This window comes from Haliotis asinina, chromosome 2 (genome assembly GCF_037392515.1).
Source record: "Haliotis asinina isolate JCU_RB_2024 chromosome 2, JCU_Hal_asi_v2, whole genome shotgun sequence".
Taxonomy (NCBI): Eukaryota; Metazoa; Mollusca; class Gastropoda; order Lepetellida; family Haliotidae; genus Haliotis; species Haliotis asinina.
Genome location: NC_090281.1, coordinates 70,542,740 through 70,786,532, shown reverse-complemented (window position 1 = coordinate 70,786,532; position 243,793 = coordinate 70,542,740). Strand labels below are relative to the sequence as shown.

Here is a 243,793-nt window from a genome sequence, read left to right as displayed (position 1 = left end):
AAACCAATGAAGATTAATAAAAGCAACGTCCTACGAAATTGGGGTCTTGTCGTCGAGCCTAATAAACAGATCCATGAAGTCCCCCATTAAGATAAGCATTGTAACCGGAATGTGTCTCATGTATCATAACCCAATTACATGTCTATATGAGGACAATAATTAGAAGACTCAAACGTACCTTCCAATGACGTGTCGAACTCAGAGGAGTCTTCTGTGTGGTCCAGAGACATGTCTGTTTTGCTGCTTGAGGAATGAGGGCTAAAGTTCCCCGAACTTGGTGAGGAGCAGACGACATTGGTAAGGTTCCATTCTGCTACTTCCATCTCATCTTTGTTGAAGGTGAATCCGGAATTTGCGAAGTTCACATTTTGAGTGGAATTTACATTAAAATCAATTCGAGCTTGAGCACTTTTAGAAGAAAGTCTAACATTTCCACCAGACGCCCTCCGTTGGGCCATTGAAGATGTGCCCAATAATCTCATGCGCTGTTCATCTTTAAAATTCATCTTTGATGTCAGTATGCAGTACTTCAAATCATCGCCCCCGTCACACCTTTGTTCAACTGAACATCAGAACCCCGACTTCAGAGAAAATGCATAACAGTCAGCACCAGACTACCTCTATTGTCCGGGTCCGAGACAAGTTAATGGGATCGACAACCCGTAAACCTTCTGTTACTTAGGTGCGATTACCGTGTAGCTGTTTCAAACACCTTTCTCATCATACGTTACAAGGTCTGTTTCCGCCTTTTCGGAAATGTAATATATTAGATCTCCTAGGCGGCTTATGGATTGTTGCAACCCTCTTACCACGCACAATACACGGAATTACTAGCCTGGCAGAACCAACAATGGCGAACAACGCGCGCTGATTACTACATTTGTCAATACAAACAAATCCATAGGTTTGATTTAGGGATGATAAGGGCCGGTTCACGGTCAAATGACAATCAAACCTTATGCTACTGTGCCTTGAAAAAAATGTTTCTTTAACTGTGGTAACAATGCTTTGTAAAATGACAATATCTTTGAAGTTTCAAATAGGTTTGTTATCAGAAATCACAAATCATATTCAAGGCCTTATGTGCTCGATGCCAACACAAAGTAATTTCCTCAAGTGCATGAATGAAGGAATTCTCTCTCATTTCTTTGAACCGTCACAGAAACTCACAAATAGAACGTTCAAATACAGCATTACTCTTTGCGGTGATACACATCCCCGTCATGTTTTCATCTTTATGTTAAAAACTGAAAAAAACACGTGTTGCTAGGGCAGCCGAACTAGACGTCCCGTCAGAGTATGTAGACGGACATTTGCGTGATTAAATTATGGCTGAATAAAACTAACGCCACTGAAATGCCACGACTGCCACTCGGACAACGCAAACGGCTCCTGGGTAAGATACAGATAGGAGCTATCTGTGCCTGCAATGCTCTGACTTTTTCTTGCTTTTGTTTTCCTGTAACATAACCTATCAATCGTCGGAATCGATTCCTGGCAGCAGCGTAATAGAATGCCTTGGAGGAGATTGGTAGGACACACACAATGGCTAGACGATTCAGGGCCCTAGGAATCGGAGCCCACAAGTGTACAGCAATAGTATGCGCTACATCAGATGTCATGTTAAGACGTGACAGCTGCACGTCGCTGGCAGCGACGTGACTGACAGAGGGCTGTCTTCACATGTAAAAGCCAGTCCTATCAGTTTAACGCCAAAGGAAGATAGCATGTTTAGCACTGCGCGTGTTTACGAACGGTGGCTGCGTCCAGGAGGTAGTGCAGCGGAGTGATATGGTGTGGGCCGGAGTCAACACTATTACTCATCGTTAAACGGATATTTGACTCGTCAGCGTTACATGGATGACATTCTCGGTCAAATCTGATATAAATGCAATGCAATGTGGTTCGGCAAGGCCACAGGAAACCGAATTGCACACCCATTGCGTGGAGCCAAAATCGTCAATGTGTTGTCATAGCCTGCCTGCTCTCTAGACACACACCCCATAAAACACTCATAGGGTGTCATGAAATGTCGTGTTCATCATTCTGCAGACGATCGACATCTGATCAAGGTCCTCCAAATATGGCTTTGTCACGTTATTTGAATTCCCGTAGAACACACCGTGTTTACATCAGCAACTGTTTCTGGTGTAACATGTCAGATAGGAGGGTGACAGTATTTGACAAGATATGGGACCGATCATATTATATGGCTGGGGGATGGGGGAGTGGATTTTAAGGGGGGTCACCATTTTGTCCTGGTGCGGTCGTTAATTTTGTACACGTTCTGGAGGGGGGTTAACTGATTTTGTACATGACAAGCAGGGGGGTCAGTAGTTTGAGCATTAACTTTTAGGGGTGGGGGGGGTCATTCACGTTGTACACGCAACTCAATAAAAATCATCTTCACACCCCTAGCCATAAATTGTGAATCGTCCCTTAACATGTCTTTCTACACTCAGCTTACGTTCCCAAACGGGTTCCTTCATAATGAATGTGTGTGGAGGCATATTTAGAAGAACACGCAACAGTGCGTGCAGGCTCTAATTGTGTTAGTTTTCAACAGTCCTTCAAGGATACCATTCTGCAAGTGGGCAAAATGTGTTCTTGTGAATGTTTCATATATACTGCTAATAGTTGCCGTGACGTTTGTCTGTCTCTCTATCTTGAGTCCTGTAAATCATCTTGACAGCTGCTTTCTATCTCTCTCTCTCTTTATATATGTGTATATGCGTGTGTGTGTGTGTGTATCAGCATTCTTAACATAAAGCCAGTTTTTAACACACTGAATTATGCATTCATGACTCACTTTGTTTAACCTGAAAGTAATTGCAGTCAATAGGGAATACTGCTTTTGACCAGAGTTTTCCAGATGTGTATGTCCAAAGCCAAATGCGATTTTAGAGAGGGGGCTACATTAAGTCAATGTTATAGCACACAGAAAGCAGTAGTAACTGGAATGAGTCTTCAATGGAACAAACTGTGCTCAAACATCAGACAGCTCCTCCCCTAATCTGTGGTATTGAACGTTACTACACGAAAATGCTTTGGGGGACATCACTTCTGGGGCAAAGTAACTGTGATGGTCATTGTCATAAATTTGAACAGTTGATACTTATATTTTCTAGGGAAATTGAATGTTGTAACCACAATAATGGTTTCATTCATTCATACAGACATCAATGCGTGACACTTGAAAGCAACCTCTTTCTTGGTGACTGGTTCAATGCAGATTCGACTGCTCACTTTGTGTAATTGAAAATCTCAATAAGCATGGGCAGGATTCATATCCTTGGCTCCACCAACGCAAAACCTTAACTTCAAAGTAGTCTTTCGGCATATTCAAAAGAGAGATCTGCCAATGACCATTAATCATAATGAATCTGTAATCTCAACTAACATCACCATATATACTCCACACAAGACACTGCTTCACATTTACAGCGACATCAATGTTCCTACACAAAAACTGTCTAATTCTGTACAAATAACTTATGAAGTGTTTCCTGGTCACACAGTTTGTCCTGGCTTCTTCACTTTACAGAGATCTCAGATTCATATGGAAATTTGGTACGTAACTGTACATAAATTGGTTATGGGTAGGGGTATACTGATGATTAAAGACACTGGCATTATTTTAAGTTTCATGTTTAAAACTGATTCAACAACAAAATACAATATTTCCACAATTTTTCTGTATGAAAAAATATTACCCAGGAAAATCTGAGATAGAATTGGTCATCAGTAACCCATCAGATCCCAGGCGACAGATGGGATCGGGTGGTCAGACTCCTTGACATGTCATTTTATCTCAATTGCCAAGAATGATGCTTGTGATGTTGATCACTGGATAGTCTGGTTCAGACTCTATTATTTACACAACGACAACATATAGATAGAATATTGCTGAGAACAGGAAAAACAACAAAAAGTGTATGACCAAAGAACCAACATGACATTGATACAATAATTTATTGCACAATAGACACTGGCTATATACAAAATGAGATATATTTATGACTGGTATAAGAAATGACAGGTTAGTCTGGATCAGATCTTCCATGGTCTCTGCTAGTATACGTGAACCATCCCATACAAAAACCTGAAACACTAGTTAAGGATGTACACATGGTAAAATCAAACAGAATGTGACAAAAAAAGTGGCAGCCATATTGCGTCATTTTTATCATAATGAACCACTGGATATCCTTCCAAGATACAATTTATCTTCAGTAGCCCTTGCTGTTGTAAGGGTAAATAGAAAAAGAGAAATGTTTCTCAGGCATCGGCGCATCACTTTTATGTGTGTAACAATTTTTTATTGCTATTTAGAAAAAAATCATTTTGATTTTGCCACATCCCGATCGTCCATTTGTCCACTATAAGAATGAGTGTCTGTAAGAACAAGTCTGACTGAATCTACAACTCATTAACATGTGCTAAACTTTCCAAGCTATATTTCAGAGAGAAAATTAAAAATATAAATGAGTTCCTCCCTTGTCACTTTCTCTCCATAAAAAATTAAAAATTAACAAAAAAAAAAGAAAAGAAAAAAAGCCATACCGACCTCATCACTTTTGAAAAAGAAAATGTGCCCGAGAAACATTTAATTTTTTATGCAGCCTAAGAGGCAACAAGCAGGTGGTGAGACTCAGTGACTTAATTGAACATGGCATTGTATCCCATTTATACCCCATTTGCTGCTCATACTGTTCATCACAGGACTGTCTGGTTCAGGCTTGATTATTTACACACTGCCGACATGCAGCTGGAATATTGCTGAGTGTGGCATAAAACTAAACTCATTTGCTACACAGTAGTTTAACTGAATTATATTACAGATACTCTTCCCAAATATGTCATTTCTTTGTGTACCTCCAAATCCACTTGTCCATATCTTTAATAAACTCTCAAAAACTGTGTGTTATAATCTTCGAACATTGTGTCTGAAATGTTTTACAAATTTGGGTGTACAAACTGGTCTGATTAGTCTGAAAACAGCATAAAACACAACTGTCTAAACAAAACTCTCAGAAAACAAACGCAGTGATCCAAAAATGACATAGTTAGACACAAACATACATCTAAAACCTGAAAGAGTGTACCTCTTAGTACACTAAGATTCTTCATAACTCATATTTTGTCAACACTCACAACTTGTATAACCATGCCACCCCATAAGCCTCTGGCACAAGTCTAATAGTCTACTTACAAACCGTTATTGGGGACATGAACAGCAGAAAGGATACGTCCAGAATAAAACATATGTCTGCAAGGAAGTTAAGGAAACATACTGGCATAATATATGTAAACAACATTCACTAACTCAGTAATACAGAGTATTTAATTCAGAGATGAAAATATTGTGATGAATCAATGGGTACAGATTATCAGTTATGGAATAGAAACATAGGACCCATTGTAATCAAGGATGCACCATTCCTCATGGTACATGAAGTGTCTTGAAATGGGGTTAAATGGAATATTTCGCTCACATGATTATGTGCATATGTATGTATGTGTGGCTGAGTGTGCTAGCCCAGACTTCAGCTGTTTTATAGAGCCAGCTCCGCCCCACTCAGACACACTATATTGACTTAGAGCTAACCAGTCCTTGTTGTGCCCATTAAAGCCATGTGGCAAGCAGGGACCAACAACTTACCATATTTAAACATCTATTGACATAACACTGCTGAGGATCAAACCCGCGACCTTCCGCTCTCTGGGTGAATGCTGTAACCACTAAATCACACAAAATAGTCATTTATAATGCCCATCACTTGGACGCAAAACAAAATCCTTAGCCAATAAGCATATCCGCTGCATATAACTTTCGTGTGTTTAATTCTAGTAAAATCTCCTTAATGCATTTACTCTTTCCTTTTGACAAGATGAAGCTGTATGATGGAAATGTTGAAGAGATGTTGCTCCAACCCTGTGAGTTGCCATCTTACCATCGCACTGCACCCACGTGACCCAAAAAATCCTGGTGTTACGTATATACACATTACTGCTTGTCACCTGTCTGAGAGGGAGTGCGCTTGTTCGACCGATTAAACTTGCGACTTAACACTTTGAGTGTGTTGCAGTGTGTCTGTGTTTCTTTATTTAGATTTTTCAAGAATGGTTTTTGACTTTTTCCTTCTTGAAGAGATGTATATTTGCACGTTATTAATGTGTTTCAAGTTTACTTTGTGTGGCTTTTGGTCCCATTTAACCATGTGGCATTCATGTCATGTGAACACAGTAATGTGTTCTGTTCTGGTTTGAATTGGTTTCTACTGAGTAGTACTTTTATTTTACTACATTACCAGTAAGGTAAAAATATACACAGTAAAAGGTTCAAGGATACGAATAAGCCACCAAAGACTCCGTTGAAGAAGGGAATCCTCCTGCTGACAAAATAACTGTTCCATCTTGACCCTGCCTTTATCAACAACATCATCTGAAAATAGACATGACACAGCTGTGTAACTGAACATAGTAGGTAGTCTCAGTTTCTTTCAGGTTCATTGATACATATCACACAGGTTTTATTTTCACACAATATGCACAAAACATTTTACCACGAAAATGTATACACAGCGAATAAACCCTTCATTCATTCATTCTACCCTTGCTTGCCTCTGGGTTGTTACTATAACACATCGAGTTTGAAGACAGAAATCTATGGAAATCTTAAAATGACGACTGATAGTAGCATGAAGAATGATACTAACTGTTGCTGTAATGGATTTCCCAAATCATGTCCCAAAAGTAATTAATGAGCCAAATCCTGTTGCTACATTGAAAAAAACACCAATGGGTGGTTGGGATGCCATTGAAATTGGTCACATTCTATTTTGACCAATCATAGTGACAGATGATTTGATGCAAAACCGATTGTCATCTTTGCAATCATTTGGATCTGGAAGTCGAGGTGTCTTGGGGGTAGGCGCTTTCTTTGATCAACATTTGTAATGCCATCGTCAGATCGTCAGAATTTGGAACATAAGACTGATGTGTTTTCATCTCTGTATACAGTATACCAACACAATATCTCACTTCCTACTGCTAGACACATACTAGATGATCCTGCGCACTAAACACATTCGTGACAAGAGAGGCGGTACAACGAATTGGGCGAGTACACTTGGCTGCTACAGGTAGCTTGACGATTATGCATGTGCAATACATGCTAACCGTGACAAGAAATCAACAACGCATATTCCTTCGAATGATAAGACTGCAATTTCAGGCATAAGATACTGATATTCCACGCTAACCTTTAGTTAAGACGAAGACAAATAGATGACTGGGGCATTGACAAGCATTTCAGATATTCAACAATTTTGTTAAAAAAAACCCAGGAAAATGACATTTGCTTCGTGAAATGGATCGGTGGTCCTAAACATATTTGCTCAGTATATTGTGTTGATTCAATTCGATGGGATTGTACCTGTTCCCAAATCGAGTGTGCTCTAACAATTCATGCGTGAAACGCATCGGGAAAATGAACTTATCGATATTTATCAGACAACCTGTCTCCCTCTTGTTTCAAATGGATCATTCTGTGGGGCGTTCCCAAGTATACAAATTGGGGTCATTTGTCAGGTCGTGGATCATCTTATATGAGTTTACCAGTAAGTACTTAATACTTCCATGAGTAAACGTATTACTGTACACATCACGCAGGTAGGGATTTCCCGTGAGTAAGCAATAAACGCGGTCTGACAGGTTAAGTCACTCTCATTCTCATTGCTACAAGTGGCAGCCAAACAAACAGGTGACAGTTATGGCAGATGTAGCCTTAACTGTCAGATCCATGAAATTAACACAAAGCAAAAAAGTATGTTTACAACAGTCCTGCTGTATCGTGTCAGTCTGAAAATATTCCAATCAGCATGATCAGGATCCTACAAACCAGATCAGATGGTTAGGCACGATGAAATAGTTGACTGATTGTTACTGTTTTCATATCTTGACATTATGGACAACGCTCCCAATATTAATCACTGGTTTGTCTCGCTGAGGCTAGTTATTTGATACTGCCGGTGTCTTTGATCATAACAAATCCAACATGCCAACAGTATCAGTCTGATGAGCAGACAATCTGCGAAATTCTCTGTCAGCCAAAATTTGATGCATGCAGGACTTTCTATTCAGCGTCTGGCTAAGTACTTCTGACGATACAGAATGAGGATATTATGCAACATATAAATTATAATGCCCATGGTAACAATTCAACTTACTGACAACAGGAAGGCTGTGATGAAGTAGAAAGCAAAGCCATATAGAGCCGTCAATCCTAGGATGCCAGCCGTAGCCCCAGACAATGCTGACAGAGAAGTACGACAGTATTCAATGATGGATGAGTTTCCTCGCACTGCCAGTTCACTGTACGCCACCACATCTGCTGTTCATGAAACATGAAAAGAGAGATCACATTGACTCAGCTTCAAGTTCATTTCCTTCATTAGTGATTGGAATAGTAAGAGTAACACGACATAGTTCTACTTAGTATTCCAGCCATATCATGTCCACATCAACTTCATGTGGTTTACCATAACCTATTCAGGCCCTGATTCCTTGATTCGAAACAAACTTAAGTCTGAGTTTTGACTTAAGTTTAAGTTTTCACTCTAATCTGAGAAAACACATTTCACAGAATGAACTGAAATCGGCATAAAACGCAAACTATAGGAGACAATTTGAGTTTGGTGGATAGATTACTTAAGCTGTTTGGGCTTTTATAATTCAAAAATGCAGTTGAGTTTAAGATTCAGCTGTTTCAATTCGTGGAACGCAGTTTGAGATCTGAGTAAAAACTTAAGTTTGTTTAAAGAAATTAGGGCCAGATAACCTCAGATCAATTCATACCGTATATATACTGGACAAAAATAGTTAAGGATATATGCAAATTTTGAAATTTTGAATAGTGATGTATTTATTCACTGACAGACTGATAAAATATCAATCATAAAAATACCAATATCCCTAACTTATTTTGTCCAGTATAGTATCCTAGCGTAATGGGTTTTTGATCGGATACCGATAAAACATTTCGTGAACAAAAAGTAAAAACAATCTTTTAATATCGTTCAGCCTACCTTCAGACAAGATGAAGTTTATTTCATAAACTATTATATTCCCATGCATATCACACATTTTGTATCGTTAAGCCGCCACTTCTATCGAAGCAGTCTCAAAATTTCGCTGGACGTGACGTCATATGTTTTCAATCCTTTCGTTGGCTGAATATTTTTAGCAATGTTGTGATAGTATGACATACCCCTTGTATAAAAAACTCTCACTATACAGTCAAACATTTCAGATTGCAGAGATAATAAAGAATTTCCCTTTCTAATTTGCTCTTAAACAGTTTCAACTGTAGCCAGAAACAAAACACTTTGTATACACTTTGGGTACATTTCCCATGTCATTTATCAAGGTGTGTACCACATGAGATGGAAGGTCATAGGATTCCCCATCCAGCTACACCTTATCATCATTATCTACAGCCTAATAATTACAATGCCGGTATCTGGCCTTTTTGCGTTGATAGCCTTCATGAGGCAAAATAATTTAAACGGCACTAGTATCTGCTTGGAAATGAATTTTGCAATTCAATTCCGATTTTATGAAATCAATTTTGCCATTTGGGAGAACCATGAAAATAAATCTAGCAGTGTGGTCATATGACTAGTAGCATGATCTTGTATGGCAGTATGTAAACCATGCAGGCGAAACATGAATGGCATCTTTGGAGTAAAGATTTAGGATTTTTATGCATTTGATTATGAGGTACATATTGCATTAATGATTCCCTAGTTAAAATAAATATTTCGTTGATTTTTTACTGTTGTTGATGCATAATCTTTGATTCATAGTATATTTATTTCCCACCAATAGCGGGGATCATGTTGGTGACATGCAGGATGCTTCTCATGGATTTTCCCACATTTTTGCGCTATAAATGGGAATGATAATGGTCGATCGAAAACATATGATGATCGGAAACGTATGACATCGCGATATACTTAATAGAAACAGAGTCTACTTTATTATCATTGAAGTATCACACCAAAGCACAGTTATTGGTTAACTAGCATTTAAAAAGTATGTCTCTCACAAGTGTATTATTCTTAAATAAGGGGCCATTTCAAATGTACATGAATCTGTTGATTTTACCTTGATTACCCATGAATCTGTTGATTTTACCTTGGTAATCATATTTCATGACATCCATGCAAACTAAGAAAAAGTTTAAAATTAACAACTTTCTCAAATATTTCATCAGTAGTTAACAGGTTGTCATGTTTGCATACACAAATGTTCCTCCAGCACAAGTAAATGCCTACTTTCCTTTGCAGTTGAACCAAGCCACTGCCTGAGATCCAGAGAAAAGACACAGTTGTGCTCAGATCAATGAACAATCAGATCCCACTGAAAAACTGTCATCAATAGGGATAAATCCTGGATTTTTGGGAGGGTGGACCAATGCCCCACCTGGTCAAATTTCGGTGGGTCTTAATTCTTGATAGCAAGCACCAAGTGCCCTACCAGGTTAATAGTAGGTGGGCCTCTTTGAGATTTGGTTGTTTGAAGTGTTCAGCTTAATGTGTTTACTTAGCTTGTATGTAAATATACTGTTTTAAGTAGCTTGTAATTTTTTTCTAAGTCATGATTATTCACAATCATGAACGAAAACCGAAAGTTACCAAATGAAAGAAACACATGCTTTCATTGGCTGAAAATGTTACAACTAACAAGTTAGGGATACTACTGCATGTAGATTGAAGCTGGTTCACTTCATAGTATTTTGCACGATGGATAACAATATTTATACTTATGTAAGCCAAGCTTGTATTTTGGAGATGTGGTGTTTTCAAACATTTTGTATCCAAAGGATGCACCCCAAAAATGTCTGTCTGCAGCAGTCCATAATTTGATGCAGAAATGCAGCAAAAATGCATCCTAGGTTTAACCCTGCACTAGATAAATTAAAAAGACATACAAACGTAGTTTGTAGAAGGTACAAAACAATGGTGCCAAGGTTGTGCATTATTACAGGAGGAATGAATTATTCTGAAAATTAACTCTAATATACACTGCGTCATTTTCTCTGATTTCAGTAAGTCAGTTTGTTATTTCTCATTAGAATGCTTTCAAACCTGTCCTACATAAGGATGACATTTCATTTTTAGCTATTTACTTGTCACTAGTACTGCCTATGTAACATATTGTAATATGCAGAAATGTAAAAACAAAAATATACAAAATGATCATGTTGTGGAAACTGGTATGGCGTTGGGGTGCCTTGAGATTGATGATGATATATTCAGGAATGACTACACTTCTGTCAGAAATAGATAAAAAAGCTCATTTCAGGCTATCACTCTGTATACCCAAGATTTTACACATTTGCAAAAAACAAATGTCAAAATAAACCACATCGACCTAATTTGGGCATTCAGTGGGATGTGTAACTGAATATCCTGAAAATCATGTTTACTTAACGAATAATTGCTGAAAGCAATAGATCAAACTACAGATGGCAATTAGGTCACTCTATGTGGTATAACGTCAGACCGTCGACTCACCTGACATGAAATGCATGTACTGCCTACGGGCACAAGGGGTCAACTCAAAGATATTTCATGCTTTCTCATGTGTGTTGAGTGTCTCATCTATTAACATCTGAAGTGTCTTTATTACATAAAGTTTATGATGAGATATGTAAAACAGTATGGTACCCATAGAAAAGCTTAAATTAGTCATCATATTAAATATTTCAAAATATATAGGTGGCATGGCCATCCAATGATCAACAGGTCTGGATATTTGTAAATTGTTATGACATGACGTACGTTTGTCTCCGCAGTTTAATTTCCTGAACAATTATCTCATCAGTTGATATCTATCCCCAAGCCCAACCCCAACCACTGTTATGACACTCGTTGTGATACAGCGTTTGCAAAAAACGCACCTACCTGCTTCTTTTTGACATAGTGATAGCATGACTCTATTCAAAGCCACATCCTAAATCGTTTCTAAGGCATTTTCAGAAGTCTTTCAGTATGTTAAAATAATACAATTTTTTATAAATGTGTTAAAACTCAGTGTTGTCAGATGAGGAATAGAGAAATATACATTCAATAAACTAGAACAGCTGGAAAGAAAAAAAGCCCAATCAATGAACTAATTTCAGTGTTGGAACATGTCTTATAAAGCCGGGTTCACCTGGAGAAAATGTACTATGTATGCAGAAGGGGTAACGGGCGGAACTCTTTCTCATCTCTCAAATTAAAAGCAAAAGGTATATCATAGTTCTAAAATTTGTTTTGGGGGTCAGATATCACACAACCAGAGGCAGCATTTGATTTTACCCCGGCGGCTCTTTCGAGTACGGACTGCTATGGTGGTCGCCATTTTCCTTCTGCCCGGTACTAGGATCACGGAAGTTAATTGATTGATGATTGGATGTGCATTCAATTCAAACATCGAATATTTGTAAAACATTAGGTAAAACATTAGGTCAGAAATGATATTAGGTCGATTAATGATATATATGCAACATTTATATTTTACACAGTCTATGTAAATACCGACTGCGAAGCTATTCCATTTCACCTACATCCGGTAGGAAAAAAGTTTCGAAGGTAAACTTTTATGTTGAACAATAATGTTTTGATAATGTCACAGCTTCAGTGGTACTTTCTAGCGGTGGCACCCAAACTGACTTTATTTATTTACATTTGGTAAGTAAACAATGCTCTATTTACTCACTGACCAATGCATTTGTTTATCCAGACAGTTTCCTCGTCCTTCTTGTCTAAGTTGACGTCTGCAAGTATTGACTATTGACAAGAACTGTGTGTGGATTGTAATGACATGTGTCAGTGGGCTGAAAAATATGGAAAAATCACAGTGACAACAGTGTTGTGTCATATGTCATAAGCTGTGTTTTTTTGGGTTGCTTCAAATCCCAAATATATTTTTTGTGTTTCGTATGTTTATGTAACTTTGTCAACACAAAAAAGTAGTAAATGCCCAAGACGTTTGACGTTCCGCTACTATTGGCAAGGGACCAGTTGTCACCGTGTACCAATCGTCGCCAACACCTGGCAGTAGTGCCTCTAGTGGCCTATCGCTTTAGTGATTGGTCAATGTGTGAAATACTATGGAAGTACACGTCAAGCTGTCAGTGTCAGGTCCTGGCGATAACTGGTTCACGGTGATAACTGGTCGTGAGCCAGTAGCAATGATCAGTCCGGAAAGCCACACCTATCCCCCTGAGAATTCATCCTAGTCAAGCGTGAGTCAGGTTGAGTTTTGACTTGTTTCCTAAATTGTGGGGTGGTGGGGTAGCCTAGTGGTTAAAGCGTTCGCTCGTCACGCCGGAGACCCGGGTTCGATTTCCCACATGGGTAGAAAAAATGTGTGAGGCCCATTTTCTGGTGTCCCCCGCCGTGATATTGCTGGAATATTGCTAAAAGCGGTGTAAAACCAAACTCACTCACTCATTCCTAAATTGTGTCTGAACATACTAAAAGATATATCCAACTTCTAAAAATGCCACTTTTTGACTCAAAGAAATCATTAGGGGGCATACAAGCTAGGGCTGCAAGGAATACACTATGTGGCGAATATGATATGTGTCACTAATCTTGGGTAACGAATATGAATAATTATTCACGAACATGCTATTGTAGTCAACATGGTTAAGTAATTGATGCACAATACAGAACCCCCATGTTGACTGTAAATTTGTAGTAGTAATAACGACCAGTGATCATGATACTCAAATTTGGTATGTAATAGACTAATAGTTATAGTCCACAATACCATGTGCAGCCATTGCAAACTAACATGACTTTCACTACTGCAATGCTAGTACATTTTCCATTCTGTTCTTGCATATCTTTCTTTAACAAGGGCTCAAGTAAAACATGCTCAGATAAAAAAATGGTAAATATTCATTCATATTCAGTTCTAGTGACCACAAATAATGAATTCATGAAGGGCTACGGTTCAATTCACAGAATATGTCAGTGTATCGTAAGAGCCCTAATTTGGGCAGAAGTCTTACAACATAATTAACATGTTGTGTTGCAAAACTGTACAGTTGAAATGAATGATAGTCATTTATTGATTTAATGAGAGACTGAGATTTTTGGAAACTTTGCACTTTTACCATGTTTACATGAACCAGTTTTGTACTTTGATAGAGGACTGTTTGCTGATAAACATTGTATTTTTTGATATGCTGAGACAATTCCATGTTTATTTTCACTTAAATCAGGATAATCATGGAAAATGTTTGTTGGCCTGTCTTAAATATATATTAGCAATCACTGGGACATCTGCCATGATGATTATTTATCATGTTTATTGTTATCACTTTGTTTTCAGTTATGGTCAGACCCTTAGTTAACATGAAGTATTTGACCATTCATAACTAATTAGAAGAACCACAGGGTTAAATTACGTTTAATTGAAGTGCTTGTTTCTTGTTTTTTTAAGAAAAATGATATTTTTATGTCATGTTGAAGCTGCAATCATGGTTAGTCATCATTGTCAATTTTTATTGACCTCTGTATCTGCTGAAAAGGGACTTATATATCATTTGCATACATTGTAACTTGAATAACTTGTGTGTCAGGCTTCATTTGTGAAAGCATGTTTTCACTGTTTGAAATTAATATGATCAGTAAAAGGCTATTGTCAACTGGGACAGTAGAGTAATCTAATGGTTAAAGGATCCAATCTTCATGCTGGAGACCTGGATTTGGATTCAGTATAGTCATAAGTATATTTCTGGTATCCCCTGTCATGATATTGTGAGAATTTTTGTGCAGTGTAAAACTAAACTCACTCACTGTTGAACTGTTTCGAAATGAAACACTAAGGTTGCCCCCTGATACAAGCCAGTGCATGCCTAATATATGAATGAAGGATATTATTGGACAGATAGAGATATGGGACACTGGCTAAACTTAAGTTACAGATGATGTACATACTGGATAAAGGTAATTCATATTATCAGGTACCAGAAAACTGATGTAACAAATGCCCTTGGTGAGACACAAAAACATGAAATATAATTGCATTAATTGTCAATCTAAACTAATAGTTTGTTTTGATTTTGATGACATACATGGTCTTAATGGTGAACAATACTGTAATGGAAGTAAACAAATCCACATGTACAGGGGAGACAACTGTGACAGACTTATGGTCATGAATGCCTGATGTCTTTGTCTTGTCTTTGTTGTTGTTATGTAGTATGCATTATTGCACAGATGAAATATTAATCAAAGTAATCTACAGCAATATTCATTAAAAATGCATTGTTTATTGGCAGAACACCACTCCCTTCATTCCAGGTTTGGTCTTTGTTCTCAGAGGATTATTTTACTATGCATCATGAATTTTGTTTTGAACTTCATTAACAATTGTAGTTTTGAAATACACTAGTTGCTATGTAATGCTTGATCAGTCTTAGCCAAGGAGCAAAACCTTTGAAGAATGTAGATTTCTGCAAGTTCTTAAGGCTTTTCTAAGGGAAAAGCTGTTGATATACCAGAGGCATTGTCAGAGATAATATGATTTACTGGTATGTTTGACTGGACCAGATTCCTTCATTATTCTGTTAGTTAAAAAATTAAATAATCATGAATTTTTCGAAAAAGAGTGTTTTTTTCTTGATTTTTGTGTGAAATTTAAAAAATGTAAAGTATCCAGGTTAGGTAAGATTTGGTCAACTCTCTTGAATATCTTTAAATTGACAGTAATGTCATGCTGACATGTTAGTGTATTGGTTACCCAATATTAATGATATGTATCACTTGACCAAACAAAAATAATTGTCACTTGAAGTTGGGCCTGACAACATCATGGGAGGTAACTCTTGCATGCTTCTGTTAGTGTTTTCATCACAGCCATGGTTGATGTGTCACTTTAAATTGTTTCCCAAACTAGTTTTTTGGTCAAAGTTTCATGTGTTACTCATGGTTTACAATGAAGCAAAGTAGGATACCATGCTGACAGGAAAATCTACTTTATGCCTTAGCATGCTGAAGGCAAAGACTGGTTCAATCATGTTAACAAATGTTTTCAAATGCCATGTATCCAGACTAATCTACTGAAACCCATTCAGTCTTGATATTTAACAAGATATTGCTGTTTCATCCCATATTGAACAAGCATGACTGGGGTTGTGTTCGTTCATGCTGACAGAATATCTTGGATTACCCCATCTCCTTTGTTTGAACAGATAAAGCTGATCCTTTTGAACCTTCACTGAACAGTGTGAAAAAAGCTATTTTGATTTCTACAACATACATGTACTTCATTTTCTATTTTCCTTTAGCAGGCATGGTGGTGTAGCCTTGTGGTTAAAGCAATAGCTCACGGCGAGGACCTAGGTCTGATTCCCAGCTCTAATGTCCCCTTCGATGAAAATTTAAAAACAAAAAAAAGAAAGTGAGAACAACTGATTTTGGATGATGATGTAGCTAAATATTTGTTGTTAAGGATGCATGAAAAAATGCTTTACAGTTTCATTGTTTCTATCTTGTGTTGTTGTGTTCTGTTCAAGTACAACTACTGATCCATGGAAAAGTTGAGTGACAGAAACAAAACAAGATCTGTAATCACAGAGATTGATGATTGTTGACTTAATATCAAATTGATTATTGCAGAATGTTACAGAAGTGACAGAGTCAGTTAAAGCTAAAAAAATCTCTGAAAGAAATTCATCATATTTCACATTACTGTTATGGTACAGTATGCATGCATTGCAAAGAAAACAGCATAATGGACATGATTTAGAATCAGCCCACAGATAAAGACAAAGTGTTGTGTAATTGTGTAACGTCTAAGTAAATTTAAACCGTAGTTTTCATCCCAATAGTATATTTGCAACATTATCAAGGCCATCATTGTAATATTTACAGTGGAAGCTGTCAAAACCCAGCAAGTTGTCAACACTGGCATAAAATCTCAGCCCCATACATGACTTGTACGTTTATCATCAGCTCTACAATCCGGCACATTGTCTAAACCGGATTAGTTCTTCAGTCCCAACAAGTGCCAGTTTAGACAGCTTCCACTGTATAGTTTAAAAACAAAACAAAAAAACATTGCGTTGTTGTTTGGAACAATATTTTAAAGTTTAATTTAGTAGGATTATCAAAAGAGCAAATGAGTAGAATAGAAAACTTTTGACATATTCTGAGCCGGATGAACATGTGGAACTTATGAGATGAGATTCTACCCCTGACATTATTGTTTGATGATTTAAATCTTGATAGGGCAGTTTAACATGATGAAGGTATCAAACAAATTATGTGTTGAAGTCAAAATGTTATGAGGATCCATTAAGCATGTAATGTGTGTCTGTTTTTAACTGAATTGTCTGTAATAACACTTTCAAAGCTACCTGGGGCCTGCATGTACAATGATTAATGATTATTTTGTTCTTGGTAATCATGGTAATGGCCATCAGTGTGGTGAGAGTTGGGTTTTTATTGCTTAATGGAATTCCAGTGTAGTGTTTCCTACTTTGGAATTACAGTGAACATATGTTCATATTTAAAAGCACATCTCCCCATGGAAGGTTAGCCTGGGATTACAAGACGCAACTGAGAAGAGCAGAATGTTTACATCTACCTGTGACTCATCGCACATATCAGTGTGGCTACGAGAACTTTCAGTCAGATACTGGCATACCATAGTGTACCTCAAGTAGAAGTCTGGTTATTCAATGATGCACTTAGGGTCAGCCCAAAACCCTGAATGTGGGGATAGGATTTGAAGGGAGATTTGGGGGATGGAGGGTTTGAAAAGAAAGATAGGTGTAAAGGGAGTTGGTGGTAGGATTGAAGATGGGAGGTAGGGAGTATCGGGAAGTTTTAGTCATCCAGCTTTTGATCTGTGCCCCACTTATCTAAGGTGCAGTAACTTTTTGTGCAGGGCTGTGTTACCTAGTGATGCCAGAAACCGAATCCAAGATTTGTGCTGATTAAATTTGTAGGTTTGTCAGCACCATGCTGGTGTTTGTGGGTTCACCAACATCATAATCATATAACCTGGCAAGCATCACATCACTCTGTCCCCAACATCAAGGTGTCATACACTGAAATAATGTTCCAAGCAGCATTAAGGTAATCACACTCACTCATCCCCTCCGTCCCTCACTTGCACCTTACTTAGTTCCTCACTCACTCCCACTCATTCCCTTACTCATCCCCTCACTCAGTCCCTCAGTCCCTTACACAGTCCCTCACTCAGTCCCTCAGTCCCTTACACTGTCCCTCACTCAGTCCCTCACTCGCACTTTACTCATTTCCTTACTCAGTCCCTTACTCATTGCCTCACTCAGTCCTTCAGTCCCTTACACAGTCCCTCACTCAGTCCCTCACTCGCACTTTACTCATTTCCTTACTCAGTCCCTTGCTCATTGCCTCACTCAGTCCTTCAGTCCCTTACACAGTCCCTCCCTCAGTCCCTTACACTGTCCCTCACTCAGTCCCTCATTCGCACTTTACTCAGTTCCTTACTCAGTCCCTTACTAATCCCCTTACAAATCCCCTCACTCAGTTCTTCAGTCCCTTACACTGTTCCTCACTCAGTCCCTCAGTCCCTTACTCATCCCCTCACTCAGTCCTTCACTCAGACGACCTGTGAAGGTCCCAGGGTAGAATAGGCTTTCAGCAACCCATGCTTGCCATAATAGGTAACTATGCTTGCCATAAGAGGCGACTAACGGGATCGGGTGGTCAGGCTTGCTGACTTGGTTGACACATGTCACTGGTTCCCAATTACGCAGATCGATGCTCATGTTGTTGATCACTGGATTGTCTGGTCCAGACTTGATTATTTACAGACTGCTGTCATATAGCTGGAATATTGCTGTTTGTGGTATAAAACTAAACTCACTCACCCACCCTCACTCAGTCCCTTACACAGTCCCTCACACAGTCCCTTTAGTCCCTAACACTGTCCCTTACTCAGTCCCTCACTCGGGCCCTTACTCATCCCTCACTCAGTCCCTCACTCGCGCCCTTACTCATCCTTCACTCAGTCCCTCATTCAGTCCCTTACTCATCCCTCACTCAGTCCCTCATTCAGTCCTTTACTCAATCCCTCACTCAGTCCTTTACTCATCCCCTCTCTCAGTCCCTCACTCAGTTCCACACCCAGTCCCTTACTCATCCCCACACTCAGTCCCACACTCAGTACCTCACTCACCCCCTCACTCAGTCCCTCACTCAGTCCCTTACACAGTCAGTCCCTCACTCAGTCCCTCACTCAGTCCCTTACACATCCTGTCAGTCAGTCTCTCACTCAGTCCCTTACTCATCCCCTCACTCAGTCCTTCAGTCCCTTACACTTTCCCTCACTCAGTCCCTCACTCGCACCTTACTCAGTTCCTTACTCAGTCCCTTATTCATCCCCTCACTCATCCCCTCACTCAGTCCCTCAGTCCCTAACACTGTCCCTCACTCAGTCCCTCAGTCCCTTACTCATCCCCTCACTCAGTCCTTCACTCAGTCAACCCTTGAAGGTCCCAGGGTAGAATAAGCCTTCAGCAACCCCATGCTTGCCATAATAGGTGACTATGCTTGCCATAAGAGGCGACTAACGGGATCGGGTGGTCAGGCTTGCTGACTTGGTTGACACATGTCATTGGTTCCTAATTGTGCAGATCGATGCTCATGTTGTTGATCACTGGACTGTAAGGTCCAGACTCGATTATTTACAGACTGCCGCCATATAACTGGAATATTGCTGAGTGCGGTATAAAACTAAACTCACTCACCCACCCTCACTCAGTCCCTTACACAGTCCCCTCACTCAGTCCCTCAGTCCCTTACACATCCCCTCACTCAGTCCCTTACTCATCCCCTCACTCAGTCCCTCACTCAGTCCCACACTCAGTCCCTCACACAGTCCCTTACTCAGTCCCTTACTCAGTCCCTCGCTCAGTCCCACACTCAGTCCCTCACACAGTCCCTCACTCAGTCCCTCAGTCCCTTACACATCCCCTCACTCAGTCCCTTACTCATCCCCTCACTCAGTCCCTCACTCAGTCCCACACTCAGTCCCTCACACAGTCCTTTACTCAGTCCCTTACTCAGTCCCTCACTCAGTCACACACTCAGTCCCTCACACAGTCCCTTACTCAGTCCCTTACTCAGTCCCTCACTCAGTCCCACACTCAGTCCCTCACTCAGTCCCACACTCAGTCCCTCACACAGTCCCTTACTCAGTCCCTTACTCAGTCCCTCACTCAGTCCCTCACTCGGTCCCTTGCTCGCTCGCTTGCTCACTCACTCACTCACTCACTCACTCACTCACTCACTCACTCACTCACTTACTCAACATGAAGTCAAAAGGTATTGACATCCTTATATTTCAAAGTTAAAGAGGTTGGATACTGTGGTTTGTGTGCATACCGTATGCGACAGGATGTGACAGTAGAAGTAGAGTATTTATGTTATGCAGATATTTTCCTTTATCTTGCTTCTGATCATAGTTCATGGTATTTTGTCCACTCAAGCATTTATCCTGAGGTAAACCTGGAGAAGAGTTATCTTCTCTTTTCAAATGTTATTTTGGTGTGCTGTTTTAATTGGAGATAATGTTGATATCCTCTGGTAACATATACCTTTTATTTTTTAATATTAATTTTGTGTGAATTTACTATATACAAATTCATTTTGTAAAAAAATCTTGTCATTATGAAAATCTTTTCTGTCTTTGTATAAACATTTTCTGTTTTTTAGAAATTAGTTAATGTGTCAGATCCTACATACTGCCTTGAAAGTTGATTTTCTTGCTTTATTTAATATTGATACTGACATGTCTTTATATAAAACACATATTGAATAATAAATGTAAACAATTTACCTTTACTTTCTACAGAAGGTGACACATGGGGGCACCACTTGTCAAACAAATGCTGTGATGACTGCTATTTTTATTACATAATTAGATTTGGGACACATTTTTCTATAAAATAATACCAAATTTAGAAATTTCTTGGCATTCTGGTATTTTATGTCCAACGTCCTTAAGGCATATTTCCATCCTCTCAGTTAGTCCCAACTCTATTGTGCCGGTTGCAAGAATTTATTTCTCTATCTCTGCTTTCTTGTGATCTAAACTAGAAGAGCTTTCAGTGAACTTGTACATCCAACTGGGATTCAAACCAACACCCTCAGACTGTCAGAGTACGATATCTAATCCCAAGTCACAATTCTAACCCACAAAATGGAAAAACTGGTAGTATAGATTACATACTATGTATACCCCTCTAGCAAGTGTAAATTAGCGCAGGTCCCTTGGCCAAAGCTGTGAAAACTAAATGCCTTTTGGAAAGTGATCAAATGCTATTCATTTTATAGCTGACATCTAAGTACAGATGCTCATGTATTTTTCAATAAGGTTGTGAAGAACAAAACTATGTTAGAAGGTTCACTGGCCTTACGTGGAAGAGCTTCTCCAGCTCCGTGACCAGGCTCTGAGACCAGAATTTCAAGATGGCCGACACCATGCTGAAGTTGCCCCGTGGCTTTGGCCGCTTGTCTGAAGGTGAAAGTGAGAACAGAGAGTGGGAAAACAGTTATCAAGCATGCAGAGATCATATGCTAACTGAAACCTCGCAACAATCCCATGTGGGTAGAGGAGAAGCTCCTGACACAAATCGGTTATTCCAGCAGATGATGGAACAGGCACACCCTACTCAAGTATTGTTGGAGCATGTCAGCTCTCTCGTTCCTGCCAAGCGTGCCAGGGAGCAGGAGGAGGATGGAGGGCAGCCAGAGAAGCAGTCACGCAGTGAGCCATCCCTCCAGGAACCCCCCAAGCGTTGAATTTCACTGTTCAGTCAGCGACAAGCGCCTTTGATGACCTCCTGCAAGATAGCAGCAGCTCAAGTGATGAGGAGGTGGACACCCACGAGGATATTCTTGAGTGCTTGGTTCAGGAATACACTGGAACTGCAGCTGTAGCTAAGGATGTTCATCCTAAGATTGCTGAGGCCTTGGATAGTCTGCTGTTTAGAACCATGCCTGATGACAAATATAAGGAAAAGGCCGCTACCTACAATCGTCCTCAGCACTGTGAGAGACTTGATGGGTCAAAGGTTAACCCGGATATCTGACCGTCCTTGAGCAAGGACTCTAAAGCCAAGGATATTAAATGGCAAAGACTTCAAGGATCCCTGATCAAAGCCATGATTACAGTCTTAGAAGTCTTGGATACTGTGTACAAGGTAAAAACCAAAGAAGAGTCAGTTGACAGCATTGACTTTGTGGGTGTGGTGAGAAAAACAACGGATGCCCTTGCTTTGATTTCACACACCAATACACAACTGAACCTGAGATGCCAAGAACTGCTTTGGCCTTTCCTCCATGTACAATACAAGCAGTTGTGTGGAGCAAATACACCAATGTACAACCTGGTTGTACCATTACCATTAAGACGGTGGCAGCAACACACAAGCTTGGCTCAGAGCTCAGAAATCTCTTCCCGCATTGGTCGAAATGATCACAAAAAGAACTTCACGCTGCACCCACGTGATCAAAGATCGGGTCACTACCATGGACCCACAAACTACAACCCCTTGACACGAGGAAAAGGGAAGGGTTTTTTATTCCGACCCCCCAGCGTTCAAGAACAGGAAGCTGCAGGACGGGGAAGAGGAGATATTAGAATCACGCAGTAGCCCAGAGGAGGTGAGGAACATTTCTGAATGTCCTTTCATCGATCCTAAGGATTTTAAAGGTGGACAGCTTCAATTTTACTCTGATGAGTGGGAGAAACTAACCTCTGACCCTGTTATCTTACAGAATGTGAATGGTTGCCATATCAATTTTGATGACATTCCCTTTCAGACTTTGCCGCCAAAAGAGATAAATTTCAATGATTTTGAAAGGCGCATCATAAATACTGAAATAGGGAAACTGAGATTACATAATGTAATCATGTCTTGTAACCATGAGCATGGGGAATATGTGTCCACAATCTTCATTTGGAAAAAGAAAAACGGCACTTATAGACTCATTCTGAATTTGAAACATTTGAACTAACATGTTGAATGTGCGCATGCCACCTATGTCAACAGGTGGATGGTGTTTTGTGGTGAAAGACAGATTGATTCGTTGTGTCCAGATGTAAGTGACGTGCTTGATTTCTTGTGTGAGCTGTATGACCTGCAGCTTGGATATAGTGCTCTGAACACAGCAAGGTCAACCCTGTCATCTATAGTTGGGTTAGATAGTGGAACCATTGGTAGTCTCCCCTTGATAAACAGGTTCATGAAAGGAGTGTACAACCCTAGACCGGCAATGCCCAGAAACACTGTCACGTGGGACACTGGAACAGTCCTTAATTATCTTCGCTCAAAGTCACCTGTTCGGAAATTGATCTTAAAGGACTTAACACTTAAAGCAATGGCTTTGATAGCAATGTTAACTGGGCAAAGACTGCAAACTGTACATTGCTTGGACATACGAAACATGACACTTTCAGACGATAGTTGCTAACTTAGATTAGATAGTTAGTTGAAACATAGCAAAGTAGGCAGCCATCAACAAGAACTGTGCATTGCAGCATACACACCAGACAGAAGATTGTGTATTGTGACTGTGCTTCGAGAATACCTCATGAGGACGGCCCCTCTCAGAGGTGTCAACACTCAATTGTTTCTCAGCTACAATTGGCCTCACAAGCCCATTGCCAAAGACACAGTAGCTAGATGGGTTAAATGGGGTTTAGAGCTCAGTGGACTGGATACCACTATATTCAGACCTTACTCCACTCGTGCTGCATCAAAGAACTACAGTGTGCCTCAGCAGACCATTCTACAAACTGCAGGCTGGAGTAATGACTCTACCTTCGGGGAAATAAACAATAAACCTGTGTTAGAAACAACCGTGTTTTCACACACTTTGCTTGAAAATGCCTAGAATTGATTGGATTTGAACGTTCGTATGCCTTTACCTGTGTAAAGTTGTCAACACGAAATAAATATAAATATGTTTCATATTGGTCGGTGTGGTTATTTGAAACCCTTGGCTTTAAATATCTCACGTGATTGTGTCCTGCAACGTGATTGGTTGAAATATAATTGAAAATTAAACGAAGCGTACCTGGAAGTTGAGGGTTGATTGAGATTATATGAAACCAATCACTAGCAGAGGGATCACACTGCCCTCCACACTGGTTGGTTTTACCGTCCCTTGTATGAGCGGGTTTCAAATAACCCTTTAAACTATGACCCCTGCTCGCTTTCGCTATCTCATGCGATCCCTCTGCTAGTGATTGGTTTCATATAATCTCAATCAACTTCCAGGTAAGTTTTGTAAATTTTCAATTATCCGGTAGTGATCGTATGGAAAATAGCATTCGGAATCGTTCAGGTACAGACCTTTCCAAGGTAAAAGTTCAAAAGGTTACATAATGTGCAAATGTCCACTTTCATGATTTGATAAGATGAGTTCTGTTTGGCGAGTCTCAAAGCTTACCAGACATGACCTCCCACTAGGTTTTGTTAGACTCAGTAGTGGAGTGTAACATAAATAACAGAACTTTTGATGAAAATGTAGGCTTACACATATATATGTCCAGATAAACCACACAGAAAGTGACTTTTTTCCATTTGCAACATGTCATAATATCCCCTTCCCTTTTTCTTTTATATTTGACCCTTGAAGGTCGTGGGGTAGAATAGACCTTCAGCAACCCATGCTTGCCATAAAAGGTGACTGTACTTGTCGTAAGAGGCAAGGGATCAGGTGGTGATACTCACTGACTTGGTTGATCACTGCATTGTCTTGTCCAGACTCGATTATTTGCAGGCAGCAGCCATGTAGTTGAAATATTGCTGAGTGCAGCGTAAAACTAAGCTCACCCACTCACTCTTTTATATTTTTATTTCATTCTTTTGGCCTGGTAGTAAAACTCCCACTCACTTAAAGCCTGCTTCCTTGTCCCAGACCAGGAATGTGCTTCACTCGGCAGATGGGCGTGACTCACCTTCCACAGGTTTTCCCTCCCACCCAGTCACTGGCCAGCAAGCCATGGCTTCCACGGGATATTACGGTACCAAGGATCAAGGGCCAACCGTCCACAGGCCTAGCAGTCTTTCCACGGGAGCCACTGTGTATACTGAAACAGACAAGCCTCCAATTATACCCCAGGTACGGGACTTATCAGACTCAGAGGTCACCTCTATTCATCCCATTTCTCACCCGGATTATTAACAGTCCAGCCAATGGATACTTCGGTAGAGGATTTTTTACTGGGATGGTTGTTTAAGTTGAAAGTGGAACTTATTCATGGTCTTTCTCCAAGCACAGTCATTCCCCAAGGAGAAGAACTGGTATGGGAATAGCCTGTGGAGTTGGGATCCTGGGGTTGTTAAACACAGAAGAAAATACCTTGATCATCTCTTCCCCATTCATCAGCTCTTAAATTGACTCTGGACTCATACAATTCCAGTTTGGCCAATGCTTCTCTTCCTCTATTAGTGATCTACCGAAGGTGATTCAAAGGCCATGGTATGCCATCCACAACAGACTTATCCTGACTATGGCGCCAAAGATGGATAAGGATTTTGCACAGCTACAGGATGTTCATTTAACTGTAAAGTCAGGGACTTAAGGAACATTGATGCTGCTACCCATTCATCCATTCCATAGGCATTTTTCTTATACTAACTGGTTTGCAGGGGTAATGAGAGCATTATTATCACTGCTATTCCATGACTATGAAGCCATTAAGAGGGACACTCTTGTATCCCATGTTTGCCCATGAACCAATATAGGGATGCTGGCTTACCCATGCTGTGGGTTATGCTTTGGAGACACTAGTTCCTTTTATCTGAAATAATCAGCCATCTGGTATCATTGCAACACTGACGATATATTTGCCGATGTTTTTCTAGCCGAGTACTGCGCCATTGTCTCTCTGCTTTGTGCCGTAGACACTTCGAGTGACATACAGCCTCATCATACCATGGGACATGTGGACGAAGGATCACTTTCTTCTCAACTGCAGGAGCTTGCTTATCCATAAGTGATGTAAGAGTATCACAGAAGAGTTGAACAAGTTCGTCATCGTCAGAAGGTGGATCACTCAGTAATTTTGAGGTCAGAAAATCGAGCCTGAAAGTCTCAGATGGAATTTTACTGATGTTTCGACAAGGCAAAACCAATCCCTCCTTCAAATACGTCTAGATCTGATAGGATACTGTGTCTTGTAGGTGCAATGAGATGGTATCTACATTGTACAGCGGACTTTAGACGGAAACATGGATGACGTTTCCTTTCATGTAAAACTAAGGTTGATACAGAGATTTCCAAGAATACTATTGCTTCATGGCTTTGGAAAACTGTAACTCTTGCTTATCAAGGGTTAGATCAGGAATCAGCTTCTAAGAAGTTTTCTTTCCATGAAATTAGGGCTTTCGCATCATCCGTAGCTGCTTGCGGTTTAGTATCTGTTGAGAGTGTGGTGTCTAGTGGAAGTCCACAAATGCCTTTATTAATTTTTATTTGAGGGACATGGCTTCTTCTATTGAGGGCCTTAAGTCCCTTGGTCGTGTAGTAACGAGGAGCATCTCTCCTCCACCTAGTGCCTAAAAAATGGCAGAGGGTAGCTGGTAGACATTGAATGAATGTTGAACGCTCGTTTTCTTTATATGTCAACAGCATGGAAGTAAGATAAAGATGCAGTTTACTTGATAAGTCTTGAGTTTCTCATTTTCCTTGCTAATACTAACTGTATTGAGTAAAAAGCAACCTGCAAGTAACATCACTTACAGAGGTGATGTCATAATCTGAAATTGTAACTAATAAAAGTGATGTCATCAACCAGAAATCATGTCATGATACTAAAGGGCGACATCAGCTGGAAGTGACGTAACTGGTCTTGCAGTAAGAATACTAACCGGAAGTGACATTACAGGAACCAGAAGTCACATAGAATATAGCACCAGAAGTGATGTCACGAAACCAGAAATAACTTTATCCTTTCTTAAGGTTATTAAGTATATATTTATATCCAATTTGGAAGATAAAGACTATTTGCCTAGTAGGTTAAGGATTATCTTCCTTCACATTGTTAATCCACTCTTATGCTTTTATTCATCTTATGATTAATAATCTTAGTCATAGCTATCCAAATGGGAATAAGGAAGTCTATTTGTGTGATCCTTTATATGTAAGTCATTCTTCAAAGGAAAACCCACCATCTATATGTAGGATTCAGGTAACCATAATCCAGAGGGAATGTTTTCGCTATAATCAGGAACAATTACAATTATTATGTGAAATTGTTAGTAAACTTACCTCTGCATTATGAGACTTATATCCCGCCCTTACCTCCCTGCCATTCCTCTAGAAGATGGGTTATCTTGAGAGAAAAAAATTGTGAGGCTGCTCAAACAGACAATGGGTGACGTAATGTCAAGGGAGGTAAGTCTGTGATTTAGGGATAGCTATGACTTAGTGTTTTGTATGTGTATGTGGCAAGCACAGATTAAGGCAACTATAATCCAGAGGTAAGGTTACTAACAATAATTATAATTGTTCCTTTTTAATGACACTTATTTGCCTCAGTCTGCTATAAGGATCATGACTGGTCAAAATGAGACACATAACCTTAGTCAGCCGATCAGGGAACAACAATGGATACTGTCCATATAAATGAAAACCTTTAGATTCAGATGAAAGTTTTAGGGAAAATCCAATCTAAGTAAACTTAGACTCAATATTATTTGTTACACTCCTACACTGAGTGTGACAAATGCTTGTAGAAGGTCATGTCAGGTAACCTTTGAGCGATCTATGACCGTCCAATCACATGCGAGGTGATCGAATAAATTTAACCAATCAGACAACAGCTACTGTTTAGGGTTCGGCAGGACTTTCAAAATTCCCTGTTCACTGACATTGACATACCAAGTAAACGAAAATCTGCATGAAGCACAGATGTTTGACTTTGCAGTATATGCGTTAGGGCTTTCTGAAGACATGGTTACCATTAGCTAATATTTCCGCAAGCCGGCATTCTTGACTATTGACGAAAGACTATTTTCACCAACTGTTAACTCACTGTTCTAATGTGCTCCATGTGCATCCCCCAGGAGTTGATCGTACGGAAAAAAGCATTCAGAATCATTCAGGTACAAACCTTTTCAAGGTAGAAGTTCAGAAGGTATGTGTGAATGTCAGCTTTCATAATTTGGTAGACTGTGTCCTGATTGGTCAATTTCAAAGGTTACCTGACGTGACCTCCTCCTAGTGAAATGAAAAATACTGAGACTAAGTTTGCCTAGACTGGGGTAAAATCATTGTATTCTGAATGTTTTACACCAAAGTTCACCACCTGTATGTATATTACGGAACTTAGAGGATGTATCATGCTAGGTTATGACCTGTGACAAGAAAGTTTTATGCATATATTTGAACATTAAGCATTGTGTTCGAGAGTAAAGTTTGAAGCAATGAATGCCGACATGTCACTTGAATTACATTACACGATCTCACAATAAACATTGAAATAGAAGTTTCTGAATTATACATGTTGATCAACTGAGCTATCCTTATCATCAGTTTCTGAACATTTGTTTCATCTGATTCAAATCCACATCCTAAAACAAGGGTGCTACTGGTAGACACATATAAGATGATCCACAACCTGACAAATGACCCCAATTTGCATACTTGGGAACGCCCCTCAGAACGATCCACTTGAAACAAGGGGGAGACAGGTTGCCTGATCAATATCGAGAAGTTCATTCTCCCTCTCTCCCCACCCCCCCCCCCCCCCCCCCCACCCCCCCGTGCGTTTCACGCATGAATTGTTATAGCACACTCGATATGGGAACAGGTACAATCCCAACGAATTGAATCAACACAATATACTGAGCAAATATGTTTAGGACCACAGATCCATTTCACGAAGCAAATGATATTTTCCTGGGGTTTTTTTTAACAAAATTGTTGAATGTCTAAAATGCTTGTCAATCTATTTGCTAAATATTAAATAGATAATAACTACATATAGTTAATTGTGTTTCATTTAACTTTTTAATATGTTAAAAGTTATCTGTTACTGAATGATGGTGGCTAAATCAGAGTAGCAAGGGGGAAATATTTTTATCCCATAATTTTGTTCCTATTTCTGTGTATGGATTTTCGTCCATAATTCTGCTGGTGATCAACCGGGAATACATGTCTTGGAAATTTATATAACCGGTTCCAGAGAAATGGTTAGTATTCCAACAATATTTCCAAATTTCTGTCATATTTTTATTATGGTCACTAAAATTGTGTACAGAAAACTGAAAATACCTTTTGACATTGATAAGTCAGTGAGAAATATCTTTGTACATAAATTTGTCGGTTTGGGGATTCCTCAGTACCAGACTCAGTAGATTTATCAGTGACTAAAAACATATAAAATACAGACAACTCACCAAAGATTTTTTTATGACAAAGTATGGGAACAGTAAAAACCTGATATAGTATGTGTCAATTATTATACAAGACACAACCATGCTGGAAAATAAGGCGGACTTACTGATTTATGCTTTAATTATCACTCTCTGAATCAGTCTCGCTGTCTGAATCACTTACAAGTCTTAAGTCAATCACTAGTCTGTCAATTTCCCTTTCTACTACTATTTCACATTGCCAGTAACCATCTTCAATTGTTTTAACATGTTTACAACATTCCGACCATACTTTTGCACCGATTGCAGACATCCTTTCATTTATGTTCCTCTTAAGGAACTTTGTGTGAAATGCAATTTCTGTGAAGCGACATAATTTTTCACATTTGCCCAAATTAACTCAATCGGGTTTCGTTCTGCGTGGTATGGAGGGAGACGTAGTACATCATGACCATGTTGCTTCAACATCATGTCTACTCTGTAGACAAGGCCCGATTTGTTGGATTTTGCAAGAAACAATAGTTCGGTTTTAAGGATTTTCTCATCAAATGAGATATTGTGTCTTCGTAGCCACGCTTTTATGTCATCTTTTCTGTTGGCAGTTGTCGGACATGTGTCCACTTGCTTGCTATGATATGGTGCATTATCCATAACGATGACAGAGTGCATTGGAAGGTTTGGGATCAACTTTTCCTGGAGCCATTTGGAAAAATTATCAAAGTTCATCTCATCATGATAGTCTGCTGATTTGAGTTTGGAATCAAAAACAAGCAAAGCATTTGGAACAAAACCGTTTTCGCCCCCTGCATGAACCACAATAAGCCGAGGTCCGGTGCCAGACAGAGGTTGAACCCCATTTATTATGACTTCACCCTCAAGTTGCCAACACTTTGGGACAATGTGGTGTACATGCAACCATGTTTCATTGATAAAGATGAGTGTTCGATTTTCTTCACTGTATTTCTTTATTGCACGCAAGTATTGCAAACGCTTGGAAACAATGTCTTTACGTTCCATTAAAAGTTTACGGTTTGACTGCGTTTTTCGTCACCTAAACCCCATGTCTTTAAGATTTTTTCGAAAACTTTCCTTAGAACCCTTGTAGTTCAGCTGGCACTTTGCCATATCATACATCGTATCCAGAGTGGGTAGTTGTTTTTTTATGCCATATAAACTTTGTACAAATTGACGGACTGCACACTGATCGAAATCATCAAGTTTGTAACTGCAAGTTTTGGGTTTGCGCAACTTGGTGGGACTGATAAATGCAGGTCCACTCGCACTCCTACCACCTTCTTTAAAGTTGCCGTTGAGAGTCCAGTAGCAAGGCTACTTTGTAAAAGAGAATCTGCTTTAGTTGCACAATTTTTGTCCATATACATGATAACATTGTATGCTATCTCCCTTGCCTGAGAACAAACTATTTGCCCATGGTTTCCTAACTTGGACATTTTTTACTACAACTGAAATCTGTTTAACACTATTGAGACAGGTGTAAAACAGTAGCGAGACTGGTTTTACACAGTAGCGAGACAGGTGTTAATCAGTAGCGGTGTTGATTTCATGTCACAGTTAGCATGTATTGCACGTGCATAATCGTCAAGCTACCTGTAGCAGCCAAGTGTACTCGCTCAATTCGTTGTACCGCCTCTCTTGTCACAAATGCGTTTAGTGCGCAGGATCATCTAGTATGTGTCTAGCAGTAGGTAGCTGAGAGTTTAAAAGGTTTGCTCATTACAGTGAAGGCCTGGGTTCATTTCCCCAAATGGATACAACATGTGTCCCCAGAATATATTCTGGAATGTTACTAAAACATTGGTACTCACTCACATCAGATCAAATGATTTAATGAATGCTTGAAATGTTTTATTTGCTATAAATTAATGCATGGATTATCAGAAGCATATACAGGAATACAAGTATGTAACAGGAATACATATATTTACGCCATTGTGTAGTCCAGTGTTTTTCAGGATGTCTATGTTTTTAAGTGACGGACAGTGTCTTCTTCTTTGAAATGCTTGATTCTTAAGAATTAAAAGTCGTATCTTTAATCCTGTTAAGTGTTTGCATATTATCCATATCTTAGATCTTGGCATAATTTTGGATGAAATTGGAAAAGGCTGTTGAAACACATTTATACCAGGTTTGTTTTCATGATTGATAGTCATGAAACTATAGCTGCTTCCAAATGGCTGAGAGATTACAAGGTTCAGTAAGCAACTGTAAGTAAAGCATCTCACCATACTCTTGCCAATGTTGCCCAAACTGCACAGACAGGAAAGTCATCATGTAAGTTTTAAATGATCTTTTGCATGATGTGGATTACTTTTTCTGAAAGAGCCTCCACCACCATGTTCACCTACACCCTTGCCAAACAGATGATGTCTGTAAGTGTTTAAGCAACACTTGGGGGAATTGGAAGGAAAGGTTTATGCCATCTATGTCAGGTTTTAAAAGATATTTCTCGATCTAAGTCATATTTGTTGATATAATTTTTGCAAGTGCACTGATGAAGAGAACACATAATGTTTGTACAGGTTTAAAAGGCCTTGAATTTATCATTAAAGGCTATAACTTGATAAAGCATCCTGAAAAGACCCCGAGTTTGGCAACTATTATTTACCTTGCCTTCTAAATGTACATCAATATCTTTTGTTGTAATTATTTATAGTGGCATGTTGTAACAAGATATTAGTCTTTAGCTTAATGCTTTTAGTTGATAAAAAGTGTCGAGACAGGAATGTTTGGAATATTTCAATGGTGTATTTGGATGTATTCAAAAGGACCCATGCTGATTATCGAATGACAGGAAACTTTTTGGAAGGACATTTTTGTCTTACATTGAACCTTGAAATACATAAATCACTGCCCCAAAATGTCTGACCTGTGAAGATGTGGGTTAGAACTGACCCTTAGAGACCCATGCTTGCTGTAAGAGGCGACTAACAGAATCAAGTGGTCAGGTTCGCTGACTTGGTTGACATGTCATTGTATCCCAAATGCATAGATTAATGCTCAAGCTGTTGATTGTCTGATCCAGACTTGATTATTTACAGACTGCCCCTCTACTTTTCTGTAGAATCTTTGATTATAGAGTTAGTACAACAACATATACTATTATGAGATTTATCATGTTAGTCTCTGGTGCCTAGGCCATTAGTGACTAATGGTTCCTGAAAAAAAATCAGTTCTGATAGTGACAGAACCACTATCATAAGAGGATGGCTTCATCTTGATTGGATCTTTCTGTGATAATTGTTTGCACCAGGAGTGCAGGCAACACATTCTTGCCTCATTACCACCCCTTCACTTCAGTTCTGTTGAATTTCAGTCTAATGGGTAATTGTTGCCTTCAGGGTTTCAATCTTTTAACCTCAGACAAGTCTCAAACCTTACTACACTGTGTATAAATCCTGTTGATGAAAGATTTTGGTATGTTCTACTCCTGAGTACAAGTGCAATATTTTTCTTACGTTTAACCCATTATGTGTGAATGGGTTCAATTTGTGACTTTATAACATCATATTACCTATTGCTTCATCATTGTTGAATCCCTTCTGTTGTCAACTATACTAAACAGCTAAAGAAACACAATTTTTGTTTTTAGTCAAGTTTTAAAATAGAAGCCATAAACATGAATGCTTACATTTATGAGATTTTTTCGAAACTTGTGTTATTTAGCTGTTCAGTACAGTCAAGAATCAACCCAGTTTATTTGCATAATCATATCTTCAGTTGTTGGTCCCAAGTCTAAATTCTAAGCTCAGTGTATTGAGAGTTAGTCATACCATGAGTTACCTTTCTCATGTAACATAAACCTTCAAAGGTCATCCCTTTTAAGACACATGTGCTTTTCTACTTTGGATCAACCGAAAGGTAGGGATAAATTCTTATAATCTGCCTTATCATTCTTTCAGCCAACCGGATAACCTCAGATAGTCATCACACTGTCAGTATTACAGATATAACCATCTGTTTGTATCTCTTAGTGTCATTTAGAAAGCTCACTAAGTTGAAAATATTACTGCAGCAATGAGTGCTTGTCCACGTGTTGGCAGAACATCATCAATATCACCCCCTAATCCACCTACCAAAATGAGATATATCATCAGGGCTTGAGTACAAAGGCAGGAATGTTTACCCTCTATGTCTCGTTTATCAAGTGTTTTCAGGATGATGACATTATCTTCCTGCAGGAATGATCTTCAACAACAGTGATTGCTTCTTCAGCTTCTGGTGGCTTGTTGGAGTAATATTAATACTTGTTTAGTTAGTTCCATACAGTGTTGAAAATACCACATCTAATCATGGTACCAGCTGATGGTATCACCCCCATCAACCAATGTCCCTCATGCGCTAATGCTCATTGTTACTAAGTTGTATAGGAGGGTGATGGGGTAGTTTATCACTCATTCCTTCTCACTGACTGACTGACTGACTGACTGACTGACTGACTGACTGACTGACTCACTCACTCACTCACTCACTCACTCACTCACTCACTCACTCACTCACTCACTCACTCACTCACTCACTCGACCACCCATTTACCTGCTTATAATGATTTCTAATTTTAGTCACCGTTTGGCAGAAATATTCCTCATTGCCATAATATGGGTTTGCATGTCAGATAAAGTTGCTGACTAGCAAAGCTTGAATAGTGCTGACTGCATCAAAACAAAACAAAGCAACTGTCACCCCCACTCTCTCCAGACATACAGTACTTGTTACAGATGTCCCACAGGAGGTCTATGTAATATTGCAAGGTTGTATTGACAGCATCAGTGTTTAAGTGCCCTGCTTATCAGCTTCTGATCAGTATTGGTACCATTCCAAATTATCTCTCATCCAGTGCATCCATAGGAGCTGAGGTAGTTTGTCACACCTGTTCAGAATTCACTAATTTCCATTTTGTTGGATATTCTTAGAAGTGATTCTTGACTGCTTAAGGAGGTGATGATATCTAAGACAGATTTCTATTACCTATTGCTCACAGAAAACGTAGTTTGCCACTTATGAAATGTAATTTACTGTAATTATGTTCTTATCAGCTAGCTGACTGTATTAATATCCCTAAAGTGAGGTAATCATTTAAGGCATGGTAGCTACATTATTGTTTCTATTTTGCTGAGACTGGTAGCGGAGTATGTAATTTCATCAACATAAGCTTGGTGTTAATTTTTGCTGTGTTTGTGATTTTTTCAGTTTGTACTTTATTAAGGCTGATAGCTGAGTGTGTAATTTTATCCACATTGACTCCAAGTTCATACTTTTCTGAGGCTGATAACTGAGCATAGTTTTAGCCCCCTTAGCTCTGTGTTTGCACTTTACTGAGGCTGATAACTAAGTCTGTAGTTTTAGCTCCCTTAGCTTTGTGTTTGTACTTTACTGAGGCTGATAACTAAGTCTTTAGTTTTAGTCATATTAGATCAATGTTCATACTTTAATGTGGCTGATAGATGAGTGTATAGGTTTAGCCACATGAACTTTGTGTACCTATTTCTTTTTTATGCTGATAGCTGAGTTTGTTGTTTTAAGGACTAACTCTGTGTACCAAATTTACTAATCCTGATAGATGAGTGTGTAGATTTAGCCACATGAACTCTGTGTACCTATTTTACTAATCCTGATAGATGAGTGTGTAGATTTAGCCACATGAACTGTTTGTACCTATTTTACCCAATGCTGATAGCTGAGTATATGATATTTCTTGTTCTACTATACCATGTCTGAGAGCTGAGTGTGTAGTTTTATCCATGTCAAGGAATACTCTTTGCTGCAATTATCAAGGGATGCCAGTTCTTATCACCTGAACTTGTTATGGTGCACTCAGACACCCAGTATATCAAGCCTGAAGTTTTATCAGGGAAAAACAGTGTGAGCAGTGCAGGTTGAACAGATGCAGTATCAAATACATCCCCATACTGACCCCGAGATCACACCAGGATAAGAGAGGTATTTAGGTAATCTGTGACATACATGTGCACCCAAAACAAACACATCAAGATTACCTGCTTGCATACAGCATGGCGATGTGTTTTGCGTGTAGTGACTTATGTATCAACTTGCAACATTTTTCCTGTTGTTTGGAAGGCTGCTCAGAAGCTATACCCACTTGTGAGTATATTTGCTGCATGGGAGATGAAGGATGTTTACAGAATTATTTATTTGCATTTTTTAGAATTTGATAAGAGCTTGATATAATGTGTAAAGTAGTCTTAAACCCTGAGTGAATATTTTATGGCATGTATAGGAATATTAAAGCTAATGTAAATATAAAATTTATCATCACAAGTTGGTATTATCATGGTGTAAGGATTGTGGATTTCAATAAATTCATATGGAAATTCACCAGAAATGGTTGTAATCCACTGAATAAGACTTGATTTTTGATTTCCTTACATTCCTTATATGTAAAGGAGTTCTTGGGGTCATATGGTCTTGGAGATTAGGGAAGGGGCACCTGCTGTATCTGAATCAAAGCAGCATCTTAATCTTTTCCTTTTGCATTGAGGTATTAACAAAGATCACTCTGCTTTCATGCAATGTTTAACTCAGAAATTATTGTAATAATGTTGTGACACCTGTTATAAACTGATGTGTTTAATGATTGATGTCTGTGATTAGCGCTGCTGTTATGATACTAATAATCTTGCCTAATACAATGGGAATTGGACGATTCATTCGTGCCAACATTAGAAACTGGTTAAATGTAACACGAGTATTTGTATAAGGTTTCTGTAAGTGGATGTTGCAGTGGCTGAGTACGTTAGGTGACTGACTATTTTGTGCTGGTGATTAGGTGTCTGATTCTGAGGGTGTGGGTTCAAACACTGGCCTGGATGTATATGTATGTGTATAGTATAGTCAAAACATTGAGCAATAGTCATTGCCTTCTGCTATGTTTCCTCCTATTGTTTAATTTTTCTGTTACTATATTTTTGCTTGTTTTACAGATTTTCTCCTCCACATTCTTGATGTTTAAAAGGGAGTAATCAATATATATGCCTCAAAGCTAGATAAGTAAGTAATCAATATATAACTGCATACTTCTGTTGTCTTTTGTTCTTGTTTTGGGCAAAAGGATATAAAGCATCAAAACCAGGGAATAACCAGTCTCAATTAAATAATGAAAGTCATTGATGTCCTGCCTTACCAGCAAGACAAAAAAGGCTTTCACATCAGAAGATGTTGTGTGGAGTAAGTTTGGGAAAAGAAAGAATTATCAAAATGTCAATGTAACTGTAAATATTAGATCAAAGAGTTACTAGACATAACTGTTTCCCTCAAAGACGTATAAATAAACTCACTAATGATTAACAAGTGACAGGTGTATCTAAAAAACTAGTAATTTTTACTTTGGTAGCTATCCTGTGTTCAGTATTGAAGAGGATGCACCTTTAGGTAGGACACTGAAAGTACAAATGAGACCATTCCTCCTGTTTATAAGGCAATATGAGACTCATTGGTGTATCTCTGCAAAGCTTTTCCTGAAATAGATGTTGTAATTGCTTTTTTTAAGCTTTCTCAAGGTTCAATAATTATCTAGCAGAGAGTCTGTTGGCTTTAATGTGCTCTCTGTAATGCAAGATGCAGACACTGTGTTGAACACAATAAAAAATTCATTTTGAGTGGCATTTGGTTTCAGAATGGTAACTCTACGTAAAAGACATGTGTCACATGTTCCTAAACATGGCCCAATCCTAATCTTCCCTACTGTCAACGCTGCGTACTTGGTCAAGTACTTCTTTGGGTAGGAGCAGCACATACTGATGTCTCGCTGAATGGTAATGAAATGGATGAGAGTAGAAAAGTTAACACTGCTTGAGACAAATTTGATCGTTTGGCATTTTGATAGCAAGTTACGACTGTACGTAATGTCTGGCCATTATTTTGTTTTGGCTACTTATTGCAATGTGAAAGAGGATTAACAGGATTGTGTCTGGTGCATCAAGATGAGGGGATGATTAGCAATGTATCGATGAGGGGAACGAGAGAATTGGCCCCCGAAATCTTCATTGTATTGTCGAACTTGTCATCTTGCTCAGCAATATCCTAGCATTGATTTTAGCCTTCTTCGGCAGCACACAATTTATCTAAGTTCGTGTTTCCAGTGAGTTGGATTGTGAAATCACCAAGGCGAAAGTGCTGTGTGTAGCAGAAGTGGATATCATGGAAGTGATCGCTTTGCTTACAGCAGTTACCAAGATTGTTGAATCTGTGGGGATTTATATGCAGAGGGAGATTTCCAGCACGAACAAATGAGAATTGCAGAGGTTAATGTTGATAGGTGTTTTCTCAGTCTCCAAGCCAGGAGTGTGTTGGATGGGTTTCTGGACACAGATGCTGATTTGTTAGATTAATTCAGAAAGTTAAAAAAACATAATGTGTTTTTGAAGCAATGGACATACATCCTGAATATTTTTGGCCACTTTACTTTGAATCTTCTGCTGGTTTGGAGCACAGCTCTGTTGATGAACACTCAAGATGAACAAAGTTGGAAAAACCTTGTGCTGGCTGGCATGTGGTTTGTACATTTTTCTTTCACTATCTTTATAGATAAAGATCAGTTCATCTTTCTGGTTGGTTACCATGGTTTTGATTGTATTTAGGGGCTGTTGGTTTATACTGAGGTTAAGGTTGGATCAGCACTGCCAAGTGGGTGAATTGTAACTTAGGTTATTACTATAGCCAGTTGATTAACAGTGGCAAGAGTTAACACTGTGTCCAGTGTACTGACAGTGATATTAGGCAATGGGTGCAAGTGGTTAACTGTGTCCAGTGAATTAACAGTGACATGAGTTTACACTGTAAATAATCTGGGCAGTTAAACGTGTCCAGTGAATTGATGTGAGTTAATCCTGTGTCCAGTACATTGACTATACCGTAGGTAAACAACATGTCCTGTATGTTAACAGTGATATGGGTTAACACTGAGGTAACAGTGGATCCAGTAGATTGATTGTGACCAAGGTTTACAATATATTCATTGAATTCACACTGATACAGGTTTTACACTGTCTAGTCGATTAACAGCGATACGAGTTAAAGCTCAGAAAACAAAGGGTCCAGGTCTTTTATTTTCATGTTTCATATGGGCTGAAACAATGTCCTGAGAGCCAAGTAGACTAAAGTTAATGCTGTATCCAGTGCTTTGGTCTAGGTCTCTGGTTAAGCATGTAGTCATGAAAAAATAACAACACTGGTTAACATTAAGCTATGATAATTAAACACAGACTAAAATTAGGTTATGATAATTTACTTAAGATAGAGCATGAAACTATCGTATTTTAACATGGCTTAAGGTAAGGTGATGATGTTTTAACATAGGTTAAGGTAAGGTGATGATATTTTAACATGGGTTAATGTGAGGTGATGATATTTTAACTTTGGTTAAAATGAGGAGATTATATTTTACACTGGTTAAGATCAGGTGATCATATTGTAACATGTGTCAAGGTATGGTGATGACATTGTACATGGGTTAATGTAATGGTATTTTGTATGTGTTAAGATAAAGTTTTTTGTTTGTTTTTTATTTACCATCTTTACTCCCCAATTTACATAGTACATTGAGAGTACATTCAAATACCTGTATAAATGGGTGTAAGTGTGTACATACTAAGTACACATTTAATTTACCTTGTAAATGTATACTATATTCAAATAAGCATAAGAATATATGTGTAGGTACTTAAAGCACATGGGTTAAGGTATGGTGATGATATTTTACATGGTTTAAGATCAGTTGATGATACTGTACATGGGTTAAGGTAAGGCGATGATATTTTGCATGTATTAAGATAAGGTGATGATATTTTACATGGGTTAAGATGAGTTAATGATATTTTGCATGTATTAAGATAAGGTGATGATATTTCACATGGGTTAAGATGAGTTGATGATATTTTGCATGTATTAAGATAAGGTGATGATATTTTACATGGGTTAAGATGAGTTGATGATATTTTGCATGTATTAAGATAAGGTGATGATATTTTACATGGGTTAAGATGAGTTGATGATATTTCGCATGTATTAAGATAAGGTGATGATATTTTGCATGGGTTAAGATGAGTTGATGATATTTTGCATGTATTAAGATAAGGTGATGATATTTTACATGGGTTAAGATGAGTTAATGATATTTTGCATGTATTAAGATAAGGTGATGATATTTCACATGGGTTAAGATGAGTTGATGATATTTTGCATGTATTAAGATAAGGTGATGATATTTTACATGGGTTAAGATGAGTTGATGATATTTTGCATGTATTAAGATAAGGTGATGATATTTTACATGGGTTAAGATGAGTTGATGATATTTCGCATGTATTAAGATAAGGTGATGATATTTTGCATGGGTTAAGATGAGTTGATGATATTTTGCATGTATTAAGATAAGGTGATGATATTTTACATGGGTTAAGATGAGTTGATGATATTTTGCATGTATTAAGATAAGGTGATGATATTTTGCATGTATTAAGATAAGGTGATGATATTTTGCATGGGTTAAGATGAGGTGATATTTTGCATGTATTAAGATAAGGTGATGATATTTTACATGGGTTAAGATGAGGTGATGATATTTTGCATATATTAAGATAAGGTGATGATATTTCGCATGTATTAAGATAAGGTGATGATATTTTGCATGTATTTAGATAAGGTGATGATATTTTGCATGTATTAAAATAAGATGATGATATTTTGCATGTATTAAGATAAGGTGATGATATTTTGCATGGGTTAATAATAAGTTATGACATTTGAAAATGGGTTAGTATTAAGTAATGATATTTAAAAACTATATACACTTGATTACTAACGAGGAACATGCAGACAAGAGATACCAGATAACAAACTTCAATTAAGCAGTTTGAACACAAGACTCAGCATTCAAGACTTGAGGAATGGCTGCAGGTGGAGTTCAATGCCTGTTTCACCATACTAGCTGTATATATGTCTGAGTGCTAGTGCTATGCAACAGTAAAGAGTTTGGTATTATCATTCTTCATACAACACTACACAACACATAATGAGAACCCATGAAGATCCAGGTGAGAGTGCATCTTCAGTAACTCATGCTTGCTGCAAGAGATGACTAACGGGATCAGGTGGTCAGGCTCCCTAACCAGGTTGACACATGTCATTGTATCCCATATTGTGTATGTCAGTACTCACGCTGTTGATCTCAGGATTGTCTGATCCAGACTCAAATATTTACAGACAGCTGTCATAAAACTGGAATATTACTGAGTGAAGCTAAAACTATTATGAGAGTTGATCATGTGGTATTGTACTAAATACGTTTTGTGTTTCCATGGCAACAAATTTGACTTCAGCTGAATTTGGTGGTTGTGCTGTTTTCTGGAATTGAACTTTAAAACTGTTCACTATTTCTTCACCAAACTTGGCACATAATTAGGTCTGGTGGTGCCTTTTGGTAGTTTTGTAAAACCATTCATTATTTCTTCACCAACTCAAATTTAGAATAAAATATTTTTTGTGTTTCCATGACAATAAGTTTGGGTTTGAATTTGGTGGTAGAGCTCCTTTCTGGAGCAGCACTTAAAAACCTTTCCGTACTCTTCTTCTACTTTACCATATAAACACCAATACATTTGGCATAATTTGGCAGACACATTCATGAGTATTTTGCCATTTGCAGGGAATATTGATGACTTTGTCTTCTTGTTGAAACATGAATTATGAAGTATGGTTACATCAAACTGATTTTAGTGGTACTTTGGAGTTATTTGCAAGCATAGTTTGCTTTTTAGAAAACTGTCTTGTTAGTTACAGGGGATTTGCTGGCCAACTGATGGTGATTGTTGTTAATTGTTTAATGTGGAGATCACAAGAAGTCATGTTGTATTTATTATGCCCATGTTGGGTTATGTTGGAAAGACTTATAAACATTCCTGTGAAATATTTCACTGTAATCTACTTCACACTCAGTTAAAACAGTTAAAGAAATGCAATGTGGATCTATTCTCATATCCATGAACAGAGGGTATGGGTATCTTACTGGTTTTACCATGTGTTCATAATGTGCATAATGCTGAGCCCATGAAGACAGAATGCAGAATTTAACGTTGAATACTGTATTATATGTTGTATAGCATGATGTGAATGCCATTCTCTTTTCAATTAAACTTTCTGAAGTTCTGAGTTTGATTTTGTTAAGTGGGAGGTTGCATTTTGCAGCATAAGGTAACTCCCATGTATTTGCTTGTTTTGTTTTACTCAGCAACATGGTTAGCTTGAACCAAACAAACCTGTGACTGACATCGTGAGCATCTGTCCAAGCATCTCTGAGTCCATGATTTCTCACCCAACTTGACCTCTCAATCCATTTATTCAAGTCTTAAGACAAGCATATAAAGCATATAGTCATATAATAATGCTTATAACGTGTGTGCTTTGTGATACTGCTTTGAACTTAATGCTTGCATTTCTTGTTGACTGTCCATGCATTTGTTATCTAGGGAAGATGCAGGGCCCATTCGATTTTGGTGACCTTCACATAATGTTCAAAGTCATAGTGACACTTTGAAGATTTCAGCATGTTAACGTGCATGTCAAGATTGTCAGCGAGATACCTCAAGAACCATTTGCTTGATGTTCTATATATTTGACACCAAGTTTCATCTAGGGAAGGTGCAAGGTCCAGTTGATTTTTGTGACCTTCATGTGATTTTCACTTTCTTTAGTACTGTTTTTGCATATTTCATACACTAAGACACTCATGCCAAGGTCAAAGTTAGCTTTGAAAATATTTGTAGGTTTGAACAACTAAGCAAGATATCAAGAGAGGTTGACTGGTCTTGTTTTTGTGGACATTTAACTTTATCTTAAGTTATGGCCTTCACTTTCATTACTTTTTAAGTTTGATTTGATAATTTGCTGGGGAGGGATTATGTCACCATATTGACAATACTTTTTCTGGCTTTTTGTGTGTTTGAGTGAAAGTAACTTCAGTTAACTTTAAAGGTCACATGCAACCAAAAAATCAATATAATAATTAAAACACAATACAAATATATAAAATCCTTTGCTGATTTTTTTTTATCAAAAAACAAATAAACAAAATAATAAGTACTCTGTACTTGGGTTTACCTTCCTTGAAATGAACCTTGTCAGAACAAGTTAGTGTGCACTCAAGTGTGACGAAGCCTTTTCATTGGCCACTAGCTCATTTACCTGGCTCATTGTTTATGGCTTATAAACCCAATAGGTGTTAATTTCAAATTGCATGTGGTCAGTGATTGAATATGTGCATTACATATTGTCATTAGCAGACAGACTGGCAGACATATAAGTGTCGATAAACCAGACATTGAGTTTCCTCTGTGACAGAGTCTGCTTATCACAATAAACATGGGTTTTTATTATGTAATGAATAGATTACTTGCTTGTGCACACAATGAAGATTAGACTACTGCTGCCGACCTCATACTCCAGGAGGGCATACTGTTTCAAGCTCTGCCAACCTGTTCACTGTACATGCATTATGAGCGCAGTGCAGCATAGCTGTTGAAACCATTTTTTTCCCACAGCACTATGGGAAAATTAGTGAATTATTTGAACTACGGCTTTGTGGGCTTGTTTTTATTGCATTTATTTTGTTCAGCTTTATAGGTTGAGTTGTCATTTTCGATGATTTGTTTCGGTGCACACTGAAGGGCATTTGCAGAATCTGCAAAGTTTCATGACAAGACCATTTTATTATGTTTAAATGTCAGGATTAGATTTGGTCTTCAGTAACCCATACTTGTGAAAGGTGATTTATAGGATTGGGTGGTCAGACTTAATGTCATCATGTCCCATTTGCATAGATTGATGCTCATGTTGTTGATCACTGGATTGACGGGTCCAGGTTCAGTTATTTACAGACTGTCACCATAGAGCTGGAATAGTATTGATTATGGTGTGAAACAAGAAACAAAGCAACCGAACAGTTCCCCTAATTCTCAAAGACCATTTTGTACGCAGCTGACGAGACCAGTGTTAGATAGTATTTAAAAGGAGTCAGGTAGTAATTCAGCAATAGCTTCATGGCATACCATGCTGTTACTGAAAAGTGAGAGAGTAAGTTTAGTTTTATGCTGCACTCAGCAATATTGCAGCTATATGGCAGTCATCTGTAGATAATTGAGTCTGGACCAGACAATGCAGTGATCAAAAGCATGAGCATTGATCCATGCAACTGGGAACCAATGGCACGTGTTAACCAAGTCAGCGAGCCTTACCACCCAATCTCATTAGTCGCCTCTTACGACAAGCATAGTTGCCTTTTATGGCAACAAGCTTGGCTTGCTGAAGGCCAAATCTACACCGGACGCCTTTGTTACTGAAAATAGTATGGTTATTAATTGAATACTTGTTATGGCACTCATTGTTTCAGCGCTGAAATTATCTTAGTGCTACTTTTGTTCAAAATAAGAGTTGTAATGATCATCCCTAGTCATATTTACGATTAAGAATGAATGGTAACCCCTTATAACTAGGGAAGCCAAGATGTTTGATATAAGTAAAAGTGAACTAAAACATTTCACCTACTGAATCAGCTGTAACTTTTCAATGTCTCAGTCCAAGCAATTTCTGCATGGAAGGCAGGGCATAACATGAAAGAGTTCTTGATACCATGAGCCATAAACATCAAACAAGCACATACACCTATTGATGTCTCAAGCCCTTCCATGCTGGTAACAGCATTTTTGATGTATTTCACCTCAAAATATTCTGAGTGTGATTCCCATGGCAGTAAGGTGTAAGTGTGCGTATTACTATATCAGTTTTCATCTGTTTGCCTTATCATTATCAAGAACTTTGAAGCTAAAGGTTATTTCATAACATATTTGTCTTCACAAAGTCATTTTGCCTTAAATAAAAGTATTAGGAAAACATCATAAAACTATGTGCAGCAGTTTATTACCCTTAAACCATTTCTTACCATGAAAAAACAAAGCAATAAATCAATATTTTTGCAAATGAGTTAAGTGCTTGTAAAGAAAAATATCGGTTTTCAAACCTGGTTGATGAAATGTCTTAGAAGTGGGCAGGCAAAATACCAGTGTTTGCTTCAACATAGTATCAGCTCATTTAAGCATGCCAAGATAAGAAGAAGAGGCAGTGATTGGCTTGCCTGTGTGATTATTTGATGAACAAGACCAGCAAGCACCTGCCACACTCAATACACTGATCCTTGTGTGATTGACAAGCCAGGTTGGAGAGATATTCATCTCAGGGAAACACACAAACAATAACATAAACAGTCTCTTTAAGTTGAACATGGTCATCAGTCATGATTTTTGCAGACCTACAGGTTGTTTTTAGGTATTTGATTTGAGAAGTTATTTTCTTCACATGTTCTGCATAAAGATTAATTAGGAGGTAAATGTTGGGACACAAGATGGATGAGGTAGGAAACAAGCTTGAATGTAATATATCTCTGTTTAGAGGCTGGGTACTGTAAATTACTATTCATGTGATTTTCTATCTATTTTCTCACATGAATGAATCACTGTGAATACCTGTAAAGTTGCTGATGAAGTGTAAAGCAATGTTGACTCACTCACAGTCATGACTGAAATATTTGCTGGAACCTTTTGTTCGAGTGTTTTTGTGAAATAAGAATGAAAGCATGTTGAGCATGACTAAGCATGTGGTCTTTTAGCACAACATATGCCTTTGCAGTAAGTACAGAACCGTGAAAGCATACAAGTCCATATGATTGTTTTAAGCAAGCTTTTATGTACATATTTATACATATGATTTATGTTTTGTGTTCATATTTGTCTCAAGTAAGCATTCTGCACATTGTGTTTAGAATTGTGTAATCTACACATTGGGCTATGTTATTATTCAGTCAACATACTCTAGCTCAATACATACATATGCATGTGAAACATTTTTGGAGGCAGCTGAATTTTGTGACTGCTCTACTGTGATTATTGACACATAGACTTTCACTAAGAAGAGCTGTCTACCAATTACAATGCTGAAAGGCAGTTCAGTGAACAGTTTTTATCAACACCATGGAAGTCGTGAAAATCTGTACCCTCCATTTAGCCCACAGCTAGGATTCTTCTGATAGACTGATACACTGATTAGGGACATGAGATAGAGGCTGGGTTTGTTTGATATGCCCAGAGAACCATGCTTGCTTGCCCATTCCCTCCTCCCCCTCCCATACCAGGGAATTAGAATATGTCCTTCACTCTGGCCAGAAGCATTGGCTACATCCAAGTCTTGTGCTTGTTGCAGAAATTGGCAATGACATTGATGGGAAGATTGGCAGAGAAGCAGGTCATCTCCATCTCACTGTGAGCATCAACAACTTCTGAAAGGTAGGTGCATGCTTCTCCTCTGCTTCTCAACACTATCCCCAGGGTTTTTTGGGTTGCAAGAGGTTGCCAACAACCCATGCTGGTCTCAAGAGGCAACTAAATGTATCGGGTGGTCAAGCTCTTCAACTTGATTGTACCCATCTCATGATATCAGCCAATGTCGTCTTGCTAAGAACCGATTATTTTTGGGACGTTGTCACATAGCTAGATTAGTGCTCATGTGGCATTAAACAACAAACATAACAACATAGCTGTATGGTAGCCAGCGCAACTGATGCTAAGAAAATACTGGTTTACCAAACATTACTGTAGGACAATTCAAACATTAATGAAAGTTTTCAGACCAGTATGGCAAATAGCCATCATCATTGCAAAGGTACCATAAGAGACTGGTAAATGTCTACAATTATTCAGATCACCATGTTTTTATTGTGACTTGTCCTTATTCATTTTTGCTTGCATTTGTTTAGTGGGCCATCATATTTGTTGGGGCTGTTTGTCATAGTCACATTTTGACATGTTTAGGTGCCATATTGTAATTTTATGTTTTGTAGTTTCAATGACAGACTTACCTTGATCTTGGTCTCAATTTTCAGATGCATTTCTTAAAACGGATGTTTAGGTTCTTCATTATAACATAATTCCAATAGGAGATTCACAGTCTATTTTAAGGTCTTGGGACTAGTGTCAGAAGTCACAAGTAGTCTATCTGAACTCTTTGAGACAATATAGTATTCAGTCATGCATATATTCCATGGTGACTTCCTCTAGAAATTGTATTTCTAGTTAATACAATTCAGGTACAGTATTAAACTATAAATTTCTAGCCATTGTTTTAAAAGTTACAAATGTTGTAGAAAGTTACCAACATACTCTTGTTTATTGATCAGGATTGTTTGCATTCTTTCATCAATGTCTTGTAACATATGCAAGACATGAAAAGTAATGAATGAAACACGTCATGTACAACATGATAATATTGACTCACACATGGTCAGCTGACCACCATGTTTCAAACATGATAAGCTGGTCACTTACTACAGGGAGAAAGTATCGATCCCCATGTGATGGGAAATGGGAATCATTTCGGGAACTGACCTGAATTGACCTCAGCTAACCTATTGTCCACTTCTTTCATCAATACAGCCTCAAAATGACTTCCTGTGGCGGGAATGTCCAGTACTCATTAGTTTAATTACAACTGAGATGACCAGCCACTTATATTGATCTGTAGATTTGGCGAGGAGGTCGTTGAGGTGCTGCTTCCTGATGCATTTGTAGAAGCGTGCATCATGTGTGACAGCACTGATTTTACTGTCTGGTTTGCGGTATGTAGAAGCACCCATGTGCCATTAAGGCAAAATGCTGACATTAGCAAAATGTGAAATTTGCATGTATCTGTATTCACTTTATGTGCACTTTGTAGACATCTAGCATATATCAATGTTTTGTGACTTTTGTGTCTTACAAGTATAGACATTCCTCGCAATAACGTGCTTCACGATACCGCAGATTTGGTTAAACCGCGGGGTAATCCGTGTCTCTCTTAAAAAAAATTGAACTGCAATCCCACCCCTTCATGAAATCGAAAATAGCTCATCAACAAGTCTGCTGTTGCACTCTGGTAAATAACGTAAACTAGTGAAATTCAGTGCAGATGGCAACTGACAGTGTTTATCGTACATATCCATTGTGTTTCAGATGCTTCAAACATGCAGGGTTTTCTCAATAATAATCATACCAACATCGTAGTAGTAAATTATGAAAGACAAGACATGTCATCAGTAGAATTATGACAAGTACTTACAATGTCGACGTGATGCAACACAACGTGCTATAGCGCGATTAAGCGCAGTCATCCAAGAACGTATGGTGTCAGAAAACACATTTTGTTTGATTAAATTCAATCCAAATATCTATTCATTAAAACTGTTGACAGAAACAATGGAGACACAGTGAGAGAATGGCATTACCCCATTACATATGCGCAACAACTTCTGCTTACCACAATCGTGATAGCACCAATTTCACATTATTCTTAACAACTATGAATAAATTACAACCTTGCAATCCATGTATTCTGAGACCCGAGTTATTGACTCATTGAAGTCATTTTTAACAATTGAATGGCCAACAAAGTTGCAAGTACCACGGGAAGTCAGCGTGTAAATCTCCTATGTAAAATGTATCAAGACAGGTAATGGCCTGTGTTCATTGTTATGTTAAATATGTTTGCAGAGAACATGCATTATATACTAACACAAAAGCAATATATAATATATGTGTTACAATAACTGCTTAATATATAAAATATTCTGATCATGGAATAGAAATTCTTTGATGTAATAATATCGGATCGTTTTTACCTGAATCACCGGTACATTGGACCAAATCATCTGTGCACAGCTGATCGCGATTTCCAGCTTAGTTGACGCCTAATAACGTGGGGGGTCATCTGTGGACCTCAAGACCCTTGCGATGGCAAGAGATGACTGTATATGTCTGTTCACCCAGCTGTCAGTGGGAACCCATTTGGATAAGATGTAAACTAGCACCTCACAAGCACCTTTGTTTGTATACTGCTCCACGACTTGAGAACAAAAATCTATTTACACACTGATGCATTAACTATGGTAATCACATTAAGGCATGACACAATAAATATGTTGCCATTATTGTTAAAGTATGTGCTTCTACATGTAACAGAGGGTAATGAAGCCTAGTTGTCTAAGTGTTACATCGAAGATCCAGGTTTGATTTCACTATAGCATGAGCGGCCCATGTTTGGTGTCCCTTGCTGTGATATTGCTGGAATATTGCTAAAAGCGACATAAAACCAGAATCTCTTGCTCATTTGTTTGTACCTGGTACATCTTGTTCATATCTCAGGACATGTACTCATATCAGCTGATGATCACCCATGACAAGGCTCTTGCTGAAATATGAGGAATCCATTAGGAGCAGTTGTGAGAAACTACTATGTCACCAGTCCAATTAAAAACATGCAGCATGATCATGGTCACGTACTGGCATCTACTTATGGAGGCTCTTCACCCTGCTGTACCTTCTGTTAATAATAGGCTCAGGAATAAACTGCAGTTGTGTACATACCTATGTTTTCATATTAAGTGTTCTTGACAATACATCTGATTATTGGTCCTGAGAAATCATTTCTGTCATTCCCCTGAAAACGGAAATGTTGTTAATCTGTGTTCCTGATAGTGATTCTGTATCAGGCAGCACCATAGTAGAAGGGGAAACAAAAGGGTTATCACCACTCGTTTATACTAGGGGAAATGTCAAAGGTGGCTTGGCTAATTGGTATATGTTGAGTTGGTGGCAAGACAAATGCCAGGCAAATGAAGGCAAGGAAATTTTTTATATTAAGAATGGTTGCTTAGTCCTGTGGTTAAAGCACCTGGCTTGTCATGTGCAGCATGCAGGTAGACTGTGTCATACAGACCCTGAAGCAAATATATCTGAGAAAGCCCTCGCAAATGTAGAAAGCATGGCAAGTCTAGATTTCCACATCTTATTTTTTTTTTTAACTTTGAGTTTTTTCTGTAAAATATGTTCATTTCAGAGATTAGTTAGTTTAAGCATGCAGGTTCTGTGTTTCACATGGGTACAATGTATGTTGTTCTTTTCTGGTAGTATGATACAATGATGCAAAGATTCAGGATATTTTATTGGACAAGCCATCTCAAGGGATAGAGTACAAAACGTTTAATACAAATATAATACCTTTTCTTAAATCAACATAGGACTTTCATAATTTCAAACAGGAGGTCATGAGGTGATTACAACAGCTTTTATGGGAATTATGCAGAGACAATTATTGTGTTGATACAGGTATATCTTCCTCAGAACATATCTCCAATAATTTGAGAAAATACTTTTTGCAGTGACCTGACAAGTATTTAGCATCCTTGCCTGAGAACTGACATTGTCTTTAAGTTAGTATCAATTTGATATGAGGGTTATAATTGCTGAATCGATGTGATCCATTCTCCCTTCCTCCATGGTAGCAAGTCAGTTTTCACATGACAATCGAGACGTTAAGGCTGCATCATCAGTTATTTTGAGTCTAGAACATCACTCTTGTTGTCCTGAGGTAATAATAACTTGCTGTTGATTCTGATAAATATGCCTTCTTAATGACCAATGAAACAACCATTGTGAAAAAGGACATCAAACCATCTTGTTTTATAACTTGCATTGCTGATGCCGTGTATGTTGTAGCTTAAAGCATTTTAATACTGAAATATGTCACTTTCTACTTCATCACAGTTCATTAACATAAACTTTAATGATTACTGACAAGTATTAACAAAATCAGTACCATATGCAAATATGTTTTTATGCCCATTTCAGGTTATAATTTGAGACTTTTCTAATTAAAATATAAGTTTGAACTCCTGCCAAGTCTGTTATAGCATAAACAGCCAATATTGCTCATAACTTGTAATAAAACTCTTTTCCAAACAATGTAAGAAAATAAAGGAAAACTTTCCAAAACACTGTATCACAACTTTGCTTTGTCTTTGTATTTCCAGTTCTTCAATATGATCCCAGTTAAATATCATAAAATGATGTTATTTATATTATGATCTTAGATTTTAACACAAAAATGAATAAACCAGATAGAAGTTAGGCATTATCCATTGTAATGTAACACAGTGTGAGTGTCAGGTAATGGAGGTACCCACAGATGGTGTATATTGACACGACCTCTGAAGACTACTATCCTGAGAAACGTGACCCCAGCTCCCATGGTGGGCACAGACAGGGCACAGGTACATCAGGGGTTACTGTTACCTTTCCTGTAGTCCTCCAGCGTTGTTTATTTTGGAAAGTAGTGAAATGTAACCATGACACACTGCATGAGGGTGTAGGCATGGATGTAGCAGCTGTGTTTATTACTGGTGTTCCATGGTCGTATCAAGATACTTTTCTGTAGATTGGATTTAGGTGTCAAATAACTGGTACTAAAAGTGGTTTATCAGTAACATGATGTCTGCATCACCTGGATCTAGATTATCTTTGTTGTTTTGACTTTGAGCTTTTATTCCTGGAATGTGGACTTCGAGCGTTAGTGGTGCACTCAGATAAGCACCTGGTTGTATGACATACAAGTGGACAAGATATGATGAAGTTCTACACAGTTGAGCATGGTATAAGAAAATGTTGTGACACAAACTTGTTTTCATTGGAAATATAAGGATCACTAGGGATAATGGGCTTTGTTCATGGTTGCATCTGTAGACAGGGAATTAACATATGTGTTGATTTTAAAGTAAAGTCTTACAGGGGCTGAGGGGGATCATCTTACACAAACAAGACCCATGTTGATCTGGGTTAGTAATGGTTAGCACTGGTCTTCAGCAACCCATGTTTGTCATAAGAGGTGACTAATAGGATTGGGTGGTCAGGTTCACAGACTTAGTTGACACATTTTATATTGAAATTGTGTAAGATCATGCTCATGCTGTTGATCGCTGGATAGCTGTATTATTGCTGAGTGCAACATTAAACAACAACCAATCAGTTATACATGGCAGTCTACTGTGATTCATGGGTGAAGAATAAAATTGACTGGATAAAGATTGTTATACTGTCTGTTTATGCGTGTAAAGGTTCTAGCTATTACAAAACAAATTTCATAACAGTTGCACAGAATTTGATTGCTTGCCACACAAACCGGGACCTTCCTGGTACTATTTTTGGTTCATTAATTTCATTCTTCATGCTCATTGGTTTGATTGATATCTCTCAGTGGATGCCTTATGATGTTGGTTTATTCACTGGAACAATCTTTTAAAATGCTGATTCTTTGGTAGTTGTTGAAAGAAGCTGACCATTCATGTATGATCAGTATATGTAGCCAAACACATAGGTCACACTAGGGTCAGCTTGGAGCACCAAAGAGACAATAGAATTTGCCATTCACCCTGGGATAGGGAATGCTGTGCAGATCAAAAGCATGCAGTTTGACAATGAGTGGAGGTTAAAGTGAGAAAAGCTTACATAATGAACCAGAGCTTTAGAATCAATGTTAAAGGTGGACCATTGTAAAGTATTACCTTAACTGATGAACTCTACTTAGTAATGGATTCACATTGCATATTGTAAGTATCAAATATTCTTTAGTAACAAAAGCAAGATTGATGGATGTCAGTTATTGTGAATATCATGATGTTTCAGAGTGATTGCTTAACCCTTCATCAGGTAAAAATCTTGCTTTTCTTGTGCTTCTAAATGCCCTTCAAAGATTTGATAGCAACAAGGTCAAACAACTTGTACTAACTTTCTGGTCATAATCACAAGTTATGTACATGTACATTGCATGACTTTGTCACAGGATGAGAATCAATGAAAATATGTTTGTGTAGATTAACTTCTACTCACTGTGCTGCTCACAGCACAGCAATAAGGATGTAGGGAAACTCAAGTTATTTAGGACATCTTATGATTTTCTCAACTTTTGATTGGACATTTTTCTGTGTCTTTACCAATTTTGGAAGAAATCTTGACATATGGGATGAAAGTCAGCTGCCAAACAGTGAAATTATCTAGATCTTGAAAATGATTAGTCCATTCCTGTTTATGCAAACATGCATGTGATTGTGTACATTTCGGTGATGAAAGCTGGACTGAAGGTTGTTCTGATATTGTTTTTATCTCCAACATTTTTTTCACATACAGCTTCTGTCACGTCATGGACAGTTATGTGCAATAGCTTGTTTTAAGTTGGAACTAGAGAAAGCATTGTGGCACAGACTAGATATTTCATGGTCAGTAATTAGCAGATTATAATGATGATATTGACAAACAAATACCCAATAATGTCAATGAGATATGTTGATGTGGTTGACGAAGGACGACAACTGGCCAACAGAACTTTGGTCAAAGTGCCTCTGAACTTGAAGATGAATATCACAGAGCTATAGGTGTTACAGTGAGTGGACAGACTATTTGTAATCAGACACATTAGGAACAGGCATGCCCGTCATCTTTGTGTTATACCACAACCGATGGACCTTCAAATTATTGACATCTTTGGTATCAACAACAGCAGTGCTGCATCAGTTGTTGTCTAGCAAACATGTTTCCAGATGAATCAAGGTTTACTTTGTACTTCATTATCAGGTGCAACAGAGTGTGACATAGACAGAATCAGCATTTTCATGCCTTCATAAGAATCATTTTAGGAATGGCATAGTAACTGAGCGGGATGGCATCACTATGACTGGCAAAATACTTTTACATGTCATTCACAGATGTGCCAGTGGGCACCACTTCCTAGACAAAATCCTGGAGGCACGGACATCATTTTGTGTTTCAGGATGACAATGCAAGTACAGTGTTGTTACTGAGTACATACATCAGGAGAACATAACCACCCTGCCATGAACTTATCTCCCACTGAACATATCTGGCATATCACTCTCATAGCCCTGCAGGAACAAGGGGATAGGATGATCCAAGTGGACATTCAAAAGTCTGAATCCTAAGTTGTCTAGAGAATAGAGACGGATTCATGCGATATTAATGAGCTGACTTTTAATGGCAAATGATAATGTAGAATGGCAGGGCACTTTGGCCAATCAGCTAACACCTAACAAAATCTACGGTAATCTGATGTTGGCTGTATGGCTGAAATAATGCTGATGTGACATAAAACCCAACAACCAATGCAAATCCGTGTCAGCTTTTCCTGGTAGTTACTTTTGAACTCTGTATATCGTCAATGATATAATATATCAGTAGTTGTGACACTTTTTTTTAAACATCCCTTTTTCATTTTTTCCTTGAGTATCAATAGTGAGTGCTTTGATGGCATTGCGAAACTTGTAGTGAAACGATGACTTTGTGCAAGGGACTGAGGGCAATCTAATTTTCCAACACAACCTCTTTTGATGTTGTCAAGATAGCTTCACTGAATGTCTTATTTCAAACATATATCTCCTGGTGGAATGTGCACAAGCACTTTTTCTCATTCTGTTGGTCAACAAACCCTTTAGTCTCATCATTCCTTGGCAGTGTTCCATCATGGACACTCACATAGAGATCTACTGTCCCCGTCACACCAGTCACAACAAAGGCTACATCAGTAAAGTATTGGCAATCAGTCGAAGTGTAGATCAGTTTGGAGGGCACTGCTTACATCACAGAGAATCGGTAATGGATATCTGGACAAAATCATTTTTTGCTTAAAGTACTATTTTTGTCATTTCTGGCCCATGCTTGTGAACATTTAAACCAATTTCCTTTATGAAAGTTTGAAACATATGGAGACAATATTGAAACTTCTTATATATTGAAAATAATATCTTTACCATTGTGAAGATTTATTCCTGTGCATATGTTACTTTTCCTTACCACAAACATAAAAAGCTCTCTTACTATTATCACATACAATCACTCTGAATTCAACTGAAAATTGTCTAAAAACCATTCAACAAGTTGTTGGAAATGATTGTGGCACTTTTTGTGTAAAGTGTGTATAACTATCCTCTAATTCATGCAGACTTCCTAGCTACTCTACTCTTGCAGGTTTTCACTTCTTCAAGTCCTGAAAATGAAGCTGTCTTCTGTTGTTGTTTTGTGTATAATTTATCAAAAGACTCTGTAACGCATGAAAAATAATTGATTTCATTGGCAAAATGATATTTTAAGTATGTGTATACGGAAGATTTATATATCCATTTCTTACACTTCTTTGACTTTTGATCTTCACATAAACAGAATTTGTCAGACTGTGCATTAGGAATAGACACTGTATTTACTTTGCTAAATTATCTAAGCATTTTGTGCAAGTCTCAGATCATCAGTTCTGTCTGAATTAAACTGTCTGAATTAAACACAGTCCTATTGACAGATTTATCCAAAGTGATGACAACAGATACATTTTTCATCTGTCTACTTTTTCCACCTGAGATACCTAATCCCTTCATGTGTTATGTGAAGTACATGTAGTTTTATTGCTAGTCATTATTTCCCCAAGTAATGCTAGAATTTGAATAATAATATTGGAAATAAATGAAGATTGAAATGGTTGGAACTTTTTTTTTTCTTTTTAAAAAAAAGAACCCCAACTTCCCATGTACAATCCATTATTCTAAAAAAAGTCCAAGCAAATGTGCCAGTTTGTGAGTAATAGGAGTTTTTCTGTACACCCAAGTGATACGAGATAACAACCTACATGCTATCTTCTGTCATAAATTTCACACCGGTTTTGCATCATCAACCAATATATCCTGGGAACCACTCTCAACATCAGGATGAAAAGGCCTGCTATCTTATGCATAGCACATGCCAGAAGGGTTGGAACTCTGGGAGCGGAGGTTTTCTCTGGAGCGTCTGATATATTCTGCTATTTCAGGCAAAATGCCAAATAGTAAATCCCCATATAATTTCTGTGTAGCTTGAAATCATTGCATCTTTTTTTTCTTCAGTACCTCTTTGCCTATTTGCATGTCCGTCATCAACCTGAGGTGCTTTGCAAGAGAAGTGAAAGCCATTGAACCAGAGGATGCATATGACTGTTTACTTTGGCAAATTGTATTAATCAAATATATTGAACAGTTAGATGAATGGAACAAACTGCCTTGCTAAGTATTGTCAGTGTTTGTGATTATAAACTGTACTGACAGTACTTAATGTGTTAATGTAGAACTCACATTTGTAGAGTCCATTCACTGAAATTGTACTGACAGTACTTAGTGTGTTATTGTAGAACTCACATTTGTAGAATACATTCACTGAAACTGTACTGACAGTACTTAGTGTGTTATTGTAGAACTCACATTTGTAGAATACATTCACTGAAACTGTACTGACAGTACTTAGTGTGTTAATGTACAACTCACATTTGTAGAATACATTCACTGAAACTGTACTGACAGTTCTTAATGTGTTAATGTAGAACTCACATTTGTAGAATCTATTCACTGAAGCTGTACTGACAGTTTTTAGTGTGTTAATGTACAACTCACATTTGTAGAATCCATTCATTGAAGGTCTTACTGACTGCAATTCACATGAGATTTGTGTAAGAGCTTATGCAGGTTGACCCGTGTATCATATAGCATATCTCTTTCAGTGGTTTCTTTTCCAACCCCTACAGAACTCATGTGGAATACTCACTCCTTGCTATATTGTTTGTAGTGAGTAGCTGATTTGGGTTAATGCCATGTTGGCACTGATAACTAGGAAAATGGACTCAAGTGGCAAGTTAACTGTGCCTAAGATGGATATGAGAAGTAACCACAGTAGATTGGTTGTAATCTGTCTCTAGCATGGATTGGATGGTTGTATATGGCAGCTAGTGTGGATTGGATGGTTGTATATGGCAGCTAGTGTGGATTGGATGGTTGTCATTTGCTACTTAAATGGATTGGATGGTGTCTTTGGCAGCCAGTGTGGATTGAATGGTAATCTGCAACTATTGTGGATCGGATGGTTTTAATTGTTAATTAGTGTGGATTGGGTAGTTCTAATCATTGACAAAAGTGTATTCAGTGTTCATGAATGGTGTTTCAAAGTAACAGGACATTGGGTCCTGTAAGTTTCAGAAGTTTCACAGTCTCACAGTATCTGACCGACTGAAAATTCACAGGACCCACAGAGTAAAATTAAACACACATTTCAGATTTAACATTTCTCATAATTGGCATTGAAATTACTAACATTATATAATGACAAACATTATAAACATAAATTCATAAACAGTGAACAATTCTAACATGCCAGAAATAACAACTTCAGACAAAGTGATACATTCAGTCAGACACTGCATGGGGCCAGCAGGTTGGGGACTTCTGTCTGACCGTGGGTAAATGTGCCAGATTTGTCAGAGGGTCAGACGCTCATTCGTGAACACTGGTGTATTGGATGGTTCAAATCTGAAACTAGTGTGGGTTGAATGGTTCTAGCCTGCAACTAGTGTGGGCTGGATGGTTCTAGTTTGCAACTGTTATAGGTTGGATGGTTCTCATCAGCAACTAGTGTGGGTTGAATGGTTCTAGTCTGCAACTAGTGTGGGCTGGATGGTTCTAGTCTGCTACTATTTTAGGTTGGATGGTTCTCATCAGCAACTAGTGTGGGTTGAATGGTTCTAATCTGGCTGGGTGTTTTTATGGCAACCACTATGAATTTAATAATAGCCTGCAACTAGTGTGGATTAGATGGGAATTGTGGCCACTAGTGTTGCTTGTAATTTTGGATTCCCAATTATGGCTTTAGATGACCAGACAACTTCATAATCAATGCATTACTTGTTAACTGGTCTGAATGTCTATTGGAATTGCTTCCAGCCTTGCTATAAGTTTGAAATCTGTTTTACTAGGGCCAATATTTTTCATCGAGCCCAATTCCATGAAAGATCATTCCTGCTGCATATTCACGGTCATGACCTCCAGTGTTCAGATAAATGACACTGGGCATAGAATCATATTCAATGAACCCAATATATCTCAACGGTTACACAACCTGGAAACGGTGGGTTATGAATGGAGCAATGGGAGACTAAAAGTGAAGCCTGATCATCAACATTGAGCAATCAATGGCTTTTACTGATGCAGCCATTACCATGTCTGGTCCAGAAATATAATCATATCCTGTCGTGTCCCACTGAGCATCAACCGCCGACCATAAATGAAAAGTCGATCAACAAACTCAGATGAACATCGCAGAAAGACTTTGTCGTAATAAAATCCTCTTTTTCTCAAAATGGGGTTTATGTTGCCAGTTTCAGAATTCTACAACGTATTTGGTTCTAATTTGTTTCGTTCTTTTAATAGATTTTGGAATTGTTTCAATTCTGGTCATATCTCCCAAATGTCAAATGCCACCAAGTTCCATGTCTGCTTAAGAGATTATTCCAAATGGAAGCCATTAAACTATCAAAGTTTTATAGAACATTTTAGGGTCTATTACCTTCTGTGGAGCTCTTCCACTAATGGACTTGTGGTGTGAAGTATGAGTACACTGCTATTAAAGGCAATATACCTGAAAAACAATTATGCCACTGTTGCATTCACAGTGAAGCTTGGTTTGTCTTTCGGAAAGCTTGTTTTCCAGCTTCTTCTGTTTGCTGGTTAGGGGCTCTAAAGAAATTATACTTTTTGGAACATTATTTATTATATTGATGTATTTTGAATAGACAGTATTTGCCCTTATGGAAGCCCGAAGCATGTGTTGAATTTGAAATTTCTTAACCTGGGATATGTGTCAGGGCACAGTCTTTCCTTTTTATGATTCTTTAAGCAATGGAAATCATCTATTTTCTGGTCTGCTAGACCCAGATTCCACTAATTTAGTAAACTAACCATTTGTGAAGCCCATTTCTGGTGTCCTCTGCCATATTAGCAGGAATAATGCGAAAATTGGCGTGAAACCATACTCACTCAATAATACACTAACACTTGCCCATGGGCAAGATGGTAATGGTCAAGGCAAATCAACTGCATTGCTAAACATGGCAACAGTCTGATAATATCTCACTTAATAATATCTCAGATCTTGCAATAGATGTCTAACAACATACACACACATGACCTCTAATACATGTATACATATGACCTTAAATACATGTATGACCTCCAATACACCCCTGACCTGACCTTCCTGTCTGCCCATTGCTGCTTGGAGTCCATTATACACATAACGTTCAACAGACCCTCATCTCCAACTGATGCCTGACCTCCAGTATATTCCTGACATCCAAAAGTTGCAAGATCTCCATCAGAAGCAAGTCCTGCAATAGAGGATTAAAGGATGTCAAACTGAATTTGATTTAAGAACATAAGGGATGGATAAAAAAAAGAAGATTAAAATCTGTTGAGATGTCACCTTTGGTGCAAGTTTATCATTGAAGTTTTCCTTGCCTTGGCCATCACTATCTTAATTATGCGGGTCTTCTTAGTATAAGAAGCTAATATTTTGGCAAAGATGGTGATACTTCTAAAAAATTAAGCTTCTTTCATTTCTTACAGAAAAAAGTTACCCGGCGAAAGTAACATGTAACGTGGCCACTGAATGTGAAGCAACGGACCTGAAGAGTATGCAAGGCAGTTTCTCCCGAAATAGGTTTACAGAATCTGAAAACCCCTAAACTATGAAATGTGCAAATATAAAAATTGTGAAATCACAAACAACAAATGTGCAAACAATAATGTCATACTGCAAACATTATTAATTACAGGACCTATGAGACCAGCTTAACCAATGCTGCTTATATGGCAAAATCAGATCACTTACATTGAAGTAAAAAACTTAGTTATAAAAGTCTGTTTCACAGGTGTAATTACTGAAATATTACTGACCATTTTCACTTTCTTCTGGAAGTCTAGCTCAGCCAGTGTGCTACAGGAAAGAGCGTCTCATGTGTCACTGGAATTTCTAGTCTGGAATCAAATTTAAAAATGCTATGAAACTATTCTTCATGCACTGGCGTAGATAACATATCGCATTTCTCAGATTTTCACTGAAGGACCACAAAACAACTAAAAATGACATAAGTCCAATTAAAAGGTCTTGGCATAGCCCCTGATAAGCAGTTTTTACAATTTGTATTTTTATGTTAAGTGATGAGATTCTGAAATTTGTTTAATATGCTCTTGCAAACCCTTTTTATTACAGTTTTGTTCTGATTCTCTCCATGCACATTTTATCCCTATTGATTTGAGATAAAATGTCCAGAAACTAAAACCGGAGCACAGTGGCTTATGTTGAGTCAGATTTATTATGGATGAAAAATGGTGGGATTGCAGTGAGTATTATGATTCATAAATCTCAGCAGCAACAAAGGAGATCAGAAAGTACAATGGGAGAACATTGTGTCCCATCACTTCTCTCTGTTGCTATGGAAACTAATCGTGTTGTCATGGTATACCATTGAACATGGAGGATCAGCGATGGAGGGAACTTTTGAAAAGGAGGGATGCACTTTAATCATGTTTTATGGGTCATTTTATCCCCTGAAGACATGACAAAGTGCAAACACATTCTACAGGATTTTGTTTGTTTGGTTTGTTTATTTCTTGCTTGACACCGCACTAGGCAATATTTTGGCTGTAGATTATCGATTCTAACCAGACAAATCAGTGGTTGATATGAGCACTGATTTATGATGGGGTATGGAAACAAATACTCAACAAAATTTAAGTCATCAAGCCTGACAACCTGATCCATCAGGCTACCTCTTACGACCTAGCCTTGCTCCAAGGCTGTACTGAAGGTTAAGCCCATAGATACATGTATAGTAATTCTGCTATATCAAGAGGCAAGTATAAGGGGATGGTGAGTTAGGCTGTTATTTATTCTTTTTAGATATTATCATTTAAACTATTAATTATTACCTTAGAGGCTTGTGCCAATCTAGTAGAGACACATCTCTAAACCTGTACACAACCGGGAATTCCGAACTCTTCTGGTGCTTGATGGTCATACTTTTTTACCTTGAATAACCTTGAATCACGCATCAAGCATGGAAATTACCAATGTTTTGCGACTGAAAATCGATGGAAGGGAGATAACTCTAACTGTTTACCTTGTGTCGTCTGCAAAATGGCTTTCAATAGAAGTGCTTCAAACAGTTCAAAATTAAAATTCAGGTGTTCAGTAAGATAAATATGTTGTTCACTGGTCACTTGGGGTACACAAGCCCTCACGACCAGTGAACAACATATATTGTCATGATTATGGATCACCTCTCATAATGGAAGTTAAATGTCCAGTCATTTGAAGGAGATCCGTTGGATATAGACACAAATGCATACATTTGAGGAACAGATAATATAAATTATTACCTGTTGTCTGTTGTCTTTATTTCAAAGAGAGTTATGAAAGAGGCATGCAGGGGGTAATTGTTTTTTAAAGCCACATGTCACAGGGCAACTGATTTCAAGAAAGCAACTTGCCCTGACTATGTTTCCACTTGCCCAGATTATAATGACATAATCCTGTTGTTTTAATTACAAAAGAGTAAATCAACATGGTACTTGATCTTAAACTGTAAGCAGAAATTATCTAGTAATAGTGCTGTGTTATATGGTGCATTATTTGATTGCCCGAACTGAAAACTGACTTGTCCTGGGTGAAGGAGATGGGATTGTTGAACCCCTAGACATGTAAGGTCAGCTTAATAGATCTTCTGTGTTATCTCTGTCTTGTATTAGATCTTCTCTGTTATGACAAACGTTCGTATATTTCCTAAAATTGTTCAGAGTAATGTCTGTCTCTAAAATGAACATATTTTACAGAAACAAAGCTCTGTAATAATAAACTATGAAAAGGAGCTCTTAGACTTTCTTCATTTTTGGAAGCTGTGGAAATCTAGACTTGCATGGGCTTTCTTGGATATGTTTGCTTCTGAGTCTATATGACAGACAAAGAATAGAGTTGTAATATATAGGAGAGAATATATTTTTTATCAACCAATCATCTTTGGACATAACTAAACTGGATGTGCAAATATTGGAGAGTCCTTTACTCTGTATTGCAACCCTCATCATATGAGGCACCTTGTACATTAATTTGAGATTGTAGCTCTGTCTCATCCTTGCCCCAGTAGCATGCCTCCATGTTGGGATTGGTGAACTTGGAGCACCTCTGTCTCAGAGTCTGGCACAAAACAGCTCCTGTCTGATAACCCTATCTGTGACTAACAAAGAGTTATCACAGCTTCTCAAAATGGAAATGTGAGCCATAACCTGCCATCATTAGCCACCACACCGACCTGACTTTCACCCATGCAGGAGGGCTGCAACAGTGGTTACAGAGATAGATTGGACAGTGTTAAATGTGGAGAGCAGCTTTTTAGCATTTTTATAAGGCTTAGTGAGGTAATTCAGTAGCAGCTCCAGTCTTGTTCAGTACCGTCACTGAATAATACATATCAAGCATCAGTGTCAATTTGCTATTCCACAATTATTAAACATCAAATTGTTCGAACTGGTTATTTTTCTGATGCAGTAGTTAGTGTGTATGAGCAAGTTTATTGAAACCGCCTCTGTAGACAATCTCTTTCTAACCTAATAGATGTTCCTTCCTTCCATACCAGTATAGATGTTCTACTGTTGATAGACCCCCACATGTAGAGAGTCCTTTCCTACCATTCTGGAAAGCCCCTCCACTTGTAAATAATCCTATTATGCTTTATTGATGGCTCCAATATTTGTAGATAACCGTCCCAACCAATAAAGATGGGCCTTCCTCTTAAAGATAGCCTTTCCCTGCTCCTACATTACATCTCTATGTGCAGGTATTGCCTTCTTACCCATTTGAATGTACCTGCTTATCCCTCCATGTGACCTCTTCAAAGCAGATAGTCCTTCCTTTGCCCAATAAACGACGCCTCTGCTTCCCTTCCTACTCTATCAATAGTCCCTCATTGCCTTCCTACCCTATTGAATGTACCTGCCTACCGTTCTAGGTGGCCTCTTCAATGAAGATAGTCCCTCTCTTCCCCTAAAATTTATCCCTCTGCTCCCCTCCCAGATGATAGCAAGCATCGACCAATGAGAGTTCTTGCTTTGACCACACCCTCTTTATGTGACCTCATCTTCCTTGCTATCATCCACCATTTGTGTCAAGATCGTTTAGTTGATGGTCAAAATTGACTTGTAGAAATAACAATAAAGAACTGGTATGTGTTATGAGTGGTGATCGATAGGCCAGTAACCCATGATCATATTTAGATGGTGTTTTAATCTAATGCATGCCATGGGAGCATGGCAAAGCAGGTGGGTGGGGTACACAAGTGTCTGGCCTTGCCAAGATATATTGTACTGAGAATCGTATCAAGTTGGTCATCTCAAACTTTTTATAAATTTTTTTAAAAATCTTTAATCCACGCAATGGCACAAGGCTTGTGGGTAGATCCTCCCTACCCCATAGATGTACCTCCCCACTCTGACCATAGATCTCGACCATGTAAATACCTGCCCCTATGCTCCATAGCCTGCCTGCATGTGTGCAGCTAGACCTGTTCCCTGTTGTTGACTCAGTGCCTTGTTCTATGCAATGGGGCCACTTACCAGTTTACATGCCAGCTCAACATACAAGGCATTCCTGCACAAAGTTAACTCCATTGATTCAAGGGAACAACTGAAACTTGTGTCATTCCCAATTTCTTCATTATCTGTTCAGCTTGGCAGTTCACTGGTTGATTCAGGCATTCTTAACAAAGTTCAGTTCCATTTGTTTCAGGCATTCCAGATATGTTGCTGAGTTCTGAGATCTGTATCAGTGAAACTGTTTGAAATGTCAGCACTGTTAGTATTATTGCAGCCGGACCAGGGGCCCCGTTTCACAAAACTCTCGTAAGCCTAAGGTCTCGTAACTTTTCTCGTAGCATTGGTACCTCCTATACTGAAACATAGAAAGCAGGAATGCTACGAGGAAAGTTACGAGATCTTAGGCTTACGAGAGTTTTGTGAAACGGGCCCCAGAGATAAAGCCTTGAAAACATACCGTTTGACTGATTACACCTGGTGCAGTAAAAATCTAGTTATTGCAAGTGTTTATGTATTGGGGCAAGTGTTAAAAGTTGAGCTAGATTTTCTATGTCGATTTAGCTCACACTCTCTACATTATGCCTTGGTGTACCTCATTGAAGAGTGATATGGCAGACTTATTTTTAGTGGCGATCAGATTGAGGGGTAGTCAGCATGGGTCTGTCTGTACAGTGAGAGTCGACTGTCAGTACATCATTCAACTTGGATAAGAGCAGAGAAATGACTCATGATTTGAATTTTGCACGATGGTGTTGCATTTCAAAGCAGGAGAGATTAGATATGTAGCTCCCCACTGAGCAGACAGGCTGTGTCGTTTGGGATCACAACAACTAGTGTCAGGTCTGGTCAGACAATCTGCTGCCTCCTACATGTGCTGAACTTTCCCCAGCTCCCTGACTCCACATGGTTCAATCTCAGTTCTTGCCCTCCAGGTGAGCAGACAGCTCTCGCTACCTCTGTTGAAATGCTGCATCATTCCCAAGTCTTTGAACGGCTTCAAAGTGCAAAAGTTGACTTTATTTTGTGAATTAGTTGTGTAAAGATTAACCCAAGGACCAAAGTTTTGGCAAGTACAAGATGCAAAATTCTGTGAAGACAATGGCAGAAGTGTATGGGGATGTATATTAGTTGCCCCAAACTGTCACATATTCGGTGACTCAGAAGAGATAATATAGTCTTGACGAGTTGCCATGAAATTGTTGCAGACATCAACAGGTATAGCAATCATCGGGAAGCACATTTCAGCTTGTCTACATAGCAAAGAGGAGACATTGTACAGGATCACAGTTTGTTTACTTAATTATTCAATGGATAATGCTGCAACAGTCTGATATCATCCAGGACACGGCAGGTATCTGGGCTTTATTTACGTCTGTTCATCCATAAGAATCTGGTGTTTCCTCAAAGAAACTATTCTGTATAACGTGGAGGCTCAGGAAGTGTCAGTGAATTTTTGACAGATCGGGACAGATTGTTAGAATACCTTCCCACAGCAACTTCATTCACTGTAGAACACTAGACCAGTATTAGTCGAAACAAGGAAGGCTAACTGGCTCTGGAAACAGTCAATACTGCAGTGAAAATAGCTGGATTAACCCTTATTGGATTGGGTGACTTTCCACCAAGTTATACACTGACCCTGCAGAATTGGCCTTGTGGATTAAGCATGTGTAACAAGATAGCTGTGGTTAATACTAGTATGGGCCTATAAACTTTCCACATAAAGAAATCTGATCTATCATCAACAAGTCTTATCAGGAAATCTCATATATCGGAAGTGAACTGTATCTCTCCTTGATTAATGGATTAAGTTACACTAGAAAATCTGTTGAACCAAAAATACACATTTATAAATAGACTGACATTATTCTCTAACTATTGAGGTTTTTCACAGCCAGTCATAATGACATCCTCTGTGGCTTATGGGATGAGGTATTGCAGGAATTAGTCTGATTACATCGCAGTGATTTTCTCATCCCTGTAGCATCTGTGCGAACTGAGTAACTCCCTGCTGGGATGTTATGTATTGGGCTGACCATACAGCTCTCTGTCTACCTGCCATTGAAACATTTACATCCATCCTGCCTGCTGATAGATCAGTCTTGCCAGGAAGTCTGGGAAAACAACCCACTGTGTTCTGCAGTGAGTAATTGTTTATACTGAGAGTTAAATGTGGAATCGGAATAATTGCTGTATAAGCTTTTGAATTTGACTGATGTGGAATTGCAAGAAGTGAAGGCATTACTGACCTATGATTCTAATGTGATCAGGTTCATGAGGAGTATATGGTGCTGAAGACATGGATTTTGAGTTACACTGAATTCAGGAGTGTTATCACTTAGAAGGATCTTCATGTGGAGTGAATGAGTCCCAAGTGACTGAAGACAAACTTTCTCACTCTTTTATCTTGAACTACAAGGAATGCACTGTGTCACTAAGTAATTGGCTTTTGGAAGGGGAAAGGTTTGTAAAAACATCAGACTGATATAAAGGTGACAGTCCGAAGGGATTATTGTCTGTGCCAGACATATTATATTCCCCAGACAAATCATCTGTCAGGAAAGAAGTTAGAAAATAGGCATTAATAATTTTTTTGACTCCTGGAGGGCCTTTCGGTGGTGCTGTATTTATTGTGTGTAACTGACTCATTCAGCCACCATAGCAGCATCCTGTAAGCAGGCTGTGCTGGAACATCGCTGTCACACACCAGACTCAACATGGCTGGTCTCTAGGTGGAGGAGGTGTCGACCATGCCTGTTATTTAATCAGCTTGTAAGGGGCACTGAGTTGAGAAAAGTTCACATTTAAGGATCTTACTGTGGTGTTTCTGAAGTTGTGGGAATGTTTCTATTAAAGGCAATCTCTGAAGGGTGCGAATGCTTGGTGCTGAGGAATGTCTAGCAACTTGTTGGAGGAAGAGATTACTCCAAGTTTTTGTTAACACTTCAGACATTGAATGGTTAAATTGCCATTTTAATCAGTGCCAAGGTTTTCAAGATATTAATAGTATCAAGTAAAGTGGTGTCATTCAAATTTCAGGTTTTGTTTACCAAACTTTTCGCCCTGCTATGTTAATCAGAAATACCAGTTGATAAAGGGCTTCCCGTCAGTTTGCTGGCTTGCACCTTACCACCAAACACAAGTGTGATCTGATTGAAAAATGGCTGCTGTTCACAACAACAGTTTTGTTTAGAATTATGTAAACAGCAAGGGCCTCCCACTGTGTCTGGTTTAAAACATATTCTGTATATTTTGGTCACAGGAATATACCATTATACATACAACTGCTATCAAGAGGCACCTGATTTGTTTAGAGAGCAACACTTCTCATCTGAAACTGTGCAAACAAGAGCTCTCTACTGTCATACAGATAAGCAGTTGTGTGGAAACCATTACCCAGAATCATCTGTCATCAAGTCGGGAGAGTGTGTTTGGGACATAATGGAAGCATGCTGTAACTAGATCCAGCCTCACACCTTGAAGCTTTATCCCATTCTTCCGCACCTGCATACACAGGGATTGGTTTTCACAACTTGCACATTTCTACAGGATTAATTTTTTGTTTCGATCAGTGCAAAGTTGAAAGTTATCCTTGATTCAGAGTGAGGAAGTTCTACAGTCAGGCTGTTCGCAGACACAGTGATCCATAGTCGGATTAGAAGACCAAATGATCCATAAAGGAGATCCTTACTTGAGAGGATCCACATTCAGATTGACAGTCACAAAGATCACTAACTGGGAGATCCATTGTTAAGGAAATCCATTTTCAGCAATCTAGGTCTAACTGTGAATAAGCTTGACAGTCAGTGAGTGAGGGTATTTCTATCAATAATCCTACTTTTAAGTAGGTTTGGATAATACAGCTTGTTTGAAGCAGGTCACGTAAGAATTTCCAAGATGTGGGAGGACCCAGTCGGATCCTATGTGAACATCCCCCTCTACAACAGGATGAACTTCTCAACTGTACCTCGGAAAGCGGTCAGCAAAAAGACATGGTAAGAAAACAAACAGAATGAAACATCAAACCCACGCATCTTGCCACCTTAAAACAAACACATTAGCGAAAACTCCTGAACAGAACCTGATACCAGGGGGTATGTATATGTCTGATAGGTAACATTGTTTTCCTTAGGGGCAGACATGTTGTTACCATGGTTACTACATGCACATCTTGATGAACTGTGACCTTGAAGCAAACAGTGCCATGAATCAGTAGATACAAATACAGGCAACTGGCCCATCTGATGGTGAAAGACTGACAGTAAATCTTCATGGAGAGGGTTACATATGGCAGCCACCTGAAATTAGCAGCACTGTTGTTTATATGTGAACCTGCTGGGATCTAGTCTGTCTAGGTTGGTATAGGTCAGACACATGGTTGGAGAACATAGGTAGAAGAATCCTGGGGTTAGCGGGATCCATACAGGTGTTGGGAATCAGCAGGTTTGGGTTCAGGCAAAGCGTGAATGCAACTTACAACCACAACAAATGATTCAGTATACTTTTATCCAAAGTTACAAGCCATGTGGGGCTGTAGGCATCTGTTAGTACATGTATGTTTCCTTTAATTAAGTATGTACATTTGACAGGACTGTTTGTCTTTCTTAAGATGAAAAAAGGAAGTACATTATGCTATTCTTTGTCAATTGTTTCTTTGGTCAAGAAATGATACAAATCATTGTGTTGAGGCTGGACCTAAAAAAACTTTGTCATTCTGAATACTTATCACTCAAGGGGATACCATTTAAAAGCCTGACAGTTTTCTGTCCACATTAGGTACACACAAATGCCTGACTGGGGTTAGTGTCAATACGTATTCAAACTTGTTTAGTGTTCGACAAGAAGGGTTGTATCCCTTTTGCTTGCTTCCCAAGGGTACGATAAGATCAATTTTTTACCGTTGAATATCATCTATGATTTGACTCTTAAACTAACACTTAGTGAATATAAAATACCCATTTAAATTGAAAAGGAGACCAGGGATTCAGAACCTTGGGAAATCTAGTTAGGATCTGGGGAAATCTAGACTTGTTTCATTTAGGGCTTTACCATTGCAGGGAGAGCTAGACTGTTAGGGAAATAATATGGTTCAGGGACTGTGAGACAGACTGTGATTCCTGGCTGGTGTCGATGTGTTCAGAGATTTACTCCACATAGCAATTATATTGCAAAGGCGATACCTTGACATTGACTTTTTGAAGCTGTAGCACTAAAGTAACTTTGTGAAACAGGGCCCTAGTGACTGTAGGAAAGGTTGAATTTTTTTTAGCTAAAATATTTGGAATAGGAAATATTGATTGAATTCAGTGTCTCAAGAAACTGATAATTTCACATATCACTTGGCAAACTGCATGATTTGAAATGCTTGATTTATTTTGCAATGTCAGACTCTTGCAGTTTGTCTTTCATCAATACATTTGAATTGCTTCAGATTATTTGCTAAAAAAAAGACAATATATGAACAACATCATGCATCATGGTAATCAATACAGGATTTCTATCAATAATATTTTTTTTTTTTTATCCAACAGTGATCTCAACTACTGAAGTTATTGCTAGAAGGATATGTATGGATAGTTCATGAAATACTAATTTCAGTGAAAATCATTCAATATTCATCGTTTTGAACATGTCAGACGCGTTAACATGTACTTTTTCTCAATCCTCTTTATCAAGGAGATATGAAAGACATGTTTTATCAATGCCTCTGCTCTGTTTTCCACATCTGGTTTCCCAAGAGAGCCATTCATTGAGAAATCTTTCCTCTGTATTTGAGCTGAGCGATCAGTTTCTCTCACTCCATGTGTACTGTAGGAAAGGCCATTTATGGCCAATGCATGGATGTTGACATTTACATTTATAACTGATTTCATCTCATTTCCAGAGTTTTGGTTTCATGGAAGTTTTAGAGTCTATCTTGAAGCATATCTTAGGTTATTTCCATGTTATTTCATAATGGTTTGTGCTTCTGTAGTCAATGATGATTCGATTATCAGTAATGTAATTTTTTCATTAATGGCGATAAATCTGTGGTAAATAAGAGCTTAAATGAAAACATCTGAACTCTCCTACAGGTGCTTACTGATTATGGTCATGGTTGCATTCAGTAAAATGGGGTTGAAAACTGAGTTTGCTTAATGCTGAGTCAGCAGGTTTGCATCTGTTCTCCCATGCACACATCTTTTGCAGTTTAAACATATTTGCTGTTGAGTACTAAACATTGGGTTTCAAGAGTTAATGACAAATGCCACGTGCACAATTTGTGACTAACTATATAATTTTTTCCGACAGACAGAAGCCGATGTTTACAGATGTTTCTATATGATAACTAAATGCATTTCTGAGGGGACTGAAACTTTGTGCCGTTGTAGACAGAATGCCGATGTTTACAAAGGCCGATATTGATAGAGTCCACTTTAGTTTATCTGTTTGAGAGGGGAGTCATAGGTACCACAGGAGTGGTTGGGTGACCAGGTGGTCATCGGGATTGCTTATCATGCTGAAGATACAGGTTCAGTTCCTCGCATGGGTACAGAATGCGAAGCTCATTTCTGGTGCGCTCTGCCATGATATTTGGAATATTGCTAAAAGTGGTGTAATACTAAACTCACTCACTCACTCACTCTTAGGTACCATTATAGTCCATGCAGAGTTACTTCCCTTGACTACACCAGGAACATATGATTTGTGGGTTTGTGTTCAAGTTCCCCAGGTTATGTTTCTAGGCAACAGGGCTATGCTTGAGTGTCCCACCAAAGTTGTATGTTGTTCAAAGCTGCTTTGAACAGAACTTGCTTACTTATTACTTGATGTAGAAACAGGATAACCAGTTTCATTATCTGTTGTGGTGTGAGTGATAGAGGAACTGATGTTTTTAATATTGCCAGCATGCACTTAAGTCAAGGGGGAAAAACCTGTCCGAAGATAAATGTTGCCTAAAAATAAACTGCACTTAGTGTTCATACATGCGCTGAGTGATCAGCTGGCTCTTTATCTATCTGATGTTATTTTACTTCTCAACTTTTTAATATTTTTTTATCTATCAGAACTGTGAAGTGTGGTTATATCTTCAGTTCTGGAAATTAGAAAAGTGTGTATTCTGAGACAGCGCTAAGTAAGAACTTAATAGCGAATTATTTCTGAAACATCCTATGCAAGACATTGACTGTGCCAATAACCCTAATGTTTCTAAAATTGTCACCAAATATGCATATTTCTATCTCAACGAAAACAAGATGGTGAGATTTATGGTAGAATGTGACAGGTGGGAGTTAAATTAGTAAAAATAGAAGTTCCCTGTTGTCTGCCAGTACCAGTTATCACCTCTGTTTCAAAACATGTTCATTTCTGGAGCATTTCTGCAAAACTTGGTAGATATATCAATCAGAAGCGGAAGTGGTGCCTTTTGCTATTTACAGGTTTTTATGCCCCGGTACATCTCAAAAAGTTGCTAATATCTGTCAGCAATACTTGGTAGATATATGTGGCAGACCCCAACGTTGTGCTGTTTACTATTTACAGGTTTTTCTGATTTATAATTTTCTGGGTTTCCATGGATACGTTTTGGACTCAAAATGAAGGGATGGGCTTAGTTTCCGGAGCACAACTCAAAAACTGCTAAACATATTTCTGCAAAACTTGGCAGATATGTAGGGGAGACCCTAAAGTGGTGCTTTTTGCTATTTACAAAAATTTGTGATTTATCTTTTTACCAGTTTCGATGGAAACTTTTCGGACTTAGTCTCAAAATAGAGGGATGGGCTTCGTTTCCAGGGCACAAGTCAAAAACCATTCCATATGTTTCTGCAAAACTTGGTAGATAACAATCAGAACCTAAAATGGTGCCTTTTGCTATGTACAGGATTTGGGGATTTCTTATTTTCTTGGTTTCCATGGAAAGGTTTCTGATTTAGTTTCAAAAGTGAGAGGTGTGTTTCATTTCTGGAGCAGAACTCAAAAACTTCTTAATATCTGTCAGTAAAACTTGGCAGATATGTGTGACACAGCCCAAAGTGGTGCCTTTTGCTATTTACAGGTTTTTGTAATTTATTATTTTCTTGGGTTCCATGGAAACGTTTTGGACTTAGTCACAAAATGGAGATATGGGCTTCGTTTCAGGAGCAGAACTCAAAAACTGTTCAATATTTTTCTGCAAAACTTGGGAGATATTTGAGGCAGTTATGCCTTTTGCTATTTATAAAGTTTTGGCATATTTATTTTTCCTGGTTTCCATGGCAACAATTCGGACTTAGTCTCAAAATGTATGGAGGGGCTTTGTTTCTGAAGACATTAAGGAACTGTCAGGTGATTTGTTCTTTCAAATATGTGGGGGCTGGGGGGATATGTCATCTTCTGATGACTCGTTTTTTATATTTATTTCTGAAAATGAAAATCAGCCAAACTCAAACAAATGTGATTATGTGTGCATGCTATATGAGAAGGGACTGACTAGACTAGGGCTTAGTCTGAATATATATTATTATTTTGATAGCAGAGATGCCAACCTCTAAGATTTTATCGTAGTCACTACAAATTTTAACTTGAAACTACACCAATACGATTCCACTAGAAATCCTACAAAATTTGAATGAAATATGTTAAAATTCAGATATATAGACAAAAACATATATTTTCAACGATGAAATGCATTTTCGGACTTCATGTACCTTCCATTCTTCATAACCCGTGAAGGTCCCGGGGTAGAATAGGCCTTCAGCAACCCATGCTTGCCATAAAAGGCGACTCAGCTTGTCGTAAGAGGCGACTAACGGGATCAGGTGGTCAGGCTCGCTGACTTGGTTGACGCGTGTCATCGGTTCCCAATTGCGCAGATCGATGCTCATGTTGTTGATCACTGGATTGTCTGGTCCAGACTCGATTATTTACAGACCGCCGCCATATAGCTGTAATATTGCTGAGTGCGGTGTAAAACTAAACTCACTCACTCACTCACTCACTCCATTCTTCATATGTAATGACATATTTGAACCGGAATGATTGCAAATAACAAATGTACTATTAGCGAAGCTGATTTCCATACCTTTGCGATTTGACACATTTAGTTTTGGTGGAAATAATTTAACCATGTGACCATAATATCATTTTTTTCTCAGAATCCATCATAATTTTGTTAATTTAGTTAAGTACTAATTTTATGGTCAGACTAGTAATTTTGAACCTTGAAACTACTATTTGCAACACTTTGGGGTTAGCATCTCTTTGATAGGAACAAACAAACCCACTTAAATTTGAAAGGAGCCCCAGGGAGACCAAAGATTCAGAACTTGAGGAAATCTAGACTTGCTTCATTTAAGTCAGCACTGCAGAGATGGCTTAGCATTAGGCAAAATAATGTAGTTCAGGGACTGTGAGAGTAGGGACTGGCAATAACTGGTTGCCAGCTAGCAGGATAGTATGAAGCATGATCAGTTGTAAAGACAGCTTGGGGAATGATGTTTCTGTATTGAAACAGAAACAAACATACAAGTGACTAGCTTCTATTGAAAGTGACATTTTTCAATTTCTGTTCAGATAATGTAATCATATCATTGTTTTTTTCCCACATCGCTAATTTTATCTATTTTTTACACTAGTATTTGTCTTTAATCTGTCACTGGAATACTGAATATTTGTTAAAGTCTAGGCTATGAATCAAAGCAAATAAAATAACAGATGTCTGCAGATCCTGGGGCAGGTCAGCAAGGCCTAGCAGCAAGACTCTCTCTAACAGGAATTGAATTTGATCACTCAAACCGTCAGGACAATTCGCATTCAGGCTATTGAAGGCGTTTCCCTCAACTAATCACTTCCTTTATAAAAATGCTGGGGCATTTCATGTGTCTTTTGAACATCTCGACTCTGTCTGTAATCTAATAAAGTTTATATGGAAAACTGCATTATTCATTGTTAAGGGACTTGGCTTTAATGTGGACAGACCTATGGTAATTCAATACTGGTCTGGTAAGGAACAGCCCGCATACATGGTACTCCCAGGGCTTAAACATTAATGTAATGAAAATCTACTGTATTTGATTGTGTTACGAACTGATGTTTTCACTTAGGAACATGTGTAGATCAATGCCATCTGTCCTTATCTGCTATCTTTAGAATCATCAATGTTTTATACTGTGAGCTGACACAAATGTCATTGTGAAATATGGGGAATCTCAAAAGAGTATTTTATCATTACTTTAATAATCAATTGATCCCAGTTGATATTCAGACTTGTACAAATACTTCGTGTGCATATGTTAACATGAAGTTACTGCATGCCTTTGGAACAAAGTCCTTGTTACAGGACAAACTATGAGGAACTAAAAAAACTCAAGCTAACTTTATACCGTTCCATCTTTTGATGAGATGTTTAAATCTTTTGAGGCAAAGTAAATCTATGATCTTTTGTAAATTCTCCAATATATAACATGGCACTGAATGGAAAGAAAAACAAATAATATTTATAATATAAATATAATTTGAGTGATGTGTGCTGATTGTATGATGTCAAACATCTCATGGAACAAATAACTGGAGATTAATGCATTATGATATAATATAATGTATATATAATGTAGTAAAATGATTATACTTGCATTTGTCATTTGAGGTTCATGTACATGTTCTCAGCATGTACGTTTGCTGAGCCTGTTACAAATGTCTGTTACAGTCTTTATCATACATAAGTAAGATAACTGTCTTAGATAACTGTGTAGAAATGATTACTTGTCATGGATCCTTGTTGGGGTGGTGAGGTAGTCTAGTGGTTAAAGCCTTTGCCCGTCGTGGCAAAGACCCATGTTCGAAACTCCACATTGGTACAATGTGTGAGGATCATTTCTGGTGTCCCCCACCATGATGTTGCAGGAATATTGCCAAACTCTGCAGATGGATCCTTGTTTTTAAGTATCTTTACCTTGTCAGGAGTTTGTAGAACCAAGCATAACTTGTCTGTGATCTGTAATTGGCACCAAGAAAATATATAATTAAAATGTGTATTTTCAACATGATCAGTGAGTGACATTCTTTGAATATCTACACAATATGTTTGGATTCAAAAATTCTGTAGTAACTGTATGTGTCGGGGCTTGCTTTGCCTTTGCTCCAAGGCTGTATAATACTGAATGCTGAGCCCATGGATGTATAGTAATTCAATCCTTCAGACAGCCAAGTCCAGATAAGCAGACAGTACAATCTAAGGATGCCAGTCTGTTAGAGGAATGTTATTATTTTTTAGAAATTATCATTTAACCTATCATAGTGTAGGTTTTAAATGTTTTTTGGGTAATAACCCAAAAGGTGATCATGTAAATTATGGCATATCAGCGAATTACCAAAACTGTAAATCCGTAATTAAATATCATATCACCTTTTATAGATCTAATGTCAGAATGTTCTGTCATCCCGGTGTTTCCAATGCAGCGAAATGTTTGTGTCTGTCCACTAGCACGAGCGGGAGAAGTAAATTTTTTATAACATACCAAGTTTTCTGGTTACTTTTTACAGCTCAGGATCACTACCTTGTATGGAAACCCGGGTGATGAATTCTTTTTTATAGACATCAACAAATATGTGTCATTCTAGTAAAAGGTCAACCAAACTGGTAATTTTTTCTTGATTATGTGGATGAATTTTTGTGCGTGAAAATTGTTCAAAATAAACATATTTACTGGTAAGTTATTCAATCATATATGCACATTCATTCTTCCAGTCTGCATGGCACGCCATGACAGGGACAATAAAACACATCATGTCTACATAGTAAAGTGACATTGCAGCAGTATTCAAATGAATCCAGTGGTCATAGCCCAGGTAATGTTTATGTTCGACTTTTCGCTCGAGCAGACGAGTTGCGAGCTTTATTTCAACAGTTGTGATCACATTTTTGAACGTTCTAAAAGTGCATTACGTTCTAGGGTTGAATTTTAGTGCTTTGACTTAAAATTAGGCCACAACTTCTATGAAAGCTGGATATTTCAAACATATTGTGTCCAGGTTGTGACAGAACCTTCTGCAAACAAGACGATGCTGTCATCTCGCTGTACGTAAAAAATTATGAGAAAAAGAAACGCCATGAAAACATGGTATGGCACGATATTAATTATTACCTTAGAGATTTGTACAAGTCTCACTGTTAGGATAGTATGGCTACAGTGTGTGACCTGGCTGATTGTGTGTCATCCTGACCTGATGATTTGTTGCTCATGCTTTCAGTCACTGGTGTTCTAGTTAGAGGCTTCTGTATGTGATAAAGTTGGAATACTGCTGACTGCACCTTAAACAGTAATCCAGGATTTTTTGTGTGTCCAGTTTGTATGTTAAAGCAGCATTTATTCATTCTTTTCAGAAGCAATAAACTGTTAAAAAAACGCAAGGTTAACATAAAGGGAAATGACCTTCCCCAAATGTTAACATTTTCTTGTTGGGATGCTTATTTAATTGAACCAAAATAAGGCTTTGACATTTGACCATAAAATTTCTTGTGAGATGATCCAATTAATTTGTGTTATTCTTTACAAAGTGACTTGCTTTTGAACATCTGTATTTAACCCTGTGCTGTATAAGTGGATATATCCGTTCACATTTCCAGCTGAAGAAAAACAACATAGACGAGCTAAGTGCCCAGAATAACAGAGTGTTATTGGCGGCAGGATTAGAATGAGTGTTGAGACTGCTGTTTTTAGTATACAGGAAAACTACGGCTTATGTTTGAAGCAGATGTGGTAAGGCATTGTGGAAAATAGAGCTCAGGGAGACGTGCCAAGGTTGTTGCTGTGAGGATTTGTATCAGTTGTCGATTTGTGGGTTGGAATTACTTGAATAAAATCATCCTCGTTTCTACTCATGTATGACGTCTTGGGAATATTCTATTAATCCTTTTTTTAAATAAGGAATTTGTTCCCACTTTATAGTGGGAAAAATCATACTTTTATAGCAGTATTGGTAAGGACATGAAACAAATAGAATACATTAAAATTTCATCATTTATGTGATTACCATTAATAAGGTTGTATGTGATCAACAGATGATATATGTTGCAAACATTTTTCTTTTAAATATGTTTTTATTTATTGTTTTTATTTTTATTAAACTTAAAACTGATCCCTTACTTTAAGATGCTCTTTGAGAATTCTTACTACTGTAGCAGACTTTCAAATAATGCTGTTACAGAATAGAAATAGCTTGTTAGAATTGTCTGAGAACAGACTCATATGCATCCAGTCTTTAGACTGTCATTCTTTCTATGAATACTTCACTCGCTGCCTTCTAGGGTAAGTGGGTCTTTCCTTCCCTTCAAATACCCATCACCACACACACCTTGGTGTACTAGAACATTACTAAAAGAAGTGTCACTCACTCTCTCGCTCGTTCCTTACACAGTCTGTACGGAAAAAGTACCAGTCTGACTGTTTCTCTGAACATCATAATCAGTAAATTTTCAGTAATTTTGTTTAATCAGTTTAAGTTGCTTTCTCTTTTGAGAGGCATTGATATAGGCCTAGTTTGGCCTTTTTGCCAATCCCTTTTTGTTCATTCTGTATCATCTTTATTTTGAATATATACTTGTTGAACAATAATCAGTAGAATTTAATGTTATGTGGACTGTTATAATTATTACCTGATCTTACTGGGCCAGTGAGAATGTTACTATACTAGGAGTCACAGAATGTTTTTGTCAAGAATGGCTTAATAGCAGATAATGCAATAAGGATGAAATTTGTTCACAATAGGTGATATTTTGCTGATTTTACAGATGCTTCAGTTTGGTATCAGTTGGTGTAAACTACTCGACAGTCCAGACAGAGTAATCTCCCATTAGTTACTTTTTCTTTTTTAGTGGCTACTGATGTTTTGGGTTCACTTATTTCATTCATTGAGTTGTTCTAAAAAAATAGCACAGTAACACTTTGTGACAAGCTGATTTTGTTAGTACATGTTGTTTAGTATTAATGCTGTATTCCTACACTCTGTCACATCAGCCTGTAAATACTAGCAACCTGTCTATTGTCCTGTTCTGACAAGCTTGCTTTGTTGAAGGTCTTATGCAGACAAAACCCCAATGGATGGTAATGGGTGTTTTTGTTTGGGGAACACAGATAAAAATATGAAGGTTCTCTTCTGCTATTGAACCAGTTCTTCGATTACATTTGTGTTGTAAAGAAGAATATCCGAATTATTACTGAAACAACACATTAAGGCATTAGGGAAAATATCTTACAACTTTTTCTTGTTAATGTTAATAGTCTTATTTTTGTATAGAATATTTTCAAGAACTTGAATCAGTATATTAGTTTTATTTGATAACCAAGATCTATTGAACAAATGCCTTGGCCTCACATTGATCAGGATATGGTTTAATATGTTATGTGGTAATAGTATTAAGATTGATTAAGAAGATGGCTCCCTTCCCTCAATCCATTTGCATTCTAGTAATGTTATTAAAACTCTGATTGTTAGCATTATCAAACTGTCATTTCTTAATTAGCTGATTTCAAATGAAGTGTTAACAGTGCCAGCAGATATGAGACCTCCAATAAAGCTATTAGTTAGTGACAGCTAATTTGTGATTATGATGTCAAAAGTATTCAAGAAGGCTGTTTTAGTGTGACTGGAACGATGGACAAAGAGTCAATGTTTTTAATGTGACATGAGTTCATCTCATGTGGTGAGTTTACAACCTACAACTGGCTCAGTTTCAGTACGATGATGCTCAAATGCATTGGGCAATTTCACAAGACCTCTTGTAAATTTTTCTTTTGTGTTTGTTTGATATAATGGCAATCCCTCAGATTAATTAGATTAGTGTTTCTAGCACTGTTGCACAGATGATAGTATTGATTTGTTGTGAGAATGTATCTCCACTCTGTTGAACTTAGTGGAAAGTTTGTGGAATAGACATCTCAGAGATTAAACATGAACATTTTGTTTCATTTATGTTAGATTTAATGTTGTGGTAAAAGAACCACAGATTCCAAGTGTTGCTTTGATGCAGCCATTACTTGTAGTTCGTCACAAATGAAAAAGGGACGAAACATTTTGAGACTTTTTTCCGGGGGTTTTGAATTTAGGAATTTTGTTGCACATGAAAGGGTTCAGGCAACACTTTAGACATTTGCACGTGGTGGGAGATGTTATAAAGCCATCAGCCCCGGTCATAACAAGGAATGGCTCTCTTCAAAATATTTCACAAGACGTCAAATGATCCTTGGTGCTGATTTTGAATAGCAATAAGAAATAGTTTGTAAGGAACTTTTGCAGATCCATGGCAACTACAGGAAAGTAATTTGATTAATCATTGACAGGATCATTGCATTGAAAGTTTCAATTTGCATTTGATAAATCAAGGGCGAGGAAATCTTTTCATCGACCATCTGCCTAATGTGTTAAGTTCTGTATCGTGACGTTTTAACAAACATGGCTGCTTTGGCCGCTAAAGATTGAGACATTTCAATTAAGCAAATACTCTTTTATGAAGTGTTAATGTTATTCAGACATAAAAATTGTGCTTCTGTTTGTTTAATGTGAACAGTTTCTCACCTTAGTGCATTAAGTTAACCATATAGCAATATTGACTAACTGCTAGACATGGCCAGTGTTTCCCTTGTGGGTTATGATGATAAAGGACATGGTGACTTAATGCTCTGATTGTTCAATGTTTCCATCTGTAAATATCAACATCACAGGACTTGCACTTTGGGCCATTTCTGTAGATTAACTCAGGATCTTTTGTTAGCAATCTAATCTGACTTAATTGATTCTCAATCTGAGTTAGGCTGCTGTGATCCCCAACACAAGTGCACTGGCTATTTGTGATACATTCATATAATCCCTGGTGGCCATGCAGAGCAAGAGTTTCCGAAAAGATGGCTTCAAGGGATTCCGAGTGTACCATCACAGCCCGCTAGACAGTCTGCCAACTAGAATTCAGCAATGTCTGTGGATAAATCAGATTTAAAGACTGAAAATCAACTATTCATTTCAAAATCATGAAATAATGTTTGAGAAAGAAGAATTGAAATTAGCAATATTTAAGCTCCTTAATAAGTAGCTTTTGTCAATTATTTTGAAATATGTTGTTGCTGCTGGTTCATTGGATCATGTTGACAGAATGGGATTTTTGACATGGTCACTCCTGCTTCAGTCTAGTTCCAGATTGTTGACAGATGTTCTGTGAAAAAAAAAGATTATTCATAAGCATATTATTTCATATTTTGTTTTAAGTTTTGACATTTGTCTGAATAGGACATATTGCCTTTTGCATAATATTAATGGACAGAATTGTAAAATGTCAGAATAGCTACATCCAGAATTAAACTAAAGGTTACCTATATCCGTCTAATCTGGGGACTGTCCAGACATATGAAAGGCTATTGTGTTGTTGCCATTATTATTTCCTTAAATGGATCGGCATGGAATGGGTGAATTTGGCTGTTTGAAAAGCCTGAGTAATGCTACTAACCTACCTATGGGTAGGGGTGGGGAATATTTGCTCTCAGCCTACAGGCAGTGCTGGGCCTGTCTGGATAAGATAAATTGATTACATTAGTAATGGTGAGTGTGACGTGAATTCAGTGGTACCTGAATTTACAAGGGAAGGATCAAACTGGACATCCACGTCACAAGACAATAATACCCAGCAAGAACCAGATCTCAGGATAAAACCCACTGATCCTTTTATATGTTGTATCAAGCAATTCGGTGTGAATACACGTCACTTAAAAATTGATCAAATGTAACATGTTGAATTTTTGGCTTACACTTTCTCAGTTAAGTACAGATTGTAGTTCTTTGTTAGGTTGTGTTCCCATCCACTATTTGTACCCTCCTATGTACTGGTGATTATATGTCTGACTCTCAAGGTGTAGGTTCAAATCTTGAATGGGTCTTGTCCCATCGAAAGTACTAGAATCTGTACTTAACTGGGTGTAACCCCAAATACAATATGTATTACAAGCAGCTTGGTGTATATCACTCCGCTATTAAATAAAATGCTCTTGAAATAATAACAATATCCAACACAGGTCTTTTATGTGAATGAATTGCTATGCTGATACAGTCAACTCTCGCAATAACGCGCTTCGTGATACCGCAGATTCGGTTAAACCGGGGTGTAATCTGTGGTTCCCATAAAAAAATTTAACTGCGATAACACCCCTTCACAAAATCGAAAATAGTTCATCAACAAATCTGCTGTTGCACTCTAACAAATAACGTAAACTAGTGATATTCATTGCAGATGGCAACCGACAGGGTTTATCATACATGTCCATTGTGTTTCAGATGCTTAAAACATGCAGGGTTTTCTCAATAATAATTGTACCAACATCATAGTAGTCTTATGAAAGACATGACATTCCATCAGTCAAGTTACGACGAGTACTTAAAATGCCGGCTGTGATGCAACACACCGTGCTCTAGCACGACTAAACACAGTCATCCAAGAATGTATGATGTCAGAAAACACATTTTATATGATTAAATTCAGTCCTATTTTCATTCATTAATACTATTGACAGAAACAACGGAAACACTGTGAGAGAACTGCATTACCCCATTCCATACGCGTACAACTTCTGATTACCACATTCGTGTTGGCCTGTTTTTTTTCTTGCCTACTGCGATAGCACCAATTTTAGCAACTATGAACAGATTATATCCTCGTAATCCATGGATTCTGAGACCCGCGTTATTGACTCATTTAAGTCATTTTAACAATTAAATGGCCAACATTTTGTGTTTTACAAAGTTGTAAGTACCGCTGGAAGTCAGCGGTGGCTTGTCAAACTGTCTCCTAAAAGTGTCTCATTAAATGTATCCAGACAGGTAACGGTCTGGGTTCATTGTTATGTTAAATATGTTTGCAGAAAACATGCATAATATACTAACATGATAGCAATATGTAATATATGTTACGATAACTGCTTATTATGTAAAATATTCTGATAATGGAATAGCACGTATGGTGTCAGAAAAGACATTTTGTTGGATTAAATTCAATCCCATTCATGTTCGTTAAAACTGTTGACAGACACAATGGAGACACCGTGAGAGAATGGCATTACCCCATTACATACGCGCAACAATTTCTGCTTACCACAATCGTGATAGCACCAATTTCACATTATTCTTACCAACTACGAATAAATTACAACCTCGCAATCCATGTATTCTGAGACCCGAGTTATTGACTAATTGAAGTCATTTTTAACAATTGAATGGCCAACAAAGTTGCAAGTACCACGGGAAGTCAACGGTGACTTGTCAAACTATCTCCTATGTAAAATGTATCAAGACGGGTAACGGCCTGTGTTCATTGTTATGTTAAATATGTTTGCAGGAAACATGCATTATATACTAACATGATAGCAATAAATAATGTATGTGTTACAATAACTGCTTATTATGTAAAATATTCTGATAAAGGAATAGAAATTCTTTGATGTCTTATCGGATCATTTTTACCTGAATCACCGGTACATTGGACCAAAACATCTGTGCATAGCCCATTGCAATTTCCGGCTTAGTTGAATAACAGGTAGCATAACAGGAACAACAATTAAATTATCATGTCTAATGATTTTTTATTGTAAGTTTCCTGTACATATATATGTTTTCATTTCCAAAGTTTGTTTATTTCCACCTTCAACGATATGATAAAGTTTTGACTGGGCACAATACACAAAATAGCAGTTACGTCATTACGTCCTTGGAAAAAAAAATTTTACTTGGCCTTTGTTCCACATTATGTAATAGGTACTATAACGTGGATGTCGAATAACGCAGGTGGTCATCCGTGGACCCCAAGACCTGTGTTATGGCTAGGGATGACTTTAGTTTATTATTTTTCATTCATTTTATACTGTTAAGAGAAATGTGTTTGTGAGAAAATGTAATTAACAGTAAAATGGGTTTTATTAGATTTATTTGTGCATGAAATACAGATTAATAACAATTCTTTTTGTATTTTAATTTACTTTTTTAGGATTACAGATTGAATAAACAAGTTGAATAATTCGAAAATATGCCTCCAATGCACATCCTTGACATGTTTAGTGAGTTATGTAATCCATAAAATATGTTGGGTGGCTGCAACTAAAAAATATGATTGATAAACTGTGTTGAAGGGTTACATGAAATATTGCCCTAAAGCTGTAAGGTAAACTGTGATTGTGGGGGCTTGCTTCTGATCTTCAATACAGTTTATGAAATGGCTGAATGTCTGGAAGGATCACGTTTTTCATGAATCACACAAAGATCAATGTTGTTTTCTATCACATGCATACCAACTTTAGCCTTAAAACAGACACATAATTGTTAGTCAACAGTGTAGAAAATGTTAAAACAATCAAACGTGTTGAGGGTTCAAAATTCATGTCTGTAATTTGCCTGAACACAGCGGGAGTGCATGAAAAAGTATGTGTGGACCATTATCCTAGCTCAGCCCCACGCAGGTGCGTATGCATGTGAGATGTGCAAGCATGCGCATGTTGACAGAGGGTGATTTATGTTGTCAGCTGGTCTTGTGTCACTCTGTCATCATAGAGCTGCCTGACTTTTAAGTTTATTAATGGAGGTTTGGTTGTGACTTGACTCTAATTTTTCCTTTCTGTCTATGAATCTTTTGTCAAGGGCAAGGGTCCACAGTTAACTTTAAAGTTTTGAATGTCATTTTAGAAGTGATTCACATAAAAGAAAAATGTATGGTTGTTAAGTTCTTTATTATGACAAGCACAGCATTTTGCTCATTCCATCCTTTGGTGAAGGAGGATAAATATCCTCTGAAATGTTATGTTCTTCATTGTAAAGCAGTTTACATTAATACGTTTCCCCTCACAGTCTGGCTGGAAAGGTTCTGGATCCTAATAAGGATAATATACATATCGTTAGGAAACTGAAGAGGATACCAATTTAACGTTTAATTTTTTTTAAGAGTATTACACTGAATCTGAATTCATTTTGCTAGATTGAATGAAAGTTCAAAATAACTGGTATGAATGTCAGAATTCATCAATGCCACTGTAATATTCTCAAATGATACCACGCACACATACATCTGAAATTAAGTATTGATTAATATGCAACATTTTTATTTTAAATTTGAAATCAGATACTGGGGAAATTTCCAGCCTTTTTTATAGTGTTTCTTCTGTATGAAGTATAGAAATTCAGGCACAGATATCATGAATGGTTTCACTGAATATGTATCTTACTGCGAACAAAGTTTTGTGATAAGCCTTGGGATAGTTGCATCCAACATCCCTTGTATCCAACATTCTCTGTGACATCATTGTCTGTTATTATGTCTGTAAGTTAATGCTGTACTCTACAGTCAACAATATTCCAGCTGCATCACATTAGCTGTATATAATCTAGTCACTGCTGACTGAGTGAACAATCATCCACTTTGTAAAGTGCTGTGATACACCCTCAACCACATCAGAGACCGTCACTATGATTACTGATAGCCATAATCAAAATTTGAGTGCATGTTAAGAGATCACTGTCATAACTCTAATTTTGAAAAGAACATGTCTAGGGACTTCTATATTCAAGTAAGGTAGAAAATCACAAGTAGATTAGTATAATCTCCAGCCCGGGATACAGATTACCCAGTATGTAATCTGCTATCACAACAAACATAAGGTATGTCTTTGTGACCTATTCTCACCTAGAGTACTCTGGCATCGTATATGATAGTCATCATTAGGTTTAGAACATGACAAAGATAAATAAGCGTGATTTCTTCACTTCCTTTTAGCATTTTTTGAATGAAAACTTTTTAAATCTCTATCTGAATTTTCCTGTTACGTGATAAGGACATAAACTAGCAACTGTCAAAAGATTAACAGTGAAATATTAGAATTCTCTTACATCATGATGACAAATTTACTGATGACTAACAGGATGGAAAACTGGAATGATTAAGGATATGCTTTGTTTGCTGTTAGCATGGGGAAGTTTTCTACAGTATTTGGTGAGCTATTGGCAAACAGTACTCAGTAATATGATCGTTTGCATGGTCACAAATAAGTGCATTGTTTTCCTTGTTGAATTAGAATGTCAAGGATGCCTTACATAGTAATGAATGGAGCACTGTTGAGAGACACAGCAGCTTTTGACAAGCATGTTTTAAAATCAATGATGTGACAAACATGGTGTTTGACTAAATCAGGAACACACAGGTTCTTTATGCCAGATAGTATCTTTTTTCACCCCACTTTCTTCAGTTTATTTTTGTGAAAACAAGTTTGATGCTAGCTATAGTATACATGCATTATTGTTTCTGTAGTGTTGGGTTTTTTTTATGTCTGGTACTACAGAATGTGGAAGGGGGAATCCAATTTTTCACAGGAAAGGATATTATTTTCATGTGTTGTAGGAGCTATAAGTCGTGGCATGCCTTTTGTCTGTACCTCTATCACTGATGACAGATGTCATGATATTGTGTATTGAAATTTTGATGTTTTGTTTCTTTTTACTCTCTTTGCCTCTGAAGTCTTCTTTATACCCATAAATTGCCTTAAACTTTGATAATATTGATGTCTAGTTTATATTCATCATTGTTTCAATCATTAGTCAGTGTGGTATGATTATTCATGAACAAAAACATTTGGTACAGTACATGCTGTCTGAACAACACTTGTCCAGGGTGAACTACAGATGCTGCATGCTAGAGGAAGTAGCAGAGGTCGAACTATGAAACTTCTCTATGAATAGGTTGATTTCAACTGACTACCAACTGTGATGGTATAGAGAATAGTTTGGGTTGTATTCTGTCACTATGTCATTAGACTGAGTAAGTTGAATTTTACACTGCTTTTAGCAATATGCCAGCAAGGTGTTATTTTGTAGTCACTGATACCAGCAAGGATAAATTCATATGCATTTTTATATTTATCATTAATTTATATATCTATTCAAGTCATAATTTCACAAATTTTGAATCTTTTGCAGAAAATCAGGTTTGTGATTTGTTAAATTCTAGTTGTATTCATTTCCATGTGTCTGTCATGCTGCCTGCATCTAGTACACATTTGGTGCAGTGCTGTACTGATGCAATGTGTGCACCACATGCAAAGTGATTAATCTTTGTCTGCATTTCTTCCATAAAACAGGTTCGGTTTCAAGTATGACTTGGTGATTAATAAATGTGAAGCAATCAGTCTGATATCAAATTCAGAATGCAAGGCTGCAACTAATTAGAAATTGTTTCACGTGATTTTCACAAAATAAGTGAGACATGAAGTAATGTATCATTTTGTGTATGTCCATGTGTCTCTTATGTTAGCTTGAGCCCAACCACTTACTGATTTACATATCACAGCAAAACCTTTGACATTTTTTACTGCAGTATAAAAACACTAGCACTAATCATTGTTATGAATCTAGCCCCAAATGTTTTGCTGCTCTCACTCTAAAGGGGTTGTTGGATGTGAGTTACCTACCTTGATAATGAAATACCTTCCTTTAATGAAAACATTTTGAAGAGGTGGAGAGGAATTAGATTATTTGGGGACAGACAATGTTTTTTTTTTACTTTTGTTAAATTGAGCAAAGCTGCAGGTGTGTTGGGAGTTAAACTCCAAATGGTTCCCAAACATTTTACGTGTGTCTTACATTGCATCATACGGATGTTCTCACGAGGAAAAGCAATTGAAACAGGATTCAAGAACTCTTAAAAATGCCACCTCTTTTAACCCTGCAGTTGCTGGCTGATTAGCTATTACTTATAGTTCACTGTCTTACTGTATGTGGGAACATACAGAGAGATTGTTTGGAGTCATGTGACAACAAAGACTTGCTTGTTCTAGCAACAAAGAAGATGCCAGATGAATGTGTATTCCCCATGTATGTTCATCAGCTGTTGAAAAATACAAGAGCAATTCTTCAACAAATTTGCTGTGAGATTAAGTTTCATGAAAAAGTTAAGCTGACAGATTGGAGGTTGCTGTTAGTAGATCAAAAACATTTCCCAAATGTGTTAGAATGAGTCTTGTTGGAATGTCAGAATGAAACCTAACTGGAGAATTGAGACGCCTGCAGTCATTATAGCTCAATCTTAGCTGCTATGTTGGTCAACTAGGACTTTGCAGTGTATTTTTATGCACTGATGCAATGTTTTTTTTGAGTGATGTTATTGGGCATAGTGTGGCATGGCCATTATTGTGGTAGCAGAGGGAACTCTGGCATCAAGCTTGCAAATAGATATGAGAAAAGGTGTGTTGTTGAGAATGCCAAATACTTTTGAGGGTCATGGATGCACTTTTACTTTATATCCTGCTGATAAGAATATTGCTACTGCATTGAAGCTGTAAACATCAATGATCTGTGTCATTTAAAGGTGTCCTTCCAAATCATACCATCATGCTCTGATGTGATTGAGATTCTGTTCAGTGTTACACCCACTACACTCATTCACTCACTCATTCAAGAGTGAGTAAAGGTCAGTGTTATGCCCTACTCACTCACTAAGGATGAATAAAACTGAGTGTCTTCCCCAACTCACTTACTCAAGAGTGAGTAAAGGTCAGTGTTATATGCCCAACTCACTCAAGATTGAGTATAGGTCAGTGTTGTATGCCCAACTCACTCATTGAAGAGTGAGTAAAGGTCAGTGCAATGCCCAACTCCCTCACTCAAGATTGAGTAAAGGTCAGTGTTATGTGCCCAACTCACTCCCTCAAGAGTGAGTAAAGGTCAGTGTTATATGCCCAACTCACTCAAGATTGAGTATAGGTCATTGTTGTATGCCCAACTCACTCATTCAAGAGTGAGTAAAGGTCAGTGCAATGCCCAACTCCCTCACTCAAGATTGAGTAAAGGTCAGTGTTATGTGCCCAACTCACTCCCTCAAGAGTGAGTAAAGGTCAGTGTTATATGCCCACCTCACTCACTCAAGTGTGAGTAAAGGTCATTGTTGTATGCCCAGCTCACTCATTCAAGAGTGAGTAAAGGTGTTACGCCCAACTCATTCATTCAAGAGTGATTAAAGGTCAGTGTTATGTGCCCAACTCACTTACTCAAGTAGTGAGTAAAGGTCAGTGTTATATGCCCAACTCACTCACCCAAGAGTGAGTAAAGGTCAGTGTTATGTCCAACTCACTCTCTTAAGAGTGAGTAAAGGTGTTACGCCCAACTCACTCATTCAACAGTGAGTAACGGTCAGTGTTATGTGCCCAACTCACTTACTCAAGTAGTGAGTAAAGGTCAGTGTTATGCCCTACTCACTCACTAAGGATGAATAAAATTCAGTGTCTTCCCCAACTCACTTACTCAAGAGTGAGTAAAGGTCAGTGTTATGTGCCCAACTCACTCACTCAGGAGTGAGTAAAGGTCAGTGTTATATGCCCAGCTCACTCATTCAAGAGTGAGTAAAGGTGTTATGCCCAACTCATTCACTCAAGATTGAGTAAAGGTCAGTATTATGTGCCCAACTCACTCACTCAAGAGTGAGTAAAGGTCAGTGTTATATACCCAGCTCACTCACTCAAGTGTGAGTAAAGGTCATTGTTGTATGCCCATCTCACTCTTTCAGAAGTGAGTAAAGGTCAGTGTTATGCCCAGCTCACTCACTCAAGAGTGAGGAAAGGTCAGTGTTATATGCCCAACTCACTCACTCAAGTAGTTAGTAAAGGTCAGTGTTGTATGCCCAACTCACTCACTCAAGAGTGAGTAAAGGTCAGTGTTATATGCCCAACTCACTCACTCAAGAGTGAGTACAGGTCAGTGTTTATATGCCCAACTCATTCACTCAAGAGTGAGTAAAGGTCAGTATTATGTGCCCAACTCACTCACTCAAGAGTGAGTAAAGGTCAGTGTTATATACCCAACTCACTCACTCAAGTGTGAGTAAAGGTCATTGTTGTATGCCCATCTCACTCTTTCAGAAGTGAGTAAAGGTCAGTGTTATGCCCAGCTCACTCATTCAAGAGTGAGAAACGGTCAGTGTTATGTGCCCAACTCACTCAAGTAGTTAGTAAAGGTCAGTGTTATGTGCCCAACTCACTCACTCAAATAGTTAGTAAAGGTTTTATGTTATATGCCCAACTTACTCACTCACTCAAGAGTGAGTAAAGGTCAGTGTTATATGCCCAACTCACTCTCTCAAGAGCGAGTAAAGGTCAGTGTTGTGTGCCCATCTCACTCTTTCAGAAGTGAGTAAAGGTCAGTGTTATGCCCAACTCACTCTCTCAGAAGTGAGTAAAGGTCAGTGTAATCCCGAACTCACTCACTCAAGAGTAAGTACAGGTCTGTGTTATATGCCCAACTCACTCACTCAGGAGTGAGTAAAGGTCAGTGTTATATGCCCAACTCACTCATTCAAGAGTGAGTAAAGGTGTTATGCCCAACTCATTCATTCAAGAGTGATTAAAGGTCAGTGTTACATGCCCAAACAACTCACTCAAGAGTGAGTAAAGGTCAGTGTTATATGCCCAACTCACTCACTCAAGTAGTTAGTAAAGGTCAGTGTTATATGCCCAGCTCACTCACTCAAGAGTGAGTAAAGGTCAGTGTTTATATGCCCAACTCACTCACTCAAGGGTGAGTACAGGTCAGCATTTATATGCCCAGCTCATTCACTCAAGAGTGAGTAAAGGTCAGTGTTATGTGCCCAACTCACTCACTCAAGAGCAAGTATAGGTCAGTGTTATATACCCAACTCACTCACTCAAGTGTGAGTAAAGGTCATTGTTGTATGCCCAGTTCACTCATTCAAGAGTGAGTAACGGTCAGTGTTATGTGCCCAACTCAATCAAGTAGTTAGTAAAGGTCAGTGTTATATGCCCAACTCACTCACTCAAATAGTTAGTAAAGGTTTTATGTTGTATGCCCAACTCACTCACTCACTCAAGAGTGAGTAAAGGTCAGTGTTATATGCCCAACTCACTCTCTCAAGAGCGAGTAAAGGTCAGTGTTGTATGCCCATCTCACTCTTTCAGAAGTGAGTAAAGGTCAGTGTTATGCGCATCTCACTCTCTCAGAAGTGAGTAAAGGTCAGTGTAATCCCGAACTCACTCACTCAAGAGTAAGTACAGGTCCGTGTTATATGCCCAACTCACTCACTCAGGAGTGAGTAAAGGTCAGTGTTATATGCCCAGCTCACTCATTCAAGAGTGAGTAAAGGTGTTATGCCCAACTCATTCATTCAAGAGTGATTAAAGGTCAGTGTTATATGCCCAACCCACTCACTCAAGAGTGAGTAAAGGTCAGTGTTATATGCCCAGCTCACTCACTCAAGAGTGAGTAAAGGTCAGTGTTTATATGCCCAACTCACTCACTCAAGAGTGAGTACAGGTCATTGTTTATATGCCCAGCTCATTCACTCAAGTGTGAGTCAAGGTCAGTGTTATATGCCCAACTCACTCACTCAAGAGTGAGTAAAAGTCAGTGTTATATGCCTAACTCACTCAAGTAGTGAGTAAAGGTCAGTGTTATATGTCCAACTCACTCTCTCAAGAGTGAGTAAAGGTCGTTGTTATGCCCTACTCACTCTCTCAAGAGTGAGTAAAGGTCAGTGTAATGCCGAACACACTCACTCAAGAGTGAGTAAAAGTAATGTGTTATGCCAAACTCACCCCTTATGGATGAATAAAATTCAATGTTTTGCCCAACTCACTCACCGACTGAAGAGTGAGTAAAGGTCATTGTTATGCCCATCTAACCCATTCAAGAGTAAGTAAAGGTCAGTGTTATTCCCACCCTACGAAGGATGAATAATGGTCAGTGTTATGCCCATCTCGCTTACACAAAAGTGAGTAAAGGTCAGTGTTATTCATAAGTGAGTCACTCGCTCACTCACATAAGAGTGTTAATGGTGTTACACCACTTTTAGCCATATTCCAGCCATATCACAATGGGCATGCCAGAAATGGGTTTTACACATTGTACCCATGTGGGGATTCGAACACGAATCTTCGGCATGTAAAGAGCAGGCTACTACACTGCCCCAGTTCACTCATGAGGGTTTATGTGTAAGCAGTGAGTTAGAAATTGATATTGCTGAGATATTGTTTGAAGTGGCATTAAACTAAATCATTTATATGGCACTATATGTAAGCAGTGTTGTAGTAGCTGATGATGGGACTGAAATACTGTTCAAAGTTACTCATAGGGTACTATGTATGAGTGCTGTTAGCTGTTAATAAGACAGAGGTGCTGTTAAAATAGGCATTTAGTCTGGAACTTATGACTTGTCATGACTTGTTTCCTGTGCCTTCTTCCTCCAACAGCTTAAAGGCCACTTGGTCCTCCAGGACAAAGTTTAGAGAAAAATCCAATGGATCTGATCTGTGAGTTTATGTCCAGTAAATGTGTTTCTTATACCTGCTACCAGTCAGCACAGCAGTTTCCTGTGATCATTTGGATGCTGGGAGTCAGACATCCTCCCATTAGGACATTCCTCTGTCAGCGTAATGTGTCAGGTGATCCTCATCCGGCACACATCTGAAGAGAAGAAACAAGCAGACAAAACAATAGACAGTAACTTAAAACACTTGGCAAGTGTGCTTCAACCCAAACTTGAGAAATCTGAAGTTCCCACCACAGCATCAGCGAGGCCATGTGTAGCAAACATGGTATTGACAATTACAAATCAGTCACCTTCATAGATTTGGTGAGTTGTGTTGATATGGATGTTGACATCATGTAGCTGCAAGCCTATGTAAGTCTATTAGCTGGCAATGATTGCTGTCAGATGTTTCTGCAGGAACATGTCCTGGCTCCTATCTTGACATTAGATATGCTGAAATTTAAGAAGCAGATGAACGTTTATATGAAATGCCAGAGTCTTTGATAGTGATGTAGAGATCTGTCATTGATCATACACATGAGGATGGTTGGAGAGACTCCCCAATACATACTGCGACACAACAAAGCCCATATTCCCAATCCCTTGTTAGGACAAGACGTCAAAACTTGAAAATGCATGAAAGACCTATAATCTAGTGACTGTGTCCATTTTGAAGAATATGGTCAGCAGTGTATGATGCACAATATTAATAATCTTGTGGACTTAAGTTCTTAATTATGCCTACTAGTTGATGCTCAAGGCTACTGCCTTGAGCAAGAGAAATTTTTCCTGATTGTCCTAGAATGTCAATACATTTGTTTGTGTAGGAGTTAGTCCCTTATGGTTTCAGGCAAAGTATTGGCCCAAGTACCCAGAGCAGAGGATCAAGTGGTTACAATGAGTGTTCTGGATAATAGTGTGTCCCTGTACTATAATAGCATTGATGGTTACTCATGCTATCAGTGACTGGTTTGACAGCCTGGGCATGTTTACCAGGCCACCATATTGCTATGAGGTTGCTGGAATACAACTGATTGCATTCACTCAACACTGCCTACTACATTACCTGCATTGCAGCCTTGTCTTCTGTATCCCACGAGGGAGAGTGATTCACAGAAGATGGGTGCATCTCAGTGTTGGGTGATACTTCTGAAGGTATATGGGATTTGTTTCTGGTTGTCTGGGAATCACCTGTGTCTGGTGTGCCAGGTTTGTGTGGATTGTGTTTTATGCTGCCTATTTTAGCAGGTTGACCTTACACAATTTCTTTGTAGTATTGATTTGGTGGCCCAAATACACAGTAAATGAGATAGAAGGGCACATACCGCCTATTATTATTTGTGCTACATTGTAAATGTAATGTATTTTTATGTTTGTATCCTCTATCTGAACAGTATTCATGTCAGCTGTATTCCAAGCATTTTATGTAATCAGCAAGTGTGGCTGTGTTGTTGTTATCTTGAAAGAGAAAATGGTTAATGAGATATGTTATTTGATGTATTAAATCCAAACGATTTTTAACTGTGGATCTTTTTTATATACACTACCTATTCCCATTCATCAACTTAGCAAAGCTTTTTAATGTTGGGAATTTTCAGATTCATTCTGCTTTAATAAAAAGATCAGTGAAACAGCTAACTGTTCTGTATTATGTATTTTCTTGGCATTTCAAAACAGTGTTTCTGCAGGGTTCCTGAAATATAATTTGCTCGCTTTGGGCAAACAGTACATAATATTCAGCATTCAAAGTATGTTAGCAATTTGTTTTCTTGTAGGATGACTTGGTACCTTCATGACAATGGTCAGTCATCTACCATCAGCAACTGTTTTATTGTTTCAAGACCCCAGAATTAAAAACACATCATCCAGGAGCATCCTTCAGACAGAGGGTGTATGCAAATTAACTGTTTGTCTTTAATTTTGGCTGATCGACTATTGGCAACGAATGCAGTGTTCTAGATTTGGTTCTTTACACTCTTCCTTCATATTGAGATTCATTTTCAGTGTTGCAGTTTCATTCTTCTTGTAATTCAATGAATATGATAAATGTGCAGTGTTGAAATAACTGTATGACCCTGTCAGGTGTTAGGACAGTGTTTCTGAACAGCATTAGGTGAAACGTGAGTCAGCCAGTCGCCACAGCCATCCTGCAGTGCATCAGTGTGGCGACAGTCTTATCACCCTTCTCCTCTGCAGCTCACGGCAATAGCACTTACCCACAGAACACTGATAACTTCTGAACTATCTCACTTCATTCTTTGGGAGAAATGTCTCATGTTTTCTTGAAAAATTTAATGATTGTTCCCAAACACTTTTCATCTTACTAGAATTGATTTTATCAACTGTACTTCTCAAATTAAGAGTTTAAAGAGTGTTTATCATTGCGAGGTAATGATTGGATTGTAAATAATTGTTCACATGAGCCGTGACAACCCAAGGAGATTACTTTCCTCCAGACAGCATGAGTATGCTGGCTGATGTAGATCTTGTAGGATACTCAATTATCATTGTGACTTACAGCTAACAAGATTTATGACTTTCTGGTCTTATCAGGACTTTCAATTATGAATGAATGCAAAACCAGCTGTTTGTTATTTCCATTCAAAATGCCTGAAATGTTGAAAGTGAATTTAGAATATTTTATGTATCTCACTGAATGTTCAACAACAATGTCGCACAACATACAAATAATTCAGCACAGGAACATTTGGCTCCCATATTCAAACAAAGAGCAAAAATTAATTATGTTGTCCATTATGAATAATTCGTGCCCCAAGAATAGTTTTGTTACCCAAATCTGTAACAACTCTGTAGGAGATATGAATGTTTTCAGTTTGTTTATAACATAACTAATGTAAAATAATTCTTCTTAGCATCATTATTCATAAATGGCTTAAACCTTCATTATCTCAACATGCTGATTAGTTCCATGGCTAGAAGGTTAATGTCATCATGCAAAAGGTTAAGTCATCTTGATGTTACCTGTGACCTGGTAGCCCAGTGGTTAAAGCATTCATACCAAAGACATGGTTTCGATTCCCCACATGAGCACAGTATGTGAAACCCATTTCTGGTGATACTGATGGCATAGTACTAAAACCAGCATAAAACTAACTCACTCACTGCAGCTCATGGCAGGTGTAGTATATTACTGATTAGTTGGTTAACAACACTCACTCTCTTATGGAAGAATGGACATCAAGTACTGGCTATCAGATTAGTCTTTTTGTTTAAGGACCCCTTCGATATGACGAGAATAGTGCAGGCTGTGGTGTACAACAACTTGCACTCAAAATCAGTGAAGACAGTGCCACTGTTTACTGATTAATCCAGATCGAAGTCTTTACCATGATATGACTGGAATATTGCAGACTGTGACATAAAGCAACACTCACTCACTCAGTAGGGAAAGGTCTTCATGTAGGATGGTCTAGACAAATTGAAGCACAAGCATTGGGCTGTGACACAGCATGATGTTGCACAGCTTCATAGCTCTGAAAATATTGGACAAACTGCAAGTTACTTGTTAGATTTCTGCTGTAGGCAGCAACAAGGAGGAAAAAGACTTAGACAGTCCTGCTTTATTTACTATTCATAGGAAGTCTGCATGCAGCATTGGGGCAGTCAGTGAGACCAAGGGCCATTAATTGTTGGAGATAGCCTCATAATTGACAGCAGCTTGTCACCCAAACCGTATCTCATAACGTCCTTCTGTTTCCTTGTCTTTAGACCTGTGACATTTCTATTCTCTCAGTGACTGGTCTGTCTTGTCCTGCATATTGCAGACTTAGAACTGTATTCTCAATTGCCAAGATTTTTTCTTCATGTGAAGATTGTAAAAAAGACTGTTTTGGGGTTTCCCTGTTGTAATGAAGCAGAATATTGGTTTGATTACTACAGTCTTATTCTCATGCTCTGACAGCCATATATTCTGAAGATTCAATGGATTTTTATTGTAAGTCTGTGGTCTTAATTTTTCAAACACTGCCTATCACAGATTAGCCTTGCATTCTTTTTTGTAGAACTGTATTTCCATCAGCAGGCTTACATATTTTTCTCCTGTCTGTGTATTTGTTCTTCACGTCTTGTATTCTCATTTTGTCACCGGGGAATCACATCTCTCATCCTTGTATTCCACTCTACTAGGTCTTATTCCTCAAGAGGAGTGGTAGGGTAGCATGGTGGTTAAAGCATTCACTTGTCAAGCTGAACTTGGGTTTGATTGCACTCAAGGTACAATGGGAGGCCCATTTCTGGTGTTCCCCACCATATTACTGGAATATTTACTTAAATATTACTGAAAGTGGCATAAAAAGATAATCAATCACTCCTTTTCCAGACCTTGTATTCGTCTCTACTAGTTTTCCTTTCTGGACATCAGTTTCACACAGCGTGGGCCAGTATCTCAGGATATCATTGATATTGTCTTCAGTCTCATATGCTGTCTTTTTTATAAGTATAACTATGACAATGAGCAATGTGAAATGACCTTAAAAAAATAATTTATCAACTGTCTTTCTGATTTTTTTTTCATCATGTCTTTTGTGTCAATATCTCATATCATATTCATATGGCATCCAGATTTGAAAGCAAAAGCCTGATATACTGGTCATATTCTACCTTTGATACTGCCATGATATTTCTGTCATCATGATTACATTTCTTCAACTGAGAATCGGGATTATGTTAACTGGCACCCTATCTGTCAAACTGAAGGCAGCATAGATTGTGTAAGAAGCACTTAAAGAGCTTCAATATCAATCAGTTGAATTAAAAAAACATCGACCAGTTTGGCCGATCCTTGAAACAGGTAAATGCCATAATGTATGGGGAACATACAACATTGACTGTTTACGTAGCCCTCCCTGGTCCTCTTCCATTCATACAACTGAGTGAGTCTGAGGGCCCATGTGCTGGGAGTGTTTCACCTCCACTCCATGTGTTTATATCAACCCTCCCTGGGCCCTGATTGGCTGCTATTGTAGTAAATGGGTCAGGCCTGTCAGCGTGCTGCCTGCCACAAAGGCTGCTGGAGGTTTGGAGGAGGGACACACGGTCCACTGGTGATGACACACACTTCCCTCCACAAGCAGAGAACGAGCAGCAGGCAGGTCACATGGTCACACACCAGCGAAGCAGGGACAGCTAGTGGACAGTCCAGTCGTGTATTCCTGTGTGGACTGAATGATATCTCCCTCATGGATTAACTTGATCAGGACTCGGGGATGAGTCGGGGAAAGTTACAGAGAAGGTAAATATTGTCATGGAAAGGGTTGAAGTTTGTGTTATTGATTACGAAGCCTACCTGTGGTATTGAACTTTGACTGTAGCTGGCTCTTTCTGTGGGGTCATGTCATAGATGGCCAACAGGCCAGGCAGGGGACTCCTTGAACTCAGGTGGTCGCTTTGTTATTGTTTTTGACTTGCGTTTACCTGGTTATGGCAACATCTGAGAGATAAGCTTGCCATTGATAAGACTTTTATCAATGGATAGGCAAGTTACATACTGTGTTGCTTCTGACTGATTCATTCTGAAGGCTTCGACAAACAGTTTAAATCTTACATGTCAGTAAGTGTTAAGTGCCTGGTATGAATTATGATTCATAAATTGCTGTATATTTTCTTACAGGCTTTGAAATATTTTTCTGATCTATGTGAATGTTTTCAGTGTTGCATTAACCTCTGTGATATGTGTACTTGTCAGGACCTCTCTGATATGTGTACTTGTCAGGGTTTGACAATTTTAGCGTAATCTCCCATTCGTTTATTGAAGTCAGGATCCTTATACTAATTGTAAAATGCATGTTTTGCGTCTACTCTGCCATGGGATATTACTAAGGCTACAACAACAATGCTGTTTCTATGAAACCTGGTTGAAGAGCATTGTTTCTAATTAATTAATGTCAAAGTCATCATGGGGGAAAAGAGAAGTGACAAAGAATTCTCACATCAGTGTTTGAAACTAGACTGGTCCTGTGGCCCAGCCATAGTGGCCTCTATAGCATTTGAATCTAGCAACTTTACTTCATTTCAGCTTTAACATTGCAGTCAGGACCAGGACCCCATTGCTCTCAGGCTTAGTCTCAAACACTGATTGTATGATGGTGAAGGTTGACACTTATGCCTGGTTGTTACCTGAATCTATGTAAGACTACCTATATGTTTACATACCATGGATAGTATTACCAGTGACTGACCTCACACCGTGTACACAGCTGGGTGCAGGTGTTAATCAATATGGTTTGATGTGGAAAAGATTAATGGGTATACAGGTGTGATTGTTAAGGAACATGGAGAAAGACAGATGATATAAAGGAATCAGTGTACACTTTTTGATTAAATAGTTTCACGAAAAAATACCAAGGACATGCTTTACTGAATCATTATAGCATAGATAGTACTGAATGATTGCAGCACACTGTACTGAATCATTACAACACACACAGCACTGAATCATTACAACACACACAGTACTGAATCATTACAACACACACAGTACTGAATCATTCCAACACACACTGTACTGAATCATTACAACACACACAGTATGGAATCAATGCAAAACTCACAGTATTGAATCAGTGCAATACATACAGTATGGAACAATTGCAATACACACAGAGGACTGAATCATTGCAACACACACAATACTGAATCATTTCAACACACACAGTACTGAATCTTTGCAACACACTCAGTACTGAATCATTTCAAGATGCACAGTAGTGAATCATTGCATCACACTCAGTACCGAATCATTACATCACACTCAGTACTGAATCATTGCAACACACAGTACTAAGTCATATTGCATAAAGGATGGAATCATTTCAACATACAGAGTACTGAGTCTTTAGATAACACTGAATTAGTACATAACATAAAGTTGTAAGTCATTACAACACATTTCTGAATCAATGTTACACTTTATGTACTCAATTACTGCAACACACAGTACTGAATTATAGCAACACACCTCACAGCAATATAATGCTATTCAGATGACAAATAATCCTTTACAGTAAACGGATGAATATATTCAAGGCTAATGTCCAGCTAGACTTTATATGAATATATCCATTACATTATTCAAAGCACTATCCATGATATCACTGATAGATGCTGGAAAGTCATGATCTCATCTTTGGAACCTCCTGTACATATCACCAAGAGTTCATGAACACTATCTGTAAAAGTAAACGGTACACATAACTGCATTAAGAAAAAAAACACAAAAGAGTCAAGATATTGTAGTATACAAAACACTTTCAAGGGACAGGGTATAACACAGTAAGAGTCAATATATTGTGAATGACAACATATATATAAGGGTTATATAGCAACCATTGATGTATTAATGATATAAAACTGTACCATCCAGGAAATATATTCAGATCATACTGAAGATATAACACATGGATTGTTTGTATTTTTCTGAAATTGATGATTTTTATCAAGAGTAAAATATTATCACTTGCAGCTTCAGTAGCTAGGATTGGTTTTGAAACTGCTACAAGGAAATACAATCACAAAAATGTCAGCATGCCATGTTTGAAAATATGATTATCAATGTTCCATATTTGATGTTGACAAAGCTAGACAGACAGTGAAGGAGTGTACATATTAGTCACTCTTCTCTAGCCTCCTTATCGCAAATTCCTTTGTGACTTTTGAGCATGTAACAGTTATGAATTCTGTTTCCGATATCCAAGATAGTGAAAGGAAGTTAGTACTTTTGTTGACATATCTGTCATGATACGAGCATAGATCCTAGAATGAGCCGAAAGCCATCACCTACTACACAGTATACACGTATGGAATAAGGTTTGCATAATTTAGTCTGCCTAACTATTTTAAACATTTGCTTCAGTCGTGATGTAAGTACCCTTTGTCTGCCTTCAGTGCAGCTTTGCATTGTGTATGACTCAGTACCTGAAACTATATGAAAGACAGAGGTGATCAACTTCTATCAACTTTTCAACTATAGTGATATCTGCTGTCACCCACCCCACCACACATACACTCATGGAAAAAAGTTATGCACATCTTCTTGATTTTTATTTTGAACATCTTACCCCATATTCATATTTGAAGGATTATAGTTTGCATGCTGGTATAAACATGCAGAAACTGAAACAGTACCATCTCTGTTCATGTTTGACTTCCTTTCATCTGCTATATTTGCATCTTTGCATCCTATACTTGCAGCCATGTTGGGAATGTGTATGTTCTTGTACCATGCCATCATCAGCTAGCTCAGACATTTATTGAAATAAGATCATATGTAGATATTTCTAAAGGTTACATGGAAGCTTGTAAAGTATGAACTTGGAATGTGTACAAAAGGATATTCCAGCCAATTTCCATGTGACTTCATACTTGTGTTATCCGTGTTGTGGCATCTACATCATTTTGGTGTGATGTAATCAAGGCATGCTTACAGATTCATGGTGTTTCATTGTTCTTTCACACTTTGCATCTAAGCTGTTGGTTCTATTTACTATGGGGCAATGTTATCGACATTTTAGATTTGCAAGATGTCTACAGAACTGTATGTTTGTGGATATGCAAGAGCTATCTGGGTACATGTCTCAGAAGTTGACTGGTGCAGTGGGGTAGTGTAGTGGTTACATTGTCCTCTAGTCAGACTAAAAGCCTGGGTTCAATACGCTCCATTCTCACAATTTGTAAGGGATATTTATGGCGTACCCCAACAAGATATTGCTGGAATATTGCTTCAAGCAGTGTAAAACCATACTCACTCACTCACTCACTCACTCACTCACTCACTCACTCACTCACTCACTCACTCACTCACTCACTCACTCACTCACTCACTCACTCACTCACTCACTCACTCACTCTGAAGTTGACTGAAACATATCAAAGTCAGAATAAATGTAAACATAGCAGAAAGTAATATGAACATCAGCGGAACCCTGACGGATTTCCTGACCCTGATGATTTTTACAGTGTTTACCAAAAATGAGGAGATTCGTTTTCTCTATCATATATACCGTCAATGATGGGTAATTACAATGTAGATGATCATTTAATGAAGCTACATAACAATAACTGAAGCGTGCGTAAAATCAATTTAAAGAAAGTAACTATAAGTAGATAATTTAACCCCTCCACATTCGTCGGCCCAGTGGCCGTGTGGAAGAGCGTTTGCCTACAGTTGAAAGAATTGCAGTTCCAATCCTGCTTTGGAAAACCTTTGTATTGTGTCTTTAATCTTGAAGAATATTTTTCAATTGATTTCAAACACTCATGTATCATTTGAATGTTAATGTTCATATAAAGTTAGGAAGAGTAAACCCTGGGAAGCGGTCTTACTAACGAAAAGTAAAACCTGGGAAGTTGTCTTACTAACGAAAAGTAAAACCTAGGAAACGGTCTTATAAGAACCTCAAATCCGGTTATTCTGGGAAAACAAGAGATGACCTAATATATAGTGAGAAGCACACTTTAGGTTTATATATTATGTCCAAGGATTGACTGAGGGTAATGGGTATTCCTACTCAGGACGCATCCAAGTTCCCAATTTACCTGTCCCAGCTCAACAATACACTCCAAGTTGTATAAAAAAGATCAGATAAACCTTTGTCTGTTTTGAATTTTTCAAATGTCATACTCTACTTTTATCTATGGACAGCTATATATGCTCTTTAAAGGGTTCTTATAGAGTGAATAACAAAAAACCTCCACATTACAAAGAATCGCGTTGTGTACTCAAGGAGAAAAAAGCTTCATAAAGCTTGCTTTCAGTGCATAGACTTAATGGAGTAGATTACAGGGAAGCTTACAAGGTATCTAAGCTGGTTTACTAGACCCTGAGATCTAGAGACAGTTAGAGAGATGAACCTTTTGTAATCTGTACCCACACAGCCCACAGAGCAGGGGGTGATTTACTGGAGAATCCCCCCAACCCCCACCCCTAGCAACCTGTAGACACAGACCCCCCTCAGATCCAGGCATTGTGGCTTCCGATTATACTCTGTTCATTGTCTGCCCAATGGTATAAGGACACTGATTGTAGAGATGTATGTACACAACAATATTGTACAAGGAGCACTGATGAAAATCTTTGTAAGAAGTAAAGGAATAAGTCTTCAATTTCACATTACCCAAGATTTCGGCTTGTTTGTTCAAAGGAATCTTAGCTCAAAAGCACATTGCACACTCCCGTACATAATACTAGTGATAGTACTGAGATTTTTTGTGGGATGGAGCTTACACAATAGATGATGGGGCTCACAATTGATGATGGGGTTTTGGATAGCAGTAACTTTTGTATACCAATCTTAAAGACTTATACATAAGTTTATCCTTTTTTAGCAAAATGTTTTTCCTGTTATTTGTCGCTATAGCAATTTTCAAAGGGATGGAGAAAGTAAACAGTTGTTGTATTATGAAATCGACAAGATTACAGAATACCAGACACCTTCTGCCATCTTTGAGAGCAAGTAAGTTTACATTTGGTTAGGGTGATGGTTAGAGATAGGATTTGGTTTAGGGTTATGGCAAGATTTAGGGTTTGTTTTAGGGTAAGAGTGACGTGACACAATGTATCCAGCATTCTGTAACTGTACTGTACATGGAATCAACTAAATGCTCCAAAAGCATTGTTAAAATATATCTATTTGATTATTTCCAATTAATGACTATGTCATGCTGTCAAATTATAACTGTGAAATACACTGTGTGCCATTGCTCATGACATTAATATCAGACCAAATATGGCAGGATTGTATGCAGTGAAGACCTGTTGTCTGATATGACTAATAGAGTGAGGGCTTCATCACACTGAGGAAATATTTCTCCTTTTCTGAATTTCAGTGGTGATGTGTATTTAGCTCACCTGACTGAGCTTACATCATGGCCTGTTTGTCCTTTGTCATTGTTTGTAATCTCTTGTGCATATCCCCACCCCAGAAATTAGGACCATTTTATCCTCAAAATTGAATGTAGTGGCTAATCCTCTCAAACACCTAATTTTGATTTGTTAAATGTTTCCTACAGTTGCTGACTGATTAAGCTTAACATTGTCGTATATGCTTATGATGACATGATTTTTTGTTCAAATCATTGGGAAATTACTGATTTTTTTTTTTGAAACAATTACAAATTTTAAGTAGTACCTGAAAATGTCATATTTGTCTCAGGAGGTATGTAAGGCACAGGCATTAATGTAATAAATGTAATTGTTGTGCATTGAAACAATGTGTCACAATGGTACTTTGTGTCAATTCAAATACCTGTTTCAGTTTTGTTAATTTGTTTCACCTCAGTATTTAAAAGACAAATATTTGAACAGCAAAGGTAACAGGTTTTGTCAAAGTCTGTCTTTTTGTTAACATTTTTTGTCAACTACAGTTTAGGTGAGCTACAGTGCTGTGGTGCTGTTTATACTTTCAAGAAATGTGGGTACCTCCGTGCATGATGTGTTTGCTGTATCTGAACCACTGTTTGAACTCAATGTCTTGTGCTTGGTTGGTTATGGGTAGTTCCCAGCCAGTCAACACTATTAAAGCTGTAACACAGCAACTTTCAAATATTCAAACAATCATTTTCCATGGTTGTCACTGTGAGGAATATTCCACATCAATGGAATTAAATTGATTAAAATTTAAGGTTCTCTGACAGTTTTTCACCCTTATCGTGCTTTACATTGACAAAATTGAAATTCTGAAAAATGGAGTACAATGGTGATATTATTGTCACAGAATTTGTTTAACACTAGTATAGAAAAGTTAGTAAGAATCAGAATGGCATTCAGAAGTGTTACACATAAGGAAGATTATAACCATAAATTTGTCTCCAGGATGCAGAAAGGACACCACCCACGTTTTGTTTTAGCTGGCTGTTATAACAAGCTACAATGTTACAAATGTATTATGTATAAAACTGTCTTTGTGCTAAGGTGATCAGATCTCCCATGCTTTAACATATTCCTACAGTAGTCTTAGCACTAAAATCACTTTTTGCCATCAAAGCCCAGGTCTTTGTCAAAGGTATGGATAGGTAGGTAACTCTTTATGTTTTGATGTAATGTGGAATAGGGCTACAATAAATATACTTCAAGGCAGATATAATGTTTTCTGAATATATAGTAATGCATACAAATATTAGTTCATGAATTATTCATATTTAATATCAAGCAATGGGCAATCTTGTTGCGAGGGGCGATAACTCTCCTTTTGAAATGATATAAGCGACAGTCCAACTTCTCGCTTCCGGTTTGGTTCCGGACTCAAAGTGCGCTGTGACAACTTGTTACATGTAAAGACAGAACCCAACAAACGTGTTGCCGTGGTCACCTTCATTGAAAAAACGATCTTTTACGACGAATACCCATGAACTGACACATGTTTTGCTTTGATATTTGGTTTAGAAAGGCATCATTTGTTTAGTTTCCAACAGCAGTATGAACTGACACGATATAGATAAAGAGGGAAAGTGCAATGAAAAATCGGTATATTGTCATGGCTTTTCCTACGACAGAACATGAGGCAGTGCAAGTCTTGGATGTTGTAGCGTCAATGACAATTGTTTTTATATGTTATCAACCCCTATGTTATTTCCATCGGTAATTCATTAACAATTGCCACATTAAAATTCTACAATTAGTTCCCATACTACCACCGATCTCAATGTAATTAATCGGAGTTACTCGGAGATACACCTCCATCCAACGACTATCCCCTGGGAGGTCTTTGTTGCTATTTTGTGATTATTACACATCCCTGACAACTGAAGAAATTCTGTATAGAATGTAACAGTTAGTTAGAAATATATTAATTATGTTTTGAGCAGCTGTTCCTCACTCATCTGAATCCATTTTGGTTTTGAATTCTGACACTACTATATATTTTTATGCATGCTTCTAAAACTGCAAAAGGCCTATTATCCAAGCAGTTATTCAGTAGCATCAAGAACACCAGTCATTATAGTTGGCAATAAAATATTTACCCCTTGTAAAATATGTCCATCAGTCAGTGTTGTGAGTCATTTTATGTATGTGAATTTATTGATTCATTTCTTACAAAAAATTCAAACAACTTGAAGTTCTTAATACAAATAGTCATTTACAGAGATTTGTCTCAACAAACAACATATAATTCTGATCTCTCAAGAGGATGTGCATGATATAGAATTACATATGTGTTTCTTGTTTTGATAACAATATACTGACAAATATTTCGCATGACAGACCATATACATGTTTTATCTAACTTTAACTTTGTTTTCTGATTTTCATTCATCAGTTATTAAAAAGATGTAGGTTACATAGGTTTGTTAGGAATTAACAAAGAAAATGTGTTAAAAATTAAATATGTTTTGACGACATAATTATATTATTCTATGAAGATATGTATATGCATTTATTTATATTTTTTACAAATTTAACATTTGATATGTACAAGGCTGAATAAAGTCGTGCATCTGTAATTTCATCATCATACAAAAACTCAGATAGAAATACAACATTGTACAGTGCAGCTACAATGTAAAATGGGAAAAGATTCTGACTTTTTTTACATATATGTGTCAAAATTTACAAAAAAATCAATTTATTGTAACAAACCATGAAGCGCTAGCTCTTTTTCATGACTATTATAATAATCTGATTATTGTGAAGGCAAGCTGTATGTAGACACAACAGTGAAATGTAAACCTTAGTTGCTTCAACACTTAACAGTGCCATTTATTATACTAGAGATTGAAATTTATAACCAGTATGAATATATGTATTTTTTTAGTGATGCAATAACAGACAGAATTTGGAAAGTGCCCTTGAATATGTACTTATCCTAGTAGTAGTACTTCTTCTCCTGTGTCTGAAATATTATATTTAATAAATGAATATTTTAATATTATTCCCTTTTATTAAAAAAATTAAGAAAAAAAAAGTTTACTTTACACTCAAAATTCATTATAATTTAAATGCAGTAGAAATGTGCAGTGTTTCATGCATTATTTATCCATACTGTGATTTTATATTTCATGCATCACAAACTAAAGCGATTTGAGTACATATACAGTGAAAATACACTGCAGTTTTTAAATGTGTGATATTGAGACATCTAGTGCCAAATTTAAATTACCGATTGCAAAACGTCAACAAACCGACAAAACATGACGATCAGCTGATTCCTCGCTTTGAACTGATATTTCTCAATACATTCTAGCAATATAAGCATTCATGACTATGCCAGGTGTTTCACAGAAAATCGGAATAAATATTTCAGGGCATAACACTAGCTAGATCATTGTAAAAGGGAAAAGATATACAGATCATCCATCAGTGTGAAGGTTCCCGATGAAGGCTATACTGTCTCTAAGTGTAATAGTAATATGTATGGCTCACATCGCGCATACGACATGCGCTGTCAGTTTAAGGTAGGACCATTTGGGTCAGCGCACCTAGCAGTTTAATAAAGGGAAGATAAATTCAAAGGATCGCCTATTAAAATAATAACCACACCATATAATTGCTTAAGCTGAAAATGCAAATGACATTTTCTAGAAAACGAAAAGGGGAATACATCACGAACAATTCTGGGCCGTTGCAAAAAAGTAATTTGACAATATTCCATTTGGCATGGTTCACTTATATGAACAGCAATCTAGTTCCAAGTGAAAACACTGCCCTAAAGATATTCATAAATATTCAATTCTCGTGACCACAAATACTGAGCTGAATTCATGGATATGGCTTAATTCACCAATAAAATAGGGAAATATGAAAAGGACTGATGTAAAACTATGACAAATAAATCTAATTTGCATTCATTGTACCATATCAGTACAAAAAGAAGAAAAATGAGTAGCATGATAGCATTTAGTTTGTACAAACCAAAGGAGATGGAGAACTCTATTTATGTGGACCTAACTTGTGAAAGGGGCTATCCTTTAACCTGTAAGCTCAGGCAGCCATTGCCGTATAATTGTGTTATAGCTCAGTAGGGAATTGATGACAACTCATCTCCTTTTGTCTCCAGAATTGAAATCATGCATTAAAGTTTGACGGCCTATTTGTACGTGACACCTCCCGTCCTGTTTAAATGTTGACATTGATGGATCATTTTCTTAAAAATGGCAGTCTACCTGCCAGACAGGAATTCATTGTTGCGATAGATTAAACACAATAGCTTAAATACAGAAACCATGCTTTTTATCCTGCATAAACAAGCACTGTTAATTAGATGTATGCTAAAGGGTAATTTCACCATAAGTTTTCAAGTGCAGCTTAACTCTCTGATGACCATAGTTCCAATACTATACTAACAACACTTATAGCAGGACTAAGTGAACAGTTGCCTGACTCAACAAGGCTCTTGCTGCTAAATTTGTTATGCTTATGCAACTGACATTATTACTATTATTACTTATGGATCAAGATTTATGACAGCTTTAGTACTAACATGGATGTGTCAGTTGAGGTTAAGAATATTACTGCAAGGACTGTCATGGTATAGTCGATGGTATAGGATATCTGCTGATATAACTGTTATCCTTGAACAAAGACTTATGACAGTCTTATTACTAAGATGGATGAGTGAATGGGAGTGGGATGTTACCATGACTACAAGTCGTTACTTAAGTATAGCACCTGGTATAACTCTCATCCTTGAACAAGGATTGATATCTGTCATAGAAACTTGTTTGTGGAGCATGTCCCCTGGGTACTTTAAATGCCATATGTTTGTACACGTATGAGGAACAATTATACATTTGAGGAGCAGTCATAGGAACTCCTTTCAAACAACATCAGTAACAGGCGTGACCTTCATTATTAATTGGGCCACAGTGGACCCAGTTGATAATTGCACAAGAGAAGGTCATCATGCTCACTCAATCACTTCTGAAACATGGAACAAAAGTTTGAAAACAAGTGAATATTGATTTCATAATTCTGCTGCCTAAATATTACAGGTCAATAAAGTCTAGACGTTGGATGGCAAGATTGATAAATGAACAGGATATGGTGTTCGATCAGTAGATTGATAATACTCTTTCATTGTAGTCATTGATTAGTGGATAAGGTTCTTTACAAGATTATGAATTGTGTTCCTATAATGACTTGACAGCTCTATTGATAATCTGCTGCATCGTCAATTTTCACCAAAATGGAACATTATATTGGGACTGGAGCTTGATTAGCAGCTTGATAATGATGGGGTTTCTGTGGCTGGCATCACATGAATTATTGTATCATGGCGACATGGAAAAGACATTAATGGAACACTTGATAATCAAGTCAAGGCTAGGCAAATATCAGTGTTTCATTCCTTCATCAATAGGCTTGGAATAATATACTACTAAAAGTGAAGGACCTTTTGATTCTTCTCCAAAGTAAGGACCAACATGACAGATTAACTGTAGTGATATGATAGGACTGGATGGTCCTCAACATAGTTCAACATCAATCTCAAGATTGCTTGATTTTCAGTTGTGTGTGTGCATATTCTTGTTTGTAATGATGAGTACTGGAGTTTCTGTGGTACTGTTATTTGACTTGAGTTTCCTTGCAGATGTGGGTATTATTCAGTAGACCCTTATATATGAGGCTGATAATCATTTGGCAATTTACTCACTAACTATATGGGACAGGCTTAAGAATCGTTTTCATTCTGTAGTATTAATACTATATAAGTGAAATTTAGATGGTGCATAAGTTTTTGGGTTGAGTATACATGATGTATAGTTTTTTTGCAGTGGAAAATTGGATTAATGCTTCTCTCCTGTCATTAAGTTAGTATTTTACAGCTTGGACCACCGACATACACATGTTATACCCGAAACTTAACTCTTTGCCTGTCACTCGTTAAAATTCATTCTCTTGTTTGAATTTCACACTGTCTTTCCTTTGCTATATTTCTTACTCCTTCAATTCCTCACTGTTATTCATTTTGCTTACTTGCCATTCTACTAACTTCTCAGTTATTTTACTCCCTGACTGACTGATTCATTTTCACTTTGCTTTCCCTCGCTCCTTGTACTCCTTTCCGTATATTTTTTCAGTCTCTCCTCTCTCTGATGCATATCAGATTGTTACTTGGCTTCCTGACCGTATTAAGAACACACTATTTTGTGCTCCAGCTCCAATTGAAACAACATGATGTAGCATAGTTGATCTAAATTGCTTTTATAATAGATTGAAATTATTTTATGGGTTAATGGAAAGCTTGTTGCTTGAGTGCATTTGAATACAATCTGTTCGATAACTTTTCACATGTGTTTAAACAGCACTTTCCTGTATTGGCAAAATTACTGCTGAGAGGCCAATGTTTTTATTTTTATCCATCATTCATCACAATATAGAATTTCAAGTGTATTGTAGCAAGGAAAACAACTCCAATATCCTTGCTACACATGTCTGTTCATATAGCTTAGGCACTCAGTACGTCTTTGATGATAATGTTTAAATCTAAACTTTTTTTTACAGTTATTACATATATGAATTGTTTGAAGCAGCTTTCTTTCAAACTATCTAATTGCTGGTAATTTACAGAACTGCATCTTCCTGTACAGCAGTTCTCCAACTCTTTGCTCCATGCTGTAGACTAGTGTCTGCAATAGGTCTCCCTGCAATTAACAAGAGGAAGTGGAGCCTAATGTGTACCACTTGTCAAAATGACATTTTTCTCTGATTAACTTGATTATGACCCACATATTCCTGTGTGTTGTTCTTTGAAGCAGGTACTTGTCTTGACAGCCTCTACTCACAGCAACAGCTGAGGGGGAGGAGGAGGAGCAGAGTGTACTCTGTAGGCTTCTGGAAATCATTGACAATCATAACCATCAGCATTTGCCATGAAGATACTTAGGAAACATTTAATGTGATTTTGATGTGTTTGATTACAGATGTAAGTAAAACGCTCCTTGTCTAAGCCTTGTCTTAGATATGAAATAAAAATCATGGAGCCTCATAAGAGTTGGCATCTAAGATTGATAGACAGACCCATTTGCTCTTCAATAAGGAAGAAGTGCATGTCAAGTGTACTGTAGTGTAAAGCAGATTCTATTTACTTATAACATAGAATTAAGTGTACTTTATAACCCGTGTTAATATATATGTGAAGCTGTATGAAGCTGTTATATACTGAGGAAGGTAATCTGATCAGCAAGGTCACAAACTATTGCCATATATCATGAGTAATTCATGATGCTTGAACGAATCCCATTATTTATCTTTGTCACAAATGAGTGAATGAAGATTAATTACCATGAATTTACATGATTCTGCCCTAATTATCATCTCAATGACGAACATGGAAAATGAATCCCTTATGCTGGGCCACATCTGACACTGTGTTCACATGGACTGGCCACTGTGGTTTGTGTGTGGTAGAGGCGGGTCTTGGTCATTGCTTGGCATTGTCCAGCCGTGCCTTGTCGGTCAGCTGGTGCAAGGTGACAGGGCACCTGCTTATCGCCTTGTGGTCACAGTTTGCTGTGTGGTTGCCACACCATGCTTTACCTGTAGTCAGTCCCACTGTGATAAACTTGCCAAGATAATAGCAAAACTTAAGATAAATATAGGAAAAGTGATATGTGAAGAAAAGAGTTGAACAAGCATATCTCAGATATGGTGTATTCTAGATAAACCAGTTGCTTGTGTAAATATTCCTTCGTGCAGTTTCTTTCCTCTGTTATATTTTCCTACACTCTGTGATTAGTCAGATACCCTTTCTTAATGACCCTGTAGCATGTATGCAGTATAATAAATTAGTTCATTATCATCTGCTCCTGAGCCTCAGCACCCTATACTTATCCTTATGTCACCTCTAGCAGCATGTGCTTGCTTAAGCACATTTCAGCTCTAACAGCATATATTCATCCTTTTATCAGCTTTAACTGCCTGCACTCTTTTCCATCTTACGTCTAGGCGACTTGAAGTACCATAATACCCTTTTTATTCTTTTATGCACATTACTGTATTCTGCCTTATACATAACTTTTTCCTATGAATACATGTTATTCTTATCCTTCACATTAATTATGTCTTTTCATTTGTATGTAAAAGAGATTTGGTCCATCTTTTTACCTCTTTGTGTCAAAAACTGAATGAACGTATTGAGCATATGTCGTTCTGTGAACACAAGGAAAATTGCTTTCACAGAATGACTCAAGACCACAAATAACAAAGTAATCTTTGATGCATTTGTTATTTGTTTGCTAAAATGTCCTAATGCACTTAATCGTTTTGCAAATGAAAGTTGTCTTAATGGTAGAGCATTTTGTGTGAAAAAGAGTCCTTTTGTAAGTACTTTTTCTCTCAGCTTGTCAGTTACGAGTAAAGAATAAATAGCACTTCATCAAAATATGCCACTGTAAAGGACTTATCATGAGAAAGAGATGAGAAAACATGTATCTGTTTGTTTGTGCAAGTCATTGTGCCCTGTAATCTTGCCTGCTTTTCACCGCTATTAAGATTCCTCTTTGGATGATGATGGCATCAGAGTTTACAAGATTGCAAGGAAGCCTATTAAAGCAGGCCAGGTAATCAATTGATATACTTACTGCCTGCCTCAAAGTCTACCCCAAATGATAACAAACAAAGAAAATAAATATTTGATGTTTTTGCACTGGAAATGCAATTACCTGAATTATGCAGCCCAAGCTGATCTATTGACGACCTATGTTAATTTGTTTCTAACAAACCAGGGCATATCGTGACTAATTGATGGTATTCTGGAAATAAAGCCTTCATTTACTATCTTAGAATCAGACTTCACATCTGTGCTAGCATGTGGATTTCAACCCATACATAGCTGTTGTAGGATGTCAGAAGTAAAATGTAAAATATCACAATTTATGATCAGGCGTAAAGTCAAAACATGGCAGGTGACCTTGAACTAGATTAGATTAATGACTTGATATAAGTCGGTGACAATAATAATGGTGGATTTCACACCTGTCAGGTTGTTGTCAATGGCAACCAGACCAGTAGAGACATAGTGATCAGTCTTTTGTAATCTTACAATATTTGTGTAGGCATGATTGAATAACATCTGTCAATGCTCCAGTCACGAACCCTGTAACTTAAACAAAGGAAGTTATCTGCTTCAATACAGGACAATAGTATTCAATGAAGACGAATGTCTCACTGTAATCTTGCATTTTATTTCTAATCATGAATGCTTTTGTATGACAGTGCATTTTGCAAAGTGGTTAAATGTTCCATGTGTTACACTGAGATTTCACTTTCTTAGTGAAGTTTAAATCATTCTGGTCCTGTCCAATATTCTATTTTTCATCCATCCATCCATCCACCCACCAATCCATCTATCCACCAACCCACCAACCCATCCATTCACCAATCCATCCATCCACCAACCCACCAACCCATCCATTCACCAATCCATCCATTCACCAATCCATCCATCCACCAACCCATCCATCCATCAGTCCATCCATCAGTCCATCCATCCACCAATCCATCCATCCTTTTGTCCATCCATCCATCATCCATCCATCCATCCACCAACCCATCCATCCATCAACCAATCCATCCATCCATCCATCAACCCATCCATCCATCCATCCACCAACCCATCCATCCATCCACCCATCCATCCATCCACCAATCCATCCATCCATCCATCCACCAATCCATCCATCCATCATCCATCCATCCACCAACCCAGCCAGCCATCCACCAACCCAGCCATCCACCAACCCATCAACCCATCCATCCATCCACCAACCCAGCCAGCCATTCATTCATTCATTCATTCATTCATTCATTCAAGCTGGGTGATCCATAACTGTGCCCTTGGTTGGCCAGACTTAAGGAATACAGAGACATGGGGCCTATTGATCTAAAATAATGTCTGTCCTGACCTGGACCAATGGCAATCTGATGCATGGAATATTGGGGACACATAGACAACAATACACACTAGCAATCTAAATGTGTAGTACTTATGGCACTGCAGACAAAATGTGTACAAACAATACACTATAACCAGAACATTTAGAAAACAACACCACTAAACTCGGTCTCAGAGGCTTTGGTTTAGTTCTTTACAAGGAATGTGAAGCATAACTGAACTACTGCCACCAATGTTGTTTTCTACTGGGCTGACCTGAACCTCTATCTAACCTCAACCTTACCCAGCCAAACTGAGATAACACAGAGCCATGACAGTGTTTACCACTAAACCATTGAAGCAAGGAGGAAAGATTGTGGTAGGTGTTGCCCCAAGGCTGTGGTTGGTCGCTGTTAGAAGGTCCTAGTTAATCATGTGTGATTGAACAAGTGAGTCAGCTATTGATAAGTGCTAAGTAAGGCTGTAACTCTGTTCAGGGGGAGCTGTTACGACCTATATCCCCCCAGGTGTATTACACTGACAGACTACAGGTACACCAGTAGGTAATGGCTGTAAGTTCTACTCTATCATCTGATGGATAATACCCTCTATCCTGGGAGATAAGACTATTTAGGCTGTAATAACTTGTGAGTTTGTGGTCTATGCTTCATTTAACACCAGGTGAGTGATGTGTTTGGTATATCCTGGTCAGGGAGTATAACTGACAGTGCACTTTATGACATATTTCTTATCCTTTTCATACACAATTAGCATATGATGGTCAGTGAACTCAATTCATTCATGCATGAATGGATGGGTTTTGCACTGTTTAGACATTTGTACTTATTCCCAGCTACAGGTGTGCAGATGTGTCTGACTGATAAATGACTGTCTGTTATTGTCATGTGATCTGCCCAGGTGTGTGGGCGATGGATGAGTGTATCAGGTGCAGTTTGCTGAAGCTATTAAATACACTAGCTTGCTGGACTGTGTATAATAGAATGTCAATAAAAATACCATTTCTGAACTGTTCCCAAAATAAGCCTCAATATAATAAAGGTAAAGATTACAGCATTATAAGAAATAAATCTTCTTGTTCTTCTTCAGCAGACATTCATTTTATTATGGAGGTGATATGCCCTGGTAGATACTACACTTCCTTTAAATAGTGAAAGGATATCTTACATATTGCCTAAGGCTGTTAAATGTCTTGTAGAATACCAAAGTCATTGTTTGAAATCAAGCATGAAAATCAAGAATTTCCTAATCACCATTACCCAGATGTAAATGTTAAAGATTTTAGAGTCCTGTAAGATGTGCATCAGCATTATGAAGCAAGTAAAGACACACTGAGGGGAATCCTGAACATGAACTGTACTTAAATGCAGTTACTGCATAGTGTTTAACAAACAAAATCTTTTTGGGGTCCTCGAGAGAAATAAGGTCTATCATTGAAGGACATCATGTATAGCTTTTCAGGACATGAAGTCTATCTTTGAAGGACATTGAGATTAGCTTTGAAGGACAATGAGTCTGTCTTGAAGGACATCAAGTGTAGCTTTACAGGACATCAAGTGTATCATTGAAGGACATCGAGTATAGCTTTGAAAGACATTGAATATAGCTTTGCAGAACGTCCATTTTAGCATTTGCAGACATCGTTTCAAGCTTTGAAGGGCATTTAGTCTGGCTTTGAAGGACATTGTATCTTTGTTTGAAGGACATTGAATCTTGGAAGGACATTGTAAGTCTTTGTTTAAAGGCCACTGATGCTGTTCTAATTCTTGTGCATTAGCATGTGAGAAAATACCACCCCTCACTTCTATGGCACAATCAGTGCAAGGCATTATAGTGAATTATGACACTAGTATTGAGGAACTTATTTCCTTTGATGAGAATAAGGAAGCAATACCTACTTTTATCAGAGGTTAATGAGAGATGGACATGCAGCAGCATGGTAACTCAGGTGAACAAGTTGGAAATGCCACTCGTAACATGCAGGTGTTGGGTGCATGACCTGGAAAACACAACCTTGGAATCTTTTTTTTAGTCATTTTTCATGTTACTTACTCCTTATGGATGACATTATACCTTTAGTCTCCTTTGGGTCACCCTTTGGAAGTGATTATATAAATATCACAAATGTGGCAGTTGTCCTATCATTGTTTGGACTTAATTGCTATTTTCATCCTATACTTATCCAGGTATCATTTTGATCTGGTTAGCAGTGTGGCAAAAAAGTCAAAACTTTAAGCCATGCTTATTTATATTAGTCTATCTATATATCTATTTTAGTCGAGGGATTACTTTTTACATTGCTTGTTTGAATATGATTATTGGTAGTTTAGGTGCTTTTGAAACTAAAACGAGATTATTAACAGTGCTTAACAGGCACAGACAGCAATGTTCCTTTTATGAAAAAAATGTATGGATTGACTTTTCCCATTATGAAGCCATACTAAATCAAAATGTTAATTTATCAGTAAAATCGTGTTGGTATGTCCTATGCAGTTACTGAATTTGCAAAATGACAACAAATTGTCGTTAAAGAAAATTGCTGAAGGTCAGAACATTTCTTGGATGAAAATTTTATTTGTAAATTATTGACCCTCACCTATTACCAATGCATTATTCATGTTGCTAATGATTTAGGAAGCTTATTCTCTTTCTCATTTCTTAAGGGATGTTTGTTTTTTTTGTTGCTAAATTTGTTCCTAATTATAAACTCAGGAACCATATAAAAATGTGTTAAAGGGGGGTAATGATTCCAAGTAGGAAAAATCAATATTTCCCTCTGCTGAAGTCTTCACATGTGTCTTTGTTGTGGCATGATCGTTTGGTTCTGGTCACACTTCATGTGTACCATTGAGTGGTTATCTTGCCATGGACCCCATTGAATCAGGTTGTTTAGGAATTCACAGCTGTGATGCAAATCATATTAATGTATGCTGTATCTACTCATATTGTATATAACGAATAGTAATTAATGCCATTTCTGTTTCATATCTGAGTGCTGATGACAGGCATGTGTGTGCTATTTTTTTTCCTACAATTTGTACAAATTGTTTAAGAATGTCTTTATCTTTTTCGTAAGTGCATACTTTCATGTTATTAACATGTAATATGAGCTGTCCTTAATTGTAGTTTTATTAGATTTCCTTGGTGCAACAGCATGGTGTAAATGATACGAACTGTCCAAGATTTGCAGTATCCCCGATATACTACCCAGCAGATGTTCTGCTAATATCACAGTATATATTTTATGCACATATTTCTGAGCCTTTAAAGTGGCATGGTTTGAACTGATGATGATATCTGCTGGAAAAAGAAGATTATTCACAGGAAGGGCTGTAATTATTCAAGGAACATTCAGTGCATCATGATATTCTCTATCATATCTATCATGTCATCTGTAGGTACTAATTCATACAAGCATATATTATAAAGGCAAGTAAAATCTTATCTAACGTAAGTGTGAAAAACTGGGCCTACATTTTTTAAGCTCTCTTAGTGCTAAGATCGTTGTAAGTTAATGTTAATGTATGGCTCTTCCGACTATCTTAGCCATGGAGAGCTTCGAAAATCTAGGTCCTGGTTTATAGTATTCACAAGTGATCTGTATCACTGTTTAATTAACACAGATCTACTAAGTAGAATTGGTCAGGCTTGCTGACTTAGTCGACTTATGTCATCATATCCCAGCTGCAGAGTTTGATGCTCTTGTTGTTGATCACTTTATTGTCTGGTCCAGGCTCGGTTATTTACAGACTGCCGCCATGTAGCTGGAATACTGCTTTGTGCGGCATTACACTCATATAATTTGTCTGGTTTGATCTGTTGGTTGGCTCATTATGGCCTCTATTTCTGCTTACTATTCATATATGATTGGACTAACAAAGGGTATCATAGGGGTTCCTTACAAGGCACAGCATCCGTTTGTCTTTGCTGTGTTATCTTGATAGCCTTTAACTGAGACACTGAACGTAGGTGTAAAGTGTATCTCTCCATTGAATGTCTAGACAATGTCATTGTGTCAGATTAAGCACACAGTTGTCTTTGCTTTTGGTCTTTACAAAACTGAGATTTGGTTTCTCATTCTTCAGACTACAAAAGGGCATAGGTATTCATTTAAAGGGTATACTGTATTTCATTCTCACATTTTCACAACTCTCCCACTAAGTGTTATTTTGAAACATTTAATCCTCCTGATAGTTGTTTGATTTTGATTAAATCTTAAGAGGCAATCATTTGAATCTGTTTAAAGTCTCAAATATTTAAAAAGTCTCATTTCTGAACTTTGCTGTTTGGAAAGAATGTGAGCCTAAAGGATTTAGGTTGAGAAGGAAAGTACACTTTGTGTGTGTCTGGTCCTTCATTGTACCTACTGGTGGAAGGGACTGTCACATAGTGCCCAGGTGTCATAGGGGATACAAGTGAGGAAAGCCTTGCTACACTCAGGTAAATACAGGTACATGCAGCAAGGCACTTTCTCAGTATAATGTTAAATTGTGTGCATACCTCATTTTAGTGGCAGGTACAGGTAGAGATGTTAACTGATCTGAAATAATACACACCATAAATATTTTTATGTCACCCCAAATATTTAAATTTTTGTGTCAGTACAAAAAGTGTTGCATAGGACATTTTGAGTGTTTTATAGTAAATGAGATGTTAACAAATGTTTGTTTTCGTTTGTTATTTAAGTACTTTAGGTAGCATCTTATGTACACTGTTGAGGCTTTTGCCCTTTCTTTTATCTATATTTGGAGCTAAATTGTGTTACTGACCACGAAAAACTCTCACTGCTCTACAGGTCCTGCCACAAATATTGTGTGTCTAGAATAAGTTAGATTATCCAGTTTTTGAAAATGAATAAAATGTCTCAGCACTGTCTTTTTATGATTTATCAAAATGGTTTTGTAACAGTTTTTCTAGAAACTAAATTAGTGTCTGAGCCGAAATGGATTATAATTATTTTGGGGTCAACATCATCTAGCATGGATTTAGTCAACAAACAAACAGATAGCTTTAAATCCCAACAGCATGGTTTGCCATTCTTTTTATTGACCACTGTCTCAGACTTGTCATTTACACATGTTTTTGAAACAGAGGGAATATTGTATGAGTTATCAACCAGCTCAAAGATCAATGTATCCACTGCACCAAAGACATGTTTGGAGCCCTCATTTAATATTACTCTCGGACATAGGTATTTTGAATCTTGCTTGTCACAAATTATCTCCTTCGTGACAAAATGTATATGTTTTGACCCTTTTTCCAGATTGTATAGTTTACGAAACAAATCTGTACAGAGGCACTAGTTGCTGTGATATTGAACAATATACTAGGTTTGTAGGGCTGCAATACAGCATCAGAATTACATGCTAGCTGGTGAGGTTTCTTCTGTTTCAACCTGTTCAGCCTGCCAGTCATATCAAGGAGAAAGTGCTGCCACTTGACCAACTTTCCCAGGTAACCTGAGAACCATACAAGGTGTGATGTAACGTGGGCACCAGGCATCACATGGCTTGGGAGAGATTACCGATAGATTGTGACACAATGATTTTGTGTGTTGTAATTTTCTGATAGAATCAGATATTGTAACTTTGCTTTTGTTAATAAGTTTAGTTACTTTGTTTTTGTTATGGTGACATATTATTGTATTCATTGATTCCATCTTTTTTGGTAAGAAAGTTTTCTATTTGATGCAAGTTATTCCAAACTGACGTCATTTTTGTTATTCTCTTCAACTGATCGTTTACAATTAGAAGTCGTAAAATGTGATGATTTTTTGTCTGTTGTAGCCTCACTGTTAGAGCAGACTGAATGTAGAAGAGACCAGGGTTCAGGTTTTGATATATTCACTGTTTAATGATGGTGTAGAAGAGACCATTGACATTTAAAGTTCCAAATTAATGGTGATATAAATCCTGTTCTATAACATAAAGCAACTACTGAGGCAAAACAGCTTTTACTTTCTCACATTAGGTACTTTACCTAAAGACCTCTTGCATCATATTGTTAAGTGTAATTCAGGCTGTTGGTGTGATGTCTAGGCCAACTTACTGTTATTGGATGAGGCCACCAAATAGATCAGCTGGCTTGCCTCAGTGACCTGATTGTTTGGGTGTCAGGATCCACCATAGAGCTTTGAACATGACATCAAACACTAGTTCATCATTATTAATGACTAATATATTCAGCTTTAATATACCAGAAAATACTGAAAGTAAACCGTCTTGGATAGATTTACTTATACTGGTACCACTAAACATATTTTCTGTGCATGATCGGACAGGAGTTTATGGTACCAAGTTAGGGTTAGGTTTAGAGGCTCCTATATATAACAACTGGAAGTAGCTACAACAGTGGTACTGGTGTGAGTAAAGTACTCCACCATTTTTTACATGCATGAATCAAAGTGTTTAGTAAATTCAAGAATATGAAGCAAAAAAATGTTTCAAAATATAAAAGAATGTATGTTTCCAACAGACATTGGGCCCCGATCCCATAAAACTAAATGGTGTGTTCCTTAGTGCTGAGGTAGGTTGCAGTAATCTATCATCCCAGAGGCTATCAGAGTTATTGAAGGGAGCCTGTCATTACTAGTAGCAGCAGCAAAATACTGGGACCTCATACATAGAAGCCACAGGCTGTTAGATTGTAATCACAGCTTTCACCACCTACAAAACCTGTCTATGTGTTTTACTTTGTTGTCATGGTTGAGTCAATCAACTCTATTAAACGTTCTCTTGAATCAGGAACTGGATATATATATATGACAGCATGGCAGCCTACAACTTCAGCCACTCGGAGTCCTGGTAAGCTGAACACTGCAAGTGAATATGTTAACACTAAAACACGAAACGATGTCAATTGTCAAGTTTGTGCCAGCAGACTCAGGCTGGTTGAGAACAGTGTGGCATGTTGGACAAAGCTTGTGTATCTGTTGCAATAATGTACAGATTCTGATTTTGTTCACAAGTTATGAAAGATATTTTCATTCACAGAGCTCTGAATTGGTGTCCATGCTTGAAAGCTCTTGAATGATGTTAGAAATTATGGAACATGTAATCGTACAGGTTAGGGATCCTGATGTTAGTGTACATGACAGTCAATAAAAGTGAATAAATCTGAATTTGAAAGAGAGCATTAAGTATAACATACCTATTTCTCCCCACCTTGGGGTATGATCATATGTGGAATCAGATGGTCAGGGTCAGCACAAAGGTGAGGGATATGAAACTGTATACACTTTCCCCACAGAGGTCTCTCAACAGACAGCAGGTCATACAGTTGATGATGCTTAATATTTCCTTCCATTTCTTCCTCGGCTCCTGCAACCTATGTTCATCCCATTTACATCTCATGGAAAATATTAACATACTTAGGAGACTTGAATATTCAATACATATTTTTAACTTTAATGATACAGTGTTTTTAGCCTCATTTGAGTGACACTTCTTCCCTTAGAGAAGTTTGCCTGCTTTTAACTCTTTCTTTTGTCTGTTCCATGTTCCATGGACTGACATCTATTTTCTGTTCCAATAAATGTCCAGTTGGAAACAGGAACTATCATACTAATAAAGCATCTGATTGATGTAGAACTTGTTAATGAAGTTCGTGAGCTGGTTTGAAGTAATTTGGTTTTAACTTGCTCAGACTGTTATTTGGACCAAACTTTGTGCCAGTTTCAGCACTTAACAACACATGATATGTTTCAATCTCCAAGCAGTTAAAGGTTTCATTTCTCCTTGGAGACAGCCGAAAGTGCCAGATTTGGAAGGGAGCTGGCTCTCCCCACCATGTCAGCTGAACATACAGCTTCATCCACAAACACATCCAGATGGGCCAACGGAACTACTCAATATGTCTACATTCCTTACAGGGGAAATAGACAGATACCTATCACGAAAAATAAAAAATCTTTTATCGTAGCTGACATTTCATCGAAACTTGATCATAATTTCAGGTGCTGGTCACATAAGTAAGATGGCAATTTGAACAGAATATTTTTTTTTTCAAAGGTGTCTATTTTTGTTCCCACGACTGAACTTGTGGAATTTCAATAGCCAGCTCATATTTTATTGTGTTCTTGACACTTTTATCTACTCCAAGCTTCCAGATTTGCAAATCGGAGAAATCCATACCTCCATCATGTTTACTTGCAATCTTTCTGTCTGACTTTAAGGGGCAAAATAAACACTTGGGACAATCTGATTGTCTAATTTACCCAGTATAGTGTTTCCTAGCACTATATTCAATATCCATGTTGATAGTGACGTGGGATGAGTCATCCTGAAACAGTGGAAGCCTAGTTGTTATTTGATAACAGTTCTAGGGGAAATAGTTTGTGCATTTTGACACCAGTTTTATGGAAAATGGTCTCTATATCATATATTTTTGAGAGTTATTCCATGTCATTCACAGATTTACTCTCCACAAGTAGTCTTTAAAAGGATTCTAGCTAAGTCACTGAAAAATACCTTAAGAGATTTATTTTTCTTGAAAAACACTTCAGTTCAGTTTTAGACACACAATTTCTGAGTTCTACCAGCCATTAATAACTGTCATGTAATTCCTGTTATTGGGTTACATAGCGATACACATATTTTGACCTTTTTCACGAATTAGCCAAAATTAATCTTACAGTAGAAGGCTACATTTAGTATAATCAGACAATTTGCAATTTAATTTCATGAGCCATGCTTTTGTTAACTTATTTAGCAAATGGCAAAAGGCTGTCACATCAAAGCTGACATCACTCCATTTCACCTCAGATTGCTTGGAAGTCATGTTAAAGATTAGCAATTACTTGATATCTAAGTCCTTGTTACGCTACACTGTCATTCTGCTTCATGCTAGTTGGTAGGAATTTCATCATTTCATTGGTTTCACTTTGTATGTTTCTTTTGGGAAAGTCTTAACTATGAATTCGAAAACACATGTACTGATCTTATTGTCCTGGACAGAATTGAGCAAAAGGAGAAGTTGCTAAAGGACCGAGATCTTTGTGGCAGCAAGGACCTTTATAATGAAAGAGTTGAACAATTCTTGAATGAGAGCTGAAGCTTGTTCATTTTCACAGTTGTCTGTCTGAGAGTTATGAAACATGCATGGGTATCATTGTATCGATAAAATGTGTTGAAAAAGCAGACACTTTTTATTTTCATGAAATGCTCCTTTTCCAAATATTTGAATGTGAGACAATCTTTGACCCAAACTGATATTTACATGGATGTACAGAAAATGTCACAAATATATTGCAAAATGTCTGATCTTGGATCACTTTCCCCCGTCTTACCTGTACATTTGAAGTTAAAGAAGTCTACCCATTTTTATCTCTTATTCACATCTGTGTATCTGAGCTTGTCAGAAATTCGAACTTTCCAAAACTAAGAAAGAGAAAGGGCTAATGGTCAGATATTTTAGCACATCTGATTATTTTCATGCCAGTATATTCTCAGCTTTGCAATTTCACTGTTCCAATTTTCAAAAGGGTCCATCTCCTTCCTCCTTCGAAATGTTTTATGAAATATTTTCTTATATAATTATTACCTGAACATACACGTGACACCTCAGAAGTAGTGCCGTATTGTGGAAGGTGATTAGATTGGACCATCTTTCTGATTTGGGAAATCTGGCTATATTTCCTGATCATTGGGAGGTTAATGTTGTATTGACCTGATGATCAGTGTTTATACTGACCAAAGCTATACAATAACAACTGGGCAGAATGATTACATAGTGGAGCTGTGCTGTGGAAAGGAGGTAAACACTGGCAGGCAAGCACCTGTCTGGACTGGACCAGTAACTACAGGGGCAGGGAAGTGTATACATGGTCTGCTGATGAGAATATTCCCAAGGACAGTAGCTGCAAATATTTCCTGATTGCTGACAAATGTTTCGGACTTCTTCTTTGTCCTCATTTCTGCAGTTATTTCTTAGGCAAAATGTATTCATATAGTATTACAGATTTGTCCAACTCTGAGATGATGAAAAATGTAACAAATTTCATGGCAGTTGTTTTCTTAAAATAGGGAATCTGAATCTCAAAATCTGAAGCGTGTATATTTATGTTAGATTTTTTTTCAGCAACCTGTGCTTCTGGTAAAACTCAGCTAACAGGACCACCAACATTATTCATATCATCGTATTCCAGTTGCATAGATCGATGCTTATGATGTCAGTTGGTGGATTTATTCTATATAGACTGCCACTGTATGGCTGACAGTCACATTTGACAGCAAACAAGAAATGTAAACTTCCAATCTCTCTCGAAAGGTAGTGTTATTGTCATGAAAGGTGTATTTGTGGGAGGTGTTAAGAGAGATCTGTCACTATTAAAAATGTATTATGTTGGTTATAAAAATCATTCCATAATTCCAATGGCATATTGCAAGGAGAGCTCATTATCACCACAGTAGGTTCACTTCACCGATTATCGATCAGCCATTGTGAAGACTTTATGTGTGTTAAAAAACTCTTTGACCTGAGCTACAAAAAAATGAGAAAAATGGAGTCTGTTGTTTCCTACTGTGCCTTAGGGAATGGATATCAGGGCAGAAGTATTGAACTTTGGGAGATTTCCTTTTTATGTGAATATTTATAATCAATAACTTCCAGTATCATTAATATCTGTGTGTTCAGTAAATGGGGTAGTGCTATTTCTGTCAGATATTTGTCATGATTTATCAAACACTATGTCTGGAAAGAAAGCTGATAGGGGTTCTATTCTGTAGCTGCCTTGGCTAGAATCCATGAAGATTATGAAAATGATGGTGTTGAATATTGTCAGTTGAATATTAGTCCTGGTGCTGCTGCAGATGTTAACAAATAAAGTAATGGGCATTCGTGATCTGGAAAGAATTAAACATCTAATAAAATCAGTTATTACAACGTGATATGAATAATGAAATAGTTTGAAAGAGACGGATTGGTGGTGCTGGTGGTGAGTGAGTGATTTTAGTTTTACGTGCCACACTACACAATATTCTAGCTGTATGATGGTGGTCTATAAATAATCAAGTCTGGACCAGACAATCCAGTGATCAACAGCAAGAGCATCAATCTGCACAAGTGGGAATTGATGACATGTGTCAGCCAAGTTAGTGAGCCTGACTACCTGATCCATTAGTCATTTTTTATGACAAGCATGGGTTGCTGAGGGCCAGTATTCTTACCCGTACCTTCACAGGTAGTTGTTGTTGTTGGTGATGATGACAATGATCACCACCGCCACTGTCACATTATCTGGAAAGGGAGTCATCGTCCTTCTGCTCCCATCTGCCTCTGGGAGAAGGAGTGATCAATGAGTCAAGCAGCTGCGATCCATCACTTGACTCACGATGCTTGTATCGATATTCAATCACACACACATGCAACAACTTTCAGATGTATTGATAAACTCGTTTATTGAGTAGTACCAATCTCACTTTCATCAGTGCTTGATGGGACAATTATATTATCCTTATGACTACTTGCTATGAGTAATGGGCATGTGATTCATGTCTAACACCTCTAGTGGTAGATGACTTGTGGGGTTGGTCTGTGTACAGGAATATCTCTAGGCTACAAGAATGTGAGTCTGATGATGGCACCATATGTGTGAGAAACACTCCCGGATGACAAATATCTGTCCCAGGAGACTTCTGGGATTCGGTGATGTTAGTTTCTTTCTGATTGTCACATTTATGTATTTAGCAGAGCAACTGCGGAATACTACTTTCTTAGTGATCAATAACTGTCAAGCTATTTTGCTATACATGCAGACATTTTGTTTAACACGTTTTGGTGTGCGAATTATCACTACTAACCAGTATAAGTCACACTTGAAATGACTCTGAGTTATTCAAAGTTTTGACCAATGGCTTGGTTTTTTTCTGAATTTAGGCCAAGTATGCATAAATTGAAACACATGTTTATTTGCTACTCAAATATGTGTCTCTTTCTTTCATATGTAAAACAAAAAAAACCAAGCAAATGTTTTGTAGAATTTGAAGAATTTAATTATGAAAGCCTTTAGGGATGCAAAGCCCTGGTATTTGTCCTCACCACTTGTTGTGCTTGAAGAAAATGACACTTTCCCACAGCATTTCTTCAAAGGTAATTGCCTGAAGTTATGTGTTACAGTTTCTTCAGATTCACGATATGTATTTCACTGCTTTACATGTTTAAGTTATTTTTTGTTATCCTATCCTTTGAAGTATCAGATGTGAAAATATATATTCTCACTGCTCATTTTCTCAAGCTAGGTTGTGTTGCAAAGCTTATTGAACATGCAATGTTGTAAACTATTTGAAATGAAATAATATTCAGTATCAACAATGTTGAGAGGACACAAGTCTTCTGTTAATGATGTAAAGTCTGTAGAAAATCGATACAGTTTCTCTTTAAGGTATTATTGTACAGGAATATCATTTGTCACAACACGCCTACATATTTCTATACACAAACAGGAAGGATTGTACTAGTAATCTTGTTTGGTGTGTCCCTGTCCTCTCATTAGCTCAAGATATGTCTGATCTGCCCAACAGTAATTCCAGTCTGTCAAATGCTTAAATAATAAGTTGCTGTTCATCTGTCCTGTAGTACAGATCAGACAAAATGGTTGTCATTTGAAAGTTGTTGTTCATATGTCCTGTAGTACATGTACAGATCAGACAAGATGGTTGTCATTTGAAAGTTGTTGTTCATATGTCCTGTAGTGCATGTACAGATCAGACAAGATGGTTGTCATTTGAAAGTTGTTGTTCATATGTCCTGTAGTACAGATCAGATAAAATGGTTGTCATTTGAATTCACTTTTTCAAATAGACGCTTTTGATCTTATCTTCGTCGCAGACTCTGTTATCTGAAGTGAAATGATGATATTTGTGTGATATGTTTGTTTTCTTGAAATGTCAGATGAGTCGTCCAGTATATGAGAGCATACTTGATAATGGACTTTTATGTTGTGGACAGGCTATGCAGCAATAAGAGAGGGAGTTAATACTAGTGTTATGTTTGACTGCACTTGCAAGTCACAGCTACTTGGAAATACTCAAATATAAATCAAGCATACCTGCTGGTCTTAAGAGAGAGAATCATTCACACAGAGAATGATGAAATACAATCACACACTACATCCATCCAATTCTCATTTGAATCTCCTCTGACAAATAAGTACATGTACTATAGACCTATTCTACTGGGAGCACCTTGTCTTGTCACATGTTCAGGACCATCTGAAACTCATTTACAGCCTCTTCATGTATTGATTGGTGTTGAAGCACAGCACATTGTGAACCATCACATTTGGACGCTCAGTATGGATTTCACATAAGCTACAATATAACCTCTGAAGTTAACAAGACAAGAAACTCAAGCTTTATGAAATCAGTTTTTGTCTGTGAAACTTGTTCTCTGTCAAGATTCAATCTCTTTGATTCATTCTTCTGCATTCACATCTCTGTGTCTTCTGCCTTTAAGTGGTCAATAATGGGTGTTTTCACCACTCATGGTTAAAAGCCCCTACCTGTGGCAATGTCACATCTGAGAAGAGATGATCAGGTTGTGTTATTGTGTCTTGTGTCAACAAATGGGACATTATCACTCAGTGGTAGAACAGACTGAGGTCTCTAGCCATTATTGCCTGCAAACAAACTATTGTCATTACAAATAAGAGTTAAAAGTCTCCGTGTCCAAAATAGACTGATCAGCCACTGCCATAGACTGCACTGTGTGCTGAACCATACATCTCCCCTGCTACATGGTATGATTGACCTGAAATCAAATCCAGGCTGACACAAGGTTGTTACAAGTCAAGTAGATGGATTATTACAGATTGTCATGCAGTCCTCTGATGATATGTATCAGTGCTGTGTTCACTGAGGCTGAACACTTGACACCATCTCATGCTTAGGTGTTTATCATCCTTTGTGGTTGTGAGATGAAGAACAAGGCGACATCAGATGCATATTTAATCGGACTGAAAGTTAGGCATTATCACGGTGCTTCCATGAAGGTATGGAGGCATTATACTACCTGGCTCAGACCAGCCAATCAGGTCTGGTTGTAGCCTAGTGCTGCATTAGCAATCGATCAGCGTGAGTGGTAGGTTTTAATGCAATTCTGTCTACCACCAGGTGGGTCAGGGTGAGTAAGATTTTGTCAAGTGTTTGGATGACTGGACTGTGGCCTGTCGATATAGATGACTGGCTCGGCCCACTGGTCAGATTGGAGATCAATTCTCTGAGCGTGTATATATGTCTAATAAGCCTCAACCGACTACAGAAAGTGGCTGTCATCTGGTTTGACATGCAGTGGGAATGCTGGTGTCGACAGATGGATTACACACTGGCTCTGTAGCACTACTTGTCACATCATTCATGAGGTAATAAGACGTGACAACCTTCTGCTAGTGATGAACATGGACCTCCTGACAAGACCTGTGCTTCTGTGGTGCTTTCTGTCACTGGTTGACAAGAAGGTGGTGCTGAATCTGAAACAATACAGATCTATCTGATTCCAGATACAAAGTTAAACTGTGACAGTTTGTGTTTGTAAACAACAGGATCGGAGTATCTATCATCAGAAGTGGTCTCACAGAGGTTGGACATACTTCCATAGCAAACTGTGGGATATTGAATAAGTTTTGAGACAGAGTTGAATAAGTGACCTTGTGCAGCAGTAGTCAGAGGTGTTTATAAGACTTGTGGTTGAAGAGTTTGGTGTTCCTTCCTTATTGGCGGCAGCAGTATTAGATGAGTGTTGTCCGAGGGAACTGCTGTAGACGATCCTGGTCCTGGCATGATCTTGCCAGTGTCATCAGAAACTCTGTCTCATCTACACAACCAACTTCAACCATGACCAAAGTGTCACGCTTGTCTGATCTGTACAGGTATGGACTAATTCAAGTACCCTTCTTCACTTCTCTTCCATTTCTTTTCAGTCTCTTCGTTCAAAGAACTGAAATGTACAAATGGTCATGTAATGTTTTTTATTAATCTCGTTTTGGGTTTTTTTTTTCAAGGTTCATTATTTTTCAGTTAATGTCAGTTCTATTAATTTTTAACTGTCAAAATCTTGGAAATCACATTGAAAATGATGTGAAGCTACCTCTAGTATTCTAAACAGAGTGAGATCATTGGTAGATGTCTGCATGATGTTTGTATTAATTGTTGTAAGAGTGATCTGTGCTACGATAGAGAAGTATTGATCTTTCCAGTGTTTCAACAGGTACCTATTACTTAGATGCCAAGCGTGGATTGTCAGAAAGAATGCCGGTACATTAAGCTTGTATGAACAATGTCCTCCATCATTATGCCATCAGCAGTCCCTGCCATTCGTGGAATTTGTTTATCACACTTGACAGCTATCATATATTTCATTTACATTTCCCTATTCTCTTCCATGCTATTATTTTTCCTTTTTTTTTTGGTTTGTTGGTTTTCATTTTTCGTATCCATTAAATGTGGGTAGTCCTATTTTGTTTGTATCTTTGCAAAGATAGTATTAGGTCCATGTTGTATGCATCTGGTTTTCAATGATATTGTCAGTCCCATTTTGTCTACAACAAATCGCTGCGATGCGGTTAGTCTCTATTACACACAGAAGTTTCTTCAGCCTTCAAACTCAAACAGTTGAGAGTAAGAAACAATCAAACAGTTTTATATGTGATCTAATAGACATGAATATTATCTAAAATAACCATGGTCTGAAAGAAAAATGCTAATCATTTACAGTCTGTGCCAATATGTACATTGTCTGCTCATACAAATTAGTCTTTTGGCAGTACATTTTAGTGTAAATATGTAGACAATTTTTAGATGAGTGAACTTTTCTTAACAAATTGTTACTTGACTGAAACTTTGAGTGGAGGTAGTGAAGTTCCCAACTGAATGAATAGGTGACATTCCAGCATTAGGAAAAGGTCCTTGATTTACGGACTCAGCACATAAGAACAATCCATTCATTGGTATCATTTGGCAGAGTATGTAGAAATGACATGTTCTGGTGTTGACTGCTGATGCTGCATATTATTGAGTGACAGCTGTGTCCCTCACAGACAGATGATATACTAGGTTATTACCTTACTGGCATAGTACCATCTATATATTGTGTGCCTATATTCACATGCTTGTCAGCTGTATGTCCTACTTGTCACTCTCTGTTCAGAGGCAATATCACTGCATATAGGTAGATAAATAAATGGTGTTATGACTGCTTAATATGATGGCGGGTGAGTGTCTGTGGTGGTATAGCTGATTTGGGTCAAGATGTATTATCAGGTAATGACAGTCATTTCTGTTTGGCTGCCTTTAATTAGTGGTTGTCCATTGGTGCTCTGTCAAGGTTGTTGTTTGGTATTTTAATCTAAGGTGCCCCTTAATTGTTTATCATTTTGGTAATGACGTTCCTTTTAGTTTTTATTTTGAGCACTGATACATAGATACGATGTGTGAATGAAACTGAATTATTATGCCATTTTAGTATTGTATGACATTGGTGTTGAAGAAAGTCTAAAATTGTATGGCTGTAACCAGTTTTATATTGTTATAACAGGGATGTGTACTTTCAGCAGTACAGTTCCAAAATATGCATGAGAAACTACATGACTTAGTCATGTATATCTAGTCTCAGATTCATGATAGGAATTAAATGTGGCTTCCACTGGAAGTTACAGTGCCATGACCAAAAGCATAACAAACAATTTACTTTCTGTATCAAAGTTTATCAAACCCAAACACGTTAGTTGACAGTTTAAGATCATCGATGTCATCAGAAACCAGTAAGCTTATATACTGCAGGGCAGATTTGTAGGTCCCACCAAGCCTTAGATGATAATAGCTGTTGTTTGATTGGTTAAATCCATTCATCCATCTTGCATCTGACTGGAAGATCATAGGTTGCTCAAAGGTTAGCCAATGCAACCTACTACTAAGGTTTGTTAGACTTAGCAATGTAACGAATAATACGGAGACTGAGTTTACCTAGACTAATGTTACATTCAACCACTGTCTGAGTGGTATTTTGTATTCATAATCATAGGTCCATCTGTGTCCAAGACACTTAGGAATGAATTCAAGGGTCAATCTGGTCTGAAGCCAGTCTAATGACAAAACTTTCAAAGTCTAGGATGTGCATAATTTCATGTTCTCCTTCATATCAAGCCAACATGCCATGATCTACCTGAATACTGCTTAAACCCCTGTTAATCCCAACTGAATGACTTCATGATATGTTACAGAGGGTCACTGGGCCACGTTCAGGGTCCCTCACACTGACCTTCAGTTACCCCTGTTAGCTTACAACACTGGCCTGTCAAGGTGTTGGGATCATAGGTACAACAATGTGCTGCCTGCATGCCTCACTGCAGGGCATAAGGTTCATGAGTGCAGTGTAGTGTTTGATGTCTAGAAGTAAGTTAATTAGTTTTGTCAGGCCACTGTATAATGAATATAGGTACGCAAAACAAATTAGGTGAATTGCTTTTTCTCATGATATAGGGTTGTGTTCAAACAGGATGGTGCTTTGAACATCTATATGTTGGTCTCCAGATCACAAATAGCTTTGACAAAATACTTCTTTTCTATTTATTGATCCAAATAAAAACCCCTAACATTCTTTCAAGTAACAGTTAGAATTAACCGTGACTACTCTAGGTATCAGTTTACATGTTGTAATGAGCTTTAAAGCCCAAAATGAACATGGCAAATATAACCAATGTTGACTCAATTCCAGTGATCGCTTGAGCTGTTTTATTGTGTAGCTAAAGGTAAAAAGCAATTTCCTTGTTATCATGTGTAAAGAGATAGTATATAGGCATTGTTGCTGCCTACACAAAGGTTGACTGTGGTGCACTTTTCTTCACAACTGTTACCATTATCTAGAAAGGGATGGTTGCATATCAAACATTGTATGCTGATGTGTATATATATTTATTCCACGTATGTTCTAGCCTATTTCGAGTAGTTCCTGAGGGCATGACAGGAAAAGTTTATTCCGAAGTTGTTGTTTTTCATTTTTAAGCTGCATAGATGTGTTGATAATGTAGAAGATATGGAATGAAAGCGTATAATCAAGCCATGATTGTATACTTAGAATGGTGATATAACCAACAAACATCAGGGTGATTATGATGAAACTGTTGCCATTTGTCAGCAACTCTATGATCAAACTGTTGCCATTGCCATAACTATGATCAAACAGTTGCCATTTGTCAGCCTAACTATAATCGAAATGTTGCCATTTGTCATCGTGATTAAGATCAAACTGTTTTTATTTGTAGCATAACAATGATAAAAACCATTGCTATTTGTACTGGAACAATGATCAAACTCATGCCTTTTGACAGTTAGATGTGATCATACCATTGCTAGTAGAGCATGCATCTGTGAGACGCTAGTGTTTAGATTTAGAGATTGAAGTTTATCACCATCCAGTTCAGCTCACAGGGATGTCATGCTTATGATGGGTATATAGCGATGACACACCCATATGATCATCATCACTGCATCCTATTTCCTTCTATAATTTAACACCTTTCACCAAAATAGTATAGCAGTATGCTTCCTAATTTCTTGCCTATCGAGTTGCATCTCTAAAACTTCACCTGAAACAACCTTTGATCCAGATTAAAATTATTTCAGGCCTTCAAAATAGTGGCGTTCTTTCATATTATTATAGCATTGTCAAAGCATGACTACAGTAATATGAAATAATATAAATGTTTTCTAGCTGTATAATAGAGTAGTATTCTCAGCAAAAAGATTGAATGTTCATCTTGCCCTGTGAAAGAAGTCATGGGTATTCATATGCATTGTATGTCTACAAAAGTGATATGAATTTTAGAGGTCAGGTTTGCACATATGTATTCAGTTTCGGAAATGATATGCCCAACATGTCACATGTGACATTTACGGGTGCTGTGGTTATTGGAGAAGTCCTGCCTTCACCAGTGACATCATGTTTGTTCTGTAGATCAGGCTGTAAGGCACTTCAGCAGTGACATTTAAAAGGAAGTTTTGTAACTGCTTCACACAGAGTATGTGCTAGGTACAAGTGGCTTGTTGTGTTGACAGGGTTGGCCTGTCAGATCAGTCAGTCTGATAGCCGCGTTGTGTAATGCTACTTGTCAAGGGAATTGTTACAGGGGATACACATCATTACAGTTTGTAACTGTTCTTGTTGCAGTGTACTTGAACTGGTTACTCATCAGAGATGGAGGTAAGGTTGGGGATCTGGTTGTGATGTTATTGTGAGCTTGTAATAGCCATTGCTAGTTCAATAGGGAAATAATTATTATTATGGAAATGTATAAATGACATGGTTAAATGTATGATTTTTTCCATGTTTATATGTTTTGTCATTTGGTGCTTTTTTCAAACAGAAATACCCTGAATTCATTTATGATTTGGATATGAATTCTATACCTATCTGTAGTGTTAAATGTTTACCAGGGAGATATATCAAGAGTTGCCTATGGTCATCTATAATGTTTTGTTATGGAGGATGGGGCGCGGTGGGCAAGCTGGCTAAGGCACCAGGCTAGTGATCCAGCGAGGTTGAGGTGTCAGGATCGAGCCCACCTGTGACCGAGTGTGAAAACCTTGGAGTCAACATTGTGTGCAGACTCTATCAGTGTTGTCACAACTCCTAATGTACAGTACACAACTCTGTGCACTTTAAAGAATCCACGAATCGGTGCAAACACCTACTTGCAGGTACAGCAACGTGCAGTGAACTTGGACAAAGTATTTTGACTATGTGTTCCAGTCCACCCAGCTGTGAATGGGTACTTCGTTAGGATGAGAGAGCCTCTATAAAACTCGGAAGGCCAAGTGGTAGCAAGTGTTGTATATTCCCTAGGGAGTTGAGATTGAAATATGATGTGCTGTTGAGATTGACATCCAGTGATCGAGGGAAAAATACCAGCACCTTGTGCATGCACTAGTGCTAGGATATGATAAATATCTTGTATCATCTCAAGATGAAGTTATGATAGTCTGTGCCTTTCAGTCTTTGGCTTCTTGTGCCTCAGACCTTTACTTTCACACCAGAGAATGTGTTAACGTGTTCTTCTGTTTCCCCTATCTTGTTATGGCAGTAATATTATCAATTCTGTGGATTAGTATTAGAGGTATATAACTGATGATTTTCCGAATTCAGTATTGTATCTGTTCAGTTGCTCTACACTGTAAACAACCATGACTCTACAAAGAATCCAGCCATGTAGGTTAAACAAGCAATATCCTGTCTGTAAAAGAAGAAATTCTTAGCATAGATCTATCTTCACTGAAGCAAAGGGATGCTTCTTAAATCCCAATTCAGCATGTGGCTGTTTCTGTTCTGCGAGTTGACTTTAGAATATAGGTGCCCAATACACCTGAGTCAATTAGTTTCATATTAGTGTGTAAAAACTCCACTCAAGACTGTAGGTAAAAGCACCTATACATACAAAAACATTGGAGAGACTCAGTTACCAGTTTTCTGATACCATTAGCTCCTGGAGGGTTGTGCCTGGGAGAGCAATCACTTGTAATAAACACTATGGGAAAATGTCAAGAATTATCTCCCTTGGCATGTGATAATTGCTTGTATAATTAGCCTCTACGGGTGTCCTATGTATCAAGAGGGAGAACAAAGCTCATGGTAGGTATAAATAGCCCATTATCTTGGGGTGGTATACTAGTTTGGGATCATGGTGTAAGTTTACGCCTTCCTATCAAATTTATGTCCTTCATGAGTTTTCTCCTGTGATGTTTCTGATTATATATTGTCAGAATTTTATGGTTGGGATTAAGTTTGATATTTACTCCCAATTAGAAGAAATTCTGGTAGCTATTGAATTTTATTATTTGTAGCTGCATGTATATATGGAGCAGAATGTGAATAGGGTCATCATGTTGCAGTCAGTTTGAGGAACTTAATTGTTCACAGGTTACCAATTACAGGTTACATTTTAGGCCCAATTAGGTTCTTGTATCTTGTTATTTCAGGGTTTTTTTGTTAGTGACTCTGTGTTTGATGTAAAAAGCTGAAGAGATTGGGTGGGTTGTTTTTACCAGATATTTTCACAATCTGTTTTTATCACAATCTGTGATTGATTCCTCTTTGCTTAACTTTGATGTTAGATGGCTGTTCTGCTTCCTGAAATACTTGGCCATAGTGTCATATTGATCCCATAGGAAGCAGTAATATCTCACGTACAGACCCAATCTGGATAAACATTGATGTCAGGATCTGAACCAGAAACTAGTAACTAACAGTAGCCTGTTATTGCAGAATGAAAGTGAGTTGATTTAGATTATTTGCACAGTATGCTGGGCCAGCATCACCAAAGTTATGTGTTTATTGAAATTGATAGTTATCAGTTGGGCTTGTGTCAGGGCCATGTATCTGCTTGGAGTTGGAATGATAAGCTTTGCCACCAGTGAGCAACAACATCTCCCCAGCATCAGTTATATGATCCTTTGTGCCACTTGGCAGCCCTTCCTCTTGAAGACATAACTGACTGACCTCCCATTCAGCATACTGGCAAACATTGCAGCCTCCAAACATAGGGAGCAAACCTGTTGCAGCTGGGACCTCATCATTGGAATCACTTGTTGAAAACTCTGAAGAATTTATTCACATAATCAATTAATCAGTGTTGGCATCTGGTACTGGTGACTACCTGATTAATTCCTTTTGGAGGATTGGTATATGCAGTGCAGAGCACACCTTATCACAATCTCTCCCTCTCTCTCTGCTTTGCTTAAAGCGAGTCCCTTTCTCGTATGACCTTTTGTTTTGTGACTTTGGTTAACTTGTAACCTCTATATCTACTTCAGACCAGCTCTTCTGGTCACATACCAAGGTTTAGATTCTTCGGTGGTTGAACATCTGCAATTAACAGCCAATTTCACACAGTTGGTTTATATGGAGATTATATGGTCAGTGCACCCTAGTAGCTTGGAATGATGCTCCCACTATCACTCACTGGTTGGTCTAGGGTTGTAGTGCCAATATCTGTGATTATATTGTGGTATAGATAAACATTTCACTCTGTATTTGAATCGTGTCAAGACTCTCATTGAGTAATACTGAAAAAAAATGTCTGTTTTTCATCCCTATAAGATGAGATGTGAAGTTAGTATTAGAAGCTGCCAAGTGTGTATTAAGTAAATACCTCTGTTCACTTACACTCAAATACATGTGTCTACCTGAGGTTTGTCTGAAGAGTGCCAGTGACACTTCAGTTGTATTTTCTACCTGATTTTCTACAGATGTGGACAGGGCTTGTTCAATGTGGGATTCCTAGCGCATCTCACTCACTCTCATAGTTGCCCTTTCACTCCATCTCTCAATAAAACCTCACCCGCCCAAGAAACCAGGTCGAGACTCATGATTTGGACAATGCAGACTTCTAGTGCCCAAGGTATGAGATGCAGAAGTGGCAGATACTCCACTTCGACTTTGAGAGGTGAGAGACTAACACCCTTGCCTGCAACATCAATGGAACACTACCCCCACCCTGTCTGATAACTACCCCACACCCTACACTGTCTGGTGGTTGTGGAGGTATTAGTGTGATGCTTCTTGCTTCCTGGTATTCTGCCAGGCTAATGATAAAGGTTTACTTGTGCGTCTGAATCAACTATTGTGATTTGTCGACATTCCATTGCATTCCTCTTCAAGTCCACATCGATATTTATCTATTTTTCATAATTATTTCTCTTTATTACTTTGTAAAAGGTATTTGCAAGTGTTATTGTTGAATATTGTTTGTTTACTGTTTTGAATAATGCCTTGCTGATTTATTATCAAATCTGATGTAATATTTACTGCTTCCATTATTCATAGAGGCTGTCATTACTACACACACCGATTCATCAAACTGATTTATTTGTCAAAGCCTTCATTTGCGCAAGAATATAAGGAAAATATAAGCTGCCATATATGATTGGGACCCTGTATCAAATCTTAAAGCTGAATTCCTTGTCAGAATTGTGATATGGTTTGAGCATGGTTCCGGCTCCAAGGGAGGACACTTCCTATAGGGCTTCACAGGATGTCTCTAATCACAGCCAACCACATGTCACATGACCTTTGAAGCATCATCACAGAGCTGTACTTGGGATGTCCTCCTGTCAGGAGAGGAATCTCCTGTGGTCATGGCCTTGGATGGCTGTGTTTAGAATGGATGATTTAATGCTTGGCTTATGAGTACTTGATATTCATGTTCATGGATGTTATAGTCTTTTAGAGGAAGTACTTACATGGTTCATTGATATTACTTTTGCATAAAAGATTGGAGCTTGGTTCAAAGGTTACTGTGTGTGCTGTGTTATTTCCATGTTTAGTTCACAGTTTCACTTATGTTCAACGTGTCTGTTCTAAAGCTTTAGCAGTGAATTTGAAGAATCCTAATGCTTTATGTGTCTGTCAAATTCACTGTGGTGTACTGCGAAATATAGAACTCTCAATTTAAAAAAGTATATACCTTGTAAAACATTATATCTATCTAAGGCTCATTGTTATGACTGATTTGAAATTGCAGAACGTGTAGTATATAAACATTATTAATTCCTTTGTATAGACTGAAAGTCCATGATTATTCTTATTTCAGAAGTTTTGATTTGATAACTTTTGGTTCTTGAAAGTTGTAAATGTCAGATTCCCAATACTTTGGAGCAAGTCTATATATATCAGTATTTCTGGATTGAGATACGATCAATGTCATAAGTCATTTTGTAGTGTGAATGGTATGGCAAAGGAGGGGACAGGAATATATTGTACAGAAAGAACGCATAAATATATGTGTATTCTTTAAGCAAGATCTTGAATGCATTGTGTGTAGTGTGATACCTACATATACATATTTCCTCACTAAGATTGTCATATTTCACGTGAAATGATGTCCTGGTTTTGATTAGTTTCAGTATTAGTCAAAATGTGCTGTGAGTTGTTATGGTGATGTCATGGTGGAATGACCTCCCATTGTTCTACAGCTGCAGTTTTCTTAAAGGAGTTATTTTTACCTAAGCAACCCAGGCCAGTTCTTGGCTAAGATTTGAAATGAAGCCAGTCAATTCATTCTTGATGTCTGGGTTTTGTTTTCTTTTTTTCTGATCAAATTATGTTTTATATGTCTAAGATTATAGGTGTCAAGTTGACTCTGAGGAGGATTATGTGTTAATATGATCTGTTAAGTAGGATGAATGCATCTAGTCTTTCTCCTAGACTTGACCAAAAGTCCCTTTATGTCCCGCAAATTGCAGTAACAATAGCTGTCCTAAGTGTTTACTGTAATAATAGTACTATTTTTGCCATGGTTTGAACTATCTCTGTTATAATATCACATTAATGTCTGGTTGAAACAAACAGATGATTGTACAAAGTTGGCAAGCAGCAGCAGCTTGTCCCAAGTGAAACTGACATCCCCAGCCTTACTGACAGAGAAGAGAACACATTTAATACTTCCTTCATTTGTAATGGGTTTTTTGTTGTTGTTGTTGTTGTAAGATGTGTCTGACAGTTGTCCTTCCATTGCAGGTACCTGGTTCACCATCACCACACCTATGCAAACTTCCAGGGCAATAGAATGGACGACTTTGGGGACGAGTTTCGTTCCATCAACCATTCTGAGAGGATGATGAAGAAAATGGAGAACTATGTGAGCAAAAACACTCTGTGTGATGTTACCCTTATTGCTGGAACAAAACGCATTCCGGCGCACAGGCTCGTCCTCAGCGCAGCCTCAGACTACTTCGCAGCAATGTTCACAAGCGATGTCCGAGAAGCTACGATGTCCGAGATCAAGATGAAAGATGTGGACCCTGATGCAATGGTGTCCCTCATAAACTACACATATACAGGTAAGCCAAGCCTTAGTACAGAAAATCCAATAAAATCAGGGTTAGATTTCGTCTTCAGCAACCCATGCTTGTTGTGAGGGATGGTTGATGGGGTGGTCAGGCTTGCTGACTTACATGTCAATTGCTCCATGATACCAGTCACTAGATTATCTTGTCCATAATAGATTTTCAAACTTTCATTGTATAGCTGGAATATTGCTGATTGTGATATTGAAAACAACAAACTAATACAGAGCCATGTAGCCACATATATTACAGCTTCTGCACTGGGACATGTTGATAACTCAAGAGGTATTGGCACAAAGATGAACTGTACAACAGTATTGGTCTCGAGTGGTTGATATACGCATTGCAGTATATGGATTGCAATAGATGAGTTCTGAAAGAAAGACTGTCTCACAACTGACTTTGACATTGAAGGGTCAACTGACATTCACATTGTTGCTTTAAATTTACCTGGACTGACACAATTACACTGTATATTTGTTGTGATAAAGCCTTAACAAAGATTCCTAAAAGTGCTGCAAAACCCAGCCATGTCATTTATTTGATGAGAGAAGCTACAAAATTGCTGATTCAGTGTTATGCAATATTCAATCCATTACTTGTATCCTTTGTCAATCACTGCAAAATACCACAGGCTATGACATTCGATTTTATTTTCCCACACAAGTGAGTTTGGCTGTTGGTGTGTAACACTGCTGCAATATTCATGATATTTATGGTGGTCTGTTTATTGTGAAGTGCAATAAAACAACAATAGAATAGTATTTTGTGCTCATACTTGTCCCCGTTGGCAGATTTAAAGCAGGCAGGAGAGGAAAATAATATAGATCAACATTGATCTGTGCTTGATGTATATGATGCCAAATGAGGATCAATAAACACATTGGGTGACGACAACCCATGAAGATCCAGGAATGCCTCTTCAGCAACCCTTACTTGTCATAAGAGGCAACTAATGGGATTGGGTGGTCAGGCTTGCTGACTTTGTTGACACATGTCATTGTATCCTAGCTGCACATATTGATGCTCATGCTGTTGATCACTGGATTGTTCCTCTTTGATTATTTACAGACAGCATATAACTGGAATATTGCTGAATGTGGCATAAAATTAAACTCACTCACTCACTTTCTGTGACATGACTAATTGTGTGTAAAACACTGTTTTTTCCTGATTCAAACTTTTGAGGGATATTGCTGACTAGTGCATAAATAAAATCAGCTTATTCAACATGCACCAACTTCATTATGTTCACGTCCTATCTAAGGAATTAGTTCTGTCACCCATGTCAGCTGCATCATGTATTATTAAGAAATGTGTCTCAAACTTTGCATGGTTTAAATATTTTCCTCATGGTCACTTCTGTTATGATCCGCTAGCTATCAGTGTCACATAAGACAATCTAACATAAGATAGAAAGACAAGAGAATTGCCTGGTCTGTCCACAGCAGAAACACGGTAGATTTGCCCTGTCTGTAAAGAAACCCTGTAGATTTGCCAAGGCTGACCAGTAAAGAAACTCAGTAGATTTGTCCCCAGTATGATCTTAGAAGGCTGCAACTGATCAGTCAATCCTTGTTTCCATAAGGTCATGCTGTAGGAATGTGGGTGACATGGGGCAGGTTGATAGTGTCAGGTCATTAGCGTGTCAGGTAGTTTTGCGGCCAGATCTGTCTTCCTCTCATCAATAACACTTGAACATCTTCACTTGGCTGGGACTCTGATTACTAGTGTCACCCACCCAAACTATGGGCTATGTAGGATGATGGATCTGTGTGCTCATCTGAAGGTGCTTATTAAGATTTTCTTGAAGTAAGAGAAAAAGACTTCCTTGATTGTCCGATGAGATATATAGTGAAACCTGGGTATTTTTGGACTAGATGGTTCATAATGAAGTTGTCATGGTCAACAATTTTCTTTGACGATTTATGGTTATAAAGTAGTGTCATTTATTCTGTGTATATGATTAAGACAAAGAAATGTTTTTCCAGATTATGAAGGTTTAAATGTGTCTTGGCACTCTGGCTTTTGTACGCATGGTAGGTAAATGAACTAATCCATGAAGAATTGCAAGTAGGTATTCGTCTAGTCTGTGAAAGTCAGATGAGTGTAAAAATAATTTATCTTCTAAAGTTCATGGTAGGGCCCCCCTCCTCACCCCTTTAATCTGTGATTCTTGGTAAGAAAAAGTCCTTCAGTAAGGTATGCTTGCCATTAGGGCTCGTTGTGACTGTTAACATGGTTAGACCCATCCCCAACTGCTGAAATATTACTGACCTTTAACACTATACCACGAGAAGACCTGTTGGAAAAAAGAAACACTGACTTTAATCAGTTTAGGAAGAGACATGGTAGCCGTAGCTTTTGCAGGGCACAATCCTGGTAATACCTATTAAAGCCTAAGCAGAAGCATGATTTAATCATTGATCTCCACTTAGAGATAATTTACTGTAATAAGACTGGATTTAGCTTTTTTGACCTTTCATTTTGAAGCATAATGTAGTAAGTTCAATGTACAGTGGGATCCCAAGACTACAGATTGCTTCTAGTAGACTGTACAGATTAGTAAAATGAGATGTCTGGATTAGCAATGTTCCCATTGTTCATTACGTCCACAGACAAGTCAGTTGTCATCACAAAGGGTGTGAATGAGAGAAACACTTTACTGCTGTGACCTTTCTGTAATAACAACTATAATAATAAATGAACTGTGAGGCCCTCAACAATAACAAATTCATGACACAGAATAAAAAATATAATAGTCCATATACAATCAATTAAGAATGCTCAAATGAATGTGAAAACCTAATTTTAAAAATATGCACATAATGTTCTAAGTTTATCTTCTGACAAAATTGGCAAGGCAATCCTTCTTACATGTAGACTTATTTGTTTTCAAAACAAACTGTTTATGGCAATTGTGCAGATTAACTTTGGTTGATGGATGTGATTCTGCAGCATGAATGTTATTTAATGACAAGATATATGGAATATTTCATCAAGTAAAGAAGAAAAGCAGCAGTTGTGTTGTGGACAATGAGATGAGGTTGGGTTTTGGTAGTGAGGCAGCTGTGGATCAATAAATTTATGATGGCTTAATAACAAATGGAAGCATGATACACTGATTGCAGCTAAGTCCCTTTTCAAAGTGTGGAGCCCTTGACAGCAAAGGAGAGTGTGCATCCCACTATTACCCTTAATTATGTATTATTAATGCTTCACAAAGACTTACTCCCCCACTTTTCATCACTCCTACTCATCATGCTACTCACACACATCCCCCCCCCCCCATCCCCACTATCCCCTACCCCAAAACTTCCTATATTAGAAGCATGACTCAGTTCAACTTTTCAACATTTTAATTACATGTTTTTCAGATTTTTTTTTAAAATTTCCATTTATGTTCTTGGAGACAATTTAGCGTGCTTCACGAACACAACTCATTTCAACTATCACAACAGGTACCTTCAAATTGCATGTTTGACTTAATTTGATTTTTTTTTTTCAAATTTGCGTTTTCATTCTTCTGACATCATGATTTATTTTTCTGCCTTTGTGTGCCTCATCACAGATCTTGTGATGGTCATGTATGAAAGGAGCCCTATCTAGTGTGTAACCTGATACCTAGTCTATTAGAAAAAAGTGTTTACATGCCAGCTTTGAAAACCTATTATTTTTGGTGGAAACCCATGTAAGCATAACCTTATCAAAATGAGGTAGAGGGCAGGTGATTACAGGTGTATTTGAGTTGAAACTGGAGAATAACTCTGTTGTAGATGTAATGAATTATGCATGTTAATTCAGTAAAGCATGAATATCCTTAACAAAGTGTACAAATATAGAAGTTTTCTTTAAAATATCGCAAGTATTTGAGTAACAGTAGTAGTTAGCCTGCATTGGCGCAGTTCACCAGACAGCTGGAAGTATTTGAAGAAAATCAGGAAGAAATGGCATGCACATTTGAGCTGTATTTATGTTAATATTTGTTTCTTTTCTGCTAAAAGCAGTTAGACATGATACGTATGAATTGCATTTTTATAAATATGTGAGTTTATTGATTTATGCTGATGTTAAAGACAACTCGTATGCAAATAACAAAAAATTATAAAAAAAATTCCTGGTTAGCAATTACATGTTATCTAACCTTTATCTGAAAATGTCAGTGTTATACTTTTTCTGTTACATACCTCTATCAAGGGAAAAAACATGTTGGTTTTTTTTTTTAATTTTCGTTTGATCTTTATGACTTCAAGCAAGTGGAGTTCACAGATTTCTAAGATCATGTTCATCCTGGGTTTAGTTGAGAGATAAAAAAAATCGAATAGAATCTCATCTATTTGTCTGTCAAACTGATTGGGACAGTGGGAATTGTGGGCAATCCTGCAGTGGATCATGGCATATGCCATCTGTGACAGCTGCCCTTGGGAATCTGATGGACACAGATTATCTAATTCAAGAGAAGAGTTTTTAATCTGGAACAAGAACGGTCTATCTGGGTTGAGCTGTGGCAGAGTCTGACTGCTTTGATGTCTTCAGACATTGTTCTGTGTTGTGTTTTAATCACACAACTGACATTTTTCAAAGGAACATGCAACAATGGTAAAGTCATGTGACAGCTGCTTTTTCTCTCTGTCTCCATATAATGCAATCCTTTTTTGTTAGGTACCACATTCTTTCACAAAGTATAACAGAGAAGAATGATGACGGTGGATTTTCTGTTTTTTGTGCAGATGTATCTCACAAAAGATATTTTATATGTCAAATGTACACTCACAGCAATAAATTGATAACTAATTATAAAGAAAAATATTAATTTAAATGTTTTAAAGGTGAATGCTGTACATTTTAAAATCCAAATGTACACACTGATATAATATTACTTATGACTGATTATGAAGCAAAAGAACAACTAAAGTGTGTTAATGGATAGTGCAGTAGGATTTGAAGTCTAATCTCTAATGATATTCATCACAGATCATGAATGGCTTCTTCACTGTAATGTAGTGGGAACTTAGTAAGTTCTTTAGTAAGAGTACATTGGTCCCCTAGTGTTGTAGCATAAACATCTGCTACCATATTGTCATATAATATTCCCCTCTGAAGAAGTGTTTATTTTACTATAGTTAATGTTGAGAGCATTGCCACCCATTCCATCAAGTCCTGGTTTGCCAGGGACCTATTCTAACCCAGAAGCCTACAAAGGCTATGAGGAAGTATTATATTTCTACATCACCTGGAATTCGTTTCTTAGTATTTGCTTCAATACTTTCTTCTCTCCATTAATAAAATGGAATAGTCTCACGTTCTCACTGTCCCTATCTCCTGGTGATGCTAGTCTTTTGTCTGATATGACGGTCTCTTACAAAGACGCTTATTGATGTAAGACATGTTTGGAGCTATAGTGACATTGTCTAAGTGTTTACTGTACCAAGTTGCCACCTCCATGTGCAGTCGACACATCACAGGTTTGTGTCAAATAGTAACATGTTAAACAAAGAAATTCTCCCTGTCAACACCTTTAAATATTTCATGATGAGATGATTAATCTCTCTCCATACCCTCACCTGAAGAAAGCCTCTCTCAATAATTCAAATCTCTACTGGAGACCGCACAGATCATTACATAATCAATATTAGTTGCACTGTTACTGGTGTCTGCACAAAATGGTAGTTGAAAGGCGAGCAATATGTCTAATGAGCCATGTTTGTGACAATACCATCAGTGGAATCAGTATTGAGTTATCTTGAACCTTTATAATGTTTTTACTTTCCCTTCAAAACGAAAGGACATTATTTCTTAAGATTGATGTACTTTTCTGTTTCACTTTTACAATTCAATTAGGTCTTGCCCTGATCTTACAATCTTTAATCTTGTATCTTTATTTTCTTCTTGTAAAACCTACATGCTTTATGAGGACATTGAATAACACATGATACTTGACCGATCAGCTCTGACTTTTACACATAAGAAAATGCTAAATGAGATAGTGAAATATTTTGTTTTGGCTCTTGCATGATATGCAGCCAACTAAACCTTTACTGAATCAATGCGCTACTGTTTATTTCCATGTCCATGGCCTAGTTATTAAAGTGGCTGCTTGTCACCCCAAAGACCCAGGTTCGATTTCCTACATTTCTGGAGTTCCCTGACATGATATTGTGGGAATATTGCTAAGGGGAGCTTAAAATCATATTCCTTCAGTCCAAATGATAACAGTTTAGTCTTCTTTAACTGACTTCTCACAGGAAACAAACAAGACATTTGCTCAACCTATTCTTTGATCTGATTAGAGAGACTCAATTCGAAAGGTAGGGGAAGTGTAGTAGTTCTTCTTGATAAGTGACAACGCTGAGTGGGAATGTCAGGCCTTTTTATCCCCCACAACGCGTTTTGTTGTGGATATTAAAATACACTCCCTCTGTCTCTGCATCCATCTGTCTGTGCACACTTTCTTTTCTGGAGCAGAACCCGAAAACCATTCACTATTTCTACACCAAAATTGGCACATGGATAGGTCTTGTGGTGTACTATTGCAATTTGATAGTTTTGGATTTCTGAATAATATCTGTAACTGCAAACGTCTATGCCTGAGTAAAATGCATATTATTATTCCCACAGATAAATCAGCATTTCTACCAGCTGAAATGGAAATTGCCAATTGAGTGGAGACTCCAACTGCAGTTTCTACTAGTAGGATCGGACATTCTACCAGCAGAGACGTCGATTGCAGTCTCTACTAGTAGGATCGGAGACTCAACCAGCAGAGACTCCAAACGCAATCTTTTCTGGTAGAGATTCCAATTGCAATTTCTGCTGGTAGAATCTCCGATTCTACCAAATTGCAGTCTCTACCTTGACATATACAAACATGGCAACTTTGGTGTATATTATTGTATTTATGTTGGAACAATCAGTCCTTTTTGTTTGGCTATACATTAAAGTTGACCAGTGGTCTAATAGTTTGCTATGTGGATTTTTGGTAGTTTTGGATTTCTGAATAAAATATTTTTGGTATTTCCATGGCAGCATGTTTAATTTAGACTTAAGCTGGTGGTAGTGCTACTTTCTAGAACAGAACTTTTAAAACCTTTCAGTACTCATCTTCCTCTTTTCTAACCTGACACTAAAACATCTGACAAAACCATAACTTATAGACATGTTCATGAATATTTTTTTTTTTCATTTCGGGTTTTCATTTCGGGGGATATTGTTGACTTTGTCTTTTTGTTTAAAAATCAGTGTAAAATATCTAGTTGTATAGCTGCAGATTTAGTTATATTAGTGACACATAAGATCTCAGAAGTCCTTTCCATGTCGGTGGTATTGCAAGTTCTTTGCCTGTAATAGCATTGCATGAATGATGAGAGGAGATATATGGATGACCATTAACAGGTGATGTCACACTCCATAACGTTCATCTTGTTCCATGGTCAAATAGTGTTGATCAGTGTTCCATGATCATTGTACAGTAAAATGTTTGACCTTATGACTAAATTTATGATACTGTTTTGTCATTTTTAATGTAAATTCCATCCATTTTAGCAGGATAGGGGAGTTAATTGACGTAGGGCTTCTGCAAATGACATTGTCTAGAAAAAAACCAGTGCTACCCTAATAGTGTACATCCTCAATATCTCCAGGATCTACGTTCCGAAAAGTCTCCACTATACCCTGGATGCATCTATGGCTCAGCCCAATAAATTTATTACCTCCCTTGGCTGGCTTTTTATCCAATCAGGTGTCTACGCTGGGAAGTTGAGCAAACCAATCACAAGTCACTTTCGCTTTTTAAATTCTCTAACCGATTAAACTTGGCAAACAAACCATGCATAGGTTCTCTGAAAGTATTAGATGGATTTCTTGCATATGTTTTAAAAAAGGTTTCGGACCTATAAAGTGGCATGTATGATTTCCCCAAATTGTGAGTCGCACGGCGAGCAAACCTTCGCAGTTGCAACTGCTACCTTTGTTGACACTGGCAAGTTCGGTTACAACGGCGACCACTCTGATTGGCTACTGTGAGAAAGTGGAGTCAGCAAAGGGAGGTAATAAAATTATCGGGCCGACCCATAGATGCGTCCAGGGTATAGTGGAGACTTTTCGGAACGTATACCCTGGAGATATCGAGGATGAATAGTGTAAGGATACATTCAAAGGTTTTGGTGAATCTGTTTTCAAATTGTGACCATATATGCTGATTATATGGTAGGAAATTTATAGCTACGATCAATCAGAAGTCATGTTACATACTAAGTTGAATTAGAATATTGGTTTGTGATGATCCTGAATCTTGGATTTTTCAGTGTCATGTCAGTGCCATATATTCAGTGCCTAACTGTTAGTCTAGTTGTGACTTCCCTGCTCATTGGGGCTTCTTTCAAATTTAAAAGTAACTATTTGTTTCTACCCAAATATATGTATTCAGAGACTAACAATTAGTCTACCATGCAGGCAATGAACCATCTGATAGATTGGCCCTTGTGTTTCTTAAGAATAGATTCACCTGCTCCTTGGTGTATCTAGAGTGATGATCAGCTGGTTCAGCACTGTTGTAGTATCATATGCTGTATTGTAAAGTGCAGTATGCTGTTTGAGGTAGACCCTACTTCCCCAGAATAGGACTGGTGAGTGATGGGACACTGAGTGGAGCATGTTAACTATATCAGCAGACTGTAAAGGCTGTCTTAATCTAAAGGAAGCCTTCCCTCACATTAAACGACTTATGCCTCAATCTACAGAACAATTTTTATGAACAGGATCTCTGCTGCTTTGAAGCACATCACCTGTTTACAGTCAAGATGGCAGTTTCCTGGACTTGAATTAGTTCAAGTAACCTGATCTGAGCATAGAGAGTATAGGCCACTGTGGTGCTTGACCTATCTCTGCCTATACACTTGGACCAAGACCTCCTACTGGGCTAGCAAGTGCTTTCATCATAATCTGCTCATCTCTTAAGTCTGTTGAAATAAAAGTACTTAAAATCAACACAAAATGAATTGAAGGGAAGATGAGTTATAAATGTGTCAGTGTGTAAAATGTGTGGATTTCACACTAAGTAACCCTGGCAGGCAAACTAAGATTTTGTTTGGTTATTTTGTGTAAAATTGGGATTGCCTTTTAGTATTTATTTATTAAAATTCTGACGTTTTATACATAGTATCTTGAATTGCATTCAATTAAATGGTAGGATGCTAAGCATTAAACTTTCTTCCTCTGTCATCAGTGAAATAACTGTTTCATCTACAAAACTTGAAACTTAGCTATTAGACTAGTTATATTTAATTTTAAGTTCAGATATGGAAATTTGTGATCACATTTGCTGCCAATATTTGCTGCCAATTTGCTCATGAGCAGTTCTAGATAAATCCTTGAAATGAATTGAATGTATGATCTATTTACCATGTTCTTTGGCATCTGATCCTCAGCATCAAACAACGATGAAAAAGTAATAACTGTGTACTCTGTTACCTTTGTAACTGAAACCACGTTATATTTTCTCGCATGTGCAAGCCTTTAGCAGGAGGGAGATAGTTATCTGGCATCTGAGATAAGTTATTTCAATGACTGATAGCTAGATTTGATTCCTCTTTTTTTTAACTCAATGCTCATTGTAATCAGTGATCTTAGCTCTGCATTTTAAGTATATATGTTAGTTGTGATAGTACTGGTGATAAGAACTCTTTCTGGATCAGGGACAATGTTACTGAATATATATGATGAAACCAAGCTGTTTAACTGGTCAGCTGTCTTCTTGTGAACAAATATATATTTGTATGACATCATAATGTTGGTGAAAGCTTGCCTTTAGATCAATGAAATAGTATTCAACAAAAACAGATTTTTTGTTACTTGTATCTTTGGGTTGTAGATTATGATTTTATGTCCATACATAATGTTAATGACAAATGTAGCCCAGGTTATTGAAAAATCCAAATATGATGTCCTTATACAAGTTGTTCACTGGTCATGTGAGGGGGAGGAATGGGTCAACTAATTGTCTAACCCAGACGTGTGTATTTACAAAGTGCCACTATATGTCTAAAATATTTCTGAACAAGTTTATAGTAAGAAACAATCAGACCTGGTACAGTGAAAGCCGTTATCTGTCTCACTTTCCCTGAACCACATTATTTTCCTTACTGCATTGCCCTCTCTGCAATGCTATAGCTCTGAATTTAGATTTCCTCAGGTTCTGGTCTCCCTGAGCTATCTTTTCAGTTTAATTTGGTTTATTTATTACAGTCAAAATTATATATGTTCAGAGACTGTGAATTAGTCAATGAAAGGGGTGCCCTGCAATATTGCTAACTATTGCATAGAGCCCAGTATTTTTCTCACACAGCCCATTGAAGACAAACTCTCCAGAAGTCAACTCATTGAATCATCGTGTGTTCTCATCAATAAACTTGAACCTGTTGCACTTTTCTTTTCCTCGTTATCCCATCCTCATGGCAGGTACAATTTAGCTGGAAGCAATACATATTGCCTTCTTCTGCTGTTGTGAAAATATATCTCATGTTCGGGGATGGGAAAAACATGTTTGATTGAAAGTGTTGCTATTTTGTGTGATCATGGTGCAGAAGAGTGATGGTATTGGGAAGAAGGTTCTCATTACTACTATGAAGACTGTTAGACTACTGCTTTGCCTGTAAAAGACTAATTGACAGAAGATCAGATGTCTCATTAAGTAGGTATAGATCTAGATTGGGCTTAGATAGCATCAACTGTTTAATTGAATTGATCTTTTTTGGTAATATGGCACATCTGTTGGATAGATGATTACTGAACATGTACACAATGTTACATATTCATGATTGCTTCTAAATTTGAACCTGAAAAAGAAATGCAACACATCATTGTTTAAGTGAGCCAGGAACTTCATTGGCAAACTGATGTAGTTATTTGAAAGAGCTTTACTGAAGTCCATGATAGCTAGAGTTTCCAGATGGATGGCTGCATATTTGTTCACTTCTTCAGCCCCTCTACATATATCCCTGTTGTCCAAGGCATGCAGTTTGCAGTACAGTCAGATCCCTTATGCATACCATCCCCATGGCATCAAGTCACAGTTTGTCCCTGATTTACGTCCCTTGTGTCAGTACAGCACATGCATATGGTTTTACAATGATAATGATCTGGAATCACTTCAGGCTCTCCTCCTACATCAGGCTCACACATATATTAACTGAAATACTTTTCAAAATGGCATCAAACCACACTTACTCAATCCTTTTTATTTCCTCATTTTTTGGTACCTATGAAGGTCTGGGTTATGATATTGATCTTCGGTATGAACCTGAAGTGTGCTTCTCATTCTTGCTATATCGGGATAACCACTGTTGAGGTTTCTATTTTGTAAGAAAGACCTCTTCCCAGGTTTTACTTTTTATTGTTAAGACTTCTTTCCGGGTTTTGCTTTTTTTAAATTATCTTTTCCTTGTTCTATATGAACATCAACATTCAAATGATATGTGAGTGTTTGAAATCAGTTGTAAAATATCATTCAAGATCAATTTCGAAGTGCAAATGTGTTCCCAAGCAAAGCAGGAATCACAACTTAGGCAGATGCTCTACCACACTCCCACAAGGCCAACAAAGGATGTTGGTTTCAATTATCTATTTACAGTTACTGTAAGTTAAATAGGTTTTACTTGCATTTCAGTTCTTGTTATGTAGCTTCAATAAATGATCATCTAAAATGTAATTATCCATCATTGATGGTATATATATTAGAAACAACAATTCTCAGACTTGGTAGACAGTGTAAATCTATTGGGGTCAGGAATCCCTCCCCAGTTTTACATTGTCTACCAAAACCTCGGAGATGTGTCTTCTCCTATATGTAACCCATGCTTGTTATAAAAAGCAACTAACAGGACTGGGTGGTCTGCTGCTGCCTTAGTTGATTAGTTCCCATTTGCACAGATCGATGCTCAAACCGTTGATCACTGGATTGTCTGGTCCAGACTAAATTATTAACAGACCACCATCATATAGTTGGAATATTGCTGTGTATGGTATAAAACTAAAATCACTCACTCAAAGCTTTTGTGACCAAGATCCTAAAGAAGAAGAAAACTACCTGGAAATTAATCCTGCACAAGTACCAATTTATAAAATTATAAAATTTTCATCACGCAAATGTGATGAACATAAGCTTGTGAAATCCTGCTGCATTCACAGGTATGATTATCATTAAGTCTATGGAGACAAGTGATGTCTCTAACTGATTAGTGAAGAATCCCAGTCATGACAGCCGTCTGAGTCCATGATTCCTGTCTGAGTCTGGTAGCCCTGGCTTGCTCACATGTTACCCTGGTGACTGCTCTCATGGAGGGTGAGCTTAATATGCATCTCACACTCCTGTAAATCCAAATGGACAGGTTTTTTCAGCTGTTGAACTGCTGATGAGCATCACTTGAATCTCACAGATTTGTTCATCAGTCTTTAATAAAGTATTTTCCATGGCAGGAACCCAGGAAGACTCTGTCTGAAAATGTCAGGATTGGTGGGTGAACATGGATATTTTATAAAGTTTATTAGCTGCAATAGGTTTGGGTGAACCTGCTTGTGTGAAATGTAAGAGAATTAAATCTTCAGGGGGTGTTTGTTGCATGGAATACATATTTAATCAGATTTAGGATTCTTAATATGATGAATATACTGAGAAAGGTCTTATTTCAGTGTAGTTCATTACAGCATCCTAAGTATTGTATCCTAAGTATTGTGTTGTATTGCTTAGTATTAATGTATTATTTGCTCTCATATAAAACTTAAATAGTGGAAAGTATGGTGGTGACATACCATGAATTAGCAAAGGGGTACATATCAGTTGTTCCTGAGGGTATATATAGTTTTGTCCCATGGGTGATATGATGTTTCCCATGATGTTCCAAAAGATATATATCAGTTATTTCCATAGGTACCCATCAGCGATTCCCGAGGGTATGTATCAGTTATTCCAATACACATGTATCAGATATTCCAAAAGGTACATGTCAGCAATTCCTGTGGGTATGTGTCAGTTATTCTCATGAATATACATTGGTTATTCAGATTGGTATATATCAGTTATTCCAGTGGGTATATATTAGTTATGCCCTTGGATATATGTCAGTTATTCCAAAGTATATATATCAGTTATTCTTGTTGGTAAAACCAAGTGGATTCTGGAGAAGATGAGGTGTCAAATGCACTTGTGACGTGGACATCATACGTGTCAGCTTGGGTAATGTTTCATGCCATCAACTGTTATTTATTGTTCAGACCTAACCATTCAAGTCCATTATTGTCCAGACCTGACCATTCAAGTCCATTATGGTTTTAATGATATTGCTGACCGTGGCACAAAACATTGACTCATTCCTGATGATAAGCTTACATTCCAGCTGCTGTAATAGCACTGTGACTTTTCACAATAGCAGACTTATTCTCCTACTTTCTTGTTGATTCCCTTAATAGTGCAGGGATTAATACAGAAATAATCAGAATTACATATGATGACCCAGGATCTTCCAAGGACTGTCTGGACAACCTTCAAGGATGTGTGTGATCTCAGAAGTCCTATCCACGTTGATGGGATTTGGTTTTCTTTGCCTGTAATAGCATTGCAAGGATGAAGAGATATCTGGATGACATATCAATAAACACAGGGAGACAGGTGGGAAGCAGGATGTGGGATCCATCTAGATTGACTCACCAGTTATCCAAGAAAGCTAAATATTGATATAGATCTATTGCTAAAGGTCAAGATCTGTGACAGTGTCGGGTGAAGGAGGAAATACGCCTGAGTTATGGTGTAATTTCACGAATTGTTGCTTATAAGGGCTTCGGTTTACAGTCAGTGGACAAATGTGTCTTGGTTTAAGAATATATATTTGCAATTTTCTTGGAACAGCCCAGATTTTCGACATTCATTCACCTTATTGAAACCACCTTTTTCGTATTAAAAGATCTGTTTTTTTATGCTTTCTTCCAGACATACTGTAAAATGGGTAATCAAAATCAGTTCCTTGTTTGTTTATTATCAACCTTTTTCTCTTTGTGGATGCCTTTTGAACAGTCAGTGATTTTCACACAGTATTACGTGCTTGTCTATAGTCATCCAACTGAAAATACAGCCAATCTGACTGAACTTTAATTTTATGTGAGAAATCTAATTTTATTAGTAACTTGACAATTTATGGTGTCACACTTAGTCTTCAGAAGATGGGGTTAGCTCCATGGCATAGTGGTGAGAGCATTGGCATGCTGACCTGGATATGTTGTGTTTTATTCTCTACAGGTGGTTGATACATTTTTGGAGACCTCTAGACTAACAACTAGTCCCTAAAATAAACATATTTTGCATAAGTTCATAATGAAAAAAATAAATACAATGTAATGAAAAGGGACCTTGAGACTTTCAAACTGTGGTAATCTAGACTTGACACATAATCGAGAATTGCATGGGCTTTCTTGGTTATGTTTGTTTAAAGGTCTTGGAGACCTCATAATATGCTGGTGTATCCATTAGTTGAACACAGCTCTTGAAAATACATTGCTGTCTGCTGTATACTCCATCATTCCTCTTCTCATTTACTCGAAGATGCTTTTCTGGTGGTGCAACAGAGGAACTTGTAATCATGTATGAAGCCAAATGTCATTATAATCATATTGTTTGGCATCATTATCTAATGTGGCCCATAATGGTTATTGATGCAAATCATATTTTGACTGGAAATGTTTATTTAATTTAGTTTTGGACCAAGGCATGATCCTTCTTAATGTTTCCCTTGTCTGATCTAAACATGTGTTAATTTGAAATACCAGCCACAAAAAATGTTGTTCATAAGGTTTGAAAGTTCTTGTGTAGTGTTTGTACTTTTTTTAGTGAAGGAGTATTGACAAAAGCATGTTCCCTGTAAAAATTTAGGGTGTTGTGTATTTTCTTTCTAATTCTATGTGGGTAAATATTTGTCTTAGTTGAATTGAACACTATTCGTGTCTTGTCCTACTAATGACCTTCAGCTAATGACAGAAAGAGGATATTGAAACAATCTGCATAAAAAAATGGGATAACCCATAACAACCGTATTTTGGCAGATGTTGGGAACTGATTGTGGGCGCATGTCACAACACAGGTTTGGTGCCAGCATTCCTCAGGTCAGAAAGAGCATGAACATGATCTGGGCAAGTTGTGTTAGCTATGTACTGCTGTAGTGCCTACAGTACATGTACCATAAATACAAACAAATACAACCAAAAAAAAAAAAAAAAGCATACAACAGTTTATTGATTTCATTTGCTTTCTCTCTTTATGCAACATTTGTAAAATGAAGAACAGGATACAACCATGATGTAGGAAATGCTAAAATAGAATACATGCTTAGGGACCCAGCCTGGGTGACCTAGTATCTCTTCAGACCCTAATGTTCTACCTGTTTGCAGATGATAGGGTAGCTCGTTGTGCTGAAGACCAAGGTTGATTCCCCACATGGTACAATATGTGAGACCCATTTCTGGTGTGCCCTTCTGTGATATTGCTAGAATATTGCTTGCTCACTTACTCGTTCCACCTATCTCACATACAATTTCTTGATGCACCAGATCATGAAAAATGCAGGATATGGATTTCATCTATTGTTTGTCTCAAAATCTTTGTAGCCTTATAATTATCTTAGCATTAAAGAGTAAGATAATGAATGGCATATAACACTTAAAGGTCTAAGGATGTGTAAGGAACATTCAGCCTTTTTCATTGTGGCCTATGGAGTGTAAATGGACAAACCAGTGGTTGTCAGAATGAACCTCATGTCATATTTTCAGGGCAGAATGGCACATATTCAGGCAAGCCATTTAGTCTAAGTCACTAATGACAATCATAGGGCACTTGGAGTGTAATCTCTACTGGAATTCTACCAGATCAGACATGGCAGTTTTACTGAAATTCTACTAACTACAACCTCATACACTACCATTGCACTGGAAGACAGTGTTAGTAATTCATGACTGCCTGATGTAATGTGTTCTAAAGCAGATACATTGTAGCTGTATGAAGGTTGATTGGATCTGGTAAATGCCAAATACCCATTCTTTGTGTCATTCCCTCCTGCCAGAGCACAAGGGATGTTACGTTAAAGCTCACTGTTTGTGAAACATTCAATGTGGAGATGGTTACCGGTGTATAAACATTAATGTGTTGAGTAGGAGTCAGGGTAGTTCAGTTTGGTAATGCTGACCCAGAAACAAAAACATTATACTGATCACAAGTTGAAAGTTATCATTAGGTGTATTTTTGTCGCTGCCAAAGTCATGTTGATGCATTCCAGTCAGTACAAAGTTTGGCATTGTCACGGTTTTTCAGAGTGAGATTGCCTCACATGAAAAGACAGAAAATAAACAGGAAAACAAGCACATTTCTTAGGTGGAAATATTTCTTAGTACCTTGAAGAACAGATCTTTTTGCAAAAGGTTTTGTAGAATACATATTTTGTGATTGATAATGTGTGGTAAATTTAGTGAAACGAAAATTGCAGTTGAATTTTAATATTTTTATTTTTTTTAAATTCAGTATTTATTTATTTGGAAATGTTTGAATTTTGCATGTTCACTGGAGTGTGTTTAAGTTATTTGAATCTAGAAAGTTTTAATAAATTAACTGAAACTAGCACAAGGTCTTCACTCTGCAAACTGAATACCAACTATTAAGCATTAGAAGCGATCCTAGAAAAATATCTACTTACCAGAATTTTGTCAACAACTGAACATTTTGTAGGCAGTTGAACCTTGGCTGGTCATTTTGGGTCTCTAGTCTTCATAGACTAATAAACGATATCACTGCCAAGTGAGATCAACTACTGATAATACAGTCTGTATACAACCTGTAAGTTGTTTTGCAGGAGTGCCAGAAAGTGAGGCAGGTCAAAGGTTAGATACAGATAGTTGTTGTGCATGCTGATACATTGACTAACATTTGGTCCAGGAAATCAATATTAAAAATAGAAATATTGATTTAAATGTATGTGTCTTCAAAATGAAAAATATACCCCCAAATGGAGCTGAGAACAATGCAAAATCTTTCCATCTTCTTGAGCTGAGTATAGATTCCTTTTGTATTTAGTTCTCTAGAGTCTTTGAAACTGATGAGTTGATTCAATGTGTATATCTCTTTTCCCTTGTGACTACTGTGTGGTACAATATATTATCTGGTCGGGGCCATTTGGGTTCATCACCTACACTGGATCATGTAACAGGCTGTCAGACCTTGTGAAAACAAGCAGAAGACATCAATGCCTGGACTGGCAGAAGTAGTTTGTCTTGGTGCTCACTAATGCCTGTTAGTTTTGAAACTCTTCACCAAACATTGCCCTTTGCACCATCGCTCATTCCTCATTTGTATCTTGTTTAAGACCTTTCTCATGGTCGAGATGAGGCCAAGGATTAAAAGTCAGTTGTTGCTGGTCATTAAATTGTAAACTCCAAAGTTTAAAAGGGGCATATCCTGCCGAACAATTAGATGCTATCATTTCAAGGGTGGTAGGTGTGGGTTTATAGAAGTGCCTTTGGTGTAACAGATTTATGAAGCTGATTTTTTGTTTTGAGGTTTTGGGGATTTTCTTGTTTGTTTTTTTTCTTCTGTACAATGAATAGCAGCTTTTACTGAATACTAATAGCAGTGGATGGATCATGGTTGAAAAATTCACCTGCCAGGCTGAAGAATTGAGTGTAATTCCCGACAAGGGTACATTATGTGATTCCTGTTGGTGTCCAGAGATATTACATCACTGTATAACCCCAATTGTGGTCACTTACTGAATGATGAAACATGTTAGATGTTTGAGAATTTCATAGGTATTTACTAAGTTGAGTTTAGTCTAGTTAAACTGCCAAAAGTTCTTTTAAAAACAGAAGAGTACAGAAATACAGAAACCAATCTGCCCCACCTCTCTTATCTAAACCCCTATCACTCTCCACTCTGGGATGATGTTCCATGTGAGTTGGGGAGGAACCTTGGTTCTGACTGTTAACATGAGAAGACATTGGTGCCAACAGCTACTGTAAACTTCAGTTCCAGCTCTGTTCCCGTATACCCACACCTGTCCCTGGTGTTATAACATTGTGTATGTTTCCCTTGTGCTAAGAGACGAAGGTGCCAACAATTACCTCACTCCCGGACAACCTGCCAGACTTGAAACAGATTCTTACATGGAAAAACACAAATGTTTTTTCTTGTTTTGCTTTCCTAACAAATTGTGCAGTTTTTAGAATGAAAGCAAAGTAGGGTCTAGATTGTGTGAAATTGCTTTTGTCTGACAGCAGGGAGCAGGATATCACTGTATCGGCAACAGCCATGCACAGCCACGACTACTTCTGATCTCGGCCCCCCTCAGCTTCAAACAGAATCACAGACAAGAGACAATGTGGAACCCCAATTATATTTTTTTATTATTGCCACTCCCCATCGCTGATCGTGTTAGGAGGCAGACACAGTGTCACAATGTGAGTCACTTGTGTTGGTGATTGGTGGAGGGAGGGTTGCCGAGGCTGCTGTTGCAGGGGCTGTTTCCATCACCGCTCCAGTCATCTTATTTAGGGAGCATGGTGTTGCTCTGGTCAGGGTAACCAATTTATGGAAAGGAGATGTTAAGGACAAAGCAGTGTTAAGTTTCTGTGAATTGATGTCTTGTTTTGGAGTGTTTAGTTGTCTATTACTTGGCCATCAGTCTGAAGTCTGATTCTGTGATTCTGTAAAACAGTGTATCTCTAGTAAACTCAGCTGATAATTGTCTACATGCTAACAATAAGTTAATGACAAAATTTTCCCAAAATTATGTATAGTGACATCAGATTCTGTTTTGATGCAGGATATTTTCTTTAAAATGTTTATAAGTATAGGTATGACACTTTAAATACATTTACCTATATATAGTTACAGCCTGTGAGCCAACACAGTCCATGGGACTTATATGTTTGTATACTTATATGACTATAATCCAACATTACTCCATGTGCTGAATAAGAATTTGTTAATCTAGGTCATTTCACAGTTTCTCAAAGTATATTTTCATAACAAAGTGGTTGAAGTTATAAAATAAAGATATATTTGCAAGCTTCTTTTTAGAAAATAAAGCACAGTTGAACAGTTCAGGACAACATGCTTATCATTCTTTGTTAATAGTTAGAAATACTTTACAAGTTCATATACTGTCAGTGCCTTTGACAAACTGGTGCTATTCCTTTGTTCCTGGCATTCTTCAGATCAACACAGAATACAATCATGAAGTTCAACACTCAACCAACTCATTATGTGACATCACACTGGAATTCGGTCATTTGAGATTCCTTCAATTTGAAGAGCCTCTCAATTTTTTATTATTAGCCACTGACCCACTTGAGGCTCCAAATAATGGAGTTTGAAAATCAGGTCACAGATTGATTAAACATTATGTGGACCAGCGTTCGAGGACATGCATGTTTTGTCCTGTGGGGAAACAATGATCTCTTTGGAGTCTCAAGGATGACCTCAAATGACCTGTCTTAACTTCGTTGTTCCTTCGTTTTCACAAGTCACTGACCATAGTTGCGCCCCTGGTATTAGAAATCTGCATGGAAATTAGTTAAAATCCCAGGAGAGAATCTTAGTTCATAATGAGCAGTGACCCATTTGTTTATGTAAATTATGTGCCACTGATGAAGAACTGAAGTCAGAGTCCTTTATATCTGCAGTGGTGTATTATAAATCTAGTTCTTATCAGAGTTTTCAAAATATTGATTGGTGTTGACTAAGTCTTTGATCTGGTTTGGCAGTCTAAGGTTTTGTGAAATGGGAAAAGTTAAATTTTTCGGCCACATGCAAATATTACAGCCAGGATTGTGTAATGGGGCATCTTTGTGAAGATGTTTAAGTTACTCCTGTCGACGTGTAAAGATGACTTTGTGATGAAGTGCCAACTTGTGTCTACATAGGAAATAAGACTACATTATGTTGAATAACATGGTGTGTGCTTAGGCCTCTGTTAGATATAGAAGTTTGGGGCCATTCATAATTCATGGCTCGGGAGGGTGGTGATTATTTTGTTCAGGGGAGGTGGAATGTCAGCAGTTTTGTGCACATGTACTTGGGGGACATGAGAAAAATTTTGTACATAATGATATTACAAAATCATGCTTGATAATTATTGGAGGGAATGAGGGTATGTCGCACTTACTTTTTACATTAATTTCAGGGGGGGGGCCTTCACAATGTACTTGCTTTTCCATACAAATCGTCGTCATACCACCTAGCCATAGATTAAGACAACTATTTAAAAAGCTAGCTAATTAGATGATGGCTGCAAATTGATGAGGCTTGATAGATAAAATTGTGGTATGAGGGAGTTTAACAAACCCAGTTGATTTGCATAGAGCTTGGAGTTCCATAGAGAGTTGTATGGATAATTGTATTTTATGTGCAGCTCTAGATATGAGGAGAATCATATTTTAAGCTTCATTAGCTCTATCAGGAATCCCTTCTCAGCTTTTAGTGCACTGGAAGGAAGGGTTTGATGTGAACTTCAGTCTGACTTTATTCATGGAAGATAAAAGAGTGGCAGTGTTTTATTCCAGTGACCTGCAGCTATGTTAGCACTTTGTTTAAACAAGATAAGCGCATCAGAAGGTTTCATGTATTTGATGTCATTGCAGGACACCATATGACATTCCACATGCCCCAAATTTTTCAGAACTTTCTCCCAGGTCAGGTTGATTGACATTTGTGAGTTTTAAATTTACATGAAGAGCTCTCTTGGTTTGTGAAGATGTGTAGGAAGTGACAGATTTATGTTTTGTATTCTGCAGTATGATTTATTGAAGATTTTCTTTGAGTGTTCTTGCTTTTTTTTTGTTTCAAATATTCCAGTTTAGGACAACAGTACCCCAAGCATGACATAACAGTCAATTAAAATTGGGATTAAGTGGCCAGATTGTCACCAACCCCAACAGCTTAGATTGTTGCTCATGCTGTTAACGACTGACCTGCCTGGTTCAGGCTTCCCTATATAAGGCCTATTGTGACAGTATCACATTGTCTATAATACCACCTACCTGTAGAAACCTTCAGTACTAATATACATACCTACCAATAATGTAATCTGGTGTGAAGGACATCAGCATAGAGAGTTCAAAGATGTTTATTCAGAGTGAGTAAGTTTAGTTTTACGCTTTACTCCAACGATATTCCAGAAATATGGTGGAGGACATGAGAAATGGGATTCACACATTGTACCCATGTGGGGCCTTGAACCCGAGTGTGATGTGCGAACACTTTAACCATTAGGCTACTCCATGTTCAATGAAGAAAGTATATTTATCCTATATTCAGTTCTTCAGTACTTTGTCACAGGGGTAGCTCTACATATATTAGATATACCTATAGTATGGGGCAACTGTCTTTCATACCTCATTCTAGGTACTAAAAACAGGCACAATAGACAGAATATATGTCAGCAGTAACACTGCTTACAATGGTGTGTAACAACAAATTTAGTAATCAAATTATAATGAAGAATGGCAGTGTTATAAAAGATGTTATTCTAGTGAATATGTCATTGCCAGTCATTTTCCGGCTGTAAGGAAGGGCATTTATTTGAATTCAAATGAGAATAGACACATTCACAAATTTAAAAAAATTACCTAGCTAAATTATACCCAAATGCCTCCAAGCAATAACGCCTAGTGATAAAAACATTTCAAACATGTTCTACATAGTCAGAACCTGTTCAAGGATTTGTTGAAGATTTTGTTGACAGGTTTAACCTTTTGTCATCTGATGTCAATACAAAAAAAGGTTAAAAGCAAGTTGAATGTCAGGCAGAGGGAAGTGATGTCAAGGATCATTTTCTTATACTGCTGTGATAGCCTGTTGTAGAGCAAGAGGGGATGGTTTTACTTGGCTGTAGTCTTGTTTTGTATTGCACAGCTCTCGGAAGGAAAAACATAAGCAGACGCTTTCATTTTCCATCACTTTTTTCCACCTGAGGGGAAGTAATCCTATTGTTTGTGGACCTGTGGGAACTATTGAGAAATTCAACAAGAAACATGCCAGAGGCAAATTACCCTCATTATGTTAGCTGAAGAAAAAAAACACAGCAAATGGTTCCTCATAGTCATCGTCCATGTGGTATTTTCAATACACTCTGCCATATGATCATGTGTAGAACTAAGGAACAGATGCTATCAGAATTAGTCTTTGTGGCTGAAAAAAATGGATTTACCTTTCACTATTTTTCATCTTCAAAACTACAGGGAATGTTATCCTCATTTATGTACAAAAAATTACATGTTTTGATTCATGTGCATTGTTTGAACTCTTTTCTTCTCAGCAATGATAGGGATTGGGGAGCATATCATTTTTCATCTGGAATAATTCTTTTTATGTGTGCCTAAAATGCTTGTATGATTTTGTGCTTTTCATAAATGTTTTATTATTAAATAATTGAGTTTATCTGCTAGTGCCTGAAGTGCATAAAGAATATGCTGTTAAATATTTTATTTATTTTATCTGTTTTTGGTGATAGTACAAGTCATGTGCCATTGACAGAAATTTAATCAGCAGATGAAAAGTTGGTTGAATATTAATCATTGATAAGCTTCATGTCATTTTCTTTATCATAGTAGTCTTCAGACTGGTCAGTAGGGTCACCTTGACCTCTGTCCCCATAATTCCATGTGCAGGTTGCTATGTGTTTGGTCCCAGAGGTGTGGTGTCCCAGTACAGGCTTGCTGTAACAATAGGAACACATGTCAATACTCAGCTTGTAACCTAAGCAACATGCTGTTGTATTAGTGTCAGCTGTCATAGCCTGGTGTACTGATATCAGCAGGATGACATTCTCCCCATATCTGTGGACATATGTTGCAATATACATAAGCGACAGTATACGGTCTGACTTTTGTTCATATCTCAGTAGATATTTTGGCGTTGGGGTAGCCTAATGGTAAGGGTGCTGGTTTGTCACTCAGGTTTTATTTCACAGATGAGTAAAGTGTATGACAGTGTCTTACCTGGATCAACATGCGCAAGTAATCTTACTGCTAGGACTTAGTATATAGTAAATCTTGTTAAAGTGTAGGAGTTTGTTAAAATGTAAGTGGACACAGATCTGACTTCATGGATTCGTGAACAAAACCAACATTTGAATTCTTCCCTTTACCTTTTTGCAAACACTGACAAGTGTGGAAAAATTAATGAATCAAACTTGTATGGCAATATATTACCCATTGGCCTGTTCTTCCAGACATTAATTCCAATTCAGAATATCCTATTATTGTCTGTAGAAAAATGATTTAATCCTGTTCACAGATATTATCAAAATGAGCCATCAGTGATAAAATCACACCAAACATAATTTAATTTCACACCCTTGATGACTTTCAGTGTAGCCCTGAACATTGCTCGATCTTTAAAGGTTTCACTGTCCCAGAGTTGTTTTGGGCACAGTGATATGGGAACATTTTCTGACTGTGGTTTTCAACAACAAATAAATGAAAACTGCATATTGGGTGGCTTGAAGTTTATCATAACTCTGAGTCAATTAGAATAATATGTTTTGGGGTTTTTTTGGGGGGGTTTTTGTATTTGCTTTAGCAAAAGAATAGCATTAGAATGTCAGCTATTGCAACTCACCAATCAGGTTTTGATAGTTGTTTCCAATATTGGAAAGTAACAGTAATCTTTGAACAGTTAAGACCTGACCAGACAGTCAAGTGAGTGTAATTGTGATATAGTGACATGCACCAAAGCAGTCACCAAATCTGAACACCCAATCCCATTATTTGCCCCTCATATCAAGCACGGGTTGCTGAAGATGACTTACAGCCCTGAATCTTTTTGGAACAAGAGGAATCAGATTTCGTGGCTTGTAATTATAATTTTGTTTGCTGTGTCCACTTATGTATAAAATCATAACCTTGAGATTGTGCTTGACCAAGACCCTCTTGTATTTTACAGGTAAGATCGAGCTGAAGGAGGAGACAGTGGAGAATCTGCTGTCCACGGCATGTCTGCTGCAGCTGTCGGAGGTGGTGGAGGCATGCTGCAGTTTCCTCATGAAGCAGCTCCACCCCTCAAACTGTATTGGCATCCGCCAGTTTGCTGATGCTCAGGGATGCACCAACCTCTACAAAGTGGCCAACAACTATGTGATGGTGAGTACTCAGGATGGTTTCAGGGATCATTTAACTGTATGCTGTGTGAGGACCTGTACTCAGGCAATGTTCATAAATATAGATGTTTTCAATGAAAACGACAACAGTTCAAGGGATATGTGCTAATGTTTTATGGAAAATTGTTGATATCTTCCACCTTATGCTGAGTAACAGTTAGTGACCTATTCCAGCTGTGACTCAGCTGATCATGTGACGTGATGCTTAGGTCGGGTTAATTATTGCTCACACCATCCACTAATGGATGATCTTGTCTACATGTAATAAAGTTGAGGCTGTTGTGACGTGTCTACGACACTGCCAACAATAATATGAAGTAAACTTTGCTCTCTTAGATATACCAGTGAAGATCTGGGTTAGAATTGCTCTTCTGCAACCTAGGGGCAATGGGGTAGTCAGATGTGACTTACTTGACACATCATCATGTTTAAACTGCATAGATCAATACTTATGCTGTTGATCGTCTGGTCCAGATTCTATTAAATACAGACTGCAGCTGTATAAGTGGAATGTTGCTGAGTGCAGCAAAACAACAAACTAACAAAAGACTTATATATTGGCTGTGAAACATGAAGTTTATTTGGAACATGAAATATTTTTCCTGGTTGTAATCAAAATCTACCCAGTCACTGTACAGTGGAAGCTGTAATGTTCAGCAATGAGTGTTATGTCAGTAGTCTTAACAACACTGCTGTTACCATCCCCTCGTTGTTGTAGGAGAACTTTGTGGAGGTAATGAATAACCAGGAATTCCTCATCCTCCCGTCGGAGGAAGTCTGTCACCTCCTTGCCAGCGATGACCTCAATGTACCCAATGAAGAAACCATCTTTGAAGCTCTGGTAAAGTGGTCCAAACATGATCTGAACAACAGGAAAAAATGTCTTCCCAAACTTCTATCTCACATCAAGCTTCCACTGATGGCGCCACAGGTGAGGTTTTAGAAAAGCAGATGAACCTTTCTTGCAAAGTCATCAATTATTTTCTAGTAAGATCTAGACTGTTATCGGCTCAATGCTTGTTGTCCGATGCTGCTTTGATGAGGATTAGATGGCATGAATGGCTCTTATGTTTGCTTGAAGCCTGGTTCTATGACCAAGTTGTGACAGACATAGTGTCAGTTACTTGGTTTTATGGACTTCAATGGAGTCACAGAAATGATACCTAATTATGACCTGATTGTTACAGTTGAAAGCCGTGATGATTGTATGAGTAAAGGATTATTTTGCCTTAATGATGATAGGATGTTCCGAGCCTTTACACATTGCCAGTTTCAGAAAGAAAGAATTTTATGAAATGATGTCTCTTCAATAAGCCATGACTTGAGAACATTAGCCACTCTCATGATCTCATGAAGAATAGATGTCATAAGGGTTTTAAACATCAGCAGTATGATGTTGTTTAGCTTTGACTGCAGTATTCAGTTCTGAGAAAAACTGAAATACACACATGCAAATATCAGTTTATTACATTCAGAATTTTACCCTTTCTGGGAAATATTTCTTTTTTCATCGATGGTCTGTCTGCACTAGATCAGAGTATGTATCTAACAGATATGTGAAACCTCGTTGCTGCAGACACTGTTGATCTGTAAACCTAGTTGAAGTCTTTTGGGAACATCTATATGTAGTCAGTGCATTGAACCCCATCAGTCAAGAAGAAAAGATGTTACATTCTGAACTGTTCCATCCTGATTTACAGGATGTCACTGTATATAACTGACAGGTTCAAACTTCATTTACCCTCAACAACTTTTTGTAATCCATTTATGCCAGTTCCAAAAGCCAGTGAAGACATCAGGTAATCCTATTGCTTGTTTATGTGAACTCAGGCTCGTTCCTTGTGCTGAGTTATTGTAAACTTAGATAACCAAGACTCTGATAGTACCACAGAAGCTTTAACAGACTATCACGTGGTATAGGTATCACACCCTAGACTATATATAGTCTCACACTTGCTTTTTTTGAAGGAGGTTCAGTGTGAACGAAACAATTTAGGCTTAGTCTTTTTTTTCATTTTTTTTTTTTTTTTTAGCATTGAGATAAGGTTTTTCCAAATCTCTATTGATTCAGGACAAGTGTAAGAATACTTCTATTGTCTGTATGTCTGTATGATAAGCCTGTGTCATGGCTTGCATATCCAACATGTCATTTCCACTTGACTAATGTGTTGGTCATAGGAGGGTGTTGTGTGCAGATTGTCACGCACATTGGGTTTCAAAAGGCAATGTGATATAGCTTTCTTTCTCTATTAAATTATTTGTTTTAATAAGGAGGTTCTCATTCAATGGCATATCCATGACCTTGTTTAATGAACCCCTGCAATGTAAATTTTACCCAGGTTTTTTTTTTTTTCAATGATTATTAATGGTTCTCATCTATTAGAATTGACAATATGCCATGGCTGATAACAGTGTACAAAACAGTGTATGTTTACTGAGGTTATAAACTTCCTACAATCATCCAACAGGAAATACTTGGTATCTAAGCTTGGGGTACAAAACCAACATTCATTTTATGAGAGGAGTCTGTGTCTTAAGTTCTTAGTTATTAAAATGATGTGCTGTCCTCACAAAATACTTTCTTTCCAGGACACAAGAAGAAAGAAATGTCAAAATGCTAGTGTGTTTTTTTTTGTTTTCCAGTTAATAAACTTACATAATCTCACAAGAAAATACTTTGTAGCTAAGTTCCTTCATGAAAAAAATAGCATTATCTGACTGAATTGATAAATATGGTTGACAAGCTTGCAACAATCTTGTGTCTCTGTGTAATGCTTGGACTGCTGATGACAAATCCCATGTTGTTCCCTCGTTGTCACTATAATCCCCCACTGCCTCCAATCCACTGCATTTAATCAAAAGTTCAGACCTGTCGATGCTGTGCTCTGCATTAATTAATGATGATTATTTCTATCCTGACAATAGTTGAGTGCCACAGCTTAAGCCCCACCGGGATTGAACTCGTTCCTTTAAGTGATAACAGGGGAGTTATTCAGTTGGGTAACCTTGGCTAGTAAACAGCTGATGGTCGTTGAACTGGATCCAAGTGAATTATTAATGGCTTCAAGTTCCATATATAGCAGGGCATGCTTCAACATGGCAGAAAGGTCATAGGTTTGTAGATATTTTTCTTAATCTTTAAGAAAACCTGCTGTCAGAGTTGAAATGTAACAATATGAGATTTTTGATGAATGATTGCAAATATACCCAAATCAGACACAGTGGTGACTCTAAACCAACTAATTCTTGTTTCATCTCCTTAATACCATGATTCAGGTGGAGTAGCCTCAGTTTTGAAGCTTAGCTAATGTCAAATAACTGGTTTTGTTTCCCCACATGGGTACAATGTGTGAAGCATGTTTCTGGATATTACTGGTATATTGCTACAACCAGCATAAAACCACTCTCAATCACTCAAGACAACATATACCCAGTTTTTTCATCACCCTGCACAATGCAGTCATGAGATTGAACCACCAACCTTCTGCTGTCTGAACAGACACTTTCGTATATTACCTGTATTACTGTGTATAAGCCAGATTTTTAGGACAAAAAAAGGCAGTCTGTAGAAGGGGTCCGGCTTATCTATGAGATACAATTTCACAAAAGTATATTTCAGGTTGTCAGCGCCCTGTCAGGACGATCATACAGATTAGCGATACACCTCCCTGGAAGTTTGCAATGATTACAGCCACTTTGTTATGATTGGTCAATAAAATACATTTTAAAGTATATAGTGGTCATTATTTTAACGATATTTTGCACTTAATCATTATTTAAGTTCATACCTACCTATTTACACACAATAAATCCACCAAAAAGAATATACAAATCCGATCACCATTTGCAAAATGTGCCAGTACAATCAGCTGTTTCTTGTTTCCTGTGACGTCACATACGGTGAAGCGTGTGATTGCTCACTGCTTTTTTTAACACTACACAAGTAATTAAACAAGGATATTAAATGGGCAGGTTGCTGTTGTTTTGATGTTTGCACAAACGCTTTCAAGCAGTCGATCAGAGCTTGCTGGAGAAGGCGCTTAATTCTTTTGTATTCAAAACAAATATAATTAATCAGTGAGGGAATGATGTATGTTCAGTACATTCAGTACGTTCATGGTTTATAGAGTACAAACAGATTAACCTACCCATTTACACACAATAAATCCACACAAAAACAATATATATAATCCTGTCTGATCGCCATTTGGAAAATGACATGTGCCAATACAAGCAGCTGTTTCTTGTGATGTCACATACAATGAAGAGTGTGATTGTTTTTAACACTACACAAGCGATACACAAGTAAATAAGCAAGGATATTAAATGGGCAGATTAAATGACACAGAAATAATACATTTTGAATAACAAAATTACTTCAGTGTTTATTTCCCGTGGGTACTTTTTCTCTTGGGTTCACATTTCTATACTCACCGATTTGACAAAATGGCATTCTGTTGTTGATGCATGCAGCGATCATAGGGATATGAAAAGGTAAACAAAGACATGTTTCCATAATATACTGGTAATCGTTATTATGTATGGTAATACTTTCACCAAACATACATCTTATGTCCATACACAGTAATATACGGTATCAATCTACAGCATTGATTCATCATAATGTTATAGCTAAGAAAGTTCACATAAAACATGCTTTTGTTGTAACACAGGTCAGGTAAAGACACTTTTTTAGAAACTATAGGTATAAGTGTTTATCTGGCTGTACTGGACTGGCAGGGTTACAACTGAGTGTTTGACAAGGCAATGGTGACAGATGTACTGATATTGAAAACAGCTGACTCCCAAAATCAGGAGACAGACATTTTTCCCTCTCCCCCCCTGACATTCCGCTGCATGGATGAATCATGCCCAGCTTTGTGCAAGAATGCCAAGAACAGTTGGGCCTATCATACACAGTTTTACCATGGATGTGTATGGGAAAATTTCTTATCTCTCTAGGTTTTTTACGGGTAACAATATGTTTTTGTTCCCTTGACACTATGCTGCCTTTGTTTCATGTTGCATAGCCTGGTCTGAAATAGCCTTCAGTGTTATGGAGACTTTTAGATCTTGTCGGCTGGATTGTCAACAAACATAAAACTGTTGTTTTTACACTTTAAAGGTTATGCTGGATTCATACTGTAATGAAAGAGCCCGGGAAACACTTTTAAATACTTCTACAGAAAAAGTGCTATTTAGAATTCTAGTGGCAGGAATATGAGATGTATCGCCTGTTGAAGAGTTTATGAGATCATGGGAAATGAGTAAAACTGAAGCCTGAGACTGAGTTTATTTAGTGCCTTTTGAAAGTGGCTATGTGGTTGTTTGATTTTCATTAGTATCTTTTTTAAGATAGGAATTAAATGTTTTTCAAAGCCTGTGATTTCCTAGAGTATTCTGATAAAAGTTATGCAGACATTGACTTGCTTCCTGAATATGTGTGTCGATACCTGTCATTTTGTCAGGGATCATTGAGAGTGAGTGAGTGAATATGACTTTATGCTTCTTTTAGAATATTCCTGCAATATCAGAGTAGGAGAACACATGAAATGAGGTTCTTACAGTGTGTCCATGTGAGAAATTTAACCCAGGTCTTTGGTGTGACAAGAGAACACTTTAATCACTAAGCTGCTAGGTCAGAACCTTCAGGTTATTTAGGTGTAAATATAAATAAGAGTCACATCCAAAATATACAGCAGCTGTCATTACTCATTGTATTTCACTTTATTAATCTTTTTATGTGTGTGGTATACAGTTTCTGTTGCACACATGTTGCCTGGCCTTGGTGTGATTAAAGCATTTTTTTTCTGTCAGGAATTAGTGCTTTGAAGTTTCTTCATTACCCTTGACACAATCCTGAGTGACTGACTAGCATTTCCTTATCCAGTTGGTTATAACATACTGGTTAATGGTTAACTACTGGTTAATGCATGGGTTCAGTAAAACAGTAAAACTTTTTGTGCAGACGAATGTCAAGGTTGACTGTGATGACAGTTGTGTTTAAAACTCTACTTGCTCACAGAGTAAGGCATCTGTGATTATGCCAAAGGCATGGACCTAGTTCCAAATCTGAAACAGTGTTTTAAGTCTGATCTAGAAGTCTATGGTTGAAAAACAGATAAAGTGGAATATACCTTTAGTCACTCACACTCTTCATAGGGTGGCAGGGTAGACCACTGGTTAAAACATGCAATTGTTATGTCAAAGACCAGGGTTCGATTCCTCCAGATGGGTACAATGTGTGAAACCATTTCTGGTGTCCACCACCATCATATTGCTGGAGTATTGCTAAAAGTGGTGTAAAACCAAACTCACTCACTCATAGTCTTCATTCCAAAGACTGGGGTTCAATAACAATAACCAACATCATTTTCAGAACCCACATTCTGTCAAAGGCTGCAATGCTTATACTGTGCCTTGAATCCGTCCTAAGTCTCTCAGTTGGCTCTTCTGCTCATCCCTATTATAGATGTCTGCCAGTGTGACCACTACATGTCAAGAGCAACAACAGCTACTTGTCAAACGGTCATTCTGAGTGAGGCAGCTCTCTTGACACTGACCCTGCAATGTTAAGGTCAAGACTTACTTAAAGTCTCAAATTTACGAAGGTTGTTGATTGAGAGGAAACTAACAGCATCTTGGGATGGTCAGCGATTGCTGAATTAGCAAGCAGTGAGACTCCGATGAGGACGCCGATTAATGTGATTGTGTGTGGATTTACTTTGTTTGGGGAGGACGTTCACTTCCATGCATGTCATTAGAGAGATGGGAGTTCCATCGATGTGACTGAAATAATGTTCTGAAACTCTGGCTTCGGTTGTGCCAAAATCATAAGAGATGACACGGATGAGTTTGTTTTGCTTGTTTGAGAGGTTATTTGATCACTGTTGATGTAAATTGGTGATAATATTACACCCTTGCTCTGCATTAAATGAGATTAGGTTCGAAAAACCATGCTGAGATATGTTGTGTATTGTCAGAGAAGTGGTTTCTTGTATGGAAGGTAATGACACACACGGCTGTAATGATTAAAAAGTGTAAACTGAGAAGAATAAGTTTTGGTTAGAAGGGATGGAAGAACATGAGCGTCTGGCTTCTGTTGGTGGAGTATTGATCATTGGACTTGCTACTGAAGCTGTAGGATGATCAGTAGATTGAGAGAAGCCAGATAGATGAGAGATTAAAGTGTGGAACCGGTATTATGAGAAAAAATGGTTATGATTAGTATTGATCACATCTGACAAAGACCTGCCTCTGCAAAGGACTCAAGTTTTGCCAGTGGAATTTATAACTGTCACAGTATTAAAGAAAATGCCGATATTTCTAATATAAGGGAATAATTGCCTGGGGCTTGTGGTATTCATTTCACAGAACATTTTACGTCACTAGCAGCAAACTAGCAGCAAAGGAGGTCTTTGTCAATATTGAGAGTGTTTGTTCAGTTTGGTACGTGTATGTAGTTATGTATCATTTTCTGTATTCATGTGCTATAGGCATGTACATTAAAATTAAGGTGTAGCCAGATTCTCTTCTCCAAATGGTTACAAAACCCAACCATAGTCTCATTTGACATTTACATTGATGCTATGTTGCTAATACTGGTATTCAGTCTTTTTCTTTCTGATGTTTTAGCTTGACAATATGTGTTACTTTCTTTCTGTCAGTTTATTGCGGACTGTGTAGAGACGAATCCCCTATTCCGGGATGACAAGGAATGCCAGATACTCATCATGGAGGCCCTCAAGTATCATCTACTTCCAGAGAGGAGGTCCTCTTTCCAGAGCCCACGCACCAAGCCCCGCAAGTCCACAGTAGGGGTCATGTATGCTGTTGGTGGCATGGACTGTACAAAAGGTAAACCTTACAATTCCACAGTAGGGGTCATGTATGCTGTTGGTGGAATGGACTGTACAAAAGGTAAGCCTTGCAAGTCCACAGTAGGGGTCATGTATGCTGTTGGTGGCATGGGCTGTACAAAAGGTAAACCTTACAATTCCACAGTAGGGGTCATGTATGCTGTTGGTGGAATGGACTGTACAAAAGGTAAGCCTTGCAAGTCCACAGTAGGGGTATTGCATGCTGTTGGTGGCATGGACTGTACAAAAGGTAAGCCTTGCAATTCCACAGTAGGGGTCATGTATGCTGTTGGTGGAATGGACTGTACAAAAGGTAAACCTTGCAAGTCCACAGTAGGGGTCATGCATGCTGTTGGTGGCATGGACTGTACAAAAGGTAAACCTTACAATTCCACAGTAGGGGTCATGCATGCTGTTGGTGGCATGGGCTGTACAAAAGGTAAACCTTGCAAGTCCACAGAAGGGGTCATGTATGCTGAGAGAAAATTTTAGCCAGAGCAGACACTGAGTGGGGTCATGTATGCTGTTGGCATAGACTGTACAAAAGGTAAGCCCCACAAACCTACTCTTGAGGTCATGTATGATGTATGCTGTTGGTGGCGTGGACTGTACAAAAAGTAAACCTTGCAAGTCCACAGTAGGGGTCATGCATGCTGTAGGTGGCATAGACTGTACAAAAGGTAAACCGCACAAATCCACTGTTGAGGTCATGTATGCTTCTGGCAGCATGGACTGTAGGAAAGGTAAGTCTCGCAAGTCCACTTTTGAGGTCATGCATGCCATTAATGGCAAATCCAAGATACTTGTCTCTTTTTTAAGGAGTCAGACTGAAATATACATTGTTTCAAAAGAATTTACATTTCTGGTAAATGATTATTATCATCATGTTAAAATCAACTGCCTATGAAGAAGGCTGGCACACTGTTAATATTTATTCAGATGATGTGATAGATTGGAAGTGATGACAAGTCTAAGCCCGCAAGATAAATTACTTCCAAGTTCTGGAACTAGGGGGTGTTTTGATCATTGTTTATTTGGCTGATAGAGACCATCGCTCAATATGGTAAGGGTCACACATTGTCTGCAATGCTGCGTATGGCGAGGTAAAGTCATCAAAGTATCCATTACAAAGTTGAAGTCAGATTAGTTTGATTAAAACGTCCTAATGAGGTGGATGTATCCATTGTTGGTTGTTGTGGATGTAGGTTAATGTATGCATTTCTGTCAGTCTGTGTATATAAGAGGTATTTGTCTCTGGAGAATACAGAAGATCTCTATTGTATAATTTAGTGCTGATCACAAGCAGTATGCTTTTGCTACTGTTTGACTTCAATATGTGATCTTTCTGAAATTAGTTATTGAATATTGTATTTTTCTCAAGTGCATGTAAAGATAGCTGATGTGTGATATATAATGTTTTTGTATATGAAGAATACAGAATATTCATTTACTGACTGTATACATCATACATCAGTGTGTTTTTTCCTAATTAGCTGTTCATGAAAAGTGCTTTTTTCCTAAAGGGAAATTTACACCATTTATTAACTTTAACACTTAGATGTGTCTATGATTTTTACATATCTCATGTATGAATTCATGCACTTGCTCAGGAAATTACAATAATTCTGATGTATGCATCATCAAGTTTGTATAATGCTCGTCATGGTAGAGTAGTATTAGCTTGATCTGCTGGTGGTGACATTTACTTGGTGGGAGACTAGATTGCTGTAGACTGAAATGGAAGTAAATTAATCAAGAGAATGTTTGCACTGATTATCTATCCAATAAGATAAATAACCATTGAAAAATTAGGAACTATTTCCACTTGGAGCCTATGGCATTGTAGGTACAGTGGTAACATTTCTGACTGTTGAATATTCAGTAACAATTAACAATACATTTATGAACACTAAATTGAAGTTTTTATGATGCCATTTCATATTTGCATGCAAAGGGGCAGTTTGTTTGTTTTTCAGATTTGGGTTTAATAAAGAAACAAATTTAAGTGCAATGAAATGAATCTAACATATCCATTCATGATATTCAGGTGTAAATATGAATAGTGGTGATAGACCTTAACTGAAGGCTTTGACAAATATAGTTTTATTCTACTGTACCTTCACTTTTAGTGTCTGGGCTTAAACTGACGCAAAAGTGACAGGGTCTTCACAGATTGTTTAACTCTTCCAGGAGCCACAAGCATTGAGAAGTATGACCTCCGCACCAACACATGGACGCAGGTAGCCAATATGAATGGGCGTCGCCTGCAGTTTGGTGTTGCTGTCTTGGAGGACAAGTTGTTTGTTGTGGGGGGCCGAGATGGGCTGAAGACTCTGAACACTGTTGAGTGCTACGACCCCAAGAAGAAGTCCTGGACACTCATGCCACCAATGTCAACACACAGGCATGGTCTGGGTAAGATCTTGAAATCTGGTCACTCGGATTGACTGTGAATTAACAACGTGCATGGTTTCATTGAATGCATCACTTATTAATTGATGACGATGGCGATGATGATGACGATGATGATGATGATTTTATGTTAAAGCAAAACTATGTTCAGGAAAAATATCTTGGAAATGAAGCCTATTAGTTTGTTAAATTTCAAACACCAGATATGAAATGTCATGTAAGATGTTGTTATAATAGAGTAATCACATACATTTTTTGCATACAACATAGTCTTCAAATCATAAAACACTTTCAACTCCTTGTGAGATGGTACATCAAGATGAAACCCTCAGAGGTCAGGCCACAGAGCATTCCTTTGAATGAGCATTGCAATGCTTTAGTACCAAGTTATGACAGAAATAGTTCAAGTGTTATGATTTCTTTGAGGATTATGAGTAGCACAGTGATAGGTCCTTGTTGCCAGTTCTTGAAGCCTCAGTTGCCATTCACCTCATGTGCTCATTCATAGGTGAGGATGGCTGCTTTTGATTTCAGTGATTATTGTTCATTTATTGTCAATTGTGTCCTGTGTGCTGCAGGAGTGGGTGTCCTGGAGGGTCCAATGTACGCAGTAGGAGGACACGATGGCTGGTCATACCTCAATACAGTGGAGCGATGGGACCCCCAGGCTCGACAGTGGAGCTACGTCGCCCCCATGTCCACCACACGGAGCACTGTTGGTGTTGCGTCTCTGACTGGGAAGTACGTATCCCATGCAGATCTACACATCATCCTTCATCCCATTGAAGATTGTGGACAGATTGTGGTCATATCCTTTTCTTCCACATGTTCTGTTTGGTCAGTTTGAGAAATAGTGTCACCTTAACACCTTCCATATGGGCTAACCTACTGGCACCAGAAGCCTTTATCTGAAAATATGGCTTCAGCAACCCATCGATGTCATAATAAGGGACTTTTGTGCTCAGGTGGTTCAGCTTGCAGACTTGGTTGACTTATGTCATCGGTTCCCAATTGCACAGATCAATGTTCATGATGTCAGTCACTGGATTATTATTTACAGACTGCTATTATATAGCTCAATATTGCTGAGTGTGGCATAAATTACAACAACAAAAAAATAAAAATAAAAACATAAAAATTCCTCCAACAGACATACTGGGTGGGATGGTCGAGTAGTAATTGGTTTGCTAGTCACATCAAAATAGCCAGGTTCATTTATCCACATGGTTTCAATGTGTGAAGGCCATTTCTTGGTGCCCCCGCTATGTCATACTAAAAATAATATAGACATATATTTGCTTACTTTGTAGGAAGCCAGTCATGTATGACCTGTAGCAGTTTGAACTTGCATCACAAATTTAACAGGCCACTTGTCATGTGTTGAAGTGATTATGAAACTGGTGAACCAGATGCTATTTTAATAAATGGAGTGTGTTTCATGGTTAATTTGTTGTAGAGTTCCCTCTGTTAATAAACAAACTGATGATTTGTTGAACACAATATAGTCTCCAGTGAACCTCATTTGTATAGAAAATATTGTACACTTCCATAACAAGACTACACTGTGTTACTGTTAAAGTATGGATTCACTGTAATAATATTATAAAGTTAACACAGAAAAAGCATTTCAATGTAGTTGCTTATAACAATTTCCTGTTTCTGCCAGATTGTTTGCTGTGGGTGGCCGTGATGGAAGCTCTTGTTTGAAGTCAGTGGAGTGTTTTGACCCACACACCAATAAGTGGACACATTGTACCCCGATGTCCAAGCGACGGGGTGGTGTGGGTGTGGCTACATGTAATGGGTTCCTGTATGCTGTAGGGGGTCATGAAGCACCAGCTACCAACCCCACTTGCAGCAGATTTGAATGTGCAGAGAGGTGAGGGCATAACATAACTGTAGAATGGAAGTACCCTCTTCTAATTCACGGGTAATTACAGGACCACTCGGCATCAGGAAATACCTTTTTAGAAGGCATGATGGGGAAAAGTTTTTAAATACCTAGTTCTCCATGCTTGCCATACAGGGTTACACATTAGAGATTGATATAGGTCTGTGATTTGGTTGTTTGCATATCAGCATACCATGACAGCATGGATTGTTGGTCATTATATCGGTCATTGGTCTAGACTTATTTGTTATAAGACTGCAGTTGCATAGCCAGCATACTGTGTAAGGCAAACAATCAGTCTATGGTTTGACCTCAAATACCAATTGTTTCTGTGTTTACTATTCAGTGGTATTTTTATTCAGTTGTAATACAATGAAGAAGTGATGAAGAGCTCTGTCACTTTCTCATCATAATCCAAGATTTGTTCCATCAATGGTCTGTTAGCACAACAGTGGTTTTCTGTCTCCAACTGTGTTACTTCCACATCCACTGTTAAGTAGACACAATGAGTTAAAACTGCAAATATGTCCAAAACAGAGTCAAATCTCTACTCCAGCATTTACCCAAACCAAGTTGTTATCGTTATCATGAATAACTGTTTTAATTTGTTTTGAGTGACATACTAAAGCTGGTAAAGTGAACTGAAACAATTTTTAATTGATTGAAATAAAGAAGTTGTCTATCCCAAAAAAGTAATTCCTGTTCAACTGCTTTATGACATCCTTTTTGTGATCATAATCCTGCTTATCAGTGTAGACATAATGCTGAATCTCCCACAGATACGACCCCAAGACAGACCAGTGGACTATGATTTCCCCGATGAGCTCCCCGCGGGATGCTGTGGGCCTCTGCCCACTTGGAGACAAGCTATTTGCTGTTGGAGGTTATGATGGCCAGCAGTACCTCAATGATGTGGAGTCATATGATCCCATCACCAATGAATGGACCAAGGTAAGTTACAGTATGCCTGGGGCTAAAGTGAAGATTTTACTGGTGCTTCAGAATGAGAATGGTTAATTTTTGTGGGTTTTTGCCTTTAATGATTTGTTCGTTTCATTGATCTGTGTTTTCCATGACAAGTAGTCTTACAAATTTTTACTTCAGAGACATGTTTCAAAGATTGTGTTATTAGCTGCTTCAAGGATGTTTTTTTGTAGTCAAGAATGTTTGCTGTTCCAGGTTGCGTCACTGTGTACGGGTCGAGCCGGTGCATGTGTGGTTCATGTACCGTCTAGCTGACTAGCAAGAAAGCGGTCGCTTGCCTTGCTCAAGAAGTGGCCATCTGGACTCCTACACTTGAAGAAGGTCAAGTCTCAGCTGTCTACCTGGCTCTAATCAGCATGTTACTGTGACAACCATCATGCTTTGGTGATTGTCATCTTCCAAGTCTCAGGAGTTTGATAACCATCATTTCCACCTGTATCTACAATGATTCCATTCATCACTCTGACTGTCCCTCGCCTCTTTGATGAGTCCTTGAGATAAAACCAACTTTACTCTTCATCGTCAAAAGACAGAAGTTTTCTCTACTGTTTAGCATAGTACAGGGACTCCCAAGTATTTAGAGGCCCAGGTATAACTAGTCTGAACCTGTCTCAGCTGGATCAGCCCAGGGAAATCCAGCTGTGTTCTTTATGTGCTGTCTGTGCAAGGAGATGTGATTGCTAGAGAAGACTTGCTGACCTGATGCTAGACAAGGAGTTTGTCCACTGTAAGGAATCAAGAATGATTCCATCTTGGGTATCTGTGAGTGACTGCTTCTATTCACTGCGTCCACTGGCTGGCAAGCTCAAAGCTTCTGATGGACAAGTCCAGCTAAGATTCTGACAGTTATGGTTTGATTCAGGATTCTGTCATTAGGGTTCTGAAAGCATTGTTTCTATCAGAGATGCCTCAGATAGCCTATGTGGCAGTGATTGTTCAGATTTATTGCACTGGGTTATTATTGTGATATGAAATGTTTCTTTGGAGTCCTTTTTGAGTCTTTGTGGTTCATTACTGGTGGTAGTGTGACAACAATTGCTTTGTGAGCAAATGCTTGACTGATAATCAAGCTTGTGTGAAATGAGCATCAAAAGTGCTGTGGTGGATGAGATAGAACTTGTATCCTGTAACTGTGAATATCATTGATGTAGTGATTTTGCACTGTTTCCTGAACATGAGATGTGGATGGAGACAATCCAGAGTTACAACCAGGCTTGTGATATCTAGAGCCTAGGAAACAGAGAAATGCCTGTTTCAGGTCTGACATGATACATCTGATGGAGAGACACCAGACAGATGGATGGAAGTTTGCATATTTGTGATTTTTGACAAAAGTACCCATTCACTTTCAGAAGACAGTTGATATGCAAAATGCTTCGAATGTTTCAACAGCTTGTCATGAAAATGGTGTGTTCTGTATCTTGTGATGGAGATCTAGCTTCAAGATGAGCAAGGTCTGGCATTTAGTGATGAGGGGGTGAACCATATATTTGTCCTTCGAGACTATTCAAAAGAAACACATATCGCAAATATTGAAACACGAGTTGATTGCATTGTTGCATAGGACCTGATTCTCTGGTGCTGAAAAGTGTGCCTTAAACTCAAGCCCATTCAAGAGATCTTTCAAAGTCAGTGCTCAACCCTATTAGAAGTATAAACAACGCAGGACGTTGTTTTTTCTGTCAACTTCTGTATCCATTGCAATTAAATGGATTAGTGTGCAATGATATTATGTAAAATCCAGCTCTTATTCGAATACAGTACCAATGCAAAATATTGTAAACTGTATTAGTTTATATTAGTCTCTGACTGTATGGATTTAAATATATTTTGATGTTTATCAAAATGTTTGTCACAAACAATGAAATGTTCTTCGCACTATTTGTGGGATTCCTGGTCTGCAATGCTTTGTTAAAGCTTCACAAATGTACTGCCGAAAAGTTAAATGTGACTGTGCACAGTGCAGTCAATATGTATTCAAAATCAAATTAGGTTCATTATGGTTAGTCATTTCAGGAAAAGATAAAATCATTTCAGGAAAAGTTTATTTTTATTAGCTGACCAAATATTGTTCAGGGACAATATTACTTAACTACAGCATGTTTTGTGTAGAAGTTCAGACTCGATATTGTATAGGACCTGCTTGTGGTGTTTGACCTGATATTTATTTACATATTTAGAATAGTATGGTGTCTTGCCCAGTAATTGAAATGTATTCAAAGTAATGAATATTTTTCTAGTCATGGAAAAATAAATGGCAGAATGTGCTTCAGTGAGCCTTGTTGTTACCTAGTAGACTTTTCTGCTTGCTAGGATCTGTCTAATAGGACTCAGTGAATGGACATTCATATGTGATTAATCACTACAAAATTTACTTCATAAATTACAATTTGATTGTGGATTCTGATGATGTTGCTCTAAATATTATTACATGGAATTTATTGTATTTATGACAAACCGATTGTGAGGGTTAATTAGCCTGTCCACTCTGAACTTATGTTGATCTTATTTATGAAAGGAAGTATATTTTGAAAACATATTTTCTGATGTTGTTGGTTTTATGAAAATACTAGAACAAAATAAGTGCAATGTAATCTTGTTACATTGTAGAGTGTAAATCAAATTTTACCAATTTCCAACTTGTGATTTACTTTTGAATAGTTATTATTTGCTTGTTCTCGTGTTATACGCATGTAGGAAATGTTGGCTATTTAAAAATCACCCACAATCTGTTGAAGGTTATTTTGTTTGGAGTTGTTAGTTTTGCTACTATACCATCTTTGCTGTGCAAAAAACATTCATCGTTGAGCTGTGAAATTGTAGCTCTGTACTGCTTTTACTATCCAGCAATGTCAGATAATTAAAACAGATTTTTACAGATTTAACATGTTTAAAGAGAAAGGGTATGAGTGGAGGGGGGAAAAAAAGGAAAATTAGCCATGGATATTTCTCTTCAAATTGAGACAATTCACACGAAAGACCCCATCATGATCAAATCTGCGGAAATTGACAGAAAAGTTTCATCCCTGCAGATACAGAATGATTTTGGAAATTACGGAAGAAGATGACAACTGTGAATGAAAACTGTAAAACTAGGGCTGTGATATTGTTGGATAGTATAGTCCAAACAATGTTTACTTCACCAATGTTTGAATGTAAAAGCTGATCAGTACATAGCTACGATACCACACCTGCATCTGAATAGTCCTGTCTGTATTGGACATGTGTGACAAGTTTGGTGATACGATGTAGTTAAGGTGTTATTTACTGATGGTGTCTGGACCTAACACACTGATAGCGGTGCTTCTGTATTATAGAATCTTCACTGTATTGTACAATATGATTAACATATTATCATACCGTGTACAGGGACTTGTATTTCAGTTCTAGCAAGAAGGCTATTGAATCATATTGAAAATCCGTTCTAATCTGAACTTTTATGCTTGAATCGATTTTTGTAAAATACACTGTAATTTCTTATTTTCTTTGGTTTTGTCAGGTAATATTTGTTTTGTTGAGTATATATATATATATATATATATGTACATATGTTCATTGAACCTTGTTAGTTGTGAACGTTGGATCGGGTCCTTTTTCTTTTGTGAACATTCATGTTTCTTGGCCCCAGAGTCATGTCTGGAATGAACTAATACACACGTTTCACAGAACAACTCTGATGTTGCAAACTGAGCAGGAAGTCACTACAATGACCTTTGACATTCCATGTGACCATGGTAATACATTCTTTATAACATATTCACAGTCATCATTTGTGAACATAGGCCTAGGTGTCTGTGACCAAAACCACATGCACATAGAACCAGTCATCTCGGACCTCTTAATTTGTTATTTGAGATAAGTTGTGAAATATTGTTATGGTTTTAGTAACTATTGGAAAGATTAACAACCATTTTACAAGCATCTTTCCAAGTCATTTTCCATCTGAAAACTTGTAGAAATAATACAAATCCTGCTTAAACTTTTTTATTATTTAGTTTTGATATTAAGGGCTTATATTTGCAATTGTTCAGTTTTATGCTTTTGTGGAGATCATTTTTCAGACAGTATCACAGCTATGAGTAAGGGAAGAGCAGTCTTATTTATTAGAGTTATCAAGTCCATCTGTAAGTCAAACAAGCTGGCCAGTACGTGTCATGAGAAGCATTTAGACATGGTCATCTTAATCCTGTGCCGATTTCAGTCTCTTTATAGTTGCCAAAGAAACACGTTCCAGTCAGTATAGACCCACATGTGATTGTAAATGTTGATCTAGCCAAAATATTCAACATGCCAAAGTACATGTACACACAGAATGAGATGTTGTTTTCTCATGCTGTGGCAAAATTTGTGTATCACTGTTCTGGAGAGAAATCTGCAGAGTACAAGAGCAAAGAAATTATACATTTTAACCAGTAAACATTCTTACAGTGGTTCACAGGAAATATGGAGAACTTAAGTTTCAACCTTTTATATCTGATCGTGAAATATTGTATCTGTGTACTGTTTGATGTGGTTAGCTGTCAGCATGAGTTTGTGGGTTTGTCAACCAGTCATTGTACAAAACATTGAATACCACATTTGCTATGATGAGGTCAGGGTTGACTTTAATCCTTCATGATGCTTTCTTGCCTCTGATTGGTTGGTTGTGGATCTGTCATGTTTGTTGATTGTTCTGTTGTTAGCTATATCATTCATCGTGTTTATGACCCTGCACTCAAGAGCCAATCCCAGCTTTAAGGTGTGACATGAGTGTTATGTACTGCAGAGACTCAACATAGTTACAGGTCATGACCATTTTCACTGCCTGGTGATACACACTGCACAAGCCTTAAGGTAGGGGATGCTGTCACACTTGATAGGTATCAGTATGAAGGAAGATTTAGATATATATGCTTGAAGTCAATTTATGTCGAAAAAGGTTTTTGGCTTGATATGCCAAGGAGACAAAATATAACATAAACTTCATAAAAATTAGTAGTTAATATCATGAATGCAAAAAATGTTTTATACTGATTCAGTTGAAAATACATTTACTTAGCTTTATCATGGCTACTTTCATCAGTTTACTCACTGAAAGATAACATATATGGATTCATTATGTTATGAAAGCAATGTTATGGGTTTATTTTTTAAAACTACTCAAGTGTTTGCATAGCATCCCCAGTGAGCAACATCAAGATAGGACAGGATGAGATGAGTCTGTCCTGGTTTAGCATGTTGTGTGATGATTGTAAATAGTACCAGGTAAAGGGTACTTTCTCTTTTGGAGATGTTTAGTAACTGGGAAACCAACAATTGTAACTGTTCAAACTTATGTAACGGAAATGTTAGAAGTGAATGTTTTCAATGTATTGTAACAACTTCAAAATTATTTAGATGTGATATCATCTTTGCAATTCTTGACATGTATAGACTATTTTTCTATCACAGATGATTGTAGTGCTATGGTATACATCTATATGTTAGGACATCCAATCTATGTTGGTGATGGGAAGAATTTTCATAAAACTTTCATTGAAATATTTCAATACATAGTCATGTAATGTGTGGTTCTATACCCGAAATATGGAGCCAGTATGTGGTGTTGTTAATTTCTTTTTCATTTATCGACCTCACACGAAAAATGTTGTTATAGACTGGAATATGCTGATGAATGTTTTGAATCCTCTGTAGAGTAGCAGAGGTCTCTGCTGAACAACGACACCCTCCTCTTGTAGTCCCAGCCTCCATGTGAGGAGGCAGCACAAGCACCATCCTTCACTCCTCATCCTCCGTACCAGCTGAATATTTAGTGTGCTTGACTTGCAGCAACCAGCTTAGACAATGCAACTTCTATAGCCATAACTCACATCAAACTATTTTTATACCGACAGAAAATATTTTGATATTCATATTTCATGTATCATCCAGCCTTGTCTAGGTGCTATCTCCAGTCATATCACATAGGTACTACAGTCCAGTCCACTGATTGTAATGTCTAGTTTTCATTGTTTTGCAAATCAAATTCTTACATCATTCTTATTGTACAATATCATGTGTTGTCTTACTTTTGTCCAGCATTCATAATGTGACAATTTCAGATGGAATTAATTTGAGTTTGGTTGTTTCAATACCATGGAAGACCCTAGCTTTAATGGTTTGAAATCATGGACAAATTAATCTAGTATCATTCCAGTTTAGAACTCATGTTTGTTCCTTTCACTAAAGGGACTTCAGTTTTGTGGTTTACTAAAAGCATTTTATCACTTGAGTACTTAAGTCATACAAGTTGGAAGCACAAACTCATTTTTTACTTTTCTACAACAAACAGTTGTTCAACATATAGTATATCTTTCAATCATATCTGCCATCCAGCACATTGTCATTTGTACATATGTAAATATGAATTTCAGCATAACATTTATTTTGCATGACTGAATAAAGGTTATGGATCCTCCACATCTGTCAGTTTTCCTTCTAAGAATGTATAATTGCCTGGGATTATGGATAAACTGGACTCTTGTTGGAAGACTGATGGTCACACAGGTCATTATCCAGTCTTATGTAAGAATGTCGAGTTTTGATTGGTTCACATGAGTCTGATAAAATACCATGTACTCCGTTCATAATCCGTGAGCAAGGAGTACAAAAGTCATATTATTCCGCCACGCCTTGGTGACCACGCAGAGAGTGAAAAGCGTTCATCGCCAAGCCTTTAGTAATGTGCACTGCATTGAGATCAGTCAATCAGCTGGTGTCAACATGGCAGCAAGTTGATTCAATGCATATTGTTTTCATTTTATTTAGTAAAACATTCAGCTAGATAAATGCGATAACACATCGTGTCAAGGGAAATACAAGGTTTTATCAGTCCCTCCACACGATGTGATAACTTGTATTGTCACCTGAAAGCTCAGATATAACAGGCCTTTTGAATTTTGGTCATGTTCCAATAATATAATCCAACTTTACATGTAAAGGCTGTGCATGTAAAGTTTGTGGTCTTTGAGTGAAAAGGGAAATATGGTGTTTCAATAATTTATTCACAGTCTATTGACATAGACATGGGCATCTGGCTGTGTTCTTGAGAGAGTGTTTTTTAAAACAAGATAAAAAAAAATCAAATTGGTTTCCAGATTGATATTTACTCTTGGAATAACTTTCCTTGTTTGCAGAGATACATTTCTGAATGCACATAAATCCATGTCTCAAAAGACACTGTTTATTTCATAGTAAATCGCATCAGCAACACCTGTATATAACACAAAGCTTCACAACTGTTTCCTATTTTGGGATAATGTCCATGCAAAAATACAAATATTTGGGTGTAAAAATTGTTTTGGACGGAATGTGGAATATTTCTTTTGGATGGAATATTGTGGAATGTGATGCAAACATTATACATGAATTTTTGGCTGAAGGGACTGCAGAAATGGCAGCCTTACAACTGCTGTTATCAGTGTACACTATATTACTTTGATACTGGCAGAATATTGGCTCTAATGAAACAAATCACTCAACTTTAGATGAGGATATTAAGACAATTACTCCACAGATATAAACAATCAGGTTATTGTCAGTAATTAATAGGACAATTCTCATTGAAAGTTGCATTGTTCAAACTACAACTTACAGAACTCACAGAAACAAGGCACGTTCTGATAAAAATCACACCTATTTAAAGCAATCTGATGTAGGCAAAACAACATGTTGCTTGTAAAAGGTAGGACAGTAAGTGGAGGCAACAGTTCCTCCAATGACCACACCAGTATCACAGAATCACATATATATCACAGTTGTTTCTAAATAATAAATTGGCCATGCATCATTCCTGAAACAGCAGTATTTTAAACTGTATTCCATGATGACCAAAGGTGTTCTGTTGAGCTAACGTGCAACTGTACGTTACATTAATACACAACATGTGGGGGGATTTTCCAGTACCAATTATCAGTTATTCACAACAATCATGCAACTCAGTTAGATCATAGTTCTATTACTAGAGACAGCTCCTCTGAAGAGACTTCTGTCATTCGTATGCAGATCATCAATTTCAGAAGAAAATCCATAGTTTTACATCTCTTCAAAACAACTTGAATGATTGCATGTGATCTTAGGCAGAAGTCCGTCTTCACTGACCACTTGATAGAGACTGTCCTCTTCTCAGGGTGTCCTTGGAGTCACAAATGTTACTGGTACCACAAGCCATCAGTAGATGACATAAATCTTTGTCAAACATGTTCTATGAGATGAGAGAGCCAGGGTACATGCAGCCCTACACAGCCAGTTTATGGGGTCGAGTCTGCAGCTCTATAGCTCTCCTGTAGTCCACCACTGCTTGCTCACGTTTGCCCTGCTTTCCTCGCACATCTGCACGTCTCTTCAAGACCAGAGCATCATCAGGCTGGAGAGTGAGTGCTGAAAACCAACAAATACATGTACTCATAACCTAAAAAGCATACACCAGCAAATTTTACATGTATCTTTAAACTACAAGTTTAAGGATTAAAGTAACATTTCCACTCACTTGTTTCTGGTTAGCTGCAGTCTGCAGTATTACAACTATAACACAACTTCTGAAAAGAGTTTGTGTCAGTGCCTGGCCAAAAATATCTGATATCTGATCCTCACCTCATTCCACTCTATGACAAGTATGAGGTACTTGGGATTGATTTACCATGTCACATACAATGTTATGAAATATGATGTAACTACAGAACAAAATACTTATTCATCACAATCGACCCACTAACAAACATATGAGAGGATGAACGATATAGGTTTACCATAATATAGAATAAACCCATAAATGTCAGCATTGGTAATGTCAAATGAAGTCTGGAGACTCAGTGACTGATGTAATGAGCACTGTTACGTGCCCTTAGCGTACGCTCGTACAATATAACGTCACTGAATCTGGCCACCCAATTCAGGTCAGTTCTTCTAAAAAGCATACATTGCTGTGGACCAGTTCTCACACAAAGTCCTAAGCGTTGATCAGCTTTACCTTTAGTGTAGTCCTTCTCTGCCTTGTCAAACTGCTGCATGGAGGAGTACAGGTTGCCACGATTAAAGTACATGTGGGCCGAGTATGGACTCAGCTTGATGGCTGACCGGAAGTCGGACAGTGCTGACTGGCCATCCTTCAGGAGCACCTGCAACACCACCACCACCATCACATCATCTTACATAGAAACATCTGTGGCAAAATCTGGAAGCTAACTGTATGGGTTCAAGTCTTATTTGGTTCTTGCACCACTCATAAATAAATTTGGAATACATTCATTTCTGGATCTGAAATTAACATTTTTCCCCAAATCTGTGACTAGTAACATTGAGAGAGGATCAGTGACATTTCTAAGTGACAGTTATACCATAAGGTAGGTGGGAATGCTATCTCAGTTTGGGTTTTTTTTGCAGACAAGTGAGAATAACAATACATGTCTAGGTCAGTAACTATTCCTGGAAGCTTTAGAAGAGAAGATTGTAGGTATAATACTCCTGTAATCTGTCCTTGAATGACAGCCATTACACCTCTACAACTGAGAACGAAGCTGACCTTGGTGATAGCTCTGTTGAGGAAGGCGGACTCATCTCGGGGGTTGTTCTCTATACACCGACTGTAGTGCTCCAGTGCCTAGCAACAAATACTTCATATATGAATGAAGACCTCAACATTAAACTCTGTATTCATTTAATAATTTCTTGATCCAGAACTGTCATCACAAAAAGGAAGTTGCTTTCTCATCTTTTTCAACTAATGTTGTATAATTATTGCCATTGTAATTAATAATAAAGCCTGGGAGTTGGCACTAGCTACTGTGCCTTCTTTCAGCTAGCTGTTGACCAGCTGAGATCTTGACCTTTGTATATCTGAAACCAACTGACCTGCTTGAAGTGCCTGGTGTGGAAGTACATGTTGGCAGCGTTGAAGTAGGCGAGAGAGTAGGTTGGATCAAGCTTGATGGCCTCCTGGTAGTCTTTCATTGCATTCACTCGGTCATCCATAAACTGAAACATAGTATTTGCTTGGTCATCCATAAACTGAAACATAGTATTCGCTTGGTCATCCATAAACTGAAACATAGTATTCGCTTGGTCATCCATAAACTGAAACATAGTATTCGCTTGGTCATCCTTCAACTGAAACATAGTATTCGCTCGGTCATCCTTCAACTGAAACATAGTATTCGCTCAGTCATCCATAAACTGAAACATAGTATTCGCTCGGTCATCCATAAACTGAAACATAGTATTGGCTTGGTCATCCATAAACTGAAACATAGTATTCGCTCGGTCATCCATAAACTGAAACATAGTATTCGCTTGGTCATCCATAAACTGAAACATAGTATTCGCTCAGTCATCCTTCAACTGAAACATAGTATTCGCTTGGTCATCCATAAACTGAAACATAGTATTCGCTTGGTCATCCATAAACTGAAACATAGTATTCGCTCAGTCATCCTTCAACTGAAACATAGCAATCGGTCAGTCATCATTCATTGTGTGAAGATCATAGTTTCAGCCTGGACATCCAGTATAGTCTTGTTTTTGAAGTTTGACCATGGTTAAAGCTAGGTAAGTATTTTGTATTCCATTCCTTTCTGTACTTTCATTTTCATTACCTTGCAAGAATATACTGATTTACATACCTGGCCAATAGATAATACAAATGTTAACTACATAGCATTTCTCTGTTTGTTTCACACTGAATACATTAGTGTATAGATTTCTGGGTTAATTTATTGTTTCAGTTTGGAAATCTACGAGTAGCAATAACTAAGGACTCAGCTTTGCCTAGTGACAGTCTGGGATGTAAGACCATCTGGCCATCAGTTTTGATGATACAAGATGAACACTGCCTTAAAGAAGTTAATGGCGTCTACCTTTGATTGTGTCCCCATTCCAGTTTTAACATTAGGATTGTTTTGTGGAACAGGGCCAATAGAACGGAAAGCACTCCATGTATTGACTCACCTGCTGTATGACACCTCTGTTGGTGAGGAGCTCCGCTGTTGCCGACACCTTCACTGAGGCATTGATATCCTGATATGCTGCAAAGGTATCGCTCATCTGGAGGTTCACAATGGCTCGTCCTTCCAAGGCTGGTTTGAATCCTTAAATGGAGATACAGCACACTCGATTATCAAGGACAGATTTATAAGAAAGAATTAAAAAAAGGAACAAAATTAATATAAAAAGGACATTATTCTGTCCACTGGGTACCAATGACGATTGGTCTATAGCATGTACTTACTTGGCTTGACAGTGATGGCTGCCGTGAAGTGTCTCCAGGCCTGCATCAGTTTGCCTGCCACCTGCATTGTGTAGGCTAGATTGACCCGGGCAGCCAAGCACATCGGATCTAGGATCAGCGCTCGCTCATAGTCACGTCTATCAACAAATGTCACAACACAACAGTTTCTCTTATTTCTTTGGTAATAACAACAAGTTTGTTTATTTCATGATCACATGTCTGTCTCATCCATGTTACAAAATTTGAGAACAAATTACATTTTGGTGTGGATATAATTTGAAACAGGCAACTCTTGTATAGTTAACTAGTATACAACCAACGGTTTCGCGAGTTATAATATATGAGTAATTCAGTCTTGTGTCAAAATGCATTTTCAAGCCTCACACCTCAAGGCTGTGTTGTCATTAAAACCATGTGATGTAAATCTGACCTGGCATATTTCAGTCCTTCGTCATGTCCGTAGTCCATGTAAACATTGCCACGACTGATAAGGCCATCCAGGAAGAAGGGTTTGAGCTCGATGCACTGGGAGAAGGTTTTCACTGCTTCCTGTAGTTGCCCTAGTCTGGACAAGTGATTTGGGCAACATTCAATTCATGTGGGATATTCTCTTGATGGCTATGAACCAACTTCCCAAACACGTTCCCCTGCCACTAACAGTTTGTTTGGTTGCTATACATTGTGTAGAAAACAACTATTTCCTGATTAAGGTATGTCTCCCATCTACTTTTCTAGCAGTTGACACAGGGTGGTAATGAGGAAAATTATAATGAAATTTACTTCCGTTTTGTAATCTTTAACAAAAATTAATATGCTCCCTTACTACCCAGTCAGTTCTGAAAACATCCACGGTAGACAACAGCTCCAAATGTTAAGGTATGCCAAGCCCAATATACCAAATATATGACAACAGTAAATATGGTCATTCAAACTAGTGGTTGACAACATGAGCAACAATCCTACTATACTAAAAGGACACAGAACTAGCTCGGTCTTCTTGACAACTCATAAGTAGCATGCAAGGTGCGCACGGAATCTGTTCCTTAAAATTTCGATATAAGAGAAATTTACAATATAACCTATTTTACAATACAATGAAGAAAAGAATTACCTGTGATCTGTATGATCTACCCTATTATTTGTAACAAGTGATTGATAAATTAAATAATCCTATTTCTTTGTCAGATGCTCCATGACATGAACACAATAGTAAAACCTGGTATGTGATAATATGTCAAAGTCTACAGTAAGAGTAAGAGCACGACTCACTTGTGGAAACATAGCCCCAGTGTATGATGAATACGATGGTCCCAGGGACTGAGCTTGGCAGCCATCTGGAAGTCGTACAGTGCATTGCTGTAGTCCCCTCTCTCAAAGTATAGCAGGCCTCGGTTGATCAGCACCTGTCATCGTGTAAACATCAGGTAAATATATGCATGCATTACAAAAACAGATCTGATATCATCCATGTTTTACTAAGAAGATCATAATTTTAAAACAGAGAAAACACTTTAAAATTGTTCTGATAGTTACCAAATGATTATTTGCTCCTAGAAATTTATTTACATTTGGTACGTATTCTTGTTTCTTGTGCACTAATAATCATACCAGCAATATGACCACAGCATACAGTGGAATCTGGCAATTTCGGACTGGTGTGGGACCAAGTCATCTGTCTCGATTTTAAAGCAGTTGGATAGGACAACTTTTGTACCTTACCATGCTCATTGCCACAATGAATTATCTCCCTCTATGAGGACAACCAACAATTTAAATTATTCTTTTCTGTTCTCTAGTTATATTCACTTTATTATTCATACTTTCAAATAAGGGCATACGATAAGAAGCAAATTTGCAAAGCAACAATGGAATTCATTTGATGATTGTATTATTAATGATATACAAGGGCTAGGCTGATTCTAAATTAGTTCTGAGGCATTTGACCCCTTCATGTTTCACCTGTCATGTAAAAACCACTTGCTTAAACACTCAGTTTGGTTAAAAAAAAAACGCTAACATTTGTGGAAGCATGATGGAAAGCCAAAACAAAACAGAAATCATAGCAGGGCCAGTATGCCATTGCCACAGTTCTACTTGTCTGAATCTGTGTGAGTGAAAACCCTACCAACATACATCAACACTTTCTCCAGTACTGGAGTATCAGACTCAGGTACAGACTTCCATTACCTTCAACATAAGCTGTTCTCCCACCAGCAGTACAATGCCATAGTCCATCAGCGCCTGTGAGGGAGGAAATATACTTCAGTCAGAACCTACTGGTACAAGATCATTCATGGCCATTTTGTGGTCGATACAACTCAAAAGAATTAGAAGTGACCAAATTGTAGAATTCATGTGTGTACCATTCATTACTTACAGGAACTACTTTTGGATCAGAGTAACATAATTTCTTGTTTCACAAATCTGCTTCCCACTTTGTGACTTCTACAAAACTGTAGATCTTGGAAGAACAATAATTATCTCCAGTAACCTTATGTCTCAAAATCTGAAGCTAATCAGGCAAAAGTATATTCATAGTGTGAGTGACCGAAGTATTCAGACAAGCATGTCTTGTTTCTTTTAGTCAAATGCAATGAATTAAAGTTCTACTATTTTATTGCTGTGGATATTTAGTACATCCTGCAGTTACATGGCACTTTGGCATCTAAATCCAAAAGGGTATGCTTGGATCTATGGCAGTTTCCTTTCAACAAATATCAAATTTCCAAATAAAGTTGGAAAATAAAGAAATGGGGCTGAATTGTTTCAGAAAGCTGACATTCAACTGGCTCAAGAACCTTGTCATTCTTAACCTTGTCTGATTAGTCAAATTTGGCAAAGGGATCCATCTAAAACAACCTTCCATGGGGGTCTCAGCAGATTTTCATGCACACTGAGTGAGAACAGATTAATGTTGTTTAGTAATATTCCATCAATATCATACTGGGGAAACCAGAAATGCACTTCATGCATTGTACTCATCTGAGGAATCGAATTTGGGTGTTTGGCATAACCACTAGGCTACTCCTTCACTCCTTCGTGCAGAGATACAATATATTGAGGCAAGAGATCTGACAGAACTGTCACCTTGTGGTACTGTCTGCTCTCCTGGTAACACACTGCCCTGTTGAAATAGGCTAAAGGACAGGTGCTGTCTATACTGGCTGCCTTGCTCAGGTCACGGATAGCCAGCTCATATGCCCTGATGTGATACTTCAGGGCACCTCTGGAAAGAAATGGCATCAGCTTATCATTGCACTGACAAGAATACAAGCTAAAAAAACATAAAGTGATGAGTCTAAAGACATTGACAACAAAGATTTGTTTCAATCTTACTTCAAACTTCAAGGACCTTCTTCATATAACCATTCTGAACACTGGTTCCACATTGGCTGCTATGTTACAACACATACCTGTAGAGGTATGCCCTGACACTGTTGGGCTGCAGCTTGATGGCCTCGTTACAGTTGAGGATGGCCTTGGTGTAATTACCCTTCAACCCATAATAGCAGGCTCGACTCAGGTAGGCCTACAACGTACCACAGAATTGTCAGATTGGCATATTTTCTGAGATGTTGATTAATTCTCAAACGAATTGTTCTGGAAATTTGTTTAGATTTGGCACGTATGTATGCTTCTTGTGCACTAATAATTATCACAGCCCTATGACATGAGCACAATTTAAACTCCCATTTATATATCGCCAATGTCTTCACAATTACAAAGTCGTTAATCCTCACCATGCCATTCATTTCAACATCTTGTCAAACAAGCATACCTTATTTGTGACTTATTCTACCCCAGTTGTGTGTTATTAAGAACTATCAGTGCAAGTCTAGACTACTTAAATGTTGTAAAGTGTTGCAAGAGTGCAATACAAACCTGGAATATCTTGGGGTTTATGGCCAGTGCCCTGTTGAAGTCTTGGATGCCTTTGGACTGTTTCAGTTTGATCCTAGCCAGACCTCGCTGGTAGAAAGCCTGTTGGAGAGCATACAGAGTAGACAACACAGTGAGCACACATTTCATTATTGTGAGTAAGAATGACTAGCAAAAGATATCAGAAGGCAATATCAGATTCATATCATGAGAGGTTGTAAATATTCAAGGGTGCAGAAGGCAGTCCAGTGGTTTGTTTGCACAAGCACAGCTCCAAACCAAGGTGTGTGATAACATATTTTACCACACAATTCTCCTTATACTTAGCACTGACAACATGCACAGGGAACTAGATACCAAATCAAAACTGGACCAGATAATCCAGTGATATAGTGAGCATAGATCTAAGCAAGCAGGATACCATGTCACGCATCAACCAGTGTGTCTGACCATCCGATCCTATTAGTCACCACTATCGACAAGCATGGGTTATTGAAAACAAATTCTAACTCGGATCATCTTTTCATTATTACAAAAGCAAATTATCTGCATGATATAATTTTATAGACATAAATGCCAATGGTAACACTCCCACTGGGTAATTAGCACTATGTACATGTAAGGGTGAAAACATGACGTACCTCAGCATAGTTGGGATCAAATTTGATGGCACTGTTGAAGGCTTCATATGCTTCAAAGTAGTTACGCAGCTCGTTATGACAAACACCGCACAGGAAGTGAGCATCTGCTGTCTCTGGTGGCCATGGATCTCGGGGACGCCATGGTTTCTGGAAAATAACATATCCATACAGAAGTTGTCAGCAGTTGTAATCCAGTATAGTATTTACTGTTTGTTTAATCCCTCATTACATAGGTATAGCAAAGATATATTAAGCCAATGATCAGTAGCATTATCCAGTGAGTATGACACACTTAATCAGCCAGGGTACAGTCATGAATGGCCTATAACATATAGCATGTACATGATTTAGGATTAGGACTGCATTCTGATCCTTCTAATCCTCTACATGCTTTATTATAGAACTTATGTATGTGAAGTCAGCTGGTCTACTGGAAATTAACTGCTGATACACTTCTTCTTTCCTGGGCAACTGAAGCCAAGTCTCTGGTTTGGACACTTTAACCACTGTCTCTAATCAGAACATTCTGACTGCTATACCACTTCTTCTACTCACAAACTGGACAAGGGCCATCTCAAAGCTCGCAATAGCATCCTTGAAGTGCTTCGCCTTCATCTGTGTCTTGCCCAGCAACATGAACAGACTGCCCACTGGTTTCACACGTGTGGCATTCTTCAGGGCATCGATAGCCTACAGGTATAAGCTCATGTAGGATTGATCAAGAGAAATGTTAATACATTTATTGAATTCTAATCAATGTAACTGAGGAACAAATCAAGGCTTTGCCCAATACCTTCAGATGTTTGGGTCATCATGACCTCTAGTGAGTTATAAACATGTCAAATGGGTGTTGTGTTTTGTCATTTTCTAAAGAATCATAATGCTCAGGCAAAATATTTATATGTCCTACAGGTGGCATCATAGTTCACTTTATGGTATTAGTGCCGGCTGTATTATGAATCATGACTCAACAATGTGTGTCCTTTCTGATACAGCTGGGAAATGTTTCTCTACATTTATAACACGAACTATGCAGGATTCCTGCATCAATTTTGTTTCAAATGTCTACACTAGCCTGTAACATATTTTTGTTTATGAGGCATTTATGAACCCTATCTTTTTTTTTCTAATCCTATTTCTGAAAGTCAGCCAACAGATTTCTAGTTTCTTGTGAAATCAGAGAGTGAATATAGTTTAAAAGTATAGTTAGAAACATTCCAGTCATAACTAGGCAACTGGAAATAAGCAGTATGTGGGACAGATCATCTTGTGGTTGATAGCATGAGCAACAGTCCATGGGTATAATGCCTCATGATCAGCATAAATATTTGTCATAAACCAATAGTAGGTTATGTCTGCTGTAGATCTGCACAAGGGTGGTTTCTGTCAAGATACTGTTTGTAAGTGTTCAGAAGTTGAGCCTCACCTTGTCATAGTTTTTGAGGAAGGACTGTACGATGGCCTGCTGGGTGGGTCTTTGTCCCAAAGAACTGGAGGAGTCGTTACTCAGTTCAGAGGCATGTCTGAAGTATACACCATATGGTTATACATGTAATACTTTCCAGATAATTAATCAGAAGAGATTCCAGGCATAAATACAATATTTTCTCTTCCACAAAATATCTCAACTGTCCTAGGGAAATGTTCCAAACTAAGTAAGAATATTGACAAACAGGCCACCATTAGACATTGCACACAGTCAAAAAGTCAGTAGATAATGTACAACTATATTCTTGCATTTAGAAGCTATGGGCAAAGTAATGTCCCACCTGACACAGAAAGCTGCCAGCTCCATGTTTCCCATCTCTAGAACCAGCTGACCCTGGAACAGAACATTACATATGGGATATACATAACAGACATCTTGCAAGAAGTCTTAATATACATGTTCAGCAGTGTTCATGTTAAATGTTTGTGAAAACAACCATGTAATATTAAAACTGGCTACATATTTTAGCTATATGTTGCTGGTCTGTAAATTGAGTCTGGACCCAACAATCCAATGATCGACATCAAAAGCATCTTCCTGTGCAGCTGGGATGCAATAACATGCATCCACAAAGTCACCTGGTGTGACCATCCAATCCTGTTAGTCACTTGTCACATAAAGCACGGATTACTGAAGACAAGTTCTTCCCCTAAGTTTCATGGGTCACAAGGACGCCAACAGCATTACATATCCTCAAGTCTTGAGTCTTGTCTTACATATGTACATATCTGAAGCCTATGTCTACTCACCCTATACATGTAGTAATGCTGGACATCTGGTCTCAGATGAATGGCTCGAGTGAAATCCCTCAGGGCCAACTTGAGCTGGTAAAACAACACAATATACATTCAGAAAACTCCATTTCATTAGAACAAGATTATATGTTGTTTTAAGTATCTGTCGTCAGTATTCCAGCATTATCTTGGCTGCCTGAGAAGAAGTTCTAGGACTGACAAATTGGAAGTTGATATTATGAGCAACCTGCAAGGCCATGTGCCAGTGATGTCATGCAATGAATCACTCAATCTAATCATCAACAGAGACATTGACGTAAATGAATGTATCATACTCAATCCAACAGTCAGAAAATTAGACCAGTGGTCATTAGATTCCACACATCTGTATACATTGTCCAAGCATAGTGGTTAGTGTTTGTTCAAAGAAAAAGACTAAAGTCTATTTCACCAAAGAATAACATTCTAAAATCAATGGCTGTGATATTACCATAATCAAACAACTGCTATAAATGTAAATAATTCTAAGAATGCACTCCCAGTTACATCATGGCAATAAATACTGTATTTTGTCTCTCATCACAGTACAAAGTCATGAGCAATTTAACAGAAGTCCTCTTCACTTTTGCCTATCCATGAACAGTTGTACAGACAATAGTGTCCTGCTGTCCAAGCTTGTCTGGTGTGTGCTAGGGTTAAAAACAGAAATCTTTGCCTTGCACATTTTGTTAGTTTGTCACTGTGTAGTTCATCTTTATCTTCGGTATCTGCTACTGGGTACTAAAGCATTCTATTCAACAGCTGTTAGATGTCTGGGTGTGTCCACACAGGACACTCAGCACTTCTTACCTCATGTATCTTGTGGTAGGCTTCTCCTCGACATACATATGCTCGTACGTATGTCGGCTCAACCTTGATGGCTGAGGTGAACTTCTTGATTGCCCTTATAAAAAAAGGGTTACAAAAATCAGTACATAGATACAAACATACTTCAAACCTTATTATTTCAGTTACAATTTCAGCGGGTGACAGTGATATCTAAAACTTATCACGTTGTGAGTGAATGAATGAAAGTCTGAATGAATGAATGAATGAGTGAACAAACGAACGAATGAACGAATGGACCAGACCTAATTTAGTCACCTCAAACAGACAATAGTGTGCGGGGGACCTCTTCTAATCTGAGTACTTTGACAACTGTATAACAATAGAACCTATTCAGAAAAGCATGTGGAACTACAGACCTGTACTGTACTGGAATCCCCTAGATGGACGTTTGGTGGTGGTCCAAAGTGTATTGAGCTTATTGTGCTAGAATAGTGTTTCATACTATCAGCTACTAGTTTGTACTAGTCAGCTACTAGTTTATTTTTTCAAGCTGTTGTGATAACATAGACTAACTTAAAACAACATATACTCTCCTGTCATCACTTCACAGCAAACCTACCTGTGGTAATTCTCATATTTCTTCATGAAGATAAGTCCCAGGTTGACATGTGCACAGGCTACATCTTTGTTGAGTTTCAGTACACTCTCAAAGTCGGGGATTGCATCCTCGGCTCTATGGAGCAGACAGAGCCATATAGGTGCAGTTCATTTTATATTGAGTTCAAGTTTCCAGCATTCACTGATTTAACACAAAATGCATAACAAAGATGGGAAAGAAGAAAACATTCAAACAAAAACTAACAGACAACTGTTGTACATCAGAAATCACATAATATGTGACTGTGCATCAATGTTACATGTGACATCTCATCACATGAAGGTACATGCACAGAACAGCGTGACCAATCCTCACCACTCTGCACATTAGGTCATTTCATATAGGTGGACAGTGTTGTTCATATATACCCATATACCGATATATGCATGATAGTTGAAATGTTTACATTTCACAAGTAGAATGACTGGACAGCTTACATGAAACAGGGAGGAGAGTTGAGAAATGCTGATGACTTACTTGCCCATGGCACTGTAGAGAATGCCTCGGTGTAGGTAGGACATGATGTTTTCCTCTGTGTCATTTATAAGCAGTGACATGCTGTAGTCCTGCAGAGCTCGCTTGGGGTGGGCCCTGGGAAAACCATCCCAACATTATATTAAACTTGAAAATGTTTTTAAATGTTTGACTACACAATGCCTCTATGAGTTGAGTCAGCTGAACTTGTAAGTAATTCTAAATCTTTGGTATGAGTGAGTGAAGGGTTCAGTCAAGCATATCTGACTGTAGTATCTCAAAAGCAAATACAATCAGTGAGTTCTTAATGCAAACAAATAAAGCACTGCTATTATGTTACTGTCAATATTTTTTGCATATTGATGGTCCTCAAGACCGTGGTATCTGCACCTACAAAGGAGTACTATCATGTGTTAAACTGTGTCCTGTGTTTACATTGGCTAATGGCTTGGAGATGGAAAAGGAATGACACCAAATCAAATTCGTATTGGCCCAAGAATCCACACTTTCATTCAGATTGGCAATCATAATTTGCTCTGGGTTTACCTGAAACAACTTTCTATGGACAAGTCTCCAGTTTATCTCCAGAAGCACCCAATCTAAGTAAAGATCTCATCTTCATTTTAATAAACATGAATTTAAAACAATGATGATTATTCTCTTTCTGATTTCCTTTCCTTTCTACTACACTTGGAGTGTATCTGTTCACTTAATACTGTATGTGTCCACCTACTTGCGGAGTATACAGGCCCTGTGATAGAAAGCCTCCCACGTCTCGGGGTTCAGATGGATGGCAGCTGACATGTCCTCCACAGCTGGGGTCCACAGCTTCTGTTTGGCATATGCCTGACCTCGATACAGGTGAGCCACAGCATTCAGTGGGTCAACACGGATCAAATCAGTGAAGTCATTGATGGCATTGTTCCAGTTCCTGAAGAAATAATCAGGATATAATTTCCATTTTCTTATTGATGACCTTAACAAGTAAGTGATGAGGTTAACAAAACCACTGGAACCTTTACTGGCGAGGTCCATTAAAAGATTATAGTTGAAATCCATAAGTCAGCCCTGTCTCCGCTAAAGCTACAGCTTCTAAATATCAATCAGTTATATTCATACTAAGACAATTTGAGACAAGGCTTCACAATTATGAAGAAATGCTAGTTTGTCAGTTCAAATATGAAGACTAGCCTCTGGACTAAAAACATCACCTCATCACTGATGCTACGCTGCTGAAATGCCACTTAGATTAAGAAGACATATGAAATTTTGCTTTCATTTAAAAAAAAAACAGTATATAATCTGAGACTACCTTTTATTAGTACATGTCAGCACAAGGTGGACAATGTCAGGTACAGGGTGGACCAAGTTGAGACAAGTCAGTACAAGGTGGACAATGTCGGTACAAATTGGAACAAGTCTGAGCAAGTCGATACCAGTCAGTACCAAGTCGGGACAAGACAGTACAAGTGGTATAGGTCAGCACAGGGCCCAGTTCCACGAAACCATCGTGGCATTCCCATACTTTAACACAGACTTACAACCGTCATAGCTCTATGATCACTTTGAGAAACAGGCCCTGGTCAGTACAAGTAAGTACAGTGTTATTCAGTACAACTCACCCGTTATTGAAGTAGTACATTCCATGCTTCATGATGGCATCTGTGCGTGTTGGTAACAGTTTAGTGCACTTCCCATAATCCTCCAGGGCCAACAGCATCTCACCACGCTAGCAACAGTCACATTATACAGTATAACCACACCACTGGACTTACATCTCTATTACAGCCTATTACATCTTCAGCCTGTGAAAAATAACCAGAACCATTCATATCCTTGCTTTGGTTTGAGCTTGATTCATGTGACATGATGGCTGAAATAGCTCCAATCAATCTATTGGAGTACATGACTAACTTAATGATAAGAAAGTGGAAATTTCAAATATTTAAAATGAAGCAATGGTGTTGAATGGAGTCTGGGATATTTCTCATGACAGAAAGACATCAGAAAAGACTAGAGAACACAAATGCAGCATTGAAACATTTTTTCTGAAAATTGGTAACAAAAATGTACAAGCAAGTGTTTTGTATGTTTGTTGTTAAATGGCACACTCAGCAGTATTCCTGCTGAATGGAGGCTGTCTGTACATAATGGTGTCTGGACCAAACAATCCAGGGATCAAAGTCATGAGCATTGATCTATGCAATTGTCACACAACCACATACATGTGTCAACCAAGTCAGAAGAATTTGAATATCAATTGTGACCCGTATTTTCACAGATTTACCAGCAAATGTCAATAATTTCATTTTAGAATTCAGCAATGCTGAAATTTGTCTAAACCAACACCCAAGCCATGATAATCCAAATATGAAAATAGTGAAAGGAACTGTAGTTAACCTAGATATGCATACTCAACATTTCTACATGTGAACTTCACATATTGAACAGCAAAAGAAATGCAGACCTGGATTTTGTTCACATTTTTAAATAGAAGGCATAAACATGAACACTTACTTTTATTTGATTTCATTTTTTAGAAACTTGGATTTCTTTTGCTTTTCATTCTTTATATTTGCATGATATTTGCATGATGTATAATTCTCATCATTGAACTTCTGTTGAAACTGTCTCACACAAAGTACCTGCTCATACATCTCGGCTCGGCGGAAAAAAGCCTCATGGTCGTGAGGATTTAGTTTCAGAGCTTGTGTGTAGTTCACTATTGCCATAGTTATATCATTTTGTCGTCGATAGATTTCAGCCCTGAAACAGAACATTTCAATCTTGGTTGTACTATTTTCAGGGAATCACTGCAGGGGAAAAAGGCTCAAATACACGGGTTCACATTTGTAGAATCAGTGCTTGAAATAATGCTTGCAAAAATGCAGTGTACAAAATTAATAATAAACCCACTTGTTGTATGCAGTCATAGTGCTCATTCAACGTATGATTTAACAATCAAGCAATCAACATATGATTTAACAGAACACTATGTAGATACTACTACCATTGCATATAATGGTACAAAAGAGATTATACATGTCAGACACCTTGGCTTTGATTGTTTTACGGTCAGAGATGGGGCTGCTACAGGCTTCCATTCACAACACTACTTGTGATAATTATACACATTACTTACATAGATCTGTAGGCTCCAGCATGTCTCTTGTTTTTCTTCATGATGAAGTTGAGATCATCCAGTGCCGCCTGTTTCTTGTCTTGGAGGATGTACAGAAGATGGCGGTGCCAGTAGGCATCTAGTAGTAGTGGTTCCAACTGTATAGCTCTGTAACATAGGTAGAACTTCTGTAACACTGGAACTATGGTTGGACAACACAGTGACTTTGTGCTAAATAAACATGGAAGACTGAGCTGTAAAATAAGAACAGGCTGCTGTGTTCTTCCCTTATTAAAAGAAATGAGTGAGTGACATTAGTTTACTTCACTTTAGCAATATTCCAACAATATCATGGTGGGGGACACATTTTGACCATGTTCGGAATCAAACCCAGGTCTTCAGTGTGACATGCAAATGCTTTAACCACTAGGCTACCCTGCTAAAGAAATCAGATTTACCTGTCTAGATCTATAGATGCATTCTTCAATTTACCAATCTGAAATAAGAAACTTCCATCATGTATAATATCAGAATCTCACATATTCTGGTGCATTTATAAGAAATATTAGCTGTATCCAATCTTAGTTGATAAAAATACACAGTCATGTTAGTCAGCTCGCTGTAAATCTAAATGTGAAATGAAGTTGATAGTTCACAACTGTCTGCATTGTGTCAGCTTTAAATCCTCTCCAAGAAGAAATTTATAATGGATTCTAGAGTTAATATGCATGGCAGCCAAATTGAATAAAGCCATATGAGTTAGAATTATATTGATATGAAAATAAAAAGTCCTTATCCCCATTCAAGGACTTCTACAACATTAAGTAGACATGAGACTAAGTATGGGCTTAAACAGACAGAACTCTGAATTACCTACCTTTCTACACAGAGCTCCACGTCTACACAGATCAAATGCTGATGGCTTGTCAGTTGACTCGATTTGGGCTGTCATCTTATCAATCTCTTCATTTAAAATCTGCAGACATCGGATCACATTTAATTAATTAAAAAAGCAGTACCAAGGTTACGAGAGTGAGGAACTGACTAGCCATGTTGGTATGTTGTATTTTGTATAGGCAACGTTTCAACATGGATTCTAATGTTGTTATCAAGCAAGTGAATGCCAAACAAAGACACATAGAAGCAAGGTACATCTCAATGCACTCCACTGCCAAACACTAGTACTTTTGTATCTCAAATAACATTGAATCACTCACGATGCATGGAAATTACCAATGTTTTGCAAATGCAAATTGATAGAAGGGAGATAACTCTAAATCTTTTTTTCTTGTGCCGTTGTGAAATCTACCAATGGCTACGAAAAGACTTGCCTCGCATTCCAATAAATACATTTTGACAAAACGTTCAAATGTAGTCCTGTGGATATAAATACCCATGCTTTCAACAGTTCAAAATTAACATTGAGGTGTATAGTAATAAAAATACATTGTGCCCATGGCCTTTGGGCTCAGGAAACATAAACAAACATTAAGGGTACATGAACCCATTCCCTCCCTCGCAACCAGTGAACAACTTGTACTAGACAATTTTTTAATGCAAGAGAAACTCACCTGAATAATTTCAATATTCTCCTCTGTGTCAGCAAGTGGGTCCAAGGTGTCGATGGTGTCAGACAGCACACTGGTGATAGACTCCTTCCTGCATTCATACATAATGCATGTATGTAGGACATACAGGAACACATGGATAAAAGAAATTTCTTAACAAAATCAGATAAAGTTAATCAAATAAATATAGAAAATCTAGGGGATTTAGATTCATTCCGTGTCTTTGGTAACTGTTATCTGCAATGTCCTGAATACCCTTTCAAAACTGGTACTGATGTGCAATATCAAAACCTGATAAAATGATTACAGTCTTCTGCAGAGACTCCAGGCAATGAATCTAGTAAAAGCACTAAATGTTGTCAAGAAACATTAACAAACATAAAACTGAAGAATGGGTCACATGTTGAGATTAACTGATGAAACTTTCAAGCTGTTTTAAGGTTGGAAATACAAAATCCAAAGTTGATAAACTTTAAGGCCTGTTCTAGTCTAAACATTTACATTCAAGGCATTACATGCCTGAGTGTAGGGTGATGCAAGACTTATGTTTAGGCAGACAATCTGTGCACCTTTTCTTGGCTCGTTCCTCCTTGGTTATAGACATTGTTTCTGTATGAGTGTGTGTGTCTGACTGGAAATCAAAATAGTTGCCTTCTTCTACATCAGACCCAGTTGGAGTTGGTGGGAATACCTGGTCAAACCACACATTCCAGATGTCCCGTGCCCACTCTCTCTCATCTTCACCTGGCCTGGGGAAACAGTACAGCCACATCAAACATGGTGAACCATATGATCACGATGCTTCATTTATGAATTGGGCATTTTTTATAAACCAATGTGAATCATGAATTTGATCTCAGATTATCAATTCTAAAGTCCTTCTGGAACCAACTCTGCATAGAATTCCAGCACCTTATAAATCAGGGATCTTCAGGCCATTATTCAATACATCTTAGTGGGAGTGTACGACTTACGTGTATCTCTTCTGAGTTTTATATGCCTCAAAGTCAAGAATGTTTGGAAGACTAGAGCGATGAGACCTCACATGCCTGGAAATAACACAAAATGCATGTTTAACAAAATACATGAATAGTGATGCAATAACAATGAAAAATGGCAAGATCTATTGAGAGTCGGATTTTAATTTGTCACGAAGTATTTTTGTAGTGTACTTGAACAAGAGTAAGCTGTTGACACAATAGAACTCTTCTTGGGGATGTACAGAGGAGCTTCAAGAACAAATAATGAAAATGATTTTATGAGTTCTACAACTTTGCCATTTAGAATGAATATTGGTATATTTGACCATCCAAACCTTGGAAGTGTAAGAAAGTATCATTGTCAGATACTTGATTATGTCTGAGAAAATGACTTACAATTTCAAAGGTTTCTGTGATTTTCAAATTTGACATTTGAATTGAGACCAAAAGAACCACTTCCTTTACATGTTTGATTTTCAGATCCACATCTTGCTTTTCAGCTATTTACAACAATCTGGGGGACATAGTTATGTATTTTCAACAATCATCATTGATGTACAGTGAGTGAGTGAGTGAGTGAGTGAGTGAGTGAGTGAGTGAGTGAGTGAGTGAGTGAGTGAGTGAGTGAGTGAGTGAGTGAGTGAGTGAGTGAGTGAGTGAGTGAGTGAGTGAGTGAGTGAGTGAGTGAGTGAGTGAGTGAGTGAGTGAGTGAGTGAGTGAGTGAGTGAGTGAGTGAGTGAGTGAGTGAGTGAGTGAGTGAGTGAGTGAGTGAGTGAGTGAGTGAGTGAGTGAGTGAGTGAGTGAGTGAGTGAGTGAGTGAGTGAGTGAGTGAGTGAGTGAGTGAGTGAGTGAGTGAGTGAGTGAGTGAGTGAGTGAGTGAGTGAGTGAGTGAGTGAGTGAGTGAGTGAGTGAGTGAGTGAGTTGGGTTTTACGTTGCCTTTAGCATTATTTCAGCAATACTTGAAACGAGTATGGGGAATAGAGCCCGGTTCTTCAGTGTGATAAATCAAAACTTTACCCAGTAGGCCACACCACTGCTCCCATACACCTACCCCTCAGCAGATCCCAATACTGCCCACATACAGTTTCTTGGACATTGAAGAATTTTAATGACACAAAGATAGGTACAGTTTCATAAAGAAAATGAACAGAATAAACATGGATGGGTATCATATACACAGTAACAGGCAAAAAATAGAGTAATAATATTTAGTCTTGTTTGACTGACATATTTTATCAAATTATCTCATTTTTTTTTCTTTTCTCCTCAGTTCGTGTTCTTGGCTGCAGCTAGACCTTAGAAACATAGGCACTACCTTGGCACTCTGAGTTCCCACTCGATGACCCTGTTGACTCGAGGGAGTGAGCCCCACCTGGAGATAGGGGTGGACGGACTAGCCAAGAACCTCTGGATGGACTCAATCCTGGACATGTCAACAGGTCCTTTGCGCTTAGCCTTCTTTCTGTGGATCAGATTCATGAGTTGTTTTACAAGTAGCAACAAAATAACAAGTTAAAACCCGTTTAAGGAAATAAATTGTAAACCATGTTGTGCTGAAATGCTCTCAACAGAAAATGAGAGAATAACAGTAATTTCTTAAAGAGTACATGAGTAGAATGTAAAATAGTTTGATAGGACTTGAACACAAATGTCATCTGAATGACAACAGCTTGTAAATCCAATTACGGTGAAAATACAGAGAGGTATTGCTTTCTTGAAATGGTACTATAGACATAAATATCCTACATAAAACAAAGGTATTCTCAAGTAATTATGACGTGAAAGAAAATAAAACATTTTCCTATGCACTGGTAAATTTTTAAGGCCTTTGGAAAGAGAATATAGATCAAAGTCCTATGCTAAACAAACACAAACATCAAATTCAAAGCCTCATGAATCATATGGGATCTTTAATATATTAACACTATGTCATCTATGTATGACCTACTTTTTAGGAAGAATGACATAGTTCCTCCCAGCAAGCAGGGCGAGTTCAGCAGGGGTCAACTTATCCTCTGGAAGAAAAAATAGTCAACAGTATCATGTGCTGCTCTTTCAAGGAAGATCTACATAACTGAGACAAACAGTTGAAGGTGTGAAGGTGCCTCAGTCACACCTTCCTTAAGTATACAGGTTTCTCAGTGCCATACCTCAGCCTCTGGGTTTCACCACAGTGGAAACTATCTGAGGCCTCAGTTTTCTATTAAATTATATATGTGTCTTTTAATTTTCCAATTTTGGTGATTTTTGTTTTTTTTGCTGTATTTGAGGTCAGTTCAGTCAGTTGAGGATTTGTTCACTGTTTATATGTAGGCCTGCTACTGTACGTTCAGGACTATTGTGCTGCTGCCTACCTTTAGGAGTCTGTGGTATCTTGAGGATGTCTGCTTCAGCCTGCTCCTCCTCCACAACCTGGCAACAATCAGGGGCCACACATGCATACAACCGACTAATCTTTCAACTCAATGGAATTGTTGTGTTTGTTTATTTATTGTTTGACCAGATACTCAGCAATTTACAGCTTTAACCTCTAAACAGCCCACTCTGAACCTGATAAACCAGGCTAGCTATTCTCTAAATGTTTGTAACACTACAAACTTCTTAATCCCATTCTTGACACACTGGCTATGATCAAAGGTAAGAGTTCTTAAGGCTATGAATGTTTCGAGAATAAGGGCCCTGTGTGTGATGCGATGAGCAATGCCCCATATTGTAGACACATACTGAAATGGAATCACCCATATCACAGAGCCTCAGCTGACTTATACATTCACTTCTCTCTGTGTGCATTAGTTGCTGGAAACCTACTCTTAACGTGGATTTCTCACAGGATGGAATTTGTTGATCATAGGTATGCAACCAATTCAAGTTATTACAAATCCGTACCAGTTGTATTTTCACCTTGAATTAATAAAGACAATAAGAATGGCTATGTATAAAGTGCCTGTTTCCACTCACTTGTGCATGCTCAAAGAGCTAATACAATATAACCCAAGCTGTGTGTTAGACACTAGAAGGTTATAGTCACATGACTTATCCCTCTGGTTACCCATTTTCTGCTGGGTTAACAAAGGCAATTTTGAACAAACTCTACATGGTGAGGTTACATGTATCACATGTGCAGCAAAATGCGTCATGACTGAAGTTCCAGAAACTGCCAAAAGAAATCATCCATTCAAGGAATCTCTGCTCCCATTGCTGCCTACCTTCAATGATTGTGACCTGAACTCTGTGTACAGGACAACCCATAACTATATTACCTCTAAATTCATTGTGTTTACATATCTATGTCCAGGAAAGTGACTTACTGTGACTGTGTCTGAAGTAAATGTTGTTTTTTTTGTGCATCTGACTCCATCTTACCTCCTCCTCCTGCACCTCTACTTCTTTAGCAGGAGACAAGACCTGTTGCTGGCGCTTTATCTTCAGCTGACGGATCTGGTACTTCTGCTCCGAGATCTGATACACAGAATGACAGAATATGAAATATGTATTACAAACAACATTCATGTTGCCATGGTTACAGTAAGCAATAGATATAGCAAACGAGAAACAATATCAATCTGGAATTTGTGAACATAATTACTGAAATGTAAACAAACTTTACCCACTTGAAGACAAGGAGTGAGTTTAGTTTACAATACTTTTAGCAATATTCCAGCAAGATCATGGTGGGGGCACATCAGAAATAGGCTTCATGCATTATACCAATGTAGGGAATCAAAGCGAGAAAAGGGAAAGCTTTAACCATTAGGCTACCCAACTACACCAGTGACAAGAGGCGGATGTTGCAATAATTTTTTTTCTTGAACCATTATAGTGCACACAGGAGATGAAAATTCACTTTCCACTCATTGGCTACAGAGTATGATACGATTCAGCAAATACGACAGTCTTGTCAAAGAAAATCAGCAGTCAATAATATGTGCAGTAAGCTATCCCTAAATGTTAATGACATACTGAGTCTGGCCACATACTGGGAGCCAAAGATGTTCTTTGGTTGTTTTTTATTTTTTTCAATGGCAACTTTATGGCAGTGTTTCTTTATATATTTTCGGGTTTCCTCCCACTGTACTATTCAAAGCTGGTGATGAAAACTGGAAAATGTTAAAGGAACACTTGAATGTTCAGGTGTTCCTTTATTTGTTTCTCTCAGTTTACAAAATTAACAAAAATACAAAAATAACATGGACAAGAGTACTACAGGTTCTGGGCCCTCTTTCACAAAGCTCTCATGGGAGGTAGGAATGCTATGAGGATAGTTATGAGATTTTAGGTGCAGAGAGTGTTGTGAAATGGGGCGCAGTATGTTAGAGAATGACAATGACATGTTAGAGACGACAAAAACCTTGGTTCTTCTGTTCTGACCCCCGTCCACTCACCTCCTTCATAGCAGTGTTAAAGTCCTGGGGGACCAGCACCGTGTCATCCTCCTCCACCATCATCCGGGGCTGTGACTGTGACCTTCTCAGTGGCATCACCAAGGGAAGTATGTCATCAATTGTTGGCTGATGGCCATGGTCAGAGTGAGGTGTTGATGGTGTTGCAGCATCACCATCTGCAGCTGATGTAACAGCTTTGTCTGTAACATGCAATTGCCTGATTTGTGAACAAAGACAGTCCCTGACAGATACTAGCATGTATGTATCTTCCAAAACCAAACCTATTTATTTTCTTTATATTTATATTATATTTAGAGGTCATTCTCTTAAACCACCTACAATCTGAAATACCTCTCAATAATAATAACCAAAATATCATGACAAACATTATAAGTTGCATGCTTCTCTCATGGGTAATGTAGTCTGATATACGCCTCTTTGAAGCAGTGGCACCTGAGCCAGTAGGCAAGGGATGACACTGGGACAAAAAGGTGTACATCAGACTGGATTACCTGAGGGAGAAGCACCCAACATATTTACCTTTCCTCCATATTACATGTAAAAAACGTCATTTAATTTTATTTGGAAGATCAATCAGCTCACTACAAACTTTGTGACACGTGAATAAAAAGGCGTCTGCCTCTTGACTAGGATTTTAAAATCAGTGAAACATATTCTGACAAGCTTAAACCTGCTATAAAAATGGTTAATTATGTTTATATTTAGTGTACAAACGATATAATGTATAAATTATTATGACATCATACGAGTGTTGGTGAAACAGTTTCTTGGCAGAGTTTGGCAGTTACTGTGGCAATATTTTGTCCATTTGTCACCCTTCTGGCAGGGGTGACACAGAAACTTCTTAAGGCAACATTGACCAATGAAATCATAGCATTTTACATGAAGGAAAGATAGAAAGATGTCGTTACTACCCCAGACAATGGATGAGTGCATCCAACTGGTCCCTGCTCCACCTCTAGGGAGGTGTGATTCATTCTTCTAATCCCAATTTACACAACTTGCCCCACTTTGATCTCCTAGTCCTTCCTCTACCTTTGAATGTGAGGATCTTCCTCAAATTCAAATCACCACAAAATACCCCTTTTCTGATCTCATGGTCCCTCCTCTGACTCCCTTGGGTGAGGGTCTTCCTCCAAAGCACATAACCACAACTTACCCCCTTTCTGATTTCCTGGTCCCTCCTCTGCCTCCCTTTCTGATTTCCTGGTCCCTCCTCTGCCTCCCTCGAAGTAAGGATCTTCCTCTAAGTACATAACCACAACTTGCCCCCTTTCTGAACTCCTGGGCCTAGATTTTCTAACATCTCTTAGCACAAAGACAGTCATAAGTGCCATACATTTACATAACTTACGACTACCTTGGCACTAATAGAGCTTTGAAAATCTAGAGCCTGATCCCTCCTATGTCTCCCTTGGTACGAGGAACATCCTCAAAAGCACATTACCACAGCTTACCCCCTTTTCTGATCTCCTGGTTCCTCCTCTGCCTTCCTTGGGGTAAGGATCTTCCTCCAAAGTACATTAACACAACTTGCCCCTTTCTGATCTCCTGGGCCTAGAATTTTTAACCTCTCTTAGTGCTGAGACAGTCATAAGTGCCATGCATTTACATTAACTTATGGCTATCTCTGCCTCCTTGGGGGTAAGGATCTTCCTCCAAAGCACATTACCCAAACTTACCCCCTTTCTGATCTCCTGGTTTCTCATCTGCCTCCCTTGGGGTGAGGATCTTCCTTCCACTGTAGGGGTCAACCTTCCCAGCCACAACCTGCTCCTCCCAGTCCCTCCGGGCCTTTACCAAGGCTGTAACATCCTCACTGGAGTGGTACCGGCGATGGAGGACTCTGTTACCAAGACAACTATGTTACCTCAACCTGCTTGTCTGTAACTTATGTTATATTTGAGGTAACACTTTCTCAGTAAAATACAGATCTTAATATGTTTGCTAGGTCTGAACCCACACTCTCAGAGTCAGACACCTAATCATGAGTGTGGGTTTGAATCCTGGATAGGACACTACCTAACAAAAAGTATCAGGATCTGTACTTTACCAAGCACAACTTATCTCAATATAACATAAGTGATATTTAACCACTTTCTAAAAGACACTGTGTATTCAAAACCTGCAGTTGTTCAGATACCACTGTACACCAGCAAATACCCCATCAACAAAACTTTAATAGGTACACCATTATCATTTCAATTTCCAGTGCTAACACTTCATCATGAGAGTCTGCAAGTTGTCACTGTTACGGGATCATGTCAACCAATGATTAGTGAGTGAGTGAGTGAGTTATGTTGCTTTTATCAATATTCCCACAATGTCATGGCAGAGGACACCAGAAATGGGCTTCACACATTTTGTACCCATGTGGGGAATCAAACCCAGGTCAGTGGATTGATAGGCTACTGGATTGATGATTAAAAAGTGTGAACCTCCATTACTACTGTTGGAAAGGAAGACAAATCACAACTGGTCTTAGTTATTGTCAATCCTGGTATTTATTGTCAGACACGATGAGTAGTCATGGTTACCATCCAGACTATGTTATTGTTGCCCTTTAATAAAGTCTGTAATAATGAAGTGACGTTCATGCTCTGTTGCTCCTCAGATGAAGCCTTACTACACACAGTAATAAATAATATCCTCAACAGAAATTTTCTCTGGTAAACTTGCAAGAACATGCACATCATCAGTATTGCTGATTGTCTTTACTAAACTATTATCATTGCACAGATGTAGCGTGCCTGATGATTATAGACACTCTTCAATGTGATGTACAATCTACCCCACAACAATTCAATACCTGGAACTATTTGTCAGTACACACCTCTACATAAAACACCTATGCTATCCAACACACATTTTAAAAATAAAATCAAAAGGTGTAATTTCTTATCCACAATCAGATGTTGTTAATCTAGACCCATTCACACAAACACTACCTGTCTGACAATCATTAATGTGACTACTCACATCCATACATACAACACTAGCAGATTGTGAATTACTTCATGTTAAACCAAACATTTATTAATCCAGGCAACTCCCCTGGAAATGCTGATGTCTGAGTGATCAGTCTGTTACAGTCACAATATATGGTTATCTCTCCCAAACTAACACAGAGTAACACAAACTTTAGCTTGGATCGTCTTGATCTGTACAAGTACATTGAAAACAATGGAATCATTGCAACCCATGGACTTCTAAGTGTTTGTTTGTATCAGGTGTATTAACACTGAACTAAGGCAGATTTCAGCTGTGACCTGCATATAATACAGTCTGATCCTAAATTTCAGTGGTTGATATTACGAGCAACAGTGTTTTCAGATATGCTCTGGAAACAAACGATATCCTCACTTGAACCTAGGACAAATATGTGTTCCTTTAACACATATGAGAATACAAGAAAAATCAAAATATCATAAGCAAAAGGTACAAAGTCAGTACATGCCTGATGTGCATGCCAAGTTTCTCAACTGCTGTATATTGAATCATGCAAGAGTTGCTTCAAACATATATATTTTCTAAAACTTGTGTTGGTAAACAAACATTTTATGCTTACACAAATACTGCCCCAAGTAAGAGTTAGGCTCAGATAAGCTATGAAACAAAACATTGATATACCAGATATACCAACAAAAAAGATCCAGTTTCTATATCCTAACAAATCTTTGTTTGGACTGGGGCTAGTGACCATAATGGTGGAAATAAGAGGTGATATGGTATACAGCGGCTTTAGAAGAACCATTGTATTTAGATTCTGGTTCAGTACACCTTACTCTACCCCAAAAATTGTCATTTTTAATTTTCATACCGTCATTTCTATGTAGTCCTGTCCTAAGATTTTGACTTTTATTCAGCCATGTTATTAAACAATATAAGGTTTGATTCTTCTTGTCAGTTTTCTGCATTATGATCATAACTCATATACCAAACCAAAACAAGCCATACTAAAGACCTTATACTGTGAGAAGAGTGTGAGTGAGTGAGTGAGTTTAGTTTTACGTCGCACTTAGCAATATTCCAGCTATATGGCGACGGTCTGTAAATAATCGAGTCTGGACCAGACAATCCAGTGATCAACAACATGAGCATCGATCTGCGCAATGGGGAACCGATGACATGTGTCAACCAAGTCAGCTAGTCTGACCACCCGATCCCGTTAGTCGCCTCTTACGACAAGCATAGTCACCTTTTATGGCAAGCATGGGTTGCTGAAGGCCTATTCTACCCCGGGACCTTCACGGGCCGTGAGAAGAGTGTACCATTTCACCTTTAGTGAAAATATTCATCACTGTGTGTTTCAGGTATTACTGAGAACTAAACCCATCATGCAAAGTCATGACATCGTGGCAAATTTTCAACATCCCATGTTGTGTTGGCTACATGAAGATTAGTGCGTGTTAGTGGTACATCCTGGTTAACTCTACTGTAACCTGACCCACAGCTTACCTGTACTGACCCCTACTCTCAAGCCTGGAAAACAACAGTCTCTGCTCAGCTATCTTACAAGGACACCAAGTTTAACATCCATTCTGCATTCTATATGACTCCTTAAAATGAATTTGAAACTCTTTGCTGTGGTCTTAATAATTTGATTTATTACATCTTCGATTTGTTTTTGTTTGTATGTTTGTTGTATAACACTGCACTCAGCAATATTGCAACTACATGGCAGCAGCCTGCAAATAATTGAGTCTGGGCCAGACAATCCAGTGATCAACAGCATGAGCATTGAACTACAAAACTGAGATATGATGACTCAACCAAGTCAGCCTGGTGAGCCTGACCACTTGATTACATTAAAATCGTAACACTCATAACTTTCATTCTTTTGACATACACCTTAAAACTGTATAGATAAGAATGAGATGCTTTTGTGGAAAATGCTTCTGAAAGTATAATTACTGTTGTAATCAGCCAATTGCACATTACATATATATGTGTAAAAGAATTACTAATAAATTTACAACATCAATGTAAAACACTAACATACCCAAGATCACTATAGGAAACAGACCTAAGTTGATGTGTTTGAACACACGGACCTGCGTTTAACAGCATAAGACTTTGTCCTCACTGTGTGGGGCAGGTTGACACAGTAATCCAGGACATATAGGGCCATTAGACTTATGATCCTGGTCATTCATACAACTGACCTAACTTGTGACCATGCAAATCACTGTATTTAACTTTCATAACAAGTGCTCTTGAACTCTGTTGATTCAGTATTACGGTCTGTTTCAAACTTCATGTATCTACGAAGAAAGTGTAATCCAAATATGACCTGTGTTACATGTAATTAGTTGGAGTATATATACTGAGAGAAACAAATAAAGGTTCCTTTAATATTTCCCTGTTTTCATCACCAGCTTTGAATACTGTGGGAGGAAATCTGAGAATAAATAAAGGATCACTGTCAGGTGTTCCCTTATTTGTTTCCTTCAGTATATTACTAAGGGAATGGATGTAGCAGTAATCTGCAGTAAGCAATAAAATAAAAATAATAATACCTGGACCAAGCATAAAAGTGGTTAAAAGTGTGACCAGCATGTCATTAGGGGTTGAAAACATACAGACAAGTTTGTATCCCAGATCCATTTGGATGCTGAATCTCCATGGAGACAGAGCAACAAACAACAAATGTCATCTTGAATATTAGAAAACATATAGTTATAATATAATTCAACAAACTCCTACCTCTCAATACCAGCTGCATCTTCTGGGTCTAGTCTGGTTTCATCAGGTTCAGTTTCAACCTCACTATCTGAGTCGGACTCGGACACAGCCTGGAGCTGCTGGGACTCTGGTCCTAGTGATGCTCGCTGGTAGTCTGGGAACAACACCTCTCTCACCTTGGCTGGGGGTATGTCCAGCTTGGGGGGAGCTGGGTTCCAGTAGACTCGAGACTCATCAGTTCCTATACTTATCTTCTGACCATCTACACTGATGTCGCACTCGACAAACTGGGGACAAAACAGGGCAACTCTCAGACTGTGTTGATACAGATGATACAGACCAAACTCACCCTATCACCATGATGTTTTAACTATAACACCATATGTCAGTGAAAAATAAGTCTTGTAAAGATTGCTGCTTGTTGTTTATCATTATTTCAGCAACATGACATGAGTGATATACTGATAGATGATCCACACCACGAGGTTAAACTGACAAGGTCAGTGATCTGAACAACCGAATCCATTTAGTTGCCTTACAACAAGCACAAGCTGCTGGGCACAAGTTGTCAAATCCTAATCCAGGACTCTGTAAGACCGCAATATTTCAGACTCGTTTCTTATTTACATGTCTCCAATGTTACAAAACTGATTCTTCCACTTTCAACATAGCAGCTTGTTACTGCCTTCTAACATTATCAGCATGGGACATGTCACCACCTGACATTGAGTCTTGAATCTTAACTGACTTACTCAAGCTAAGGCCTCGCATTACCAACTCACCTCTCATGAGATAATGCAGTCTTGTTTATTCTTTAAACCATTATATTCAAGACATAAGAACAGAAACTCCTCTGTGAAAAACATGAATGAAAATTTATTATATGTAATCATAAACTTCATGTTTTCAATTTCAAAACATGAACATATGATATAATGAGTTCGCTAGTGGGGTGAGATGAAATGAATGTACATCCAACAATAAGCAGTCAGACAGTTTTAATGTTTAGTTTCATGTCCTGAGACTAAAGCTATGAAATCCATATGTAAAGTGATTCACAAAGTCAACAAGATGTTCCTACCACTTCCTCCGCCCTCTGCTGCCACGCCTCCAGTGTATCTTCTGACCCCACCTGACCTGCTTCATCAATGACCCGCTGGGCAATGAGTGACATGCGGTCAGCCTCGTCTTCCTCCACAGACTCCTCCTCTATAGCGTCTGTAGTTGGTACTGAAGGGCCCATCGCACCAAACTGGACAACAGGAAAAAACATGTTCAGTTGGAATGTAACATTCACCAGACACTGAATCACTCCAGTCAACAACACACACACACACTCACATTGCCATGACTTCCTGCAATCGTGACCTTCACTGGGTACTTTCAGCATAAAACACGACAACTAAGGCTATACACGGTAATACAGAACAACATTCAATGGTGTGTCTGACTGTGTGAACTATGAATTCTCTTCAGTGCAAGCAATAAATGTGCTTTAGAGGTATGAGATTGTGTCAATATCAAGGCTGTCCCGGGTTCGGATCCACAGTGCATTTCTAACATTACAACCTGTCACAATGCCATGATTTATCATAGACTTATAAATTATATAGTGCTACAAATGTTTTGTGGATCAGAACCCAGATAAAACAAAAAAATTCCTTTCCTAACTATGTTAACAGGACTGACAGTAAGTACATATGTATTTCTTGTGTGAAAATGCAAAATGGTAATGGTGATATACTTATCTTCAAATTAAGCTTACATTTCAATTTAGTAATATTGTTTGATTTCTTTGCCCAAAAAGACATATTAACAATTTTAGGCGATGAGGAACTGTATCGCTTTTCCTAAATGGATGTATTTGTCTCATAACTGCATTAACTCACTCTGTATGGCTGAACTGGGAACGCTGAAGAAAACTGGTCTGGTGTGTGGTACTTCCGGCCAATATTCTGGAAATGTTTAGGTAGCTGGAACTCGGATGTCATCTTACAAAAGTGATGAATACTCTTCTTCCCTCCATCATCGTCTTTCTCAGCTGTCGGCATATACTTCCTCTCTGTCGTTGGGGCCCATGATGAAAGGAAGGACACAGAGGTGGAGTACACAGGGAGGCGTGGTCCAGTGAAGGGGGTGGGGATCTGTCGGTCCTGCAGTTCCTTCTGTGTACCCACCACTTTCACCAGGTCCTCATATGTGGCTGTGGGTGGGGCAAGCAGATCCTCGTATGCCTAGGGGAGACAACAGAGTGAGATGTACTCTTCACTACTGCTTTATGACTGCCAAATCAATAACAGTCTGTATGAAGCAAGTACAGCCTAAACGCTCTTGCAGTAATTAAGACAACTGTGACATGATAACACTATGTCACAATGTCACAATATCATATTGCTTCAACTGACCAATCAGCATGGAAATTTCACTTAAAGAACAACTAAACTCAATTTTTTTACTCTTTTTATCATTGCATACGAAAAACTTCTAGCTAGTCATGAACGAAACACCATTTCTTTTTAAAAAAAATTGTGGTTAATTAATACCAAGCACTCAAAAGTTGCTAAAAAGCTGTCTGCTTCTCTCTCGCCTGCAAACGAAACCGCAGACAGGTTACGTAACTCTGTCACCAGAGCCCTACTGTGACGTCATAGAAGGAATGCTTTTCAGTTAAATGTATAGAAAATGTGTAGGAAGCTCGTCATTTTGCTGATTTCTCAACGTCACCAAAGACATGCCGAATTGTTGTGTTGCTGTCAATTGTTCCTTGGGGTTGGGTGATGGTGTCACTATGCACAAATTTCAACCAGACCTCGTAGTTTGTGCTTAAATTGGTTGTTAGTGTGTGCCAAGTGAGCATTGTGAAAGCCTGTTGTATATACTAAATCGGATGGTTTGCCCCCTACCACGCTTCCAGGATAGAAAATGGAGTTCAAGTTTCATCCAGTTTATAAATCAAGACTGCTTACTACACATTGCTGACCAAAAGGATTTTGCATGGCTATAATGCTTTCTTCCTCGGAAATGAGGTTGTGGTGAAAGTGACAATATTATCTTAAATAATATTATATTGAGCCCTTATACTGACCGCTTCCAAGAGTGAAAATGTAATGTTATCAGCAATGTCATGCAAAATCCTAATGTCCATCAATACAATACATATTTTACTACAAGTGAAAAAGTAATTTTGATTTTGTAAGTCGGTGAAAACAAACTTAAATATCATTCATCCTAAGACATGGTGCCGCCATTTTTGTAAATCGTGAAGTCAAATCCATTTGAATCAATGTGATTATGGGTTGTTTTCATCAAGTTAGAAAATCAAAACTACATAAATATGTATTTGAATCATTACCAAAAGGAGTTTGCATGACACAACCTGTAACATAACCTAAGTAAGGTCGGGGTAGAAGTGAAAATACTGCACGGTAAATTTCTTCACTTGCTAAATTTACTTGGTTTGTAATGTTCACTCACCAGTATGTAGACACTTGTCAATATATGTCTTTATACTTGGTCCAATAATCCTAATTACTTTATAACCATACTTGTATGCATTTTGGAACTTAATAAAAAGAAGCGATCTGCAAATGTATAACAGGAATGTAATATGTAGACATTTCATAGTTTGCCTATATGAATCATAATTTGCACGCATGCCCTAGTGTATGTTGTCTGCATCATTACACTTCACGACGAAAACAATGATTCTGTTGAAAGCTACGGCAACTTTTTAAAAACAAAAATGCAAATATTAACATTAAAGTTACAGGAGCAATTCAGGCTATTACCTTGTTCGAGGAATGTATCCATCAATATCCGCAAAAACGAGTGATACATAATTCATCTGCAGATTTCCCAAGTGATGTGTTGTCTTTTAACAGTCTAATATACCAAAACGTGATTATTGTTTCAGGTTTTTCACATTGCTGTATAGTTTCATTGGTTACACAAGATAGCACACCTGGCAACTAATTGCATAATGTGCATCATTCGTATTAAAAAGTTATTTAGTTAGCCAATAATGAACATTCAATCAATGTATTGGCGGTTAATCCTTTGAAAGAAAGGTATTGTTTTTACATAGACACAGACACGACAGATGTATTCAGTATAGATTAGTAAGTGTACGTATGTAAACACTACCTTTTGACAAATCCCCCATCTAAATCTGCATAAAACTAAGTAATGAATCAGCGTGTAATTGGTTAATCCTTTGATCGATCCAGACACAAGAAATGCAAAATGGGGACCTTTGTCGGGTAATATAAGTGGCATTACCGCTAACTTTACCTCTTATAAATTCATTAACTGAGCATCAAGTGAATGATGACAAGACAATTTTGACTGAGTTCTACCTGACGAATATCAATGCCAACATCAGCAGTTTGTTCTTCCTCTAGCCTAGCGTCCTCTTCCCCTTCATCCACCTCATTGGTGCCATCCCATGTGGAAGCAGTTGCCCTTGTGGGTGGGGGAACATCAGGCATGACTGGGGGAGGCAGGGACTGGAATATACAGTCATATACAAACATCAAAACTTGTTTGACAAGCTACTGTTAATATAATCAAACCAGGCAACTCATACTTTTTAGGTTTTGTGTTTACAAGTAAAATGTTGCGCATGTTGAGAAATAGTCAAATCATAGTCTATATTTGGCACTGAACAAATCTTTAGAACAATAACAGTGTGGGTCAAAAGTCAGCAGAATTTCACATCAAGCTGTTCAACTTCAAAGTGACCTCTACAGATTCTTTAATTTTCTTTTTAAATTACTGCTGAGCCAATTATACCATAGACAACTTCTTTTATATACAAAGTCTAGAGTCTTGACTTACTTATTTTACCACATAAGCCCAAATGGCGCCACGCACGGGAAACAACATATTTGTGTATAAATTCAAATACAAACATTGCATAACTTTCGAAGATATTACTAATAAGGAATTAACTTCAGTGTGAAAAGTGAACTAAACACAGTTTGACCCAGCACAATGACACTCACCTGCTCCATGACTTCAGTACCTGATGTATCTACAACAGAAGTATTGCTGACAAATAACTATAATGACATAGGACATCATCGTCTTCGAGAATAAGTAATACACTAGCACAGCTGAAGCCGCAATGATTGAAGAGCACTGGCCTTAACTCCATCTTCAAACACATTATAATTTCTGACATTATAGACTGAAACAATGTATTATATTACAAAAAGAATTTGTCACTGGAGATAATTTATTTGTTTAAATTCACAATATTTGTCACTATATTGGAGGGAGGCAAAAATATTGTGATAAATCCAAAAATATTGTAACATAAGGCATCTATAATCCTTAGATTACAGATGGATACAGAAGCCAGGTCCATTCATCCCTGTATCTTTCCTACCTTCAGGTACTTCATCCTCCTCTGGGATACGGTCAGGTACACTCAGATCTCCCTTCACTCGATCTAACACACAGATAGGGACTAGGTGATACACATCACACACGACACATGATCTGTGTGTGCATCATAACATACTACTGCTAAAAGATATTATTATTAACATTAACATATATCACTCAAAGAATGTTTCATTTAAAAAAAACAGATTTGGTATTTGAATAATAGATACGGATATCACATTTCATATCAAGGGAACTGTAAATTGGTCTCAACAGACTGTATTTGACTTACATAAGTACTCATTATTAGCTGTTGAACATGAATTTCTGAGTTATCATATGATACGTAAATATGCTAAACTGATGAAACAATCGTACTGTTGTTGCCATTAATAAATTACTAAGATATACATGATTAGTGGATGAAAGTAGAACAAAATCAACTAAATGGAAGTATGAATATATCAGCACTACTGTTGTTAGAACAGAACAAAATGAGAAACTAAAATTCAAAGTTCATTCAAAGTTATTGTTTAAAGTTAAGATGTTTACAGCCATATCCCAAAATCTAAAAAGTAATTGGTTCTCAAAATCACAAATCATGGTTGACAGCATGAGCATGTGCACCATAACATACAATGGCATACTGTATCAAACAAGTCACAAATCAAAGCAGGTCTTCCTGTGTTATTGCCAGCTTATTACGATTCATACTCTGATAACACTGAATGGACTCAGTTCCCATAGCATTAATCTCTCACAATAAATGTATGGTTCTTGACCCCAAATCCTTATCTGGGAATCCTGTTTGGATTTATTTAAATATTTGGGGCAATAATGGTAAATAGATGTTAGACTGTTTAAATGAAGAAAAACAATACAATAAAATGTAAATTGTTACTGTTTAACAGGCATGAGAAAATGAAAAGTATACTTGGGAAAACATAGATACAGTTACAGAACACCGGACACATAGTGTCACGTCACCCCTGACACATACCCTTAACCTTACCCTCACCCTAAACCAAACCCTTACCCTAACCTTACACCTTACCCTAACCCTAAATCAAACCCTAACCCTAACCCTAAACCTTATCCATACGCTAAACCAAACCCTAACCCTAACCCTTACTCTAACCCCAACAAAACGTTAATTCACTCGCTTTGAAAGACGGCAGAAGGTGTCCGGTATTCTGTAATCTACCCAAAATATATCCTTATACCAAAAGACCTTATCCAATCAATTACAAAAGATATGATATAAGACTCACAAATGCAACTCAATTGAGGGATCTTTCGAATTAGACCTATAATTATGATAATGAGTAAATCACTTCATGATATATTACAGAACAAGTGTTAATGATATGTTGAATATGTGATATAAAAATAATGTCTATTTTGAATCAAAAAGAGACAATATTATCCTGTAAGTAAACATGCATCAAAACACAACAAATATTATTTTCAATTTTACATTAAATGAAGCAGGCTCATGGCATGCATGCTCAAATATCCAGTGTGTTAAATCTCCATTCTGTTATAATAAACAGCCTGGACACAATCACCAGCATAACTTGGGTTCAGAAGTGACATAACCAGTGGTGTCATTCTAGGGACTAAGCATAGAAACTCTCTTCTTTATGGCATGAAATCAAAATTCATCTTCTGAAAAACAAGTTTGGCATAAATCCATATTTAGATTTGCAGTCTCCTCCAAGCAAGCTCTACATTTAACTGAATCAAAAGGTTGCTGTATGATGAGAGTTCCTAATTAAAAGCCCCAAAATTAATTCCATTATACAGTGTCAAACCACATTGCATTACCACTGTTAATCTGTGGAAGAAAGAAGTGGGGAGTGGAAGGAACTCTTTCCTAATGATGTTTAGCTGGAAATGACCTGAGTATTAACACTGAGAGTTTTGTCCTTATGCAAAATGCTCCATTGGAAACAGTATGCAAAAGTATTTGTAATAGATCTTCTTGTTTCAATCATGCAAGTTGATTGTAGGTTGAGTCATTCAAACTGAAACAACATGGTGGTGATTGATTCCAAGGTATAGAAAGGAGATATTATCCACTGGATCATTGACTGTATGACATGTGATAGAGAAAGAGATAAAGTATACCAGGGTCATCTGTGTCTAGAGTGACATCAGTGTCAGGAGTCGGAACAGAAGGTGAAGTCTCGTCGCCAGTTTGAGGAGTTACCTCCCTTGTGTTATCTGCATCTTCATCTAGGGTTATGCAGCAGCACAATAAACACACAGAGACAAGCAACTGAAGAACATCTAGCTATAGGAAAGATATGAAATAAACATCTGCTACATTGAAACAATGTGAAATATTTCTATAATCAAATGAAAATAAAATTTAAAAAAATCAAAACTAAACTCAAAGAGGTAAGACAAGCTAAATTATGCTTGACCTATTGGGCAAAGCTATCTTTAGTATAATATGTCTGTATCGTAAAATGCAAAGTGCGAAAATATTGCTTCATGCAACAGTCAGTAATAGTAAAATATTTATCAGTGAACGACTGTATAATGGTCAAGACAAACCAGTGTTCAACAGTGAGGTTAAAAATTATCTTCTGAGTGAGCATTTATTCTGTTGTTTTTTTCATGTGGCACTTAGCAGTATTCATAGTGAAGTAAAGCAGCCTATAGATCAGGTACTTGAGTAAGACTGAACAAACCAGTGACTGATGTTATGAACACCAGTTCATGCTGATAAGGTCAGGATGATTTCCTGACCCAGTCAATACCCTCTTACAAAACAGCATTGCTTGCTGGGGTAATATTCTCACAAATGATTCCGTCAATCAACGTTGTCAGTGGACACTTCACTGAATCTGGTCTCTCCTGGTCAACAATCTTGGTACTAGTCATAATTTGTGGCTTTTGGAAATGTCCATTTTAGTCAGTTTACAAACAATAAAGGATACTATCAGGGTACTACTATGCTAGCTAGAATTCTTAGAGTGACTATCAGGAATGTTCATTAATCTACTTATTCTACTGATAGCTCTCTACTCGATATGTTACAGCAGTCACAGAGATCACTCTGTGTGACTTGGACTAGATGTTTATCATTGGGCTTGACTTGGTTTGGAAGGCTTGATCCAGATCATTGTAAAATGTACTGACTCAAACTACAGTTCCTTCCAATATTTCATACCCGTGAAGGTCCCGGCGTAGAATAGGCCTTCAGCAACCCATGCTTGCCATAAAAGGTGACTATGCTTGTCGTAAGAGGCGACTAACGGGATCGGGTGGTCAGACTAGCTGACTTGGTTGACACATGTCATCGATTCCCCATTACGCAGATCGATGCTCATGTTATTGATCACTGGATTGTCTGGTCCAGACTCGATTATTTACAGACTGTCGCCATATAGCTGGAATATTGCAACGTGCGACGTAAAACTAAACTCACTCACTCACTCCAATATTTCAACAGCATAATAACTGTTCATTCAAAATTATTGCTACCTGCAAAAGTATCTGCATCTTCTGTGGACTTTGTGTAGGGTTGGATCTAGGATTTTGGAAAAGAGGGGTGCATATAAATCATGAAGTCCAAAGGTCAGACGGAAATGCTCCTCAGGGAAATGGGTAGAGGTGGGGTGGGGTGGGGTGGGGTAGGGTGTTGTACAGCCCATCTCCTGTCTCTGGATCAGCTCCTGAACCATGTCCAGACATTTGTCCCCATACTAACTAACTACCTGTATCGTCTGATGACTGACTTATGGCTTCTACAACAGTAACATCTGCCTATACTGTACAGGTTAAATCTAGACTCATTCATAATAATGACTCACTCAAATGTGCCTCTGTAACAGAAAATCAAAGAATGAATATAAAAAAAGAAAACAGATTGTCTTCCACAGTGAGTAACATGGAAGTGCAGACAGAAAATGTTCTCGAATTTATAGAGAAGGCGGCCATATCAATCCAAAAAGAGAGTTTAAACAAAATGTAAGGTTCAACTGACCTCGATGAACTTCAGGCATGTCACTTGCTTCATTCACGCCTGCAATAAATACATCAGATTGACAAGGCCAGCAAAATTAAATATGGTTGTTTTAAGTTGTTTAAAAATGAACTGGGTATGGACAAAGGATCACATTAATTTTGTTACTTTTCTATTAACTTACATATCCATAAAATGTTTTACTCATGTATACCTTGATCAATATTGGTCAATCACTTGGTAAATAAGTGAAAATCTGATACACTTTGAATTGTATGTCATGTGAAAAATGTGGGAATCCAGTGTGAAAATAAAATGTGAGTCACACAGTTATTTTCTTAATATTGTATAACATTATTAAAGCATAAAGGGGAAAGCTGATCCTGTCAAAGAACCCAACTTTGCACAGCATACACACATGACATATTTACATGACAACAGCAAATAGTTTGATAATTGAATGAACTAAGTTCATAAAGGGGAGAGGTGAAATTTCAAAGCAAGAAATTGCTTCAAAAGCTCAGACTAGGAATTACATACCACTGGAGGTTCACTTTGTTTTTGTGCTTATAAATAACCCTGACTATACAATAACAATTTGAAATAAGATTAATGGTGGGTGATATTCCATTAAATCTGATATTTTTTAGAAGCATGTTTCATGTTTGACATGTTGACTGAGTATACTCATAGTATCAGTTCTATCAAAACAGGGACAAGAAGCAAACGTCTCCTGGCAGTGATAAAGCACACACAGAGATGTTTGTTTCTTGTACCTGTTTTGCCACCATGTGAAACATGTTTTAAAAAACTACTGATATGGCCACCAGATAACTCATAGTGGCAACTTCGACCAGAATTGATACTACGAGTATACTCATGAGAGGCAGTCAGCATGTTAATTGATGTAAGTAGTTACCTAGTGTAATTTTTCATGAAATTCACATAGATGTGTCAAGCACTGAAAACATGATACTGAAACTGCTCTGTTTGTCCTCGTACATTATTTCTACATGAAAGATCTATGTATTACCTACATCACAATTAAAATGAAGGAGATGTCAGTCACTAACCTCTGGGAAAACTCATAAACAAGGTAAAGTACTGATAAACCAAGAAAGACAAGCAGGGCAAAATCTTGGAATAAAACAAGATTATAAGATACTGGCAAGCCTAAGGGAAGCAACTCTGAGCAGTGACCACTGACATCAGGACACCTTTCCAAAAATGATGTCATATTGGACAGTAGTATTTAATATCAATCCAACTACCATCATTCAATGAATGAAATGAAACTTAATGTAGTAAATTCATTTTCATAAACATCGATTGTGTCTTGCTAAATACAGTTCACTCCACAACCATGTTAAAGCTTTACTACACACCTAGATCCAGAAATACAGAGGCATCTCAGCGCTATGATTTTCAACTTTAACTAGTCATAACTATCTGAACACAATGACAGTTTTGTAAAATAGGTCTAAAGGTCTTGTTCTACTAAACCATTGTACTACTAAGATGTTCACAATGCTGATAATTTAACATAATGACTGTCACTAAGATTGCCCTTGTCAGTTTGTACCTATATCACTCAGTACAGCACTGGCTCGAGACATCACTCTGTCCATTATCTCCTGGATTCTCCGGTCAGCATCCGATACACTGAAATCAAATCACAAACTGTACATGTAGGATTAACTTCTTTTGATAGAAGAATGAGGTAACAAGACAGTTTACTACTTAAAACACATAAGTAATAACGGTGAAATTAAACCTTGTCCTCCAGTGATACCTTCCGGCCTCTATTTACCCCAGATCCTGTAAGGTGAACTGTCTACTAAGACTGGGTTTGAGACTTCAAAAAGTAAGATTGTTCGAAGCAACAGATTTTGCTTCTGTATCTCAAAAAACAAAAGAGAAAATGTTTAGTTCTTTTGTGTGACCTATATCAAAATGGAAGAGCAGCTACAGAGAAATAGTTGTGTTCCTTTCTTACTGTTAAACTTGAAAGTTTTGCACTATTCAATAGAAAACATTGGAAACATCATGTAAGAAATTGGACATTAATTGGCTCATGAGTTCACTTAGTGTTCAGTCAGATGCTGTTTCTTGTTGAGGTGGCTGCAATGTCCATAGAGAGAGGCATCAAACCAGACATAGTGATGTGATATTAATGAGGTTGAAACCAGAAACATTATTAAGATATCTCACTTTCACCTAAAGGATAATAATTTGGACTCATTTGAGATTCATACCCCTGTTGATCCTTTCTAAGAACCCAACTCTGCACAGCATACACACAAGAACACCTGTCCAAATTCAGTTACACAGTGCAGTGTTAGATTTGGGTGAAATTTTGAGTGGGTCCAAATTGATGAAAATAATGTTTCTGGACCCCCTCTAATGTTAAATAGATGGGCAGATGTAAAATAGAGGGTGTCCTCACTGAATCTGATGAGTCAAAACACTCAAAAACCCTCTCTTGAGCCAACACTGACAAACTGTGTTTTTGCCATGCTGAGCACCACCATTCAAGGCCTGAAGATATACATGACAGCTCATATTTTATATGTACATAAAACTGTGACTGCAGAAAACAGTTTGATCATTGATGAACTAAGTTATATAACTGCTGATCTGTATCTGAAATAAAGTGTAACTAATTGTGTATAATTTAAACTTTGAGGTCACTTTTTAGTTTTAATGTGGTATGGGAAGTCAGTTGGAAATGGGCCGATAATGGCATCAGATCCTTCAATAATAGGAATGTAAACTTCAGCACAAACATGAATCACATGATAGAGATAAAACTAGTGTCCAAACTCACATTCCTGCCTGGGATTGGTCTCTGAGTGAGGAGATGATCTCATCCACTGACCGCTCGGACCGAGGCCTGGATGTTCCCCCGCTTTCTTCTTCTGTATCTCTAGCTGATAGCTTCCCTCTGCTCTTCTCACCTGTGACATAAACAGATTCTTCAGCATTATAATGAAACACTTTGAAAACACTCTCCTACCTGAGCTCTCAAAAACCCTTGAAACAAGCTGCAACTCAAATCTGGAAAAATGGCAACAAGAACCCTATTTCCACATGATCATCACGAGACAATACAAGATTCCAACCTTTCCCAGCACTTTTGCGAGTCTCCTTCCTGCTGCTGCGTGATCTCCGTGGTGTGGGGCTCCCAAGTTTCTTGCTGTCTGCTGACTTCAGATGCTGATGCTGCTTATACAGGGGGTCGGAGTCAGGACTACTGATCTTCTTGGCCTCTTCTAAGAGTTCTTGGACAGACTTCACCTGCAAGGTTGGACATCGGTAGAGATCACTTCTACATAACAGATTTTGAGTAATAATGGTATGTGAGTGTTAATCGGAAGATGATGTGGTGATTTTTGAGAACTATGACTGGCAGCAATGACAAAGATAAGCAGGATTGTCGTCTTTCATGGACCCATGGATCACAAGTGATAGCACATTACAGATTGGTTTGTGTGTTCAGACCATTTCCTGCAATCATGATATCCTGTTGCACCACAAAGTTGAATATTCCATGCCATAGATTCTATGAAATCATTTGACTTTCGATTGTGTAACATTACATCAAACACAGGCTGGTCGAGTGACTTATGACACCTGGACAGACGGCTGCCAGGAATTATACAAAAACGTCAACTACAGGTACATGTGATTCCTGAGACACGAACAACAATAGGTCAGACAAAGTGTGTCTCTGAAATGGCAAAGATGGGGTGGATGTGTGTGTGTTTTACGGGAGTGGGGTTTGTTTTAGTCTGTGCCTCTACAAAATGAAAAAATGTTAACATTACTAAGTCTTCACACTAATCAATTGATTATTTAGTTATGACAATACTGCCATGAAATGTGAATTTTCAAAGTATATTTTGAAATATTTACAGAAATATAGTTCAAACAAACTGAATATTAGTCTCTTAAACATTTGCATTTATAGCTGTGTTATCATCATTTAGAATTTAGAAGTTAGATTAAACCATCTAGATTCACTCTGAGCCCAGACCAGCAGCAATCTGCACATTCCATCTGCTATATAAATACATGGTTGACAACTTACACTAGAAGTCCTGCTCTTGAGCACTGCATCAGACACACTAACTGCAGTCTCTATGTTGTCCATATCGATGTCCATGTCCTCTATGGCCTTGTCGTACTTGCTGTATACTGTTTCGTCTGGCAAGCTGATCGGAGCACTCTGTAGGGAGGATGGGATGCTTCGAGCACTCTTCTGTCGACTTGGTTCAGTATCCTCCCCAGCTAGCAATTGACAAAACATCAACTAAATCTATGACAATCACATTTAAATTACAGTTACAATCATTTAATTTTGCAAATGTCAAAAGTATGTGAGTGTGTGGGTGGGGGTGTGTGGGGTGGAAGCAGTGCACACAAATGGCAGTTAAGCTAACATCAGACATACCAATTACACACTCCTCCTGATTTAAATATTTCTATGTTTTCAGCAACATACCCAGGTTGTAGTGTCCACAAAAATATCCAAGAACAGTGCCAATTCACACTTTTCTCACACAATGAGAAATATCGCTTACAAGTGATTATATGTAATCTATATAAATTGTAGTTTTAAATTTGGAAATTCTGAAATTCTGAAAATGAAAAGATGATTTGAATATGTAAAAGTTTACATACATCCATACAAGAACATGTCTTTCTAGTTTGCTAGAAAATTACAACGGATCATATCACATCAGTCATAGCTAATACTCTAAAATGAATCACCTCTCAGATACACGTTTATACCATTACAGTAATTCCCAATCACAGTCTGTATAAAGTAAGCATGGAAAGTAGGATTACACTTTGAAATCTTGTTGAACTTCTCTGTACAGGGTTTAAGACTGGTCATTATCTCTGTACATTGACTGATATCTGTCCAAGATATTCTAAGTCCCCTTACTTTACTCACATACAAATATGTGTTTTAAAGGCAATTCCATTTCTGGATAAAGAGTGGAATATACCTGAAGGAATTACAATTTGCAGGATTCCTCCTTGTACATGCATACAAATTTGTACTTAGAATTTTTTCAGCCACATTGAGACTGTTCTAAAAAAATCTAATGTCTCAAGCAAAAGAACTGCTGTACCTTGACTGACGACATTCCGTCGAGAACTCTTCTTGCGTTTGTTGAGGTAGGATGGTCGAGGTGGTGGCTTCTGTCTCTCACTGAACGTGACATTTTGTATGTTACCAGTCTGAGACAAGATGGCTGGCTTCTTCTTTGTGTCAGCCTCTGCCTTGACATCCTCTTCCAGACGGTAGATCTTGTCATTAAGCACAATTCGAGGGACGTCTGTTGAGGGGGGAGGGGGCGTGGCAGCTTCAGCCTGATTTGCCTGGAGAGGTCAGTATTGAAAATTTGATAAATATTAAATTCACATCAAATGCATGATGCAAATTACTCTGAACATGTATATGACTAAATAGTGATACAATGTAGACATCCATCTAAAAAGGACATTCTGCTAGCTACCTTTCAGAGTGACTTTGGCTCCAGCCAAGATTCATTCCTGTTACCTAAGATGACAGCTGTACTAACCAAGATGTAAATCATCCCAGAAACAGAACATATGGATTTGCAGAATTATTACTGTCTATAACAACAGAAGAGGTAGACTGAATGTCATGGGCTACAGTGCAGGTGTTGGCCTGGGATGGCACACTGATGAATACAACTGTACAGCACAAAAACCATGTAATTTGAATGTTTGAATGCTAGCCTTCTGTAGGACCCAGTTCGATGGAAATGGATAGTATTCCAAAATGAATGTGCTGAGTCAGCATTTTCTTAAGTTTTGTCTACAGGACTGAACATACCTGCTCAATTTCTAACAGAGTTATCTCCCCTTGTAAGACACTCGCAGCAGCTGGAGCACCTTTCAAAAGGACTTTCAGGTCAGCCAGGTTGGCACTATGAAAGACAATTCATATATAGATATTTGGAATGGCATCTAAAATTCCAAAAGATTAAGTTTTGAGAAAAATACAAGACTGCTGCAGTAACAAAACTTTTGAGTCTGTATATTTCAGTCTCCTTATATGTATATTATCAGCTGAAATCTTGAGACAGAACTGGTTCTGACTGAGATTCTGGCCCAAGGGATACAGTAATGTCCAGCAAAATATAGGAATTTACTACATGATTTGATCAACAGTGTCTCTGTTACACTAGGAATTCATTCTGTACAATATACAATTGATTTAAACTGACATATGATGAATTAATTGTTTGTGCTTGTGCAGATTTGAGTTCAATATACTAGTACCTTGCTCTTGTCGGTATAACTCCCACTGAAGACACATGAGCTTTCTTCAAATCTGAAGAAAACAACAATATGTATTGAAAAATAGTATTCATGAGTGAATGAGTTGGTTAGGGTTAAACATATTTACATTCAAGTAAGTAATGTCGTACCTACACTGAGAAGACTTGATCAGAAAAGCAGAAAAGCAGTGGTGACATATGAGTGGTCACTAATAGTCTCATAGCAATGGTCTCATACCAGTGGGAACATTGTTAATTCCAACTGGGATCTTCGTTAGAATATTTCCCACCAAATTATGACTGTCACCTGTGAGACTGAAATGGATCAGTTGTTCAGATTTGGTGACATATTCAGTGTTCACATTGTACCTGATGACGTCAGGTGAGAACCAAAATATCAGTCAAAGGTCCATCTGAACCTTATTGTTAACAAGACACAGTAACATTGATTAGTGCCATGTTAATGATGATGACAGTTCTGACATTTTAAATATCGATAAACACTAATGAGAGATTGCTGAGCTTGATGATGGCACAAATCCTGCCCAATGACTGCCCCACCTGCTGTAGTAACAGTGTGCTCTCTGGCATAGGGGAACTTCCGCATCTTGTCTGGAACATCTGGGTGGCGCTGCTTGTCCAGAGGGTTGTAGGGAGGGATGTTAGGAATCAGTTGGAAGTGTTCCTAGGAACACAGAAACAAACATATATAGAGATCGAAGCTGTTAGTGAAGTGTCCTGACTATCCTAAATGCTGAGTAATTCTGCATGTCATGATTCTGCATATTCCAAAAAACTCACAATAAGCACTGCTTACCAATAACTAGTATGAATTTTGATGAAAGTATTTGAAATCAATAGTTACAGAAATTACAGATTCAGGTTGATGTGCTACCTTTAGTTCTATGTTTTTACTGTTGTATAACTTGGAAAGTTAAAGCATTATGAACACTAGGTCCAGATCTATATATAGAAATGCTTCAGCATTGCCCAACTTCCTGACCAACTTTGAATGACATATGTTAAAAAAGCTGTCTGATAAAACTGTCTGATAAAATTACACCAATCACTCATGATTAAGTCTTGATACTAGCTCTGTTGTGTAGACAGACTCAAATGTATGTTGTTGGAAGGGTAGATGTGTAAGTTTACAAACTCTACAACAGTCATGTCCCCCTGTTATCACTTGCAATCAGCTAACAACTCTAGTTATTAAAATTTCATATGGATGAAGACAAATGCTGTATATATGAGTTCACTTCATTTATCACTATTATTTATAACGAAAAAACTCACAAACGAACGAACGAATCAGTGAACACAAACAAGAAAAAGGTGCCAACTGACTCATAATTTTTTAACTTGTCGAGGGACATGATACAAAAAAGGAACTTCAGACAGATTAACTTTTTCAAATGTAGAACCATGCACATCCAGTTTATTAGTATTTTCCAATCGGAGGATATTTTACTGTGTTGCACCTCTTTTCAAAGAACTGCGTGGTGATATAACATGTGTATATACCTTTGTATAAGAGGTTGGCTTCAGATCATCATGAAAGACTGGCACAGTTTTCTTCTTTTCACGAACTTTCTGTGGCTTGAATTCAGGTTGAAGTTTCCTACAAATATAATCAAAACCATTAGATCAGATGGATGAAACTACAAACTGATTTAAATAAAATACAAGTTAACTAGCAAATGAAACCTTGAAAAAAACATCACATGTTGTTGCTGTTGTTGTCAGTTAGTGTTTGAGTGTGTGAGTTTAGTGTTATGCCACACTCAGCAACATTCAAGGTCTATGGCAACAGTCTGTAAATAACTGAGTCACAATTAACTGTATGAACATTGATCTATGCAACTGAGGTATGATGGCATTTATCAACCAAGTCAGCAAGTCTGACCACCCACTTGTAGCCTCTTATGGCAAGCAAGGGTTCCTGAAGATCAATTATAAGTATAACCCAGATGTTCACAGGTGCTGTTAGTTAAACTAGATTATTCCTCAAACAATAACATTTTATGCAGTGGATTTCATTTCAAAACTTGAGGACCATTACCATTTAGTAGAGTGATGAAGATTAGTTCTAGATTTCATTAGGTGAAATGGGGGTGGACACCTTGTCCAAGATTATTGCAGTAATATAGAAATGTACATGCATGGGTGTGTATGTGTGGCTGCTTATACTGGTCAAGACTAATGCCAATTTTGCTTATACTAGTCAGGGCTGATGTCAGTTTTATTGTGCCAGACCACTGACGTACCATGCTGCAGATTAACATGTGTACCCCACTCAGACACAGCATACTGAGCCCAAGCCAGTGAACCAGTTTTTCGCACCAGCTCACAGGGGGGGTTTCTTGTTTGAGGAAAAATGATAACTTAAATATCTATGGCAATCATATCTGGAAGGTTTTATCAAACAAGATATAGTTAACATGACACTATGAGTTTGGTTTTTTTTCTCCTTGCTTCAGCCAAAACAGCTGATAATAGATTTGGTAACTAATTTAGTTAGGCCTAATGACTTTTTCGTGTAAACCTTACTTTGCAGTAATCTGATCATCAGTGAGAGGTGCAAGCCTGACAGCCTCCTTCCTGCTGGAGATTTCTGCTAATGATCTGTGAGCAACATCATCCAATTCCTTTTGTAATGAAAGTTCAACACGCCTGTTTGCACCAACTCGAAATGAGCCACGCCCATCAGGCAGAGTTGGGTAAAGATCTCTTCCAGCCATTACTCACACATAAGGTCCAGTTGAATGTCTGGAAAAAAGTAAACATGAACAAAACTGCCTTTGCAAATAATTAATTGTAGCAAGTAAATAGTCAGGATTTCATACAAGTATTTCTTTAATAATCTCATGTCATAGATTAATTCAACAACTGAAACGGCGTATTTAAAATCTTATGCTATCTAGTTTATTCGATTTATTGTAGGCCACATGCTCCAACTACCCACGCTTATTTTGAATCGTCTGTGTTAAATTCTGTCAGTTTAACGATCAATGTATAATACATACGAACGAAACTGTTATTTTACGAACCACTTTCTAACTCACACTTTGTAATTTATCTTGTATATTGCATACAGATTTCACATGAGCTCTTAAACTGGTTCGTTATAGTGAGCATGTTGTTGATTCTGTTTTTACTAAGGCTTTTGCTTGTTACCTTGTGATAATTTCCAGATTAAGCAATCTGCATGGTGATTAACGAGTGATGCGGAACAATCTTGAACATATATGATAAGAATGACAATCCATTAAGACATACGTTTAGATATATAAAATTGTCAGCAGTAATAAATCAGCAGTTACTATTATAATTGGTAGATGCCTTTTTCAAACATCTCAGTCCAGCGTTTCAGCCGCCATATTGTTTATAGGTTGATAAGCACGAACTCACGCGAGATTTCTGAAATTGAAAAGTTCTTATTTGCTAGTTGACTACTCATGGAATTGCTTTTGTCCAAAATATCTAAAATGTGGTAATGTTGAAAATATGTGATAAATACGTTTTTTTTCAAACCCATGAAACAGTATTGACTGGGATACAGTCTGTGAAAAGTATATCGCGCATAGCCTTTCAATGCACACTTAGAGTCAAACTAGTTTAACTGAACAACACATTAACCATGAGAAACTTTCGGATACACCTCCGTCCTTAAACGAACATGACAAGGGAGAGAATCCACATCAGCAGGTGCTCGAGAAGCGAAAGTAAAATCAAAACCGTAGCTATTTGAATTTATGCTCTGGTAATAAATCGCTCCTTAAAGAAAGTGAATCTGTTTAACTAGAAACATTAACTGAAACGTTTAGTGGCACATTGTATCAACTAAATTATATTACATTAAATAATCTTACACATACAACAGAAAATGACATTCTAATTATCACACAATGACATTCAATACTGACTTATAGGGTTGTGTCTTTGTAAATAAATTGCATACACGTGTTGAGATATATTGGAAGCTAAAGTTTTAGACAGTGAATGGCATGCAGATCTCAATTTTCTACATGCTAAGGCCATAATTAAGCATTATGGTTTTGGTAACAGCATCTAAACTCTAGTAAGATGGATAATTAACTATTCTTTCCTTTTTTTTTACATAATGTTGAGCATGTCAATTAATTAAGATGGGAAGCATCAGTTGTAAACGAAAGTCTAGATTTTTATCTGACACATATACTTAATTACAAAACGTGTGATATCGTTTTAACTCATATATCGATATGTATCGTATGCAAATACTACAAAGGAAGGTAGCTGATGTTTAGGCCAGTTCCTGTCGGTCGGGGAGAATGCTTTGAAGGAATAGCATCCCTGCGCTCATAGGATAATAGGGGTGGTGAGGTATCCCTAAAGCGTTCGCTTGTCACACCGAAGACCTGGGTTCGATTCCCCACATTGGTGCAATGTGTGAAGACCATTTCTGGTGTCCCCAGGCGTTAGTGGAATGCTACTTAACTCGCCCACTCATCCATAGGATGATCAGCTCTGTTAACATGGATCCATATATATTATATCAAATGGTTCTGAATAACCAGAATGGGTTTACTGAAAAACAACTGTGTACCTCCCCCAACCCATCCCCCACACACCTCTACCTCTCTCTCTCTCTCACACACACGCACGCACACGCACTGAACGTTTATTAAATAGCCAGTGAAGCTGTCGTGAAAAGAAACAGCGCACACCTACACACCTACTTTCTGAACTGTGCCCCCGCTCTCTCTCTCTCTCTCACTGAATGTTTATTAAATGACCAGTGAAGCTGTTGTGAAAAGGAACAGCGCACACCTACACACCTACTTTCTGTGCACCCCTTCTCTCTAACACTGAATGTTTATTAAATGACCAGTGAAGCTGTCGTGAAAAGGAACAGCGCACACCTACACACCTACTTTCTGAACTGTGCCCCCGCTCTCTCTCTCTCACTGAATGTTTATTAAATGACCAGTGAAGCTGTCGTGAAAAGGAACAGCGCACACCTGCACACCTACTTTCTGTGCACCCCTTCTCTCTCACACTGAATGTTTATTAAATGACCAGTGAAGCTGTTGTGAAAAGGAACAGCGCACACCTACACACCTACTTTCTGAACTGTGCACCCCTCCTTTCTCAAAAGGGTATATCTGACCCTGGTCAGAAATGTGTCCGGGTCGTCCGATGTTGAAGACGACATATGATGATTGTGCACAGTGTGAAGTATGAATGTACGAACGTTAAATGTTTTGTTACAGCAATTTCCATGTTCTGACTTGTTTGAGTACACGTCTTTGAAGGCTGCTAGTCTTTACGAAATGCTCTCAATTCAAGATTCTGGGATTACTAACATATTATTTTCCGTATAATGATTGCAGTATGTTTGCTAACACAATTATTATCGGGCACTATTGATATATTGGGGTTGGAGTAGATGAAAATAAAACAGGTTTAAATTAAAGGACCCACAATAAGCTGTGAAAGGTTATTTCTATTCACCAGAAAAGATAAACTCGTTCTCCTGTTGGTTCGCGTAGACAGCCTGTTTGTTTTTCGTTACGACATACAGAAGGAGCCCCGTCAACAACGCAGCTACAGTGTCCAACGTCTACTGTAATTATGACGACACCTACCAATCATACCATGTAATACGTTATCACCACGCTTGTGGCTCCCTATATCATTAACGGACGGGATACCTAAACCGATTAACACGTGGCATTGTCAGATTACCATACACAAACTTACAGAATGTTATGCACGGGTTGATTTTGGCGCGAAACTGTGACGCAATGACGTCATAAGTAGATAATGAGGACATCAAAAGTCCAAACTGGCCTTGACAAGACATTGATGATGAAAGAAGATACAAAATGCAAGTGCTAATGAGAAGTACTCGGTACAGAAACTGTGTGAAGATGCTTGTACGTTGTATATTTATCTCAATAGGGTGCATCGTGGATGTTGTATCAGCATCCAGCATTTTTGACCATATAGCCAATGAAGAAGGAATGGGGATATTATAAGGTGTTTCTAGTGTCATGTCCACAATTATGTGTTGGGATAATATGTTAACATTGCGGCCTCCTGAAATTTATAGCATAATGGACAAGGCATCTGTTCCGATTGTGAGAACATACGAGTACAACGTCGGTTCGTAATAGGATGATGGCTATTTGATCTTTATGATGCATGTACTTATGAGCCTTTATAGCATCGCCGAGTCCTAAACGTTTCTCCAGGTTTTAAGTTTTTCCCATCTCGGGAATAGATAATTAGGTTACCATGACCACTGTGATGTAATGCAATTATATTTATTCTTGTCTCACCATCATTATACGGATACTTCAGACTATATTTCCGTTGTTGTCGCGCCCTAGGTTGTGCTCTTGGTCGACTAATACTTGATATTTGATTTTTGTAAGTTAACAATAATATATTGTTTAAACTACATACTGACGTCAACAACTAGTGTTTTAATCAACCGAGCCCATGCGCGACAAGCTCGGGGCATTCCGGGCAAAGAAGGCGGCAATACTTTACCCACAAGAGTCGAGTCTCTCAGTAAATATCAATGGAGCGTTGCCCTAAGGTTAGGGCATTGTCGAAGCAAACAGTCAACTCCTTACTGGGGTATGGACACCGATATGTACCACACGCATGTGTATATCGTGTTGTTTCACCTAATAAACAGGAAACAGAAAAACAAAACGACTCGGATAAAACCGTCTTTGACGTTCGCCTGTCATTTTCATGACTTGTGTCAATGAAGTTATTTGAAAACAAACATTACCTGAATTACCTAACACACTTCTTATAACACCTTGCCACTTCCCCCTTAACGTAACACTTTGTCTTTGAAATGAACATATTTTCGGTTTCTACATCATCTGGTTCGATATAATAAGAATAAAGGAATACATCATTCCCGAAACAGCAGTGATCTAGACTTACCAAATAGTTCAAACTTTAATGTGTTTTTTTTCATTACTTTTGCTTCAGGATTGGACAAACAGCCACGTACTTCTACCCCAACCAGTGTTCCTCAAACAGCCGAACGTCTCGACGTTTATAAGTTGACAATGGAAAACAATGTTGTAAAAATATGCCTAGCGGCCTGACAAAGACATTGCCCTGTAAAACCATTATTTTCCCGCCCCAAACATTCAGCACAAATTGTTTTTGATCTCCCATCGTCTGTTTAGTCATGACGTAATCTCACGAGAGACCCAACCTCGGTGCGGATGTTTACAGCAGTTTCAACCAAAACGATTCAGCTTGACCCTAGTAATATGACCTTACGCAACCGACTATCAAAACGCCATATCCTTTCCAGTTTCAATGTACAGGGCTTGAATTGTTTGAGTTTAGGGTTAGAGCCTAGTTTTCATTTCCAAAAAAGAAAAACCGCGATCGAACGCTTATACAAAGATTTTAAGGGTTCCTCATTTACACATAAAGCATAACCATTTGGGTTTTGTTTTGTTTGTTGTTTTACTCCGCACTCCTGCTATACGGTGACAGTCTGAAATAATATTCGACCAGTCCAGTGATCAACAGCATGAGCACTGATTTACGCAATTAGGATAAGACGTCAGCCTTACCATAGAGATCGTATTGTCTATCTATCTATCTATCTATCTATCTATCTATATATGCTTTTGTTCGTACCTTGATATACCTATATAAAACCTATAAGCAAGGTTCTTGAATGTTCCATGGTAGCTGTTATCGTTAATGCTACATTTCCATGTTTCTTAGCATTACGTGATGCGACTCTCTGCGCCCGTGACAATCTCAGGAAGCACGCAGCGTTTTACAATAAAGCCAGCAAATACTGGAGGTGTTTTGGATACTTTCCAAAATTAGATCATCGGCATATGCACACATGATTCGAGATGAAGATGAACTTAATTATGGGGTATGGGGTAGCGTATTTTACACTATTGTATTGCTCTCGGATGTTCTTGGAAGTTCTCGTGGAGGAGTTGACGTCTGTCTCTCTAATCTGACATTGAAGTAAAAATAAACATGCTTGAATAATGTGACAGTTTCAAATATCCAACACAACACTGTCCAATTATTCTCCCGTAAAATCAAAATGAAATACAAATAACTTTTAAAACATTGTAAAAAGTTCTTGTGCGTAACGTTGATCTCTTCATCGAAATCAACACCTGTCACATAAACCTCCTTCGTGAATACGACCCGGCTGTTCGCAGAATGCGCTGACTGGCAATACTCGAGACGTGATGATTTCAGCAGAACGACTGACACGAGTGCTATTGTCTTTCTCCATACTTAACCGTGATCCCCTTGAACTTTTGTTACTATTCTGACTGATTTGTTGCTTGCACGCAACAGGTTGTATTTCATTAGACCATTCCTGGACTTTACACAGGAAATAAGGTGTTGTTGAAAGTAGGGGATGTTTTTTTCCTGAAATCTTGAGTGATGCGATTTGTCTGCGAGTGAGCATGCAATGAATCACTTAATGAGATGTGAGGGATTGATGGGAAATTCCACTCAGCAAATCAACTGTCATCAATGCGATTTTTATTTAAACCGATGTTTTTTTTCAGTTTAGAATGGACAAAGGGCCTAGCCTAACGTTTAGTTTCTGTAAATAATTTAGATATGCTTCGACGGAAATAAACACAATTTCAACTGAAAATATCGTCGACATATTATAGGAATGTTTATGGAAGGTGCTAACTCTGACGACTTTTCAGTAAACAGAAGCAGTTTTACCATTCTCTATGCAAATACAAAACATATAGGAGATAGTATGTCTTATACGGGCGACTTGGTATCTCCTGTGCCTGACATACGAAGGATATACTATAATTATTTTCGTATCATTATCTCCTACGTTGGACTAATAACTCACAATGAGACTAAAACTCACCGTAGCAGTACTGCGCTTCAGTAGTTTTGCAGTAAGTTGAATATTAAGTATACTGAACAGCATAAGAAACGCAACTGGCTTTTTGTCAGGTTTTCAGATAGAAGACATGAACATGAACGCTTAGTGTTATCGGAGTTTAATTTTTGTCGAAAAATGCGTTTCTTTTGCTGTCAGTATATTTTAGACGAACAAGGCGCATTTTAATCAAGGCGATATTCACAAGTTACAGCTCTATAGTATTACGCACAAGTTATATTATTACCTTATTTTATGGTCTTTGGTTAATGATACTCACCATAAGACTGCTTAGTGTGTAAGTTCAAACACTATATGACGAGACCAGATCTACTGAAAAGGGTGTGTGTGTTTTTTTTCAACAGTATCTATTCCTGACGAAGCTTAGATGCAAAGCAGGCTGGTTTCAGGTAACGAACACAATCCACTAGCCACTTAACTGTACACGTGCATGCTACAGGTGGGCAGTCTAATACTTATGAAACACGACATAAGTAACTGAAAGCACAATTAGTGTGACATTTATGAATCCTTTCCTTTGTAACGAATACTGTCTACAAGCAGATATCCTGTCGTAAATATTAGTGGTAGATTATTGTTAGTTTCTCGTTAAATACATCCATTATGTTCTTATAGCTGTAAGCCATTTTGGGCGCTTCCGAAATTATATCCGATTCAAACCAACAGCCTAAATCAAAGGGGCGTCTTGTGGAGAGTCCGACTTCTCGTGTTTAAAACTGAAATGCATTCGGATACGTCTTGTTAATTAAGGCAACTCTATCTTAAGATACTAGTATATAATTTAAAGGGTGCTTTTCCAATTATTGTGATACAGGGTTGGTTCATGTTCAAGTCGACACTTCATGGACTAAATGTCGTTATGTGTTTGGTCGTGTGTAATTAACTCCACTCGTGTTTCACTTTAGAATCAAGGACATGGTGTCCAACACAGGTCGTAATTCCAACATGAATTTTTTTTTCATATCTGCTTTAAGAAATAAAAAAAAAATCGGCGACTTATATTGTATAAAAACATTTACTTATTTACGAGGTACATTTAGCGGACGTAAAATGATTGCGTGACGTCGTTCATGGTCAAGATTGGATTGTCTCCCTTTCCCCGCCTTTGTTGAAATGCTGTTTACAGATTGAGACGGGTGCTATGGGTGTAATAAACAAACAAACTATTTAAAAAGGCACAAGTAGTTCCTCTGTTATCCACCCAGCCAGGCTTCCATCCGTTCACCTCTACACACACATAGTGAGATAAATACGAAATATTCATACATTCTGAACCTTCATGGATGATCGGTACACACCAAAAGTAATCATCCACTTGACGAAAGGGCAAGGAATAGCCCAGAAACGTCGTGTCAACAATAAAGAAGAACTTGACATCCACAAAACTGTGTCTTATTCCTAAATACCAACTTCTACATGACTCTCAAGAACCTAATCGTGCATGTATTGAATCTCTGTTACTAACCTATTTCGTGACGTATTGCCAGTGTAATAACACGAACGAAAATTACGAGGTGCGACCCTGTTTTCTCCAAACGTTGTCCAGGCACGTCATGATCATTTGGGATTTTCACTTCGTCTTTATCAAAATGAAGATGGACAATTTCCTGCTTTACTCACAAGATGTTAACATGAATGATAGGGAATACTACCAATGCATAAATCTGATGTATGTTGCAGGTAAAAGGTTTCAACGCGATCCAGCGAAAAGACGGATTCATATATGGTCGTTTAGTTGTAACTATTTTCTGTAGTCTTATAATATGTTAAATATCTTCATTACATATTAATGCGCATCACACCCCAAAGAATGAACTTTTACAAACCATCTACAGATCATGTGATATGCTGCATAGATATGGCAGTTATGAAATCAGCTCTTGATGTGGTATACCATAATGAAAATAAACAATCACCATCTGTATAAAACACAGAATATTGCCTTTGATTCAAGACGATATATTTCTTTTTTCAACGACTATAAAAACAAATCAATGGTTTTCTTCTTGCCAGATTTGGTATGTGACCACCATTTAAGGATTATATCCACAATTATGGTATTATCCCCCTCGTTACTTTGTTTTCCTATCGACACAGATCACAAAAATATTGACAAGCTGTTTATTTACATGCCGTCAACTCGGACACCATTTTGTTGTATCAAGCAGTTTGATTTCCTTAATTGGGTTGGAATATTGAAAAGGATGTTTACACGTGTTTGTCTAGGCTGTCTCAATTAAAGAGGCTCCTCTACATGCTATCCGTGTGTTAAAGGTCAAATTATCACGATTATAACACATCCTCTTTCAAATCATCACACATTTAAGTCATAGAATACAATGCTATAAAATACATACAGTGGTAATTTGTTGAGGTAGACAATGAATTTTAATCACAGCCTGTGGCCAGGTGCTTTTGCCAGGTTGTCTAGAGTGTAGAATTTCACTTTACCTGTCTAATTGGCCTCCACACCTGACGAGGATGACACAGGCCATTTATTGTTGTCGGGCCGATATCGGACCTGTCAACGGTCCACTGTCTCCTTGTGTCATTTCATTATGAACGATTGTTCATTTAGGCAGAAATGATTTGTATTTCTTTAGACGCCCCAACGAATGATCTAGCTGGGTTTCCTTAGATTAATACGTACTGCACTTTCATGTGCAACCTTATTTTGTGAATGCTGGAGTTTAATGTTTCTGGGATAGGATATTAACGATAATACAAATATTGGTTTGTGGTTACGAGTATGGTGTTGATATTGCCGGTTTTGTTTTAAATCTGAAAATGTCCACTTATACTTTTGGATGGTGATAATAGTATGAATAAACAGCAAAAAATTCTGATTCTGAGTAAACAACATCAAATTACGGCATACGGTTTAACGTGGATGTGCTGACCTCGCTTCGATTGCTGTTTATTTGTATAAAGATACGCATGTCCGGAGGATCCACGGTGCGATCCCCTTAAATACGTAGTGGGGCGATGGGGTAACTACATGTTCTGTAACATTCATGATCACAATTGTTATTTGTTATTTGTTACATTCTATGTTTGGTGTGGATTCAGGAGCAGGCTGGTTTAGGATGCCTGTGATGTCTTGAAAACCCCCGATGCCATGTTGGTCATGCTGTCAGCCACTGGTTTGCTTGGTCCAGGTTTTATTTGTATTACTATTTTCTGGCTGCTGTGATATAGCTGGAAGTTCGCTTTCTACAGAGTACTGCTACATTCACTAACTCAAACTGATATGCTGGAACTAATTACATGAAACAGATCATATTTGGATTACACGTTCTGAGCTGGGGCGGTAGGGTAGTCAAGTGATTAAAGCATTTTCTCGTCAAGCCGAAGACTCGGGTTCTATTCCCCACATGGGTACAATGCGTGAAGCTCATTTCTGGTGTCGACCTCCGTGATATTGCTAGAATATTGGTAAAAGCAGCGTAAAACTATACCGACTCGCTCGTATACCTCGAGATGGTACTTGTTACCATCCTGTCTGGCACTTGGCATTTAGAGAAAAAGACTGAGCCAGAACGGTTCAGAGTATCTATGTTGTGTTTGGATTTGACTTGCACAAGTCTACAAGGAAATAGTTAATAGCTTAAATGATAATTTCTAAAAGAATATAATTGTCCCTCAGATTGGTAAAGGATAAAATTACTATACATCCATAGGCTTAACTATCACTACAACATTGAAGCTTTGGGTTGGCCATACAGATACAACACCTGTATTGGTCAAGACATGTACAAATAAATACACACAAGCACAAACAGATTGTCGCATATGATTCGAAGAAGATAGGTGAAAGTGAAAGGGTACTTGTTAGTATATTACATTACATGGTCTCTGATGTGACGTTATTAAGCGTTAAACCACAAGTACATACGTCTATCCATATCAATAGAGTGCCCTATATATCATTGTGTGTTTATTCAGTGTTGAACCACAAGCACGTCTATCCATATCAACTTAGTGTCTATATATCTCATGTGATTTTATCAAGTGTCATACTCGAAGTACGTCTTATCCATATCAACGCAATGTTCTGTATTTACCCTTGTGTCGTTAATAAGTGAGTGAGTGAGTGAGTGAGTGTATTTAGGTTTACGCCGCACTCAGCAATATTCCAGCTATATGGCGGCAGTCTGTAAATAATCGAGTCTGGACCATCCAGTCCAGTGATCAACAGCATGAACATCGATCTGCACAGTTGGGAACCGATGACACGTGTCAATCAAGTCAGCTAGCCTGACAACCCGATCCCTTTAGTCGCCTCTCACGACCTTTTATGGCAAGAATGGTGATCTTTAACAAGTATCATATCACAAGTACGCCTAAACAACAACAGTGTCCTATATATCCTTGTGTCTTTATTAAGTGTTCTTACACATGTACGCCTAAATAACAACGGTATCTTACATATCCTTGTGACTGTGTTAAGTGTTATACCACAAGTACGTTTATCCATACCAACATAGTGTCCTATATATCCTTGTAACGTTTATGAAGTGTTAGACTAGATGTAAAGTCATGTGACTTTGTTGAGCATGTTGTACGACGACTGTTAATACGACACCATACGTGTTAATACAGCCCATCTGGTCTTTACGTATAATGCTACAAACTGCATGTGCTTGTATCTGTGCGATATAGCATTTACTTCCCCTCTCCGTGGTTGTAATTGCACCTGTTCCTTTATATACATCGTGAGAAAAGTTTAATACTCTGCTGGATATGATCAGAAGGAGGAAGGACAGTAAATAATAGGAAACCTTTTACGCCTGTATTCACCTTTCGAACGTGACCATACTCGAAAAGACATCGTGACAAAAATTGACTTGATGAAATTTCCCACGACAGCAACATGGCAGTAGCGTCTGAGACTGTGTCTGATCGGTGTCTGCGGCAGTGTCTGCAACATTGGCGGCGTGGTCTGTGTGTGTGTGTGTTTGCCGACCGGCGAGATAACATCACGGGGACGTTTCTCTGATCTCCCCTACACCCTGACCCGTCACGTACACCAGGGACGCCGGGTGGGGAAGGCGGGAGAAAGGAGAAGACTTGACACTTTTACATCCTCGTATCTCGGTGGGTATTGTGAACACTGAATACTCAGTAGAAGAAGAGATCAAGACATATAATTTAATAGTGAATAAACCTTACCCGATAATCCGAAATAATTGTAAGATATAATTTTTAGACTGAAATTAAGCCTTTCGAACACTTCGACATACGCTGGAGTGACCTATTAAAATGCCCAATTAAACTTTTCACAAATTTTCATACTTTACACTCAAAACCTAGTTATTCCGGTACAATCAGCGCTTGTAGTTATTTTATACTGTATTATTTGCGAGAACTGTATTTATAACTTGCGTGCATTGTTGTAGAAGTTTTGACACACTCATTAAAACGAAGTTTTGAATTTTTCAATGCTTTTAAACCCCTGAGGGTGAAAAGATATGAAAAAGTCAACTTTACTTGGATAAACATGACATTTTTGTTGATTGTGAAAAATGTAGACTTGTGGTTTAATGGAAATGTATAAAGGAATATTAAAACTCAAAGAATGATTTTATGTGAAATGTAAGGTCTTGTAAGTGATCTTGAATATGTTTGTTTAATCCGGTAGTCCTATAACAAGTTTCTGTTCAGAGGCATGTAACACCTGTCCAGATGTTCTATGAAGGGAGTGTATGCACTTGGAGGAATGACGTTACATGCGGGTGCAGACGTGGGTGTGGCTGGTGTGTTCTCAATGACCAGTCTTACCACCCCTACCCTGTAGTTTAGTCTACCCGTTCATGTAGAAGTGCGGGGGAGGCATCAGGGAAGCTCATGTTTGTCATTCGAGACGACGAAATTAGAGATCGGGTGGTCAAAATGGCCGCTACGTGTGACTATAGTTTGATCAGTTTGAGTTTTGATCAACAGGGGCTTGTTCCTCTAGTGAGTCTGTTTTAAGCGTGTGTTATCACTGAAGAATGAGACCTATCTGGTGTCTCAGGCCGTAATATTTCTGGAATATTGCTAAGTCCTTGTCTAAGTCTTTGCGAAAATCGTCTTAATGCTGACATCGCTTTGTGGCCCGGAAAGACCAATCTGTCAATGTTATCTCTATGCTTGTGTGTCGGTAGACTCGCCAGCAAGCTATTTTGTCTGCTACAGCACGTTTCACACCCTGTGGGCCACCTTGTTCTTTCGTCTTGTATATTATAACGTAAACATGCCACTCACCAGATATATTACAGTTATTTTGGAAGGATTTACGAAAGGGGAGATAGTTTTATAACTGCCACCAACACTGCCTCGTGGAACAGATTCATGATATTGGACAGATTCCAACCCCCCTGTGCGTGTCGTATGGCCAGAGGCTGGAGTGAGTGAGTGAGTGAGTGAGTGAGTGAGTGAGTGAGTGAGTGAGTGAGTGAGTGAGTGAGTGAGTGAGTGAGTTCAGCACAGGAAATTGGGGAATCGATCTGCGGGGAATCGATCTGGACCTTCGGCGAGTCACACATTAACCACTACGGTATATAGGAACACTTTATCCACCCGAAACACATTCTCGACTTTTAAGGATACAAAGTATGTTCTAGTATAACGTGCACAAGACGACAAACATTCTCTCATTTACTCTGAGTATTCTTTATAGCGCGTTATACCCAAAGGATGGAAGAAGTCACACCTAAAGTAATGAAAAACTGGAAAACGATATCCGCACAGGTAACGGATTGACTGAACGTATCACAATACTATTTATTTAAGTTAGCGTTGTACCTGTGTATTGTCACACACAAAAAAACCTATCAAGCATCGCGTGATGAAATAAGTGCTCGATGTCTACCTTCTAGGGGCAATGGCATATAAAAAATGAATATATACTACAGGTCTGTACGACAAGTATATCGAAATCCGTACGGTATTAGACACTGACAATGGCCTTCACCTTGTGGGTAATTGGGCGCGATGGCCTCGAGTGGAGCTTCTGTAATCTGGATATTTCAAGTACCCGCTGTTGTCTTACAAAGTGTTAACCCGGGATAACGAATCAGCTTTTAAAGACATTCAAGTCTTATGATCCGTATCTTACTTTCACAGCATCTCCGTCGTGAGGGATCATGAGGACCACACATGTTTGTGATTTGGGGAGGTTATTTAAAAAAAGAAATAGATTCTTGGCAGAATCTTGAGGAAATAAATATGGTCTGTTGCTTTTTACTGGACATTTAGTTCTTAATTGTTTTTCTATATACAATGTAAGACATTTCTCTTTTTAACTGTCATGTTGAAAATACAAGCGAAAACACACACCTTTTCTGAAACTGGTTGACGTGTGTCCGTGAAAAAGTGAACATTTTAATACACGCTTCTGGATTGTAGTTATGAGTTTGTTGAGGAGGAGAATATGGTTTTGTTCACCACGGACTTATCATGGAAGAGACTCAAATGAACTTTCAAAACTGTATCATAAAGTTTGAGGAAGTTAGTTCAAATTTCGAATTTGTTGAGTCAGCGAATGTTAGCCAACCCGGTACAAGTGTGGCGGCAGGTGTTTCCAGCTGGTCATGTGTGTGTGTGTACAATGTAATAGGTGTAAGTTAGCGTAGTTACCGTATCCAGTGGGTCGCCCCACACTGAGCTCTACGGCTTTACAAATAACACAGGAAGCGACCCCTCAAATAAAGATAAATTCGCTGGAGATAGGCTGAGAGATAAGGGAAGAGCCAAGGCTATTGTGTCGGTGTAATATGGGACCACGAGGAACGCGCAATATATAAAGCAGACGACACTTGAAAAGCGCGCCATGTCTCCCGGCTGAATGACATCTCCTTAGATTAGGCCATCTTGTGCAGGAATCGCATGCCACGAGCCAATCCCGTCGTGTAATCATTTCATAAAGTTCCGGGAATTTATTAAAGGGTGTTATAAATCAAATTCTAAACTAAAAGTACCTTTTCAGTAAGGTTCAAGAGATAGGATCCCGTCATTTCAATGACAGGTGGTTAAGATACGAAGATTCTATATTTGCTAAGCAAGCAAATTTCAAGACCTTTAATCGCTTGTAAGAATATTTGTGACCCCGTTGACAAGCACTAGAGGGCAGAAGTACACCTGGCACGCGCGTCACACGAGCAGACGACAGGTCAGGGGTCACTTTTCTTACCGCACTCACGAGGTGGTATTAGCCGGATTCTGTACCCAGGGGATCGTGGAGTGAATGAGTTTGACTTTGATGAAGCACTTGAGTTCGGGGTCTCAACCTTTACCATGGATTTTCAGAATATCTCTTGACATTTCCATGAATAGGGCCATTGTTTCTGATGTGGTTCCTATTATGTCTAAAATGCTCTTAACATGACGTCTAATTGCCATATGGTCACGCGTGTTTTGCTTTTGAATCTGAACTGTTGGACGTTACATTCAATTTCGACAGTCGTCGTCCACATTTGAACATGTTGTCAGAATATTTAAAATGAAGTAGATGTCTATGAAGTATGAAATATTCTCGATAGGTAAACTAACAACTAGTCTCTGAAATGAAGTAGATGTCTATGAAGTATGAAATATTCTCGATAGGTAAACTAACAACTAGTCTCTGAAATGAAGTAGATGTCTAGGAAGTATGAAATATTCTCGATAGCTAAACTAACAACTAGTCTCTGAAATGAAGTAGATGTCTATGAAGTATGAAATATTCTCGATAGGTAAACTAACAACTAGTCTCTGAAATGAAGTAGATGTCTAGGAAGTATGAAATATTCTCGATAGGTAAACTAACAACTAGTCTCTGAAATGAAGTAGATGTCTAGGAAGTATGAAATATTCTCGATAGGTAAACTAACAACTAGTCTCTGAAATGAAGTAGATGTCTAGGAAGTATGAAATATTCTCGATAGCTAAACTAACAACTAGTCTCTGAAATGAAGTAGATGTCTAGGAAGTATGAAATATTCTCGATAGGTAAACTAACAACTAGTCTCTGAAATGAAGTAGATGTCTAGGAAGTATGAAATATTCTCGATAGGTAAACTAACAACTAGTCTCTGAAATGAAGTAGATGTCTAGGAAGTATGAAATATTCTCGATAGGTAAACTAACAACTAGTCTCTGAAATGAAGTAGATGTCTAGGAAGTATGAAATATTCTCGATAGCTAAACTAACAACTAGTCTCTGAAATGAAGTAGATGTCTAGGAAGTATGAAATATTCTCGATAGCTAAACTAACAACTAGTCTCTGAAATGAAGTAGATGTCTAGGAAGTATGAAATATTCTCGATAGGTAAACTAACAACTAGTCTCTGAAATGAAGTAGATGTCTAGGAAGTATGAAATATTCTCGATAGCTAAACTAACAACTAGTCTCTGAAATGAAGTAGATGTCTAGGAAGTATGAAATATTCTCGATAGGTAAACTAACAACTAGTCTCTGAAATGAAGTAGATGTCTAGGAAGTATGAAATATTCTCGATAGGTAAACTAACAACTAGTCTCTGAAATGAAGTAGATGTCTAGGAAGTATGAAATATTCTCGATAGGTAAACTAACAACTAGTCTCTGAAATGAAGTAGATGTCTAGGAAGTATGAAATATTCTCGATAGGTAAACTAACAACTAGTCTCTGAAATGAAGTAGATGTCTAGGAAGTATGAAATATTCTCGATAGCTAAACTAACAACTAGTCTCTGAAATGAAGTAGATGTCTATGAAGTATGAAATATTCTCGATAGGTAAACTAACAACTAGTCTCTGAAATGAAGTAGATGTCTAGGAAGTATGAAATATTCTCGATAGGTAAACTAACAACTAGTCTCTGAAATGAAGTAGATGTCTAGGAAGTATGAAATATTCTCGATAGGTAAACTAACAACTAGTCTCTGAAATGAAGTAGATGTCTAGGAAGTATGAAATATTCTCGATAGGTAAACTAACAACTAGTCTCTGAAATGAAGTAGATGTCTAGGAAGTATGAAATATTCTCGATAGCTAAACTAACAACTAGTCTCTGAAATGAAGTAGATGTCTAGGAAGTATGAAATATTCTCGATAGGTAAACTAACAACTAGTCTCTGAAATGAAGTAGATGTCTAGGAAGTATGAAATATTCTCGATAGCTAAACTAACAACTAGTCTCTGAAATGAAGTAGATGTCTAGGAAGTATGAAATATTCTCGATAGGTAAACTAACAACTAGTCTCTGAAATGAAGTAGATGTCTAGGAAGTATGAAATATTCTCGATAGGTAAACTAACAACTAGTCTCTGAAATGAAGTAGATGTCTAGGAAGTATGAAATATTCTCGATAGGTAAACTAACAACTAGTCTCTGAAATGAAGTAG

General features: G+C 37.9%; 3 protein-coding genes across 7 annotated transcripts; 1 reads left to right on the top strand and 2 right to left on the bottom strand.

Annotated features, from left to right (window-relative positions):
- Positions 1-3,953: 3,953 nt before the first annotated feature.
- Positions 3,954-12,424, bottom strand: LOC137272837 (ER membrane protein complex subunit 6-like). Of its 2 annotated transcripts, none has more exons than XM_067805243.1 (5): positions 12,369-12,424; positions 8,232-8,395; positions 6,353-6,445; positions 5,250-5,269; positions 3,954-4,102 (listed from the first exon to the last, which is right to left on the bottom strand). In XM_067805243.1, the coding sequence occupies exons 1-5, from the start codon at positions 12,409-12,411 to the stop codon at positions 4,072-4,074; spliced, it is 351 nt and encodes a 116-aa protein (XP_067661344.1). In that variant the 5' UTR covers positions 12,412-12,424; the 3' UTR covers positions 3,954-4,071. The 2 variants fall into 2 exon arrangements, with proteins under 2 accessions (XP_067661344.1, XP_067661345.1); XM_067805244.1 differs by having other exon boundaries at positions 8,232-8,392; positions 12,369-12,420.
- Positions 12,425-12,626: 202 nt separating this feature from the next.
- On the top strand, positions 12,627-179,557 carry LOC137274245 (kelch-like protein 5). 4 transcript variants are annotated; one of them, XM_067807333.1, is made up of 11 exons: positions 12,627-12,641; positions 45,734-45,816; positions 135,465-135,787; positions 159,762-159,958; positions 160,694-160,906; positions 167,643-167,832; positions 170,025-170,249; positions 170,825-170,987; positions 171,913-172,125; positions 172,917-173,088; positions 173,317-179,557. In XM_067807333.1, exons 3-11 carry the CDS (start codon positions 135,514-135,516, stop codon positions 173,374-173,376), a joined length of 1,707 nt encoding a protein of 568 aa, XP_067663434.1. In that variant the 5' UTR covers positions 12,627-12,641; positions 45,734-45,816; positions 135,465-135,513; the 3' UTR covers positions 173,377-179,557. The 4 variants fall into 4 exon arrangements, with proteins under 4 accessions (XP_067663434.1, XP_067663432.1, XP_067663433.1 ...); XM_067807331.1 differs by lacking the exons at positions 12,627-12,641; positions 45,734-45,816 and adding an exon at positions 66,720-66,832; XM_067807332.1 differs by lacking the exons at positions 12,627-12,641; positions 45,734-45,816 and adding an exon at positions 95,116-95,371.
- Positions 179,558-180,124: 567 nt separating this feature from the next.
- Positions 180,125-227,247, bottom strand: LOC137274249 (uncharacterized). The gene is made up of 53 exons (XM_067807336.1): positions 227,056-227,247; positions 226,030-226,126; positions 225,067-225,190; positions 224,507-224,558; positions 224,058-224,151; positions 223,327-223,576; positions 222,276-222,475; positions 221,308-221,482; positions 221,013-221,142; positions 219,768-219,847; positions 218,207-218,245; positions 216,340-216,447; positions 214,211-214,273; positions 213,825-213,853; positions 213,177-213,326; positions 210,711-211,055; positions 209,903-210,073; positions 208,843-209,108; positions 204,819-204,982; positions 203,116-203,315; positions 202,097-202,192; positions 201,088-201,145; positions 200,682-200,748; positions 200,049-200,195; positions 198,727-198,801; positions 198,322-198,501; positions 197,756-197,843; positions 197,062-197,160; positions 196,643-196,680; positions 196,206-196,352; positions 195,709-195,829; positions 194,686-194,792; positions 193,797-193,994; positions 193,067-193,180; positions 192,551-192,664; positions 191,953-192,046; positions 191,119-191,193; positions 190,650-190,702; positions 190,307-190,403; positions 189,436-189,570; positions 188,881-189,027; positions 188,243-188,341; positions 187,774-187,889; positions 187,448-187,586; positions 186,548-186,601; positions 185,630-185,763; positions 184,791-184,925; positions 184,361-184,497; positions 184,081-184,220; positions 182,989-183,111; positions 182,660-182,737; positions 182,108-182,255; positions 180,125-181,518 (listed from the first exon to the last, which is right to left on the bottom strand). Exons 1-53 carry the CDS (start codon positions 227,244-227,246, stop codon positions 181,376-181,378), a joined length of 6,624 nt encoding a protein of 2,207 aa, XP_067663437.1. The 5' UTR covers position 227,247; the 3' UTR covers positions 180,125-181,375.
- Between the last annotated feature and the right edge of the window lie 16,546 nt (positions 227,248-243,793).

Coding starts and splice junctions, on each gene's coding strand:
- LOC137272837 (XM_067805243.1), bottom strand. CDS start 12,411: ATGGCGACCACCATAGCAGTCCGTACTCGAAAGAGCCGCCGGG. Junction 8,396..12,368: donor TACTCGAAAGAGCCGCCGGG/GTAAAATCAAAT, acceptor TTTCATGAACAG/CAGATGTGGTGGCGTACAGT. Junction 6,446..8,231: donor TCACAGCCTTCCTGTTGTCA/GTAAGTTGAATT, acceptor GTCTATTTTCAG/ATGATGTTGTTGATAAAGGC.
- LOC137274249 (XM_067807336.1), bottom strand. CDS start 227,246: ATGGCTGGAAGAGATCTTTACCCAACTCTGCCTGATGGGCGTGGCTCA. Junction 214,274..216,339: donor TCTAGACACAGATGACCCTG/GTATACTTTATC, acceptor TCTGTGTGTTAG/ATCGAGTGAAGGGAGATCTG. Junction 188,342..188,880: donor TTGATCCCAACTATGCTGAG/GTACGTCATGTT, acceptor GCTCTCCAACAG/GCTTTCTACCAGCGAGGTCT.
- LOC137274245 (XM_067807330.1), top strand. CDS start 125,690: ATGAGTGTTGTCCGAGGGAACTGCTGTAGACGATCCTGGTCCTGGCAT. Junction 160,907..167,642: donor TTCCACTGATGGCGCCACAG/GTGAGGTTTTAG, acceptor TCTTTCTGTCAG/TTTATTGCGGACTGTGTAGA. Junction 170,988..171,912: donor GTTGCGTCTCTGACTGGGAA/GTACGTATCCCA, acceptor TGTTTCTGCCAG/ATTGTTTGCTGTGGGTGGCC.